Source organism: Plutella xylostella, chromosome 14 (assembly GCF_932276165.1).
Source record: "Plutella xylostella chromosome 14, ilPluXylo3.1, whole genome shotgun sequence".
Taxonomy (NCBI): Eukaryota; Metazoa; Arthropoda; class Insecta; order Lepidoptera; family Plutellidae; genus Plutella; species Plutella xylostella.
The window spans coordinates 4,252,636-4,477,247 of record NC_063994.1 but is presented as its reverse complement, the minus strand read 5'-3'; the positions used below and the strand labels follow the sequence as shown (position 1 = coordinate 4,477,247).

Sequence of the window (224,612 nt, the reverse complement as noted above, 5' to 3'; positions counted from 1 at the left end):
CGTATGTCCATGTGTGAATATATGAGCGCCCTCTTTCCTCAATCTTCCCGGATTTCCAAGTTATATGGAGTATAAGTTGTCCAGAATGACGAGTTAAGTCACTCCACGGTACATACACAAACACACAATCTCACTTTAGCAACAACCGCAGTAAGTAAAATAGTTTAAAATAAATGGAAATTTAAAAGTGTTACTTACCTACCTACTTATTTGTATTTACACTGGCCATTATAAATAAGTATATCCAAGCTATAATAGTCACTGGTTGTTTCAAAAGTGGTACCTCGTGAGACCCAGAGACCTAAAATTTCACAACAATTTCAGTTTTCGGCGGCTGCAAACTTAACTTTGTCTGAGCCCTGTCATGAGTCTCCACATTATGTCATCGTATGAGGTATCTGAACCTGAGGGTTAAGTATCTGACCATTAAAAAATTATCCCTAAGGCCTTATTTTTCAGTGGTCAGACAAGATATCTGAAGAATCTAATGCAAACATTCAGATGTGACAGCAACAATTTTATTCCTCAGATAACACTTATCTGACTATTGAAAAATCATCCCTAAAGTAAACATGCTATAGTTTGGGCGCCGCCGGGGCGGGCCGCCGCCGTGGAATCACGTCCGCGGTGTTTAAAGATAATTCGTTTCCAGAGCACCCTGTAGCGCTCCTTTTGTCTACGTTTAAGACTATTTCAGTTCGTGTCTATTATTTATTATTATGATAAATCGACAAACATTTGCGGCGTGTATTGGCACTTCATGTTCGATTGCCAGAAGAGCGAGCGGCGAGCGTTTAAGTTCATTTAGACTTGAATCAATGAATGCAGAACTGTAAATCTATTGTAATTTTATCACCCCAACAAAATAAAAAATTAAATTTTAATTTAAATTATGTAAAAAATAAGTGCTATACAGGGTGTTGCAAGAAGGGTATACTAAGCCGAAAGGGGGTGACTCAGGGGGCTATTCTGAAACACTTTTGTTCTACGAGTTTTGGTTTTTGTTCTACGGCTGCTTCTTATAGACGCTCAGTGGGTTATGAAAAAAGCTGTGCACAGAATTTCTCATAAAGTAATTTGTAGAAGAATTAAATAAGTAGCCGATATAACACTTAAAATCTGCTTAGCTGCTGCCATCCATATATGCCGAAGAACCGATGACCGGTGGGGTAAACGTGTTATTGAGAGTGGAACGCCCTCCTGCCCGCTGAACCGCCGGTCTTAGACAGGTAGCTGTGGTAGGCAAAGGATGAAGAAGGCCGAAGACAGAGTGCTGTGCCGCTCCTTTGGAGGGGCCTATGTCCAGCAGTAGACAAATACATACTGATGATGATGCAAATCTTCAATCCAAAGGTTGTATGGTAGAGATTGCTGTAAGCAATAAGGCAGTTTTTCATTTCAAGTACCTATATATTTTTGTATTTATATGTTTTTTGGCGCAAATAAAGAGTATATGGTATGATGCATGATAATATCGCGATTCTCTTGTGTTCGTAGCAACAACAGCCCACTAGGTATGACGTAAGAAAGATCAGCCCCCACTGAAGTAGCTCAAGACGGTTCATGTAAATATTGTAAACTGATATGTCAGTCTGCAGACGTGTGGGTAAACAGGCGGCTTCCCAGTCGAGGCGTTTGGGTTGTAAGCCCTTTATCGATCATCGGTTTTGGAAAGTTTAGGGGGAAAATTCACATTTTTAATGGTTCACATGCACCAACTTAGTGATTGATTGAAGAATAATGTGCTATGATAAAATATAAAACTCGAAGCCAATTCAGTTGAGTACGTACCTACTTTATTTCTTACTCTTATGTTACGATGATGCTTTTAGGAGTCCCATCGATAAAAAATCGTAACTTCAGTGAAACATGGTCAAAAACCACCACTCGCTGTCGCGAATCCTCTTCACATACAGATCAACACACTGTTACCTAATAACATAATTATAACAACCATGTTTTCCGTTGTAGGTAAGAACATAAATACTGAAAGTAAACTGTACATTTCACTGCTCAGTCTCCGTACACAGAGCAACCTGCCCGTAACTCGCGCTTCGGCATAATCTGTGTGCATATAAATACAGGGTGCATAAATAAATACGGGGTGCAGTTGATCGCGCCGGATACGGAATTAGCACGCATTTCCGGTTAACAGGCTTTCAGGGGAGTTTGCGTGTGCCGCGGGCGCTTCCTAGTAGGCACACTCAGCCAGGGGCCAGCAGAGGTTATTAGAGATCCAACTTTTTCAAGAAATTTATACTATTAACTGATGAAAATAAAACTGATACTTACTTATAATATAATACTTATATTTATAACATAATACTTATAATAAATCTAATAGTTCAATTCAAGTACGTGAGGTATTTGAATATCTGGTAAATGGATAAAGCCCACAGCGTTTCTCTTCTTCTTCATTGTATAAATCTATGATTATTTATGAACTTTTGCAGCTGAGTGTGCGGTACATTTCGTATGCCATTTTCCCACACTTTTTGCTTTGATAAACAATAAACTCTGTAGACGGAGTCAGTGCAAAAGAAACGTCTTGAAAAATTACATTTCACTTTCCAAGTCATTACATTCGAATTAAATAAAGCATGCCTTGGGAAGAGGCCGGCTCTACCACAAATACTATTACTACCTGAACACTTTAAATCTTCCCACGCGGGCCGTGACTAACTACCTGAAACATTCAGTTTCAGCGCAGTAAACTGATCTTTATGATGAGTATAAAAATAGGGTATTTAGGGAGGACAGTGTACAGAGTCAGCTATTCTATTCTATTCTCTGTGGGGGTGTAAGTACCTGCACCTGGCTCTCTCGAATGGAACCTTTGTGCATATCCCCAAGGTCTAAACTGCCTTCCTAAGCTTGGACCATTTCCCACCACGATGGTCCACTGCGGGATGGTGGGTTCACATATCTAGATGTGCTAGATCTAGATATGCAGGTTTCCACACGATGTTTTCCTTCACCGTAAGAGCGATGGTATACATTGTACTTAAGTTTTTATTATACTTAAGTTAAAAGAACTCATTGGTACATGTCAGCGCCGGGATTCGAACCCTGAGCTACCACCGCTCTTCAGCGACCAAAGCTCTCCTTAAGAGTCAGCTATTAATAAATAAAAATAAGTAAAATAGATGAGTACTAATTCTTCACCAATATTTTTGGTTTTTAATCAGTGTCTAGGTTCAGTACATCAGGTTCTCAGTACTGGCACAGATTACAAATTAGTGCTTGAATGAAGCCTCCTCAAGTGACGTCTATGTGATTTTAGTGCTTGTAAAGAAAATAATGGATTTTACTGCACCGGCACGTATTAATAATGAAAATAAATTTTCTTCGAAGTTTAGATTTAGTTCTCAGGTTCATTACGCTCTCAACCGGAACTATATTTAGACTATGTTTTACAATAAGGAGCAAGAACACATCCTAACATGTGAAGCTCAGCATGTAAATTAATGTAAATTGTATCTCCTTTCTGCTGATATTGGCTCGTCCAATCAATTTAGTACACAATTCAGTGTATTAGCTGAAGAAAATGATTTAATTAAATTTCTTTGTTGTTTTTTCTTCCAGGAAACTAGCTAATACTGGCCAAGGGATGTCTTCTGCCAATCTCACATGAGGATAGTTAAGTATGTAGATACTTACTTACATAAACAAGGGTTTATAATTTTATGCAAAATCTATCTGCTTTTAGTAAAATTTCTTGACTAGCTCTAGCTCTAATAGACTTCTGTTTACTTTTATTTTTATAACTTTTAGATAACCGCGTGACTGATTGAAAAATCTAACTATAAAGGAAGGAAAACAATACTTCTCTAACTGTGATAAACATACTACTTATCTAGGTAACACCAGTATCATGAGAGGTTTGAACTTACAAGTCATAAAAAGATTGAAACCCGCTAAATGTATAGTAAAAAGTGTTTTTTTAATTTAAAGAAGTTTTAATATTATCTCAAGGGCGCAAATACCGTGAGTATAAACAAAGATATCGATTTGACAAACACACAAAATCTCTGAAAAAGCACGTTGTTACTATGATAGAGATTTTTATGATTTTTAACCGACTACAAAAAAAGGGGGAAGTTCTCTACTCGTCGGTATCTTTTTTTATCCCCTTTATGTAATGCCCCATTCACCGCCATCTAGGGCTATATCAATAAGACTCTTGCTCACTGGGAACTTGTAAAAACAGCAACATAGTTTTAACTTTAATTTCATGTGCTGCCATCTTTTAAACATCCTGTGAACTTCTGATTACAGTTCCAAGCCTAGTAGTCCCTAAAAGCATAAAGTACATACTTATTTAGGTAGTAGATTATTGTGTTCCCCACAGATGGCACTCATGCCGTTTATATTTTTATAAAGTTTACTATTTTTAACAATTCTGATATTACTAATATTATGTAATAGACTGCCGGTCTCTATGGCTTCAATTTTTTTGTGATTTTGCAGAAAACGTTATTTTCAGTGGCATTTTGTCGCTAAGCTTTACATTTCCAATTAATAGTAAGTAGGTTAGGTAATAATAATAATATAATCGACGGGACGATACAGATGTACGGCCTCATCACAAAGGATCACCTTGGACGAGTTGCCATTGCCAATAATGAGATTGGGCGCCAATGCCAATGTATTTGGCGCCCAAGTAGGGACATACTCCCAGAAAACCACGTTGTATTCTGGTTGCTCTGTACAGTGTAGAGAATGCGGCAGCGTAGCAATTAGTAACTAAACAGTAATTATAAAAAGGGGTCTTACATTTTGGTTGTTTGTGCTGTACTGCTGTATTACCTAGCCAAAGTTTAGCCCATGGTGGGCGCCAATTCCAGTGTATTTGGCGCCCAATCTGGGATATACTTCCAGAAAACTATGTATAAACAGCAACATAATCTCAGCCGATTTTTTTTAACTTGATTTTGACTTTACAGTCGATTTTTGGTACACACACCGTACACACTAACATAATAATACTTAATTAAGAATAACTTACTCACATTTTTTCCAGTCTCATAGGTGCAGTGAGGTAAAATGCCTATGTACAGTTACTAAGATAATAGGTGAGATATAAATGCTAATTAAGGGGTACAAGGATAGGGTACCTAGTTCGAACTATACATAATTATGTGTAGTTGTGAACTAAGTAGCCAGACTAAGGTTAAAAGGTTCCGTACTTTTCTATATATTCAGTCATCATTCACCATCGTCCCGAAGGTCTTGATTCATTTTAAATTATTTTTGTCTCGTGATTTAACTAGCAAGAGTCGTGGTGGTGTAGCGAATACGATCTCGGCTCACATTCTCTAGATTCTAGATGTGTACCCTCAGTGCATTCTACTCATCTAAAAACAGAGATACGGCTCGGGATCAAAATATTATTTTTCTCATACATTTTAACAGGTGCCTGCGTGAACTAAGGAACTCTAGGTGCTTATGCAGAGCCGTCGGCATGTGTCAGTAAACACAATAACATAATATTTGCATTATTAAAAAGGAAGCACACTCAGCTGACTGTGCAAACACTGGCTGCGCTTTTTTTACATACAAATGAAAGGTATTTCAGATAAAAATGCATCATTATTATTAGAGTAGGTGCGTGCATAGGAGAAGCTGATTGCCAACGGTAATAGCTGTTTGAATTGAATAGCATATTTTTACAAAATTCTATACGAAATCAAAATGAGATTAATTCATTTTGATGGGTTTATGCCACGATTAAACCCTATGACTACTACAAAACACACCACCGATCTTTTTGCACGGCATACAAGGGTAGGGCTTGTAGCTACTGTAATATACACATTAGGTAAATTATGTACTTGTCAGTAGGTAGATATATATCCTAAGTACTCACTAACATCAATCAGAACATACATAGAACAAGCTCAAAGGACAGCTTAACACTAAAATGCACAGCCGAAAGCGTCTCATTTCAACCCGCTAATACCTACATATGTTTTCCGAATAGGCACACAAAAAGAGCCTAAAACGTAAACCTATTATAACGGTTAGCTTGCGACACAAAATGACGAGACACAACCCTTTCTGTAATGAACGAGGGATCGTGTCCAAGCTGATCATCTGACGATATTACCCGAGCGATATTTTGAAAGTGACTTACCTACTTTCCCATCCAATCTAGTCAGATTGATATTATGAGTGACAGGTTTAAAAATACGTACTTAGATTAAATTTTACTATATTTCTGCATTCCTTTTCTAATAGTGCTTGGTCTCACTATCTAGCTCAGGCAAGAGTGACTTCTTATACCTTTTTTGTTCTTACAGGATGTTGCAGTTGCAGAGCAGTGAGAGAAGATCATCACGACCCATTACGTCCCCACTGCTGGGACACGGGTCTCCTTCCAATGAAGGAAGGGTTTAGACCTAGTCCACCACGCTGGCCAAGTGCGGGTTGGTGGACCCCAACACAAGCAAGCTTGTGCTGAGAGAGTTGTCGGGTAAGTGGGCAACCCGACTGTCAGATGTTTTCAAGCCGCCCGAAGGCCTCTGACTAGGCTTAACGACTGCTGCCGAAGCAGCAACCGGGACCCATGGCTTAACGTGCCGTCCGAAGCACGGAAGCGTCCAGACAAGCACCACTTGAAATTGGTCACCCATCCAATGGCTGACCGTGTCAGTTGTTGCTTAACCTCAGCGATCAGTTACGATCACTGGGGCCCGCTCGACTACGGACGCTTCTAAGAGAGAGATATAGCCATCCAAAAGAGGGAGACTTCGGAAATCATTTTCAACCACTATTGTACTAAATTTAGATTTTTCAAATTCATTATTATTGTAGTAGATAGATAAAAATAATTATTATTGTAGTACGAGTATGCAGATACATCCTGTGTTTCATAAGAGTTGCCATGGTTGGACTTTTTTTAGCACTTAAAATATTTAAGTACTTACGTATTCAAAATTAACTATTTTACAACTATTTTAAAACCCTGGGTTGGCAGAAATAGTTAAGTATTATGTTTTCACAGTTGTCTGATATATTTGTGTAGGTTTTTATAATATTTATGTTAGTAGTATTTATATATATATATATATATATATATATAATATATAAATACTACATATATATATATATATATATATATATGTATTATGTAGTAGGGACATGTATAAAATCATATATATACTATTGTAATATAGTTATGCATATTTTGTAGGTAGGTTTAAGTAAGATTAAGAAATACTGCTATCAGTATTTCTTATTAGCCTATGCTAATTTGTTAATATTTTATTGTGCCATTAATTGATCGAAAGCGTTAATGTCCTCTTCTCCCAACCTAACAAGGGTTGGCTGGAAGAAATTGCTTTTTTGCAATAAGCCCGCCTTTGTACATTGTTAGTTTTCTTTTAATGTTCTTCACCTTTTATTAATTGTAACTTTATAATGTACAATAAAGTGTTTATAAAAATAAATATAAATAAATAACTTCAGTTCCAGAACCGCGAGATGTCACCAAATCCGAAATGCGGATTCCAATATTTTTATAAATTAATTAAAATATATCCTACTTGATCAATCCTCAGTTAACCCCGATGATCAGTCAGGAAACCCATTTCGGTTGGAGTATTAAACAAGAGCGGAGTCGGCTTAGCGGGGGCGGTAACCGCTGTCTATAATCTGTGGGGACTTTGATGTGTCGTTCCTGCTGCCTAGTTAACGTTATGAATGTATGATAATGTTCACATGTTATGTTATGTATATTATGTTAAAGGTGGAAAACCCTCTGTTAAAATGGCAATGAACACGAAGAGAATTTTATTAATTCAAAGATCTCTTATATCCGGTATATGGTTTTTATTCCACCTGTGTTTAAATAGGTTAATTTCTTGTAACAAGAAGTCTTTAGTGATTATTTTTGTAAAAAGTATGGGAGATCATGGTATGTAGACTATGTAGGTACCTATTTCGAGATTCCGATAGGTAGGTATCTCACTCTAAACCATGTACATACTTAAATCTGAATAAATAATTAATATACAGTGGCCTTTCATACCTACCTAATAACATACCGATCACACTTTTAAAATTTCAAAAACACATTTCAGAATGTAATACTCATTAATGAAACCTTAGTTTGTATACCTAACTTATGTTTGTAGGCCAGTGTATCTTAGTACAGTAAGTAAGTACCTATACCGAATTAGTTATTATAAACGCTAAACTATTTTCCATGCCAGTTAAAACCTACTGCGCTATTGCTGAAAAAGCACCACAGAAAGAGGTCAATTTTTAAAAACAATAAATAAAAACAGAATGTTTAAAAAAAAATAGAACAGCGCGTAGTTAAAAACTCTCGCTATTTCCATTGGCTTAAAAGCTTGCTGCTTTCGTGCCATTGGCCAAAGATAATGTTTATGCGGTTAACTATTCGTATAGGAGAGATAAACCAAAATTGTACCACAAAATGTTGACAAAGGCATCAACGCTACTCTCAGTGAAAATGCAGCTTTATTTATAGTGCTTTAGAGCTATTTTCAGCTAAGGGTGTTCAGGCTTCAGTGAAAAGGGATAGAGAGTGTTACCGTGAAGTATTTTCCGTATTGTGGCGTAAAAAGATAGGTAGATTCTTTCAGGTGAAAAGAAATGGAAACATATTTACTGTTTTCGCTAGTTTTTTCACAGACTTTCATAGTTTTTTGTTGTTGGTACTTACCTTCAAAGTAGATAGGATAGCTAGGAGCTACTGAGGTAATTAGGTATGTTGGAACCGTAAACTGCTACAACTATGACTATAGTGTGCAACATTGCCTAGAATAATAATTGATAATATAAGGTATAAATGAATTAAATGTATGTTTTGATTGTAAATATATTTTTTCTGTAGGGATGGTACATTTTACCTAATTGCATCACAATAAATTTTTCCACTTTAATACCTATACATTTTTCTCAAACATCTTAACATAAATTTTGCAACGTGAACAGACTGAACAGCATTTGCCCCTGAAAATAAGTGTGGCAACAGCGAGCGACAGACAAACCGGACGAACCATCCTTTTTTTGAAGCATTGTATTTTTCATGAACAGACTACGACTAGAGTTTTACTTACTTTTCTAAGTAGGTACTGTTGCAGCAAAAGATAGGGGTGAAGTTGATTAAAATACTTAGGTACCAAACTAACCCCCCTTATTCATAAAAATAGTTTTTGGACGTCATTAAGCGTCCAGTAAGTTTTTTATGAATAAGGGGGTAAGTATTCAATCTGTATACCAACTCTCTCTACTGATTCAGAAATTATTCACATTATTTTATTACACCTAGGTACATACAAAAGTTCGCAGAACAAAGTTGAAAGCTCAACTTTACACATAATTCTGCATTACTCTCGCCAATTCTCTATAAAGCATTAGACAGATAAAGATTTCAAATAGAGCATTATCAAAACCAACCTCTTATTTTGCGAAATTATTTTATTATAATAGATAACTTAAAACTGCCTCATCCCCCCTCCTCGAGCCGAAATGAGGAATGGGCGGGGTCAAAATTAAAACAGCAAGAGAGAACGACATCTGTCCCTTTCACACAAATGAGCAGTCCTTGCCGGCTTACAATGGGAATCGGCCGTCTGGGTGTTGCCATCTCCTTTCATCTCGAAGCAGTGTAGCAGTTCTATCTCTTTCTAGCTTAAATCAGCCCTTCATTTCATAAAGGTTGTGTATAGACCGGAGTATTGTATAGTTCCACGTGAGATCCAGTTTTGTAATCAGTAAAGTGCCGCCTCTATCGAAGGCACAATGTTACCGCGTTTGACAGTTTGACGTCTAGTTTGGCGGGAACACAATTACGTGTTTTAGAAATTTGAACAGGCAAATGTTCGCGACCCATGCAGCCTAGCTAACAGGACCAGTGCAAAAGTTCGTTTTAAGTTTCAAGTGATGACAGCAGCGTGAAATTTGATGATTTTTCAGTTGTTGCTCCGGCAATAACTTGGATTTGTTTTTGTAGTAGTAATTTCGGTGAGTTGTATGTTTCATTAACCTTTATTTTGACTGAATTCAACTAAACTTATAGATAGATGAGTCTATTTCACCCAAATTTAGAGAGATTCGCAATTTTTTAAAATTATATTGCGTTTTCTAAATATTAGTTGTTAATCACGTTTATTTCATAGAAATACACATGATTGTATAGATACCTTTTAAAGGACAAAAACCCTTCATTTACTTACTAATTAAATTTATTATTTCAATTTTAAGTATTTACTACTGAAAGTCTAATAATCTCCATAGGTCTAGAATGCAATGCTTATGACACAAATATTTTTTTTTATATCCCAGCTGCAGATCTTGTGTAAATACACCTTAATAATTATTAGACAGGAAAACATGTGGTCGCTGAAACAAATATAGTTATGTTGCTATAGGTACATACAATACAGTAGAATGTTGCAATAGTGCAAAAAGTATACCAAAAGAGGGTGTTTCATGAGCTCATTTTTCTTTACAACTTTAGAAAATTGCAATATTTTTTGCACTCTAAAAACTTTTTGTTCGCGTGGCTTTTTAGTATACAGGAAGTAGATTTCTATGAATTATCTGAAATTCGGAGAGCAAAATGTGTTTAAAATGAGACCTGTCCGGTTCTACTATCCTCACTATGATATTATAAATGCGAAAGTAAGTGTGTCTGTATGTCTGTCTGCCTCTTGTCTGTTACTCTTTCCCGCCAAAACTACGGAACGGATTTGAATGAAATTTGGTATACACATGGTCTAGACCCTGAGAAAGAACATAGGCTACTTTTTATCCTGGAATTCCCACGGGAAAACTTTTCAAGGCCAAGCGAAGCTCGCGGGAACAGCTAGTAAACTATAAGTTTATAACAGTTCGTTGGCGAAAGGGGGTTTCCTTTAAGAATCCAGTTCAAATTATTTTTATTTCAACTTGAGTAATTTTATTTTTTTGAATTGTTTCATATTACGAATTACTTAAAAGTTGACCAGACAATTAACCAATAAAGGTAAATTATATGCTTTGGATGATGATTATATTTTTACACGAAAATTAAGTAGATGGTACTGTTAAATAAGCGACGGGAATAACAAAATTAGTTTCATCACCGTCGGCTAATAATTTTTCATCAAAATGGTTGCATCAGTTGGCCAAACAAATGCCTGACACCCATTTAATTCAAATTAGCTACGTATATAGTCACTCCCCGCAGAAAAAAGCCACATACCTACCACTCTAATACGATTCTTACTAGTTACTAATTGATAACATTACTGTTCAACCGTAAGCTGTTTTCTATAGAAAACAAAGTCCCTAAATAAAATTAGATTTTAAAAAAAAACCGTAAGCTAACTTTTTTATCATTCAAGTTCAAGTGTTAGAATCAGATATCTACAACAAAAATATCTACGTAAGTAATTTTAGATTTCTGAAGTTTAAACTTACCCCCAAAGTGGCAGGTTTAAATCTCTTTTCTTTCTTCGTTGACTTGGTAATAGTTGCTTCTTCCTCTGAATCGTACTCATATTCTGATTCAGTTGTTTTATCCATTGTTGGTCTTAGAACTGTGTCTTCGTCAGCGACTAACTTATGAGTAGGCTCCGTTGCTAATGCAACAGTTGTATCTTGTTTTTGATTTTCAGATATTGAATCGACTACAATAAAATCATTGGTTGTAAATTCTATTGAAGATTTTGACGTTGTTTCAATTTCTTGTTCCGTATCTGGTGTTATTTCATTTGTGGTCACTGGTTCTTCTGTGGTTAATTTATTAGCTATGGCATTAGTAGTGATATCGTCAATTGTTACAGATGAAACCAGCCCTTTGGTCATACTTTTATAATGATTTGTTATATTTTCACTTTTCACCTTTATTTTTATTGGTGAAGTAGTGTTCAGAGAATTTTCTGTTTTTGAACTTTTTTGGACTGTGGATGTTGAGTTTGGTATAGTGAGCTTTTTAGTGGTAGCTTTTGGGTCTGAAACAGTCTCACGTGGTTGTTTTGTAAAAACGACTACTGGTTGTGTTGACAATTTTATTTTATTTTTTATCAACTGAACTGGTGTGGTTTTGATTGATTTATCTTTTCCCTTTGAATATTTTTCTTCTTTTACAGTTTTAATTGGGCTTTCTGTATTTTTTTTTACATGATTACCTATTGTAGTACTTCTTAATTTATGTTTTTGTCGTTGTTTATATTGGTGATTACTTTTAATGTGATGTTTTTTAGTTTTTCTTGTAACAGTATGCATGGGTTTCCCGACGGAATCTTTTTCCTTCCGTAGTTTATCTGCCATTACCTTTTTGTATTCACCAATGGATATAAAAGCATTTGGTATGTGAGATTCAAGAGGATTGTTTATGTAAATTATTTTTTCATCATTTCCTCGCAATCCCTTATGAATATTTAAATTATGCATCTTAAGACCATTTACTGCTTTCAGTTTTTGAACATGCATTCCGAATTTATCAACATTGATGTTTCGACGCGAAGAATCTGTAGTGCCTAGATAAAGGATAATGTTTATGCAATATATTAAAGTGTTCATGTTAAGGATAAATAACCGTAAGACATTTTTAATACCGTAATAAGCTTATCAAAATGTAGTTATGTATACTTTCAAACTTATTAAAGGTAATTTACTTTAAATTATTCAAATATTTCCAGATATTACCGTTAACAGCTTCAACGTAGTCGTCGTCAGGTTTATCTGCCAAGTCATGATACACATCCTCCTGCTCTGAGCCAGTGTGTTCTAGAGCTGAAATTAACCCAAAACACAATAGCCATGCTATGCAAGTAGGTGTGAATTTAAAGATAAAATATTGAGTTTTAAAGAACATGTTGTTTTCACAGCATATTTTTCTAACTACGGTGTTTTCGCGTTTCTGATAACAGCAGTGTTGAGTTCCCCGTGAATGCTTCGATAACCGATAACATTTTAATTTTTAATTTAGAACATGTTTTCGGATTTGAATGCAGGGGTTTTGTATTGTGTACGATTTACCTTATTTCAGATTTATGTCATCAGCTATTTAGTATTAGGACATCCTTTATGGACATGATTTTGTAGGTCTGTTCCAATTCTTCCTATTTCGAAGCAAACTTACACAGTTGTAGTTAGGCGTAGCGTAAATTATGTGTCCTTTTAGAACTCAAAAATTTAAAATATTTCTACTTCTATTATACCACATTTCTGCTTCTGTTGATAGAATAAATTTTCAAAAAACGAGACAGCTCGATATACACATATAAATAATAATAATATGTGGGGACATCTCACACACGGCCATCCGACCCCAAGCTAGGCAGAACCTGTGTTATGGGTATCGGACATCTGATATATCGACACAAATACATAGATAGATACATCCTAACTAATATTATAAATGCGAAAGTAACTGTGTCTGTCTGTCTGTCTGTCTGTCTGTTACTCTTTCACGCCAAAACTACTGAACGGATTTGAATGAAATTTGGTATACATACGGTCTAGACCCTGGGAAAGAACATAGGCTACTTATTATCCCGGAATTCCCACGGGAAAACTTTTTAAGGCGAAGCGAAGCGCGCGGGAACAGCTATACTAAATATAAATATCAACACCCAAGACCCGAGTACAAATATCTGTCTTTAAACAAATATCTGCCCCAGCCGGAATCGAACCTGGGACCTTTAGCATAGCAGTCAGGGTCACTAACCACTACACCATTCAGCCGTCCAAATACTTAGGATGATACCTTTACCACTGATGAAGGTAACAAACCATATCTCATATCATATCTTTATACTGTACCATTGAAGGCCTTCCACCCAAAACCAACCATATCTCATATCTAACACACACCATTGAAGGCCCTACCATCTAAACCCATAACCGTCTCTTTCCCCCGCGCCCAGGCCGTCACAATAGAAGAGTACGGAGTGTCTTAGCACCACCTTAGCACTGATGAAGGTTACAAACCAACCAGCTCATCCCATATCTTTACACATAGGTACCATTGAAGACATCCTACCATCCCATTGAGTACACCCGACTCCGCATTGTCTTATGTACAGTCCTACCTGTACCTACCTACCTGGCAGTTTTTGAGTTTAACAACGTACAAAAATGTACCTACAGCTACTTATGCAGCTTACCATGCAAACACATAACCATCTGTTTCCCCCCCGCGCAGGCCGTCACAATAGAAGAGTACGGAGTGTACACGATGCTGCCGACGCAGCAGCTGCCGCCGATCACGCCGTGGCCGCCCGACGCCATGCTGGACCGCATGGACGACCTCGCGCACAAAGGTAAAGGTACGCGCAGAACTAGCGGCCTGCAGACCTTGCTAGCTAGCCTTCATCATCATCATCACGACCCATCACGTCCTCACTGCTGGGGCACGGGTCTCCTTCAAATGAAGGAAGGGTTTTAGGCCTAGTCCGCCACGCTGGCCTAGTGCGGGTTGGAACCTTGCTTGGGGGTAAAGCTCCTGTACGTGGCGTTCTCGAGTGGAAGCTTTGTATATTTCAGCTCAGCCAGCCTAGCTCCCGTGCTAGCTTGTTACCCTTCATCATTAGACAATCTGGTCAAAACAAATACAAGGTGTTGCTAAGACTAATAAAGCCGAAACCTACATGTGCAGCATGGTATGTCTAAGCTAGGGCATGAAATACTGGAACAATTTTCAATACCGGTATTGAGTTCCGGTATTACAACTCAATACCGGGATCCCGGTATTAATACCGGTATTAGACTTCCTTGTAATAAATGGCATATACTGTGTTTAAAGGTCGTATACATCAAAATAAAACAAGAAAATGCAATCATATTCTGTATTTTGTTGTAGATTTTTACGAGAAATCAGTTTTAGAGTTTAAATTTTAGAATAAACTATTTTTTTACATCCGGTGCCGGTTTACGCATGGTCAACAGTAGATTTCTAGCAGCCGAAAACTGCATTAAACGGTTGGGAACAAGTGCGCTTTCACAGTATATACACACACAAGGCTAACTAAATCTTAATCGCTTTATTTATAGCCTAAAAAAGTCCGATTCCGGTATTACTTCAATACCGGTATTAACTTTCAATACCGGTATTGAAAAAAGCGGGAATTTTGTACGGGATCCCGGTATTACGAATACCGGTATTGCGGTATTGCATGCCCTAGTCTAAGCCCGAAAATGAAATCAGAATTTCAAAATTTGCGATTTATTTAAATCATTTTCCATAGAAACTATATTGGTTAGGTGACTTTTTACTATGGAGAATTTTTTTTTTTTTCGGGAATTTTGAAATTCTGATTTTATTTTCGGGCTTAGATATACCATGCTGCACATGTAGGTTTCGGCTTAGTATACCCTTTTTGCAACACCCTGTATACTGGTCAACTTGATAAAGAGACGAATCATCTGCACGCGACTAACAGCCTAATCAGATCAGAAAGCCTAGCATGGGACGCAAGACGCGCCGGTCAAGACGTGACAATAGTTTCCGTGGCTCTCGCACTCAAAACCAAGCCATGTGCAATTGAAGGCATCCACAATCATCCAAAATCACATTTCTTCTCTATGATGATGATGGTTTATCTACGCTGGTAGGTTAGGAAGGTCTGTAGGCTGCTTTAACAAATTGTTTGTCTTATTGATATGTTCGGATATAGGTATATACTATGGTAGGTAGGTATGTATGTATAAAATACTGAAACAAAATATATTATATTAGAAGAATTAAATGATGTCTATGTATTTAGTGTGTTTTTTAACTTGTGGCTGAATGCTTAAGAATTCGTGTCATTTTAACTCGGGTTACGATAGGTCCCATTAGTATGATAGTATATATATAGATATATATATAAGCCTGCTCATTTAAATTTAATAAATAAAAATTATTTGATAGTAATATGTATTTACTGAATTTTGCATTCAACACCACACCCTCGGTCTATGGCTGAATCTTCCTAGACTAGGCCGATCACATTTTGTTTGGATGCGTTTTAAATTAGTATAAACGTAATATTTACATTTTAATATAGGTATCGATATAAAAATATAATATACCTAGATATTATACTGTAATTATGACACCAAGATATTACACGGATTGGATACAAGCTACTATAACTTTTTAGAAAGCCGGCAGTTATTTTCTAAATTATTCAATAACTTATTCATTATTATTTTGAATCTTCCTAACCATGCAGATTTCAAGCCTATTAGTAAAACAAATAAACGCATCCACCCAAACAGTGATCGGAGACTATAGATATTATACTCGACTCTGAGTCCATCAGACCCTGTGTCCATCATATTTGACCTCATCACCAATAAGAGTTCTGTCATTTTGTATGTCACTGAAGTGGGCCCCAGCAATTAATTTAAATGGAATTTGCTTCCAAAGCGGATGGCTCGCTTACGAGTCACCCCTGAGAACACCTTCGGGGTTCACAGTCACAGAAATATGTATGTAATATAATATTAAGATATGGCGGTACAGTATAAGGTATGGTAGATCATCAAAATCACAATCTCAAACACTCTTGCTTCACAAAATTATTACACGACAGCCCTTCGAAACGTATTTCGTCAAGGCAGGCACCCAGTGCTTTGCAAAATGACGGAACCCTCAACGGCGATGAGGAAGTATAAAGCCGAGGACCTACTACTGGACAAATGTTGAGCGACACGTGTCTATCGAGACTTGAAGATATTTCCTATCATGTTCGGTATGGTGAGTCATGTTTAGCGAGGTCTTACGACACCGCCTGATGACTTTGCTGCCACGAGTCGCCCAACATCTGTCCCGTAGTAGCTCCTCGGCAGACCGCTCACTCAGCCCCTCCGCCATTCAGCCGCACGTTCACTAAGTACATAGAGGGTATGGCGCAGGTCACAGCGGGGTTAACCAGCTGGGAGGGGTGTTTGTAGGGGGCCGCCCGCTGCCGGACTCCACCAGGCAGAAGATCGTGGAGCTGGCGCACTCCGGCGCGCGCCCGTGCGACATCAGCCGCATCCTGCAGGTCTCCAACGGATGCGTGAGCAAGATCCTCGGCAGGTGAGTGCAGGCGCCTTCAGACGCTACCACCGACGCATGTTAGCCATGAGCAATCCTCAAGCAGCGTCGCTCGCTTGTCAAATCTGATGTGACTTGTATAGATCTGATGTTTGGCAGGCGAGCGACGTTGCTTATGGATTGTTAATTGCTAATGTGTCGGTGGTAGTTTCCTTCTTCATCCGCTATCACCGTCTTGCATTAGCAATGAGCAATCCTAAAGCAGAAACGCTTATCTACTCCTGTAAACCAGCTGGCAGACTAATACGAAGTACACTTTTGACCGGTAAACGATGCTCCTTAGGCATTGTTGATTGCTAATGTGTCGGTGGCGATACGATAACAGCTTTGCAATTCATTAATAATAAACGTCTGAATTACATAAGTACATGTATACTTGTTTTGTAGCCAACAAAAAACATTACAATCTCATATTATGTAGAGAGAAAAAAAAGGAAATCAGTAAGCAAATAACCAGCTACAAACCGAGAACTTGAACTAAAATACCAATAAAACGCGTCGCGACCGCAAGGTGAGAGATCGGTGTACTAGAAATAGATATTGTACGTAGATGTGTGACCACAGGAATGTAAGGTGTAAATGTAAACTGTACAGTAGGTGCCTGTTAGGTACCTACGTGTTTTATTTACAGACATACCGGAACATTTTTTGTTATCTCATGTTACGGAATGCTCTTAGGAGAATGATTAAAATGCAAATAAATTAAATGGCCGCCGTTAGATAGATTGTTTGCTTGGTTGCTGATCTAGGTTGTACCGTGGTGAAAGGATTGACCAGTTTGATTAGATGTCATTCGTTGACTGCCTAGGATGCGCCTGACGAGGCACTGTTGATTCATCCTGAAAGGCTCCGTCTATGCACCCAAAACTATAATTAATCTTACGTTTTGTATGCTCTTAAAAAATAAATTCTTAATTAAATTTAAACAATAAATAACAATCGACACGTTCCATTCATGATCAAAGTGTACAAGTTTGTTAAGTAAGCAAAACTTAGTTTGAACATAAATGTACTGTCTGCCGTAGACCTTAACCATACAGATTCCTGGAGTGACCACAGCCTGTTGGACCGCGGCCCGAGCCGCGCTCAGGTGTCCCGAGGAATGTGAGGTGTACCTTCCAATCCTGGACTAGATCAGAGCCTGTTAGATAAACATTATACATTATCAAAACATTTGAAGTTCTAATGTTTCTTTGTTGCATAATAGAACTACGCGAACTAGGAGTTTCTAATTTACATAGGTACATAATTATATACCTAAGTCGCAGTTCCTACTTACGAAGATTTTGTAAAAATTATTTGTTACATAAATACATACCAACAACTCTCTCAGCACAAGCTTACTTATGTTGGGGTCCACCAACCCGCACTAGGCCAGCGTGGTGGACAAGGCCGAAACCCTTCCTTCATTGGAAGGAGACTCGTGCCCCAGCAGTGGGAACGTGATGGGTCGTGATGATGATGATAATGATGACATTACGTAATTAGGTATTTTGGGATATCGTCTTCACGAAATTATCTAAGTAACTTGATGGTCCGAAATGTATCAACTTAATGTGCAAACTCAACACTCCACCTTGAAACACAAGTTACTAAAAGTTTCGTCATCGCCGTCAGCTGGGCAGTTTTTGCAATAAAAAGACAGAAGGGTACGGCATCGAACCCGATACCTTCCGACAGCAGCAACCCGACACCCGCGCCCGCGCCCCCCGCACGGTACACTCGACCAAATGTAACGTTAAACGTCTTAGGAGCATATTAACGGTTCGTTTTTCGATAGTACAGTCAGCTACTTTAGTAGCTATACACTTTTGTACCTTTTCAAAATATCTACTAAACAAAACTTCAATGTTTGAATGAATGAATAGGCAGTTAGTGAGTTTGACAATGTTCAAAAGTGGATAGCTACTAAAGCAGCTGACTGTACCTACATACATTATGCGAAAGGTACATATTGCAAGAAAAAAAACTTACCGTACATTTTGGGATAGGTAACGTTCCGGAACGCAGTAATGGTCTTATGCAGTGCAGCCTAAATGTTACTTTTAGGTAGCTACGTATAACGTTTTATTTTGCTAATGCTTAGTTAATGCTGTCGCATAGTGAATAAATCTTTTTTCTAAATTATAACTAAACCCTTCAGTTTTGATTTGTGGATAATCTTGAGCATTCACTTGAATGAGCTTTTAGTGAGCCTGTAGGTCGTTCCAAACAATTTCAATGTTCGTCAACATACCCGAGTCCGCGTTGTTCTATGTTTGTCAACCTAACCAACTATCAATCTTTGTAATAATAAAAAGGCGGTTTTGGCAAAAGTTAATCTCAGCCAACTACACAAACATTCAAGTTGTTTTATCCGACCTGTAGGTATACCATACATATTTTCTCTGTCATGAAAGTTTTACATATACTTTATATCATTAATTCTCCCCCTGTAGGTACTACGAGACGGGGTCGATCCGGCCGCGCGCGATCGGCGGCTCCAAGCCGCGCGTGGCGACCGCGGAGGTGGTCTCCAAGATCGCCCAGTACAAGCGAGAATGCCCCTCCATCTTCGCATGGGAGATACGCGACCGGCTGCTGAGTGAGGGAGTCTGTACTGCTGATAATATACCTAGTGTGAGTAGCTTTTTGATTATTAACTCCTGAGACCCAGAGACCAAAAAAATCAAAACCTTCAGATTTCGACGGCTGCAATCTGCTGCTTTGTCTGAGCCCTGTGGTGGGTCTCCTCATTATGTCCTCGTATGAGGTCACTGGGTCTCTAGAGGTAGCAATAGTTAGTAATAAGTATGTATATCGGACAGCTGATATATCTAGATATCAGCTATGTTGTCCAAGATCGCACAGTACAAGCGAGAATGCCCCTCCATCTTCGCCTGGGAGATACGCGACCGCCTGCTGAGCGAAGGAGTCTGTACTGCTGATAATATACCTAGCGTGAGTAGAGTTAGGAAGTATTTATAGCAATAATTATTAATAAGTATGTTATCAATAAGTCCATGGGTATCGGGCAGCTTATATATCAAAACACCGATTGCTGTGTAGATTGTTCAAGATTGCTCAATACTAGCGTGATAGCTATTTGGACTATTAATAGCAATATTTCATATACAAGTGAGCAATGAAAAAGTTACAGTGATATAATTATGGAACGGCAATGGCAGGTGGAACTTTTTCATTACTCGCGAGTTAATAATATGTGGGCACATTTCACACACGGCCATCCGACCCCAAACTAGGCAGAGCCTGTAATGTGGGTGTGGGTATCAAACAGGCTACTGCTCTGAGGTTTAACCGGCTATCTTAAGCTTATCTTCTCACATTAGCCATAACATATATACATACTTATAACATTTATTTATAACATTTATTGTAGGTTAATGTTGACATTTATTGTAGGTTAATGTTGACATTTATTGTAGGTTAATGTTGACATTTATTTTAATTGTTTTTGTGACTTAGATTTAATATATTTTTTTGTTTTTATTTTGATGTATAATAAGTTTTAATTTGATTTTATTTAATTTTAATGTATTATTATTATCTTTTGCATGAATCGAATAAATAAATAAATATACTTATAACAAGTTAATGTAATTCTGGGAGGGCGAAAATCCATCGACTCTAAAAACTGTGAAAATATATTATTATGAATAACGGCCCATAAAACACAAAAGATCCCTTTCTTTAGCCTTCGATATAAGGCTCTGTTTACATTCACGGACGTAGAGAATTAAAAAATGACAATTTATATGAAAGTAATAGTTATTTTGGTGTTGGTGACCATTCCATTATTTTTATACATACTTTATATGTAAATTATTAATATGATTTCTTTATTAAATAGGGATATAACATAAAATTATTATGAAAAAAATACTACGTACTCAGTAAGTAAGTTTTGCAAAATCCATCCAGGTAGATAAGTAGTTATTTAAATACACAGCATATACTTGAACGTGAATTAATTCAGCACCTAGCTACATTTACATACTCAACTCGGCCTGTCTGCAAAAACACGGCCGACATACATACACAGGGTGCTCTATAACGCCTTATCTCTCCCATACACTATAAAAGGTCCCCTTTTCTTTTCCCTCCCCCGCGCCTCGGTTCGCCCCCTCGTGGCAAAACAATATGACGTTATAACTTTTTCTTCCTTTTTTGAATAAGGGGCTGCTCCCTTACGGACACCCTTTAAATATCTTCGATATACGTCTTCGCTTTCACAGGCTGATGGTTTTATGCCATGAATAATTATTTGAATTTGTAAGGTGTGTATTTAAATATTTAATTTTGTTGTTACTTAACAAATTAACGATATAAAAGAAAATCAAGAAAATCATTAGATAATAATATATAAGTAGTGTGTGTAGTGCTTATTGATCAAATATAAATAAAGTTAAAAGTTGTGTTTGCAAATAAGAAGGTAAGTACAGTGCAGTCGATCTTCAATTACAAAATTCGTAATATTTTCTGCAAACATCTCAAACGTTACTTTTGTAATTCAATATTCTGTACCAATTCCCGAGTATGGTTGTTTGCTTTTAAATATCTCATTCAAACGCTGCCGCGCTGTCCTTCTTTAATAGTTGCAATAACGTCCAATAAAGAAAAAGCACCCTCAGTCCTATTTCATATTCAGGCCACTGTAAAAAACAGCATAAAAATAAATTAATTAACAGATCCGCGCCATCACCCTGTAAACGACGTCTTTAAGAGACGAAAAAAAAACCTCCTCGGAAAACATAAACCAAGGAAAATAGTCGACAGAGACGGCGCTATCTGTTTATAATGAGAGTGAAAGAGTTGAATATCTTTCTTTCCTTTCGCTTGGTTAAAGAGGGGAGACGATTTTGACACGGTATGAATAAAGAAAATATGAAAGGCTTTTGTTGCCGTAAAAATTCCTGTACAAGGGATAAAGTCTTTAAGTTATCAGCGGAACGCTCGCCGGAGGTAGAGGGAGGTATATTTTTGCTCTAAGTACTTGAAGGGTAGTCTACGTTTAGGGGGAAACACAATTTCTAAAGGACTTGCAAGTAAGACGCTGGATCCCGTTGGTTTGTGCTTCGACTATGTTCGATGGTTGTGACCAAGTTTATTTTATTCTTATTTTAATGGAGAACCTTACATCATTGCATTAACTATTTTATAAAATAACTGAATAATAGCTTGATGCATATATAATATGAAACAGAACTAGTGACTGAATAGTGAATGTCCTTCATAGGATTAAACAGAAAAAAGGTTTTTTGTATGTTTTGTGACTAAAAAAATAATAAATATATTAGTCCATGTGCCTACTGGCCAGAACAGTAAACTCCAAAGGTCTAATTAACTACTTAGATGATAATTTTGTTGTAAATTCACTACATGTCTCTTCTCAACTATATGAGCTCTATAGGAGGTACTTTTATACAAACTTTTCTACTCGTCATGATTAATGTAGTAACCTAAAAAGGACAAGGGAATTAGTAGCTTTCGTCAGCGGTCGCCCTTACGGAAAAGAAGATGCATATTATACACAAAATTTACAAAGTAAGTAGGTACCTATGTTTTTGATTGATTGAATGTACACTCACGGGCAATGTAAAAGTTTCAGTGACATTTATGGAACGGCAATGGCAGGTGGAACTTTTTCATTGCTCGCGAATATTTATTCAATCAACCAAAAACAATAAAATATACCAACACGTAATATTGTACTCGCAAATTATATTCCGAGGCTTAAATTTAATAAAAATACTTACATGTTACAAGTTATGAAAAAAAATTGAATTTATAACCGTTACGCCTGCTAAAACAACGAATAATTATTTATAAATCAATAAAGGTTGGCACTGAAGTATGTTTGTATATACTTGAGGGCACTTCAGCATATATTAACGTCAGACGATGTATATTCACATGCGTATTAAGTCGAGCTCACGTCAAAATTGATTACTCTTGATATTGGAAGGTTAAGGTAACTGGGGAATACATTTTGTATTCGTGAGGTGTTTTGTTAGAGACTTTATTAAAATTTAAATATTGGGTGTTATGTTAATGTTTGATGATATTTAATGGTTATTGTTTAAAAATTATTGTCAGTACAGATTCTGTTGTTTGTTGATTTGGTAGTATGGAATGCAGTGCTGTGCTTTGTATTTTTAAGAAACTGAGATTTTGTAAATGTTCGTTCTCTAGAAGCAACGAAAATAAAATCTCCCGGTCCTATTTAAGAATAACTACTACTAACTACATCAAACAAGGGTGCCAAAATTATCGTTAAGCCGGTCCTTAACTATTACAGCCGAAAAAAATTGTAACGATACGAAACCCTATTAGCTATTCATACGTGACAGCCCTACGCCATTTCGGGGCGTACTTAAAATTCATCTTTATGACCACAGACTATAAGTTCTAGTTTCTTTGTGGGGAGTTTAGGGTGAAAGGGTCATAGTCTGACTAGTGGGGTCATATCGCAGTGAAACATGCGTTCCCGTAGCAAATCACTTCCGGGCCACTAAATACAGGCCAAAGTAATGCATTTAGCACGCTCCCGCTGCCGCTGCCGATGACAACTTTATTTCTCATTGTCACCATTTTTCTTGTCACTTTGCTGTCAATGGCGGATGATGCGGCGGCGTGCAATTTTTTTTGGTAGAGCACAATTTTATGCTGATTTCAAGTCTATTGTAAGTTGACTTATTCGTGTTGGCATGGTAGATGAAATAATATTATTGCGTAGGAATTTACTAAGTAGGAACTCATTGTTTCAATGGAACCAAAGTTCATCCAAACTTAAAGATTAAAATCTTCAATGTGTTTTAATCTCATATTATTAAACCGTCGAGCATTCCGTCCAATAAACCTTAATCGCGTTCAAAATCAAATAAACAGCTCACAAAACACTGATTTAAAACATCATTACGTATCATATCTGAGATACAGATCGCACGAGGGTGGGACGAATAGCCGAATATCGGCGCAACAAATTGTAACAAAGGACTTGCCAAAGACGATTATCGTGGATGGCGCGTGTGTCGCACGTGACTCGCATGCCGGCCGAAGATAGGCGCGCTCACCCTACTTTACCCTGTACACGGGAAAATTTACTCTATTTTTCAAGACATAGTGAGCACTCTCCCTTGGTGATGCGATTTGCTAAATTCATTGCGCCATTGAAGCGAAATAGTCTTTTTTATAGAGGAGATAAGTGAGATTTTTCCGCCATAGTTACAGTTATGAAAGTTACTTAAAAGCAAGAAGTGTTGGAGGGAAATTAATACCACAATTTGAAGGATTTAAAGCTTACATTGTAATCGGTAGGGTAAATAAATATATAGAATTGCGGCTGATTGTCCGGACGGCTGTCATCAGCATGTGAGAGACACCTGCCTCAGGCATGGCCAGATAAAAAACCGTATACTTGCTCAATTATTTACGTACCAACAAAAATACTATGAGACATTTACCATTATCCAGAAAAGGAAAATCATTGAGTAGGTATATTGCCTTGATCCTGATTCAGATAAAAACTATATATCAGATAATATGTGTATTAAAGTACATATATTATTATATTATCAAGAGATACTTATAATTATTCATAATTACACGGACATAGGTAACGAACTATGTATCTGTAAATATTTCTATCCATACATTGAATATTTTTTGTTGTTTTATACAAAATTACTCCAATGCGACTGCTTTAGCTTACCTCTTTTTCTCACTCATGCACCTGCTCACTTACCCCTTCCAGCAATAGTCACCTTTACCCCAGTTTACCCCACACGTTTCTGAACGAGGTAATCACAGACTCCGTATCCAATAATGATGGTTAATCTGTTCAACCCCCGCCGGGCCACGTGTTCGGAACACAATCATGTATTTAATACGTGTTTAGATGTTATCTGTGATGCAAGTGCGATGTGGAAATTAAACTCATACCTAGTGTAAATTATTTATTAATATCAATCGGAAGTTGAAACTAGAAAATGCCAGGCCGTTATTATTCTGAGGATCTAGACGGGTGCCGTCATTTTACTTGGTCATATAGTGACTGGAAGAAACTAAGTTCTCATCCCCTATGGATACATCCATCTTATATGGGACAGTAGAAGATTGCTCAAGCGACCCTTGTAGTCATGCAGAGTCCACCAGGATTCTGGACTGGCATAAAATAATTTATGTAACATTAAAATTCGATAACAGATCGCCAGTATTAGTTCTAAGCACCACACTTTTAGCCACTTGTAACTAACAAATGAGAATTTAGGGGATACGCTTAACTGGTACTATCCGCAACATCATTTATTTTTAGTTAACACTTACGCATATTTAAATTTTTTCAACAAAATACTTTTTTTTTAAATATTTCTTTAAAGAAACTAGCTGCCTGCCTAGATACTTACATATAATATAAGTTTTTATCAAATTAATGTTTTTATCTTAATATTTAACCCGGATTCAACGTGGCGAGTTTAAAAAGATCTTTGAATTGTCGCCTATCCTAACTAGAATCATTTATTAATACTTTATACCAACTTTTCTAATCCGCTTGTGCTCGTTGACACTGCCTTCCCATAGTCTTTAATTGTTTGGTTGTCTGTACCGGTCACCCTCGCCAAACAATATTAAATAACGATAGCATCTAACATCGACTGGGCCGATAAGATATACTCTGATTAAACTGTTAAAATAACATACTACACCACGATCGTTGAACATTTACTTTATTGCTTAGGGTGAAAATAAATGTCAGATATACACTCACGGGCAATGAAAAGGTTCCACTGAGAAACGTACCAAATTACTCCTAAACGGAAAAGTCTAGGTTTATTACGCCTTCTGCAACATTGAAGTACATTTAACTGAGCATCAGCATATTAATACCAAAAACGGTAATATTTTGTTCAAGTTTTACATTAAATGTTTTAAAAAAATTGGTTTGTTTGGTGTTGGAATTTTGAGAGTGGAACGTTTTCATTTCCCGTGAGCGTATTATTAGTACTTACTCTGTAGCTTTCTCAAAGTCTAAACTTTAAAAGTATTTATTTACTTGAAAAGTGAAACAAAGAGACCATAATAAAAAACACACACACACGCACTCACGCCTTGTACTAATGTACTCCCTTGCGGGGTAGGCAGAGGTGCATTGCTGCACCCACTTTTCGCCAGAGTGCTGTTATGTTAGTCCCAATGTAATGTTGTTGTTGTTGCAGTCCTATGGCACCCCAGAGGTGCAGAGGGTCTCCACTAACGTCCGCCACTTCCGCCTATCTTCGGCTGTATTTTTGGCCTCACTCCAGCTTAGTCCAGCGGCTCGCAGCTCGTTTTCGACGCTTCGGCGCCATGTTTGGACAGGGCGTCCCCGGGAGCGCTTGCCATTTGGTGGCCTCCAGTCAAAGGCTATAGTTGCGGATTCGTAGCTCCTCTTCGTACAGTGTGCCCAATCCATCTCCATTTTCGTTTCGCAATTTCCTTGCCGATGGGAGATTGTCGGCACATCTTCCACAGATCTTCGTTACATATTGTCTTCGGCCAGAAAACGCGTAGGATCGACCTGAGGGACTTATTGACGAACACTTGCAGTTTGTTCGTCAGCCCTTTCGTCACTCTCCACGTTTCGCAACCAAAGAGCAATACGGACTTCACGATGGAGTCGAAGAGGGAGATTTTTATCCGCCTTGTGAGCACATTCGAGTCCCAAACAGGTTTGAGCTGGGCAAACGCAGCCTTCGCCTTCTCGATCCTGCTCTCTATATCCTCATCTGCTCCTCCCTGACGGGTGACCGTGCTTCCGAGGTAAGTGAATGTATCGACCGAGTCCAAGCGTTGGTCATCGAGTATTAAGGCGTCCGAGGTTTAAGGCCCAATGTAATACTGAGATAAAAACTAAAACTGGTCATACTTGCAACTCTTACACACAACAGAATATTTATGGATTACGGCTGTGAATTTCTTATCCAGAAATTTATAAAATGTTAACAAGTAATCCAAAAGATGTTGCTACTGACTCATGCTACTATTCTGAAGAACTTTTGTTCTACGACGACAATATTAGACGTATCTAGTGTTGCCCAAATGCAAGAACAAGACGAGACTTAGCCAGTCTTGGTCTTGGTCTTGCGCCAATACACCTGGTCTTGGTCTTGGTCTTGGTCTTGCGCCAATACACCTGGTCTTGGTCTTGGTCTTGGTCTTGCGCTCTCAGTCTTGGTCTTGGTCTTGGTCTTGCAGCAAGAGTCTTGCAAGTCTTGCAATTACCTATTAGTCTATTACTATTTATTAAAGTTTACTTTTTGATTTTAGTAGATATTTTTATTCGCTATGTTTATGGTATTAGTCGTAATGCGCATAGGTCCAGTTTTTCATATTCTTTGATACAGTTTTTTGCGTCTCATAGAATTCCTAAGCGTACCTACCTATACACTGAACTGTTACACCTAACTACTCAGTAAAATAGCGCTAAGTCCTAGCTGCAAGACGCAAGAGTCTTGCAGGCTATGTCTTGTTCTTGCTCAAGTCTTGCACGGTCAGGTCTTGGTCTTGGTCTTGCTAAAAATACGCGGTCTTGTTCTTGGTCTTGGTCTTGCAAAAACGCAAGAACAAGACCAAGACTGCAAGACCAAGACTGAATTTGGGCAACACTAGACGTATCTCAGAATTCGTTTACTCTCTTTACTCTTACTAGAATCCCTTATTTTTTTTAAACAAAAGTTTTTAAAGTTTACCCTTCCTTCCTTACAGTTACAATACAATTGTTGCAACACCCTGCCTATACCAATACTTATATCAGATATCAGATTTGATCCGTTTTGCATCCCATAACGAAGCGAGGGCCCGTCCCCCGCCGCTCAAACTTGGACATATGTTCTGTGTTATACGCATTTTTAATACACTCTGTGCATTTAATATTCGCCATTCGCTTCTCTGCTGGGGATTTAAAAAAAGTTTGTTGGAAAATTCGCGCGCGTCGTTCGCAGGAAATGTCGACGATTCTTGTTGCTTGTTTTGTGTTTGCGTGTGTTTATGTGTGCCGTTTCGTTCATTTTTATGAATAATATTTAAGTTTTTATTTAATATTAAAGATTTATTTTTAAACTAGACTGAAAATTTGTGTTGCAAAAGTGGTATACTAATCCGAAAGGCGGTGATTCAGAGGCACGTACCTAACAATGGTTGCTACTCGTACCGATTTAGCCAACCTCCAACCCTTTATTTGACGCCCTTTCCATTTTGTCTACCGAAGACACCGCTATTAATATCTCGTGGACTTATCTCTACCCCGCGTTTACATGCTAATCCGAAAATAATCCACCTATATACATAGCAAATATACCTATTTTACCTACCCATACCTATGTACGGCGCCCTACGCCCTCACCAAAGCATTCCTAGGTTGTTTACACATGAGTGGAGATCAAACGGGCGACCGCTATCTTACAACTTAGTGTATAAGCGTCCTAAACAGATGTTTAGGCCGCTTTGACGCGCTGCCTCGCGACTTAAAGCGTTATTTGCTTAATTTAAAGCCTGTTAAGTTTTTAAACTTGGAACAATCTTGTTTGGCAATTGTTTTCGGAGGGTTTCCGAAGCTTTTGGGTTTGGGACGGCTGTTCTTTGTAAAGACGGAAGTTACAGGGAATTTGTAAATTTTAAGTAACAGGTTGATGTATCCACTACAGTGTTTGAGGATAAACGCAAATGTACCTGCTAAAATATACGTCAAATAAAAAAAACTTTTTTGCTAAAAGTTTAAAAACCTTTCTACTTACGTCACAATTTAAAAAAAATGATGCAGGTATAACCCGTCCCTTGACAAGCGGGCTCGGGCGTGCGTGAAGCGCTCAGATTATTGAAAACATCATCCAAGTGTCATCGAGACCTTCCAAATTCAAATTAATAATAAAATTAGGTCAGCCGAGAGATTTATTGATAGCTGTTGCTATTGGGTGGTTTTGAGGTTTTGTGTGCTTGATAGGGATAACGTTTATTAGATTGGATAATGGTGTTAAAATAAGCTGTAAATAACATTAGAGAAAACTATGGATTCTTCTTGGAATTTAAGCTGTTGGTCAGCCGGAAAATTATCTAGAGTATAGATTTGCATCGTAACTGATATGTAATTACTTAAACCAACGTGTATTTCACGCATTTACATGCACGAGTAATCAAACACCAATTATTGGTATTGATACCGTATTGCAATACATACAGTATAAAGTACAATAAACTCGTAGACTATGCATCAAATATTGTATAGTACAATCTTGTTGAAACACAGTATACTACATACTTAATAGTGAAAGTAAATGCATAAAACTATAATAAAATGATTGGCAAGGTAGGTAGACCACCCAAACCCGCTATCTTAGAGGAAATTAAAAAGTTGCCAAGCACCAACTGTCAGAGCCTCAAGTGACAGCGCAGTAAACGGACGTAGCGCGTAACTTAGACGTAGGACAGTAAGACGATAGATGGTAACATGATACAGAAACGCGCGGTGGTCTCCCGCCTGTTGTGACTGGCAGCTGACGCGATGCCTGATGGACCGAGAAAGCGCGGCACGTTCGAATTTAAAACGACGTCATTTTTTAAACTTAAAACTTTTTGTTTCTTTTTTACGCGCGATCGACTGTCTATGATACTGAATCGGCCGATGCGAAGCAAATAAATTATGTAGGTACCTAGGTGACGACAGAAAATGATCGTTTGTTATTCATGCTCGACTCAATAGGTTTCGATGATAAAATATGAATCTAAAAGCAATATTTCGCGAAGAATGCTCTAACAAGCAAAGTAATTAAAAGTCAGAAAACATCTCAGAACTCTATCTAGTGATCGGGAATAAAAATGAAGTCGAAAAAGGGTTGACTTCTTCTCGTATACAAATGAAATGGAAAATTTTAACAAGCTGTTCATCAAAATGGATTTTAAAATCAGCCATTCGAATCAATTAAACTGTTATTGTAAACAATTTTAATTTAATTTGTTCTATTAATTGTTATCAGGAAATCAGTGAATGGACTTAATTGTGACATAAGCCAAAATCAAAACAGTGACAAAAAAAACATTACCAAAGAGCGAATCACAAACTAAACGAAAATGTGTCGTCTGTGTAAAAAGGTTGGCCATGCGTAAACCGCGTCCGTGCACTGGACGGTTTAAAAAAACTCGCAAACCATAGACACACAGGTCCGCTTTTAAACGGTTCTCCCTTAATTTGAATCACACACTTCGATTGACTTGTTTCCGCGATTGTACCCGGCTAAATACCCACCAATTAATAAATAACCCTTTTAGCATTATTTATTTATATTTGTTTACGATGATTAAGTTTCTTTGAGGGCATGCACTCAGATAATGTCCATTACGACAATGGGTGCAATTTTTTTTCATATGATTGGACTTAAATAAGGTTTTTTGTGGTTCACGAGAGGTTTTCACGGTAAATTAGGTTTTATTTGGTTAGAAAACTTGGGCTTTTGATACCGGTAGTTTTTTTTTTCAAATCTTTAAGGGAGTTGGAAATGCTTATTTATAGGCGCTAGTTTATTTCAGGCACTTTTCCATTTATTTGTGAATTAATGCAATGCACTAGCACAAACCTAACAAACCAAGTCCTTCGACTGACCCTCAACAGGACTTATACCTAAAAACAAAAATATATAATTGCAGCATGTTATTTTGAAACTTTTTATTTTCAAAAGCAACAATATTTCGGCCAAAGCCTCTTCCGGGCCGCAATAGCTAAAAAAGTGAAATATAAAATCAATTATATTAAAACGCTCCACCACGGGCACAGTCAAAAACGCCGTAAAAAGTATGAAAGGTACCCCCTAAATACCCGGTGATGTGAAGCGCGAAAATTATCTTATATTTGCTCAGACTGCGTGAACATAGGGCGAGAATACTCTGCAATAAGCTTAGAGAGCTATTTTTTTATTTTATTTTACAAGTCCCATCTCCTGTAGCGCGGCGCGGCAAATAAAGAGGGACGTATTGATCGGCAATAAGATTTTATTTTTAATGATTTTTTTGCATGTTAATATGTACTCTTTGCTAGTATGAAAAGTTGGTTTTTATACAAATTTATCATTGCTACTTATTGAGTATCGTACGTGTAGATACATTAAAGTAGAGTAGGTACCTACCTATTTACCTGTTTAAAACCGTTTATGAATAAACTCTTTGTACTGTATTTCGTTTTGTAGCGTTAAAATCACGATACTGTCATCTGAATCAACATAATGGGCCGAATCCAAGAGATTTATATTCCCATTACCATCTAAAGGACGTGTTTACAAAACAATTAAACATAATAACACGGGAACGCATGTAATAAATCGCTGCATATCATTTAACGCCCAAACGATTTCAAATAATTGACGGAGAGCCCCTTCGACATACACCTTAAACTTTAAGTTAATATACAGGGCATTAGCGACCCTTACACGCGCCCCCCGTGGCTCATCGTAAAGCAGAAACGTATTGACAAATGCCTATAAGTCTCAATCAAACAATAGTCTAAATTCAGCGCCGTATTGACCCATTTCTTTGATTGAGCACAATAGAGAATCGACAATTAAATTTAAATTTCGAATTCCGTGGGAAACACTCGAATTAAGTGCAGTTTTGACTTTCGCTGTCATCTTACGTTTGGGCGGGAAAGTTTTTTTTTTGTTTTCGGCCAGGAGGCGTTCGCGTCTTGTTGAGTACGGGGCGGGTCGCGGTCGCCTTTATTTTTTTGTTCGGCTTGGATCGCATGTCCTTTATGCCTTTGATAAATTAATCTGGGAATTAAATCATTATTTGCTTATTGTTGGTTCTATTGGGAGACTCGTACGTATGGAGCTACGAGTCATATTAACCTAGTACTTATTATGTGAATTATTTCGTTAATAATAAACTATACTTAACATTATATTATGTAGGACTAATCACTTCTCATCTTAACTTACATTACAAAAAGAAAATACTTAGGTATACTATCCTTACATCGTACCTACATAATTGCACTTTTTAATAATTAATTCACACTTATTCAAAAATCGAATGGGAACAGACACCGAAAAGATGAACATCTGCAAAGAGTCCGTGAAACAAACAAGCACTCCAATCGCGTAAAAAGGCGGCGAAACAAAAGAATAATCAATTAAACGCAGTCGCAGAAAGCAGTTCGAATAGCAAAAAGTCACCCAAAATATTGAGTTGCGAAGTGCTGAAGTAAGTCGTACAATACTCACAGCAGGTCGCCCATTGTCGCCGCCCCTCCACGCTCGACAATGGGATCGCGATTCACTGCTTCTTCTCTTTGTACAAAATAAAATGGAGCCCGAAGAAAGCGAGTGTTGGTACCGAAAGTAAAATTGGAGATTCGGTGAAAGAAATGTTGATGTGAGAAAGCGCAAACATGCTGCTTTGAATAGGTTAAGGGTGCTCGGTGAATGGCTGAGCACGTAAGTTTTAAGTTTTTCTGACTTTATTTATACTCTGGGGGAACAATGGCTTTTGCAGTACGGATTCTATTTCTAGCCGAATCTAGCCTGACATGACGAACCTATCGAACGTAGACAAAAACTTTAAACACATTTTTTTTTTAATGTATATTTATCCTTACTACACTACTTTTGTTGTCAGTGGAGTGCTGATATGCTGCAATATGAAATACTTAAATATGTATATTTTCTTTCAATTATATCCTCCACGTCATAAATAACATATAACGTCCTATTGATATGAATACTTATGACATAAAATATAGCCGATACGCGTATCAAATCCAATGTTTTTTCACCCCGAAAAGCGCAATTCGCCTCGAATCGGTCAAGCGAGCGCACGACATCCGAAACGCTGGTAATCCACCCAACCGTATGCAAGGGACAGTTAAATATAATAAATAAAGACGCCAAAACTCCGTCAGGATACGATTTTCCACTAGATGTGTTGCCAGAGGAGAAAAATCTCCAAGTCGCTAGCCGGCTTCCGTGGCGTCAAATTGATTATTGATTTATTTTATATACTTACTCGGTGTGTAAGTAGGTATTATTATATTTGCAAGGGTGTCGTCTAGCTGTCGTGGAATAACGAGATGCGATCTAGAGGCGCTTTTGCTACTGCATACTTTTTCTTATATTCAGCTTCTCTGTTGATCTGATTTTATACATATATTTCATAGTTTATGATTTATAATGTCGATTGAACAAATATTTATTTTTCTTTCATGACTAGTTAATTAAAAAAAAATAACTTGACTGAAATCAATAATTAGTTACTTAGGTAGGTTAATTTGTCTGAAATTCTTCAATACTTATATCGGCTTATTTAAGGGTAGGTAATTACTAAATTTTATTACATTCGTTTCGAATAAACCTTACTCCACTAAACGTTCTATAAATACCTATTTAAAAAATCAAACATCCACCGTTTATAAAATAATATGAATTAGAATACAATAATGAACTCAAAACTGCCGAGGGTCAATATAATTAAAAACCATCATCTTTGGAGAGCCAACGAAATGGCAAAAGTCAATTGTGTATATTTTGTCAACCGGTCTCACTAGTAGTTATGGCCTCGATAATGTCCCACTGTTATTATTATTATTATTTTAGTAAAATAATATAATAGTGTATTATTATAATCGCACGGGGATGAACGCTCGAATGGATCGGAAAGACATCTTTTTTCAACGGCTTTTTATTTTAGGGCATAATAATATTTCTTTCTTTCTTTTTGTTGAATATTTGCTTCTGTAGCCGGTAGCTGTGAGGTATTGTTGTGGATTACTTCACGGTTTGACGCCTCTCGTTAGTTAGAACTTTTCGGTTTTGATCAATTAAATAACAACTTCACTTTATTATGTAATGTTTCCCAATAAAAAATATAGGTACTTATCTAAAAAAAATACTTAAGTATCTAGTAGCATAGTCAAATTCCAAACATAGATGAAGTGTAATTTTTTTTAGCACTGTTATGTCTTTACATAATGGCAAATTCTAAACATGAATGAAGTGTCGCTACAACTGTTGGCACAGATTTTATAATACAAAGATTGCATGTACATCTCAATAACGATAAAAGTAATGGATTAGGTCAAGCTACTTAAATATTGCTTTGCATAAAATCACAAATGTTTATGAATCTTTGGCTTGAGTAACTTATTGTTATTATTGATATATCTATCCACTATTCTAAAAGCAACGTCCGGGCGATCGACATTAACACAAAGCCAGACATTTACCAAAATCTACAGTCACTTTACAATAATTTCACACTTTAAATCGACCCTTAACTGTACCGCGAAATCAGACATCCGTAAATAATGGGTTTCAATCTAATTCAGTGTCATTACTACCCTCTTGGCGTTAGGACATGAATTATGACTTATTACTGGCAACACAATGGGTAAACCACCCCACACACGGCGCGACATCCGTCGCCTGCCGTGTCCGTGCAGTTCAGCTTTACAATCCCGCGGTGGATAAGGGCTTATCTTGTTGAGTTGTCAATTGTTTGTGATGGACTTGTGTCATGTTAGTTAGCGCTTTTTCAAACAGGGATATATTTCTGTAAGGCCGCGCGTGGACCGTATTGTTCTGAGTTGAGGACTATATTATATTGTATTAAGTCGTTTCTTCTTCCTAAGCATTATCATTTGAAAGGTGAAGATACATTATAAACAACATTTACAGTACCTACATCTAAAGAAATTTTTGACAGGAATTTCTAATAATATTTTAAAATTTAACTTTCTACTCAATGAACAATAATGATAAAATTAAGCTGAGGAAAGTTTAGTTTGGCATTTATCTTTAGCTGTTCCATAAATTAGTGTTCCAGTAAAAAAAAACTGTAATTTTTGCAAGCTTTGCTAAGTATAGTATAGATGCCAGGAGCGTCACTAATAAAATTCCATCCCATATCCAAAAACAATACCCAATAACATCCACTAACGGCACCATGGATGTCCGAATGCGATCCCGTCACTCATCCCACATCCATATATCAACTATTGTCTCGCTCGCATTTATTTATTATAATTTTATGCGACGTCCACACTTCGACGGCCCGCTTTTGTGCATTAAACGATGTCCTTGTTCAGTTATTGTTATACAAGGGTGCGTAGAGTGTCAACGCGGCTTTATAAAAACACTCGACCGAATATGAACCTTATCTCTACCGATTACGATCTATGGCAGATGCATTTGTTAGCTTACGAATTGTTGCAGCTCTGTTGATGGAATATAGCTCCTGTCTTATAGTAAATTAAGGTGCAAAGTGGTGCAGGGATATAGTGTGGTTATAAATGTAATATAACTATTGAGATGGTCGTTTCGTCAATGCATATTTATTAGTTTTTTTTCGCCGCCGCAAGTGTAGATTTACTGATATGTCTCGATGTAATTATAGTATTAGTACAAGTGTTGTATCGTGTTACTGATGGGGTGTTGATAGCGCGTTTTATTATGTTACGGATATAAATATTATAATTAAGTATAGTTTATATCATGGTTTCTTTGCTTACGTATAAGTACAGGGTTTTAGAAAAAATTGGGAGTACTTTTAGAAAAATAGGTGTCTTTTGAAAGATCGCAAACCTTCCAATAAAAACTGAACGACTTCCTAATTTTACAAAAGAAAAAGAGTTCAACGAAAAGTGCTACGTCGTAGTAGTACTACGCCGTAGCATGTCTACGCCGTAGCTCGTAGCTTTTTGATTTCAAAAGTTTCACACAAGCTCTAATCTGGATGTTTTATCCACACTGGAATCCTTTCCTTTTTCAATTCTCTTTAGCAAAATATGACACATTTGTTATGTGCCTTAATTATGGTCACACAGAAAATATTGAATCGGGCATTAATCTGAATCGTATACTGTACCACAGTACTGGAGCCTACAATAATACATAGTTTACCCCACCTATGTGCAACAGACACATCTGTACAGCCTTAAACATATACATACATTACGGAGTGAAATTTTATAAGTGATCGAGATACTACCGTACGCACCGGTCCACCCTACATTAGCAATCAAATTCTACAACCATATCTGTCCACTGTGAGGCATAGTTCTGCTGCATATTTGACAAGTTTTACCAGAATATCCTCGAGGCAAAGAGTAAAGGCAGCCTTGGAGATCGCAGTATTAGAAGTTCTCATGCGGTAGAAAACTCCAACACTCCACTCCAACAAACTGTTAACCATTTTATAGCCAACGAAAGTCAATACATATTCCTTTTCAACCATCAGGTCGTTATCAATTTAGCAAACATTATTTCTTATCTGGCCCATTGACCTTATCTCATCTCGATCACTGATTTCTCTCCACACTGCATACATGCAACCATGCGTGGAATGTGTTTGCTTGTAATTGGCTAATGAATGGCCGTGATTGGCTGGCCGCGCGGAACGCACGAAACGGCCTTCGGTGATTCGCTGAAATGGCCATCTGCTGGCCGGTGGCGCCATTTTAGTTTAGTTATAGTGTTAATACTATTGTTATGATGGATAGATAATTATTTTTAGGTTCCTGAACTTTATTGCCTCCGAAATTTATAATACATACTAGCATTTCTGAATGCCTATGCGTTAAGCTTACCATAATTAATATTCAACTGTTCATCTTAATAACCATTTTATGTTGAAATTATATAAAATAATTTTAATGTGTTAATAAGAAATTGGTTCTTAGTGAAAATAGGTTATATTATACATATAAATGCATTGCTTTTTAAGACTTTCCTCACCCATCTCTATGAAATCCGCCCGCCCGCCTATCATACCGCAACTCTGAAAATACCTTCATTCCAACCTGTCCATCCACAGGTATCATCCATCAACCGCGTGCTGCGCAACCTGGCTGCACAGAAGGAGAAGACCAGCAGCCAGCCCCCGCCAGCTGACTGCTCCACGCCCGGGGTCTACGAGAGGCTACGACTATTAGGTAATGTCAATGTAGAGTAGGGTGATAGGTCATTCGTATCTAAGAGTCTACAAGAGTCTTCTTTCGAGGATGAGCCGCATTCATATCTCAGAGTTTACACAACAGTCTTCTTATGAGGATACGCCGGTCAGATCAGTTGTCAGGCACTGCACAGACTGCCCAGGATGTACCGGACCTATACCAGGTATAGACTTGTGAATCACTCAGGAAGGGTCCTTTCGCATATGCTACCAAATTTGCAGAAGCTTTTTAGGTTCCGTACTTAAACCGCGCGACGACGCTCGGTCGCCTTTTGCGGCAAGAATTCACTCTGAATCCTCTATTATCACAAAAAACAAATTCTTATAATTACATGGTTTTACCTTGGCTTTACCTGCTGCAACACACAGTTGATACACTCGGCTCTTTCCCCTCCCCCCCCCCAATCCTCCCTAACATCACCTCTTGTCCTCAGGAGCGCCAGGCGCAGCCCCCGCGTGGCGGCCGCCGTGGCCGGGGCAGCTGGACGCGCGCCCCCCCTACCAGCTGCACAGCCTCAGCCCCGGGCCACAGCTGTGTAATGGAGACATGACGCATATGAAGAAAGGTCAGTGGTTTACCCTTAGATTAAAATTATACGAACAAAATCCGATAACCGTCCGCATTTTGCTTACTGCTAATGACAACCATTGCACCAAAGAATAAAGTAGGAAAACTTCTAACCGAACTAATGCAAAACAACGAACTAGATGTCAAGACGTTTCTTTTGCAATGAAACTCCATCTAGTTCATATTAAAATGTACCTGAATGTCACTGTAAGAGAGGCCAGATTTTGCCCCAAGTTGCTAGCGTAGAGTGGGACGCACTTAGTTAGTTAGTTTAGTACAATGCGGTTACAGCTTTAATCTTATAACTTTTTCTATCGCCCATAACAGGATAAGATCATTTTTGAACTTTTAGTGTACTTAACCTAAACAAAATATAAAAAATTTCAAAACAATGATTCGTAATCAAAGTCGTTTGTTTGTACTGTTAGACACCTGCGTGAAGTTAGCAGCCTAAAGTTAGCAGCCTATGAATATGCGACCAAATTAAGATGGTCACTTCACTCATCCTGTTCTTATTCAATTAAAACGTATGCAAAGGCTTACGTTGTGTATAGTAGTAGTACTATATGCTAATTAAAATTTAATACAAACCAATATTGTCAAAATTACCATAATTCTAACTTATTTAAATTAAAGTCAGCAGCCTAAATGGTCCATTTGTATGGAGACACCTGGAAGTTGTCCAGATGCCAGCATCTCACCTAGTTTATTTTGTGTGTTGTTTCATAAGAAAAGGCTGACAGAAGTTTCATCAACATTGAAAGAGGATAGCAGGGGTAGCCGGGCCACTTTATAAATGATTTTGGTGAAAAATCGTCATTTTGTATGGAGACACCTGGAAGTTGTCCAGATGCCAGCATCTCACTTAGTTTATTTTGTGTGTTGTTTCATGAGAAAAGGCTGACAGAAGTTTCATCAACATTGAAAGAGGATAACAGGGGTAACGGGACGAAAGAATGAAATAAAAAGTTAGCAGCCTAAATGATGAATTTGTATGGGGGCACCTGGAAGTCGTCCAGATGCCAGCATCTCACCTAGTTTATTTTGTGTGTTGTTGCATAAGAAAAGGCTGACAGAAGTTTCATCAACATTGAAAGAGGATAACAGGGGTAACGGGACGAAAGAATGAAATAAAAAGTTAGCAGCCTAAATGGTGAATTTGTATGGGGGCACCTGGAAGTCGTCCAGATGCCAGCATCTCACCTAGTTTATTTTGAGTATATTTCCATAAACAAAGGCTGACACAAGTTTCATCAACATTGAAAGAGGATAACAGGGGTAACGGGACGAAAGAATGAAATATAAAGTTAGCAGCCTAAATGGTGACTTTGTATGGGGGCACCTGGAAGTCGTCCAGATGCCAGCAACTCACCTAGTTTATTTTGTGTATATTCCCATAAACAAAAGCTGACAGAAGTTTCATCAACATTGAAAGAGGATAGCAGGGGTAGCCGGGCCATTTTATAACTGATTTTGGAGGAAAATCGTCATATTGTATGGAGACACCTGGAAGTTGTGCAGATGCCAGCATCTCTTCTAGTTTATTTTGTGTGTGGTTTCATAAGAAAAGGCTGACAGAAGTTTCATCAACATTGAAAGAGGATAGCAGGAGTAACGGGACGAAAGAATGAAATAAAAAGTTAGCAGCCTAAATGGTGACTTTGTATGGGGGCACCTGGAAGTCATCCAGATGCCAGCATCTCACCTAGTTTATTTTGTGTATATTCCCGTGAACAAAGGCTGACAGAAGTTTCATCAACATTGAAAGAGGATAGCAGGGGTAGCCGGGCCATTTTATAACTGATTTTGGTGGAAAATCGTCATTTTGTATGGAGACACCTGGAAGTTGTCCAGATGCCAGCATCTCACCTAGTTTATTTTGTATGTGGTTTCATAAGAAAAGGCTGACAGAAGTTTCATCAACATTGAAAGAGGATAACAGGGGTAACGGGACGAAAGAATGAAATAAAAAGTTAGCAGCCTAAATGGTGACTTTGTATGGGGGCACCTGGAAGTCATCCAGATGCCAGCATCTCACCTAGTTTATTTTGTGTATATTCCCGTAAACAAAGGCTGACAGAAGTTTCATCAACATTGAAAGAGGATAGCAGGGGTAGCCGGGCCATTTTATAACTGATTTTGGTGGAAAATCGTCATTTTGTATGGAGACACCTGGAAGTTGTCCAGATGCCAGCATCTCACCTAGTTTATTTTGTATGTGGTTTCATAAGAAAAGGCTGACAGAAGTTTTATCAACATTGAAAGAGGATAACAGGGGTAACGGGACGAAAGAATGAAATAAAAAGTTAGCAGCCTAAATGGTGAATTTGTATGGGGGCACCTGGAAGTCGTCCAGATGCCAGCATCTCACCTAGTTTATTTTGTGTATATTCCCATAAACAAAGGTTGACAGAAGTTTCATCAACATTGAAAGAGGATAGCAGGGGTAGCCGGGCCATTTTATAACTGATTTTGGTGGAAAATCGTCATTTTGTATGGAGACACCTGGAAGTTGTCCAGATGCCAGCATCTCACCTAGTTTATTTTGTATGTGGTTTCATAAGAAAAGGCTAACAGAGGTTTCATCAACATTGAAAGAGGATAACAGGGGTAACGGGACGAAAGAATGAAATAAAAAGTTAGCAGCCTAAATGGTGAATTTGTATGGGGGCACCTGGAAGTCGTCCAGATGCCAGCATCTTACCTAGTTTATTTTGTGTATATTCTCATAAACAAAGGCTGACAGAAGTTTCATCAACATTAAAAGAGGATAGCAGGGGTAGCCGGGCCACTTTATAACTGATTTTGGTGGAAAATCGTCATTTTGTATGGAGACACCTGGAAGTTGTCCAGATGCCAGCATCTCACCTAGTTTATTTTGTGTGTGGTTTCATAAGAAAAGGCTGACAGAAGTTTCATCAACATTGAAAGAGGATAACAGGGGTAACGGGACGAAAGAATGAAAAATAAAGTTAGCAGCCTAAATGGTGATTTTGTATGGGGGCACCTGGAAGTCGTCCAGATGCCAGCATCTGACCTAGTTTATTTTGTGTATATTCCCATAAAAAAAGGCTGACAGAAGTTTCATCAACATTGAAAGAGGATAGCAGGGGTAGCCGGGCCACTTTATAACTGATTTTGGTGGAAAAACGACATTTTGTATGGAGACACCTGGAAGATGACCAGATGCCAGCATCTCACCTAGTTTATTTTATGTGATGTTTCATAAGAAAAGGCTGACAGAAGTTTCATCAACATTGAAAGAGGATAACAGGGGTAACGGGACGAAAGAATGAAATAAAAAGTTAGCAGCCTAAATTGTGACTTTGTATGGGGGCACCTTGAAGTAGTCCAGATGCCAGCATCTCACCTAGTTTATTTTGTGTGTTGTTTCATAAAAAAAGGCTGACAGAAGTTTCATCAACATTGAAAGAGGATAACAGGAGTAACGGGACGAAAGAATGAAATATAAAGTTAGCAGCCTAAATGGTGACTTTGTATGGGGGCACCTGGAAGTCGTCCAGATGCCAGCATCTCACCTAGTTTATTTTGTGTGTTGTTTCATAAGAAAAGGCTGACAGAATTTCATCAACATTGAAAGAGGATAACAGGGGTAACGGGACGAAAGAATGAAATAAAAAGTTAGCAGCCTAAATGGTGAATTTGTATGGGGGCACCTGGAAGTCGTCCAGATGCCAGCATCTCACCTAGTTTATTTTGAGTATATTCCCATAAACAAAGGCTGACACAAGTTTCATCAACATTGAAAGAGGATAGCAGGGGTAGCCGGGCCACTTTATAACTGATTTTGGTGGAAAAACGACATTTTGTATGGAGACACCTGAAAGTTGACCAGATGCCAGCATCTCACCTAGTTTATTTTGTGTGTGGTTTCATAAAAAAAGGCTGACAGAAGTTTCATCAACATTGAAAGAGGATAACAGGGGTAACTGGACGAAAGAATGAAATATAAAGTTAGCAGCCTAAATGGTGACTTTGTATGGGGGCACCTGGAAGTCGTCCAGATGCCAGCATCTCACCTTGTTTATTTTGTGTGTTGTTTCATAAGAAAAGGCTGACAGAAGTTTCATCAACATTGAAAGAGGATAACAGGGGTAACGGGACGAAAGAATGAAATAAAAAGTTAGCAGCCTAAATGGTGAATTTGTATGGGGGCACCTGGAAGTCGTCCAGATGCCAGCATATCACCTAGTTTATTTTGTGTATATTCTCATAAACAAAGGCTGACAGAAGTTTCATCAACATTGAAAGAGGATAGCAGGGGTGGCCGGGCCACTTTATAACTGATTTTGGTGGAAAATCGTCATTTTGTATGGAGACACCTGGAAGTTGTCCAGATGCCAGCATCTAACCTAGTTTATTTTGTGTGTGGTTTCATAAGAAAAGGCTGACAGAAGTTTCATCAACATTGAAAGAGGATAACAGGGGTAACGGGACGAAAGAATGAAATATAAAGTTAGCAGCCTAAATGGTGACTTTGTATGGGGGCACCTGGAAGTCGTCCAGATGCCAGCATCTCACCTAGTTTATTTTGAGTATATTCCCATAAACAAAGGCTGACACAAGTTTCATCAACATTGAAAGAGGATAGCAGGGGTAGCCGGGCCACTTTATAACTGATTTTGGTGGAAAAACGACATTTTGTATGGAGACACCTGAAAGTTGACCAGATGCCAGCATCTCACCTAGTTTATTTTGTGTGTGGTTTCATAAAAAAAGGCTGACAGAAGTTTCATCAACATTGAAAGAGGATAACAGGGGTAACTGGACGAAAGAATGAAATATAAAGTTAGCAGCCTAAATGGTGACTTTGTATGGGGGCACCTGGAAGTCGTCCAGATGCCAGCATCTCACCTTGTTTATTTTGTGTGTTGTTTCATAAGAAAAGGCTGACAGAAGTTTCATCAACATTGAAAGAGGATAACAGGGGTAACGGGACGAAAGAATGAAATAAAAAGTTAGCAGCCTAAATGGTGAATTTGTATGGGGGCACCTGGAAGTCGTCCAGATGCCAGCATATCACCTAGTTTATTTTGTGTATATTCTCATAAACAAAGGCTGACAGAAGTTTCATCAACATTGAAAGAGGATAGCAGGGGTAGCCGGGCCACTTTATAACTGATTTTGGTGGAAAATCGTCATTTTGTATGGAGACACCTAGAAGTTGTCCAGATGCCAGCATCTCACCTAGTTTATTTTGTGTGTGGTTTCATAAGAAAAGGCTGACAGAAGTTTCATCAACATTGAAAGAGGATAACAGGGGTAACGGGACGAAAGAATGAAATATAAAGTTAGCAGCCTAAATGGTGACTTTGTATGGGGGCACCTGGAAGTCGTCCAGATGCCAGCATCTCACCTAGTTTATTTTGAGTATATTCCCATAAACAAAGGCTGACAGAAGTTTCATCAACATTGAAAGAGGATAGCAGGGGTAGCCGGGCCACTTTATAACTGATTTTGGTGAAAAATCGTCATTTTGTATGGAGACACCTGGAAGTTGTCCAGATGCCAGCATCTCACCTAGTTTATTTTGTGTGTTGTTTCATAAGAAAAATCTGACAGAAGTTTCATCAACATTGAAAGAGGATAACAGGGGTAACGGGACGAAATAATGAAATATAAAGATAGCAGTCTAAATGGTGACTTTGTATGGGGGCACCTGGAAGTCGTCCAGATGCCAGCATCTCACCTAGTTTATTTTATGAATATTACCGTAAACAAAGGCTGACAGAAGTTTCATCAACATTGAAAGAGGATAGCAGGGGTAGCCGGGCCATTTTATAACTGATTTTGGTGGAAAATCGTCATTTTGTATGGAGACACCTGGAAGTTGTCCAGATGCCAGCATCTCACCTAGTTTATTTTGTGTGTTGTTGCATAAGAAAAGGCTGACAGAAGTTTCAACAACATTGAAAGAGGATAACAGGGGCAACGGGAAGAAAGAATGAAATATAAAGTTAGCAGCTTAAATGGTGACTTTGTATGGGAGCACCTGGAAGTCGTCCAGATGCCAACATATCACCTAGTTTATTTTGTGTATATTCCTATAAACAAAGGCTGACAGAAGATTCATCAACATTGAAAGAGGATAGCAGGGGTAGCCGGGCCATTTTATTACAGATTTTGGTGGAAATACGTCATTTTGTATGAAGACACCTGGAAGTTGTCTAGATGCCAGCATCTCACCTAGTTTGTATTATGTGTTGACTTGTTGATGAAACTTCTGTCAGCCTTTTCTTATGAAACAACACACAAAATAAACTAGGTGAGATGCTGGCATCTGGTCAACTTCCAGGTGTCTCCATACAAAATGACGATTTTCCACCAAAATCAGTTATAAAGTGGCCCGGCTACCCCTGCTATCCTCTTTCAATGTTGATGAAACTTCTGTCAGCCTTTGTTTATGGGAATATACACAAAATAAACTAGGTGAGATGCTGGCATCTGGACGACTTCCAGGTGCCCCCATACAAAGTCACCATTTAGGCTGCTAACTTTATATTTCATTCTTTCGTCCCGTTACCCCTGTTATCCTCTTTCAATGTTGATAAAACTCCTGTCAGCCTTTTCTTATGAAACAACACACAAAATAAACTAGGTGAGATGCTGGCATCTGGTCAACTTCCAGGTGTCTCCATACAAAATGTCGTTTTTCCACCAAAATCAGTTATAAAGTGGCCCGGCTACCCCTGCTATCCTCTTTCAATGTTGATGAAACTTGTGTCAGCCTTTGTTTATGGGAATATACACAAAATAAACTAGGTGAGATGCTGGCATCTGGACGACTTCCAGTTGCCCCCATACAAAGTCACCATTTAGGCTGCTAACTTTATATTTCATTCTTTCGTCCCGTTACCCCTGTTATCCTCTTTCAATGTTGATGAAACTTCTGTCAGCCTTTTCTTATGAAACCACACACAATATAAACTAGGTGAGATGCTGGCATCTAGACAACTTCCAGGTGTCTCCATACAAAATGACGATTTTCCACCAAAATCAGTTATAAAGTGGCCCGGCTACCCCTGCTATCCTCTTTCAATGTTGATGAAACTTCTGTCAGCCTTTGTTTATGGGAATATACACAAAATAAACAAATTAAACAAAATAAATTTATATTTCATTCTTTCGTCCCGTTACCCCTGTTATCCTCTTTCAATGTTGATAAAACTCCTGTCAGCCTTTTCTTATGAAACAACACACAAAATAAACTAGGTGAGATGCTGGCATCTGGTCAACTTCCAGGTGTCTCCATACAAAATGTCGTTTTTCCACCAAAATCAGTTATAAAGTGGCCCGGCTACCCCTGCTATCCTCTTTCAATGTTGATGAAACTTGTGTCAGCCTTTGTTTATGGGAATATACACAAAATAAACTAGGTGAGATGCTGGCATCTGGACGACTTCCAGGTGCCCCCATACAAAGTCACCATTTAGGCTGCTAACTTTATATTTCATTCTTTCGTCCCGTTACCCCTGTTATCCTCTTTCAATGTTGATGAAACTTCTGTCAGCCTTTTCTTATGAAACCACACACAAAATAAACTAGGTGAGATGCTGGCATCTAGACAACTTCCAGGTGTCTCCATACAAAATGACGATTTTCCACCAAAATCAGTTATAAAGTGGCCCGGCTACCCCTGCTATCCTCTTTCAATGTTGATGAAACTTCTGTCAGCCTTTGTTTATGAGAATATACACAAAATAAACTAGGTAAGATGCTGGCATCTGGACGACTTCCAGGTGCCCCCATACAAATTCACCATTTAGGCTGCTAACTTTTTATTTCATTCTTTCGTCCCGTTACCCCTGTTATCCTCTTTCAATGTTGATGAAACTTCTGTTAGCCTTTTTCTTATGAAACAACACACAAAATAAACTAGGTGAGATGCTGGCATCTGGACAACTTCCAGGTGTCTCCATACAAAATGACGATTTTCCACCAAAATCAGTTATAAAATGGCCCGGCTACCCCTGCTATCCTCTTTCAATGTTGATGAAACTTCTGTCAACCTTTGTTTATGGGTATATACACAAAATAAACTAGGTGAGATGCTGGCATCTGGACGACTTCCAGGTGCCCCCATACAAATTCACCATTTAGGCTGCTAACTTTTTATTTCATTCTTTCGTCCCGTTACCCCTGTTATTCTCTTTCAATGTTGATGAAACTTCTGTCAGCCTTTGTTTATGGGAATATACACAAAATAAACTAGGTGAGATGCTGGCATCTGGACGACTTCCAGGTGCCCCCATACAAAGTCACCATTTAGGCTGCTAATTTTATATTTCATTCTTTCGTCCCGTTACCCCTGTTATCCTCTTTCAATGTTGATGAAACTTCTGTCAGCCTTTTCTTATGCAACAACACACAAAATAAACTAAGTGAGATGCTGGCATCTGGACGACTTCCAGGTGCCCCCAAACAAATTCACCATTTAGGCTGCTAACTTTTTATTTCATTCTTTCGTCCCGTTACCCCTGTTATCCTCTTTCAATGTTGGTGAAACTTCTGTCAGCCTTTTCTTATGAAACAACACACAAAATAAACTAAGTGAGATGCTGGCATCTGGACAACTTCCAGGTGTCTCCATACAAAATGACGATTTTTCACCAAAATCAGTTATAAAGTGGCCCGGCTACCCCTGCTATCCTCTTTCAATGTTGATGAAACTTCTGTCAGCCTTTTCTTATGAAACAACACACAAAATAAACTAGGTGAGATGCGATGCGAGATGCTGGCATCTGGACAACTTCCAGGTGTCTCCATACAAATGGACCATTTAGGCTGCTGACTTTAATTTAAATAAGTTAGAATTATGATAATTTTGACAATATTGGTTTGTATTAAATTTTAATTAGCATATAGTACTACTACTATACACAACGTAAGCCTTTGCATAAGTTTTAATTGAATAAGAACAGGATGAGTGAAGTGACCATCTTAATTTGGTCGCATATTCATAGGCTGCTAACTTTAGGCTGCTAACTTCACGCAGGTCTGTTAGACCTGTCACGATAATTCAGAAATCCCCAAATGCTGTGTAAATATTTGCACCCATTTACTAAAGTGGCATTCGCACAAAGGCCCCCAGTAATTGGTAACTTGGTTGCAACAGTAACAAAGTATGGCCTGAGGCGCCAAACCGCTAGTAGAAATATTTACTTCACAGTAAGCTACACAATTTATGTTTAGTACCTATTGTAAAAGATATAAAGGTTGCTTTTGGATAATCAATTTAGACGTAGATTTCACAGTAATTTGAGTGGTTGAATTATAAAGTCAGGTAAGTATTATTTAAAATATTAATAATTAACTATTTAAATGCTACTTTTCGTTTTCAGATGCGTTTGAAAGTCAAAATTAAATAACATTATTCTTAGCATAACTATTGTACCAAAGTATGATAGTGTTGTTGAGTATCAAGAGGTGACTACGGGGTTGATGGTAAATGACGAATGCAGGATTTGTTGAGGCCAAACTATTTACTGATTTTACCAATTACATTTTACAAGTATGTTGTCTAAGTGACGGGCGCGAGACGACTAGCGTCTGCGCATTGTTCCCTACTGGATGTTACTAAAATGTTTACAGAGCAAAACGTGACTACAACATGTGACGCTACATCACTTCCCCCGTCTTTCAAAATTTTTGTCAAAAATTTTCAAGTACAATACGTAATACCTATGTTACAAAAGCCTCTCTTACGGAGCTTTAAACTTGAAACATACAATATCAAACAAAACAGAAATCACAAAATTACATTTCAATACTGATACAAAATTAACAAATCAAACTTATAAATCTCACACAATAAACCACTTGGTAAAACTACGTAGCACTCTGTTCACTCGCGACGCGCTTATCACATTCCGCTGACCGTGCAAGATGAACGCGGCTACCTCGGTTCTGCGAATCCGACCTCGTGTGTGATTGAACCATGTGGGAATTTCCGATCTAAAAATAGCTTCTTTCGTTGCATCTCTCATCCATCCTGGCGGGAACTTCCATGAGGACCCTCGAGTGAGCCTCCACGTGGGTGACCAGTCCACTATGCTCCAGCTCGGCAGCCTCGCAGCGAGGAAACCGCCCAAAACTCGCTTACTCCAGAAGCGCCGATTACCGCCCGTTGACCTTCCGTCGTGAACGCGCAATCGTACCTTCTATGTGTGTTCCACTCGTCCAGGTCCTGACTTGAGATGCTTCGATACGCTAATAACGTCTTCGTTGCGTAACCAAAATTTGTGAAGGGGTGATGTACTTCCAGTTGATTTCTTGATGTGTTGATGTCGCTTGTTACCCCATGGCCTCGCTGGGGGAGCCGTCTCGTCCACGCCGTTCCATGCCGCGTCATCGCCGTGCTGACTCCATAATTTCTTCCGAAGGTTGCGTGTTCAGATTGTCGGAGGTCACCAGTTTAGGGTATAAACGATCACGTCGGGGTCACCAATGTTGAGTATCAAGAGGTGACTACGGGGTTGATGGTAAATGACGAATGCAGGATTTGTTGAGGCCAAACTATTTACTGATTTTACCAATTACATTTTACAAGTATGTTGTCTAAGTGACGGGCGCGAGACGACTAGCGTCTGCGCATTGTTCCCTACTGGATGTTACTAAAATGTTTACAGAGCAAAACGTGACTACAACATGTGACGCTACAGTGTCCTATCGTTTAATCCTAAAGCACACTTTCGACATTAAAATCAATTCTTATAATTTTATAAATTAATTAATTGTGTATATGTAGGTAGGGTTTTTACCATTGTATCTGGTATTCGCTAAGCAGCTTCAAAGACAAGCATCAAAGTACCCGAGAACGCGCTTTCGCAACCTTTTATATACAAAACGGGATTAAAATTAAAAATTCCATAACTCCAACGCAGGCCTGCTATGTGCAATATCGAGAAAAAAGAACTCGAAAATACCTAATTGGATCCCAGCACAGACCGCTACAAAAGAGGGATGTTGAGATAAAAATGAAAATTAAATCTTCCATGTGGATGGGCAGAGTAATGTTTTTGACGGTGCCGCAGGCTGCCCGCTCGCCCCAGTGTTGCCAGCCCGAAATCAATAATAAAATAAAACTGAAATGTAACTGAAAAAAGAAGACAGACAAGCCTGTGGATTCCGCCATGTTGCTTTTTCGAAAAGTGCGTCGAACGCTGTCGGGAATCGCTCGAAGATTCAGAATTCCTAGCATTTTTCTGATTTCCAGCTAAGATTTGTATTTCTTAGTCACTTATATTGGAGTATAAATCCTTGGGTACAAAACTTGTGGATAAAACTTACGAACATATGCTTTGTAACGAGAATAACTTAAATACGATTAAGCTTCAAAAACAACGAATTTTAATTATAAATACACCTTATAATTTTTTCAGACTAAAAGGCTACAGTACTTTTACGATTTTTAAGAACTTGCCATACTAATATCTGTAAAATACCTAAACATTAAACCCTCTTTCAGCGGGCAACACTGCCCCTCTCTAGTGAGACGGGGGAGAGGTTTCAACAAATCGACTATCAACATTTTAGTCAAATTCCGTTGTTTCAACACACTGGGCGAGGCATGACGACTGTGTGGTCAGTGTCGGTGGATTGTACTATTTTATTTACCCGCAAACGTAAAATAGGGATGTTCTAATAGGTTTTTTGCTTATTAAGCTTATTTAGACTTAAGCGATATTTCTAATGAAATGAATTGAATTTCTGACAAGTAGTTACTCTTTCCAGCCGAGTACCTACAACCCGCGCAAAGTTTCTAGACACCTGGCCCAAAAAACTACCCCACTCCCTCTTCCCCGCGCGAGGCCCCGCTCTCGTCCTTTTGTAGCGTTAGCATAAGAATTATCAGACGATTAACAATAAATATTTTTTATCGCATACTTTTTTGTTACTACTTTAACAAGTAGGTAACAACTTTAATACTCGAAATGAAAAAAATAAAAAATATTTATAAATTTAAACTAAAGATTATGAAAGTTACAAAAAATATAGGTTGTAGTGTTTGGTAAAAATTAAAAGGTAGTGAACAAGGGCTACCACACTAGGCTAGGCCTGTGTCGTGGACAGCCAGGACTTATACAGGGTGTTGCAAAAAGGATATACTAAGCCGAAACCAAAGTTTCTGTACTTTGTAATTTTATTACAATACAACAAAAGTCAGGTAAGTATGTTTTTCGCATGCGGGTTTTTAGATAACCAGAATAATATCAAATATAGGGGCGCCACATGTATATTATGTTTACGTTCTCGCAACAATTTTCTTTATAAAATTAGTTTATTAAAACTGCGCAGTATGGCGAGGTTTATTATTTTTCCGAGCTTAATTATAAAAATACTGATAGCAAAGAGGATGAAAAGAAATATTTTTGGTAATATCGATATTACTTTTTTGCACTCAGTACTAAAGACAAATGTCATTTAACCCAGGTGTCTAGTTATCTCGCCCGCCTTGTATTTAACTTTGCAAATTACTTACGTCGTAACTTCTTATATTAGGGAGGTAATCTGTGAAATTACTTTTAAATAGTAAAACTACTCGAGTAGCAGAAGTATGTAAGTAATTTGCTTATGACGTCTTATTCTACTATACCACTTCTGTTGTTCTGAGCTATAAACTGAGACGCAAATTTTCTTTACGAGTGAATCAAGTTCATTACTCAATACTCGCCTGGCCCCGAGGTGGTCCGAGTGTGAAAGTGAACGAAACCAAATACGACCACGCCTCATTAGATGCCTTCACGTTATACAGGGTGTTGCAAAAAGGGTATACTAAGCCGAAACCAGCATGTGCAGCATGTTATATCTAAGTCCGAAACTGAAATCAGAATTTTAAAATTCGCGAAAAAAAATATTTATTCTCCATAGTAAAAAGTCAAATATAACATGGTACACATGCTGGTTTCGGCTTAATATACCAATTTTGCAACACCTGTAGATACAGCTTATTATAGCATCTTATCATACACTTAGGATGCACTATCAGTATTATTTCTTATGAAAACTGAACATACTGTTATTGTTGCTGAAAATCGAAAGTTTTTAGAAAAAAAACCACCGCTGAAGAATAGTTGATAAGGTATAATTTAAGGGTATTATGAGTAGTTTAAGAGTATCTACTAATACTCTGTCTCTCAAAACATAACTCTGTGATATCAGGATGTAAAAGAGGCATTATCCATTCGCTTTGAATGCTAAATCGATTAACGAACAAATACGTATAATTTTAAAAGCGTCACCTTTAAACACCCATTCAAGTTTCCAAGACAAGACAAGGTCAAAGAACGGACCAAGAATAAATCCATTAAGCGAAGAAAACTAAATAAAAGCGAATTGAAGGGGACCGTGATAAATACTCCAGAGGAAGCGAGACAGACACAGGCGACAGACACAAACCAGACAGGGATGGAAAACAGTCTGGTCTTGTTAGATAACGCGAAGAAAAATGTCGTGAGATATATCTTTTGGAGGTCCGCAGAACAAATGGTTATTATGTCGCGGGGCCAGTAGCGTGCTAAATTAGTGAGATGTATGGCCTACGTTGAATATGTATGGGTTTCGTGAATTATTACGGTGTCCTCTTAAGGGTGACCAAATGAAGTGAGGTTCTTTGGGTATATCGGGGTATATTAGCTGTATTGTGAGGTATTTGTAACCAGATTATGGTTTTATTGGTACCGTTAATCTTTGAACGTACTACGTGTTATGTAGGTACTGTAGTATAATAAAAAAACCGTGACTGTGTATAAACTATGTATGTTTATACAACTACCTCTATAAAAGAGCTTTTGAGAATAGCTTTACTTGTAAATTCACTATAAAATGTATTCAAGTTAAAGAATCAGTATACTTACATCCTGAATAGCCGAAAGCCCAAGTTGACTTTCTTAACAATTAAGCACCAGAGTTATCTTTTCAGAATTACCCCATTAGGGCCATCTTATACTATTATTATTTTACCTTCAAAAACCTTTGGAGGGTATTTTCGGGTCCTTTTCATCTTCCTTTTAACTTGAAACCCATGAACTTAAGATGCTCGGAAAGGACTTTCACTCGGGACCTAAGAATGCCAGACAAATAGATAGGTATACAGTATAGGTACATAGAAAAGGGGATTTCCCATCGCAGCATTTTGAATTTAGAAAATGTACATTTATGAAATGTGTTTATTCGTTACAAACTACCTAAGTACATATAACCATCATTCATGAATCATGACTTTCAGTCTAAAACATTCTCCCGACTACCGATAACATAAAAAAAGTTACCGCAGAGTGGTTTAAATATGTAGGTAGTTAATAAACCATTAATAGATCGATACATAGAAAGCTATAGATCGCATCCAGTGGTGTGCTTTGGGAGAGGCCTACGTCCAGCAGTGGACTTCTATAATAGGCTGATGATGATGATCGAAACATGGTCCAATAGCCAAGTTTAAACAGAGCTTATATTAATCCCAATTGATTTCCAATTAGGTAAATCTTGTTTTTTCCACAACATAACGGATTAACGGATTTAATGAGTATGTAGAGCTATGAATCTCCGAGACAGGAACAGGCCGGCAGATCAAAGGGTTCCGCCGCCACCGCCTTTGTACTTGCCGACGCGAGTGCGGTACATTACATACGTACATAATATATCAGTTTACAATGAACATTACATAAGGAAGGGATAACATATTATTACCTTTGTATTATGTTTAGGTGACAGCGTTAATAACGAGATACTTAATAGTAATTATAAAATATTTTTCTAAAACGGTGTCTTTTACTACTTAGCGAGACATCGACAAAAACTAGAATGAATATATGGACTTAAATTTGCTTTTGTACCTAGATTTGCCATCACGGTGAAAAGTCAAAAGATTTATAAACGAATTGGATTTGTTTTCGCTGACAAGGCTGTCGCTGACTGAAGCTGGATACTAAGCCCTGGTACCTCTAAGTATACTAACAAATATCGTCGTCGCTATTATACTGCAGATATCAATTACTTTAATCCCAAAAAAAAAGGATTTATCACCTGAAAACTCCTGAAAATCTAAGTAGGTAGTATCGTACTAAAATATACTTAATGTATTTTTTAGCAAAATTTCGAGATTATTGCTTCGTAAGTTAAGCAGTATAGCCGGGATATGTTGTACGAAGGTTGTACGTAGGTACAAATTTCAAAAGCTACACTACACCGCTGTTGAGCAGTAATTAACGTTTTCCGTACATTAGGACCAAATAAGGGAGGGACCCTTTCAAAGTTTTCGTTCACAATCGCATTATATGCGTTATTGGTTAAAACCCTTTGCATAGTCCGTTGGCGCGAATATCGCTTATTTTGACAAAGGCCTTTGAAGCCTTTTAATTTATACCTACAGTTATTGGTATGGAAGTTAATAGGCGTATTTTAGTAGTTTTTATTGTAAATTAAATTGTATGTTGAACTCTTTTTAAACACATATTTTGTATTTATGTTTTAAATAATTTTAAAGTACGAGTACATACGTTGCCATTATGGAAGTAAGAAAAATAGATTCTTTTTTTCTACTTCCATGGTTGCCATGTTATGAAAGTTAATTATTTTATTTATTTATTTTGTGGAAAATCCCAAACGGCCACATGTTTTGTGGTTTCATGAAATACTTAGATATATTATTTATTATATATTACGCAACTATTGCTGTGGAAGTACATGCGTATGTTTTAAGTACTTATATGTAGTTTCAGTAATATGATAGGTAGGTAACTACCATTTTAAAATAACTACAGTATTTCAATCCAGTTGTTTAGTATTTACTACTTAAAGTATTTGTATATACTCTCTCAAGTTAAAACCTAATCAAAATTATGTAAACTTATTATATAACTAATACACCAACACAAACAATACCTTCATCAGCCCTTTGCAAACAGCAAGCCTACTCACTGCCTACCCTCGTGGGGGTAATGAAGGCAGGTTTAATTGCTATTTTGTCCGCGTGTACGTTTCGGGAGGCTTTGTGGGCGCAGCCTGCCCCGCGTTTATCTGTCGCGGTGTTAGACCCATCGGACCGTGGTGTTGGACTCGCCACAATCGATTATTCAATTATGGATTTTGTAAAAAAAAAAGATACCCAGGTTTTATGCGATTTATGATTACGTACCTACTTACAATCCATTACCATTTAACCAGAGATAATTTAACATACCCATATTTCATACATAAGTATGAGTATACTCCATTGAGTTCAGAATAGTGGTTATAACCTCTCCGAAGTATCTATACAGCCATCATCAATGCTATTTTGTTCTCGAGAACCAGGTGGGAAATTAAACGTGCACAAAAGAAAAGATTCGGCAAAAAGTAACATTGTCCCATATTTTTCTTAGTGTACCTGGCCTGGCCTCATGACCGGCAGACCGTAGAGTTACTTACAGCTATTAATTTTATTATTTTAATATTTTTTACTTACTGGGGCAAACACGATGTGAAGTAGGCCCAGCTCCCGCCGCTGTGGCCGCTTAATCCGGGTACTTCCGGTAGGCTTTCACGGATGTTGGGAATTGTCGCTATGCGATCAAACTTAATTTGTTAAGCCTTTTCAATTAAATCGCGGTGTTTGTGGTCTATGGGCGGGTATGGGGATGGCGATGGTGGATATTACATTTACAAACTTATTAATATTCTAAAAATAATTTTAAAATTTCTTAATTGCTACTTATTTTGTATATTTTTCTGGGTTCAATGGACTTTTTTTATCTTTTACTTTTCGTGTCGGTGCCAAACATTGGAGCTAGACTAGGGTTAGCCAACGTGGCGAAAGAAGCTATCAGTCAGGTCAGGAGCTCCGAATCGTTTTCCGAATTACTCCTCTCCGATAGCACGGTTCGTCGAAATCACTGCTCGTCGACGGTTTGTTAATCGAAAAAATCCTTCTCCGATAGCACGGTTCGTCGAAAGCACTGTTCGACGATGGTTGCTTTGCCGAAGAAATCGTTCGCCGATTGAAAGATTCGTCGAAAGCATTGTTCGACGATGGTTGCTTTGCCGAAGAAATCATTCGCCGATAGAGAGATTCGTCGAAAGCACTGTTCGACGATGGTATATTATGATTGGAATAATGATGTATAAACTAGTATAACCTTATTGTGTCATTGTGTAGTATTTAAGAAAAGTAATTTCTATTTCTAAACTTGCTCTATATGCAGCTAACGTCTCTCTCTTTCTGTTTGCCTGCCTAACGGTGTATAATATGTGTGACAAATCGTTTTCTAATAAATATCCAAGTTATAAAGTAATCTTGCTCTTTTTGCTTACGCTTACCCAATACCTATGCGGATGGTTCGTTTAACGAAAGAATCAATAGCCGCCGCAAAGAATTGTTCACCATTTTCGTTAGGAATCGAACCAAATGGGTTAATATTTTTATTGGAATATTTAAGGTAAGTATAATCATTATAAGTATTGCTTTCGAAAAGGTACTGTGTGTATCCATGTGTATAAATACCTACCTAGATAGGGTATCTAGTAGTATCTACCTCAACTTTTTGGTAAGTCAGGAATAACAAATTGAGTTATGTCCAAGCTATAATGTTATAGGTACACAACACCAATGCACTTATAATTTTCCATTTAGTAGTGCCTAAAGATCGATGCATAATTTATAGATTCAGATTTTGATCTGCTGAGATGAGATAGGCTGTACTCATCAGTAGCTTACAGTTGGTGTTCTCTCCACCATGCAATACTAAACACATCTCACAATGTTCACCCGGTTTCAGACAGGCGCAGAAATCATAATAGAAGCATTTTTCCTGAAATAAAAATAATTTCAGGCAGTCTACATACATAATATTTCATTTTTAATTCAAGAAAAATGCTTTTATTATAAATCTACCACGAAATACACTCCATTTAAATAATATAATTTAAAAATAGTAGGTATTTATACACATGGATACACACAGTACTTTTTCGAAAGCAATACTTATAATGATTATGTATACTTACCTTAAATATTCCAATAAAAATATTAACCGATGTGGTTCGATTCCTAACGAAAATGGTGAACAATTCTTTGCGGCGGCAATTGATTCTTTCGTTAAACGAACCATCCACATAGGTATTGGGTAAGCGTAAGCAAAAAGAGCAAGATTACTTTATAAAAGAAAGAAATAGAAATTACTTTTCTTAAATACTTCACAATGACACAATAAGGTTATACTAGTTTATACATCATTATTCCAATCATAATATACCATCGTCGAACAGTGCTTTCGACGAATCTCTCTATCGGCGAATGATTTCTTCGGCAAAGCAACCATCGTCGAACAATGCTTTCGACGAATCTTTCAATCGGCGAACGATTTCTTCGGCAAAGCAACCATCGTCGAACAGTGCTTTCGACGAACCGTGCTATCGGAGAAGGATTTTTTCGATGAACAAACCGTCGACGAACAGTGATTTCGACGAACCGTGCTATCGGAGAAGAGTAATTCGGAAAACGATTCGGAGCTCATCAGTCAGATTTTGTGTTCAATCACTGGTTGCCCAATGTAGTACCGTGTACTACTCGTACATAACATAGGCACAGGCACTATACTTAAGAACTTAATATTCAATTAAAGATGATGACTTGATTACGTTATGTTTTACCTTTAATACACCTACAAAAGCAGCTAAAACCGCTATTAAAGCTGATGATAAAAAAAATATCTCCATACTCATAGTCTCGATATCACCACCACAAATCAAACCCAACCCAAGACTTATCCGAATCTTAACGCGTTCGAAATTCGAACGGAAAAAAAGAAACGCCACAGACAAAAAACCAGTAATTCAAAAGCACACACACATACGTGCAATATTTGATAAAGAGGCTCGCGGGCGGGGCGCGGCGGGGGCGGCGGGGCGGCGCGTTAGTGCCGCCCCGCTGGCTCCACCCACACGTCACAACACAAACACAACATGCATAAACATAACATAACCGTACATGCATAAACATAAACATAAACGTCGGCAGCGCAAATATTTGAGCGTCCGATTGTACGTTGCAATTTGCAATTGCGCTTTTTGTTTAGTTTCGGCTTTTTTGGCGAATTTGTGGGAATTGTTGTTAGTGCTGCCCGAATATGCTTTTTACGTGGCAGTGATATTCTGATATCTGATACGCTCTATTTTAAGGCTTAATCTTTAGTACCTATTTCACAAGGCACATGTATACCTAAGTTTTTCTGTAAGATAAACTGCATGCTATCACTCTATTAATAATAAATAAGGTATAAGAAATAAGTACCTACCTATACTTAAGTACTCACTGAAAGTTATACCTACTTAGAATCTTTTTAATGATGTGATGGACATCACTTGTAGATGTTAACCAAAAAACTAATGAATCATTATATATAACCTCTTCTGAACACACAATTCTACCGTGGCGCATATCTCTGTCCATCCCCCTACACATTGCCACAAAACCCGTCGATATTAAAACCCATCATCATCGCTAATTAACGAAATAGCCACTCAACACGCGTGAAAAATCAATCGCATAAAGACCGTTACCGAGCCTGTTCCATCATTCACTCTTTATGAGAACCCCGTGAATTTTAAACGCGTGTTTAATTCAATATGCACCCCGGTATCGGTTACCTGCCGTGTTTCGCGCCATTACGGACAAAATGGCGGGCGCGCCCGTTGAATACTAATGTTTAAATGATTTTGTACTGAAAATGGTCCTTTTTAATGGTTAATAAATAGTTAAGACGGATGTTTATTATTCATAACATTAAGCACTAAAAACTGTTTCTAATGTTACTCCTTTAGTAAGAAGTGCGATGCTCCAAAAACGTTTCACCAGGCTCGTTTAAGTACACACGTAAGTTTTATACTAAGTATATATACTTAAAATTTATTGTTACATCGATAGTTCCTAAGAAGGTACTGTTACTTATTTATTAATTAGCATAATATCTTTCGGCGGTGATCGCTTCCTGATTGTCGCCCATTTAGATCTATGTTTATGTATAAAATTAAGACTTTTATACTTAATAAAACTATGCAAGCAAGCAACTCATATTCAAAGTCTTCAACTAATATTCTTTATCTACTGAAAACGTTCAGGGAAATCTCGGACATAATAAATCAAACTTGTGTGTCACCCGAAGCTAGCCGACAGCCCCACGTTGGGCGCCAAATTCCAACTGAATAATATTTTGAATGCGGATATTCAAAACCATTTACCTTACTATATATGTACTTAAAAAGTTCCTCGTCTAAGTTTATAAAATATGGTTGCTATGAACAAACACTACGACTGTATTTCATTTTAATTTTGAACAAGATCGATGATGGATACGCCCCATGATTGGGCGCCAACACAAAATGATAATCACATTATTATTTTTCCAAGATATCTATAGGTATCATTTAAGCCACTTGATGTTAGCCAATCCAAAGCTCTTCATAAAATGCTGCGTATGCGTTCATTGTTAATGCGTTCAGCCTAAAACTACATTCTAAGAATTTCATATTTTCCTAACAGAAATAAATGGCTGCAAATGTACGTTATCATGAGCGAACTGTCAGTTATTATAGCAAACAAAACACCTAGCCCTCGGAGGGTTGTCGCGGGGGAATAAGGAATGAAATACATGTCATAACGGCGACATTTTTGCGATAAGGCGGCAACTCGCGCTTTTTGTTTATGGCCAACCCAAGCGCCATCTTGTTTACCTTGGCGGGAAAATGGAGGCACAGAAATCGATAACATTTATTCTTAATAGTAAAATACTTACTCAAGTTAGTAGTGGTTTAGGTGTCTACAAAAAAAGGCTCTCAATTTTATTATTATATTAGTAACTAACGTTAACGTCAATTAAGTACAGTTAAAATTCATGCTATCAAAAGACGGCAATCGCCCACTGATATTTTTTATTATACATGTTGAAATACACAAATATACCTATTTACTTTTTATAAAAGCGTGAAAAATAAAATGGAGTCCAAGGTCACCGCACTCTGTGACCCATCAAAATCTCAGGCGACATAGACATAACGCGTCGAGACACAGTAAACATGCTCTCCCATTATCAGATACAGATCTACATTATTACATTACGCCATCCAGCCAGACCGTATTCGTTTTGCTTCATGAAACATTAATGCCTTCTCGCACGGTGACAGATGGGGCTTGATATTTCGAACTGTCATCTGTCAGTGAAAGTTGACATGTCGCGAGATGCGGGGTTTGATTGCGAAGTTAATTTTGGAACGCGATTACATCGTGGCTTGTGTATTTAACGGTTAATGTTCTTTTGAAATTAACGATGTAAAAGCCCTAGTACGAGTATAACAGAAGTATTCTATAAGATCCTACTTCTAAAATTCACTATTTGCCCCGTGAGAACTTTTGAAAATTCTATTGGTACTGAACTAAAAATCATATCTAAGCTAAGCTACCAAAGAAAATAGGTTTAAATTTTATCCGATGTTGGAAAACTCTTTTGTAATATTTCCCTCGCGAGAGAGACTCCGCTGTAAAAACACTCCACAGTCTACAGCGCTAGTGGCGACACCAGCACGTAACTGTGCACGGGAAACCCTACACTCTTTCCAAAACAAGCTTGTAAGTTTAAACGCAACGGTCTATTACGGGCCCGTTCATTTCGCTTAAAAAGGCCGCGCAACAAAAGCTATCCCAGTCTGGAAAGGCAATTAAAAACCTATCATGGGCATAAATAGAAAAAAGTGGTCCTGAACACACGTCGAACTCGGCGGGAAGTGTGTTTGAAAGGCGCGTTCATAATGCTATACATTTTTAAGCGCACGATAACCGTATCTGGCGTGGCGGGGTTACGCTTTAGGCCGGCCGCGTTATCATCAGTTTCCACATGAACGCGCTACAGCGGCCCCCTCCCGCGCCCCGCGCACGCCCCGCGCTCGCCCCGCAACGTCCCGCCAGACTTGAGACCGCGGGATCTTGACACTTGAACTAATTTATGTGTATAAACCGTGCAAGTTTTATGCCACGTTTTATGATTAGGCGACTGTGTAAATTGAACATGTTACTATGCAAACTCCTACTACGTATACGTTTCAGCAGGTTTCTTTTCGAATATGTAGTAAGTAAGTAGATGTGCCTACCTACCTGACACACACTATCACGATATCAGCAAGACGATTGTTCACTCTACAATTTCAAAAAACGAAGCTTACTTCAGTTATCTTCTGGTTTTTACCCGACTGCCGAAGGAGGAGGGTAATGTTTTTACTGTCATACTCGTAATCTTCTATAAAGTCTACTTAAGAAAGTACCTACTCAATAATTTATAATGACATCAAAATCATCCCTCGATTGTCGTTATGTTCTGTTTACTAAGTTTGAAGTGAATAATCCGAGTAGCAAATCGTTTCGGTCGCGGTGTCGGCTGGCAGTGTCTCGGGAGGTGTATTGACAACTTCGGGAATGCACGCCGGAATTACGACTCTATCAGACGCTCCAAACGAACTCCCCACTGTATTAGTACGAGTATCTACCACTGGAGTAGATTACCTATGTATTTTATACATACCTACTATACATCTACCTACTTACCAACCCTCCTAAGAACCAACCAGTCGATGTATGTTATGGTACTTTGGAAAAATTTGGGCTGTTAATTTCTTAGTTCCTAAGTAGTCCATTAATTTCCTACATGATTGTACCTACTTCCCTACATATTTTGGATCTTTAAACAAAGAACAAACACCTCATATAACAAATATGTACTTATAATAAGAGGAACATGACACAGAATGGATCCCCTAAGGAAACTGCCGTGTCTTGCCGTCAGGATGTGGTTCAAACCAGAAAAGTGCCATTCGAAGCACAGTCATTTTGCCTCGAGTTTGGTCGCATCGCAGCGTGTTTTGAAACTATACAAGGCCAGAACGCACCCATAGTGTACTAGCACTGTATAGTTTCAAGTGAAAAGTAATAATATTTTACTTGAAAATATACACGATTTGTGCGTACTAATCGCGTATACTTTCAAGTTGGGATTTACTGAATCGTTCTTGAAAATATACATTGCCATTACGCACATTGCTTGATTGGCGTTCTTGTCGCAAATAATTTATACCTACATGCTGATTCTGATTTACTGAACTATTTCGGTACATCTAGTACATGACTACAATTTGCTTGCTCTGCCTGTCATACCTATAGAATGTTGATAAATAAATATGAACAAGCTCTAATTTGATTGATAAAATGATATTTATAGCAAACATACTTGCAAGTAAGAATACTAATATCTTATTATTTATATAAATTAAGAGTAACACCTACTACACTCACGAGCAATGAAAAAGTTCCAGTGACGATAGCTCCTGAACGGAAAAGAATAACTTAATGACGCTGTCGGTAATATTAAAGTACATTTAACAGCGCATCAAAATTTTATTATAACCAACTAAAAACGTTAATTTTGATCAAATTCTAAATTAAATGTTTTAATAAATTGAGGTCATTTGGTATCAACAAACTTTTTGCTTTTTGGACTTATTCATTGCTCGTGAGTGAAGTTTTGAATTCACCGTAATCGTCTTTTATGAATTGTTCTACACCCTCTTCCGAGATCATTTTTACTACTTATTTACAACAGTTCTACAGTTTAATTTAAATCAATTTACCTTTTAACTGTACGATGTAAACAAAAAACACGTTACGAAAACAATGCCAAGTGCGGAATGATGATGCAATATTTATAAAGCAATAGACTTATACTACTATTTCGCATGAAAGAAAGAGAGAGCAACAATTCAAAATAACTACCTGGTAACTAATCATGTATAGTTTCAAGTGCTCGCATTGCCGCTTGGCACTTGAAAATATACACGATTAGTACGCAGTGGTAACTGCTGCAGTATATTTTCAAGCCATAATTTTGGCCCAACTTACTTGAAAATATACGCGATTAATGCGTAATGGCCTTGTATACTTTCAAGTAAATTATGGTACCATTTTAATTTGAAACTATACGTGAGCAGTCCCACCCTCTGCTTTCTGGCCTTGTATAGTTTCAAAACACGCCGCATCGCATTGTCGCCCCGCTTTTACGAGATATCCCTACAAATCTGCGAGAGCAAACTTTTACTTATCGCAATAAATTAATTCCCCAAAAACTTGTTGGAATCCATAACATAAATCAGCCAATAGAGTCGGTTCTATTCGTAGCTATTACGTAGTATATCTTGCCCTTCCAAAACTTTCCGGCCGCAAAACCGCGCGAACTCATAATTAATTTGAAACAAGAACTCGATAAGTTTAATTTATTCGTTGACTTTTGGTTTCGGTGTAATCGGATCGGTTTCGCTTGAAGCTTGGCTAGTGCGAGGTGCAAGGCTTGCTGGATTGAAGATAGATTTAGTTTTCGATGGTTAGTGTGTATAAGTATGTAAGCACATAACATAAAGTTAATAAAGGTCCTTGGGTATTTTCATCGGGTGTAGGACCTATATTTTGCATAATAAATTATGTTCATGTTCATCACATCACGACCCATTACGTCCCCACTGCTGGGGCACGGGTCTCCTTCCAATGCTGGAAGGGTTTAGGCCTAGTCCACCACGCTGGCCAAGTGCGGGTTAGTGGACCCCAACACAAGCAAGCTTGTGCTGAGAGAGTTGTCGGGTAAGTGGGCAACCCGACTGTCAGATGTTTTCAAGCTGCCCGAAGGCCTCTGACTAGGCTTAACGACTGCTGCCGAAGCATCAACCGGGACCCACGGCTTAACGTGCCGTCCGAAGCACGGAAGCGTCCAGAAAAGCACCACTTGAAATTGGTCACCCATCCAATGGCTGACCGTGTCAGTTGTTGCTTAACCTCAGCGATCAGTTACGATCACTGAGGCCCGCTCGACTACGGACGCTTCATGTTCATGAACCTACCTATAATTATTAATATTTTTTCATTCGCACACTCAGTTATTGCATGGTCGCTTAATTATCGGTCAACGCCAATACATTCCAATTCAAACATTGTACCTATTATAAGAAATCAACAAAACCACCAAGGAACCTACAATCATCATTATCATCAGCCTATAGCATTCCACTGCTGGACGTAGGCGTCTCTCAAAGCACGCCAATGAATGCGATCTATTGCAGACGAATGAAGCCGGCGCGGCGCCGCTAACAAAACTACAATATACCTACATAATACCAACTTAACGTCTAATATATCTGACCATACGTAGCCAGCAAATAATAGCATTTCACTAACCAAATATTTAAACCATACACTGCTTTTCACACTCCTACCTACAGGATCTCAAACCCCAAACCCTCAACTAACCTAACCCCCCTCCCGCAGGCGAGGAGCCCCTGGAAGGCCTTGAAGGCCTGCAGTCCGACGAGACCGGGTCCGGAGACAACTCCAACGCAGGCTCGAGTGGAGCTGATGATGACGCCGCCAGGCTGCGGCTTAAGAGGAAGCTGCAGCGGAATCGGACTAGCTTCACTAATGAACAGATTGATAGCTTGGAGAGAGGTGGGTGCTGGAGATAAAATAAACCTAAGTAGGTATATACTTAATTAACAATGTGATAGGGAATTATACTGTATTTACCTTACCTACATTGAGTACTTAGGAATTTATATACAATGCAGAGTCGTTCACACGGTAGGCTGTCTACGATGAGTAAAAACATTGTGAGGAAACCTTCACATCTAGATCACGTCTTCAGAATCGTCGTACTACACATGCCTACTAATCATCATCACGCAACAATCATCCGTTGCTGGTCTCTCATAGACCTCTCCCAAAGAGCGCAACAACACTCTCTGCCTTTCCCTTGTGGCGGACTTCTAGCCATTACCTAAGCATTACACAAACGATGGCACTAGAAGTTACCCCTTAGACAAAGTTACCCTCATCTAATCTTATGTGTTTTGTCCACAGAATTCGAAAGAACTCACTATCCGGACGTGTTCGCTCGCGAGCGACTGGCGGCCAAGATCGGACTACCAGAGGCCAGAATACAGGTGAGCATAAAATACTTTTACAATTAAAATAATGGATAATTTATAAATTATAAATTATTTTAATCGACGACGCCGTTCGTAGCTCAGGCGGTGAATCTTGGGTACGGGTTCGAGTCCCGCCCAAGGCTACCATTCGTGCGATGAGCACTTGTGTTTGCCTTCGTTATTGTTTGTCTATTTATTTATGGACCTGTGTATATATTATTAGCTGCCTGACACCTATTATACAATACAGGCATTGCCTAAGTGACGGTCAGATGGCCGTGTGTAAGATTTCCCCGTTGATTCTCATTAGAAAAGGTTTTTATGTGCCCACACATCCATCTAAAATGTTTCCATGTTCACAACTTTATAAATTTATGATAGCTAAGTTGTAGCTAATTAATTACATACCCTGTATCCCGACCAAGGATACATAAGTAGTATGCTCGACCAGGATAATCAAAACCCGCGATCTCTTTTCACAACCTTTAACTCTATTATTCCGAGATCCGCCCCGATGATCCTGGTCAAGCAGGTAGAGGTCTATAACCGTGCTCGCAACTCTAAGGTGTGGTTCTCGAATCGGCGCGCCAAGTGGCGGCGAGAGGAGAAGATCCGCAGCCAGCGGCGGAGCCCCGAGCTGGCTCCCTACGCGCCGCCCGCGCCCGCGCACCAGCCGTATCAGCCGCAGGTCAATGTGGACGCTTATAGGTGAGTGAGGCTTCATCTTGAAGAATATAAGCAGAATACAACCCACTAAAATTTTGTGCATTATTATCATTACTATGGATGAAATTCATAACTTGGTACCTACCATACAATAAACACATGCTATTTTGACCTGAAGGCTTCTAGCACAGGGCGCAAGACGAGACGTGCATACCAAGAAGTAACAAATGTTTTACGTAGCACGCGCTCTCAAAGCCGCGCAATGTGAGTGCGACGCAAAACTTTTGTCAGGTGTTGGCGTGCGCGTCTTGCATCCCGTGCTAGGCCTTCAGGTCAACATAGCATATGTATTGTGTATGGTACCAAATTATTTCATCCATAGTAATGCTAATAATGCATACAATTTTAGTGGGCTGTACCTACCTACAATTTTCTCATTTCAACACGTTCACATGCACACTGTAGGGGAAGTTTCATCATCATCAGCTTTTTCTAAGGAGCGCTCTAGCACTCTGCCATTGTTCTTCCTCATACACCGTCTTGCGCCGCTAGATGTCTAACTGATTATACTTAGGTAATAGGTCTCTGATCACGAATTCAATAAATCTTTCATATTTCGTACCTTGCACTAACCCCTCCGTAGCAAGTGGACAGATTCGCAACTGGACAGATTCTGAGGTGGACGTATTAGCACCTAGACACAGTACAGTCGTGAAATAAACTATAGGTACAATATAGCTAAGTATGTATGTCCATCTGAGAATCTATGTCCACCTGCTAAAACAAAAAACAAAACTACAGCGTCACCTCCAGATCCAATTACAAACACCAGCTCTATGACTCTTAATAATCTAAACCTCACCTTACCATTTCCAGCCCACTAACCCCCATGGGCTACGGCGGCGGCATGGGTGTAGCAGAGACCCCGGCTATCTGCGACAACGCCGAGTCAGACCTCTGCAAGGGCGGGTTCCTGGGCTACCCTCGCTACGAGCTGGGGTACCGGCAGCCGCACCACCACTACAATATCAACCACCATGGCTACCAACATGAGACTGGCTCGCCGGCGCCTGGTGAGTACTGTATTGATAAATGTAGTGTGAGTAGATATAGTGAGTGGGAACGTTGCTTTATAGGTATGTCCACCTGAAAGCATTCAAACTAATCACCTAGTCGTGGTGGTGTTATGGATAAAGTCTCGACTCACGTTCGTGAGGCCGTGCGTTCGAATCCCGCCACAGCACCTACCAAAGAATTCTTCAAAATAAGGAATTTTAGGTACAATAAATATTATACCAGGTGCTCTTACGGGTGAAGGAAAACATCGTGAGGAAACCTGCACTGCACATCTGCAGTCTTGATATGTGTACCCTAAGTAGTTACTTACATTGTACCTCGCAACCTATCACGTGTCGCGAGTCACCTCTGACTACTACTTCGGAGATTACAGTCGTGAGCATTTAGTATGTTATGTGTATTGTATACTGTACCTACCTACATTTCTAATAAACACTTTTGTTTCAGAACTAAGCGGTCTGATCGGCGCGGGGGTGTCGGTCCCGCTGGCGGTGCCGGGCCAGGAGTCCCAGCAGTACTGGTCGCGCCTGCAGTGACCTTGGTGGACCTAAGCTCGCTTCTACTCTTCAGTGTACCTCGTTTCAGCCAAGATCTTCGCTATAACAGCTCCAAATTACGCAGAAATATTATTGCTAATTCTGTGTTTATTAATAACATTTCATTGGATATGCGACTCATACAATAGTTAAGTCGATACTTATGTAAATGATCTGACAGAACCCTTATTACATTCGAATAAGAAGGGTAGTTTTTGTTTGTATCTGATGCCTTTCCCCGTGGAATGGATTATAGACAAAATCGTTAGAATTTAAACAAAGGATCTCTTTAAACCGTAAAACTCAAAAGGACACAGGAAGCATCTCTAGCTGAAACGAGGTATAGATAAGTTACACATCATTTTATTAGAACTTCATTCAAACATGTTGACCGCAAAGGTTCACGCTACCAATTCTTAGGTATATGTTATGCAGATTCGCTTTGGTTTTTCTCTGATGCAAAATGAAATTTACCTACTTAGTTGGGTAGTTGTTGGAGGAAACTCAATAGGTACTTACACATAGTATCCAGGGTGTAAATAATACTCCTGACAATTTTATATGAGCTACTGGTCAAATTAAAACTTTTTCGATCTATCATAAAAGGTTCTGAAGATATTTCAGTCATGAGCATATTATGTATGTACTTACTTATGTATTTTTCAGGAGCATACGTCCTAAATCCTGTAGGTAAATTGTGTTGTGCCCCTACCTTATACTATAGCTAGTACCTACCTATAGGTGCTCAACTTTGTGTGAACTACCATAATAGTTATATCTTATTATTATAAATTATTGTTTGTCTCAAAGAATCAACATATCTATTAGATACCACAAACTGAAATCATAGAAGAGCACAAAAGTTAGGCTCAAATTTTATTTTTCAAACCTATTTTGGGTATCATGATATTTGTTTTAATATAAATTGATTGTACAAAATATTACTTATACTTTATGCAGTCTTTTGTGATGAATTTGAGTGGGCGAAAGGCGTTTCATCAGTAGATAGTTAGACATAAGAACTTATAATAATGTACTTACTTCTAGATAGAATAAGAATTTATTAAAATTTGTGTATGATGTACTTGTACCTCATACCTATTATGTATGTACAGTAAGTATTGAATTTATATTTTTGGTCAGAACTGATTCGGAGAATCAGTCACAGGTTATCCGAATTTGTATGAAATTATTTATTTAGCACAATAGCTAAAGCAATTCGACATGAGTCCTGAAGAACTTGTATGTTTACTATATATACTACAATGTATGTATGTAGTAAGTACATAAATGATAATAATATTAAGATTTTATTGTGAATTTTTTTATGGCGTAAATTGCGGAACTAACTAAACTCACAATCTGTATGTGGATTTCTCCTTATGCACATACCTTGGTAAGTGCTGATCACAAAACGGATGTGTTTAATGTTTAGGTACCTAGTTTTCATTTTAATAAATAGGTACCAATTGATTCCCTACAGTACCTACTTAAAAACTATGTAAATACTTGTGTAGATGAAGAATCTCTACTGTCTGTAAAAAATCTATCTCGTAAGTAAACAGGGCAACTATGTGTAAGATGTAAATTATTACCACCTTTGGGTAACTAAATTGTAAATGTTAAGTAATTTTTATATACTTACCTACTTAGGTACCTATAATTACTAGTGATGTACCTACCCTACTTTTGAATGTCTCATCTCAATTTTATGTAACTGAAATCGTTCCAAATGTTAATGTAAATATGTTTTTCTAATTTTAGAAGATGTGATTCATTTTCCACTGTGCTACAAACGCACAAACATAAGTTATATAAAATCTGCTAGCCCGTGGATGGTTAGTGGTATTCATTTCGAATTTATTATCTTATGCTAAGTAGATATAATACCGATGAAATGATTGTGTCATGTTGGAAGTTTTAATTACAGTATAATATAATAAATGATTTTTTCGGTACTAATCGCCTTTTTCATTTCGTCTGTGTTTGTAACTTTTAGATATTGAGTAGGTAAACTAATTTCTAAGAAGGTATAATATATTTAGCTAACCTAACCTTACTTGGCCTACTTTACAGTCGAACTATAAATTCCTAACAATAAAGAGTGCGATTTTGTTAGGACTTTTTATGTTTGTCACTTTGTCAGTTATTTAAGCCTCGTATTCACTAGGCGACAAATTGTCGCAGAACCTGTCTAGGCACATGTCGTCTACGTGTCGCCGAGACGTCGCGCTCTGTTCTGCGACGTCGCACGCGACTATACAGCGACATCTACGTGTCGCAGAACAGGTTCCATGTTTTGGCTCGCGAGACAGAACTAGCGCATAGAGTATATTTTTTTCACTAGGTCTAGCGACCGCTGTTGCAGAGTGTGGACGCGTGCGCGACTTCTGTATCACGACATGTTACCAAAATGTTCTGAGAACACGCACCGTAGATGTTCTGTAACAGTCTCAGAACTTGTGCCCTAGTGAATTCGAGGCTTTACTTACTTTTACATACATTTAAAAATAAAATACCGATTGACAAAGGATTTTTAACGGATTTCTATAATTGTATAATAAATGTAATAGATCGATTAAATGTGGTATTTATTTAACAATTAGTTAGGATCCACTTCCGTTTAAGGACTTTATAGTTGGACTGTAACTTCCAAGTTCCAAGGCAGCTCCTATCAAACCACACACTAGGAAGTCTAGGAACCTCTAGAATGTACCTACCTACTTAATCCGCACCGGATAGGTACAGTTAAACATTTAAAAGGAACCTAAAACTTTTAGAACTATGACTTTTTACCTATCATCAATTTAAAGTTACTATAACTAATTATATCTGAGTTTTTAGAACGCTACCATGGTCAGACACCCACATCAAAATTAAATGTAGTGTTGAGACAACCAAGTGAATATTACCTATATTTAAACTCATATATAATATAAATCAAAATTCAAACTCATAATTATCATCATGTAATCTTGGGTTTTTTCATGCACTATTAATTATAATGACTATCACTAAAATAGGCTGTTAGGTTTTAGGTACTACTAAAGTACATACAAAATAGTTGGGAAAAATAATATTTCCCCATGCATCAAATATAACTGTTAAATCTCAATCAACAAGTAAAACTTGGAAACCTATCATGGTTTTAAATAACTTAAAAGGTCCATATTATTAAAAGTACAAACAATCACTTGAAAGCAAGTTTAAAACTTAATACATAACAATCCTCAAACTTCTAAAGCTTAGGTAAAAAACTTGCTTACGTCTCCTTGGAAAAAAAACTTTTTTGTACATTATATCCAGTTCAAATTGTCTATAAAAAAGGAATATAAGTACATTGCTTTGCTCGACATTAGTTCTAATTTATTGCTATTTATAAACATATCCAAACCTATTGCTATAACTCATAAACTTTCATCTAAAATATCATCTATGTTTTCGATGACTTCTTTGCTTGTGTTTACTGTAGGCACATTTTTTGTATGACAGCTAGCTACTACATCAGGCACGTTTTTTATTAGTTCTAAATCTATATCATTTATATCTATATCGTTAATCTCTGGTTCATCATCACTCAGGTCTACTATATCTATGGGTTCAGCCATTTTAGCCGAATCATCCAAGTCTATAACTTCGGTGTCTACTAGTCTAGGATTACCAAATGTAATCTCTTCACCTACAATTTGTACTTCTGTGTCTGAGTCGTCAGCCTTGCCGTAAATATCTAATAGACCATCTTTTAAATCGCTATCTACCTTATTGTCACTACTTAAGCTTGTATGTCTAATAAGTTTAGGTTTGGATGTGTTCTCCATGAGTTTGATGCGTTTGAATTTAAAGCAGTCATCGTCTAGCTCTATGTCCACTACCTCTAGCACGTCGCTCTGTTCTGAGCACGTTCTCTTTCTTGCACTCTCTCCGTCATCTGACTTCGCATCTACTTTAGACTTGCTCGGAGCGTTCTGTGCGTTTTCATCTACTTTCTTATAAACTATTGAATTGCTACGAACTACTTTAATAATTTTGTTGCCGGAATCTATGATAGTTTCCTGTGTGGATATCTTTCTTTTCCTGTTAAGGTTTAGGGTGATAGGTTTGGTGGGTATGAGGCTTTCGTTACTGCTTCTCTTCTTTGCTCTGATTTCGTCTAGAGACATTACTTTGAAGTCGAGTGACGTTTTCTCGGGGTTCTTTTTCCCAGTTAGTTCGTCGAGCGACACTCGATCGTATTTGGTAGAGAGGTTGGTTCTGACTATCTTTCTCTCTTTCACCTCCTTGGGTGGTTCAGCGTCGTAGCTGTAGTAGGCGGCGGCCTCGGCCTGGATCTGCTGGAGCAGCATTAGTTCCTGCGAGGCGGCGCTGGGTGCGGTGCTCGGGGCGCCACCGTCGCGGGGGGCGCCACTGTTGCCGCCCCCCGGCTTGGTCGGGGTGCACGAGGGCGCGCTTTCGTTATCCGACTCTGCAAGAACACAGCACGGCTTAGGATCGAGTTCGTCAACCAATTCGCAAGTGATTTTCGTAATTAATTTTGATTACTCGACCGCCGCAGCTGTGTTCCTCAAAGTCAAAATATCTGAAAGCGCGTTGGGGTGATCAAAAATAATTACAAAAATCGCAACGTGTTTACGAAACATTTTTATTTACTTGTTGGTAAGGTATATATTAAACACAATTTGGTTAAACAAAGCCCAAAGAGTTCCATCGCATCGAGCCTAGTGTGTTAATTAGCTTACAAAGGAAGGTCTTACACGCGCACTTCTACAAGTAACCATAATGTTGCAATTCTTATACAAATGTAAAAACTAATAATAACATAACAACCCCGTGTTTAGCTCAAACAGTAAGCAGACAGAGCTCCCGCAGACACAGAAGTGTCCTGTGAGCCCCGCCTTAAGTATATATTAAACTACACTTATGCCAATACCCAAATCCACACGTTCGTATAAAAAACACAGTAACCCATAATTGTCATGGAGTACAGATTGACAAAGTAGCATCTTTTCTTTCATATAGCTGCCTGAGCTATCTGTGGAGACGTCCACTGATTGCATTGTATTAGTTAGACAGAGGAAGCTTCGCCATAACCGCGAAGGATTTAATTCAACAAAAAAGAAACATGTTTAATCTAATAATTATGTAAAATATAAAACCATAACGCAAGCTGAATTAAATCATCCACATACTAAGTTCTTAAATTAAGGGAAAGTACTAATAATTTAATTATTATTACACTACAGAGTGATTCTAGACATTTCTTTGACTTCTTCTCATAACAGAAATAAATATTACAAGGATGTATCATATTCATAGGAAGAGCAGGAAGCAGCTATATCCGTTTTTTCATATAATATGCCTCGTTTTGTTTGTAAACAATATATTCCATTGTTTACAAACAAAAAGAGGCAATTTGCATGAATTACTTAACCAACTCTGTGCCCTTCCTAAGATAATACTTTGTAGTCTAAGAAACTCTTAGAAAACATCTGTAAGTATGTGACTGCAATAGCATACAAATGAAAATAATACCTTGTTTTTACTTTAAACATAAATAAAACTCAACATTTATAATATACCTATAAGAATTAAAGTTAATTTAATATATGGCTAGTGTTATTAGTCTTTAGTTGCAGAAAACGAATTAACAAAAAGAAAAAAAATTGAATAAATATTTTTATCGCTTTGACTACAGAAAGATATCTAAACAATAAATTAGAGGCAGTTTTAAAAATACTGCGTGCCTTAAAATACAAACATTTTTTGTTTTTTTAATTGGCGTAGATAAATATTATCTAGAACTTTCTTAGACAATATTTCTTGCAGTTCGAATCTCTTTCGATTTTTCTACATTCTGTGCCTTTTCCCGGATAGTATAATACGTAAATAATGACTAGGCGTACCGTGGACAAAATATTTTTTAATAAAAACGTTAACTTTGACGCATTCTTGTAATGATGTAATTAATATAGGAACTTCAACTTTCAGTACATAATTGAACAGAACAATCCAAATGCAATGAAAAAAATATAGTAAAACGTCTGTCTTTTAACAATTTACAGAGTGCTTTGAATAGTATTGTATATACTCGTATTTTAGGATTCAAAAAGCATAGTTGAAATATAAAAAAATCGCTAAGCGATTGTTGTTTTTTCTTACTTTACTCAATAATTTAATTACTTTTTCACTTCCTATTTAAAATGCGTTCTTAAGCATTGATACGTTACTATAGCTACAGACAAAACGGCAACTTTACTCGTTAATCCGTGGTTATATTTGTTAATATAACTCACTCTCAAAACTGTGCCGCCTATTTTAGTTTATAAAAAGGTTTTACATTTTTATATTATAAGTATTTTTTATTAATTTTTTGCTATCTAACGCTCATGGTGCTATTAATATTAAGGGGGGGGCAACGCAGTGGGAAACTATATAATCTGCAGAAGCCCCATAAACACCCTACTACTTAACATAAACAATTTAATGGCGTAAAGCTATTTTTTTTTCTTTTTTTTTTCATCCTATATTTAATGAGTTACAATATTCGTGTGTATATATATTTTTATTTGTATTTTTTATTAATATAAATTAACCTATATTATTATGTACTTCTCTAATTTAGACAAAAATCGCAGTCCGACGATTAATTTGTAGATATAATAACGAGAAGATACATTTCAAGAGAAACTACTCTAGATAGCTGGGCCTGAGCCCTAAATAAATATACACCATACAGTGAAATCGCTATACTCGTATTAAAAAGTAAAAAAGCGAAAGATACATTTTTATAACGTTATCTAATTCGCTAAGATATGAGAGATTATAATGTCTCTATATATTATTGCACACATAAAATAACTATCGTCACTATACGACACGCGACTTCGAGCAATAACCATAGACTAAAGACTAAGAGCCCGTTTCACAATGTCTGGATAAAACTTCGCAAAAACTGTGCTATAAAACAACGCAGTGCTATCGCTGTATAAAACATAATTTCAGAGAGAGATAGCACTTTTTTTTATCCCACAGACAACTTATCCAGACAATGCGACACAGGCGGTAAACATCCCCTCGACTCAAAACAAAAACAAATGATGACACCTAACATTGTCTATGCACGTTCCAAGTTTAAACAAAAAAGGCCGCTCTATCAGCCACTAAATCTTTAAATAAATATTATTTTTTGTAAAATATAAGTCGAGTTTAGGTTTACTAAAATAATACTTAGATACTTTTTATGCAAAAACTAAACCCCGAAATTAATCTAGGTGAATATAAAATCTCTACGACCGTCTAAATAAAAACTTAAAATAATGAATATTTCCTCAAAGTTTGAAAACATAAATAATAGAAACGACTTCCCTTTTTTATAAATTAGTTTCGGGCCCTTTAAAACCCCGAGAAAGCTCCATTGCAAACTACTAAAAAAACACTGTAAAATGTATTTTCTTTCTACAAACATATTTTTTTTACGAATGGTGTAAGTAATTTTATTTTTAACAATTCTTTGGGTAGATAACAAAATCATATTATAAAGGAACCACCATTTTCCGTTTGCAATACAGCGTTCCAAACAAATAAAAATTTCTTAGATATTAATAACATTGCGTTAAAATAAATATTTTTAAAATTAACCCCTAACACATCCATTTTAGTGAGTGAATATTTTATTACTCATTGGCACAGTTCAAAAAAAAAAGTAGAACACACTATGGTCATAGCCAATCATCAATAACTTAACTTGTAAATATTGCGTGCTAACAACCCATCGACAATATCCATATCTGTATGCATTTATGTGTTAAATCTAGACAGTTGTATGTGTGATTTAAATCTTAATTTACACATACATAAGATGTGTTTGCCAGTAAGAACATGTAGGATGACTCGACTTGTACAAAATGTACATTACTCATTACAATACCAATCTGTATTTTCATACATTGTAGCATTTATATCCACACGAAGGAGCACCCAAATATATAGCCATCCTTTTCTTACCCTAAAGGTAAACCTTTTTCTTTCATGAAGACCCTCCGCAATCAAACAATCACTTTATTGTGAACGTCACAGAGCTCAGTTTCGCGTTTATCCTGCATATTCCCACTGGCATAATCACACAGGTCTATAGGGGTTCGAATCGCGTTGAATTTCCGCCTCCCAGTTACTATCCTATTTGCCGAACATTCTAAAACTTCGAGACATAATCCAAATTGACTAAAAAACAATAATAATTATTGCCGGTATACCTTTACTTTAGAGGAAATTCATTAAATTTCATTATGTAAAATTAGATTTAAAATACGATGCAAAACGTAAATTATTCCATTATACACCGTGTCTCATATAATTTTATTCTTGTTTAAAATGTTCGACATAACATTGCAATAGAATTGTAACCGTGTTTTTAAATGCTTTTTTGTGATCTCTCTAGCTCTAGTACCCAAAGAAATTGTTGTCATTGAACCGAATTACTGATATTCCCTTCAAAATCAGTCTTCAATACTATATCCATATTCCCTCCCAATGATCAATAGGTATATCAATCCTAACCCGCATTACATCAGTAACAACATTTATTTTTATATCAAGACAACAATTTTTTAAGTGATTTATTATTATCAAGACTTTACCTTTGAATCAACTACAATCATTATTTCACTTAACCCCAACACTGGTTTAACTCTGGGCACACACAACATTGGGCCTGACCCAATCACAACCTTTAACTATAACCGCGCAAAACTTGGCCAAAAAACCCGACAACACGCCAAAACCCCACTCTAAAATCGATAACCCTAACATTTAAGTCCAAATTAACAAGGCCATCTGACCCTCATCACCTACATTACAAGGCAATTCTTCTTCTCTCAATCCACCAAAGGTAAAGTCAAAGGGCGTATACATGTAGAAAGCTGGCTACCGGCGCCGATCGTTTTATCTGGTTCAAATCAAATCAAACTCTTTATTCGTGTAAACAGGTAAATGGAGATCTTATACAATTTGTAGTAGGTACATTCCATGTACTGCGTACATGTTAAGCATACGAACATTTAGTGATATAGCTCACACTAGTTAATACATGGAAACTAACAGTAACAGGTAAAAATTTGATCGAAAATTTATAGTCTATCCAAATAAACGACAGCAACTGCCGCCGCCACCATTTTTCACACAAAAACCACAGGTGTTTGTTTCTATCAAATGCTAAGCATCCCGTTTTTGTAAGTTACCCTTCTATCGCGCGTTATTATTCTGAGGAGCTGGTATCAAACCCTAGTCCAGCTTCATCATTACGAACAGCGTTGGCAGCCAGACTACCTACACACGCCCTAAGAAGATCACAGCAAAAAAACATCTAACAACCATCGTGTCGCCTCAAAACAACAAAGCGCGGCGGTTCAACGCGACTCGACTCCTATAGGTTGTAGTAGTTTCAGTACAGCCGCATACCATCGTCGAAGTTGACCACGAGGGGGTCGACGGGCAGGGGCGCGTACGGGTTGGGGGCGGCCTCGTGGGGCGGCAACACGCGGCGCGCCCCCATCAACTCGGAGGAGGCCGGCAACACCCCGAGGATGGCCGAATCTAGGACCACTGCGGAAGGAAACAACGTTTTATATTAATGATTTAAGCTTCATATTATGCGGTAGTTTATTTTTATGCTCTGGTATAGGTAAGCTAAATATTCAGCTGGGTAAACAAGGCAATGGTAACAGTAGACCTTGCTTTTATCGTCCTCCATATTTGTTTGCTCAATAAATCAATAGATTATGAAATTCAGTACTAAATAAATAAACCAAACATGTGTATTTAATGTAGTGTTTGCATCCGAGGCTCGCAATGTGATAGCCTTGACAAGACATGGCTACTCACTCAACTCAAGCTCTACTATAACGATATTTCGAAGAGCTTGCTGAAGTAAAAATACAGATTGTATGAAGTTTTGATGAACCTGTATGTTTAGAGGAGCAGTATTTAGTCAAGCAAGAGTAGCCCTACAGGATGAAAGGTACTATTCCGTCAATCAGACATCAGGATCAGGAATCCATGAAGCAGTTAATCTGCCGCTGATGCAAATGCCTCAGTACTCAATGAGAGTGGCCTCGGGCAGGCGAGTCCTCTTCTTGATATCCTAACAGCCGCCAAACCTGTTGACGGCATGCTCACTTCTTGTACTCAAAGATGCATAGAGAAAAATAAGTGGTACAGTACCTTGTCTCTGTTGCTGCCACAGCAGCGGCACTGGCGCCACACCCGGCACGACGGGCGGCATGGCCTCCACGCCCTCCACCATCGCCGGCGGCTGGTGACAACGCACACGTGTTAGTACTCATGGCATTACATCATGACTGGGAATCAAACCTAGTACCCTCAATAGAACTGAGGGTAGTAGGTTTGATTGCCAGCCAGGTAAGGCCTGGGTCTCCTATTTATTCCGTAGGTCGCGTCAAGTGTCACCGCCGTAGGCCGCGTCACGATGTACACTACATCTACGCGCCAACGTCGGCGTGTGAGGGAGACCGCATCAGTACATTTCTTTAGTGAGCATCGTGACGCGGCCTACGGCGTGACGCTGAACGCGAACTACGGCGTAAATAGGAGACCCAGGCCTTAGACATTTGACATCAAGTCTTCAATATCAAAGGGCTGCAGAATGTGATTGCAAGGGATAGGTATGTTATGCCTCTTACATGAAACACTTTATAGCAAACGCTCCAAAATGTTTTATGAGATCTAACAATATTTTATAAAAATGCAGAATTCTCACTGGCATAGCCATGCCGGGCTGGCTGGGCAGGATGCCGTCGGTGCGTGCCTCCGGGTTCTTGTGCATGAAGGGGCAGTGCTTCTTGCGGCATCCGGTCGGCTGCGACTCCCAGTAGCACGGGATCTGCTTGCGGTTTTTCTGAAATTATCAGATTAGCTTGACTTTATTATCTATATTTTACTAGTAAAAATTAAAAGATAATCTAAAGACACATATTGTTGTAAGAAATATTAGCTCACTAGGTATAATGAATTTATGCACCATAAATGAGGAGATCTGATTCCTCCACAGATGTTTTAGGTTTCACAATGAATGTATAGCAACTAAAACATAAGATTATTAAAAAGGAATATTAAGAAGTAGATGCAGTAAAGGATACTTTACAGGGACTAGTAGATGTGAATGTTTAGTTATAGTAATAACTATAACATAAACAAACACAGTCAATCCCTTCTTCTTACTACCTCGGTGACAAACACAAGAGCTAGACCAGTGGACTCGGTGCTTACCCTCAGCTCCATGTGGCGGAGACGGCACTTCTTGTCCATGCACTTGCCCTGCTGCCACGCCGCGCACATCGTCTCGCAGCCCAGCGCCGACGGCTCATGACGGAACACGCAGTTCTCACCCTACACAGAAACTATCTGTTAGATGGGTTAAATTACCCTACACACAAAAAGTTTGTAATATTAGCCTCTTTCAATTTTGACATAAAGCTATTTTCATGTAAACAAATAAATGAACCATGACTTGGGGAATTTATTAATGCAATTTGTAGGTAGTTGTGTGAAATGTTAATGGAATGCACACAAATCTAATAAGAGTAATTAAAAGGCATAATGATTAGCCTAAAATATGCTCCAGCTTTGAGATAACTTGCAATAGGTAAACTTGCCTTCGTGCACGTGGAATAGTAGTAAAAATAGCAGTCGTTAAATTTTCTTGGAGACTCCATGGTGTCCACGGCCTGCACGGCTCTGCAAAACAAAATAATACTCAGATCTTCCGCCGAACCTAGTAACGTAAACACTCGATTACTACCGAAATTACATAAACGCTTCAACGTACTATCGCCCCTATCACTTGTTTATGGGATCACTAAAATTACACGTGGGATTTTATTTGACGAACAGCAAAATTATGAATTTTTCATTTTGACAATTTGCAAGGCATGTCTCTGCGAAAAGTTCCAAAATAAAAAACACACATGTGTCAAATCAATAAACCGCATGTAATCATACACTCACCGTGAATTGGGTAAACTAAAAATAATTAAATTAAACAAGAATAACTACACAACAGAGATATCTAACACAAATTAGAAAATAATACGAACGTCACTATTTTAGAAATAAGATTTAGTTATGGCGGACTTTCAAATCCACCATTGTTGTCTTTTAATTACCATAGAGTAGACTAATTCCAAAGGTTCACCAGACAGACCAGACAGGACAACTGATTCACATTGTAAATTATAGCATAAACATTGTCAATTTGACAGATTCTTATGCCTGGTATGTACCTAAAGTTCAGTTTTCTCTTGTAAAATAAAAAAGCACGTAAAGTGTACGGATAAAATATTGTTACAAAGTAGGTATAGAAAAACTATTCAAATTGATACAGTCATAAAAATAAGGATTAAATTTTGCAAAGACTTCTAATTATTGTCAATTATTTCCTTATAGTTAAAAATAAAATACCAGTTGATTAATAGCTTTTTAACGGATTTGTGCTTAAATAATATTGAATACAGATTCCGATTAAATACAGTCTTTACCTACACAGTTAGGATTTACTTCCGTTTTCAGGACTTTATTTTTTATTTTATTTTATTTTATTTTACTATATTAGGAAAACTTAACTAATTTATTTTGTAGATAACAATGACAGGGTAGCTTATGTTGCACAAGTTTCCACCTCTAGGTAGATTAGTTTTATCGTTTTACTATATAGCCAGAGGCTGTATAGCTAAATAAATATTATTGGAATATTTATTAAAATACTTAATAGGCCTGTACCTAAATATTATGTATACCTACACAGTTAGGATTTACTTCCGTTTTCAGGACTTTATCGTTTTACTGTATAGCCAGAGGCTGTATAGCTAAATAAATATTATTGGAATATTTATTAAAATACTTAATAGGCCTGTACCTATTATGATGAGAAAGTTAAGAACTGGTAAAGAGCGAGTTGGACTCGCAAAAGATAGGTTCCGTTCTTCCGTATCATTATCTACGAATAGATCTTTACAATAACTATTTTGTTACCAGCAGAACAATTTAGTTTTTCATAGTATTTGTAGGTAAGAATCACAAAGCTAAATTGAAATGAACCTACATGGTTTAAATAAAAATACTCATCTTGAACTGTTTCGATTATCCTTATAATAATTGATTAACATAGTACAGTTCTCCCATATTAATAATAGTCAATATCATGTGACACATAATCGAAAACAATTTGGGCGGTCGGTGGCTGTCACCGATCAGTCAAGGGTCTCAAGGTCAAGATCAATATTACTTTTGTGGAATTATAAAGAGCTGCAATTACACATCGTTCTTGTTATTTTTTTCAAATGTGAATTTAATTTCTACTTTAATTATTTTTGACGATGCCATATTATGAGGCACATTTAAGAATAAAATATACGTCACATTGATAGACTTCACTTTGCCAATAAAGCCACACCCAAAAGACCAAGTTTGTAATTGTAATATTATTGTGAATGATCAGCGCTGTAAATACTTTTCAACTGAGATTTTAATGTAAACATTTTTATTAATGTGAAATAATCAGTGCTGTAAATACTTTTGAACTGAGATTTAAAATTTTTAATATAAACCTGTGTTTGAAATCCATTTCTCCTTATAATATAAACCTTGTGTTATTCAAACCTTCTTTCATCCATCTTTACATCAGCTTCAGTAAGACTTGAAAAGTACCTACTGTAACATTTTCGAAGTAAATTTTAATATTATGGAATATTATGAATTATCGAATCAAATTTCGTTACTGATAAATCAATTACATAAGTCTACTAAAATTTCATGAAGAAAATGCAATTAACCACTCTAAATACATAATAGTTTTCTAACGCTCGGGAATACGACCGTTGCCGAACCATGACGAAGATTTCTATGTGCATTATCAATTTTGGGGAACTGTATCTATCTATCTAAAATACCTACAGGACAAACATTACCTAATCAATGATTTTGTCTATTCTACCAAATATTCTTTGTTGCACCAAAAAGGCATAGACTAGAAGGTGTTTTTTTAAATCGTTCGGAAATCATGTAAATTTTCTTTTTAATATTGCATCTGTCACTTTATCGCGGGAACTCAGAATAATAATGCTATTTTTACGGGATCATGCTACGGATAACCACACCACAGACGGACTGCATCGCCGCGGATCCTCATGCGACTGCATACGGTTGTTGTGGTGTAATCCGTCTGGTTTCAGCCTCATAAATCACTGATCACTGCTGGGCGTTGATCCCCTCCCAAATTCTAACGTGGTGGGTCTTGTCGTCAGTCTCTCTCATCAAACAAGCTTCTGGCAGTAATCTCAGTAGGTAGGTACCTACCTGACCTGACTAGGGAGCGTCCGACACAACATTACATTTACTTACATGTTAGTCGAATCTCCACCCGAGAAGTCGTCTAGGTACAACAACATACTTACCTATTATTTTTCTGTCGATAGTTTATTGATTGCCACCGAAGATACAGTATGAGATATTGAGACTTATTGTCCTTTCGTTTGTGTTTATTGGGATAGAATAATAAATTGCAAAACTATTATTCTTTATTGAGTGGCCATAAGCTAGACCAGCCTATTGTAAAGCCTAGTAGTACAGGGGTTCTGTCGTTCGTATATATTCGTAGAAATAAGTGCTTATTCATAAAAAAACGCATAAAATCTCCATCCAGTAAGTATAAATACCTATGTATAAAATAAAATGCAGTTGTCATCTCATATGAACTTTATTAACGCTACTTAATCATGATTTTAATACATTAATTTACATGCCATAAATAAATGCTCACAATGTCTGCGTGAAAACCTGTCTACGATACTTTAATAAGAATATAGTATGGTTTTGGATGAATAATAATAATAAGATGTGAAGTAGGTAGCATAACTAAAAACTATAAATGGTCATCAATTATTAAGACTAAGGTTTTAACAAAAGAAATGTACTTCAATAATTCAATTATATGAAACGATCAGTAGCGCACATACATTTTAATGATTAGTGATGTCACAAGTAATTAAAGATACACCTTGAGGATTTTAAACAACGAATACTTTGTACATTGAAAGGATACTGAATCTTATCGAGGGAATGTTGAATTTAAGTTGTATGAATTTGACTACAAAATTAAATTATAATAAAAGCCTCATCACAGCTATCAAGTTTTAGTTTCTAAAACCTACTGGATGTGACTGTCGAGGGTTTCCTTAGCTGAGTAAAATAATCTAAATACATCCATACTGCCAGTACAACACACTCCCAACCAATAAAATATTTGATTTGATTTGAAGTAATTTTGTATTTTATAAAGGTGAAATCTATTGATTTTAAATATGTAGTAAGTAATAGATCTGGGATTTTATAAAAGGAAAAATATTACAGTAGCTTATTTTTCCAGAAATAGTCCAATGACTAAAGCGTAGGCTACAAAGCCAGCTAGGCACGCTAAACTAGCCGCGGTTGCGGGTTTAGTCGGTAGCTCGCGGTGTGAAGAGTATGTAAAGAAGTGAAACGATATCCACTTGGCTAGCTCGCTCGCATCGTAAGCTGGCGATGTGGCCTGCGCTTACTGCTAACATAGTTATGTCACGCAAACTTCAATAATGAATGAGTATTGCTTCAATAGAGAACAAACATAGCAACCTCGCTCAACAGTCTTTAAACTCAAACATAAACCTAGTTACATACATCTAACAAATTCACAAACAAAAACGTTACATGTGAAAGTTATAGTTTAAAACACAACGCGATATAATATTCAAGCAATTGTTAGTTTTCAGCTAGAATGAAGACTACATTGCTAAATTAAATAAATTGAATGAAATGTCAGAAGGCTGTATACATGCAACTTTGGCTGTCCTGTATAAACAAATCGTAGGAGCAACATTATGAGTGATCAAGTGAAAGGTAGATCCAACTACCACAATTTGCCTTCAGCTTGATCGCTGATAAGTTTCTATGATGAGATAGATATTGTTACCGTATTTTTATTGCATTTCAATCACATTATTGCTCATTTTATGTCAAGGGTTACTTACACTATCAAAAGAAATTGTTACAAATCTAATGACGCGTTGATGTCGACAGCCTTAAAATATCTATGGTCTAAACCTACTGTCTTATACATGGGATTGGCATATTTCCTACATTATTAGTATTACAGTAAGTATAAAGATTATTGTGTTATTTAGTAAAATACATGCGATTATGTCGCTTTTCAAAAGACATATTCTTGGATCCTTTTTGTTTTCATTACATTTTTAGTAACTGTAAGAATCACTGGAATCAACCAATATTGTTTTTGTCCATTTGGGGCACATTTTATACTCATTGGGTTAGTCATGTTTAACTATCACTACAGTGCATATCCAGTGCATTCCATATTAAGTTTTTACTAATATTAATTTATAATTAACGATTAAAATTATAAAGACAATGGGCTTATTCTCGAGCAGCTCAACATTAAATATACAGCTGTGATCATTTATTATTAAATTTTTGAACCGGAAAATTACTTTTTGAAAGAGGTATTTTTTTTGCTTAGTAATCAGCGAGAATTATTTACCAAATGTGATAATAATTTTGTCAGATAAACATAACATAGAAATTGTAACATTAAATCATTTTAAAATTGAAGCTCTTTTAGGTAAAAAGGTTTAATATTTTTTTTATTTAGTATGAATTTTATAAATCTATGCCCGATTGAAAACTAGCACACTTTCTTCAAGGTTTCTAATTCTAATTGATAGGAGTTTTCATTGGAAGGGGCAATCTTAGACATTCAACATAACATCGGACATACAGTATGACTTCATTTTACGTCACATATAAAACAAAAACATCAGGAACTAATGAGATTATCCGAATCAAACTGTATTACCGTGCCCAGAAATATCGAATTTGCAGATATAATGCCTTACCAGAGGCGAAACATTTTAAAATCGTTTTTAACCCATTCTATTTAACAGCATTATTGGACAGTATTCAATAAGTTCTCCCAGTATTACAGTTCAATCGAAATTCAAACTCTGGCATACAAACATAGCTGCAAATTCATCATCAATAACTCAAATAAGCCCCTTCTCCCACTACGCGACTCTCAAGCGACGAGACTGCAACGTAACCCATTATCGCCAGTAAAAACGGGTCTTCGACGCGTCGTTGACTCGTCAAATAGTTGCGTCGGAGTCGCGTCGCTTGAGAGTTGAGTAGTGGGAGAAGGGGCACTGTCACAAACGAACATCGATTATCCGGGTATCGAGGTATACAATGAGTGTGAGAGAGAGCTACAACGGTCCGTGCGAGCGAGCGAGACGGCCCTATCTCTTGGAGCTGCTCTTGATCTGCTGCAGCTTCAGGCGCAGCGCGTCCACGTCCGCCTCGTTCTTGTGCGAGATCGACTGGGTGGTGTTCAGCTGGAATGTTGGAAATAAATAATATTAAAAGATTATAGTAATTTTGATAACATGATTAGGTGTAGTAGTCTTCGATCCCTGGTCAGGGTAGGTATTTGTCTAAATGGATCTTTGCTCTTGGGCCTTGGGTATGTGTAATGGGATTGAAGAGTGGCGTTGCATTTGCATTACATTGGGACTAAAACCACACTGGCGTAAGTTGCTACCCATCAAAGGTTTCACCTAACTAAACCATGGGCAGAAGTCACTCTTTAGGTCCCTGGGTGATGCGGGGTGAGACGCTGGTAGAATGTGACAAGACGGCGCGACGCCATTGGTGCGCTATAAGAGGCGGCTAGGGCGCGTTCTTCGAATCCTCTCTTAGGGTGTTTTTAATAGCGTGCGGATTTAATCACGCATATATTCTATGAGTTATAATGAATACTTGTATAAATCCCGCGTGCGTGATCAAATCCGCATGCTGTTAACAGCCTCATCATTTGTTCATAAATGCAACATGCGCGGAGGTAAAGGGTGACTATGTATATGTAGTAATAATTAGTACCTCAAACTGCGGGTCGATGCTCCGGGGCAGGTTCTCGTTGATGCTGTCTGTGAGCACGCGGTTGTCTGTGGGCGTGCGCGCTTGTGACGACGGGGAAGAGTCGGATTTCAGACCCGCTTTGGCCTGAAAAAGGTGTGACATGTTGTTAAGTGGTCGGAGGATAGAGGGTAAATATTTGAAGAATACATCCAAAGATACCTGACTGTTCGGGCTGGTGATACGGTTCAGCCCTAAGGGTGTCAGATGTGAGTGCAAAAGGTTGTCACACTATTGACCTGATAGTTCAATATATATATTATACACCTATACACAAGGCTGGCGATAGCACCAATTGTGAAAACTACAGACCAATTAGTATTTTATCCTGCATCGCCAAGTTATTTGAATCGCTCGTATAATATATATTCTTTAGTCACGTTAAGCCTTACTTGCATGAACAGCAGCATGGTTTTGTTAAAGGTAAATCCATTTTGAGTAATCTCCTGGAGTATAGAGACTACCTGTCTTCAGCGTTTAATGAAAGAGGACAAGTGGACTCCATATACACCGATTTTAAAAAAGCATTTGATAAAGTTAATCATTCTTTGCTCTGTGTCAAATTGTCGTGTTATGGAGTCCATGGTAGCCTTCTCCGTTGGGTGAAATCATATCTACACAAAAGAAGCCAGTTGGTTGCTCTGGGGGGTTACAAATCCTCACCCGTTTTAATAGATTCCGGGGTTCCACAAGGATCTCATTTAGGCCCCTTATTTTTCGTAATTTTTATTAACGATCTCATAGATAGGTTATCGTGTAGGTGTCTCTTGTATGCAGATGACCTAAAAGTATTTCATAGCATCAAAACAGACTTTGACTGTACCCTACTACAAAATGACGCTGATACGATATCAGAATGGTGTAATGCAAACTTTATGCACCTCAATGTGCGTAAATGTTGCATTATAACATTTACTAATAAAAAAAGTCACATCAAATATGATTACGCGATAGAGGGCCAGACTTTGGAACGTAAAACTGTCGTGAAGGATCTTGGAATCCTTTTTGACAATAAACTTACATTTAGAGATCACTATGACTATATAATTAACAAAGCGTATCGTATAGTATGCTGGGGTTCATAGTTAGGTCGTCAAAAGGCTTTAAAAATCCTAACAGCTTCATCTATCTCTACAATGCCATTGTCCGCAGCACGCTTGAGTATGGCTCTACTATATGGTCACCAAATTACGAGATACACTCGAAAAGGATTGAAGGTGTGCAAAGAAAAATGCTAAGGATTGTAAGTCACAAATCGGGCTATGGCCGTAGCTTGTCATCCTATAATGAAAGAATGACAACATTTAATGTAACGCCCCTTTATATTCGTCGGAAACAGCATGATATAATAAACCTTCACAAAATTATACATTCCTTTATAAACTCTCCCAACTTGATCTCCTTAATAAGATTTAACGCAAAACCCAACCTCCGTCATCCTAAACCATTCCATATCCAAAGTTGTAACAATAATATATCTTTTTTCAATCCAATTGTAAGAATGTGCCGTCTGTATAATGACTTTGCCTGCTCTAAAGATTGTGATGTTGATGTCTTCGATCCAAGAGTATATAAATTTAAAACGCTAGTTCGAAGCTTAAAACTTGAATAATTACTTGTATAATATAGATTTACTATTATTTAATTTTGTATAAGCATTGCTGCTGTATACTTATAAACTTGTGTTAGCTTAAGATTTTCATGATGTGTATACATACCTAGGTAGTTAATCTAGTTCTTAATTTTATACATGAATACCTCTTCTCATGTTATGATTAATTGCTGTTTTGTGTACCATATTGTTCAATAAAATAAAAAAAATAAAATAAATATAGTTCTGATTTATAATTGAACTGATAGGTTCAATGGTCTATAATGCACTCGTCTCACTAAAGAAAAATATTGTGTAGTACGTCATGTACGGTGGCCTGCGCCTAAAAGTATATAGGCGGAGTTTTTAAAATAGCGATCTCAAGCTTACATGCTGCTCAAGCACATCCACATAAACATATAACCACTGCTACAAATATCACACACAACAGTCCCCGGATTTATAACAGATGTAGCTGGTCCCTTCATCATCAGGGATCGCTATTTTAAAAACTATGCCTGTATACTTTTAGGCGCAGGCCACCGTACGTTGATGTTTTAGTTAAATTATAGTGGATAATCAATAATTACCTGTAGGGCTCGCAGTCTTTCTAGGAATATGACGTGTGATGTCTCCTCGTTCTCATTATTGACATCTGAAACAAATTAAACTTTTAAAACTTGGTCGTGGCTGTCGTCCACAGGCGAGTAAATTGCGACGATACCATCGTCTTTCCACGCTTTTATATAACAATATACTCTAATAGAAGGTGTCTTCACACGGCGATATTATCGCTGCAATGCGAAGAGTGTTTGATGGCGCCAGATACATAATAAAAAAGCAGCGGAACGTCGTTCGCGCTCGTGTTCATTAATGGCGGCACTAGCAGAAAGTTGCGTTTGGCTGCAACTATTTCAGCCATCGTGCCGGTTGTGCGGGTGTATGTGTGTGTTTGTCGGATGTATGTGTGTGTGTGTGTACACTCACCGATGTGTGTGTGCGAGTAGTTGTGCTTGTAGCGGTGCCGGCGCTGCTCCGCCACCTCGCGCAGCCCGCGCTCCACGTAGTGTGTGTGTGTGTGTGTACACTCACCGATGTGTGTGTGCGAGTAGTTGTGCTTGTAGCGGTGCCGGCGCTGCTCCGCCACCTCGCGCAGCCCGCGCTCCACGTAGTGTGTGTGTGTGTGTGTGTACACTCACCGATGTGTGTGTGCGAGTAGTTGTGCTTGTAGCGGTGCCGGCGCTGCTCCGCCACCTCGCGCAGCCCGCGCTCCACGTAGTTGCGGAAGTAGAAGGAGGAGCCCTGCATGAACGTCCAGATGTCCACGGACGGGTGACGCTCCTGGGGACGGGGAAATAGACCGATGTTAGACAACTCAACGCAACTCCTGCGCATCCGTGGTGCATTCACTATGGCATTGAAATAAGAATAGAGGTGTTCGAATTGGAATACCTGTTTGAATTTAATCAATATCGTTTCACAAACAAAGCATAGATTGCCGCCCTGATCAGTTTATGTTTCCAATAATTAAAACAAGACTGCTAGTCCATTATGAGTAAAAATTACTGTTCTAATTGATATTTGAAGAACTCCGGCCACGAGCTTAAACAATTCAAAAATCAACTCTTTTACAACGCGTGTTTCAATATAGTGTGAAACTTAATAAAAGCCTAATTAATTAATGGCTTTATTTCCAAATATGACATTAACAAACATACCCTTAAATCATACAGCTGTTGCAGCGCTTCGCTCTTATGCTCCTTAGCGCTTATGCGCTTGAGAATGAGAGCTAATTCTTCGTGCACGGCGCGAGGCAGTCTGTTGGCCGCTAGAGAGTTGTTAGTCGCCGCCGAGGTCAGCACAGACTTGTTGGCGTTTAATGAAGGGACGGCCGAGTCTGGCGGGTCCTTCTTGTCGTCTAGTTTCAGTTGCTGAAAATGTGGTAAAGTGACTGGTTTAATAAATTTTAAATGTAATTAAATGAAAATGATGATATCTTCAAAAACGTAGATGCCCTGCGGATCGCAAACCAACGACGTTAGCCAGGTAGGTGGATGAGGACTGCCGAGGATAGAGTGTTGTGACGCGTTTTGGGAGAGTTCTATGTCAAGCAGTGGATGATGATGTTATTGACGACCGGATCGCGTGTGCACTAGTGAAGTTAAATCCCAAAAGAAATATAATTAGGAATGTAGAGAAAGCAAAGAGGCGGTAAACGAAAGTTTTGCATCGCGCTCACACACATCGCGCGGCTTCGAGATCGAAAGCGACGGATAACCTTTGTCACGTCTTGATAAGAGCTTTTTGCGCCCCGTGCTGGGCCTTCAGATGGGTTTATGGTGTGAATAAAAAGATATTAGTCATGGCATACCTTAAACACTTTCAGCAGGTACGGGTACAGATCCGACTCGTTGACGTCCGGTATCTGCGTCAGGTGGTTGGTGATGGACGAGCCCTTCATCTTCACCAGCGTGTGAACTAGCGTCTTCACCGTTCTGTAAGAGTTTAAGGTATTGTCAATATTTAATACATGATTATTTAAGTGTATAATGTCGGCGACAATCAAACACCAGTTTTATTCTAGTAGTCAGTCGCTGACTTGTTTGATTACCTTTTGTGCCAAGTAAGAATGAATGCAGTATACATGACTTGGTCAGTCAACGCAAGACCCTAAGCTAACAGGCCAATCCTTTCACCAAGGTGATAAACACTAGTCTAGTTTTACCCCCTTATTCATAGAAAAGTTAGAGAACGTTTTAACTATTGAACTGTTATGTCCCTCTCTGTCAAAGAGAAATTTGTTATTTGACAGAGAGGGACAAAACAGTTCAATAGTTAAAACGTTCTCTAACTTTTCTATGAATAAGGGGGTAAAACTAGACTAGTGTTTATCACCTTGGTGAAAGGATTGGCCTACCTACACAATCAGAATCAGAAGAATCGTCCGTAACTAACCTGTAAGGCGTATCGCTCATATCCGGATTCTTCTTCCAATAAGAATTCGGGTAAGCCTTGTAGAACAGATGTATCTTATACAGTACAGCTCCATAGTCTATCGAGTCCGGTTCCCAAGAGCTGATCATCTTCAGTGTCTTCCAGAAGCATTTAAGGAGTAACTCCTGGTACCGAGGGTAGGCTGGGTCTGATACTCCGATTGAGTCGTGGAGTAGAGACACTATGGCACTGTTGGGAGAAAGATGATGGTTAGTTTTGTAGGTTTAGTTAGTGGGATAGTAAAGTGGTAAAGAAATGATAATAATACTTCGATAGATACTTGGTAAACATCCAGATTCTAACTAGCTAGCTGAGTGGACCTTTCGCTTATCCATAAGTACCTTCATACACGGCTGCTGGTTTTTAATGGCAATTAGATTGGATGTCCTGCAATGTATGTTACCCTTCCGTGCGCAGAAAAAAATGCAATAATGGGGAAAAAAACCAAATGAAACATTGGCAGCACTATCGAGTGGGCCTTTCTGGTTCTGACCAATTACATTGTTCATTCGCTGTCGGGTAGTTATCCTGACCGCACGCATTCTAAAGCTCCGCCGTACTTGGTTGTTATTCCTAGTGATGGGGTATAGTATCGATAGGTGGGAATATCGATACCGGTCATAGTACCCATGGATAGATTTGTAACGAAATCGTCGGCACCTCCAAAACGCCAGCGTGATGAAGAACCATCAGATGAGTGGCAACAACCCAAGAGAACAGCTGCTGCTCAAAAATCACCTCCCGGTAAGCCAGCTCTGTCTACCTCAAATCGCTTCAGTCACCTCAACGTCGAACAAACAAACCAATTACCCGAGCCTCTCCGTATGGCAATTACAAAAAGGAACAATCCTGCTAGAATTCCTCCAATCATCATGGAGCTGCAATCTGGATGGACTCACGGAAAAATCAAGGACGTCATAGAAAGGTACGACAAAAAATTTCATCTTAGCTATAAAGGGCAAAATAAAGTAGCAGTTCAATGTTACTCAAGTGAAGCCCACCAAGCAATCAAAGAAGGCCTCAAAAGCGAAAATATGCTCTTCCATACCTTTACCCGGAAAGATGAAAGGATGTCTAAGGTAGTCATCAAAGGTCTCCCGGATTACTTTGAGACGTGCTTATCCGACGAACTGGACTCAATGGGATTCAGTGGAGCGATAGTATCTAAACTGTACTCTCCAAATAAATACGCAGTTTCATGTCCTCCTTTCCTAGTGCAGATGCCATCCGGAACAGATATAGGAAAGATTCGTTCCATTAAATATATCGGAAATTGCTCCGTCAAAATTGAAAGATTTCGATCAAATGCCTCTCTTGGCACTCAATGCTATAGATGCCAAAAATTCGGACATGCTGCTCGTAATTGCAACCTTCCCGCGAGATGTGTCAAATGCACCGAACAACACCAAACGAAAGACTGTCCCAAAAAGGACAAAGCTACTCCTGCAAAATGTTGCAACTGCCAGCTAGATCATCCTGCAAACTACTCAAAGTGCGAAGAGCGGCAGAGATACATTCTCATGCTTAAGAACCAACGTGCCGTACGGAAAACCGCAAATCAACCTGTTCCTCCAAAACGAAATGATCAACCCCATGCAGAAAAACAAAAAAACAATTATCTCCCTGAGTTTGGAATTAAAACCTGGGCTGATGTCACTTCCGGCGTGCAGTCAATCCCTCCAAAGTCCTCTTTAATCCCAGAAGATCACGACAATTTAATCCCAGTAGATCACGACGTGGCAACAAGAGAAATGCTCGACATCATGGTTACCTTGAAGACTATACGGGGACAGTTTCTACAGTGTACTTCAATGATTGACAAAGTAGTGTTAATATTATCTCACCTTGGTAAATATGTCTAAGTATAATCAGATACGCATGATGCACTGGAACGCCGACGGTGTCGGCGGTAAGCAGCTGGAGCTTTCTAAATTAGTTTGTGATCTACTTGTTGACGTAATAGCTATCTCTGAAACAAGACTGACCCATAACATTAAATTACGAATTCCAGGCTTCTCTTGCTACAGATGTGACAAACACCTGAATGGCAAGGGTCAAGGAGTTGCAATTCTAATAAAAGACGATATTGAACACACTCTCGTCCATACTCCGGGGACAAATTATTTAGAATCAATAGGAGTTAAAATTAAAGTTAATAACTGCCACTACTCGATATACTCAGTATACCAATCCCCTAACCTTCCCTTTGTTACTGGAGACATAGACTTGTTGTTGAAAACTGATAAAAGCGTTATCCTAATGGGTGATTTCAATGCCAAGCATGACCATTGGTACCCTGGACTTAGAAACACAAACGGTAACCTGCTTTTTAACCATTTACTTTGCCACGACTATTCCATTCACGCACCAGACAGCCCCACTCTTGTTCACTACCGCGATGACCTAATACCGTCCATTCCAGACTTGATACTTGCAAATAATATACACACTATTAACGACGTCCGTGTAGTTACAGCACTGAGCTCGAATCACTTACCAGTTCTCTTCCAGATAACTGGGAAAGTAGATCGATTGTCATTAAAGCGTCTTAACTACGCTAGAGCGGATTGGAATGGCTACCGTAAACTCTTAAATGAATCAATCAATCTCTCCTCCTCAATTCTTAAAAGTCCGCATGAAATAGACATGGCTATCGCAAACCTAAGCACCTCAATAATATCAGCTAGAGACCACTCCGTACCTTTAATTTCTATTAAACCAACTACGTGCAGCATTCCCCGAAAAATAAAGAGACTAATCAACGTTAAAAACAAACTACGCAGAACTCTCACAAACGAAGTCAAACCCGACTGCCGTAAAAATATCCGCTCTAAAATAAACTTCCTTGGTAAACAAATTAACCTTGGTTTAAAACAGCACCAGGACAGAATCTGGAACGAAAAACTAAGCAAAGTAGACAACCCAAGCTCCGATTTGTGGCGAATAGCTAAATCAGTTAGGTCAGATACTCCAACATCTATTCCTCCTTTGTCACGACCAGATGGTACCTTTACACAGTCTCGCCAAGATCAGTGTGAAGAACTCGCCACCGCCTTCCATAATAACATGTGTCTTACGACTGCATGGGACAGCGGTGAAACCGATATTGAGGTGAACATGTCCATAGAATGTCTAAGAAACATGGAAGAAGGGTCCCAATTTAGCTTGGTTCACACTAGTGAGATTCGTAGGCTCATAAAACGACTAAAAATACGAAAAGCCCCAGGCCACGATCAGATTACTAACCTCCTGATTAGAAACCTCCCTCAGAAAGCCTTAGTACTTATGACTAAAATATTTAACGCTTGCCTTGCCCTGGCTTACTTTCCATCGATCTGGAAGTTAGCCAAGGTTATTGCCATCAAGAAACCTGGTAAAAACAGTTCAATTCCCACCAGCTACCGACCCATTAGCCTCTTACCAAGTTTAGCTAAGCTGTTTGAAAAAGTTGTTTGCCGTAGGCTGCAAAGAGTAACAAACGATATTCTAATCAACCAACAGTTTGGATTTCGCCATGGACATTCAACTATTCAACAACTCGCAAGAGTAGCTGAAAACATAGCTCAAAACCTAAATCTAGGCATCTCCACAGGCATGTTTCTTTTAGACATTGAAAAAGCCTTTGACACTGTGTGGCACAATGGTCTTATCCACAAACTTATGAAGTATAATGTCCCCATATCACTCGTTAAAATTATTCAATCCTATCTCCTTAATAGGAGCTTTACGGTACATATCGATAAAGCTTCTTCTGAAGCTCGTCATATTCCTGCTGGAATTCCACAGGGATCTATACTGGGTCCTTACCTATTCCTGATTTATTTAAACGACATCCCTACCCAAACCAGAACTGACCTAGCATGCTTCGCAGACGATACAGCTTGTTTTACCTCGTCAGCCGACTTGGATCTAATAATAGATCGGCTACAGTTGGCAATTGAAAAACTGTTTGAATATTTCAATAAGTGGAAATTGAAACTAAACAGTTCTAAAACTGAAGCCATCTTGTTCACTCGTAAAAGAACACAACCGCTGAGAACCTTAAAGATAAACGGCCATTCAATAGCGTGGAGTAAATCTGTGAAATATTTGGGGCTAATAATGGATCATAAATTAAATTGGAACGAACACGTGTCGTACTTGAGGTTAAAAGGTATGAAAGCCTTTAATGCCCTTAGTACAATTCTTAACAGAAAATCTAATTTAAGTAGTCAAACTAAATTACTGCTTTACACCTCTCTAATCAGACCATGCCTTACTTATGGATGTCCCGTTTGGAGCAATACATCAAAATCTAACCACTTGAAACTACAAGTCCTCCAAAATCGCGCTTTAAAAATAGCTTTCAATACTCCATTTAAGACCAATTTAACAAAATTACAAGATAAAATAAAATTACCATCCCTACTTAATTTCATCATAAAAATGTGTAAAAAGTTTTATCTGTTTACCAACCCAATCCATTCCAATCTACTTATTTCAAATATAGGTAAGTCCCGCCCGATCCCAAATAATCGATATCGATATACGACAAGACTACCCCATCACTATGTGTTGCATGACGTCATCACTCCAACTGCTTGCCGCCGTACTGTTGAGACTTAAATCTACCCACTTTTGGTAGAATATAATAACTAAAATTGAATTTATTGTATTGTGTGTTAATACTTGTTATTGTAAATTGTATCGTTTAAATGTGTAAGTGTCGTGTTTTTTGCCATCAAATGCGCACTATCAAAGTGTGCATAGTTGTAATCATAGTGTACCAACCTAATGCATTGAATGTACACCGATTCTCATAACGTAAGTTAGGTTTTTATATAATTTTATAGTGATTCTAAAAGTTTTAAAAAGCCTTGGTGCTTAAAAACAATAACCATTATGGTACTTAATCCTAGGATAAATATGTACACTAGGTTTTAAGTTGTACTGCTTATATGTCAATAAAGAACTTTGAAAATCAAAAATCAAATCAAATCAATTACATTGTTGGAGAGAAAAAATGGACTGAACCAAGGCATTAGGCACAATCACCTAAAATTATTGCAAATAAACTAAAAACTATAAAATAAAATAATAATTAAAAAAATTAAAAAACCGACTTCAAAAAACCACTAAAATGTAAGAAATAATTTAAGGTTTACACAAATTATATGTGACAGTACAAATATACCTAAGCAGGAACTGTTCTTTTTTGATGTTGGTGCAGTGACAAAGTAATCTGAAGAAATATGGCACCAACTTCAAAAAAGAACAGTTCCTGCTTAGGTATATTTGTACTGTCGCATATAATTTGTGTAAACCTTAAATTATTTCTTACATTTTAGTGGTTTTTTTTGATAACGCAATACGAGGCGACATCCGAGGGGTGTCCCACGCTACTCACCACAGCAGCTGCGTGCGCGGCGAGTGCTCCAGCAGGCGCACGCACACGTTGTTGAGCACGCGCACGAGGCGCTCCGCGTCGCCGGCGCACGCGTCCGTCCCGCCCAGCACGAGCAGCAGCTCGCCCAGTAGCTGGCCCACGGCCGCCTCGCCCACTTGCGAGCCGCAGCCGGCCGTCTCGTAGAACTGTTGGAGGATAGTTATGATGCATGAGTTGATATCCAATGCTTATGTAAATATAGGTTTAAAAGAAGAAAGAGGAAGTGGCAGCGCTGTTTTAAACCTCTAATTTTTAATTTTTTATAACTTCAAAACTAATCAACCGATTTTAACCATTCTTACTTCTTTCAAAGGCCAGACTCTTTTTCATTCAATTTACCACCAAAAAGTCTACAACTCCTTACCGTGGTAAGCGCAGTAGCGAGATACTTGTAAGCCGGCAGAGCATCAGGGGACCGCGACGTGCGCAGCCTCCGCACTTGCGTGGCGGCGGCTTGGATGAACCGTTCTTCATGCGAGCGTAGCGCGGCGCCGCGCCCGGATACTAGGGCTCCAGAGATGAGGGACAGCGCGCGGATTGCGGCCTGTAATAGAGGTTAATAGAATAGAATATTTATTCAGAAAATACTTAATGCTAAGTGTGATTTACAATAATAGGTCAACTCTTAATGCTAAGGGTAGTTTAAAATGCTGATCTGATCTAGGAAATAACAGAGATTTTCCTGTAATGGAGAGGTAAACACTTGGATTATATTCAGGCATGAGTTTCGATATAAATACTGTAGAAAATATACAGCCTTATTACAAATTCTCACAGATAGTAACACGGGTATATTGTGTTGAAGAGGTAGCATTATTTAATATAGCTGCATTTTGAGGGTCATTTTGTAACCTTGCTTTATAGCAGCGGATCTATACGATAAAAATATCGCGCCAGCAAAACTTGCGGATACCCTCCAGTCTTGAAGAAGGCCCATGTTTTGCAATATGATATATGGATAGGCTATATGTATTATTATTGCTTATGTATTACTAGCTGTTCCCGCGAGCTTCGCTTCACCTTAAAAAGTTTTCCCGTGGGAATTCCGGGATAAAAAGTAGCCTATGTTTTTTCTCAGGGTCTAGACCATCTATATACCAAATTTAATTCAAATCCGTTCAGTAGTTATAGCGTGAAATCGTAACAGACAGACAGACACAGTTACTTTCGCATTTATAATATTAGTTAGGATAGGATTACTAAGTATTAACTTACATTCAAGTCCGGGCTCGCTATAGAGTGGATGGTGTCGGCTAGCTGCGAGTCGTCCACAGTTTGCTAACTGTCATTCTGTTACCTCATCATGGACGCCGGATCAAGATCATTGGCAGATTTTACTATTTAGATAACCGTATGACAAAATATTCGATTCAAAACTATTGCCTACGCCTTACTAACTATAAAACCAGTTATAAAGGTACGGATAGTAAGTAAACTTACATTCAAGTCCGGGCTCGCTATAGAGTGGATGGTGACGGCTAGCTGCGAGTCGTCCACAGTCTGCAGGCTGTGGCTCTGCTGCGTCATCATGGACGCCGAATCAAGATCGTTGGCAATTGTTACTATTTAGATAGGCGTATGACAAAATATTCGATTCAAAACGGCTACGCCTTCATTCAGTAACTATAAAACCAGTTATAAAGGTACGGATATTAAGTAAACTTACATTCAAGTCGGGGCTCGCTATAGAGTGGATGGTGTCGGCTAGCTGCGAGTCGTCCACAGTCTGCAGGCTGTGGTTCTGCTGCGTCATCATGGACGTCGGGTCGATGGTGCGCGGTGGAGACATCGGCATCATACTGTAAGATATATTGTGGTTAATTAGGATGCAGTGAAATGGGTTCATTTGTCAGAGTAGTGAAGTCAGTTATGCAATTTTATGTTAACCTATTGTAACCCGCTGCTGGCTTTATTATGTACTATGTTTAGGTGTGGGATGAATGGGAGGGTAGAATGTGTCAAAAGTTGTCAAAACCGACGCCATTATTGCGCTCTATGCGCGTATTGGTCTATTGCGGAAAGGTTGCTGCTATCTGCTGCTGAATAAAATTATTTTCTTTCCTTCTGTCTTACTTTCTATATGTCGACTCTCTTCAGTTCGTTACTGCGGGTCACTGCACCTCTATTTATTCAATGTCTTGCAATGTATATTCCTATGTGAGTGCTATAGCTGTATGTGTGTGTCACCTGCGTCGGTCGGCGGCTACGGCGGCGGGGCGCGTAGCCGGCACGGGGATGGGCTCGTCCAGGAAGGCCAGGTCCGGCTCGGGAAGCCTCGACTGCCTGACCCGAGGAACTTGTGCGTCGAGCTGAGCTATCAGGTCCGGGTCTAGGCCGAACGGACCGCTGATGACTTTGGGCTCGGGGGGCGACCTTCTGGTAAGAGGGGAGAGGTTAATAAATATGCTCGAAAGTATTAGGTACTCGCCTAAATATCATTGATATTACAGGATCAAGCACTGTCCTTCTTTCAGTTGCGTTGGCGCAAATAGATATTTTTTTTTTAATTATTATTAATCCATTTGTTTCAGCCAACAAGAGCCATAATTTGTTAGTAACAATGTTGCTTATTCTATGTTAATTACTTACAGCTAATAATACTTATCCTATAAAACATTATTTACATATTTTTACTTAGCCTATTCCCGTCACTATTCGCATCCAGTGCTCCAATATTGGACCGTCAGTCCGATCTGCAATTACCTTCAGGATGGAGTTGGTACTGCCGCGCAATCTGAATAGCATCGATGCAACTCTTTTTCGCCTGATCGCATAAAAATCATCAGTACGAGCTTGCGCGAACATACCTGATGCACTACAGTAGCGCGGCAGCCCCATTAGCATCCTAAAGGAATTGTTGTACTGCACTCTAAGCCTATTGATATGCATGAATACACATATTTAGACGGTTTAGACCGCATTAAAAAAAAAAAAAAAACTTGGCTGAGCTGAAATTAAGGGGATATGTACAGAGGTTCCACTGGAGAGCCACGTACAGGAACCTCGCCCCCTCTTAGAATATAATAGGTGTAGTTGACTCACATGACGGGCTCCGGCTGCGGCGGCGGGGGCTCCTCCATCTCCTCCTCGTCTTCATAATCGGCCCCTGGAGGCGAGTCCACCGATATCACGTGTTTGGGTTCCTTCTCCTGAAAATATATTTTTTTATTACAATATTATCAACTGCTTACTTGGTTGGCTTGAGGGTACCAATGTGCATTAGGTTTCCACCATGTGTTATGATACGTTGTTATGGATGAGTTCAAATTAATTGGTCTAGCATAGCAGTATTGGAAATTGATTTCTTTAACACATCACATCATCGCAGAAAAGCTGCATAACACATCTGTAAACGTACGCTTACGCCGTCAGTATAGAAAACCTTATTTTCAGAAGTAGTGAAAAATTAGAGAAAAGTTACGTATGAGGGGCCGGCGTCTCTCTCTTGAGCTACTATTGACAACACAGTGGTGTGATGTATACAGGGTGTTACCTCTTGCTGCAGGATGGGCCGGCCGGTGGCGGAGAGCGGTATGAGGGGCCGGCGCGCCTCGGGGCCGCGCGCCTTGCTCGTGCGCTTGATTCGCTCTTCTAGTAGCGAGAGGTCCTTCTCCGATATCTGTGGAAGGGGAAATTTGCTTTAGTTTCCACATGATAAGTGACACACTACTTGGTCAAAGTGGTATCGGTTCCTGCAACGCTAGTGACAAACTGGCCTATGAAATGAGTGAAAAGAAGTGAACAATTCTTATTCCATTGAATATCATCTGTAGTATCTAGTAAGTATTGCTTGTAGGGAGACGAATTAACTCTAGGCACTTCACGATTTTGAAACATTCAACAGCAGTGATATAACGTAAATAGCTTAATTGTTAGGTCGTAATACAATAACCAAATAAGTTTTCAATACAATTTAAGGAATTTAACAAAGATCACAATCTTATTATGTTATTGTTAATGCTAAATTTGTTTTGGAACTTAACAATGACGAATTCATAGACATTTTTGCCCGATCCAGTCTCCCAAATACTTTAAATACATAGTAAAAGTATAAAATCTCAATCTGCAGTCCAACAAATATCATTTAACATCGGGAAATCGTACACACAACATCAAAATGCGGTCCGTCTTTATCATAACTATTGTTCTTTTAATTTCACAAACAGTTCTATCCACACCGCATCTTGTGTATTTAAGTAAAAAGAATCCCGAAGAATTCCAAGACATTACATTAGACGGTGCCAATTACAAGGCCCATTATAAATGTATAGTGCAAGCTGTGTTGGAATACATAGTGTGTTTTACCAAAAGTGAAAACAACTATAATATAAAAAGGTCGATGGATGCCAATGAACAAGATTACCGTCACGGCTTCCACGCTTGCACTATCGATGCTCTACAGAACCTAGTGCCGTGTATTACTGAAGTTTAAATGGTGAAAAGTGATAGTTTAGTGTATTACGGTTTTCTAGGTTTTAGAAGATATTTAACGTATAATTGTTAATGATTTTATTTAGTTATATAAGTCGTGTAAAGCAACTTTAACATGATGATCCAAAAATAAATGATGTTTTATTTAAGACAGGAATAAATAAATTAATATCTAAGTGTTTTTTTCACTAGATTCAAGTGAGTGTCTTCTAAAAGCAGCCGCTCCTTGGCTGGACCTTCTAGAATATTCCAGCATTTTCCACCGACCTGTCCAATCATCTATACCTCTCTCCCTCCAGGAAGTACGCGTCAGAGAGTGCGTTGTGTTTAGCCGAGCAATACTGACCCGTATGTCGAGAGCAGTAGGGCGATTGAGTGTAGAACATCACCAGTGTGCAAATCACAAGTACTATCGACTTAAGTCGCTAGCGTAATCCGATAGCAATTTGTATGACATCTTGATCAGCGCGGTCGGTACCGTTAGAAACTAATAAGACGCATACAAATTCCAGTGACTAGCCTATCGAGTTAAGTCGACAAAACCCGTGATCGCAACTCAGCAGGTTACCGACCTGTCCAATCATCTTATACAGCCACGTTTTCCGTCGCACTCGCTCTCCAAACCGCGCGATGTGCAAAACTTTTGTCATGACTTGCGTCCCGTGCTAGGTCTACAGAAAATGACAGACCTGTCCGATCATCTTGTAGAGCCTCTCCCCCTCCAGGAAGTAGGCGTCGCACAGCGCGTTGAGCGCGGCGGAGCGCACGGCGTTGTCTCGGTCGCCGATGTGGCGCGCCAGCTCGCGCAGGGACGCCGTCCCGATGAACACAGAGCCGTACCTAGAGAGCAGGACCGCATAGTGTCTAGACACAAGTTAAACAGTGTTTAAGTTACATACACCTCGCCCTCATATGCGAGCATATGAATTTAGACACTTGTTAAACAGTGTTTAAGTTACATACACCTCTTTCTCATATGCTTCGCATATGAATTTAGACACTTGTTAAACAGTGTTTAAGTTACATAGACCTCTTTCTTATATGCTTCGCATATGAATTTAGACACTTGTTAAACAGTGTTTAAGTTAGTTGTTTGGAACACGGCAACCTGTCCGATCATCTTGTAGAGCCTCTCCCCCTCCAGGAAGTAGGCGTCGCACAGCGCGTTGAGCGCGGCGGAGCGCACGGCGTTGTCTCGGTTGCCGATGTGGCGCGCCAGCTCGCGCAGGGACGCCGTCCCGATGAACACAGAGCCGTACCTAGAGAGCAGGACCGCATAGTGTCTAGACACAGTTTAAACAGTGTCTAAGTTACATACACCTCGCCCTCATATGCTTCGCATATGAATTTAGACACTTGTTAAACAGTGTTTAAGTTACATACACCTCTTTCTCATATGCTTCGCATATGAATTTAGACACTTGCTAAACAGTGTTTAAGTTAGTTGTTTGGAACACGGCAACCTGTCCGATCATCTTGTAGAGCCTCTCCCCCTCCAGGAAGTAGGCGTCGCACAGCGCGTTGAGCGCGGCGGAGCGCACGGCGTTGTCTCGGTCGCCGATGTGGCGCGCCAGCTCGCGCAGGGACGCCGTCCCGATGAACACAGAGCCGTACCTAGAGAGCAGGACCGCATAGTGTCTAGACACAAGTTAAACAGTGTTTAAGTTACATACACCTCTTTCTCATATGCTTCGCATACGAATTTAGACACTTGTTAAACAGTGTTTAAGCTACATACACCTCTTTCTCATATGCTTCGCATATGAATTTATACACTTGTTAAACAGTGTTTAAGTTAGTTGTTTGGAACATGGCCGACCTGTCCGATCATCTTGTAGAGCCTCTCCCCCTCCAGGAAGTAGGCGTCGCACAGCGCGTTGAGCGCGGCGGAGCGCACGGCGTTGTCTCGGTCGCCGATGTGGCGCGCCAGCTCGCGAAGGGACGCAGGCCCGATGAACACAGAGCCGTATGTTGAAAGCAGTAGGGCTATTGTGTCGAGGCATTCTGTGGGGAGAGAGAATGTTGGTGAATACAAGTTTATACATAGCTTGTAAATACACTCGCGAGCAACCAAATCGACTCAAGCCTTCACGGCGCACATATACATTGATTTTCCTAAAACGATAAATGGTAAATATAAAAGTGATATGTCATTCGAAAGCTGAAGAATTAGGCTTTCAATTAAGATCAATACCATAAAAAAAAACTAAGCGCAGATTTAATGACGCATTTTAATTGCCCGTCAGTGTTAATTACCTCATTAGGAATCCACGCCTTGCGCTACCTGATCCCGCTATAAAACCTTTCCACATCCGGTGTACCTTATCAGTCGCTTGTTGCAAGTTGACCGGTACACATCTCGTTGCATTGTATTCCTTGTTTTCGCAAACCCATGGATACCACACCAGAAGAAGCTGCTCAAGTTGTTGCCTTGCTGCAACAAGGGTTAAGTCAGCGAGCAGTCGCTGCCCAGCTCCACTTGAGCCAGTCTGCTGTATCCCGAGTATACAGACGGTTCCAAGAGACTGGTGCCTTCAATCGAAGACCAAGAACGGGCCGCCACCGCTGCACTTCAGAGAGAGACGACCGCTTCATTGTCTCAACCTCGCTGCGCAATCGACACCTTACGGGCGTTGATGTGCAGCAAGAACTGAGACGTGTACGACAAGTGGCTGTCAGCGAGTGGACAGTGAGAAGACGCTTGAAGGAAGCCAACTTGACACCAAAAAGACCTGCATCAGGCCCCAAATTGACTGCAGGCCACCGACAAGCGCGTCTTCAGTTTGCTCGAGAGCATCTCGATTGGAGCATTGCGCAATGGCGGTCGGTCCTGTTTACTGATGAGTGCAGAGTGTGTCTGCATGGCAGTGACAGGAGAGGCCGGGTCTACCGGCGTCCGGGGGAACGATTTGCCCAATGTTGTTTCGCTGAAACAGTAGCATATGGCGGCGGTTCCTGCATGATGTGGGCTGGTATTTCTCTAGAGGGAAAAACCGCACTTGTTTTCGTGCCTGGAGGCGGCCGAGGAGGCGGGTTAACAGCTGATCGGTACATCACCGACATTCTACTCGGTCATGTTGTGCCCTATGCAGAATTTGTCGGTGAAGACTTCGTGCTAATGCACGACAATGCCCGCTGCCACACGGCACGAGTCAGTCGGCAGTTTCTGAGAGAGAAGGAATTGCGCACGATGGACTGGCCTGCGCTCAGTCCTGACCTGAATCCCATCGAACACTTATGGGACGAGCTCAAAAGAAGAGTTCGGGCCAGGAATCCAGTCCCTGCAAGCGTGGACGAGCTGAAGACAGCTTTATTAGAGGAGTGGGACGGCATTCCTCAGGAAACTGTCAAAAAGTTGATAAGGTCTATGAGAAACAGGCTGCAGGCTGTAATTAGGGCAAGAGGGGGCAATACAAAGTATTGATTTAAATAAATAAATTTTTATCTTAACATTTTTTGTTTAATTTGTATAATACGATACCCATACCCTTTTTTCCTAAATTCCCGTTTTTCCTACAATTGCGTTCAGACATCATTTATTTCAAAAATGATGAATGGATTTCAATAATAATGATATCAAATTAAAGCTGACATCTTAAGCTTTTAAATGACATATCATTTTTATTATTTCTATTCATAATTTTACTTGTATTAATGTATGTTTGCGCCGTCAAGGCTTGAGTCGATTTGGTTGCTCGCGAGTGTATATAAGCGGAATAGACCTCGGGGTTTCCCAAGCCCTCACAGACCGAGCTTTGACTAAATTCGGTACAATAGTGAACCAACTGAACTTTTTACAGGAAAGTTTCATATCATGATTCAGGCAGTGTAGTGGTATGCTTTGGGAGAGTACTAAATGTATAGACCGAAATACTGATTGTTATAAAACAAGGATACTCTAATGTTCGCAAAAATTATCTAACTTATCTTTATTTTTATTTAACTTATCCTTATTTCGAGTTATGAAATTAAAATTAAGATGTCAATCTTACCGGCCCGCTGCCTCGCGTTCTTAGACTTCAATCCCTCCATCAAGTAGCCAAACAGCTTGGTGACGGAGTACACCACACATATCTGTTTGAACAGAGCCTTCACTCCATTACGGACTGTGTCTTTGGGGTCTCCCACCTGCAAACAACATGTAGCATTAGTTCTGAACGTAGTTAGTAAATGTATCTGTAATTATAGTAGTTTTGATAGAAACCATTGAATTTATTTAGATCGACGTTGATTGAATTTATATTAGGCTCATTCAAGTTCAACCTTCATTACTTAGTAACTCATGTATGCGAAATAGATTAAAAGAATACAAAGATTAAAATATTTTTCGAGTGGAAGCCACGAACAGGCAAGCGCAAAGTAGGACGCCTTCCAGCCCGATAGTCTGACGAGCTTAGACAGGTATAAATAGTTTTGTGGCGCTTAGGCTAATTAATGTCCAATAATGACAAAACAATATTTCACAAACAAACCTCACCTTCTGTATCAAATAAGGTATGAAGCAGTTGGCCTCATACTCGGGCATAGTGTAGTCGTTCTCAATGAGATACTGGAACACCACAGAGAGGTACTCCAGTCCCTTCAGTATGACAGACGGGTTGGTGTCGAAGAAGCGAAGGGTCAGCCATTTGAGGACAAGGTCCAGGTTTGCCATGAGCGACTGTCCGTTGTCTTGTAAGTCTTCGGAGAGGGATTCTATGGCTTTCAGGTGGTATCTGGAAATAAAATAAGTAATTTTTTTGTAAGTTTCATTTGGCTTGCTAAGGGAAAAATTAAGTTTTGACACGTTTTTGTTTGGATGTCAATTTTAGGGTGAAGAAATCTATGTTTTTAATTAGGTAACTTGTTCATACCAGTTGTACTATAATAGCCAACTGTGTATTGCTAGTAGATTAGAAAGGGTGTCATTTAAACGATCGCCAATTAAATCCGTTTTGAATTTGCTAAATAATAGGTTTGAAGGCAAAATAGTAGATTTGCCAGCAAATTTTTGCCCCCAAACAATTTTAAATCAATTCAACAATTAATCACTTAAAATTGCCGGGATTTATGATCAAGTGGCAAGTTAACATTTATGTATATATTTTAATAGGTATGTCCACATAACTCGATGTTATGTTTAATATTTAAATGAAACAAAAAATTAAGTTTAAATCATCAATATTCTTAATTAAAAACAACATAAACAACCTTCTTCTAATTATAACTTAAACCTTAATCTTCTTCTAATCAAAAGCAATCTTATTGTAATTAAAACTTAAACTTCCTCTTTACATCATCATCATCATCAGCCAATAATCATCCACTGGTGGAGATAGATCCGCTCCCAAGGAGTGCCACAACATTCGGTCCTCTGCCTTCCTCATCCAACCACTACCGGCTATCCGCCTAAGATCGTCAGTCCAGCGGGCAGGAGGGCGTCCCACGCTCCGTTTGCCTGTTCGTGGTCTCGACTCGAGAACTCGTCTACCCCAACGGTTATCGGTTCTTCGGCAGATATGACCAGCCCACTGCCTCTTCAGCTTGCATATTTTGACAGCTAAGTATGTCGGTAACCTTGGTCCTCTGACGGATAATCTCATTTCTGATACGATCCATCAGAGAAACTCCAAGCATAGCTCTCTCCATAGCACCGTCTCCGCTAATTTGTAAACTCATGTATTAAATTGCTAACGAATTATAATGTTTTAATAACTGGACCAATCATAATGTAACTACTGCAATGCTGATAAAATATGAATTAAAAAGAAATCGCAACATGCGACCTAGAGTCAATATATTTGCTGGCAAATCTACTATTCTGCGGGCGCAGTTATTATTTGAGGAGCAAAAATAATATTCTGCATACAAAGTTTTTATTTATGTAATGAAGTCAAATTTTTTGGCAATCCATCTATTATTTTAGATTTTTGTATTGATATTATTTGCTGATTCATACCAGAGGACCTTTTTTATTTATTTGAGGACAAAAATATATTGTTGCGGTTGATCTATTAATTTGCTGATACAAGTTGATGACAAAAATAAACTTTGCTGGCAAGAAATATAGTTCCCGATTAGAAACAAGGCCAGTTTGTGCAGAGTATGACGTATAGGCTGGCTGGTATTTTTCTTCTTTCTTATTTTTCTTTGCCTCTAAAAGGGAAGAGTCTTCCCATTATTTGGATGCTACCTAATGGGTATAATACCTGAAGTCAGCGTGGAACATGTTGGCTATCAGCGACTTGTTGAAGCCGGCGGTGGACATCTGCTCCTTAAGTAGCTCGAAGAACTCCTCGCGGGGCGTCGTGAAGTTCCACTTCAGCACTGAAAAAATATTGATTGATTACTATACTATTTCTAAAATAGAAGTGCCTGCGCTGTGGATATTAGGGTAAATTCATGAATTATCCCTGAATCGTAGTTATAACACTTGCAACGTGTATTTTAGTAGTTGTTCTATATTCTGCGTTGACCATCAAGTTCACGTTAACTTCCATACATACATAGCGGCTCTACCGAAAACTACCATGTAACTTTTGCCAAAAATGCACCATACAGAAGAAAACCTAAACTTTAACAATATTATACATGCAAGTAGCAAAAGTCGTTAAACAAACGATATTCACAATAACCCCCTGAGTAACCCCTTTTCGGCTCGCTATACCACTTTTGCAACACACTGTAATCTAGAAGTACTGAGAGAATTTCTACAGAATGACTTGTTTTCCTCACCCTTCAGCTTCTGGTCATCAATGATGCGCTGGTTCTTAGCGTTGTTCATGGGCAGGAGCGGGGAGAAGTCCTCGTCATCCTTCTTGCCGCGGCTTGAGGCTGACACTGGCTTGGCTGGGCCCTGGAGTAACGAAAGGAAAAATCCTGGTGTAAGAAGGTGCCAACTCGCGCGCACTCGCCAGTCTAAGGCTCGCCATAAATTAGCTTGAATCATAAATTAGATTTACTTGATGATGAAGCTTTAATAGTTACTATAACATTGCTGTACTTAAAGGTTTTCATTACAAAATTACCGTAGTAACACACACTACGTTAGAATTATTATACAGGGTCTTGCAAAAGTGTAACGAAAAGATGATTATGTCACTTGATCGTCACTCGCATAGCCCATAAATTCTACAAAAACGCATCCTTCAATCCTACCTTTCCCTTGACCACCGCCTGTTTCTTCTCGGGTTCCTTCTTGGCAGGTTTCCCCTTGGCCCCTGGAGCCTCCTTCTTGGGCTTGCTAGAAGGTAACGGCTGCACCGGCAGGTTCGGACGGGCCTTGTCTAGCGCCGCTATGACTACGGCTTTAGAACCCGGCTGTGGAGTGAAATGGATGGTTAGTTTTAGGGAAGTTGGTAAAATAAGTAGTGATCATTGGTGCAATGAAGATGTGTTATTTGGGAGTATGACTATGGATATAATGTTGTGGCTGTCATGGCCTATGTCCAAGAGTGGATGTATCAGCTGATGATGATAATGAGTCCGGAGGTCGATAGTAATAGGAATGCAGCTCCATTCAAAACAGAGGATGCTGTAACTAAGCTGGACGTAGTACCCACTCACCCATTTTTTTTTTTGTTACACACCTTAGCTTTGGAAAAGGCAAGGCGGAAATCCTGATACGGCAATTTATCTCCATGATCATGTTTAATTGAATGAGACTCACTACGATACACCTCCTGTTCCCTACACGCTTGCGCTTTGTGCTCGCGCGAGCCTCCAGGCACGCCATCAGTCCGTGTCTTACTGATATTCATCATCATCAGCCAATAATCATTCACTGCTGGACATATAGGCCTCTCATAGGCCTCCTCTTAGGAGTGGCACAACACTCGGTCCTCGGCCTTCCTCATCCAACCACTACCGGCTACCCGCCTAAGGTCGTCGGTCCAGCGGGCAGGAGGGCGTCCCATGTTGCGTTTGCCTGTTCGTGGTCTCCACTCGAGAACTCGTCTACCCCAACGGTTATTGTTATGTCACCTTGAGCTTGTCCGCGTGCTTGAGCATGCCCTCGTAGCCGAGATGCAGCATGAAGGGCAGCACGCACTCGCCGCACGCCTTGCGCACGTCGCTCGCGCGGTCCTCCAGACACGCCATCAGGGTGGGCACGCACGCGTTCAGCTCGTCCTTCGGGATCGCTTTTGGGGGCACTATGGGGGGATAAAGTTTTGTTATAATATTCATAAATGGATAATTAATTGCGATTATAGGAAGTGTAGATGTAAAATTTACCTAAGCTTATAGCGTTGGCAATGGTTTTAACGAAGCACGGCTCAATAAAGACACTTGTTAATTTAAATGTGGACAGACGAATTTCTTGCATTTATATCCCATTCCACAGGGAAAGACATCTGACAGAACCCTTATTACATTCGAATAAGGGTAGTTTTTGTTTGTATCAAATGTCTTTCTCCGTGGAATGGGATATAGGCCCGTACATTTCTATGATACGGGTGTCGATTTGTGTAGAATAATAATAATAATTATAATTTAACTTTAGGCCTGTATTTTTTAGACGATTTGCAGTTTCTCAATAAATATCTCGTATTTTTCTTGCTCCTTCTCAGACAGCTGGCCGGTCTGCGAGGGGCGTCCCACGTCGGCCACCATCTCCCCGTCGAGGGGGGTCCCACACTCACCGGTAGGCACGCTGGCCGCGAGCCAGGTGAACAGCGCGGCTCGCAACGCGGGCGAGCCGGCGCGCAGGGCGTCCGCCACCATCTCCCCGTCGAAGGCGACGTGGGCGCCGCCGGCTCGTAAACACCACTCGTCTACGCAGCGCGCGCCCGCTGTGCGGATCCACTGCTTGTTGTCGCCGAATGCTGCGGGGAATTGGTGTGGGTTAGACTGGTTTGATTCACGTGACAAGACGTTGATATAATCGCAGAGATAGATCATTCTGAAACCTGATATAAATACAAGTGGAATCCTATTACAATCTGTACACAAAATAAGACCTTGATAAATACAAGACAGATTTGCCTACAAAAAAAACGTAGTTTTGTCGTAAATTATGTAGTTATATAAAAACAATTTGCTGCGATTACATTCGCATTTTGTTACTTGCATTGGCGTCAGATCAATTTGCATGAGTCGTCAGTGCTAAGCTATCAGTCAGCAGACTCGGGAACTATTACTGTAATTAAATATAATCGGTCAGTCTACAAAAACCACATACTTTGGAAGAAAGCCGGGAAGAACGTCCGGCAATGCTGCTTGCACTTCGGCCCCATGGCCGTGGCTAGACTCTCGCAGATCTGCAGTGCTGTTTGCGCCAACTTGGAGTTGGAGTCCAGAAGCCTGGCTTGCAGGGCGGGCGGCAACTCGCCTAGGGTTGGCTTGATGGGCGCCGAACGAGCTATTATAGCCTTCAGCTTGTCTAGACCTTCGTTGCGGACCTGTGGATAGGATATTTATGTTTAATTACATTGAGATTGCGAGATTGAACGAATTCTTTTCAAATATCACGCTTATCAGCCCGTTAAAACCGACGAACTTAAATAGCGAAAATTTCGCCTATTCCTTCTTGCATTTATTCATGTATCGGTTGAATATTGGTTGAAAGTAACAAGGATATAATACTCTTGTACTCGGGTATAATATATATCTGTGTGTATCAGCTCTCCTAAACGGGTACACTACATAAATCCGAATTACTTTTTTACGAATATGAAAATGACGATTTTTAAAATTACGAATTTCATAATTCCGAATAATTCACAATCCCGAATTTTAAGTTTCCGAATAACGAAAATCACGAATAGTTAATAAACGAAATTTCAAACAACATATTTATTAAAATGACGAAAGTAAATTTTCCGAATATTATTATTTCGATGTTTTAAAAGTACGACTTTTTATTATATCGAATTGTTAAAATTACGAATCCCGAAGTTTTAATATTCCGAAAATACAAATTCCCGAATGTATCTTAGTTAACAAGAAATAGTTATTAAGAATAGTGAGTTTATTAACAGCATAATCCGTATACAATTTAACAATATTTTTTAATCTATATTATTTAAGACGCTCCGCTCCGCTTCGCTGCGCTCCGCTTTGTTTTCGATATCTATGTGCACCTAACACGCTCCTCCTCGCTTTGCTCGTCGTCGCACCTATCTTTAGATTTAGGTCCTAAGGTTTTTAAGGTTAAACACCGTAAAAATCCGAGCAATTTTATTGCTTTGTTATGTTACTTAACAACAAATACTACAAATAGTTTTCTATTTTCATTTATTTAATATTTTAACCCTATATTTGAAACGCTCCGCTCCGCTCCGCTGCGCTCCGCTTTGTTTTTCAATATCTATGTGCACCTAACACGCTCCTCCTCGCACCTATCTTTAGGTTTAGGTCCTAAGGTTTTTAAGGTTAAACACCATAAAATTCCGAGCAATTGTTTTGCTCTATATATGAAACGCTCCGCTCCGCTTCGCTGCGCTCCGCTTTGTTTTTCGATATCTATGTGCACCTAACACGCTCCTCCTCGCTTTACTCGTCGTCGCACCTATCTTTAGGTTTTAGGTCTAAGGTTTTTAAGACGTTTATGGTTTTTCTGTCAAAATCACGAATTATCACATTTTCGATCGGGATTTGAATTTTTCGTGATTATAATAAGTCGGTATTTTATTTTTCGTAAGCTTAAGTAATCGTATTTTTTAACGTTCGTGTATTTGACAATCGTAATAACAAATCTTCGTGATTATAATATTCGAAATTATAATTTACGTGATTTTTAGAATTCGGCATTTTAAAAAATCGGTATTGCAATATTTCGTAAATTACATATTCGGTGTTTTCAAATTCGGAAAAAAGTTTTTCGGAATATTTGGGTGTTCCCCTCCTAAACCCATATTACAGGCTCTGCCTAGTTTAGAATCGGATGGCCGTGTATGACATCTTATCCCACATATTATTACCAAACAAGTTACCTTCCAGTTCTTGTCGTTGAGCTCGGCGACCAGTTCATCCGTAATGAGCGGCGCTATATCAGTCCTCGGCCGGTTGTCCTCCACTGGAGCCGCTTCTTCTTCTGCCGCGTCTTGGTAGTCTTCCTCTAGCTCTGAGCCTAGGGAACCGCGACTGGCTGACTGTTGGGGAAGGGAGGTAAATGTACATTAGTATTTTATTAAATAAATGAATGAATTCGGCGACAAGACAGTTTATTTAGGGTGCCAACACTGCCTAAATGTCACCAAGAATTTTACTGTGTTTATGGTTAAATTCAACTATTTATTTTCTCCTTAGTGAAGGTTAGAGAAAGAGTTTCATACACGAAGTATTTGGGTAACCGAGTGGGCATGCATGTCAACAGAGAAAAGACCAAGTCAATGCGAGTAATGACTGCGGACCGTACTCCATTTAAAATCAACGGCCAACCAATCGAAGATGTTGACACCTTCACCTACCTGGGAAGCAAAATCACACCAAATGGTGGAACTGACGAGGATATCGGGAACCGCATTAACAAAGCCCGTGGAGCTTTTGCCATGTTAAGCCCAGTGTGGAGGTCTTCCGCATTCCGTCTCCAAACCAAGATCCGCCTGTTCAACGCGTGCGTAAAGACCGTTCTCCTCTACGGTTGCGAAACTTGGAAGAAAACGGTTCAAACCACGAACAAGCTACAGGTTTTCGTAAACAGATGCTTACGCAGTATCCTAGGGATCCGTTGGTTTGACTTTGTCTCCAACGAGGATCTTTGGCGCAGAACACATCAAAAACCTGTAGCAGAAACCGTAAAAGAACGCAAATGGAGATGGATAGGACACGTTCTAAGGCGTACTGAAGACGTCCCAAAGGAAGCGCTGACATGGCACCCCGAGGGCGGTAAACGAAGACTCGGCAGACCGCGAGAGACATGGCAGCGCTCTGTGAAAAAGGAAATGGGCCAGGCGGGGATGTCTTGGGCGGATGTCTCTGAGCTGGCCCAAGATCGTAAAGAATGGCGGCGCTTCACTTCGGCCCTTTGCTCCCCAGCGGAGATTGGGAATAAGTAGTAAGTAAGTACACGAAGTGACATAAACTATAAATTTACATAAGTGTTAATGAAAAACACATAAAAACTGTCTTGATCAAGTCTCCTATCAAATAAATACCATTACAATCGTCTTATGGATGAAGTTCATTTCGGAGGCACATAGCTATAGACTAACATACAAAGTTCTATATTTTTTCAGTCAAAGGTAAGAAACGTAACATACCTTCTGTATACTAGCGCCTTGTCCCCTCGACGGCGGCGGCGCGCTGCTATTGGCGTATTTGTCCACCTCTAGACCAATCAGCTGCTTCGTAGCCGGCTTCTCTCCGTCGAAGTGACTAATCATGTTCGGCGAGTACAGTGACAGTACGCCAATCAGAGTGATGGCCGACGTACGCACGTTCGGATTGGTCGCTGAGAGGGCTTTCTTGAGGTGCGGGATTAGTGATTTCACGTTTATCCTGTAAATATATTATATCCTGTAAATGTATTCATAAAAAAACCGACTTCAAAAAACCACTAAAATGTAAGAAATAATTTAAGGTTTACACAAATTCTACTCGTATGAGACAGTACAAATATACCTAAGCAGGAACTGTTCTTTTTTGATGTTGGTGCGGTGACAAAGTAATCTGAAGAAATATGGCACCAACTTCAAAAAAGAACAGTTCCTGCTTAGGTATATTTGTACTGTCTCATACGAGTAGAATTTGTGTAAACCTTAAATTATTTCTTACATTTTAGTGGTTTTTTGAAGTCGGTTTTTTAATTTTTTTAATTATTATTTTATTTAATAGTTTTTAGTTTATTTGTAATAATTTTCAATCAAAAGTAAGAAGCAAATGATACCAAAAAGTCCTACTAATCAATACGAATCATTCAAGCCTAAACACGAAGTAGTTGCTATATACCGTTGAGGAGTTCCCCTGACTGCCTTCCGTTTCCATCATCAGATTAGCTCAAGGTCACCATCATATTTTTTTGTTATAAGAACTATATTTACGTTCTTAATTTCATTAGAATCGGTTAATATGTGCCCAAAATGGAAATTCATACCCTGTTTTTACCCCTTTACCCACCCTTGGGGGTGAGATAAAATTCTGAAAAAAAAATGGGACCACCTGGGAGCTCAACCCAATACAACAAAAAAAGAATTTTCAAAATCGGTTCATAAACGGCGGAGTAATCGGTGAACATACATAAAAAAAATATAAAAAAAAAAAAAAAAGATCCCGACGAATTGAGAACCTCCTCCTTTTTTTGAAGTCGGTTAAAAATAGATAGCACGATCGGAGATATAATATTGTTTACCCACTTTTTAATTTACATCTATTGCGATCGATATACTTAAATTTTAGACAGCACATCTGCTCAAAGTAAGCTTTACCTATGTAAACACTGTATTAAACAGAAATGGACGGACAAAATAAACGGAGAGTTAAACAAAATCACTACTCACGAGCTCCCAAACTCAGTCACCGCCTGTGACAGCCACACAAACAGTTCCGCCTGCACTTTAGGGTTCTTCTGTTCGTCCATAGCATACGCCAGGGACTCCCCAGCTATGTGCTCGAGCCCACACGCTTCAGCGAAGGCGAATAGACACGCGCCGCATACTTTGTTGCAAGCCCCTTCGCCTAGCTTTGTGACTATGTCTTGGAGCACGCTGTCTACTGCCGTCCTGTGGGGTTATTGAGGTTTGTAAAAAACAATGCTGGGTGGATTTAAATACACTGACATGAATATTTGATGGAGGCTAACGATGGCTCTTGGTGCATAGGTACATTAGAATGAAAAGTAACTGATATAATTTAGAAGATTAATAATAATAATAATAATAAGGCATTAGCGACCCCACCCACCCGATGCCGGGGAGAACCCCTGTTCCTCATCTCTGGCTTGCCTTTATTGGTTGTCCAGAGTGAACACTGACGAGGAACAGGATCTCCCACCTCTTGCTTGCCTTCATTGGCTGGCTTGAGTGGTGTACCGCTAGAGCATTTTGCTCGGAGGAAGGAAGTATATCCAGTAAGTGCTTGTAGGGGTGTTGACCGGCATCCGCGATTGCTCTGAGAGCCTTGGTATACCTCTCCATCCTCAGCACCTCATGCCATGTTGCCCCCTTGTTGCTACGTCACTGTAATGTGCTAGCGACTGTTTTGGGGGGCCCATTTAATGTGTGTGCAAGTCACCCCCTGCCTTTTTATGCGTATGTAAAACATATAGGTCAGGCAGGGGCCATAGTCCTTCCATAGTCCCAGTTACCCAGTCCATTTAGCACCCCACTTCATAACCCTGTATTAGTTTTCTCCATATCCTACAATAGTCCTGCACTAACCGGGGATTTTCCTTGGGTTTACTTCTATAGTTTACACAGGGAAAATCGTCGGTTGGTGTCACATTTCATATAGATTAATGTTGTCAAAGGGCCTCTACATGTTGGCTTCGGCCCCATGCACGCCTTCCAAATGTCCGGGACCCCATGGTCCCGAGATGGAAACGACACAACATAATAATAATAATAATATGTGGGAACATCTCACACACGGCCATCCAACCCCAAGCTAGGCAGAACCTGTGTTATGGGTGTCGGACAGCTGATATATCTACACAAATACATAGATAGATAGATACTAAATATAAATATCAACACCCAAGACCCGAGTACAAATATCTGTTTTTAAACAAATATCTGCCCCAGCCGGGAATCGAACCCGGGACCTTCGGCTCAGTAGTCAGGGTCACTAACCACTACGCCATTCGGTCGTCTAAACCTAAGATTGATGAAACAATCAACAGAAACATTCTAATTCAAGTTAGCGGTGATACAAAAAAGGTATTGGAACATTTAGCGGTAAAAGCGGTTGATAAAACAATAGAAAAACGCGAATTTATCGCTTGTCTCTTACAGGCAAAACAATGACACGTACCTAAACATATCATAGGTATCAATAGAAACAACTCACGTAGTCATCGTATAATTCTCCGCTATGTACTGGGCTACTTCCAGCCTCGCCTTCAACACCTGCACATTCGTGTCCTTCAGGCCTGGCTTCTTGTTGATGATGCGGAATAACAGCTGGGCTGAAGCGTCGTCCATGGTGAGGCCTTGCACTGTGCTGAGGTAGGACTGCACGGCGGAGAGACGGGTCTTCCAGTTGGAGTCGGTTAGACCTGGAAGATTGTGGAGGTTTAAAGAGCTGATTGTCTTACATACTCATATTAATAACAAATGGAAAGGTAACTATGAATATTTGTAACGATTAAATTTGTAATAATTTCGGTAGATCCATGATTTTCTGAAGATGATGAACAGTTATAATAAAGAAGACTAATATGCAAAAATCCGTTTGTTTTATTATAAACGCACGAGTGATTATAAGGACAGCAATGCCGCAATAGACTAAGCGACAAAGTTCGCACCAAAGGCCACTTGGCGCATCCCTCCCCACCTAAAATATCTTCACAGAAGTAACATTTATTAACTGTACCTTGGTTGACGTCTGGCTGCAACAGCTCCTCTGCCCTCGCGTCCACTTCTTCAGGAGACAGCTCGGGCTCGCGCGGCGGCGTGGCGGGCGCGCGAGCCGCGGGCTTCTTAGCCGCTGCTGCCGTCTTCTTGTGTGTACATTGTTAGTCTAAGTGTCGAGTGGTTACCTTGGTTGACATCTGGCTGTAGAAGCTCCTCGGCCCTCGCGTCCACCTCTTCAGGAGACAACTCGGGCTCACGAGGCGGCGTGGCGGGCGCGCGGGCGGCTGGCTTCTTAGCCGCTGCTGCGGGCTTCTTGTGTGTATATTGTTAGTCTAAGAGTCGAGTGGTTACCTTGGTTGACGTCTGGCTGCAATAATTCCTCGGCCCTCGCGTCCACCTCTTCAGGAGACAGCTCGGGCTCGCGCGGCGGCGTGGCGGGCGCGCGGGCGGCCGGCTTCTTAGCCGCTGCTGCCGGCTTCTTGTGTGTATATTGTTAGTCTAAGTGTCGAGGGGTTACCTTGGTTGACATCTGGCTGCAACAACTCCTCGGCCCTCGCGTCCACCTCTTCAGGAGACAGCTCGGGCTCGCGCGGCGGCGTGGCGGGCGCGCGGGCGGCCGGCTTCTTAGCCGCTGCTGCGGGTTTCTTGGCTGAGCCTGTAAGGAAAATTGCATGAGATATGCGGCCGGTCATTATTAATAATGCCCAGATAATCACTTTGCTCGTAACATATATACCAATTCAATTTTATTCTTGTGAAAAAAGAAACATTGTGGATATGTAGGCCGTTACATGAGTGCAAATGGGAAGGGGTATTCTATATTGACAGTTTCGATTAGAGAGAGGCAGTATGAGTCATGTATATGGGGTGTTACGGATGAAATATAGCATAAAATATTCATAAAATTAACTTTCGGACATAAACGATTCGAGCCATCTATTCTGTAGCTACAACCATAAAAAACACAGACGTGAAATTTATCAGTGTTATGTTTTTTTCTAAAGACTTATAGTAAAACTATTATATTTATGTAAAAATAAACGAACCAGGAGGCGGCCTCTTGACAGGCTTGGGCTGCGCGGAGCCGGCGGTCGGTTTGGCGGGCGCGGCCTTCTTCATCTCTTTCTTGGGAGCCGCCACCTTCACTTGGATTTCAGCCTGAAACAGTAGGATGAAGTTACAATAAAGAATTTTATATGCTCACTAATTCAAACAGCGACAGACTTTTGTCATCATTTTTTTTGTTACTTGTTAAAACTACTGTACGAAATTATCATCGTCGGTGCTACCATCTTAAAAATTTCTGCTGGACATAGGCCAATGAGCGCCATAACACAGTGCTCGAACTTCCTCATCTAGTCACTACCAGTGACATTTCAAATAGAGTATGCAGGTAGACAATAAGTTTTGGCACCAGCTCTGATAAGGTTACATACAGGACGCATGCACTGACCTTGTCAGCAAACTCCTTGATCTTCTGTTCCTTGAGGTTGTCAAGTTTCCCTATATGCGGTGCAATGTTCTTCTCTCCGACCAGCTTGGTCGCTGTGCCCAGCGCTTCGGCCGCCGCGTCTCGCACTGTCGGATCTGGAGATATAAATAGATAAGTATTATTGTTTGTGGATAGCGTGTACTGTAAGGGACTAGGCTGCTTAGGATGGCTAAGTGATGTATACTTTTTAATTTATGTTCTAAGTTTCTAGCGGCACACACTAAAGGCACACTCATTCGATGAATCCGTTGGCGCGATTATCACACGATTATTAGCTGGCGCGACTATTGTTATCGAATGCATGCATGATCGAAAGAGCTATAGCAATAAGACGGCGCCTTTCAGTTGACAGCTAGACGAGAGTTTTTCGAATTAGCCAGACGTATACTCTATCAAACTCAAACAAATACTTAACTAATGCTCAATTTAACTCACCGGCACTCTCAAGCAGTTTCAACAACCCAGCCACGTAAGCCTTCAGCAGTTTCTTATTGAACGCCTGCGGCTGCGTCACGCACAGCGCTCGAGCGAGGAACAACGCGCTCTCCGCTTTTATAGACGGGTTCTTGTTGTCGAACGCCGCTAACATGTCCTCCATTATCGCTTCTAAGTTTGTCTGCGGGGAATAAATATAGTGCTATGTAGTTAGGTTTGTCTGCTGGATTAAACAGTTATATGTAGTTATTTACTGGATCCCGAGAAGGTCAGTAAATATTGGACTGCTGATTTCGTTTATAACTGTAGTGTAGTAGATTATATTAGTTGTCAATCGCTGACTGCCCAGATTGGGCTGGACGTATAATTATTAAGTACAATTGATACGTCACTGTGGCACCATTTGTGCACCCTACTAATGCTTAAAGCCTCGTTATAAAGGTACATGGTGTTATTCAGCCATTACTAGAATAGTCTAAGCTCAACAGTCCAGCGTGCAGTCTTTTTACTATAACTAACTGTGTGAGCCACTCACACATTGTTAGAGATTATGTGCTGACAGCGCTTGCATGCGCGCCCTCAATTTGGGTAATTCTTGACATCATTGTAAGTATTTTATACATTTAAGTTTTAGTGCATTATAGACCATTGAACATATCAGTTCGTTCTTATTTGACAACCTTTTGCACTCAAATCTGACACCTTTAGGGCTTGACCGTAACAACAGCCCGAACATTGGTCCTTCGAGCCATCGAACTAGACCTCGCGGTAATTTCGGAAAACGTGTTTAAGGACGGTTAAATTCGTTGTTAAGAACTATCGGCGCGGTTTAGTTCTGAACTAGCTACCTATCACGGATTGCAGTGCAGTGAAACATTGACAGTAAAGTGACATATCATAGAAATCAAACAGATTTCTATTGACACAGTGCTTTTGTGCTTTATTTTGACATTTTATAACGGGAGGCGATTAAAGTCTACCGGGTACAGGACTTGTGAGAGGCCAGGCAGGCTTCCACGGACAGCAACTTTGAGGCCACGTCGGCTACAATCTGACATTCTACCTTCGACGACTCAGCGGCAGTACTTCAGACGTTAAGGAGAGTAGGACATCTATCCACTCCATATATCCAAGTAAGATCTTTCCAATTCTTAAGTCATAAATATGGAGGCGGTCCTAGCTAAACAGAAGGAGCTGATCGCGGACATCACGAAGGTACGTGACAACTTTAAAAAGGATAGTAGTCTACGCAAGACGCCAGAGTATCTCAAGAAAAGGCTAGAAACTCTCGAGAGACTCTGGGAAGAATTCCAGAGTGCCCACAATCTACTTGACACTTACACTGACAGGGCACACGAATATTTTAGCCGTGACATATACGCTACAACCAAATCCCTCTATGAGGAGGTAAAGATGTTAATAACATCAAGCGGCAATTCGGACAAGTGCGATATACAGATGAGCACATCGCAAGCATCCCGAAATGTTTCGGAATTAATGCAACAGCAGCAGACCAACTACAGAGCATTTAAAAGGTTAGTAGACGGGCTGGTGATTGACAACATTGAAGACAAGTGGGAGATTGATGATGAGATTCGCAACTTACAATTGAGATGGAATCACATTGACAGTTTACATTTACAAATTGACAACGTTATTCAAGGTGCAGATCATGGCTACGAGCAAGAGTTTTTGGCATACGAACGAACGTACAAACAGACGAAAAGGGAGTTGAATAAGAAACTTGGGGCAATGATTCACCAGCATCAGGCTACTCCACAGGCGGAGATACCTAAGTTCTCAGGAGACTACACGCAGTGGCCTACTTTCCTCGACCTGTTCAGGGGAGCCATACACGAGCACCCTGGACTATCAAAGGCACAGAAGATGCAACATCTGAAGGGGAAACTACGTGGGGAAGCTGAACGGCTTATCCAGCATCTCCATGTATCGTCTGACAATTATGACACAGCGTGGGAAATAATCAACCACAGGTACAATAATGAGCAGATCTTATTCACCAAACATATCGAAACATTTTTAGACCAGCCGGCTATACAAAAACAGAACTCCTCTGACCTTAAAAAACTACACGATACTACCCTGGAATCCATATACGCTATCCGCAACTTAGGCGTCGATATAACATCGTGGGACCCCTTGCTTGTTCACTTGCTAGCAAAGAAGCTGGACCCATTGACATACAGTGATTACATGGAGTCACGCCGTTCACCGCGTGACTTACCCACGTTCGACGAATTTATGGGATTCTTGGAGGCAAAGTTTACGGCGTTAGAACCTATAAATAAGAAGGAGAGGAATGAGACAGCATCATCTATCAAGCCAACGCAACAGATGCCACAGCGAGAGAAATTTGACAAGATGAATAAACCGGCTAGTAACCGATTTAACTATACCTACAATTCACATCCTGTAGTATTGAAATGTGGCATATGCAAGACCAACTCTCATGCAATTTTTCAATGTAGGACATTTCGCAATATGGCACCATACATGAAGCTACAAACAATTAAGAATCACGGAATCTGCATAAATTGTCTCTATGTGCACGAAAATAATAAATGCAACTCAAATAAACGGTGTCGCGAATGTGATGAATCGCACAATACGCTATTGCATGACGCTATAAAAATGGAACAGCCGCGAGGTGCGATGAACGCCAACACGTACCAACAGCGTCAGCAAAATGCAAACCATATCGGGCACGACGATGACGCAATACTCCTTACGACTGTTCAGGTACGAGTCCAGGCCGTGGATGGAACATTTATCAATCTCCGCGGGCTTCTGGATCAGGGTTCCCAGGTGAGCTTGGTCAGTGAAAACGCAGCACAACGACTAGGGCTACCGAGACAACAATGCAATGCGGTGGTATCAGGAGTAACATCGACCACCAAGAAAGGAAAGGGAAAGATACAGTTGGTATGCAAATCTATTCACGATGAGTACACGTTTACAGCTGACGCCCTCGTTATGAATAAGATTACTAATAACCTACCGAACCATTCGATTTCCAACCGAACTTATGAACATGTGCAACACCTACAGCTAGCCGATCCACAATTTAATATTTCCAATCCAATTGACATGCTGCTCGACGCAAAGGTTTACTCGGAGATATTAATGTCTGGACTGCTAAAAGGAGCGGTATCGGAACCTATCGCACAACAAACTAGGTTAGGGTGGATTATCTCTGGTAGGGTGACCACACTAAACTGCAACGTGGTGATCAACAACATGGACGATATTTCCGCATACTGGGAGATGGAGGACATAACTACGTCGGCCACTGAAATGACAACGCAAGATAAGTTTTGCGAAGACCTGTACGCATCGACCACAAAACGATTGCCAAGTGGAAGATATGAGGTACGCCTACCCATGAAGCCACAATTTGAACAACAACTGGGGAATTCCAAACCACAGGCTATAGCGCAATTCAAACAACTAGAAAGGAAGCTGTCTAAAAATGACAATCTTCGTGAAGATTACAAACGCTTCATGAATGAATATCTGACATTATCTGACTTTATCTGACATGAAAGAGTGTGTGATCAGCAACAATCCGCAATGTTTCCTACCACATCACGGGGTCCACAAACAGGACTCCACGACTACGAAACTGCGAGTCGTCTTCAACGCTTCCAATAAAACATCCTCAGGTTACAGTGTCAATGACCTCATGGAGTGCGGACCTAAATTGCAAACAGACATTCAGGGATTACTGTTACGCTGGCGAGTGCATAAATACGTCCTCACAGCAGATTGTGAGAAAATGTACCGGATGGTTTTACTTGACGAACAAGATCAACAGCTGCAGAAGATAATCTGGCGCGAGAATCCACAGAAGGCCATAAAGGAATATCACCTCTGTACTTTAACCTATGGGATGAAGGCCAGCCCATATTTGGCTATCAGAACCCTACAGCAGCTCGCTAAGGATGACATGGAAAAGTACCCCCTCGCCGCTAAGATAATACTGCATGATAAGGATTTATATGTGGACGACTTACTAACTGGCAGTAACACCATAGAACAAGCGCAAATGATTCAGCAAGAATTGATCCAGCTGTTGCGAGGCGGAGGATTTAACCTGAGGAAATGGTCCAGCAATAGTCCATCACTTCTAAAGGACCTGTCGGTAGATCAACTCAACGCAACCACCATTGATTTTAAAAATGCAGACTCAACTAAAGCCCTAGGATTACAATGGAACGCAGCCTCTGACACTTTCACGTTTAAATACGACTACGCGTCCATTGAAATGACAAAACCGCTCACAAAGCGACGATTGCTATCTGTTATATCCAAGGTGTTCGACCCGCTTGGATGGCTAGCTCCGATTTCAATAAAAACCAAACTATTATTTCAGTCTGTGTGGGCTAGTGGGATTGAATGGGATGACACAGTAGAACCAAAGGTCCAGCAGGAATGGAGTTTATTGAGAGAGGACTTACTTAATCTTGACAAATTCAGCATCCAAAGATGGATTGGTGACACCAACACACCTTGTGACATACATGCTTTCTGTGATGCATCGGAGAAGGCATTTGCATGTGTGATTTACCTAAAGTCGAAAGACGAGCAAGGAAAAACAACCGTTAAACTTATCGCAGCAAAGACCAAATTAGCGCCACTCAAGAAACCGATCACATTACCAAGGCTGGAGTTATGTGGCGCGCTTTTATTAATAAAATTGCTGACAAAGATAAAAGAAGCGTTACCAAACACTGACATACCCGTCTACGGATGGTGTGATTCTAAGGTGGTGTTAGGTTGGCTGCAAGGTGAACCTACACGATGGAAGACCTTCATAGCAAACAGAGTGAAGGAAATAACTGACATTTTGCCATCAACAAACTGGAGGTATGTAAAGTCCGCTGAAAACGCCGCGGACTGTGCGACTCGAGGCCTCACTCCACGCAGCTAGCAGAACATCCGTTGTGGTGGGAAGGACCTACGTGGCTCAAAGATGACACTCCTCCATCTGACATAAAAATTTACAGTCCTCAAATTGAGTTGAAAACTAATAAATTATGCAACGTAGTACAGACAACAGCTCCGTTGATTCTAGAACTACTGAATAAATACAGTTCAATAATAGTCATCGTTCGAATCATATGTAGAATATCACGTTTCATAACAAACACACGGAAGAAAGGTCATGGTACGCAATCATCATATTTGACAACGGGCGAAATAGAAGCCGCATACATCAGCATTATAAAGGCCGTGCAAGCATATTATTACGAGCAGGACTTATCGCGATTACATCGTAAGGAAACAGTGAGTAGTAAAAGTAGCTTGTTGGGACTAAACCCGTTCCTTGACAAAAACGGCATCATGAGAGTGGGAGGTAGATTGCACAGATCGAACTTGACAGATGTCCATAAACACCCTGTCATCATTCCTCACGATTCAAAACTGACAACCCTTCTTATGGATCAAGCACACAGAGCCACATTACACGGTGGTCCCAAGTTGACACTAGGATTTTTAAGGAATCGTTGGTGGGTAATAGGAGGCACCCGAGCCGTCAAGAAATACATTCGGACGTGCGTTAAGTGCCGCCGATTTGACAACACCAAGCAAGACCAGCTCATGGCTAACTTACCAGAGCCGAGAATCACTCCCTCAAGACCTTTCACGCATACAGCGGTGGACTTCACTGGACATGTCGAGCTGAAGGTCAACAAAGGACGAGGCGTAAAAACCACCAAGGGATACATCGCTGTATTCGTATGCCTGGCTACAAAGGCTGTGCATTTGGAACTTGTGTCTGACTTGAGCTCCGCCGCGTTCCTAGCGGCATTCAAAAGAATGTGTTCCCGAAGATCATCCCCTAAACATCTGTACAGCGACAACGCGACAAACTTTGTAGGAGCCGCCCGATCACTCAGACAAGAACACAAACAAGCACTACAACACTATATTGACAATGCCCTTTTGACTGACATCGCAGAATTAGGAGTCACGTGGCACTTCAATGCGCCAGCGTGGCCTAGTGGCAACGGACTAGCTGAAGCTGCTGTCCGTAGTATGAAGCACCATCTAAAGAGAGTACTGGGGGAACAAAAATTGACATTCGAGGAATTTACAACTCTTCTGACCCAAATCGAGGCGTGCCTCAACTCCAGACCCCTGTACGCACTCACTCAAGATGCTGATGACATTGACATTTTAACCCCAGGCCATTTCTTAGTTGGAGGGCCAATCCTGACAACAGTAGCTCCTGAAACTGACGTAAGTTGCCTAAAGACACGGTGGCAACTAACAGAAAGGATGCATCGTGACTTCTGGAAAAGATGGTCACAAGACTACCTTCATCACCTGCAAACAAGAAGCAAGTGGACGCGACCAAAGAAAAATGTGACCATCAATGACATAGTCCTTATCAAAGAGGACAACATGCCACCGTCCAAATGGGCCCTCGGGAAGGTATCAGATCTCCATCCTGGACCAGATGGACTCGTGCGCGTTGTGACTGTGAAGACAAAAGGAGGGGTATTCATGAAGAGACCCATCGTGAAACTAGTGTTCTTACCCATCAATCACGAACCTGCACCTGACACTGCGATGCTAAGTCCAAAGCAGAACGACCCTCTCCCTGTTCAACAAACCACGCGCCCGCAACGTAGGAGAAAGCGAAGACCGAATGTATTACTATCCGCTCTACTACTCTTCATGTCTTTGATCACGCCGACCATACAACACGACTTCTTGGACACACCATTGAATAATAGCAACACGCTTTATTTTGACAAAATAGCTGACCTAGGGATTATTCAAGATCACTGGAAGATCATCGTATACTACAATATGACAGCATACTGGCAAAGTGTATCGGATGTCAGTAATTACATACAACATCTGTCCAGCCTATGCAAAAAGGAACCAACATTCAGTGTAATTGCCAATCAGTTCGAACATGAACTAAGGGAACTCGTGCACTACAACAATTTGCTGACGAATCCACCTCCGAATCGCAAGAAGCGAGGCCTAATAAATGGCGTCGGATACGTGGCGAACTCACTCTTCGGCGTACTGGATGACAGATTCGCGCAAAAATATGAACAAGACATTGGTACCGATTCTGAAGGGCGCACTTCCTAATTTTAAAATGAGCTAAAATCTCTAAATTTAAGTGACAGCGCTAATTTTTGCTATTCTGAAGGCAACGATTTTAACGGCCAACTAAATTTAGAAGGCTCATTTGACGTCTTTAAAATGAGTGTGGCCATATACTTAAGGATATTACAATCGAAAATATCGATTAACTTTTTTAACCTTAAAGTACTCCAAATAAATTTAATAATCCTAAATAGTAGTTGAAAATAATTAAAAGGATTAAATACCCTGCATTTATATTGGTTTTCGTGATAATTTCAAATATTTATGTAACATATTCATAATTCATTATTGCAACTGGTAACTCTGGCTATAAAATGCTTCTATGGTGATCTATGGACATTTCCGAGTGATTTAAAAAAATATAATAGAGTAGAGATGGGGTAAGTTGATAAAATGTTGAGAATAATCGAATATAATCGATTATTGCACTAGAATATTTTAAACAGTAGTTTTTCAGTAAAGTATGTAGGTACTAAGTTCTACATCTATGTGTTATCCGCGATATTTAATTTTAGTACTTACTTACTTAAATGTTTAATAGTTGATGATGATGTTACGTTATATACTTAAGTAGATGACTGTGTAAGGGATGATATTCATATAAGAATATGAAAAGTATCGAATACATACAAAAGCACAAATACCTTATCAGTACTTACTCATTTCCGATGAGTACGTATTTATATTTACCAAAAACGAATATGATTAAAATTATAAAAGTACCTACCCCAGAAATCGATTCAGCATCGATTATTTTTTCATTCAAGCATAGTTCGGAAGCAAGTTACATTGCACTAGGTACATCTCTATGGCGCATGCGCGCTGGACTGCAAGCGAGGCGCGCCGGCGCGGCGCCATCCATCACCGCCATATTGAATTTTCCGCCGAAAAGTTTGCCGCTATTTTTTTAAAAGTATTTTTGATAAGTCTTTACAATACTAAACAAACATCTATTATAAATTATTATGTTTGTGTTTGCAATATGCAATTGTAAAATCGATAAGGTGCTTGTGTGCAAGTTTACGATTTATTTTAGGAAGTTACCTACGTAAAATCTAAGGAAATATTTTTATCAGTTGGGCATTGGGCATCTGGTTATTAACTATCTGGTTACTTATGTTTGTGTTCTAGTGTTTTCGTTTCTATTATTTAAAGTGTAAATAGGTACCTATAAGGATAAGCTTATTCTGTCAACTACCTATACAACTTACCTATACTTACTTTATTTTTCAGTGACAACAACAAAGAAAATGAAAAATCAACCACACCCATAAAGTAAACATGAAACGCTGGATACAAGATATTAATTCCTCTCCGGGACAACATTTTAAAACGACCATCAGACCACCTATTTACCTACCTACTAACTAGAAGGATAATGAAAATAAGATACAGAAATTATATCAAGCAATTGTGTATAAGTATTGGTGTCGGAAAAATTACTCAACCAGTGTGTGTTGTGTGTGTTATTCACCTAAATAAAGTTTTACGTCCATAAAATGTATTTCTTCTTTCATAAAAAGTAATAGTATAGTAGTAAGTACCTATATAGTTTCTTAAAGTCAGGCATATTTTTCAGATAAAAGGTAACATAGGTAGGTATAACTTGTTTTTTCTTGTAACAAAATAGGTAGTTAAATATTTGAGCTTTGTAGAGACCACTTTGAGTAAAATATTCTTACAAGTTGAAAGGGGTAAGTAGAGAGTTAGATAGGTACACAGGTAGGTGAGTTAAGGTTAAGGTGTTCCTCATGTATGTAGAGCCGGTCCGTTTGGAAGAGGAAAGCCGAGGTGTTAGGGCTAGTGTAATCCTGAAGTAGATCGGTAGGTGTGTGTAGACCTAGAACTATAACTTAAGTTGTTTTAAGCAACCCGGTTCATGCCTACCTTATCAGTAACACGTTTTTCAGTCATTCAGTCCAAAGATCAGAAATAATAATATGACAAAACAGAGTCACTTTCACATCGTAGTTTCGCAAAAAATAATAAGTAAGCGTCGTTGCAATTAGCTTTACATGCTTGAACAACACATCAGCTCTAAGTTAAATCCATATTTGTGCTCCTACAACAACAATTTTCCATATATTTCACGGTTTTACTTTTAGAAATTTTAGTATAATTTTAACAGGCACCTGTTTAGACCCCTTTTAAATTTAGGAAAAAAGTTGCTAATTTTAAGTTGACAGCGCTAAAAATGGCACCTTCAGAATACCAATTCGACCATCTAACCTAAGTTGAATAGTTTTAACGCTGTCAGATTCAAAATTTAAAGTGACGTCTCTAATTTTGGAGATAAACGGTGCCTTCAGAATGCCAAATAAATTTAGAGAGAATGTAAGCGTTTTTTGACAGCGTTAAAATTAGAATGTGCCCTTCAGAATCGATACCATTGCCGCCATTAGTCAAAAAGAGAACCACCTACTAAATCTTTTTAAAAATCAAACCTCCATTCTTGAAGCTGAAAATAACATTCTCAAGCGAAATGAAAAGGTCATGAATAAACAGTTCGCCATCATTAATCAACAATTAAAAAACATTTCGGAAGAAGTACATCAGTCGAAAAGGATCAACGAAAACGTACTAGAAGCATTTTACATTATCTCTTCGGCTATATCAATTGATGTCATTATGTCCAACCTCCGACGGACCCAAGATACCCTCATTGACACCGTCACCAATATATACTATGGCCGTCTGGATGTTCATTTACTCTCACCTGAACAAATTCAAGAACAGCTGAACATTATCTCGGGTCAGCTGCAAGAAGACCTGATGATTCCAGCCAAAGACATCAAAGATTTATATAGCTTATTGCATATCCAAGCCAGAGTAACTAAAAAGTACCTTATCATGGAGATTCGCTTACCTCTTCTGAACCATGATCATTTTGAGCTCGACTGTGCCATATCAATCCCACAAAAACAAGGTGACCGCACTATATATACAATCGCTCAAACCAAGTACGTAGCTGTCAATGTGAGAAAAGATACTTTAATGCCAATGACCGAATATGATTTACAATCCTGCATTAAACAATCGGATGTAAAGTTACTATGCCCACTAAATAGCCCTATTTACAATATTAAATCCCATGATACAATATGTGACACTCGGGTATCAATAAATGACAAAAACTTGAAATTTTGTAAAACCGAAACACTTAGTTGCATTAATAAGTGGATCAAATTGCACGCTCGGGATTCTTGGTTGTACTCGTGTTGCGAAGAATGCGTGATCCGCATTATGTGCCCAGCTGGAGTGACGACAAAACGCTTACGCGGCAGCGGAGTCATTGCACTAGGTCGAGGCTGTGTTGTGAAAGGGGATACGTTTACGATACATGCCCACTATGACTTCGTCGATCAGATGTTCATACAACAAACCGCGGAATCAGCAAGGCCATTCATTACATCACCGATTAATGACATTATAAACTCCTCAATTCCGAAAGATATTTTAACTATAGAAGATCACGCTCAACTGTACGAGGACATCAAACAGAAACTGGAAACTCTGAAGTCTCAATCTTCAATCGAGTTTCCCGATGACAACATTCCGCATCACATCATCAATTATAGTATCTCGTCGTTGATGATTACTGTGATATTGCTACTCGCCGTATACAAGGTAAAGCAGAGATGCCAGCGCAGACCCAGGACGCGAGGGCCCCGGGAGGAAGCAGCCATCGAGATGACATGCCGACCACGCCACGGAGTGAGTCAGTGTAGTGTAATCGATGAGGTAGTGTCAAATCGTAAGGTAGCCTCACGAGTGCAGTGCGGTTCGGTAAATGAGGTAGTGCCCAATCGTAAAGTAGCCTCACCGGTGAAGTGCTCAGAACTTTCAAAGTCTGTAACAAGCCTCGCTGCAAGCGCTGTGACATTTGATTAATTTTAGTTTTCATTTAATTTCATATCCATTTGACATTCTTACGCGTAGTTCCTTCTACTAACCTGCACCCACCATTGTATTTGCACCATTACTAAAATTACAATGTTACAATGAAATATTTAAGAGTAATGTTGCCTTTATCTTACATAAATCATTTTGTTTCTTTTTCTTGGGGTGGCAGTATGTGTGAGCCACTCACACATTGTTAGAGATTATGTGCTGACAGCGCTTGCATGCGCGCCCTCAATTTGGGTAATTCTTGACATCATTGTAAGTATTTTATACATTTAAGTTTTAGTGCATTATAGACCATTGAACATATCAGTTTGTTCTTATTTGACAACCTTTTGCACTCAAATCTGACACCTTTAGGGCTTGACCGTAACAACAGCCCGAACACTAACTATAGGTTAAGCATAACAGCATACAGCTTACATAATACACTACAACTCACACTAGGATAAATAGCATTGATAGCGTCCCTCAAAGCAGACACCACATTGGGTTTCTTCTCCTTGAATTTCTCCAGAATGGCTTGCACGCACGCGGTGGCGTATGGCTGGAACTTGTTGCGGAGGCCCGAAGCGATCTGACCGAGGAGACGCGTGGAGAGAGCCACTAGGATCACGTTGCTGTCTTTGGAGAGGACCTGTGGAGTTAATTGTGGGTTGGATTGTTGATTGCAGGAGGTTTAATGGTGGATGTAATGGTTTCATGGTGGATAAATTATGTGAAGGTTTTAAAGGGGACACATATTTATGTAGGATACATACGATCATCTCCTTAGCGTGGCGGTGACAATCGAGCTAGACTAGCCGTCGCCGGATATGTATGGTTACGTACGGATGTATATCCATGTATAGGATTCTCGAGGCTCATTTCATGCTCATCATTTCAAGCTGCATTATTTTACAACCCTGTTGTTATACCTAACTTAGATGAATGTATAACATACATGTGCAACGAATGACCTGATTCGAATGCATATTAGAATATTCACGAAACAGTTACATTACCTTCTTCAGAGCCCTGACTAGATCAGCATAATCCCCGGGCTCTAATCTCGGCGCGCTCTTCAACAGGTTATCCAACGCATCCAGCGCTTCCTTCCGTTCCTGCCACTTCTTCTGCTCCAGTTTATCGTAGAAGTCCTTGGGAAGCTTGGACAGGATCTCGACCGGGTCTAGTAAGTCGAAGGGATCCATGTCGTTGGTGTCTGCCGCTGTGGAGTCCACGTCGTCGTCTTCTACCTCGCCTGTGGGGTTAAATTAATGTGTTAGCATAAGCTAAATCAAGTTGAAAACTGACTGCGGGCGCGCCGTGGGGCTCTATGTCACTTACTGAGGCTCTATGTCACTTGCTGAGGCTCTATGTCACTTACTGAGGCTCTATGTCACTCACCGGCTTGCTGCGGCGCGTGCGCGGCGGGCGCGGCCTGCTGCGAGCGCAGATAGCGCGCGGGCTGCGCGGGCGCGCCGTGGGGCTCTATGTCACTTGTTGAGGCTCTATGTCACTTACCGGCTTGCTGCGGCGCGTGCGCGGCGGGCGCGGCCTGCTGCGAGCGCAGGTAGCGCGCGGGCTGCGCGGGCGCGCCGTGGGGCTCTATGTCAGTTGTTGAGGCTCTATGTCACTTACCGGCTTGCTGCGGCGCGTGCGCGGCGGGCGCGGCCTGCTGCGAGCGCAGGTAGCGCGCGGGCTGCGCGGGCGCGCCGTGGGCGAAGGCTTCCCGCAGCTCCTGCTGCACCACGGCCGTGAGCGACGCGATGTGCGGCTCTATGGCTGCGCCTATCCATCTGAGGGGGTAAAAGGATGATGTTGAACTGATTGATAACAACATAAATGTCTTCTTATTGTGTCATGTAATTCGTACAATAAGAAGACAAAAGCAAGACTATGGTTTGTCGCCGTGAGGAAAGGATTCGAAGTACATATTAGCGTCAGTTGCTGACTGCCTACTGCGTAGGGTGTTATAAGAAACACCACTAATACATAGGTATGTCACTCAAAGAGGTGCGTTTACCCGAAAATGAAGAAAAAGGTACATTGAAACAACTGGACCAATAAAGTATTGTTTTGCTTTTTGCGATAACCATGACTCTAACAGTGTACAATTAACATCCACTATCCAAACTAACCTGTGCATTTCAGCGACCAAAGCCTTCATCTCATCCCTGACCCCCTTGTCTCTGTCGGCCAGCAGCACGGGTATTTTCTTCACCATGGGCTTGATGGTGATGACTTTGTTGCCAAACTGCTTGAGAGCTGTGTTCAGAGCGGAGATGCAGGCCGCTACCACCTTTGGATTCTTTTGATCCATGCCCTTCATTAGTTCCTCTTGGACTACTTCGTGTTTCTCGATTTCTACATACATCAGTGTCACCTGGAAGAGAATTTGTTGATGTGCTTTATGGATCTGATTATGAGCTGACTGGCCAAGCGCAAATAAAGAAAAGAAGAGCATTGTTAATATTGTATATTAGGGTGGATTCCATATTTTCTCAATCATGTTACCTGTAGGGCAAGGTCTTTGGTCTTGGTTTTGGGAGCAGCGATGCACTTGGCCACAATCCCCGACATCACCTCTCCGGTGGTCTTGCCCGCGTGGCCACAGTTCTCCACAAACACCAAGGCTGCTTCCAAACCTACAATTATTTAAAAGCATTGTTAGTTGTTCATCCACTGAAAGGTTTCCTGTGATTGAGCTGTTGTATTACAGTGCCTATTGTACTATTTCAGTTAAAAAAATTATAGTAAATGGTGTATGTTATTTAATATTGTTGTGTAATAGAGAAAGATAGGTGTTCAAAGTTTAACAGCACAGTGTGATAAGTTCAAGTCTAAAGGCAAGAATCAGATCAATGGACAACATTTCAAAAAACTAAAGCTGCTATAAATCGAAAACCATTACGAGATTTAGCTCTCAAGGCCACAAAAAAATGTTTTTGTATTTTTTGGATGTATCATTTTCGAGAAAATCATAAAATAGTAAAAAAGTGCTGGTGACGTCATGCATCAGGTGTGATGCATTTTGATGATCAAAGCCTTATGATTTAAAAACAAAGTAACTGTCACTTTCATTTTTGATTAACGTTGACGTTTTATCGAGTCGTTGTTGTTTATTTGGGTCATTTTCATAAATTCTGTTCTGACACTTTCTGACTATTTTTTTAATTTATCATATAAAATGGTTAGTACTTATGAAGAGATGACCTCTATTTAATATGTCCCTGAGCATGCCACCGCCTACACAGCTGAAAAAATGCTTCTGCTTATTTTTTTATATGATAAGTACCTACTTTGTATCATCAGAAATATCAATGTCATTTGAAAATGACCCATTTGTTGGTTGGCATGTAAACAAAGTTTAAATGTTACTTGTCAGTGTCATTTATGTTTTTTTTCGAGACTAAGGCAATAGACAAAAATAAAAATTGAGCCTAATATGTGATGTCACTTCCGGTTTTAAAATAATTAACATTAAAGTTAAAAATAACATGCAAAAATTAATGTACCTATATACAAAATAAAAAAATACGGGTCCTCTAATTTTTTATAACCTTTCCGAATAGCTAATAAAAATATAGGGTAAAGAAAATGAAATGTTGTCCATTAGAACAAATTATAACACTGAACTTATAACTATGATCTACAGAGCAATCTTCAATTAGAGAATAAATACAGGGTGACTTAACACTCTTCAATAGTCAGTCCATCATTGCTATTACATTGTGAAACAGATGGAAATGAGCAGATTCACATTGACAAGGTAAAGGTACAGTACCTATATACAAGTATAATAGATACAAAGTCATAGTAAACATGATGACTGTGATAATGTGCATATAGTCTATGCACTATTTTTATAAGATACCTTTCAAATGCAGTAAAATATATTGTAAGCCAATGGCAAGGTTAATATTAAAACATACTCTCACACATTTCCAAGTCATACCCAGCAACACATATAAAATGAAATAAATATTAAACATGTAACATTCATTACATGTTTAGTGCATTACAGAATGAATTAATGGATAATTTATCTATTTATGGTAGAGGTGAGACATACCCATGCAGATATGGCAGGTTTATTATGGAGACTATAATAGCTGCTTTAACTTAGTGAATAAATTAGGAAGGGTAAGCCCACATGCTTCTCCATGGAAGAGTATATCTTAGCTGATAATAACAAGTGTGAAATGTACATATGTAAACATTATACCTTTCTCCTGGGCCACCGCATTGCTGTCCGTCACAAACTTCTTGATGAGACCCAAATACTTGTTCCATTCGGGTGCTTTCTCATCATCAATCTGGTTGAACAGTTTAATGGCCTCTTCATACCCTGCGACTCTCGCCTTCCACAGCTTGTGGACACATTTGTCCTCTGTCGGTAGCTTCTTATACTCATTTTCATCCTCCATGATTATCCAGTCAGCATTAAATTTTAATTATTTATATGTCTTCTTTCAACTGCATGCAGCCTTCAGTGACTCTGTATAGGAAAGTTAAATAGTTGATGATCATGATGCCAAATTTGGTATTGCAAGCAACTGAATATGGCCTTTGTTTGAATATGCAGTTTTCTTTATAAGGTCAAGGTTGGATGATAAATAAATATTAAAATTAGCTTTCTAGAGATAATGAGCAATGCATTGTATATTACTGCAGACTGATAAAAACCCCTGGGGATAGATATAAAGTAAGAAAATATTGAGATAATCTTTATAAACTGCATCTTCTGCTTGAGTCATACAAATTACTACATCTAGGTGGGTACCAACAATATGACACACTCTCATTAAATTAAAACCATTTCCACTTAAAGAAATGCCGCCTACCCATTGTTACTGACCTGAATTTGGTGTTATAGACCGAAATTTAAATAAAAACTACAACACGCGATAACAAAAGAGACTTCCTTCGTCGCAGTAACGGCTAATTCAGCGCCGTACTCCAGACACGCGACAGACTAAAATGCGGAACAAATAGTTACTCACTTGCCGGTTCATTTATAGCCGACTCCATAACGAACAGAGAACAGAAACTGGATCACGGTGAGATCGCCTCAACGCCCCAACAACGGTCACTTTCTCAAACTACAAACAAATCCAAGTCAAATGTCACTAACTTACCGTTAAAAACAGCTGCAGCGGCGTAAAACAATAATTATAGCGGTACAAATAAAACACAATTAGCGCAAATTATATTAATTTCACATTTCATACGGCAGCGATAAATTTAAACCGACCAATTCTAGCGTTTTTGCTTTTTCGTCGTCGTTTTTTGGATGAAAATATTGAAAATGGATGAACGATTGAACGATAACGATAAATGAATGAATGAAATGAAGGAGGGGAGGTCGACAAAAAAATATATGTAGTTGCCAGAAATAGTTTTTTTTTTCCTTTAATGAGCCGTTTTCCTTGACAGCTATCTAACAGCTAGCAATACCTATCTAAACTCCAAATACATAACACTTACTGAAATACACTGCTTTCATATCACAACATAATTTACCTAACTATCACAGCATAAATTAATCTGCAATCACCACATATACTGTATACATTTACCCATCACGCACACTCTCACAGCTTGGACATGATCACTTGTAACAAATATACTTCACGACCCTAACCCACAGTCATGCGATGTTTGCTTCAATAATGGTCTTTATTGTAATGAGGATACGGAACACATAAAATGTTCCTTATTCATTAGCTGCTTGAACACTTATCATATCGATCGTAATATTCAAGTATTTCACTACCTACCTTACCTACCCTAATTTTTTTGTTGTTTAAACTTAATCATAAGTAACTCACTATAAATATAATTTGTAAAACCTACTGGTTAACTGATTGCTATAAACTTTTATAGCAATCAGTTAACTAGTCCTATTATAACTATACTACTAACTATATATAAGTATTCGATTACTTGCTAACTACCTACAGAATATTTTTTTTTCTAAAATATTTACTTATTATGTACGTAAATTATAAATTTTAAATAGTTCCTAACTACTTGTTGTCGTCATCTGAGTATACGAAGGATGCCTGGCTAGCTGGCTACCCATAGCACAGGGTATCCTAGTTTGGGAGCCAGCTACCCATTTCTAAACCAAATAGACAAATAAATGTTTTCATTTTCATTTTCATTTCATTTTCATTTTCATTTTCATTTTCATTTTCATTTTCATTTTCATTTTCATTTTCATTTTCATTTTCATTTTCATTTTCATTTTCATTTTCATTTTCATTTTCATTTTCATTTTCATTTTCATTTTCATTTTCATTTTCATTTTCATTTTCATTTTCATTTTCATTTTCATTTTCATTTTCATTTTCATTTTCATTTTCATTTTCATTTTCATTTTCATTTTCATTTTCATTTTCATTTTCATTTTCATTTTCATTTTCATTTTCATTTTCATTTTCATTTTCATTTTCATTTTCATTTTCATTTTCATTTTCATTTTCATTTTCATTTTCATTTTCATTTTCATTTTCATTTTCATTTTCATTTTCATTTTCATTTTCATTTTCATTTTCATTTTCATTTTCATTTTCATTTTCATTTTCATTTTCATTTTCATTTTCATTTTCATTTTCATTTTCATTTTCATTTTCATTTTCATTTTCATTTTCATTTTCATTTTCATTTTCATTTTCATTTTCATTTTCATTTTCATTTTCATTTTCATTTTCATTTTCATTTTCATTTTCATTTTCATTTTCATTTTCATTTTCATTTTCATTTTCATTTTCATTTTCATTTTCATTTTCATTTTCATTTTCATTTTCATTTTCATTTTCATTTTCATTTTCATTTTCATTTTCATTTTCATTTTCATTTTCATTTTCATTTTCATTTTCATTTTCATTTTCATTTTCATTTTCATTTTCATTTTCATTTTCATTTTCATTTTCATTTTCATTTTCATTTTCATTTTCATTTTCATTTTCATTTTCATTTTCATTTTCATTTTCATTTTCATTTTCATTTTCATTTTCATTTTCATTTCATTTTCAGCTGTCAGTTGAGTTTTTGTACAAGCCGATAGATGTCGTGACAACATAGTGTACAGAACTGTCAAATATTGCACACAGAGAGCAAAGAGTTTGAAGTATGAAACTCTGGAAATTTCTCAAAACTAACAATATTAAACTATAAATTTGTTTGTGTTCATTATACATACTAACCCTCTATTTGTGATATCCTTGTATAAATTGTGTCTGTCTGTTTGTTTCAGGTATTAACCTTGTAAATATAATTATTAAAATCACCACACACGTAATTGGCCGAATGGGCAATGTCCGAAAAAAATCGACAACGCTCATTTTTTTTCTGATGATAAGAATAACCCTCCGTATCATCGTAAAAATCTCTGATTTTTTTCTATGCGTTAGTAATTTTATAAAAATAAAAACATTTAAAGTTTCACAAAACGGGGATTCTACGGACGTCAGGACTTTTTCCATCGTCTCTATAAGCAATAAAAAAAATATGACAGGTAACCTGTCATATTGATGTGAGCACCAATCAAGGACTTTGTATAAAGTCCTTGGCACCAATAGACGTAGTAGGTCTATGCGTCTATGGATAGACGTGTGACCAAAGAGTATGTACAAAGCTTACGCTAATGTGACACCTGTCATATTTTTTTTTATTGCTCATTGAGACGATGGAAAAAAGTCCTAAAGTCCGTAGAGTCCCCGTATTGTGAAACTTGAAATGTTTTTATTTTTATAAAATTACTAACGCATAGAAAAAATCTGAGATTTTTTTAGGATGATACGGACTAACACTATTATTGTTGTTATTCCTATCATGAGAAAAATTATGAGCGTTGTCGAATTTTTTCGGACATTGTCCATTTGCTGTGTTTATTATGATTGATAGAACTCACTTTTTTTAATAGTACTTCTATTTAGTCTAATTTACAAGTTCAAAATGTTTATTTCTCGAACAACGGAAATATAAGAAAGGAACTAAGCAAAAATGTTGGCATTAAATCTATGTCTGTCTCTTTCTACCCGCATATATACTGTTAAAGCAATACATTTAAGGCCTGGAGCACATCATCGTATCGCGCTGGCGACGACGCGACGTGGACGCGGCCTGAAAGTAGTTTCCTTATAATGTGTAATTTTTTTATTTACTAGCAACATCAATCTGTCAACCATAGAGAAAATAAATTATAAGCTCCGTTCACATTCGTGCAATATCAAAATTAAAAAAAAACATTACCCTCCTCATTTTTGCTTCGCCGCCATAGTCGGGTAATAAGCACTTGTGGATTATACTTTCGGTTTGGTAAATTTGATACAAAGAAGTATATGTATTATTTATGAGCTTGATTTTGTAGACTTTAGAATTTCTCTTTTTTATGGAAGAAATCTGAAATTTCAAATATACGAATCAATAGTGTAGATGCTACATTAAAAAACCACATTAGTCTATGATCATTCATATAATAAATTCTTTCATTCAATTTGATATTCTTTTCATTCATTCATTTAGTATTGTTTGAGGATTGGTGCGAGCGAGACGTGTGTCACGCTGCCATCGTGCATACTGTGCGTTCGCAAATTATTCAACAACATTATAGATTATAGGAAATTTCTCAGACTTGATTTCTCGAAACTCTAAAAGTTTGTATTACTTCGTGTATTAGCAAGTCATATTCCGTAGTATTTGCCTTTTTAAGTTGTGGACAAAGCCAAAATATAAACAAAGTGTTTGTTTTTGTGTACATTTTGAAGATTCAATAGCAGATTTTCAATATTATCTGGTGCATAGTATGCTATATACTGTAAGTATTTGTATTATATATTTTCTGTTCATTTTTTTAAAATACTACTTTACGATTTCTTGATAATTTATCTAGATACACTTACCTTCAAATTTTTACATGCACATTACCACCTACCTACTAGTACCTACCTACCTATAAGTAAAATCGCAATCAAAATAGAGACGATTCTAAAAAAATATTAGTAGAAGGTATGTTCGATGTGATATAAGTAGGTGCATGCAATACACAGTTGGGTACAATACACCAATTCGGTATTAAATAATAGGCATTATGTATGTACGTACCTACCCTATATACTTGCGACTGGGTGCTTTTGTTTATGTTATTTCGTAATAACAACCAGCTATTATAGGTAATAGGTAGGTACTATTGGTTTTCTAGTCTTATGTCGGTACCTACCGAAACCGGTCTAGCTTGCTCTTGGTGCATTGTCATTTCATTGCCTAGGTAAGTAAGTATCTAACTACCTATGTATTGCTATGCTATGTATACCTATCTACTACAACGTACCTAGGTCAGTATAGGTAGGTACTAACTACTTAATCAGTAGTGGTTGAGGTAGAGGGTATACAACTATACACATTTACACATTAGGTAAGGAAGACTAATGTATTCAATCTAATTAAATCTCAGTAAAAAAAACCATGTACGAATACGAATAATGCACTTTTGCACCTTGTCAAACTAACAATAAAATATTCTTATTCAATCTTTCAAAGATTGACAGTTGGTTAGTTTGACAAAGAAAAGAGCAATCGCAGGCATCGCAGCTTACTTCAGAACTACTTATCAAGTTGTTTGGATCGAACTGTAGGTCGTAATACTCGTAATACCTACGACCTACGTATTCCTCCCTACCTCTACATGTATATTTATTATGTAGAACACTGAGTATACAGGTACATATGTAAGTAACTGTAGGTACTTATACTCGTAGCTACTAATACTGAGATCTCGAACGGCTTGCACCCTTGAAACTTTCCTAAAACATTCATTTAACAAATGCCGAAAACAAAACAACTCTTCACGTTTAACATATCCTCGTTATCTGTATACTAAAATTAATACCATTACACCAATAACTTGGACTGTTCTAATTTAATAACAGAAGTCGTAATCAATTCATAATTGCTTCACGAATATCGATTATATCATCGACTCGGTTCGTTTCCGCATATAACAGCCGATTACTATTTACTATTCAATTCACGAATAACGTGTAACACACGTGAAGAATCGAGTAGCGAAAAAACGGCCAATTGCTAACTCGCGATTAGCAATCAATGACAAGAAATCTATTAGAACTAATTTTCGATTAAGTCCATGTATAAAAATTCAAGTTGTGTAGGTATTTATTGCTTCATAATATTCTATAATAGTGCCTATAACCATTGCGTGAGACGTCATAACGTATAACATTTACAATTTGCACATTTTAATGTGTTACAATAAATAATATTGAAATACAGACTGCGTAGGAATAAATTAACTTAACAATAGATTTTATCCTTGAGTTGCGTACCTGCCTATCAAAATATTCCTCCAGCCTGAAGGTACCTACTTGGATTTAAAAACAATGTTCTTATTAATACCTCACACATAAATTTATATGAAATTAAAAAACCACGTCTAACTTTTGTTAAAAAGAAAATACAAATTAACAACTACTTTTCGACTCGAGCTTCGCTTCGCCTAAAATATTGATGTTCCAGTGAGATATCAGAGTTCTTTTATTTCAATAAGAACCTTCGCCTGAAAATGACAAACAAAACATAAAAAATATAGGTATATTGCGAAATCAAGCCATTCATAATTTGTATGTAATGCCGTAATAAATAATGTTCCGTAAGTATTTACTAAAGGGGTCAATGGTCACTCTCAATTAAATCCACGCATCCCAAAATCAGTGTTTAAATATTCCAACGTTTAAAAAAATACCAAATCGCCGGCGTGTTTCTGGTCACGTAGATTTAAAGATGTCTACGGTGGTTTTTGCACGTCGCCATTTTGAATCAGCTGTCATTCAGATTGCGCCATTTAAATGCACTGCGCGCACGCAACGCATGCAACATGCATGAGTATTGATGTCTTTGTCCTGGTGGTGGCTGAGGAAATTAATGATAAATTACCACAGATTCATATTATATCTCGAGCCAAATAAAAAAGGTACTATGTATGTAGGTATGTATATTAAAAAAACCTTCCTGATAATTACTCTAAAGTAGATTAGTAAAATACACGTCTAAGTATACAGTCATGTTCTTAAGACATTTTATTTTAATATAGTAAGCATCTGAGTCCAAAAAATATAAAAATGAGGGGACAACTTTAATTTATTCCATATAAAATGATTCCTTTGTGCTTCTGGATTCATTCCGAGAACAAGCAAAGCACTTACTAATTGAGTGACTCCTAAATTAATTTTGTATCGTTTCCTCAATTTCAACGTTTCTAACAATTTTGCCAATGAACAGTCTCAGTGCCGTATTGATGCCATGTTATCGTTGTCGAAACGATATTGACATCGCACTTACATTGCTCCTAGTAGACTGGTTTCTTCTTTCAGTCATGACCTTTAATCGCCGATCGCCTACTACGAATGACTGGATGTAACAGAAGTGCCACAAAGGCAACCAGACCAATATACGTACAGGGACAAAACGAAAACCATAAGGGTATGCCTAGATGGCTTATTCTGACCCTTTCTATACATAATGTAGAACAATCAAATGACTAACCGATAACCCCACAACACGTGACAAAAAAATCACGTGAACCTGCCTACCCTCTAGAGTCCCTAGACTTTAATATCGCCTAAAGCCCAAAACTATTACTGTATCGGCTTCTATACCCAATCGTAATCACCCCGATCTAATTACTTCGAAATCACGTTCCGCAATACATTCCCTGGCGGATTCACGTTGGTCAGTGAGGTAACAAGATTATGTGCCTCCACGCACTGGCCTGCACTGCCAAGGATTCTGCCTGATTTGATTATGCGCACGCGTTGCACTTACCAGTTCCATGAGCTAAGTGGTGACTAAGTTCTTAATGATAGCTCATGTCCTCGACCTATTCCATGGCTTAGTTGTTGTTATTGTATCCTTAGGTTGGAGTAATCAATGATTTAGTTCAGCTAAACGTTATCAGAGAAGCACTCATTTTAGTTGAAGTTACGAGTCTGAACTTATGGGTTTTCTGGAAACGGTAGCATTCTCCAGAGAATCCTCAGTGTGTCTGGAGTTCTCTGTACAAGCCCTCTTTGTGTTCGTGAGTTAAGTGTTTACACTTCCGCTTACATTGCCATCAGGCAAGATGTGTGAAACGTAAAACAGTGATATGTTTGAGCTGGGTCACTACTTTCTTTTAAGCTTAAATATTATGTATTTAGGATTTTGTAATGCCTAAGATAGAGCCTCTTCAACAAAATACGTTTACATAATTTAATAATTTGATTAGTCTTGGCTCCTGATTATCTCGAATAATTTCACGTCAATCGTCAATGAACACAGCAAAGAAAGTACCTATTTTTCCTTTACGTTTGGAACATAATATCCTACGTGCATGCCCGAAATTTCGATTGCTTATTGCTTGTAGGTACTCAATGAAAGTATTCCATTTCCGCATAGTATTTTTACCAGCGCCGTTAACCGCTTGCTCAAGTACCCCTTATCGGCACTCGGGTCAATCGTACGGTAACTGCGGGTGAACGACTCCTTCTGTAATCCAAATATAAACAAATTTGACCCACATTACTTTATTTAACCATCGCATAAAAGTCAGACAGATTGCCGAATTGTGTTGCCAAGGAATGTTTTTTTGTTTGCGTTAGGGATATATTTTCTTTTAGAGCTTACTGAACTGAATGTTCTCAAGGACTTAGCAGTTTAGTTATTACATTATCAAGCGTCATCATACAAAAAGTGAAGAGAAAAGTGTTCATTTTGTTTATTCGAAGTTGTTAACTTGCGGTTACTAGTATCTTTCAAAATTTCAACTGCATAGCATAGGAATATTTCCTATTCAGAATTTTGAGGGAAAGTTAACCCTTTATCTTTCATAATAGTCTTCATCCTAATATAATAAAAATAAAAACCACTGGTATCATAAAAAAGTATATCTTTGACATCATCGGCCACTAATAATCTGCTGAATTATATTACCCTCAAGGAGTGCCACAACACTTTGACCGGCCTTACGTATCCAAATGTCTAGCTGGTTTCAGGGCGTCCCACGCTATGTTATCTATATCCAATTCAAATCTACAGGCAACTCCGTTCAAAGCTCAAGCTGGTGCATATCAAATATTGGCAGAGAGCAGCGCTAGATACACATTTGTGCGAAATAAAATATTCACATGTATTTTTAGCTTTTTCCGGTTATATGACTTTTGCAAATATCAAGTTTATTCCAAATTTCCGCCTGTTTATAACTGAACCTAACCAAGACTAAAACTTTAGTTCTTCTTACACATATTGAATTATCTTACCATAATATAAAATATGTTGTACTTTATACTGTAAGTTTCACACCTGTGGATGCTAAGTTAAGCAGAACTTGTGTATGTGATGTAACGTCGCGATTACCTGAAATTGTCGTTAAGATGTACTTTCATTATACTTAGGTGGATTTACTCAAGTGAGAAACTCGGCCATTATCACTAGCGCTACTCAGAAAACCCGTAATAATACCTTCACACCGACCTATAGCAGATCATTTACTCTCGCTTGGCAGTTGGCAATATATTACAATAACAACAATACACATTTGTGTAAATCAAAGCGATTCTCAACTCAAGAATCCAATGTAAACAACCCAATTCATTCGTAGGACATCCAAAGTCGTTGACTCCTCTCTAATATAGCAGCAGCTTTCTTAAACTGGTTTACCACATCGCATATGTATAATGTTTCATGTGTTCATACGGTTTTCTGCGAATTTTAAAATTAAGTCTGTTTTCTGTGTCAATGCAATTCACGATGTCATCTGGACTAATAATAAGTACGTCTGATTTGATTACATAAGAAAGCGCTCAGAAAATATTTCATCATGTTAAAAATAACGACTTTGCAAACATCCTATCACATCACTTCTTTAAAATTATAAACTAACCCAGAAATATAATATTATCATGGAAGTCTACGTAGTAGGTAAGGTACAGAGACAAATCCGATTATTAATGTTTTTCGTTAAAAAATATTAATAATAATTTTAACACACACACGCACTCACGCCTTGTACTAATGTACTCCCTTGCGGGGTAGGCAGAGGTGCATTGCTGCACCCACTTTACGCCAGAGTGTTATGTTAGTCCCAATGTAATAGGGGGCGGGCCTATTGCCATTTTACGGGCACATCCAAGACCCGAGAACAAATATCTGTGTTTAAACAAATATCTGCCCCAACCGGGAATCGAACCCGGGACCATCGGCTCAGTAGTCAGGGTCACTAACCACTACGCCATTCGGTCGTCCGATATTATTAATAATAATATGGATTAAAATAACTACGTACTTACGCGAAAATCTTTAATTTTATTATAGACCGGCAGTTTAGACCTTGGGGATATATGTATATGCACAACGGTTCCACTAGAGAGAGCCAGGTGCGGTAGAGAGATCAGAACCCCATACACACCCCCACAGAGAACAGAATAGAATAGAAAGAATAAGAAGCTTATAAAATATAGTTATAATATATAATAGTTAACCATACTGCCTGTATGGTTAACTGCTATTTTAAGTAGTAATTGGGAATGTAAATGCGACTCAAACCACAACAAAATCGTCAACACCTCAAATTATGAATTCGATTTCCGTTTATTGTTCTGTGTTTTTGTCATTTCGATTCTACTGACGCTCCTTCCGGTCAAGAAGCGTCAGTTGTAAACTTTTAAAAATAAAATAAACTAATATGGCGGACCGGAAATCTCTTCTGACCTCGTGTGCGTGTGTATGGGGTTCTGATGTTGGTCGAGAATAAGGAAATAAATTGTTGTCATGCCTCGGAACAAGACAAATTAAATTAACAAGAAAAAATGCATGCAGTACTTAACAAAGATGGAATCGTTTACGATATCCATTGGGTGTTAAAATGTATTAATTGAATGGCATATGGCATTATATTCTATTAGAATAATAATATTCAGAATAGAATATAATAGGCATATGACATCACAAAATCATACATCCGATCATTTTATATAAATTATTTGAAGAACATAGATCATAACCAAGTTTTAAATTATTCAATCAAGCACAAGGAAATGTCAACCTGAAATAGCAATTTGTAAAGCTGTAAATTCATATGCGCTCTGTAGAATAAGATGATAAAATTACGGAAACAGCGCGGTAAAGTTCAGGTCAAGAATAATTAATGTTATACCTCGATGATATATGGAAATTAAACTTAATTGCAGTTTCATTTCATAACCATTTATAAATTACCGGCCATAAATATACTATGTACTAACGGTATGGTATACTTTATCAAATAATTTTCAAGAAAGGATAAAATTAAAGGTGTCAGTAACTAAACTACTAACCAATGACCCAACCATTTGATCAAAACGGGCAGTAAACCAAATATCTTTTCCATATAATACCTATTGATAACATCACGTTCCTTCCTAGTCGTATTAAATACTTCGTGAACGAATAATTAAATGAGCAAATATGATTACTGAGCTGGCCCTTAATCTTAGGAGGCGTGAAGCTGGCGCCCTAAGGTCACGTTAGGCACCGAGGACGTCAACATGTCTGTACTTCCGGCCTCCATATTGTTTTCTGCGTTATGGCGCGAAACCACCAGGAAGTGTAATGGCGGACATAATTTTTCATATCTTGTTGTCATCAGAGCCACCATCTAATATTCTAAAGCTAAGTGAAGTCAGAGGGAATACTCGTACCGAGTCGTACCTACCTAATTATGGACAAAAATAATATGCCTTTTTTTGCAATTTAAACAAACATTATTTTGTTCCCTAATACATGTAGTAAACGCCGTAAACGTAATATATTTGCTGTTATTCGGGCTGCAACGAATAACCGTGATCTCTGCATGTGGTACTTTTATAACTTTGCGGGAGCATGAGTTGTATCAACTCTTTTGTCTCGTTATTAAAAACACATGTTGTATTTTTAGAAATATCTGGTTTAAACAAAACATGTAAGTCATGAGTCTCGAGTTTCTCAAAATAAGGTATGGTACTTTAGTTGTTTACACAGAATCGTAATAAATGAGAATTTTAGAAATAAAAACAAAACCTGCTGGTTTCTAACGAATCTGCTGAAAAACCGGTAACCGTTAGGGTTGGAAGACCACGAACAGACACACGTAGCGTGGGACGGCCTGCTGGACCAAAGTCCTTAGACAGGTTGTGGTTGGATGAGGAAGGTAGGCCGAGGAAAGTCTTTTGAAAAGACCTATCTCCTACACAGTAGACAGTTGTGTGTGATGATGACGAAACTTTAACTAAACGAGAATCAAATCAGAATAACTATTGCAGTAACAGTAGATACCATTTCTCACGTGAGGAACCATTATGTATCATTCAAGTTATATTCTCTATATTATCCTTGTTATTGTTAAACTATTTTTTTCTGTCCTATTCTACTTCACGTGGATAATTTGCTTGACCTTTATAGTTCTAGACTTTATCTCCATTAACTTCAGTAAAATAACAATATCTTAGTCGATATTATGTATCTAATGAATGACTTTCTGTCTCACACAAAGAGTCTAACTTCGAGCATGGAAGTAATAATTACTAATTTGAGTTAGTAATAAGTACTAATTTGAGGATTATGAATAAAAAAATAAATTAAAAAATATGAATTCGGAGGTAAAATCTTTACTGGACTTTTAAGTATGGAACTTAATGGAACTGACTGCATCGCACACATTGACCCCAATACACAATTACGGTGTATCCATCTTCTATTATCCAATTTAGGGCAAATTGCTACCAGTAAAACAATCGGATGGCTTTCAGGTCACTATTAATGGCACCCTAATTAGGGCAGCTTTCAGTAAATTGATTGTTGGTTTCTATCTGCCAATGGCCGTGGCCTTTTGCCCTTTATCATCATAGATCAATAGATCTGAAAGATTTTGATAATATAAATTATAATATCTGGGCTATGGCTGTTACCTATATACCCTATACTGGACGTATACATATTCGGTACTTCAAGTTCTGGCGATTTCAATTTATGTTCTTAGTGCATATTATTATGATATGATGTAATAGTAACATTATACAGGGTGGGCCAGTGAAAAGTTTAAATTTAAAAAAATCACAGAAAAAAAACTATAAGAAATATTTCAAAAAATCTTTTTTTTAATATAACGTCAGAAGTCGAGATTTAAAAAAATAAAATAATAGTGTTCATATGACCACCGTCGCGACTTCGGCATTCTTCTAAACGAGAATGGAAATTTGTCAATACTCTTTTGCATATTGTTGGTATTGCCACCATCTCTTCCCTAATCTTTGCTTTTAATTCACGCAGCCTCCTTGGTTTATGAATGTACACACGGTGCTTCAGGTATCCCCATAGAAAAAAAAAACTACTGGGACAGGTCAGAGCTCCTGGGTGGCCAGGAGATATCGCCTCTCCGTGAAATCAGCTTTTCCGGGAAAATTTCTAGAACTACCGGCATGGACTCAATTGACGTGTAACAAGTGGTTTTGTCTTGCTGGAACCACGTTCTCGAATTGTAACCTCAAATTCTTATAGCTTAGGTTAGGGGACAGAAACACTCGTAACACTTCCTACGGCAATACGCAACTGTATGCAACAAAATTTCCATTCTCTTTTGGAAGAATGCTGAAGTCGCGACGGTGGTCATATGAACAATATTATTATTTTAAAAAAACCGACTGCTGACGTTATACTAAAAAAAGATTTTTTGAAATATTTCTTATACTTTTTTTTCGGTGAATTTTTTAAATTTAAACTTTTCACTGGCCCACCCTGTAGTACGTAGTATAAAATATTAATTTTACCTACAGAACTCAATGCAACAACGTCTTTGTCTAACAATAGACGTCATACGTTTTAAGATAATCGGTCTGTGCACCAATGTCAACATGGAATCACTGAGGTTATCAAATAGTCATTAATTAAGGAACAAAATTAAATTGAAACAATACATATAAAATGTACTATCATTTCAAAAACACAACAAGTGTTTTCTAACTTCGCATGTACCGGCCGTGGTTGACATTTTTATTGTTCTGTTATTCAAATGAAGCCGTTATCAGATTGAGTTGAATGTTCAGTGAGACATAGCAATACATATAATATGTAATGTACGTATTATTGTAATTATAATCGTATAAATTTATGACCTACTTCAACATACTACGATCTCGTGCGTTAAATTAATATAAATTTTGAGATAAATTATAAATATGTGGGGACATCTCACACACGGCCATCCGACCCCAAACTAGGCAGAGCCTGTGATACGGGTGTCGGACAGTTGATATATGTACACAAATACATATGTGGTATATCTATTTAATATGTATCTAGATATTTTATGTAGATACATATTAAATAGATATACCACAACGAGACAAACACAAGTGCTCATCACATGAAGCAGCAACAAATCATTTTCTTTAAAGAAAATTGCCATCAACACTTATCTAATTCATGTATGCGTTTGACAAAACCTTACCATGTACGGTGGCCTGCGCCTAAAAGTATACAGGCGGAGTTTTTAAAATAGCGATCTGAAGCTGACATGCTGCTCAAGCACATCCACATAAACACCACTGCTACACACATCACACACAACACGTCCCTGGATTTATAACAGATGTAGCTGGTCCCTTCACCATCAGGGATCGCTATTTTAAAAACTCTGCCTGTATACTTTTAGGCTCAGGCCACCGTACGTAATCTGGAAAATGATCTCGAAACACCAGTCCAATGCCAGCGACTAAACTCTATTATTTGCCGAAACAGCGAGTTCAAACACAATTCCTTGTTGATTTAGCAGTAAAAGATTCGGTCCAATGCCACTTCCTGACTTTACTGTGGGCTACGGACGTAGATAGCACATTATTCTGCCAATGCCAGGTGGTTTACTCTACCTTGACAAAAACGATCAAATGGACTATGGACGAGAGTTGTGATGCAATCGGTACATTTAATACAAAGGGATAAAATCGTGGTTAGCGAGGTAGCGCCTGGAAACGTTATTTTTCGTAAGCTAAAGTGACCTGCCAGAAGAGTTTGTTGCAATATGCTGATTAGTTGATAACTATGCGGGTCGCAGATATCCTCTCTTATCTTGTAGCTTACTCGTATCGTGACATAATCATTTGTAAATTTATCTGCCTATGCAGTTGGGGGTTTATCTAACAGATATACGTAATTATTTGTATGTTGATGTTGGTGACAGCATTTTTTCAAATAAAATACGAATATCCCAGAACCTAGTATCTTTTCAATATTGTTCTTTAAAACTGCCCTTTCTTTCAGTGGTGTGAATAGCGAACTTTTGTAGAAAAGTGGTTATTTTACCTCTATGTTCAGCGACCCAACCGACCGACCATCTTACACAAAACTAAGCAGTATTTTTTTACACTATTAAATACAAAAACTTTCAGTAATGTTTATTATAAGGTCGTCCATTTCAAAGGAATACAGTACAGACTACAGAGACAGTATGTGTGAACCGTGTGAGTGCATTTGTCTATAATTATCGCCACATTCATCAAGTTTTATTTCCCACAAAGAAACATTCGGGGCAATTTAGGTGTACTATTTCGGTCGTAGATTAACGATACACGAGCAAGATGGTATGTCAGGTACAAAAATAAAGCAAAAAAAACTGTTCGCATTTTGTTTTCTTTAATAAATAGTGAAACAATCCATGCTGTCTGACTTACTTACTTATAGTCCTGTTACTCCCCTGTGGAGTTTAGGGCTACAGACATTCTTCGCCACGCTTCCCTATCTTGAGCCGCCTCCTTCACTTGGGCACGATAGACCTGCTCTCTTCATTTCCGCCTCCACGGACCTTCTCCAGCTCTGTACGGGTCTACCTGGTCTCCTTCTTCCGCCAGACTGCCACTCGAAAACAACTTGGGCACAGTCGTGTCTTCTCATCGTATGGCCGATTCATCTCCATGTAAAATGACTCCTGCTTAAGTGGGTGATCTCAATGAGATGAGCCGCCGCGCTGTGGTCGAAATTTGCCTAGGCCCATTATTCATTCAGCGAATAATTAGTTTTACGATTACTCCTTTACGGTGTTTGTTCAATTAATTGTCATTGGCCATTGTCAGTGTGGGAAATGCGACCTACTTTCTAGATAAGTATCGAGGTAACGTTAAATGAAATGCGAATTGAGTAAATAGTGATAACGTTGACGTTACTAACTCCAGTTGTTAAAGTGTACGATTGGTCGGCGTTAGTTGATTGCTTTCAATTATTCTTTTATCTCCTGCCATAGCTACCTACCTATGCATGTAGATTAAAATAATTATTGGTTATTTGAAATAAAAGAAATTAAAGCTGTAAAGATTGTTGTGTTTTGATTTGCCGCTCTTGCTAGACAATGTAATATATGTATTTTGTTTTTTAGATATAGGTAAGTAACGTGTTAAAGATGCTAAACTGACACAGAAACAGTTAAAAGTGGGGTATCATCTAACTAACTCGTAGCTATCCATAATTTTTTCCATTTAAATAACGCGACAGACAGATTGATCTAATGACAAAACCGCGCTCGTTTACGTTTAATTTAGAAAAGCAATTAAATGGCGTCAACACTGACGCGCCGGTGTGGTAGAGTGCCAGGGGGGTTAGCATGGCGCACACGATTGGTATAGTAACAGAAGCCGTACGATTAGACTGTCTTAATGGCAATTTTGACTAGGCCGCTAGTGAATAATCTGTTGTCGTTTGATTATCCGCACGGCTAAATTCGACCCGTATAAATGTCCCATAGAAGTTTATTTCGCGGTGGCTAGTCAGGCCCTCCGCCAACAGATATAAGAAGCCATGCTAAACCCCCAGCAGAGTCGTTCCAACACTAATTTGAGATATAGAAACGTACATTAGTATTGACTTGGCTGTTGCACATTCACTTTGAGAACATTCTATGAAGCAATTTATCTATCTGTGAAATAAATACCCTACCTATTTTAATACTAGTTGCTTCTTATCATTCTTATTTACACAGACTTGGCCTAGCAGAGTTTTAATTTAGTCAATTATTATGATGCCGGAAATTACTTATCCGTTCTTATCTACAAGATCTAGAATCTGAATCTGACATCGAATTCTAGCGAGAACGAGAATTCTAAAATTAATGGTGAGAAAATATCGGGCCAGAATTTAGCTAAATTTTCCATTGCTGTGCCCTTTACGATAAAACACGATATTGAGTCTTAGAGGACATGTGGTCAGACACAAGATTGAATACTTACGAAGAGCAATATTATTTTTAATGCCTTTAAAACAAATTAACATATGAAAAGGAAACCTTGTATGTACTCGTATTGGTAAAACTTCTGTGTAACTTTAGCTCATAATAATATGATGAAGACAGTGTGCTTGTGCAAATATAATTTAGGGTAGGCACATTGGAAGTCTAAATAAGTAAATAATCTAAACAATTTCCTGAAAACTATATCAAAATCGCTCCAGCCTAGCCAGAGATGACCAACATGCATTCATACAGGTCAAAAAAGAATCTCCTTTTTTAAAGTATATTAAAAAGCAAAGACGCACGATGATCGTTGTGTGATGCTGTTGATGATGCAAGTCACGATTCCCAACCTAATTCAGTGGGCTACGTGTCCAGTACCGTGTACGTAACAAAGAAACTTGCTTAGGATATCAAATTATTCCATACGTAACCATAAAAGTACTTAATAATTAAAGTATACTGTGCTTAGGTACTCAGACAAACATACAGTTTCATAACAAAAGTTTAATTAGTAGTTTAGTTTGAGGTTAACAATAAGTCCCGTTTGCAGAAGACAACACAATAATCGTAACTAGAAAAAATAACGTGACAAAAAAGGTACCTTTCACTAAAGAGGTCCCATTCCAGTCTGACTTCGTGCTTCAACCTCTTTGTCGAGTTCAGGCTATAACCTACATCGATTCACTTCCTACAGCCACTGTCGATGTCGGCCTCAATGAAGTTCAACACATAAAAGAATCGATCACACCAAGGTCACAGCTGAGGCCGCTAGTGAAGTTCAAATATTATCTATCTATTGTTGAATTGATTACATAATTGACGAGGAAATGACTGTGACATAACCACTGAGTGTTTAAAGTTTAGAGCACGTCGTAAGGACTCTTGAATTTTGCGCGCACACAAAAAACGGATTACGTTGGAAGTTAAGGTATTAGATTCTAGAAATTTGTGTACACCATGCAACCTACCGACTAATTTGGAACGATGGTCACCCGCATAACTCGCTAGCTGGCGAAATGCGCTTTATGCGATTCCCAACCTAATTCAGTGGGCTACGTGTCCAGTACCGTGTACGTAACAAAGAAACTTGCTTAGGATATCAAATTATTCCATACGTAACCATAAAAGTACTTAATAATTAAAGTATACTGTGCTTAGGTACTCAGACAAACATACAGTTTCATAACAAAAGTTTAATTAGTAGTTTAGTTTGAGGTTAACAATAAGTCCCGTTTGCAGAAGACAACACAATAATCGTAACTAGAAAAAATAACGTGACAAAAAAGGTACCTTTCACTAAAGAGGTCCCATTCCAGTCTGACTTCGTGCTTCAACCTCTTTGTCGAGTTCAGGCTATAACCTACATCGATTCACTTCCTACAGCCACTGTCGATGTCGGCCTCAATGAAGTTCAACACATAAAAGAATCGATCACACCAAGGTCACAGCTGAGGCCGCTAGTGAAGTTCAAATATTATCTATCTATTGTTGAATTGATTACATAATTGACGAGGAAATGACTGTGACATAACCACTGAGTGTTTAAAGTTTAGAGCACGTCGTAAGGACTCTTGAATTTTGCGCGCACACAAAAAACGGATTACGTTGGAAGTTAAGGTATTAGATTCTAGAAATTTGTGTACACCATGCAACCTACCGACTAATTTGGAACGATGGTCACCCGCATAACTCGCTAGCTGGCGAAATGCGCTTTATGCAACAAGGTAACGAGATGTAATCGTGGTTAGCTCTGTAGATCTCCGATACTTCGTTTGTCACCATAGAACAACGCCGAATCAGGTATGTTGTCACGACACATTAGCAATTAATAATCCGTCGTTCTCCTGTCAAACATCTGTCAGATCCATACAACTTACGTCAGATTTGACAAGCGGGCGACAACGCTGCTTAAGGATCGTTAATTGCTAATGTTCGATGGTGGTAACCCCACAGGTGAAACGTCACATGAGGAGGCTCCTTTCGCACCCAATCAGTAGATTAAGTAGTTAATTACCTTTTAGCACGAGAGTGCGTAAAAACAAGACGATTGAAGCATAAATTAGACTATCGTGCAGAATGACTCACCATGTTTTCATTTAAACCTATGTTAATCAATGCTAATAATTCACTGGGCAAAGTTAAACTTCATTGTTTTCCGTTTTAAATACCGAGCCAAATAGGAAGGTAGGTAGTTAGTAGGTACTTGTTTTATCACCGTTTGGGGTACCATTCAAGTGTTCTTATACAATTGCGGCATTGCATAACCTTTAATCTAATTTTTTTTAAGTTTTTATAACAGATGCTATCTGCTAATTTCACACAATGAAAAATTCAAGTTAATCTGAACTTGAGTACGAAATCGCAGTGATTCCCTGTTTTTTCGATGCGTACGACTTAGTTCGTGCTTAGGCAGATTTACTCTACTGAGAAACTGGCTCCGTCTCTACATAACTGTGTGTCTGAAAGAATTTAGCACCCACCCATATACAATCGACGGGCTACGTAAAATACATTTGCAAATGTAATCAAGACTCGAAGAAAAGGCAGTGTCTCTACAGACAGGTTTATAAAAGCATGTCTCCTATAAGGAAACACCTTGAGCGTCCAGGAAGTGGGCAAGAGCGAGATAATGTATGGTAATCGCCTCGCCACCATCGACAGCAGACGTGTTTGTACGTCGAAACTTACATTGTGTTTTAATCCGCACATTTGAGAACATATGTTTTTACGACATGACATGACGACCGAATGGCATAGTGGTTAGTGACCCTGACTACTGAGCCGAAGGTCCCGGGTTCGATTCCTTCCCGGCTGGGGCAGATATTTGTTTAAACACAGATATTTGTTCTCGGGTCTTGGATGTGCCCGTAAGCTATGCTAAGATTGCTAAGTATGATTGCTGTCATTGTCAAATAAAGTTTTATCTTTCTTTATTTCTTCTTCTTTCTTTCTAAAATGGCAATAGGCCCGCCCCCTATTACATTGGGACTAACATAACACTGGCGAAAAGTGGGTGCAGCAATGCACCTCTGCCTACCCCGCAAGGGAGTACATTAGTACAAGGCTACAAGGAGTGAGTGTTTGTTTTTTTTGTTTATGTTTTAACGTCTGACTGAAAAAGTTTGGGATATAAGTTTTATGTTTTGGATTATAAGTAAGAGAGGTGATTTGCCGAGTAAATCTCTTATATATTGTTTCAATTTTAAATTAATTTACGAAGAAAAAAGTAAATTAGATTTTGGGTATTTCTTTAGCATCTGTGGGTTTTAGAGGGTTATTTAGTTACCACGTATGTGACGTATGTTATAATTAAACTAAATGATTGTACCTACATTATTATGTGTAGGTACCATGCGAATGCGAACAGAAAAATAAAGTACGACATACTATTAGTACATAAGTACCTAGTCGTAAAACCCATACATAAAACATAGCTTCAGTGCCAACATTTTCTTTGTAAAATTATAGTTCTTTGATAAGCTTCAATATCGTGTTTCTTTTCACTTAGAACAATAACAATGGTGAAAGCCGTGTCGGTTTCATGCGGGGTACAGTCAGCACAAAGAGAAGCTAGTCTCCGGAGTGCGAACAAAAGTATCCGATTATCCTCTAAATCCTAGTTACTAGAGTCCGACGATGTTACTTGTTTCTGTTGCAAAATAAACAAAAAAATTGATACGGACAACAATATTTAGGTATTATTCTTTGTAATTTCTGACACTGATACGATACATTCTCCATATTATCTATATATTTTTAGGGTTAAAAGTGAAAAAAAACTGTATTTTACCCGTTGCAAAGTTAGCTTTGCTGGACTCTAAATAGTGACAGCTTTTTGCGTTAACATGCCAGTTTTAATTTCTATCTAATAACTCGTTAAAATTTTTCAACGCCTCCTATTGTATCGTGTCAATAAAACATATCATTTAGATTATTTATAGCCCATTTACTAAATAAACAAATATGTTAATTACCTACATCTGAATCTTAAAGCAGGCTGCTGGATAAAACGGTAGCACATACCTAACCTATTAGCAGTGGTAGACAAAACAATGTTAGTGAACTGATAACGCACCGGTCTACTGCGTAAGGAAAGCTTTGTTTAAAACATTTCTACATATACATTATAATATTATGTTTTCAATTCATGGACCTATTAATAGTATTAATATAGACGACCCACTTTTACAGATTAATTTCATTTTCTTTATAAATATTAATAGTTTATGATTTGGAACTACATAATACCTATAAGTATATAAGAACGTAACCCACCTATTCATTATTGATGATGATATTGGAGTCTCAATTTTACTGTGGTAACTTTGACATAGGTTTTATGTTTTATGCATCCACTCGGTGATCAAAAAGGCGCTGTTATTTGTTTTGAAGGACGCGCTTTTATCTTCGGCCGGATATTGTCTATAGTCTACTTTAATACAGATCTTGCACATAAGGACAACATTAACAGAGACCCCTTGCACGAAAGGAGGCTGCGTACATGACCTGTCACCTGTGGGGCTACCACCAACGAACATTAGCAATTAACAATCCAAAATCAGCCTCGCCTGTCAAATTTGACGTAACTTGTATGGATTTGACAGATGTTTGATAGGCGATCGACGTTTCTAATGTGTCGGTGGTGTGCGGTGGTGGCACCTGGTGACCTTTTGCCACAATGACAATCAACTACAGCAAGTATTTGTCAGCGACTCGTTGAGAAGAAGACAAGGAAAAAAACAAAAGAAATACGCAGTTCCAATATTATTTACATTTCAAGCAACTCCTAATTACCATAATAACGCTGTGTTATGTCATTATAATTACTATTACGGCATATAGCTATGTACTTACTAGTTACACATGCACCTACCTGCTAGTTAATAGCTAATTTAGTTAAATAAATCATACTTGTTGCAACAATCGATTCTTGAGGCACAATAACAATACAGACCTACAGGATAATTATTATTTATTAGCTATGCATACAATTATACTGAAGTCAAAGTAGTAAACAACGATAGCCGCTGTATTTTATATGTACCTAATTTAATTGATTAATAAAAGTAACAATAATGTTGAACTGACTGCTGATGATATTAAACTTTAAACTGTGAATAGGTTAAATAGAGAAAAGTAAGTAAAGTAGGGTCCGACCAAGCAAACTTTGCAAGAGGAACAATAGCGCCAACACCTGACACTGCCGTTAGATTTGAGGCTTTATGTCTTGTGTAATTAACACAGAAATTTGACCATTGTCCATGTGCTGAGCAATGAACATCCATAAGCACCGTTGCTTGCCTATCAAACATCTGTCATATCCATGCAAGTTACGTCAGATTTGGCAGGCGAGAGACGCTGCTTATGGATTGTTACTTGCTAATGTTCGGTAGTGGTAACCCCATTGGTTTGCTAAGATATAGGAAGAACAAATGAAGCGATAATCATTAAATAAGGCAATTAAAATATATGCTTGCTGTGTTATTGCATGTTCCGCGTATTGCAAAACAATATAAACAATTGATAATAACAATAAGTAATTGTTTTAAAGTTTTAACGACGTCGACTGAAGTCGATAAATTAAACCATCGTTGACATTTATTTCAGAGAGATCTTTTTGAGGATATATGTATAATGGAATACGCGATGAATGCAATTTCCAATACTATATTTGTGTATACAGGTTGTTTTAATGTAGTAAACAAAGAGGGGTTAATTTTGCTTCTGAACCTTTGTAGTACTTACACAGTCATATTTTCTACTAATTTCTAAAAGCTGAGTTGTATCTGACACACCACACTTCAAATTAAAAAAAAAACATATTTATACTTTAATATATTACCTACAAATACTATTATCCTCAATACGGCTAGTCCGAGAACCAGCCTAGTGACGTTGGAGCTAATAAATTAATCAATGACGTAGGCCGCATAATACAGTTGCGTGTAGTTAATAACGCCGAGCCCACTCGCCAGCGCGACTGGGGTCACTCTATATTATGACGAAAAACGAAGTATCAACCGCTACTGCCCAAGCCACGGCTCTATCTCATTGTATTTCTATTAGGCCTGGGTCTCCTATTTACGCCGCAGGTCGCGTCCAGCGTCACGCCGTAGGCCGCGTCACGATGCTCACTATAGAAATGTACTGATGCGGTCTCCCTCACACGCCGACGTTGGCGCGTAGATGTAGTGATAGTGAGCATCGTGACGCGGCCTACGGTGTGACGCTGGACGCGACCTACGGCGTAAATAGGAGACGGCCTTATACGTGCCGATTGCACGACAGCTCTCGTTTCATAGTTTTTCGTCAGTATAGAGTAACCCTCCTGCTCCTTGCCACTGGCATTTCACATGAAAAACTCGATCGTTTTGCGCGGTAACATTTTCAATATTATGCAATGCTACTTCCGACTATGCAATGTGTCTGGCAGCTTATTGAAAATGAAAAATAAAATTATTTAAAAAGTACAATTTAAATCTATCCCTGCTCCCTAGATACCCTGTTCTATAGTTAGGACAAACAAAGAAACAACAACAACATTACAAAAATTTCCTCTGACTATCCCGGTAAACCGGTGCTAGGCCGGTAGATACTTATTAATAATTCCTTTGTCCACGTGTTTCCTACATAATGTGTTTTATATTTCTTCACGTGACATCTACAAATACAATGAAGGATGGGAGCGGGTTTCACAACATTATTACGAAATTCCCAAGTGTATGCTGTGGTGTTGATGCTGAAATAAGGAAGCATTTTCATCGTCCATTGTGGACATGTTCGTATTTTCTCTACACTATAATTTAGTAGTAAATCTGTATCAATAGGGTGGTTTAGTTACTTAGAAACTTTTCTCTCTTCGTACCTAATACACAGTTAAAAAAAAATACTTTAACAACAATAAAAAAATGTATACCGTGGCGCTGTCCTAATAATTCAGAAGTTACTCATGTATGGACGATAACAAAATAATTATGATTGATAATTTAGCTCTTATAGCTATTTATTTGTATACTACTTGACAACACCTTAAGTTCTCGCAATCTCGCTGATTAGCGTTTTTTGGATGATTAAAGTATCAGTTGCAACAAAGATCATCCACCAATAGCCACAATGAAAGCAGTCAAGTATGAAACCGTTTTTCATACGGAACGAGGCTCGATGACAAAAACTGTTCAATCAACTCTGCGCTCCATTTCGTCTCGTGATTGTTTCGTTAAAAAAAATGAAGAGGAACTAGGAAGATAGGTACATCTTTATATTCGGTTGCAATCAATTTTATGGACAGCCTAATCATACCATTTAAAAATGATAGTACTTAGCCCTTAGGACTGTGGTTAAGTAAGAACGTAAATAAATTACTGTCACTGTACCTAAATAGTCAATATTGGTTATTTGCGTAACAATCGCAAATAATGTGAAACGTACAGTACAATAACGCTAACTTTGCAAAAGAAAGAACAACACCAAAATAAGGTTTATTTTATTAGGGCAAAAATTTACTCTTAGTAATTTCTGACATGGACGTGTTATGACTTTTTCTTATTGTTTCCTTTGAAGGGTACCTGCGGACGTACATGTTATAAAACAACATATTTTACCCGTTGCTAAGTTAGCATTGTATAAATATACTTTTTTTTTTATAGAACATCGCGTCATTTTATTATCCATCCAGTCATAAAATTCTTTCACATCTCTGTCTTCCGCATGTCAACTTACCCATCAAATTTGTTTGTTTGCCCGAGTACCCCAATTTCTTTTCCGGCGAATGATTAGTTTTATTTGAGTTATTATTCTGGAGATAGCGGCTCTGACCTTGCCACTGCGTGACTTTCGTCGCGATCCAAGGGAAGGCCGCACAAATAGCGTGCTAGTGCTTTTGTTTGACGAAAGCATGTTTCTATGGCATTTCAAACAACTTTCACCTTTACTTTTTATTTTGAACATGAGATTATGTTTTTTAATGTTGAAGAGCAAGGGAATGAGATCGAGGGATTATCCTATCTACCTACTGATTTTTTTTATTTTTTTCGATCGCCTATACATAATTTTATTTTTGACTTTACATATTAGTAGAATTTTGTATGGCAGGTCGATTGACCAGACATAAGGTTTTTTTTTAACTGAAATGCCACGTAAAATTCACCTTAATAGCTGCTATCTAAGCTACAGCCTAAAACCTACAGCCTCTACGACTTCCGAATTCCAAAACTAACGCAACAACGCCGTTGCCACCGACTATTGATTAACAAAAAGCCTTCCCATTCCCGTCAATGTCATCGGCATCATTAGCGACCAAGTTCATGCTGCCCTTGGGTAGAAATGGCATTTCCCATGGCGATGTTTACCCGTAACACATCATGTCAGAATCGACCCCTACCTAGCAGTTTTCTACTCACTTTATGACTGCCTAATGCCTACTTATACGAGATATACTTATGTTGCAGTGGAAAAGGGCCCACTTTCCTTTTGTTGTTATTTTATGATTATTTGACTATATTTTATGATCGATGATAGGTTAGTTATTGAGAATATTGAGATATATTTTTTTACTTTATCAATAATTACCCAAAATGAGCCCTAACTTTTTTTTAATTTATCCGGCAAAAATCAACTTTGGAGTTTAAAATCACGTAATCATGCATCTACGTTGCAGTAAAAACAATCCCTTCAAGGCTGTATGTATACCTACGTAGTAACACTGAACACCCCAATGTCAGTAACCATTAGATATCAAGTTCAGACCGCAGCCTTCGCAGCGGGCGGAAACACCCGGAATGGCCTTTCCGGAAGTTAAGTGTAGTGGACTCGGGTCGGGCCACATTCGACCCGTTCCACATTCGACCCAGCTGTAGCAAAGCGGGACTGTATACTTGATTATTAACGCTGATTGAATAGATTATTGCACTTTTATTAAATTTTTACATGATAACAATTATGCACACACGTCGGTAGGTAGGTAGAGAGATAGAGAATTGCCAGACGACAAAATACACATAAAAAATATAAACTTTGGCAGATAGGGACAGCGCCACCTGGCGGACGTGGCGAAGATTCTGTGAGGATAACATATAAACTGGACTCTAAATTCCTGAGTACTTACGCTGAGTGGCTCGCTTTCGAGTCACCCCAGACTGTCCCTTCGGGGATTACAATCGTGAGCATATATTTATGTTTGTGTGTTTCTTCGTAGATTCGAATGTCAATTCCTTCAAATGAATACTTTTCACTTTGACCTTTGTTAATACTTGGTACTCTGGTAGGTACTAATTATTAGTTTAAAGTTGGTCCATAATTGTAAGTAAACAACTTTAATGAATAACTTTCAAACGAAATTAGCCAGTGACTTGATTGAAATTGGGTCGAAAGTGGAACGGGTCAAATGTGGCTGGACCTGTGGACGCGTCACTGTTAGCACGTCACGTGTGATACCAGACTCGACCCCCGAGTGTGAAACCTGAAACCTGAAACTAGGCAGTTGGAGTAGGCGGGGAAATGTTTCAGAAACTTGTTAGGTGGATAAACTGAATTGAATAGCAGACATTTTGCGTAGGTAGAGATATTGGAAATTTTAAGGGCAAATATACTTACTCAATGCGGTATCAAGTCTTTCAGTTATCGCCACATAAACATCAATACAGTCGATGTCTCTCAGATCAGATATGTAGAATATGCATTACGCACTTTAAAAAATATGGCAAGATTAACTGTTTCACACTTAAAATCCGATTTGAATCTTACTCAATCCGATCGAAATCTTATCCTTGCTATTAAAAATCTCAAAATCTTATCGCCACCTATATCGGGGCCTATACAAAGGTTGTATTCAATGTCGCGGTATCACCAAGCAGGCAAGTTCATAGGAACCTTGGTCCGGGGCGGGCGGCCTTCCCCTTACCCGCTGGCTACAAGTCACCCGACACGCGATTCGAGAATCAACCCCTTCCTGTAGTGATGGGGACATGACGGGAACACGCGAGATTGTATCGATGTGAATAGGTACTACACTCGCGAGCAATGAAATTGTCCCACCTACAAAATGTCGACAGCAAAAAATGGCCTAATTTTTTAAAAGATTTATATTGAAATTTGAATACAATATTTACGTTTTTAGTTTGTAATATTATGATGCGCGGTTGTGTAAAGATGAACTTCAATATTACAGACAGCGTCAATAAGCTAACCTTTTCCGTTTAGAAGTAAGTTGGTGCTTCTGCTATGGCCTAAAACCCTTCCTTCATTAGAAGGAGACCTGTGCCCCAGCAGTGGGGACTTGATGATGACTGCTATTGCTATGTCGCTGAAAGTTTTTCATTGCTCGCGAGTGTAGCTACTTAAGGTAAAGGATTGGTGGTGCGGGGCACTGCGGGGGCTACTGTTTACTACCTATTTACAGTGTACTTACATACGAATTAACAGTATTTGTACAATTGAATAAACAAGCGTAAATGTGAAAGTCACGATGATTATGGTTAAATTCGGATTAGCATTGTGAAATTATGTAGGTTTTCGTATTTTTTTTTACCTATTGTGTATTGGGTTCCACTGCTGAGCAAAGGACCAGGGTGTTCACCTATCAATTCACATCATTTCATTTCATCAATTTCATTTTTGATGTCATCAAATTTTCCTAAGAAACATGTTTCTCAACACTATTGAATTACCGATGTCGATGCACAGTAGGTACATCCCTAATCGAAGGCTGCCCTTTTAATTTCTGCCTTTAAGTTGACTGTGCCATTGACAGAATTTATAGTGTTGTGTCAAAAACAGCTGTTAACTCAGAACCGGTATGCTAAGCGTAAATAACGTAAAAATGTTGACATTCAATATTAGTCGTTAAACAAATTGAGTTAACGTGCTGTTTTCATGTTATTATTGCTATGTTCGAAGTAGGTTAACAGTTTCAAGTACCTACTTAAGCATTATTGTATAGATCACTTAATTTTATAAGTTTTATAACTTAGTGTAAAAAATAGAATAACTACAAAATATCTGTATATGATTATTTCCTTCATAATATTCCTGAATCCATGAACTTTTAAAACCTACAGAACCCATCAAAAGATCAGAGACAAGACTTATCAAAAGATAAGATCGCAATGATACTGTTTGTATCTCCCACACTGGCTAGTCACAACATGATATAGAAATAGTGCTAAGATCGACGACCTAGGTCTTAAGTGCACCCAGGTCGTTGAACGTACGAGCAAAACATATGGAAGAAATGATGTTAAAATACCTTTTGTTTATTGCCGTGAATGTCGATAGCATGTGTGTTTTGTGTCGAACGATTGTCAATCGATCGTTTGTTGTCTGTAAATGATGATTAAAGTTATCAGCTAGCAATAGGAGGCCACTTTGTTCGTCACACATGGTATGAAATACGTGTAGGTGTTAGTACTTATGTATATTTTTTCTTAAACATAAATAAGATGTGTTTATTAAGGGGAACGCCTCGTCTTCGACCACGACTGACCTGCAAATAGTAATAAACTTTATACAGTTGAAAGTAAAATAGCTAGAAGCATACCTATGATATCATATCATTGTATTAGGTAAATGCGTATTGCGTACATAGTACCGACATACAATGTAAGCTAACTACACAATTACACATAAGTATTAAGTTTCGTCTGCATACATTTCGTCCGATAATGGAACTATAACGTTTATTTTCGTTTATCGGTCAGTGCTACTTACTTTTAAAAGTCTGCTAATGACGTTGCATATCTTGTTTTTCAAGTTCTGAAACAGATCCGAACAGCTCGTGCGGTATTGTTGAAATTTCTCATTAACATCTGTATTTATATGACACGACTCACGAGCGTCAAGTTTCTTCTCACATGGCAGTCAATTTTCAACAGCATTCCATGCACCGAGTTTCGAAATGTACAATACTAACAGTTGCCTCCTTTGTTGCAGTTGGGCGAAACAGTGCAGTTTCTGAACGGTTATGGTGCGGCTGTCGACTTCAGAACTGTTGTAACGAGCTGACGCCCAGAAGATGTGGCGAGGTGCGTCCAGAATCTCTTGACGAAAACCTCACTGTGAAGCTACTGGCCGAGGAGAAAAAGGAAAAAGTTAGTCAAGGCACTCGGCGCCTCCGTAGCTTATCGCGACCGCCTCAATACTCAGAGTGCCGTAGCGCCGCCAGTACCGGAGTGTCCGTCGCGACAGCCGGTCACCGATCGAGCTGCGAAAGAAAAAGTGTAAACATTTCGCGCCAGTGTTCGCCGATAAAAGTGAATGTTGTGGAAACATTACCGTTGCTTTTGAAATTTGAATATCGAATGTGGTTGTTTTGTTTTTGATCATGCGCGCTGTTCTGTGGTGCGGCGTGTGCGCGCTGGGATGGCTGTCTCTGGTTGGCTGCCACTCGGCCGGGAGCGAGCTGGAGTCGGTCCGGTACGGTCCCGCCGAGGACCGCTTCCCCGGGGACTCCTTCGTGTTCGCCGCCATCAACGTGACCTACGAGGATGAGCATGGGGAGATATACTCTGATGTCTCTGAGGTGAGTAACGCGACATGTTTGGTACACTCACGAGCAATGACAAAGTTCCATCTACTTCGACCATCTACACTCACGGGTGATGACAAAGTTCTAGTGAAAAAAAATGGAACGTCAATGATAGGTGGAACTTTTACATATCCCGTGAGTTGGTGGAAGTGGATGATGGCATGATGGCAAGGGTAGTTGGTTTTTTTTAAATGTGCGATGCATGCGAATGAAGGCGAGACCAAGCGATGATTTTATTGTTTGTAGATATAGTGGACTTAACTTTTATACATTATAAATTGTTACAAGTATAAGGTTAGTGATGGTCATGTTAACATTTAAGTATACATATTTATATTTACTAAGTTTAAAAAAACAGGTTCGTCCTGGCAATGTTGACACGAAAATCGTGAAAAACACACAAATCACTTCTGATACATATTTTTATGGAAAGTAAATACTATACAATGTAAGCCAAATACACAATAATTCACGTGAGTTCCATCTGCTACCGTCACACCTCAAATATTTTTAACGAGAGCCAATACGACATGCTTATTCTACATACGTCACATAGTGATTCAGTAGGTAATTAAATTTGCAGTACCTATCAACCGAAAGTACAAGTGTTCTTGATAAAGTATGACAAATAAAACTAAAGTGTGTAAATATGAACTTACTTACATAGTACTATTAGATAGATACCACAATAATAACGTATATTAAGCAATGCGGTGAGTAACTCATTCCGGAAGTTGACATTTTAATAGTTTAGTCAAGATGTGTCATGCAACTCATGCAGAGTCGACCATCTTTGTGTTTCATCAGCTAACTGTTCATCAAGTGATCATCTTTTATTACACTGTGAGGGAAATCATTGCGACAGAATACATATTGTAGTGTGGAGTGTGGATCCATGTCTACAGCATTTCCATTATCATTGTACCTACACGTCTACATTCATGTCTACATGTCATACTGACAGCCTTCTAGTAAACTGAAAATAAACTAAAATAAACCGTAGATAGAACATTGCAATAAATATTCCGTCTTCTGTATTTTTTGGTACCGTTGAGATGACCGTACAGAAGAGTTGTTATAAGTTCGATATGGTCAGTGGCCAGCACAGACGCCAGATCTAACTTGACTGTTTCTGTATCTAAGTTCCATCAAAATAAGTTAATCCGTTCAAAAACGCTTTTGGTCTATAATATTATGTTGTTAGGTAATAATAGGTAAGTATGGGTAAAGTGGAAGTGTATAATATGTAAAATTAAAATATAACCAATCCGCTTAGCAAGAAAACAAGAGAACTGGCCATCTAAAACAGCTGTATGACCATGTCTAAAGTACGTATCTACTTAGTAGTGGACTGTCCATGAAGTGTCCCATTCACAGACTGACTACAATTACAAATTATTCTGTTTGCGAACTTATGTAGGAACGTAGGCAGTCGTACATTCTGAATTCTGAACATGAGTCATTCAAACTACTTACATATAAGTAGTATTGTTTCAGGTAGGTAAATTGGATAAATGACCGAAATTACGTATGTTTTTCAATTTTGTAATTTATGTAGTGTTTCTGTTCCGGTTCTAATAGTTTATATGCTTTTTAGTGGAAAAATAGATCTAGGCTAGCTACATGAGTATAATGAATAATGAAGCCTCCTTCTCAGCCATTGCGTGTTGAAGTAGAGCGTTTTACACCACACTACAGAGGCAGTTGCTAGAAAGAACATAGGTACTGTGCTATGTTATTTTATTCCACCTTAATCATAATACTATTTTAAAAACATTGATTCCCACGGTCTAGCAGCACATTGCAGACCAAAGCAAAACCTAAAACTTAGCCACTAGCTACTGGCTGGCTCACTCCCTTTTAATAATTATTTTGAGGGACATCTCACACACGGCCACTGTAATATGGATGGGTGTTGGACAGCTGATTATTAAATAGATACATATACATATTAACACTCAATATATGCACCAGCCGGGGATCGAACCCCGAATCAAATGTTTGTTTACCAAGTATAATTATCTTTTTGGACATACCTAAGCGAGTAATGTGGGCATATGAGGTGGACTGAATATATGCAGTTTGGCTCGCGTCTGTAGCACGGAGCAGTAATGAGTTGCATTGGTGCCAAGTTGCCGGCGACACCCGCTTATACCTATCCTATGTATACATACCAGTATATAATTATATATACACTCACAGGCAATGAAAAAGTTCCAGTGACAATAGCGCTAAATTACTCCTAAACAGCAAAGACTACCGTAATGACGCTTTCTGCAATATCTGCAATTTTCTGCAATTTGCAAGTACAGCGCATCAGAATACTACCAACTAAAAAAGAAAATATTTTGATCAAATTCTAAATGAAATGTTTTAAAAAGACGACCGAATGGCGTAGTGGTTAGTGACCCTGACTACTGAGCCGATGGTCCCGGGTTCGATTCCCAGCTGGGGCAGATATTTGTTTAAACACAGGTATTTGTTCTTAGGTCTTGGATGTGCCCGTAAAATGGCAATAGGCCCGCCCCCTATTACATTGGGACTAACATAACACTCTGGCGAAAAGTGGGTGCAGCAATGCACCTCTGCCTGCCCCGCAAGGGAGTACATTAGTACAAGGCGTGAAAGCGTGTTTTTTTTTATGTTTTAAAAAATTGGGGTGATTTGGTTTCGACCCTTTGTAAGTGAAACGGTTTCATTGCACATGGACATATATTTACTGTCCCGCTTACTGTACCCCCTCATTAGCATCCTGTGTGTGAGTTGTATGACTCTGTTCTTCTCTGACTATACTACAAAATTAATTTGCAATTCCTATTATAGAAGCTTTTTAAAATGTAAGTTCGTATAAGTCTCAAATCGCAAATACCTCTTATAAAAAATAAACCTTAATTATGTAGGTCTCCAATCTAGCGTATAAATATATAAAAACAGTTTGGAATTTATAATGTTGTTAAACGATTATGAATATGATCATTAAAGGAAAATAATATTCCGATTTCCGGTAGGTATCAGGTGTAGATAGCGAGATTATTTCGGAACGTTTTATTACTAGGATACCTAATATCTCTCTGCTATTTTAAGATGAATGTCAAGATCATTAGATCTTGCGGAAAGAGCACTAAAACAAGAACGCAGAAGGGTGTTATTATTAGTTCACGTAAATGTTTTAGTTTATGTTTTGTTTATAATATAAATAGCCGATCCATAAAAGGGCTTTCCTAAAACGCAATCCAATGCTCGGTCTTTATGGACTACCAACCAAGTTCACAGAACGAGCATTGGTTAAACAAATAACGGGGCTAAAGATTTTTGTATTACAAAGTTACACTTAAAAAGAATCTTCTTACTTACTGTTTATCATGAATTTTAAAACATTGGTAAATAGTTAATTAAACTAACTTAATAATAGCCTGGATAAAAGTTTTCAAAGCTAAAATAGTTTCAAGCTGTTAATTGAGCGAACCGTTTGTTAAACGAAAAGAAACAATGAAACATTCTATTGTGTGTTTGAAACAAACAAATGTTACAGGACGTTACAACTGGAAGTTAAGTTGCTGACCTACTTGAGCTCAAGTACTGATGAAATACCTACTTTTCAGGGCAAGATACTTAAAATAACATAAGCACTCAGGATAGTCACGATTCCTTATCGAAGTTGTACCAAAACATGGACTTAACAAAGGTCTTTAAAAATAAAGTTGCAACATTTAAATGTATTTAAATCTACTGCTCTCTTGCTCTATGCTGTCAAAGCAAGCGGTCAATAGATTTCGATATGTTTGGCGCAAGTCACCCTGAATGTTTGTTATTTACCATTTAGCTGTACATCAACGAAAATGTTAATATTGCCTATTATAACTTAACGTGACAAGACGCCAACACACTCCCATGTTACATTGTCCCGTATAATACCCATACATAATGTAGTTACCGACTATCGTACATAGCAACGTGCCTTTCACCAGTCGGTTTGGCAAGAGCAGTCGTGAGTGTATCGCGACCTACATCTGGCATCGAGACTAAAGCCCTTTGAATAAAGCCCTTTGCTGGCTGCTTCGCGGACTCGTTACAACATGCAAACCTGATGCGTATTTATTGGGTCGATGGAGCATGAAAAAAATCTAAATTAAATAATGTATTTGCTCGACGCTATTTGATCATCAATCGATCGTCTAGGTACGTAGATTTTGCTCTGATCCTATCCTACTAAAAGCGTAAACATGGATATTTGTTACTCTATCGTGTGAAAACGGCTGGGGCCATTTTCATGAAAGTTGCTATGTAGGAAGCTGACAATCTGAATAACGTATTTTTAATTCCGAAATTCCAACGGGAAAACTTTAGTTAGACGAAGCTAAGCACGCGCGAATTAGTTATTCTATGATAAAAATAAATAAATTTAAATCAGTGGAACTATAAGTGCCATGCATCAAATAAATGTTTATGGCGATGTTGCCAGTTTAACGAGCATCGGCCATTAGGTGTATTGTTGATGTGTTACCCAACTATGCGCCAACAAAGATTACGTTAGCCTATATTACTGAAACCGGCCTATTTCGTATCTCACAGATAATATAGGTACCAGCGGCGGTTTCATCTTTATCAGTAATTTATCAATCAATTGGCCTAGATTGCATAAATATGATAATTATTGTATTAATTATTAATAAAATTTGTCCCCAAATCAGAAATAGACAACCGATAACCATATAAATTTTATTTAAGTGTCAGACGAAGACCCGATTTATTGAATTCTTTTAATTTAGGTACACTATGGTTTATGAATTCTAGTCTTAAAAGCCCTTCCTTCATTGGAAGGAGATCCGTGCCCCAGCTGTGGGGACGTGATGGGTCGATGATTTTAGGTGCATAATGAAGTTTGTTCTAACAATCAATACCTACAATGACCTACATCTAATAATTAATAGTATTTTCAGGTCGTTACTTCCAACCTGGCCGCTCCTGTTAGTACCTACAGCTTATATCAGCCTTATTCCTGCGAGTGTAATCATCGCCTTAAGTTGTAATTAGAAAAGTTTTATACAGTGTCGTGGTTTTCTGCTCGATTATGTCGAACGATATTATGCATAGTATTGATCGATTTATATTTTATTATATTTTGTAAATTTTACAGCATAATAATTGCTACTTGGTTGTTGTTTGTCAGATTTTGTCGACCAAGAAATAGGGTAGGTATGTATGTGTGGACTGTGTGGAGTGTGGATATACTTTCGGACACATCCAAGGAAGTCAAGGATCTAACCTTTATGTATAAGAATGATTTGTAAAATCGACTAATCTCATACTATAAGTGCAGATTCCATCGGTAGGGTCAAATTCTCTTGCTACCTCACACTCACATGTGACTCATTTCTTTGTGAATCAAAACAAAACACTCTCGTCACGGCATACTTAATCCAAATAGATTTTTTAAACCGTGAAATTGTTTAACACTCTTTTAATTTGAAAACAATGCGTTGACTCAACCGTAGTAGTTAACATACTGACATCTTTTGAACTACGTAAATTTGCTAATTTGTCAATCACTATTATAGAATGATATCAAGTAATCACGTCATAGATAAGTATATACATACCTATACAGGTACCTATTTATATCTAAATTATAAGCAATTTGTGAAATCTTTATGAGAAACTACACCAATAGATTACACATGTATATTAAGAAAATAACATTCAAGTTTTTATTGAGAAATAAGTTTCGTCACTTTTTGAATGGAATTTAATATGAACACCTGTAGCTACAGAGCAGCCAAACGTGTGCAATCACTCATAAAACTACCCGCATTTAATTAACTAGTGTTCTTTTCATGTACATTGATATGTAGAAAGATAAATTTACTTATTAGTGAATTGTTTAAATGCTTATAGACTTGTTATTTTCTCATAATATACGAGTATAGTTTTGTTTTGTATTGATGAAAAAATATACTCGTATTATGTCTTAAACATACCGCAAGATCAAAGATTTCCACAGTATGTGTGAGAATACTCTTACAGTTATGAAAACAATTTGAGATTCCCTCGCAAGAATGATTTCCTCTCGTTGTAATATCGCGGAGTTCGCCGGAGCTGAACATTGTAAACTGCAATCCGACACGACACAAGCAATTGACCACCCCACATTCATTAACTTCAACTTGCAGACTGCAGCCATATGGCCGGAAGTCATTACTTTTATGATAATTTTAAAGTCAAAGGTTAACGAAGTTGTGTGACGCTCGGGAAAGCTCGCTTCCTCTGAATCGAAAGGCGGCGGGTTAAACTCTGGCAATGTACACGAAATAAATGAATCTTTGCTCACAAATTCTATATTTATTATCAGAACAAAATATCACATGAGTTTCGGAGCAAATTCGGATTGATTATGGTCCTGATTTTAGTAATTAACACCCGTTTTCCGCGTGAAAATTTACTTTTCTTCTTCATCTTCTACTGCTGTTAAACGGTGGTAGGCAATCATTTCTTTTTTAACTTATCCTAACTAATATTATAAATTCGAAAGTAAATGTGTCTGTCTGTTACTCTTTCACGCCAAAATTATACTGAACGGATTTGAATGAAATTTGGTAAGTATACCTACATATGGTCTAGGGTCTAGAACATAGATAGGCTACTTTTTATCCCGGAATTCCCACGGGTAAACTTTTAAAGGTCCTAGCTAAGCTCGCGGGAACAGCAAGTGCAAATATAAAAATATTTTCCCTATCAACAGCCCTTCTAAACCTGTGGTTTACATGCACGGCAGAGGTAAATGGCCAGCCTCGTTTCAAGGGTGATTGGTCCACTTCAAACGGCTTCCTGCGAAGTCATGCCCCATTTGTGCTGCCGCCTGTATCAGGATGACTCATCATCAGAGTTCACGTGGGGTCATGTTTATACTTGTTTAATTAAATAAATTAACTCTCGCTGGGACCCCTGAGTTCCAATTGATATGAGACTGACTTTAGTGGTCGCGTACACGTAATAAATAATAAACACTCTGAGACTTACTTACCACAACAGATATTTACTAATATTTAGCGCTGTCAAAAGCCTACAAAATCCGTCAAATTTGTTTTAGACACTAGTTAAACAGCGTTTAAAGTTTTTTGTGGTAGTACAGTTTACGTCGTCGGCGTTGTATGTTTTGGGTCTCTTATGTTTTATTTAGAGCTACGGTTTCCGTTTCCGTTACCATATAGTTGATGAATTAACCATGTAATCGTCAGCCACACAAAACTGTGCCAGTAATATTAAATCCGCCCCCAATTCTTTTCACAGCGAGTCGTTTCGTGCGTTCGCCATTTAATAAACGATTTATTTCCAATACGGGCTCCGCTGCCCCGATCTTAACGCGTGAATTATTCATGACGTATTTTTATTCCAAAAGAGGAAGAGGAAGTGAACGGTTTCCCGCCATTTTCATTCGCATGTGGATCACGAGTGTCGACACGTTGGAAATACATCCATGGCCGTGTGCATATTAGGAAAATCGAACCGTATTTACCAAACATTCTTAATCTGGTGCTGCTGGTTATGAGAAATGCATTTTCACGATCACGAATTCAAAGCAGATAGGTATTGAGTAGGTACTACATCTGTACTGTACCATACTCGTTGTGATATTTATAATATTCTTTTAGAAAGAAGTTCTGCAAAATAAACGTGTGTTGTACAAAAAAATACAATGTATATGTTTCAAAGTTGGTGAAGAAATAAACAGCAATCTCATTCAGGACTCATATCATCATAACACACTTCCTTTTAGTCGGTAAAAAAGTTGATTATGTTACCTAACAAGCAGTATTGTCCGAATGTCCGGTCTAGGGCCTACATTTTATAAGCTGCTAGCAACTCGATCAATTTGTCAGCAGTGATATTGAAATGCGATACAGCACTGTCATACAATACGGGGCTCGCATATTGGCGTTATCTTATCTATCACTGTTATGTATTATTGTTATTCTCTATTTGTGTCCCACATTTACTGTGGATCGTATTATTTACCTATTTATCGATGCCTGGCAAATACAGGATCGATGTTATTTATTAATGAAACTTTTCCATAAAACCCACTTACATTCTGATATGTAAACTATGGATATCAATTTACTAAGGTGGTCTTGCACCAAAAATGTTAAACGTATATTTAGTCGCCACCAAACGTCTGTCAGCTAGTACACCATATGTTATGTCTGAGAAAAAAAATCATTGTAGTTACTTGCGTTTAACCTTATTTTTTTAGTAAGTTTTGCTCGCAACCGCATCCGATTAATTCATCAAATAACTTTTATCCAACTATTGAAAAAAGACACCTAGTCATTAAAATCATACCTTTAGGCTTCATGAAAGCCAAACAAGCTTCACTAACAACCCTCCTCCATATTCCAGTCCGGCAAATACGGCGAGGGCTACATCGGCAGCGCGCGGGGGGTGGCCGTGCACGTGCGCGCGCGGGGGCCGGGCGGCGCGCGCGACCACTCCGGCTGCACGTGGCCGCTGCTGTCCGTGGCAGCCCCCGAGCAGCCGCTGCCCAGCGAGCCCTGGGTGGCGGTGATAAGGAGAGGCAGCTGCAACTTCGAGATTAAGGTAAGGTGCTACGACAACACTGAGGTCGAGGCCTTTCCCATCCAGCCACTGTCGGCCACGTCGGAGCATCTCCCACATCTCCCCCATCTCATTGCTTGTGAGTGTAGTTAACGAGTAGTCGGGTGAAGCCACGGACAGGCATGCGCAGCGTAAGAGGTGCTCCGACCCGTTGGACCGAGTTACACAGGTGGCCGGCAGTGGCTGGATGAAGAAGGCCGAGGAAAGTTTTGTGGCGCTCATTATTAAACTGTAAAGTTAGTACAGCAATTCTTTGCCTACCCTGAAAGAAAGTATTATAACTGCAACGAGTGTTTATGGTTATTATATTATTTATTTATGTAACCAGAGAGTTTAATATGTAAACGCTCAATTGTCATTGTGATCGGGATTTTAATTCCCATTAGGTTTTTTTTTTGTCTAAAAACCACTCCTTCACGTGAAGGTTTGAAACACGACAGTTAACTTTTCTAAATTATCTACCGGTGAAGTACCTATTGATAATGGATGTACCATATACCTAATCAAACTGATAAGATGTAGGTAATATTTTTGTTTTGTTGTCATTGTTTCTCATTGATATTATCTATCTTATTTGATGTAAACAGTCTGATATTTAAGCTATCATCAATATCAAAGATAAACGCACGCATTTCTGATATCTAGTAAATACGGTCAATCCCTTTAAATATATCTATCAAACATACCTAACATAATTGATAAAATAAGATGGATGGAGTGATAAATAAAAATTGTTATCGGGTATTGGTACACAAAATAGTTTTAAATGTATGATAAGTATGTTAATATAATCCTATCGGAAAATAAATAGTAATATTCATATTCTTAATCATAACATACTACATGAAAGTATGTGCATATCAGTACTTATTTAATAGTTAACACGCAAAGTTTTGTTCGACTATAATTTGCTTAACCCATCATAGGTAGATAATATATAGTACTTTCCTAGGTGTGACTACACAAAAAATAGGTCATTATGTCAGTGCGAATGGCTCGGTGTTACGTCGAAGGACAACATGGGACTTCTAATTAGTTTTTGTTGGTAAACTTCATAAAATATAACCCAGTAACCCAATATGAATACAAGGGCACATAAAATGGGAAGATCCAATAATAAATACACTACTATAATATTATAGACGTATAATGTAGTCCGTGAGGAATCAAGTAGGAGATTCTGGGATATACCTGACCAAAAACCAAAATTGGTCTCAGATATTTGAGTTTGAATAATCATACGATTTTGGTCCAACACCTATGTACAGTTACTTCACTGAAATTATCATATCTATACCTGCTTCTGCGTGGCAACCTCCAAATCGGATATCATCGTAACGATTGCCAATCTTCGATGTAAGAAGCAGATATTAACTTTTTAATGTACTGATCGCACATCTTCGATGAAGATATTGACTTTTTTATGCAATTCATTTTCATCTTTCAGGTGCAAAATGCGTGGCGCGCGAATGCGTCGGCCGTGCTCATCTACAACGACCGGGACACCACCGGCCTGGAGAAGATGAAGCTGTCCACCGACAATGGACGTGAGTATTGTCATCATCATAAGCTAATAATGCTCTTCTCCCATTACGATACGCCTGTGGGAAAAGGGGTTAACACTCGTCTAAATAATCTACTGCTACTCGTGAAACATAGTCACCAGTCACCACAGGGCTCTTCCAAGGAGCGTCAGAACTGTAGTCTTCTTAGTGTGTGACAAACACTAGGGTTGGACTAGGGTTTGCCACCGTGGTGAAAGGATTAATAGTTGGTTTAATTGTCACTCGTTGACTGCCCAGGGTGCACCGAACGTACTTATATGGTGTGGAGTAAGGAGACACTCTGAATAAAGCGAAGCCGACGGGATTTTTATTGCTATAAACAAATAAGTCAATGATATATAATAACAACTTCTTATGTACCCACGGTATCGTCTTAAAATTTTTGAACACCTTCTATAACTAAGAGGTTTTTAAGTTTAGCACTATAGGTACAACAAAATACTAAACATAGGTGATTAGGTAAATCATTAATTTTGTAAATTGTTTGTAAGTTTTAAACAGTTGTTTACTTCGAAAACAATTACGATAATGTTGTTTGTTTCATTAATCTTTGTTTACTCTAACTAAATTAAATCTCTAGGTGCTTAGAGTAAGCAGTATTTCTTATTAGATACTTCTTCGATTATGTTGATGTTTGCGTAGTCGAGAACAAGAGGACTAACGTAACGAAGCGTGGGAAGCTATTCTTACTCATCATAGGTACGCCTATAATTTAAAGGTTCTCTGCCTACTACATACTTACTTCATTAAATACAATTATAAAGAGTTTTCGTAGAAGTTTAAGCATCCGTACCATTTTCATTCGATGAATGAAAGTAACAGCATTATAAACATCATAAATCAGTGTACACTGAGCCAGCCTAGGCAACAAGGGCCAAGTACCAACATTACAAGATATGATATGTAGCTATATTATAGTAGAACCTATGTAGACCGCTATGGTGGTTAGTTGGGTCACTTTATATTGACGAAATACTAAGTTGCGCGAACCACGACTCTATCTCGTTGTATAATACGTGCCAATTGCACGACAGCTCTCGTTCGTTTTTCGTCAGTATAGAGTAACCCTCCAGATACTGTGTAGACTCGGCTGGTCGCGTATTGAACCCACTGAAGGCCGCCCAGTATACTCCATTGTTCTCACTATAACCACCTAAGGGCTCACATAGCTCTGTACAAATACAGATATCTGACTCACATGCACATAGCTCTTTGTGTATTCTGTTGAGCATTCGCTTAGCTAATTAAAGGGCTGCATTGTACATTGTGTTTGCTTAGTTACTGCTCGGAGCTCGGTTTTTAGACTGTAATATAATATTACAGTAGGATTGCCGTATTTTACTGTTACGTAAAAAATACCAAGGAGAAACTAGGAGAAGTCTATATATGCTTACAAGAAAGTGGAGCTTTTTAGAGCTATTTATGTAGGTACCGCAAACGTCTTTCCATTTACTGTTTGTATGGCATAGTTTAATCCAATATGTAGTTTTGAACACCACTTGACCAATATTCTATTCTATTCTATTCTATTCTCTGTGGGGGTGTAAGTACCTGCACCTGGCTCTCTCGAATGGAACCTTTGTGCATATCCCCAAGGTCTAAACTGCCTTCCTAAGCTTGGACCATTTCCCCACCACGCTAGTCCACTGCGGGTTGGTGGGTTCACATATCTAGATGTGCTAGATCTAGATATGCAGGTTTCCTCACGATGTTTTCCTTCACCGTAAGAGCGATGGTATACATTGTACTTAAGTTAAAAGAACTCATTGGTACATGTCAGCGCCGGGATCGAACCCGCATCTCTGGCGTGAGAAGCGGGCGCTTACCCGACTGAGCTACCACCGCTCTCTTGACCAATATTAAAAATAGTTACTTAACTAACGGAATAAGATTAGGCCTAGTGTTACCGTACAAAATCACGAGAAAGTGCGAGCAAGCACGTGCAAAAAGTCGAAAACTAGTGTTATAGTCTCAATGCGGCTTCACCTAAAGCCTGTCCGGTGTATTAGACTGTCGTCCCACGCTGGGTGGGACAACGTGGGACGCCCCGTGCCGGCCCAACTGCCACCAAATCCATTTATCGGTCACGTTAGGGCCCGCACATTTGGGGCACATGTGATGCTGTGACGTTGGCAATTGTTTTAGGTACCTATTAGATAGTGCCTAGTTGAATACGTAGGTATATGATTTGACCTGAAGGCTGTTTTTTATACGTCTATGTTTTAGTTAGTTTTATTTGACTCTCGCAAAAGCTTCTTCGTAAAGTTGCTGTTATGCGGGCTGCAAGCTAAGAACTATTCAGCTTTAGTTTAGCTTAGCTAGAGTAGATGACACCGATTTCCATACTTGTGTGCAGACCGCAAACTATGTTACAAGTAAGGTAAACTTACTTAGCTTAGCTAATGTTCTGCCAGCTTTCCTTTATTAGTAAAGTAATAAGTAAGTATGTACTAAGTTCAATAATATTACAAACTTTTGCTAAACCAAACTCCAAAGTTGAACATATTTAGTCGGCAATCTATGATCTGTTACAACAACCTGTTAAACACTCGAAACATTGTTTAACCTTATCTTATCATTTATGTAATACATGGGCTATTTAGCATAATGTAATGTTAACCAACTCGATTACGAATATACCACTGCGTATGTTCGTGGCCTAGCGTACACTTACGTCATACCCATACAGCCCCGCAGAATAAACACTGCATAATTAGTAAGCCCAAGGGTGCACTCTTATTCCCTTGGCTTAAGGTCGCGTGTTAACGGAAGAAACCTTGGCAGTGAACACTAGAATAATCCCTTTAGGGTGCTGCGAGTGAACTGTAACATTTACAGTGCAGACTCGAGCTTTAACTTAATTATTGTAATCCTATATGCCGCGGGACGCACGCATTATGCCTATGAATAGGTGCCTACATACTTTACGGTTATGGGTTATATACTATAGAAGCTATATAGAAAATTTAGGCCAAGAGTTTATATAAAAAGCGTAGCAATTAATCGTTCCGTTACTTGACTGTGTATTCAACGTCCAAAATCAAACTCGATACCAAAAATTTATAAAATCCACAGTACTCACCTGAATACTTTCCTAAATACTTACATCTCTCAATCATAGGTATGAACTTTGTATTAGGTTAGGTCATTGAGAAAGTATAATCTCTCCAATCTAATATCTATGACGTCCTCATTTTACAATAATCTTATTCAATATATCAAAGTATTTCAAATGTATTGTATCAAAGTACCTAATGACGAAAGGAATTGTAGCAACATGATGCAGTGAAAACTTGTTGTGTCAACATTTCCACACTGGAATAGTATATTATTATCAGTACTTGCTGACTCAGATAACACTTGATAAGGTGTGAAACTATTGTGTTGTATTGCTGCAAACGCGATATGGCCTGCGCTAGTTTAAATGCTCATAAACATGTGCAGGGTGGCAATTATCAGTGAACGACCCGAATATACTTACCTGACTATAAATTATATCCTTAACAAAATCTACTAAAAAGAAAGCCGAGGGGGGAATTTCAGCAATGAATATCTTCATCCCTTCGTCCTACAACGGTTGGTCAACAAATTTCATTAGATGCTTTGGGAAGCTGCTACATTTTCAACAAATTATTGAACATAGGAGCCCACGGCTTCAACGGTTTTATCCCAAATCTCCCACTGAAACACCAGAAGGCCAAGCTAGCACAGGGCGCACGGCGCACGCCAAGATATAACAAAAGTTTTGCATCGCGCTCAAGCGAAAACCGCGTGCGCGTCCCGTGCTAGGCACTGCTAGGCCTTCAAAGGAATTGCAGTCTGCAACCAACGCTCACATACAATAACAACCTAAGCATTTTACAGTATATTTCATTTCCAGGTAACATCAGCGCCATCTTCACGTACAAGTGGAAGGGCGAGGAGATCGCGCGCCTCATCGACAACGGCACTCGCGTCACCGTGGGGATCGTGCGCGGCCGCACCTCGCCCATACACATCAATAATATTAACAAGTTAGTACCGTGTGACTTATACACATCCACAAAATCAACAAGTTAGTACCATCATCGCCTATACACATGCAGCAGTTACAAGTACCAACGTCGCATATACCCTTCAGGTCTACTTATAATAACCCGTCACTTGGCGCAATTAAGAAGTGACAAAAGTTCTCCTTCGCGGTCGCTCTTTAGGCTGAGCGATGTGAGTGAGCGCGGTGCAAAACTTTTGTCACGTCATGCGCCCCGTGCTTTTGATCCTTTCAGGTGGTGATAGAGGAAGTAATTTCCAGTCGATTGACCTGTGGCGGACTCCTAGCCACTAGTTCAGACGAAGATCAACAGATGGCGCTCGGAACGCAATACAGAGAAGATGTATGGGAACTACGCAAATTACTATGAAAATCCTACATCGCGCATTCGAAGTTTCTCACCTACTCTGCAATATATAGAAATCCCCAACGCTAACCGTTGGGCAGCTGCCCGCCAGGCCATACCACCCGGCCTGGTCGGAGGATCCTCCCTTTGCATGGGGCTGCTCTACCACCTCCAGCATCTCCATACTAGTGACCCCGTGAAGAACATCAGCGCAGCCTTCTGAAGACCCGCAGAGCAGCTTCCACGCCATCTTCCAACGACTTTCTCTCCTCACCTCAACAGCCGTGCAGTAGAACCCTCAGCAAGCAGCCCCTGGAGCCAACCAGCCAGCATCCGGTCTCAAAGGGCATCATGACCACCAGCATGCAGCGAACGCGCAGGCCTGGTCACACCCTCGACCCACACCAGCAACTTGGCACAGCACCACTGCACTTCGGCCGGTCAGCAAGCAGAGCCATCCTCTCCTGGTCGACGCAGCACTCTGCCACCATGCTCCACTGCAGGCTCATCCCGACTCACCGTGGACATCGCCACTGCAGCATCACCCCGACTCACTGGGGACTCCTCACCGCACTCACAGTCCCGACTCACTGCGGACTACGCGGCACTGGCTGGCAATCAAGACTCTCGGCTGCACTGAAGACTATCGCCCTCCGGTCTCGGTGGGGGAGTGATGTGGCGGACTCCTAGCCACTAGTTCAGACGAAGATCAACAGATGGCGCTCGGAACGCAATACAGAGAAGATGTATGGGAACTACGCAAATTACTATGAAAATCCTACATCGCGCATTCGAAGTTTCTCACCTACTCTGCAATATATAGAAATCCCCAACGCTAACCGTTGGGCAGCTGCCCGCCAGGCCACACCACCCGGCCTGGTCGGAGGATCCTCCCTTTGCATGGGGATGCTCCAACACCTCCAGCATCTCCATAGACCCTTAGCCTTAATTTTATCAAAATCGGCTTTAGTTTTAGTATTGAATTTCAGGGGTTTTTATGTTGGCTAATCTTTACTTTCCTAAACTCCCAGGACGTCGGTGCTGTTCGTGTCGATATCGTTCATCGTGCTGATGGTGATCTCGCTGGCGTGGCTCGTGTTTTACTACATACAGCGCTTCCGGTACATACACGCCAAGGACCGCCTCTCTGTGAGTACAGCACTCTGGTTACATATTTTGGCTTATGTCTATAATAATATATGACACCCCCTAAATATGTACATAAGGAAAGGACGACTTGCGAAAGGTGGCTGGTTATGATTGGATGCGGAAAGCTAAAGATCGCATCCAGTGGCGTGCTTTGGGAGAGGCCTACGTCCAGCAGTGGACTGCTATAGGCTGATGATGATGAAATATACATGTACACGGTCGCCTAAACGTTATCTAGTGTAGCCGTGTGTGACGTGTAGTTATCCTAAGTGCATTGTACTCATTCAAAAACGGCGATACGGCTAGCGACGTATCACGTGTACAGCGAAAAGCGGGTGACTCAAATGTACTAAATTTTACTCATTGTTCAAAAACAATAATTTTACGTAGGTATTTATTGTACCGCTTGTGTTATGGTATTGCATGCAACTCATGCAAGCGACAGTAAGACAATACCACTATTGTTGCTCATACAACACTGCAAAGCAAGGCGACTGCAAAATATATGATGCAAATTAATCAAATTCAGTTTTACAAAAAGATAATACAAAATATACCGTTTTACCTAGTTGTAGGTAGACACAGATTAAGATTTTCAGATATTAGGTACTTATTATATTCTAACGATGATTCATATTTCGTATGTTTTCAGAAAAGGCTGTGCTGTGCCGCCAAGAAGGCACTCTCAAAAATTCCCGTGAAGAGTTTAAAGACTGAAGACAGAGTAAGTACTTATTATTATTATGTACCTATCTAACTAAGATTTTTTTATTGTATTGATTTATTCCCCTTTATCACACGCAGTTAACTAAACAATATAAAAATGAAGGACCAAGAAATGTTGTCCCATCCAATTTGAATATCAGCCAATAATTCCTCCTACTTCCACTTATGGACCGGTCGCCATTTTGAAATTGTTTCTTTAACTGCGCGCGCTATATACTGTAGCATTAGGTACACTGCTGTTTTGATTTAGGAATTTTATATATTATATTTATAAAAAAATATTAAGTACCTACTTTATGTTTTCAGGAAGTGCAAGGAGACGGCGAGTGCTGCGCCATCTGCATAGAGCCTTACAAAGTGTCGGAGACTTTGAGATCTCTGCCTTGCAGGTGCGTACTAAAACAATTACCTCTGGTCTACGTAAATTAACCATGTACATGATGTTACAAATTTTCATTAATTGTAGCAGTGTATACTACTCAAAAATTCTATATAATTATTGGACATGCAAAAAATACTTCTCCATACAAACCATACTGGGTGGACTTCTTAGTACACACAGACAGCAAACTTTTGTTCAAAATGAGCCTCTGGTTACTCTTTGTATTCACACCCTGTATATGCCGACTATAACCCCACTGTATTGACCTTCCAGGCACGAGTTCCACAAGAGCTGCATCGACCCGTGGCTGCTGGAGCACCGGACGTGTCCCATGTGCAAGATGGACATACTCAAGTACTACGGCTTTGTCGTGAGTATATATTATTACATTTACTTAAAAATGCCCCATTTATATTATAATTACAAGCAGTTCCTGCGAGCTTCGCTTCGCCCTAAAAAGTTTTCCCGTGGGAATTCCGGGATAAAAGTAGCCTATGTGTTAATCCAGGTGTCAGCTAACTCCATATAAATTTTCGTTAAAATTGCCCTTTTGACGTGAAGAAGTAATAAACATACACACATACTCACAAACTTTCGCCTTTATAATATCATTGTAGGATTATACCTATATTGCTATGAATCTACCAGGTGGGTACCTAATTTTTCATCACTAGCTGCGGAATAAAATATCACGTTATCACAATCTCAATAAATTAAGGTATATTTATTGTCTACGGTCGTTGATCCAGCATAGCGTCCCTAAAGCCTCGTTTGCCTATTCTTGGTCTCTCCTCCAGAACACGTTTACCTCAACGGTCATTCCACACTTATGTTTAACACTAGACCGTAGCTTCAGATGTTAATAACTAATTTAATATAGTTATCTTCCTCATCATCAGTTCACGGGCAGCCAGGAGAGCATCCTACAACTGGAGGTGGAGGAGGCCCGGGGCCGCACGCTCAGCCCCGCGCGCCGCCCGCCGCTCACGCTGGTCAGTACATAATAGTCAATATATACTTACTTTACGGTCAGCACTGACGCCTTCTAACGCCAATAGCTACTACCACTCTAATATTTTATGGAATAGATCTTCACATCTCACCAGTCTATTTAGGTATCTGTATACAGGGTGATTGCTAATACGATATATTTCTTATGCTGGCACCACCAGCTATTCGTAGATACTTGTATTGGATTGGATGTTTGCTGCATTGGTCATTTGTCATTTTTTTAATTTAAGTATATACATTTTTAATAAAAATGTAGGCAAATTCGGAAATAATTTTGGCGAATACAACAGACTCTCCTCTCCTTGCATCCCAGGCTTGACTGTCACCGTGTTGGTTTCAGTTGACGAGCGACAACTCGTACTCGGAGGCTGCCAGCGAGCGCTCCTCTCGCGCCTCCTCGCCCGACGAGCTGGTGCCCGCGCTGCATGACGCACGGGGACACCGGTATGTACACACCATAGTTTATTACTTCTACGGTACACACATATGGAGACTACAGGGCACCCCACACCCAGGTGTATTAGCTCCTTCTCCCACTACGCGACTCGCAAGCGTCGCAACCAACGCGTCACCGACGTCGAAGACACGTTTTTATAGGCGATCATGGATTGCGTCGCTTGAGAGTCGCGTAGTGGGAGAAGGGGCTTATAGCGCTCACTCATGGCGCGGCCTCATCTGTGAATTAGAGGCGAACAAAACTTTAAAGTGCGCGTCTTGCGTCCCTTTCTACATGGCATTTACAAAGCAAAAGTGAATACGACGAACTATTAGCAAAAGGTTTTTTCGAGCTGGCGGCTTTCCACGGCTACACGTAATATCTTTACCATAGCCTAAACAACTGCTATACGGATGTCCTGTTATTAATTCCCAGGTCCCGCGCGTCCACGCCGGGAAGCGAACCCCGGCCCGAGTCGTCGCGAGACACCGCGTCGGTGGCCTCCGCGCCCGCCGCCTCGGACTGAGCCCGGCGCGCCGCGGGGCCGCATTGCTCTAGATTGAACCTACAGCCAGTAGCTTCATGAATCTGGCTGCTGGATCCAGGCATTGGCTAAGTCATGCCGTTATGCTGTGAGAGTCAATTTGCAGCAATAGCCAGCCCGTCGTGCCAAAAAGAACTCACCCCATTGGCTAGTTTGCGAACAGCCCCCGATCCCCGCGTGTGATTGGCGAGACAGTGATGTGTTCAGATAAATGTGTTTCTTAAAAAAAATACTCAAAAATTATCGAAAAAAAAACTTCCAGTGAAAGTGTGTCGGTGGATGACAAGTGATATTTTTTATAGAGCTCTAAGTACTTAGTCGTAAGTGTAGCGTAGTGCATTGTGACCCCGCCTAGTCACCGAAAGTTTGACCAACAGATTTGTCTAAAGTTATTCGTCAATTCAAGGTAAAATATTGTACTTAAAATGTGCTAACTCGGCTGGCCCATGATCTCATTATGTTAAACTTTAATTCGTTTAAAGATACAAGCCTCAGTTATCTGTTGTAGTTCGCTCAATGCTGGTATAATATTTTTTTATAGAAAGTGGCCCCAACATCCGGTTATATAAATATATATATCCGTCCATAGTGTAAGTGACTTCAGATCCTACTAATATTGTTAAAATACTATAATTATGTTAGCAATATACCCCGTGCCAACATAATAACTAAACATGAATAACTGGTATATTTTATCTGATAAGTTCTTACTGAATACGACTTGTATGTTACATTAGAAGTATTTGTTTAAGATGGACAATCAATTGAGTACTTGTGTGTATAAAGCTGGCAAATGTCTCTAAAATCCTATTATATAATGTACAATAAATAAATAATGTATCGTATTTACATTTGCAACAATTCTTTAGATTGATTGAAAAGTTTATTTTCATGTGATCAGCACACATTGATACATGAAGGATAATTTACTTTCAGTATTTTGGAAATGAGGCAAATTGCGTCTACGGTACATATTTTCTGTTATATCTTAAAAACCCTTTGTCTTTTTCATTAATTTATGTATGATGTAAATCTGAACGTCGACTGATAGAATGAAACCTGGTTCTGAAATAATAATCGTTAAATCTTATACCTCTAATAGTCAATCTATGCAATGTTTTGGGTGCTTACCCACCAGAGATGTGCTTTGCTGCGATGCTATACTTGCTATTGTATGCGTTTGAGATCCACCAATCATATTAGTCAACATATGTAGCAATAGTGGAAAAGGATTTCTTTCACATCATCGCAGCATGGTCAGCTGCATATCACATCTCTGGTGGACCAGCACCCTCACTGTTTTCAGAATAGGATATGCATGAAGTTAAACCTGTCGGGCATTCGCTTGTAATTATGATTCCTGCTAAGTATACTCTAAACTACAAGAAAAATATATAATATGGGAATGTTTTACCATGACGAACCAACACGCCACCTTTACAAGTGAATGCTCAAGCCTGTATTTTTTTATATTAGTCAGAACTATAGTGTAAACATGTTGCCTGAATAAAATAGAAAATTTTTAGTTGTGTCAAAAGTAAAATGTTCTTTTTAAAGATACGTTTGTGATAAGGCGGTATAGGTACGTGGAGACCGAGCAGAAACGTGGTTAAATCTAGTCTGAAAACATTGATTTTGTCGCTTCTTATCAGTTCCGTTACATTCTCAAGCGGCAGAATCTACTTCGCAAGTATAACAAATAAAAACATATATTTTAAGTATTACTTTTAAGCATTTAAGTTATTAATTACTACAGTTCACTAAACGGTACTTATAATTGATGAATCCATTGGATTTTAATTAACGAGGAGACTGGCATGTAATGTGTAAAATTGTATTGTATTGTGTAAGAGTGGCGTACATTCCCTCAAGAAAGTTTTACATGTGGTACCGATGGCGTACTTGAGTGTTAATAAAAAACCAATACAGTATTTAATCATTGTGGTTTCATTTTATCGAATGTTTGAGTACGCTATGTTCTATGACTGGAGCATTGCCATCTAGGTAAAAACGTCAGAATATTACTTGTTACTTATTACATATGGTATTATTTATGAAAATAAAATACAAGAGTTAACCGTTTAAAGAAATCAATATTTTTTATTGAGAAAAGTTTAGGTGGTATATTTTATACAAAATGCATTACTTATATTATCTTACAAAGCAAATTCGCTATACACTGTGACAAGCACATCGAAGGATAAAGTTGAGTTGCCATTGGCTTGAAACCTTACAAGACTCGTAACATTTCATTTAATAAATTATATAAAAACATAATCCTCCCACATTTAAAATTATCAGCCGTATCTCTTTACTATTTGAGAACACCTATTTATGGCTAATTCACCATGCAAAAGAGAGTTTAAAAGGTTTTAATCGTGTTGAGTTCATATTCAATATTTTTTTAAGTTTATCATTTACACGGTCTATTTGATTTTTACCTATTGACTGCACTGTAGTCGTATTTACGCTTTAGTTACACTACAATTCACGAGCGTAGCCCGGAAATGGCAGAGAATTCAGAAACAGTAGGCCTAGTATACAGATCACCGTTATGAAAGTTTTCATTTTCAACGATACAAAGTGGCGCCTCTAACTTTTAACACAATAATGCCTAGTGTAACCATAGTTTGTTCGATCATTAACACCCCGGTTACATTGTAATGCCATCAATTATACGTCATCCCCATATTAAATTATGACAGATGTGTCAAAAGAAAACAACTAATCCCTTGTTATGATCTAACAGACTATGATGAAACTGGGGCTAAGACTGTTTTTGCATACTATAAAATATGTAGGTAATAAAGAGTAGACAACTAGTGTACCATGGCCTACACTTCCCTGCCAGCGGGCGGCGGGGGCGCGGGGGCGGGGGCGGGGCGCGCCTCCTCACAGACGAAAAACTCGTCGAAGTTGAACGGCGATCATTTGTCCCACAGACCCACCTCCTTCATCTTCGTCTGGAAGTACTTCTCCAGATTGTTCGCGCATCTGCAATAGTTAATGGTGTAGCTATAGTTATTATAAGCGTCGACAGAAACAAGGTTACAGCTTTTAGCTTGGTATGCCACTTTTCTGAATACATGGTCTAGTACATGGCCACCCAACGTATTTGCCAGACTGTATTTGATGTTTTTTAATGGCGGACAGACCCACGCTGTATTCGTAGGGCTGTCAATATTGTAAGTTTTTCAATACTAACCTACCTTGACATAAGACTTTAGATAAGTAATCTATAGTGGTTGTATGAGGAAGGCCGAGGAAAGTGTGATGTATTGTAACGCTCCTTGGAAGAGGTATATTTGCCAGCAAAGGTCAATTACGGGCTGCTAACATTTAACTAATATTACTAGCGTATAGAAACGACACCGCAACCTCGACATTCGCGCTATGCTTTTTTGCCGCTTGGCAACAACACTTTTACATTATACTTCAATGGCTACATGATGATGATGAGACTAACCTGTAATACTCCGTCTCCGGCGAGTTGTAGAGCCGGCAGTTGGTGAAGATGCGGGTCATGTCGGCGATGAACAGCCGCCGCGACACGTAGTAGCGGGCCTTGAGGCGCTCGCCCATCGTGCGCAGATCTGAATCATACAGTGTGATTGCTAAGTCGATGTGTTCCTTTAAATTGGTGATAGAGGAAGGCAATAATGCCTTATCTGAAACTTAACCATTTATATAACCTACTTTTAACAAATCTGCAATATTCATTAGGTTAGGTACATTTTGTAAGTGGAACTTTTTCATTGTTCGTGAGTGTATTATGCTGTAAAAGGGCAACAGTTTTGGGCTTCATAACCTCAGCCAGTAGTTTGCGTCTCAAGATCTCTCTCTATTTTTAAGTCACAGTTACTTTTTAACCAACTTCGAAAAAGGAGGAGGTTCTCAATCTATCTCTATTTTTTTGAACGTAAGTTCACCAATTACTCCCCCATTTATAAATCGATTTTGATGATTATTTAAATACTTGTATAAGACAAGAACGCTTCTAGTACTCACCCATGGGGTACTTGATGTGGTCGTAGTAGTCGGGCACCTCGGCCTTGTCCACGGGCTTCAGGAACGGCCACGCCGCCGCGTGGTTCTTCACCTGCACACAACACTCTGTTTACAACTACCCAACAAAGTTAAATATGAAAGCGAGGATAGAATTTCTTGTGTTCTTTGTTAGATTCGAGAAAAACGATTATATTCTTTGCAATCGCACGTTCTCCCGGTAAGCCTCGCTCGATTCGAATCATGACACCGACAACTAGTATCATGACATCCGCAGCATGACACCAACAACTAATTATCATGACATCCGTAGCAACTAGGTATCATGACGTCGGTGTGGTATCTTGACATAGGCAGAGACTAGGCATCACATCTCATTGGCCAATGTCTCCGCTCCGCACTGGTAGACAGACAGTCTAAGCCGGCTTCTGAGGGGCGTCCCACGGTACTCACGTGGTGCAGCGCGGCGCGCAACGCCTGCCCGTCGTCGGGCTCCTCGTCGCGGCGCCGCCCGCCGCCGCGCCACCCCGTCTCGCGCAGCCCCGGGATGCACTCCACCGGGATACTGCGCACCTGAGGGCGACAGAGGGCTCATTAGTCATAGGAGGAAACTAATATTACACTCACGAGCAATGGAAAAGTTCCACTGACAACACCAAATAACCCCAATTTTTCCAAACATTTAATTTTGAATTAGATCAAAATATTTGCGTTTTAGTTAGTTATACTCTGATGCGCTGTAATGTTGTAAATGTATTTCAATAGCAAACACAAGAGCTACTTGACATTGTGTTGAAAGGATTGGTCAGATCAGTCGCTGACGACAAGTGATACGTCACTCCTTTCGTGTAGCCCTTGCGTGCTAAAATGTAGTAAAAGTTCCGTTATATTTAACCGACTTCGAGAAAAGTTTCTCAATTCCTCTGTGTATTTTTTTAATGTCTCCGCATATTTTTTTTTATGGATGTATGTTGGGTTTTGTAACTTCAGATAGCTTGTGTATGTTGTTATACGTATTACTTACTCCTTCTTTGAAACAAGTCAGGCCCGGATGGATCTTACGGACTTCTTTCTGCCTCATGTCGATCAGCTTTTTCACTATCTGTAAAGTTGAAACATTCATTGTTATTTTGTTGAAATCGTGTTTTAACACACACACAACTCGATTTAAGACTGTATGATATTGCCATGATGTGAACACTCGGTAACATAAACCGCCGACCGGCTACTCGACACGACACGATCCGACTACTATTACCGGTTATAATATTACCGAGAATTCACAGTTTTCTGGTTATGCGCTGGAGGGTTAATATACCCACGAAAAACCAACGAACGAGAGCTGTCGTGGAATCAGCACGTTTGATACGAGATATAGATCGCGGCTCTCGCAACAGCGCTCACAAACTTAGTTTTTCGTCAACTCATATTGAAAGACTCACAGGCCGCCCATAAATGAAAGTATAAATAAAGTATAGATTGACCTCCTTCTGTGTCCTAATGACGTTGGTGAAGTGCGTGTAGACGAGGCGCGGGTTGAGCTCGCAGTGCATCAGCGTGGCGCCCTCGTAGTCCTTTATGTAGCCCTGGTACATGGCGCGGGGCAGCTTGATCTCTTTGGAGAAGCCCTGCTTCTTGAAGTAGCCTGGAAGGTAAGATAGACACATCATTTATTTTCTCACAAAAAAAAAAACATTACGATTACAAAGTATCACATAATTAAGTAAAGCGAGATGGCTAAGCACAGAGAAAATCGAACGTTGACCTATGTATCTACAATCAATTACAGTATCTGCCGCCGGCTGTCAAGGTTACTGTGCGAGCGTGAGGGCACTAATACTGCACCCTGAATAAGGAACATGGAGGCTATTTATTTATATTTTTATCCCAGAATTGACTTAGTTATAGTAAGCAAAACCCTTAAGGTTTACCACAACTTTTTAACACCCTGTCTGTATATTAAACAATATTATGATTCTCCTATGATCATAAACAGGGTTCCGCTCATCTCGCATAATCTTTATTGACCAAAACTCATTTCGCATAACTCGTATGGTCTAAACTTTTTTGGCCGAACCATCACTTTGCCAAGACTTATGTGGCATAAGGCTCGTTTCGTCTAAAACTCTTTAGGCACAATCTTTAAACACCTAAGTTTCGTTTGCTCAAATTTATGTTCGTCTATACCTATGTATAATCTTGTTTCTCGTAATGTTATCTTAATAAATAATATATTAAGTATGTAGTAAATGTACAAATTATGGTATTTTTCACCTACATCCCGAAAATCACGATATTGTATGATCAAAAAATCGAAAGTTAACGACCAATATAATTATTACAAACCCCATGAGATCGAAACCTAAAAATAGGTGCGACGACGAGCAAAGCGAGGAGGAGCGTGTTAGGTGCACATGTTCATCAAAACCAAAGCGGAGCGCAGCGAAGCGGAGCGGAGCGTTTTCCAAACAGCGGAAACAATACAAGGCACCAGTTTGCGCTATGTAGGGAGACGCTCCGTCAAAGTTAAAGCCAAACGAATATTATTACTTTGTATAAACCTAATAAACCTATGCCATAGCATTATTAGGCTATTCAAGATTTGGCCATACCATTATTAGGCTAAACAATGTTATGCGAAATAGCTTTTTACTAAACGAGATTTATGCCATACGATTTTCGGCGTAACGAGACTTTGACCAAACGTTACTATGCAATACGAGATTAGGCAAATAAATCTTATGCCAAAAAAGGTAGAACCTCATAAACAATTTATCCGTACTTATAATGCTGGTTTTAAGCCAGTGGCTGCCAGATAAAAATGTGTGTCACTATCGCGATTCACACTCTCTTGCTAAATAGCTCTGTATATACAATATGATGAATTTAATAGGTACATAAATATTAAGCTCACAAACCTATAGCGAACTCATCAGCAAAGGTCAGGAAGTGTAGGATATTGTTCCTTATGTGGTAGTCCTTAAGGTGGTTCATTAGATGCGTCCCATACCCCTTCACTTGTTCGTTGGATGTTACCGCGCAGAACACTATTTCACTGAAACCCTGAAATATAAAGTAGGTATAACTGTGTATTTGTATACAACAAAGTGTTTATACAGAGTGTTGCAAAAAGGGTATACTAAGCCGAAACTTACATGTGCACCATGGTAAATAATATATCAAAGCCCGAAAATAAAATCTAAATTGCAAAATTCGCAAAAAAAAAAAGTCATTTTCCATAGTAAAAAGGCCAACATAGTTTCTATGGAAACTGATATATTTTTTTCGCGAATTTTGAAATTCTGATTTCATTTTCGGGCTTAGATATACCATGCTGCACATGTAGGTTTTGGCTTAGTATACCCTTTTGCAACACCCTGTATATTATGTACCTATTTAAAAATATATTCTTTAGTGACTGGATGAGAAAGACCGTGGGCAGAGTGTAGTGGTGGTCTTTTGAGAGGCCTATACCCAGTAGTGGCCGATGATTGATGAGGTTACGATGACTTTACGAAGTACAATCTCATGATCAATAAGTCACTATAAACTCACGATCATGTTTTATTGCGCGTTTTTAAATGCGCCTGAGTAAAAACTATTATAAGAGCAGATTAAAATGGTGTCAAAAAAATGCTGAGCAAATAAAAATGGACATCATAGCATCTCAGCATTTAAATAAAAAATTTGGTAAATTTTGGAAGGAAACGAAACGCATGAATCTGAAGCCTGGCCTTCCGGTTAGCGTGGAGGGAGAAAGCTGTCCGAGAAACATAGCTAATATGTTTAAAAAACACTTTACTGTTAAGTCACCCTTAGGGCAAGTTGCTTATGACAATAATGTGTGCACGGACCGTAGTGGGGTGCGCTTTACCGCTAAGGAGGTGAAACAGGCGATAAGGAGCATCACTGGAGGCAAATCCCCCGGTCATGACAGCCTCAGCATTGAGCACTTGGTTCATGCTGGCGTTCACCTGCCACGCGTCTTGGCTATGTTTTATTCGTGTTGTTTGGTGCATTCCTACCTGCCTGACGACATGATGCGATGTGTTGTTGTGCCAGTGGTAAAAGACAAAATGGGAGACTTATCGGTTACAAATAATTATAGGCCAATATCCCTGGCCACTGTATTGGCAAAGGTCTTTGACAGATTAATGGAACGGCAATTGGATAACTACCTAAAGTTAAATGAGAGACAGTTCGGCTTTAAAGAGGGTTGTTCTACCGAAAGTGCCATACTAGTACTAAAAAGTACGATAAAATATTATACGGATAGGCGCACGCCGGTATATGGATGCTTCTTAGATCTGTCAAAGGCCTTTGACCTAGTACAGTATGATATATTATGGCAAAAATTAATTAAGACAGGTTTCCCGGTGGCCCTTGTATCTGTCTTTCGCTACTGGTACAGCAATCAAGTGAATGTGGTCCGATGGGGCGGTACATATTCCGATGAGTATCGTATGGAATGTGGCGTGAGGCAGGGGGGTTTAACCTCTCCGTTACTGTTTAACCTGTATATGAATGCTTTGATCGAGGAACTCAGCAATCAACCATATGGTTGCTATATTGATAATGTTAGTGTAAACAACATAAGCTATGCCGATGATATGGTCCTGCTGGGTCCCTCGATCAACGCAATCACTAAACTACTCAACATATGCGGTGAGTACACTAAACAGCACGGACTTGTATACAATATTAAAAAAAGCGTATACATGTTGTTTAGTGCAAGGAAAAGGGCTCAAAGTGTTTTACCTCCAGTTGTCATGAACGGGTCGCCTTTGAAAAGGGTGGCAGAATTTAAATATCTGGGCCACTATGTAAACGAGGACCTGACTGATGATAAGGATATGGATAGGGAGCGCAGGGCGCTATCGGTTAGAAGCAACATGGTAGCTCGAAGATTTAGTAGGTGTACTAAGGCAGTCAAGATTACGCTATTTAAGGCATATTGTCTGTCTTTTTACGCCTGCAGTCTTTGGGTGAATCATTTGCAGAAGACCGGTCGCGCCCTGCGTGTCCAATACAACAACGCGTTCAGGATGCTGATGGGGCTGCCGAGGTGGTGCAGTGCATCGGGTATGTTCGCGGAGGCCCGTACGCCTGACTTTTACGCGGTCATGAGGTCGCGCGCCGCGTCATTGTTGCACCGCGTCCGCGGCAGCACTAACACCGTCCTGAACACGGCTGTGGATAGGTGGGACAACTGTTTCCTTAACCACTGGGTGCAGTTGTCACTCCTACCAAATAAAAAATAGATGTGTGTATAGAGTAATTTTTTGTGTGTTATGTAGTTATAACTAACATTAGGTTAAGATAAATGTAATACTAACACTTTTTTGGATCGTTGGTCCGTAATAAACGATTATATATATATTGCTATCATTTATGTGCTGAAGCTTATTAGAAAATACCGCAGACGATAGTGCGATTTCAGAATTTATTGTTAAACAGAAGACATACCTGTGAATGGAATGTCCTGAAGCAAATTCCTCCGATGGGTCTGCCTTCCTTGATTAAAGCTAGAGTTTTGTGTTTTCTGTAACGGTAAAGGTGGACTATTATTGATTGCACACTTATGACACTTAGGGCAAGAGCACACGATGCGTTGCGGCGGCGGTGCGGCGACGGAGCGGTGTCGCTGCGTCGTTTTACATAGAAATATCTGTGGCGTGCACACGATGCGCTCCGGCGCTGCACCGGACTTGCAACCACCGAGACGAGGCGGGGGGCGGGTGAATGCGTTGCGACGTCGGAGCGGCCCCGCTCAGTTCTTTTGCGTCACGAGGAAGGATACACGGGGCGCCATAACAACGTAGCGACGCCGCTGCGGCAAAACAACGTTGCGGCGCCGCACCGCTCGTGTGCCCACTGCGACACCGCGCCGGCCCCGCACCGCCGCCGCAACGCATCGTGTGCTCTTAAGCCATCTTGCCTTTACTTACAAAACCAAATAAACCGGGTTTTTAAGAAGGAAATTGACAACAAATAACAAGTGGTTCATAGATGTGTTTAGTGTTTGTAGTGAGACCGTAAGTTAGAATAATATTTGCAATAAATAAAAAATAAATTATACATGTAACTTACGGGTCAAATACAAGCTGTGATATGTATTCTTTGGTCATCTCTGGTAGCTGATGTGAAAATACATTATGTAAACCTGAAAATAACAAGGGCTTTGGTTAGATTTACGCACTAAGCCAACCCTGTCATTGCGGTGATAAGATCTCTTTCTTGAAAACAAAGAGAATAAAAGTACTTAGGTTTTCGAGTGTCCTCTTACAAAGCTCAAGTTTTTAATCTACATGGATAAACGCGCCATGCCGCGGGCGCAGTTACCTATGAGCCACAGCATGGTCTGCTTGTCGACGGGGCCGGTCAGCGAGTTGCCGATGACGTGGAACTCGATCAGCTTCCGTTGTTCTTCTAATTTGGCTGCTTCGTCGCGCGGCGCTTGCATTTGAAACAGCGCCTGAGGAAGTATAGTATGACGAATTTAATTAATATGTAGTTAAGGGTGTAGCGTACTAATCTACCACGAAGTACTGAGGACAACTAACAGATGGCAGTTGAAGCGCAATACTTGAAACTTGAAATTTTGCAACTCCCTGGCCTAGTCGTTTGATTAGCCCTTTACCAACCAATTCGAACTGGGAAATCACACAGCACAGTCGCTAAAGGCGCCATCTGTTTCTCATTATTTCCTTTTGACGCAAATGTCATATGTCACGCAACCTGTATCTACTCACATCGGGGCCGGCCATGTAGTGCGGGTCGGAGATGGTGGCCACGATCTCGGCCACGGTGCGCTCGCTGACGTCATCGCCCGCCTCGTCCAGTACGCGCCGTCGCTTGCCGCCGCCGCCGCCGCCGCCCTCCGCACCGCGCTTTAAAGACTCTAGCTTTATTGCGCCTGAGAATAAGGGTTGAGAGTGAAATGGTGTTAGATTAGTGTGCAGTAAAGGATTTAATAAATAAAAAAGTACTAAGTAATTGCGAAAGACTGACGCTTGTTTTATTGCGCCTGGGAATAAGGGGTTGAAGTTGAATGGTAGGTCATGGCGGTTGGGACGTTTTATTGCGCCGGGGAATAAAGTTAAGGTCACCGCACATATAAGCGTAACTTAGAGACCGCCTCTTTTTCTTCTGGCAACCTATAGAGCTCGCGAACGCCTGGCTGAGAGAAAAAAAGGCGATCTCTCTACGTTACGCTTTGAGACCCTTATAAAGATAAACTGGCTACCACAAAAAACTTTAAAGACTGGTTAAAATTTGACAGATTTCGTAGGCGTTTGACAGCGCTAGACATCTGTTAAATACTGTCTATTTTTTTGTGGTAATGCCAAAAGGGTTCTAACAAAAGTGGCGAAATGAAGCCTAATGACAAGTACTATAACATATAACATACCTGACGTGAGCGAGACCGTAGTGAAGCCATCCTTGGAGTCGCCGGCGGCCGTCACCCGCTCGAACTCGCCTCGCTTGCCCGCTGCAAACACACACACACAATGAGATAAGATAAGACAAGATATTCTTTATTTGCACACAAAAATATGGACAACAATACAAAACTTAATCTAACACATATGTACAAATGGCGGTCTTATCGCTTAAAGCGATTTCTTCCAGGCAACCATTCAGACAATGAGATATATGCTGGATATCCACTAGAGGCAAACTCAGGTCGATTAGCCTCAACTTGAAGCAAACAGCCTTAGTGCCAATATCGCCATAGTCGGTTATCTAACCGACCAGTTATCATTCATCAATTATAGGTCATCTCCATATAAAATTCATGACAGATGTGTCAAAAGTCAACCACTATTTCCTGTTATGCTCTAACCGACTATGGAGAAATTGGCACTTGGCCTGAGGCTGCTCACTCGGAGAGACAGGCTCGTGGCACGTCGTTATCAGCTCGAGGCGAATCGCCTCAGCTCTATCCGCAACGTGTGCAGTTTAAACGACCGTCTCCATCAATCAAATTAAATGCACGGCTCGGAGGCTCCTCTGTCAAAATACAGCGTGAGGCCCGGTTTCGGTTCGGAGACAAGAGGAGATGTGTTCTGAATAACCAATAAGATTTCCTTATTTCCACATCTCCTCTCCGCTTACATGCGGGTGGAAATGGATCAAGCTAAGAAAAATAAGACATGTTCTCTCCTCTCCGCTTTGCGATGGTGGAAATCGTGCCTGAGTGTTTATCTTATATATAAAAATGAATTGCTGTTCGTTAGTCTCGCTAAAACTCGAGTGCTCGAGAACGGCTCGAGAAATATTCGTGGAAGTCCAGGGAAGGTTTAAAAGGTAAGAAAGGTAGGGTAGGGTAGGGTAGGGTAGGGTAGGGTAGGGTAGGGTAGGGTAGGGTAGGGTAGGGTAGTGTAGTGTAGTGTAGTGTAGTGTAGGGTAGTGTAGGGTAGTGTAGTGTAGTGTAGGGTAGGGTAGGGTAGGGTAGAGTAGTGTAGTGTAGGGTAGGGTAGTGTAGGGTTAGTGTAGGGTACTGTAGGGTAGTGTAGGGTAGTGTAGGGTAGTTTAGAGTAGTGTAGGGTAGTATAGGGTAGTGTAGGGTAGTGTAGTGTAGGGTAGGATAGGGTAAGAGGCGGTATGAAGTTCGCCGGGTCAGCTAGTACATGATAAATATATCTTGTTGATTATTTAAACTCACTGGTCTTATTGTCGAGTATGGCCTGCAGGTGGCTGGGCGGCACTTGCTTGTAGTCGGGGTCCCAGATGGGCGAGTCGGCGCTGAAGATCTCCTCTTCAAGTAGAGCCAGGAAGCGCGGGAAGTGCGTCAGCACCAGTACCTGGGGACAGTATTGGTAATACAATAAATAAATACAGGGGGGCATTCTACATGTCGAAAAATGAAATTTCCAAGTGCTGCTTTGCGAGCCACGACTCTATCTAACTAATCGTATTAAACATGCCGATTGCACTACAGCTCTCGTTTGTTCGTTTTTCGTTAGTATAGACTAACTCTCCTGTTACGTGGAAAACACGTATGCATTGTAATCTGGAAATAACCACAGTAAAGTGTAGGTATTTCATTTTGTGATGACATCTGAGTGATCTGAGTGGTTTATAGAAGGCGAACGCTCCTAAGGCTCCGAGACACCTGTCAGATGCCCTCACAAATGCAATACCTACACTTTATTGAGAAATCTTCTGGTTTCATTCTACAGGAGCATTTTATTTACCCCATATCTAATATCTACGTAATAATTGAAAGTACATTTGTTCATAAAATCTGCAAAGCAAACTGACCCGTTTCTCCGGCGGCATACGGTCCCGTTCCGAGTGGCACTTGTCCATGAGCTGGCGGCACACGGACTTGAACACGGCCTTGAGGAGCGTCCGCCCGAACACCAGCGACGTCTCGAAGTGAGTCAGTGAGTCGCAGAACGCGGGCACGTGACAGAATACCAACCATCTGGCGGTGGGGATAAGGATTATAATGTAATGTCATGTCTAAATGTTTACAAATATAGCGATGAAGATTAAAAGGTAACTATAGAGCACAGTTTGTGTTGGGGCCCACCAACCCGCACTAGGCCAGCGTGGAGGCCTAAAACCCTTCCTTCATTGGAAGGGGACCCATGCCCCAGCAGTGGGGACGTGATGGCTCCTGATGATGATAAAGCACAAGGATATATTCTACTGAATTAATTTAAAATATAATGAGTAATTTATTACCTGGTGTAGTTAATTTGGTACGCCGATATATCCTCAGGATTTGATACTTGCTGTAATAAATAAAAAGTAATGGTCATAATCGTAATTATCATTTATAAAATGTAAACAAGTAGGTATAATTTTTTTAAAGTCTATTGAGGCTATTTAAACAAATTTTCTAATTGTTCTGAATTAGGAAAGGTAGGTAGTTTAGTAGGTAGGGTAGGGTAGGGTAAGTATGGTGGGGTAGGGATAGGGTAGTAGGGTAGGGTAGGGTAAGAAGCAGTATTAAGTTCGCCGGGCCAGCTAGCTATGTACATCAATATATCATACCAGTTTCCTGACACTCGGCGTCTCGAAGTTCCAATGATTGAAGCAGTGCAGGAACATTTTGGCCAGATCATACATGGTCTGCCATTCCCTCTGAGGCAGCGAGTTGAACTTGTATAGCACGAAGTTGGTGATGGCCTTCGCTATGGACGGGCGCTCGAAGGGAGGTTGGCCGAGAGGGCCTTCTATATGAGGCTGGGTTCGCGTCAGTATGCACTTGCGGAGAAGCTGTAAATATGCAGTGTGTTTTATTTGGGTGAGGCACGGCGTGTGGGTTACAATTTTACACAGTTTAATTGGAATGGATTTATTGCTAAATGCACCATGTAGGTTCAACTTTTGACTGGAGATTTGAGTTTAACGCTGAGTCGCAGAAATGATAGTTAAGCTAATGTCGTCATTAAATCTATGTCTGTCTCTTTCTATGCGTATACTGTCAAAGCAAGGCGGCTATAAATTTAAGGTAATGTCAACCTTAAATTTATAGCCGCCTTGCTTTGACAGTATACGCATAGAAAGAGACAGACATAGATTTAAGCTTAAAGTCCCTTTCTGCAACTCAGCATAAGAGTAAAAATATTGAACTTGGGCCTTCATTGTGCTGACCTCAGAGCTTTACTCATCCGCTCTTAAGTAAAATTGTACTAGATATAAGCAAAACGATGCTCGAGGAGTTTCTTTCTGAAATAGTGGTAGAGTAAAATTATACTAATTAGGTAACAATGCTTCTAAGAGGGGTCAGATTTCTCTACTTTATATTACTATCGACAAATTTTTAGTTGATTAAATAAAAATCATAAAAACTCTTACCTTAAACAGGTAATAGTAGACCCGCTTCGTGTCCTGGTCGTCCTCGCGGTGCATGGACATGAAGATGTTCTCCACGTCCACCACGGCTCCGAGCAGCCGGTCCACCTCCGCCGCCGGGCAGCCCTGCAGCTGACTCACGTGCTTCACTGCCCAACGATACAATACATGTTATACTCTGTCCATTATATGATTGGTTTTTTGACATTTGAAATCCCATACATATTTAATGACTGCAAAAAGGAAAATTAACTTTACTTTGGTAAAAAAAAATTAAAAACGACCTCACGTAACGCGTGGTCCCTTAATGGTCAAAGTACATAAGAGCGTAACGTAAAGGGATGGAACAACAACAATCTATAAGGGTATTTTTAATATCTTGCTGATTTAGGCACGCAAGTGTTATTTTCATACAACTAATTATTCTAATGCGTGTAATACGCACGCGGGACACTGGAAAATGGCGTGCGATCCCCCATGCTTGATGATATCCGCACTATATTAAAAACACCCTAAATCCTAACTAATATTATAAATGCAAAAGTAACTGTGTCTGTCTGTTACTCTTTCACGCCAAAACTACTGAACGGATTTGAGTGAAATTTTGATTGACCCTGGGAAAGAACATAGGCTACTTTTTATCCCGGAATTCCCACGGGAAAACTTTTTAAGGCAAAGCGAAGCGCGCGGGAACCGCTAGTATGAAATAAAACTATATGAAACAACAAGAAAAAATACAGACTATTATACAACACAAAAGAAACAATAATACAACAGGTTGTTGTCCAGAGCATTGAAAAGGCACCAGCTCAGTATATGCTGTGGCATAAGGTATACTTCCGAGCTGTGTAGCTCCAGCAACACTAACACAGAGACAGTAACTTCTCAGCATGTGCTGTGGCATAAAGTTTATGCCACAGTAAATGCTGAGAAGTTACTGTCTCTGTGTTAGTGTTAGTCACTAAATACAGTAGAGACTTTTGTATGAGTGCAGGAACAGAGACTCATTACTCAGTGTTGTCAGTGTTGATGGACCTTTTTGACTCAAACTATAGTCTAGTCAGGACACACCTCCTATGTATATAGAAATGCATAGTATCTTCCTCTGAAGACGGTCCCTAAGCTGAGTGTTCACAACACACACAGGATGATAAAAATGTTTAACTTGTTTCCAAAAAACTGTAATTTTGATATTTTTAGTGAACATTTGCATGCGTTTAAACGAAAACTAATCACCTATTTCATACATTTGGATAAACATATTTAATAATTAAACTGTAAACTAACCAACCTTAACTAATTTGTTGTACCTACTTAACTAATCTTTGTTTTGATATTTTATTTTATTTGATGTTGCTATCTTTGTAAGCTGTGGATGGTCACCTGACCTGAAACATCTATTGTTAAATTAATTAAGCTGTTTTTTAATGTAATGTGTACCATCTGTTGGTGATCCATAAATAAATAAACACATTCTGCATGCTCAGTAGTCAGGCAGCTTTAGCTTAGAAAGTTTTTCAACCAATTAATTTTAACAAAATTTTACACACTCATAGAAATATTAGTGTATTTTGTTATATATTTTTAACTATTTTCTTACCACCCTTTATAGTAGGACCCACCTAGTATATGATTGCAGTTCCTGCAAGGATCATTGAATGTGGCCAAGGGTTGGTTGTCGCGGGCCTTATTGTTTGCGGCTTGCTGAGCCAGCGGCGTCTTCCATCCGTTGCAGTTACAGTCTGGAGTCTGCAACAGTTATCATTGCTATTTGTTTAATACCCTTATCAAAAATATAATAATAATATGGTACTAACATACATACATATGCTGAAGTGATTTTGGGGAATGGCAGCCAAGGGCTTACATACAACCTTTTCTCTGTGCCTACCGTCAATTTAAGCCTGAAGGGATGCAATCATCATCAGCCAATAATTGTCCACTGCTGGACACTCTATCTTTGGCATTCCTTGTGTCCATATCAACTGAATGTCAAGAATGCAACTCATAGGATGGTGACCCTCAGCTACAGATAGATTAATCTCTTAACAGTATTTCAGTTGTCAGTAATAAACAAAACGATAAATAAATGTACCAACCTGACACGCAGAATATATGGCTAATTTGAGTAGTTTTTTATTGTGTGGCCAGTTGTACACTTGCTGTTTTCTTTGCTGTATCCGCTGTAGGTTGGACTGCCGAGACTGCCCCTCGGCGCCGGCCTGGGAGGCGCCCGCCGACGCCGGGTCGTCTGCAGCCATGTTTGATGACGCTGGAATGAAAGACACCAAACACAGTTCAGTCTGCCTGTTCTTGTGTAATTTTATTAAAATTATTGAGAATCTGAATTGAGAGGTCTGTGAGACCCTGACTTTACCCGGTACTTCGTGAACGTGCTTGGATCAGGGCACAGCAACTCTTTGTGAATTCTATGTACAGGTTTAGTAGTATTACCTATTTAATTCTCAGTGGATTCGTAAACTGATATTTCGAACTAGCATTATTTTTGTTCCCTGGATATCAAGGCAAAAGGAAGCAAGAAGAACTGGCTAGCTACAGAAGACTGTGGTGGAACTGTGGAGAAATGTTTATGTTTATTTACCTTCGTGTCCATGAGAAGGCTGCGAGCATTCCGCTTCGCTGTTGGACATAGCCATGTCTATGTCGTCCGACATTATGGTGATGGTGAGGTATGTATTTAAGACTCGTGAACACGGGCAACTTATCAACACTTCAATCAAGTCAAAATTGCATTATTTTAAGAATATGCATTAATTTAAAATAAAATAAAAACATTTTGCCATTGCAGAGCTATTCGTGTTTTTTTTTCATACACATTACTTACTCTGTGATACACAGAACAGAATGTTGGATTGGATGCACAGATGCACAACGTGAATTAAGGTGCCGACACATCATCGGACGCGGCTTAAGCTGCGTACAGACCGGGCCAACGAACGCCGAACGAAAGCCAACGATGGATATTTATCATACGTAATACAGGGCAGATTTCAGCAACGAAGGTCAACGAAACCCGTTCGTTGGCGTTCGTTGGGCCGGTCTGTACGCGGCTTTACGGACACGGCTCTCAACTGCGACTGATAAGTGTGCACAGTCTTTTCTGTATATAAATTGTCTATTATCTAGGTACAAATTGCATCTATACATTTAACATCTAAACAGAGTATAGTGCCACAAACTTATCTGTTCCGGTGAGAGCGAACTAAATTGGTCCATACCTCATTACTTACTGTACTAATGAATTTCATATTGACATAGATTATATGGACCAATTTAGTTCGCTCTCACCGGAACAGATAAGTTTGTGGCACTATAGAGAACTATCGGTAGAGAGTATTATGTTCCTTGCATCTAAACATCTGACATCTTTTGTGTCTGTGTCTGTGTTTTGGTGGTTACTCTGTGTTGTATTCCGCCATTTTTCTCTAACTAAATTTCCAGACTCTCATCTCATTTTGTTCATTTTTATTTGATTTTCTATTTTAACTCAAGTCAAGTGTTTGCTTTGTTGTTTATATTATTGTTGCTTTTCAGTTTCCGCAAAATTTATTTATAATGGTGTACGTTAAAGGAGGTGCGTATTAATAAGTTAGCTAAAGTAACGTGTTGTTGTATTTGAAAATTTTGTGTTATGTTTGATTTCATTGGTTCAAGGCTTTTCAAGGCAAATTAATTCATATCCTAATAAGTATTCCTAATTATAATTTAAATCTTTGCTTAATTTCTCAAACAGCTTTAACCAGTCTACTACTAGGTAGGTATTACAAAACATTACACTGACGTGTCCTTCCAAAATGCACGCCTATGTTCGCATGATAACTAGGTACAGTAAGGGGCAGAGAAACCTGACCCCCCTCACAAGAATTGTTACTATGAGAGGGGGGTCAGGTTTCTTTGCACCTGACCGTATAATCTGTGCTGGAAGTTGAAAATCAAATCATTAATGGGTGCCTTACTGCCTTGGGAGAGTCCTAACACTATTATGAAAGTACTACTTATCTATTGTTATGCACAAAAGTTCCATCCATGCGAGGGAACCTTTGTTTACAAAAGGTGGTCTAAGCTGTAAGCTTGTTGGTTTTCCCCTGGAGTAAGCGTGGACCATTTCCAACCAACATGATCTACTGGTGCTTGGTAGGTTCACACATCTACAAATGCATAATCTGGAAAATAATATGCTGATTTCCTCACAATGTTTTCCTCCACTTTAAGAGTGATGGTATACATTGTACAAACTTATATTTTCAAATAACTTATTATTAAGTAGGGGGTACCCTACATCTCAGGGGCAGTATTTGAATGTCTGACATGAGAAGAGGCCATTTACAATACAACTGAGTTACCACCTCTCCTACTATACTTACTATAAGTATATTATAATATACCTAATTATTTTTATAATATAATACCTAGTTTTTATTTACATAATATGTACTTCATTTTGTTTCAGATGGAACTGTAGTTGAACAAAGCCCCTTTAGCATATTTGGATGGTTTTGGGGAATATTAAATTTTGTCTATTTGCTGTAAGTAATAATATTCACATACAATAATGTGTTTATTGTGAGAATTCACTAATCTCTCATTAAGAGTTGTTACCACTCAGTATTTTTAACCAGTGAAATACATTCTGTATTACACTATGTCTAGTTAGCCACAACAAGATCCTTTGAAAGTGCAATTCTATTATAATATACTCACCCAAGAATCATACAATAAATATAACCTACATTCTGTTTAAACAAAACATACTTTTAGATAGTTGCTAAGCCTTTTATCACACATATAATATATTATCTTAATTATTATAGTTTCACCTGTTGGGTTTTATAAGTAAAACCAGTGGATTAAAAGGATTGTAAAGATATATTGAAGAATAGTTTTCACACGACACAGGAAGGTATTGGTGGAAGTACGAAGTGACTTTTCTATTGACAAAATAATCTACAATAGACAATAGAAAAACTAAACTGTTGGTTGCGTTTACAAACTCTTTTCAACACTTTCCCTTAAACCAACCAATAGTTATAATGCCTGAACTCATATCCCTAAGTATTACACACTAAATAATAAGCCTCAGGAGTACATGAGTTACACTAAGTTGTGTTACATAAAATGTTCACCAACATAACAATAAACATAAACAGTTAAAACTTAAACATCCAACAATAAACAGTTAACGAATCTATTATGTTTCATAATAGGCAGAGGCTTTGTCAATAGATCCGCTGGCATTGCATCAGTTGGACAATACTTCAACTGCACCGCATTTTCTGACACAACTTGTCTAATAAAATGATGCCTAACATCAATATGTTTAGTTCTCGAATGGTACATTTGGTTGACACTTAACTTTTGAGCCGATTGGTTATCGTTATACATAGTTACACAAACGTTGATATCTAACAATTCATGTAAGAAAGAGCGAATAAACAACGCTTCCTTACAGGCATCAGACAGTGCCATGTATTCGGCTTCAGTACTGCTGAGAGCCACCGTTTTCTGCTTTCGACTTTCCCATGAGACTAAGTTATTACCAATTTTGAATACATACCCTGTGTATGACTTCCTATCCACTGCACTAGCTGCCCAATCAGCGTCCACGTAGGCAGTGAGACTTAGTCCATTCTTCTCGAACGTCAAACAATGATTAATTGTACCTTTCAAATAGCGTAGGACACGCTTTGCAGCTTTCCAGTGAACTTCAGCATAGCTTTGATTGAACTGGCTCAATGAACTCACGGCATATGCAATGTCCGGCCTGGTACATACTGCAACATACATAAGGCAACCAATTAAATTTCTATAGTTAAAGTTACCTAATTTCTCAGCTTTATGAAGTTTCAGTCCAGCTTCCATGGGAGTACTAGCTGGCTTGCAATCCGACATCTGGAATTTATTCAGAACCGTCTGAATATAGTTCGACTGGTCCAGAGTAATCCTGCCATCCTTGTTTGTAATCTTCATACCTAGTATGTGGTGCGCTGCACCCAAGTCTCTCATGGCGAACTCCTTCATAAGCTTGTCTTTCAGCTTCTTCTTTTCTTCAGCAGAACATGACGTAAACAGTAATATGTCATCAACGTAAATACTGATTATCATCGGCTTTCCCTGATGCGATTTGAAATAAACACATGGTTCTGTACTTACTCTCTTAAAACCGAAGTTTTGAGTCAAAGCAGTATCTAACTTATCATACCATGACTTCGCAGCTTGCTTGAGTCCATAAATGGCCTTATCAAGTTTGTATACCTTTCCATTTCCTCCTTTTATTTCAAATCCTTCAGGTTGCTCCATATAAACCTGCTCCTTTAAATCTCCATTCAGGAAAGCAGTAATTACATCCATATGGTCAATCTCCATATTATATTCTGCAGCGATAGCTAGCAACATTCGTATCGTTGAATATCTTACGACCGGAGCAAACGTTTCTTCATAATCGACGCCATAGGTTTGCGTATAGCCCTTCGCAACTAGTCTGGCTTTGTATCGAAGAATTTCTCCATCAAGCCCCCTTTTCCTTTTGAATACCCATTTACATTTCACTGCTTTGTGATTAGCCGGCCTATCAACTAGAGTCCAACAGTTATTCTTCTTAAAAGAATCATACTCATCTGACGTAGCAGCTCTCCATTGCTCAGCCTCGCTTCCACTCATTGCCTCTCGAACGGTGGTCGGCTCGTCAGTGGCAGAACTCTGCATGTCGCAGTTGAAGGCGGCAAACTCAGCCCTCTCTTCATAGTCCGTGTCTTCTTCCAGTGAAGAACTTCCTGGAACGTACGTCGAATCCAACGGATCATCTATTTCACCAGATGTTTCAGCATGCTCAGAGTCATCTTTTGAATTATTATCAATCACTGAATCGGAATTTATGTCATCAGATTGATTTAATCCCTCAACAGATGGCTCTGTAGATTGCTCATTACACTCAGACAAACTACTATTAGAGTCATTCATGTTAGGTGGCGGGCTTTGCATGAATACCATATTCATGTCAACTTTATCATCATGTGACAATTCCTTAATTTTGAATTTATCCTCTAGGAATACCACATCCCTCGCTATTGTGAATTTACGAGGATCAGTTGGGTCTATCAGTCTGTACCCCTTTGTTTCCGTACAGTACCCAACAAATCTCCATAGCTTGCTCTTTGAATCTAGTTTCTTTCGATTCTTTACTAAAGCATACGCTATACAACCAAAAACTCTAAGATTGTTGAGGTCTACCTTCTTATTTGTCCACGCTTCCTCAGGAGTAGCACCCATAACAGCTCTGGTTGGGCTTCGATTCTTCAGGTAAACAGCGGTGTTCACTGCTTCAGCCCAATACTCCATGCCCAAGCCAGCTTGCTGCATCATGCAGCGGGCTGCCTCCATCACAGTTCGGTTTGCTCGTTCAACCACTCCATTCTGAGCAGGCGAATGCGGCACTGTCGTCTGGTGCCGTATTCCAGCCTCTTTGAGAAACTTCTGAAACTGAGAATTGATAAATTCACCACCTCCATCACTTCTTAGGATTTTTATTTTTCGCTCGGTTTGGTTCTCTACCAATGCCTTGAAATGTCGAAAACTTTCAAATGTTTCATTTTTAGTTTTTGAAAGAAAGAAAGAAAGAAAGAAAGAAAGAAAAACTTTATTTGGCTTAGACAATAAATAAATTAATTTTTAAAAAATAAACATAAGTTTTCCTTGTAAAATCATCTATAAATAGCAAGAAGTATCTTGCTCCACTGAACGACGGCTTCTGCATAGGCCCACACAGATCCGTGTGCACTAAGCCAAGTACCTCATCAGCCCTACTAGATGACTTTGATGGGAAAGGAAGTCTAGATTGCTTTCCCTCAATGCAAGCCACACATGACTTATAATCAGCACTATCATACTTAATTCCAGTAGCCATACCTCTATTCAGGAGACCCATGCTCCTAGAGTTTAGGTGACCTAGCCGCTGATGCCACACCTCTTGAGATACCTTGGAACTCGATGAAGCCAAGGACGCAGACTGCTGCACTTCCTCCTTCATATTGCCATTCCCTTGAGATGCCTTGCGGCTAGTCGAAGTCGAGGAAACACACTTCTTAGATTCCTCCTTCATCGCACCATCCTGTGAACATACTAAAGTATTACCTTACCCCAAGCTAGATAACGGTGGCTCTCTAGCTACTTTCGATGCTATCTTACACTGCTCTCTGACACCTACAATGTCGAGCCGATAAACACCATTGATCTGAGTAGCGCTACCTAGAAACTCACCGTCAGCATTAGTTATTTTACAGTGCTCTTTAGTAAATACAACTTTATGGCCTTTTCTTGTCATTGCACTCACCGACAATAAATTTGTGGTTAGTTGTGGTACAAAATAGACATCACTTATTGTCCTTAAGCAACCACCCTTAAGTTGCACCTTGACCTGACCCATTCCCGCGGTATTGATACAGTCTCCGTTTGCGATCTTCACAGTAGCCGGTTTATCCGATACAAAATCGTACATAACTGACCGATCATTGCACATGTGATCCGTCGCGCCTGAATCAATGTACCACTGTTTTTCACTCACAACACTAACACTTAGTGCCGTTAACAGAGCTGAATGGTCTGTGCTTCCTTCCTTGTCCTCGCCTTGCCCCGACTTCCCTCCAGACGTCACCAGTGGACAGTTCCGCATCAGGTGACCAGCCTCCTGGCACGTGAAGCACTTCTTCACCAGTGCCGAAGCTGATGTAATATCCTGATTGTCCTCCCGTCTGTGGTCTTCTTGCAGCAACTTTGCCTCCACAGTCCCGCTGGCCAGTTTTATATTGCCATGCAACTGCTCTATAAAGGCTAAATTCGAAATCGACATTGTTTAGTTTGTAACAATTTCGTTTTCACAACAATGACTGCGTCGGCTCCCGGACAAATTTTCAATCTGTGATACTTCGTGTGATATTTCAAAAATCTTACTACCAAATGGTCCTGGGCCCATAACCTGTTGGGTTTTATAAGTAAAACCAGTGGATTAAAAGGATTGTAAAGATATATTGAAGAATAGTTTTCACACGACACAGGAAGGTATTGGTGGAAGTACGAAGTGACTTTTCTATTGACAAAATAATCTACAATAGACAATAGAAAAACTAAACTGTTGGTTGCGTTTACAAACTCTTTTCAACATCACCACCAAAGCCAAATGGGTGCTCTTGTTTATTTAGTGCCTTCTTCATTTTCTTCAAGTCTTTCTCCACTACTGTATATTGGCAGACACCTCTGTAGTCCGTCACCTCTTTACTAGTTGCCAAGCGCCACACACAACAGGCGTTCTACTGGCCACTATCATCCATTCCCTTATGTTCCGTAGCCAAGACTTCCTCCTTCTGCCCACACATCTTTTTCCCTCTCACTTGCTTGCGTTATTGTCTAATGTGGTGTATTGTTACTATTTTTTATTGCATTATTTGTATTTGAAAATCTTATAATGTACCTATACTACCTTTATATTGTTAACAGGTTCCAAACATTAATCAACCCGAACTTCAATAAACATGGAGACAAATATGTGAGAGACTTCAGGCCACCTGGCAATGGGTAAGTTTTCATAGATAATAAATAATGGCAACATTATTTTTTTCACCTCTATTATTATTATTATTATATTGACAGGTTTATAAATAAAATAAGGACCCATATTTTAATATTTTTCCGTATTTTTTATTCAATAAGTGATCTTCTACCTATATCGACGGTCTAAAGTCCTCTGTGGACAAAGTTTCATCTACTGCACAATAGTCCAGAATAGAATAGAATATCACATAATTGAATATTACATATTGAATTATACAGAAACGACTAGAAACAATGCACAGTATATGTATACAGGGTGATTGGTAAGTCGATGTATTCCTTTAAATGGGTTGTAGACGAAGGCATTTCCAGTCGATTGAACCCCATAATGCATTATCCGAAAGTCAACCATTTCTGAGTTATTTAAGTTTTAAGTTTTTTTAGGTTTTTGCCAAAATTTATGGTTAAAAGGAAAATATTAAAAAAAACTAACCATTTTTAAAATACTTTTTTTTTGTTTTGTATTAGTGACACCTTAGCCAACTAAGCCAACTAATTATAATCATTAAATGCGCAATATTTTGTTTTAACAATCATAATTGAAAATTACAATCGGCTAACCGTGTTATCGGACAAGCATTATTTCGGTGAAGCAACCTTGTCCTAGATCTTTGAGGAACCGCACTATTGGAACACAATAATTACTAAACGGTTTGGATCTCTACAAAGTCCAGTTACAATACTTTTTAGTCTTTTTACCTTAAAATTGGAACAAAATCGTTTCTCTACTGAGATTTGTCCGCCTATGCAGTTGTTTTGGCTATATCTTGGTCATACCTTAATCGATTTTAGTTTGGAATATGTCATTTTAAATCTTATAAATTGGTTATGTTTTTAAGCTGTAGTGCCTGAAAAATTGTCAGATAAAATTCTTTTTTCATTTAGCTTTTTTGTTTTCAACTTTCGTAACATTTTCTTAATGTTTCATCTATTTTGAAGCACTGTGTCTAAACTAAGTTAAATATTGCGCAATTAATGATAACAATTAGTTGGCTAAGGTGTCACCAATGCCAAACAATCAAAAACCTATTAATTTTTTTTATAGTTTTTGAAATATTTTACTTTTAAACATAAATTTTGCCAAAAACCTAAAAAAACTGAAAACTTAAATAACTCAGAAATGGTTGAATTTCGGATAATGCATTATGGGGTTCAATCAACTGGAAACGCCTTCGTCTACAACCCATTTAAAGGAATACATCGACTTTCCAATCACCCTGTATATTGGCTATAAATCCTGATTACACCTACCGAGTGAAGTGGCTGAGTGTCTCACCACTCTACTCGGTAGGTATAACGAGTAACGACGGTATTACAGACATAAATATATAAATAACTAGCTGTTGTCCGTGAGCTTCGCCTCTTACCCTACTCTACTATACCCTATGCCTATCCCTATCCATATCCCTACCTTACCTATCTACCCTACCCCTACCACCTACCTATCCTATCATACCCTATCCCTCCCTACCCTACAATACCCTATCGCTACCCTACCTACCTACCCTATCCTATACTATCCTACCCTAACTCGTAGAACCAAAGTTGTTCAGAATGACCCTCTGAGACACCCCTTTTCGGCTTAGTATACCCTTTTTGCAACACCCTGTATATAGTAATCATCATCATCATCATCATCATCATCATCATCATCATCAGCCAATAATCATCCACTGCTGGACATAGGCCTCTCCCAAGGAGCGCCACAACACTCGGTCCTCGGCCTTCCTCATCCAACCACTACCCGCCACCCGCCTAAGGTCGTCAGTCCAGCGGGCAGGACAGGGCAGGTATATAGTAATGTAATAGTAAATTTTAAACTGGCTATAGCTAAATGGTCTAAATACTCTAAATGGTTGCATTGTTTCAGCCCCCCCAAGCCGCCCACGCGCAAGTTCGGCGGCTTCGGTCCCTCGGGCTCCGGGCCGGCCCCGCCCCCCGCCGGCGGCTGCGGCTGCGGAGGATAACCAGTCGTTGTGAACCTTATTACGTAATACTTACGGTAAAGATACTGACTTAAAATAATGTTATCATAACAAGGGCTGATTTTTTTTAAGCGTTATCTGAGGAATAATTTTGATGTTGTCGCCAGTTAATGTTTGTTGTAATTAGAAAGTGACAGCTACAATTTTATTCCTCAAATAACACTTATCTGACTATTGAAAAATCTGCCCTAAAAATAATGTTATCATAATAACTATAGTAAGTACGGTCATGTGCAAAGAAACCTGACTGCCCTCTCATAGTAACAATACTTCTGAGTGGGGTCAGATTTCTCTCCCTTGTACTGTACCTGCAATTTGATAAGACCGGTTTTTTTTATCATAATCATATATATGTAATTAAATAATATTTAGAATGTATTATTGTTTTTAACTAACATACTGGTAAGAAATCGTAACTTTTAGTATAAAAAGTTCGTAATCAAAAAAACCAGATAGTTAGAAATGTTATGTAGTAATTCCGCTTTTATTTTGTTAATGATAGTCATAGTCAACTTTTTGGTACAGTAATAATGAAAAACATTGAGATTCCGATCCAGATATTGGTCGGAAAAACACCGAGACTGAATATTTCTCACTATAACTGTATGTCATGTATGTTTAGGAACCTAGTTCATCTTTAATTATCTACAAACAAAAAATATCTGATAATATTAATTAATAATACAAAAAATAGATCCAAATATTAACACAGTTATTTTTGTCATTCCTAAATTACTTAATATTATACACCTACTAACCTAATGATTCTTAAAACTAATAGCTTTAATTTATTGTAAATAATTTTATAGTAAAAATATATTTATTATCTACCCAGTTACCTATTCTTATTATTTTTGTCGTGATAGATAAACAAACATCCCACTCCATCCAGCAGGACGTAGTAGGTACGTCACAATTTAATAATTCATTATGTAAATTCAAATTTTAATAAAATTGTTACCTAATCACCCTATGGTATATTGTATTTGATACATATTATTGTCAAAACTTCTTTTTGTATATTATGGAGAATGAGATTTATGCTCGTCTATACTTATCTTCTCGATTCTTCGATTTTGGAATTGGCTACTCATAAAATCGAAGAATCGAGAAAAAATACGCAGAGGTATTTGTTTTCGTGTCTTGAGTGTTAAAAATGTTTGTGTTGAGTGATATTTGCAACTTGCCTACCAAGCGTGTAGTAGTGTACGTTATATACCTACGTACATCGATAGTTTGGTAATCCGATAGTATCGATAGTTTTACTAAAAGCTATCGATAGTCTATCGATAGTTTTACTAAAAGCTATCGATAGTCTATCGATAGTTTAAAAGATTATAGGACATCAACATAATAACAGAAGTTATACGAAACGATGATTTTTTTTTCCAATTAAAAATGAAATAACAATAAAAAATCAGCCTGCATCATTATTAAAGTAACAAATCAAACGTTGAAATATTTACTATTTTATTTTATAAACAACAATTCGTTTAACCTTTTTTCTTTTAATCTGTTTCTCCGTTCGGTTAACATTTGTCCGGCCTTCGAAATCGAAATTCGAAATCCTTTCCGAAGGCACAGAAGATGCTGGAATAGACAGATAGAGCATCGACAGTTCTTTTAATTTATTTTTATTGTATCTCCAGTATGTTATAGGACACTCTTTCCTGTCAATTACTGGCTTCTCCATATATTGCTTGATATCTACCAACGAGTTGCTTAACGGTGTCGATACGTCCGGAATGTCCAGGAACCCCAACAGGTCATCAGGTGTTCCTGAAGACGTGGATGGTATTGGTTGTTGGGTTTCTTCAGCCAAGCGTTCTTTAGATAAATGGCTAGAATAGGCCTTTTCTAGCCACTGAACAGCTCGCTTCTCTTCGTCACTTGTTTTGAACCTTCTTCTTAAATCGGGGGTCCAATATTGTAGCCAGTACAACAGGTGTCCTGTTTTCATACGGACTTAGTCTTTTGTCAACTGATCCCTTCACGCATGATATATATTTTCTTTCCGCTTTCAGTAACAATTTGAGATTCAACTTCTGCAAATCTCGTTTTTATTCCACGAATCAATGGTAGGTATTACCAGTGACAATGTTATATAGCTTTCTCCGGAAATTTTTGTCGTAGCTGGATCGAAAGGTTCCAGAATCTGAATTGCATAGCTGGGCACCGTTAATCAAATAGTTAACTTCATTAATCGTTAATCCGCTACAAAAAAAGTTAGCTTCGTTAAACGTTAAAGCGTTAGGTACATTTCGGAAGAATTAACGGAAGTAACGTTAATCGTTAATCCGTTAATATATTATAAATGGGGCGCGGTCTGCAGGGCTGGTGGCAGTTTCTAAGTGATTTTCCTGAACCTGCCTGCAGATCGGCTCGTCCCACAGTCTCTGGGATTCCGGTAGTCGAGGGACATTTTGTTGTGGGCCAGCGATATCTGACCAGGCGCTCCTGGCCTCGGCCAAGTAGGTGACCTCTGCATCGCCAAGCGATGGGTAAATTATCTTTCCGTAGAGGCCAGCCGTACTGTGTGCCGAGGACAGGAACGCCGGGAGGGCCACACTGGACGCCGAGCGGATGCCCAGGCCACCGAACCGTATCGGCAGCGATGCCTGGGCCCAGCTGCGGTTATCCAGTTGGCAATTTAGAATTTCAGTTAATATATTTCTAATCATCGCATCCAAATTATGAAGTAAATTTTGGTGTCTCCAAATAGGGACAGATTTACGAATATCTGTTCTCCAAGGAATGCAGCATCATTAAACGAGTCTTTGGATTTCATGTCCAGCCACGTTTTAACGAGACTTTGCGCTTTGCTATTTGAAGAGTCAGACTGAGTGACAGAATTAAAGAAGTCTTCCTCGTCATCGTTGTTACTCGCTTTGCTTCCTCATATACTTGTCTGAACCTGTTTGTCGCGCCGTGCCCGCCCGCCGTGGTGCTGTGCGGTAAATAGTACGCATTGGATTAACGATTAACGGACTTCTTCATATATATTTTTTTATTTTATTGGTCAAGAAAACATACAGTGTTTCTTAATATTACTTAAAAATAGAATTAAATTATCACACAACAGTGAAGTTTTCACAAAAAACAAATACAGTTCGAAGCTATATCCTGTAGGTATTCATTCTTATTCGGCACAAAAGGTTAACAATCCTTGTGTGTCCTCTTAATCAAAACACCATTAAACAAATAAACTACAGCCAAAATAGATGGTTTCATTACAAAATCAATCATTTCTGCTTGTAAGTATTTCACCCGTCATTATATTAACGGAAGTTAACGTGTCCGTTAACATTCTTAAAAGTGAATCAATTAACCATATTGTTAATTAACGGATTAACGAGTTAATGCCCAGCTATGCTGAATTGTTTCTTGAATAAAGTAATTCTTTATTTCCATACCAAAATTACACTAATTACATACCTACAAAGTAAATAAACAACAAACTGGTACAGAAAAAGGTATTCAGCTCAGCTTTACATTCTGCAGAAAAATATTGTTTACTGAGCGCTGATATTCTGCTGAACCCTAACTAGTAACTAATATTTAGCGTAAACTAAAATCTTGTTATAATTAGGTATTCGTCAGCATTGACTCCTGGTGGAGCCCGATTACATTCATTAAGTGCGAGAGTTAATTCTGTCTTCATTGTAACAAGTATCTGCAGCAACTGTTCCATCGGGTAGGCACTTCCTGCCAGTGTAGTACAGGGCGGTATTAAGACGTGACAAAAGTTCTCCGTCGCGCTCGCTCTTGAGGCTGCGCGATGTGAGTGAGCGCGATGCAAAACTCTTGTCACGTCTTAAATACGCCCCGTACTAGCCCTTCTGGATCACTCTCAGTTCTGCTTTGTTTAATTCACGTTGAATAGCTCGTCATTTATCGCTAGCTAAGTACTCATCTTGAAAAATTTCACAATGGATTTACATTTTTTCAAAATCTGGTCTAAGCAGGGCACAGCAAACGAATCAGTCACCGTCAGGTTTAGTGTGTGCGCAAAACAGGGTATATGTCGTATCTGCAGTTTAACTGCAGCGTTAATCATGGTTTGAGCGTTATCAGTTGTTATTGCTTCACATTTTGACCTGACACCCCATTTTGAAAGAGTAGCATCCAAGACCTGAAAACAATAACAGTTTATGATTTAGTATCCGATGATTAAGAAACACTGAATTGATACGTATTAAGGCAATGCAAATTAAAAATAATGATAGCACTTTCCATGAGTAAATTACATATAAAACGTGTCAGCTTCGGCGGAATGCTCAGCTGGTGCATTTTCTGCCTGAATATCGGAAGAAGAACGTTATCATATGCGCATGCTACATCCAGGAAAATACCGACTAAATATTCTTTTCTTTTAAATACAATTTGAATGTCTGTTACGAGGATAGATAGGCTATCCAGAGTACTCATGCCTTTTCGGAAGCCAAATCGATTTGGCTAAGTCTCCTTTCGACTCGACGATCCACTCTAACCTGTTTTTCATCATGTGTTCCATAACTTTACATAATGCTGACGATAAGGCGATTGGGCGGCGAGAATTGGGGTCAGTAGGGTCCTTACCGGTCTTTAATAAAGGGATAATTATCTGTTTATTCCAAGAATCCGGGACTGAGCCGAATTCAAAGAAGAATTACAAGTTCCAGGTAGTAGCGCTTGATCTTGGAGCAAGATTTTGAGAGAAGAGAATAGGGTATACCATCAATGCCCGGGGAGGAATCGGAGAGACCAGTTAAAGCTGAGTCGAGTTCATCGTATGAAAAAGGAGAATCCATACTGTTTGAGGATAGAAGAAGAGTGTGAAGCAATGCAATGCTGAAGAAGAGTGGGAGTGGACGGCAGGGAATCGAAATTAGGGACAAAGGGAGGGGCTAATCTGTTACTGAACCGTTCAAGCCATAAAGAGGGGTCATTGGAAGATACGTCGTGAGTGGTAAGGGACCCTCGGAATCTTTTCATGTTTCTCCATAGAGTTAGGGGTCATAGCATAGGGGATAGATTTTCACGGAACTTAATCCAGCCCTGCTTCTTTTTTTTGGAAAGCAACCTTTTGGCAAAAGCTGCATTTCGTTTGTAAATAATAAAATTTTCCATAGTAATTGATGAAATGTACCCATTTTCAGCTTCATTTCTTTGGTTCACAGCATCTGTACAATCAGGATTTACGAGACTGAGCAGATGATGTTAGTGCCTCTTAAAATTTATTATAATTTTCAGTAAAATTGTTTTCAGAGTTGGGAGGAATCAAGTTCAATTTGTTTTCTACTGAGGAAATGAAGTCGTCCCATTTGTCTTTACCCACTTTATACTTGGGGAAAGGAGAGGGATCTGTAGCAATAGAGGGTCTGTTGGATATAGACATTATTATGGGATAGTGGTCACTGCCATATGTATTAGAGAGAACAGCCCAGGAAGTTGAGGATGAAAGTGATGGGGATCTAACTCTGATAAGTTGTTCTGATTAAAGGGCCACTTATTTGAAAAGTGGTTATTATTAGCCCTGGGTGCGAACTTAACCAGTTACAGCAGACATGGTCATAGTATACACTTAAAAGGTTTCATGAAGCCAACATCCAAGGGTTGAATCCTATGAGTACAGTGCGGAGGAAAGTAAAGCGTCACAACGGCACACTTACGTGCATATTCAATAATCTCTATGCTTTGCGTACGCATTATATGATCATCTAAAAGAAGCATGACTGGGTTAGTTATCGACGAACCACAAAACCTTACAAACCGTGGAAACCAGCTCATGAATACTTCAGAAGTCATTCAGCCCTTAGCTTTACATTCAGGCGCGGATCCACCCATATGGGCAAGGTGGGCATGCCCATCACCTAAATGACTTGCCATATCAAACCACGGGATTTTATAATTTAGTTATTTTATGAAATGGCTCTTTTATAGTTATAATGAGATGATTTCCTGGAAAGCCATAAAATTTTCTGTCATGTCTTCAAGAGACTGCGTTACGGCTTACGGCCAAAGTAACTATTTACGTATGGGCACAACGAGATTACGAGACTAGTTTGATCTCGATTAGTCAATAGGTAGTTTCGTTATTTAAAAGACAGCCTTTTTTTTGGAAAAACGGCCAGTATTTCAGTTTTTTTAATAGACCAGGTATTTCCCTAATTTTGACCCCTGGAGTGAGTTTGTGGAAATAATAATAACAAAATTATACTTACGAGTTGTGTAAATTTGTTGGGGTATTAACAATTTATAGGTAGTTAGGATCCTTCACATAATTATAATTCAAAATATTGCGGCTTTTTTTTAATTAACGCGAGTTGAGTTATGGCTGAAATACCAGAATATTTTTTATTTATTTATTTGTATCTAAAATGTTAGCCATAGTAGGAAATAAGCCATAGTTGAAATTTTGCACGTTTTACGTAATAAGTACTATACTATGTGAAGGATCCCAAACAATATATGTATTTAAAAAACCGGCCAAGAGCGTGTTGGACACGCACAAAACTGAAAGAGACCCCTCTTTCATTCTTAAACTGCTTGACACAAAAAAAATATCCATACATTTGGGAACTGCACGTCATAATTAAGTTGGTCGAGTGGTATAAAAATAACTATGTATGATACAGAGTCCGCTATAGTTTTCGTCGAAAGTACTTACTAGGAGGTATACAGGACATTTTTTTTTAGAATTATTGTAATAATAGGTATTTCAAAAGTTAAGGGAGGGGGGGGACGCTCTAATTTTCACATTGTATTAATATTATTATATCCCGAGACTGGGGGGTTTGATCCACATGGTTTCAAGGCAATTTTTGTTCTATTTAAAGAAACCTTTTAAACGATGCCTTACACGATGGGGTTAGTCGTTTTTTTTCTCGAATTAAATTTTCGCTGTATGGGAAAAAGAGGAATAACTAATTATTTTTCGATAATTTTAAATACCAATTTTTGGATTGATGATAGATGTATATTGATATACAATGTGTTGTTTTTCGAACCCGACAAACTTTAAAGGTAGATTCTACGAGTAATTTCATCGAGAAAAAACCCCCATATGTGGGGTCAAATCTCAATATTCTAGAAATAGCGGCCATTTTAAAGTTTTAGTTAATTAGTTTTTCCTTCTTCTTCATAAAAATCATATTTCGAGATTTAAACGCCCTACGGACATGAAATAAAATTCTTTTATCCGAAAAAAGTCATCTTTATCCAATAAAAATATAAAAATTTGCCAAAAAGTTACATAAAATAAGTTAAAAGCACCTAATCTAGTTTTTTGACAGTAAAAAACAGCAAAAATTATCATTTTACTTGAATTTCTTTGAAAATAGCCCCCCTTTGATGGTATTTTTATGTATTATTTTAAAAGTATTTGAGTTAAGCTAAACAATGATACCAAAACCGTATCTCTACGTCGAGGCAGTCAAGAATTATTGCAAGTTCAAAACACACCGCAATAAAAAGTAGCCTGAATTTAAGTTCAGGATGTCAGTTATCTACATCGGTTTTCTCGTATAAAAGATTTACGAAAATCCATCCAAACTTATATAAATTTTTGCCTTCTGTAGGTATTTGGGTCAAAATTTAGGAAATCTGAAGGTTTTAACAAAAAATACCTTTCTTTTAAATTGCTGTAGTAGGTATCTTAAAACTATTTTGCCTATAAAGTCAGCCACATTTAAATTCAATTTTGTCTAATCGTTGTATTGTAATATTGGCCTTAAAACAGAGTTTTGTCTGTAAAAAAATTCAAAAACTGTATACCTATGCATATGTTTTACAGTTTTGATTTATTTGAGAAAATTGCACTATTCACAGCACACCATAATATCATGGCTACAACAACAACAACAACAACAACAAAAACAGCTATCAGTAAGTACCTCAAGGCGAGGCAAAATCAGTATTTTGGACTTGCCCATCACCTATTTTGAGGTCTGGATCCGCGCCTGTTTACATTCAGCTGTAGTTCCTGGAGGAGCTCGGTCTAGCAACTCTTGCTTCATTCTCTGTTGAGGATATATGAGGTATGAGCATAGGAGGCATATAAGTACCTGCAGCATTAAAGCATACCTTAACTGTAACTGTCTGTCCTCGTTCTGCTGAAGAAAGTGATCCTACCTGCTTTCTTCCCTTTTCAGCAATAATTTTCGTCATGTATTTCTCCGAGCAAGGAATATAATTTATCCACAGCCACTTTGTTAAAACCAATAGCTCGAGCAGCTGATGTGGTTCAGGCCAGCTATCTTTTTATCATGGTTAAAATTGTGAGCTTTGCTATTTTTTCCGCTAGCTGAAAACTGTGGTTAATCCAAACAAACGTTTCTCCATTTCTATAACGTATCTCACCAGCTCCCCTTCTTCAGGATTGGACAACACGGGTTTGAAGTTACCCGGAGTAGCTTCAAGGGACAGCTCACCTTTCCTTGTTTTGGCCACGTGACGCTCCTATGTGACTCAGTCTGTGTTGTCAGAGGCGGCTCGTGAAATTTATTTATGGAAGTTCACTAAAAAAACGTAAAATATAGCTTACCATTTTATTTTATTTGTACAGAAGACACCTTAGCTTTTAGTTTGAGATGCATTTCAAGAGTCTTTACAAAGTTTTTAATAAAATATACTTACACTGTATTGTTCCATTTTCAATAAAAACGTCCCGCACACAAACTACCAACTATTTTTATTGAGAAGAAAAATTGTAAATCTACATTAGCCGTCCGACTTATGTTTATATAAGTTTGGCAACACTCATAGGCATAGGTGTTCCCGTATTTATTTATTTTTCTGTGCTGAATAAAGCGTATTTCTTAATGTATCTTTGCAGAGTCGGATAGTAAAGTTTGCATTCTTGCGCAGTTTTACGTATACTCAATCCACTTCTGTGCAAAATGATAGCGTTGAGCATCTCTTCAGGGGTGTGTGTTCCCTTTTTTTCTTTTCGTTACTTTAGTTCTCACCATCTAAAAACATAAAACAAAATAAATTTACGAAATGAAAACCTGAATCCTGAGCACAGGATTCGAAACCTCCGTTTACGTTGCGTATCGTCAACTGTCACTGTCAAAATGTAAGGCAATGTTAGTTCCAAAAGTGACATTTGTTTTTTCCGTATGTTAGTGGAATTTCACCAAACGCTAAGGCCGTGGCCACAGCTTTCAGCGGTGCGGGATGAGGGGCGGCGGGCGGTGCGGATTGCGGTGGTATGCCACAGCTCGACCAGTTGCGACCGCGGCGGCGTTAGCAGTGAACGTATTCAGAACAGCAACATAAAATAAAATGTCCCTATCAAAAGTGGCACGGTATTGCCTAGAATCAAGTGCGTTTTTAGCACAAGATATTATTCAATTTAGAATAGGAGCGCACCCAATTAACCAAAAAAGGAGAGAACTTGGCGAATTTCACACTCATTATTACGAATACAGGAACTATCCCGATATTTTTTTTGAATATACGAGGACAAGCGTAGAAACTTTTGATTATATACTCAGCCACATACATGAAGACTTAGCGTCAGCGCACACCGAACTGCAAAATGCTCGCGCATGGTCGAGCAAACTTTTGATTGCTCGACCATGCAGTGTCACGTTAATTTTCCGTGCTTTATTAAATTTAAATTAAATTTATAAAAGTGAGTCCTAAATAAAATAAAAGAAAAGAGCTAGATTTTAACTATTTATTATTACCTAATATTTACAAAATTTAAGTTTCTTAAGTCGAAGGAATTTAAGTTTTTTAAGTTGAAGGAGGGTACTTGGGTGATCGCGCCTAGGTCGGTTGTGCACATTTACAATATAAATTTCAGTTACACCGCACTTCCCTGAGCCTTAGGTCCGATGTGGAACATTTGGTAACCACTGGTACGTGGACGATTTTCGTTGTTCGTGATGTTGTAGATAGTTGCGTCGGCCGCGGATCTCCGAAGTGGAAGTGTTGGTATCGGGATCTCAAGGTAGAAGTCACGAAGCTGCCAGATTCTTAAATTAGGTCTCAGCTCCAACCAAGAACCCTGGAATTGAGAATGTTCCACATTGATAATACCGCCTATGATAGAACTGGTATAAGCTTTAGGCATCGGGGGCGTATAATAATTGATCTACTAAAGTTTGCCTGGCGCGTTACTAACCAGAACGGAATTACAATAAACCATTAAAAAAATAAGATAAGCGTAATTAGCGGCGGTGGTAAGAAAATAATTCAAAAATTAACAGCAAGCGATGCCGCGTCATGGGATCGTTAATTTATATAAATATCTACCCAAGCCACACAGTAGCCATCAAGCTGCACTGTACTGCTAATTACTAAATTAAATTAGGAAATAACTTATAATAGGCAATTAATTACAGGTAATACCAATCGCACTAAAATAAAACTATAATAAAGGTATAAAATCGTTACAGCCATTTCGTTAAGGTTCAGAAGTTAAAATAACACATAGGCAGGCATATTACAATTGCTAAAGCTTAGGATGTCCTAGTATTTAACGTTCTGAAAGCCGTTAAGGTAAATCATAAAAGAAATATTTAAAATATAACGTTAACACTACCTTAATAAATTGTGCAACACTTACCCAAGTCTGGGGTGGTAAGAACTTAAATTAGAATAACTCACAGCATAAAACTTTGTTCAAGTTTAAGAATTTAAGTAATTTTAGAATGTAATATCAATATTTTATTGCTCGGATCACGGGTTTGAAGACAAGCGGAGTAGCTTGGAAACACCGTTAACGGTCCGAAAACAACTGCCCGGTGTCGCGATGCAAAGTGCGCTCGCCCCTCTGCCACCGGACGATGACCGACAAAAACGAGTTTTCTGTCAAGTGAAGAGAATTGCGCCTGATACAAAGCTAATAGCCAATTACAATATCTGCGACATTTGCAATCGTGGTTATCCAAAAGGTAAAGTTGGCAATTGCTACAGCAGGCGGCATGCTCGCCCATCCGTGAGCAAGCTCCGTTAAAAATGCTCTGGGTTGCCAGGCGGGCGTGTATGACCAGTTTGATGCCAAAATCCGACGTTGGCAGACGTGTTCAAAATGGTCGATTGGGATTTAGTAATTATTGCCCTTTTGGCAGAGGAAGAGGAAGATGAAGAATATCTAAGGGTGAATTCGACCAAACATCACGTTACACGAGAATAACTATACCGGAATTAAAATTATACGCGAGTAAATATCTAGGATAAGTACATTTGCATTCTACCAAGTTATACCATGATTAAATTGAATGAACGAGGAACGAAACTGTAATGCAACTAAAATAAAAATAGCTGCGTTTCGATTTCAAAGCATGCAATAGAAATCACATGCCAACTTAGTTTGAATTGATTATAAAAGTATGAAATTGTTTATGTTTTAATATTTTATTCGCTGTTGTTATTCTGAGACTTTGCCTTTTAACGTACTTTTGTTTATGTTTTGACAGATGTGTTTATATGTCATTATGACGGTTTTCTAATCAGCTGATGTAAAAAAAAATAAAAAAAAATAATTAAAATTTGAACTGTTTATTTCATAAAAAAGGTTAATTGGATAAATTAGTAATTCCCGGGTTTAATCTTTACACATTTGAGATTTTTATCCCTGGGAAGGTTGCCCTCATTTACATAACTATGTGGTTATAATTAAGTGCCTTATCAATACAAACATAGTACAATTATCATTCTGGATGTGAATTATCTGCACGTAAGTACATCCCCTTCTTTCTTATATCTGTCATATATATAGTAACGTTTAAGTAAACTTCGAACTTGCTTTGGATTTGCATCTCTTACATTATTTATTAAAGTTTTTGGTAGTGAGTTTAATATATGGGGTAGGCTGTACGTCCAAATTCTTCTTCCGTATTCGTTATTACAATTAGGTATATTAAATGTGGGTGTTTTTGGCAGAGTTCGTAGGCTACCATATCTCTTCTTTAAGTTAAGTGACTGTATCTTATTCTGATTATCACATACAATTGCAAGTATAGTAATCTCAAGGTGTTGTATGGTATCTTTTGTTTTAGAATTTTAATCTTAGCCAATATAGCTCTTAACCTATTACACACATGGTCCACATGCGGACCCCAATTAAATTTATCGTCTATTACTAGGCCAAGGTAGGTATGTTGTTTTACAATTTCAAGAGGCTTACAATCACATGGTGTTTGTTGAAGATGCATACAGTTATGTTCGTGGGCTACGATTGTTGGTGTAATGCTAGATTTTAGGTATGATGAGTGAATGTGCATTAACTTAGTTTTTTCATAATTGATGGATAAACCAACGTCGTGCGCCCATTTACATAACAGATCAAATTCTTTTTGCATTGTACATTGCGCAACCTCTAGGTCATGACATCCTACTATTAGACATGTGTCGTCAGCAAATTGGTAAACAGAAGCACGCTGGAATAGTTTACACATATCGTTTACATAAATCAAATATTCAGTTGGACCAATAACCGACCCTTGGGCCGTGCCCCGTAAGGATTATTTTAGGTCACTATGCTCACCGGCAATACTAACTGTATTGTATCTGTTTGTATGATAGTTTTTAAACCAATCCAGCGTTGGTCCCTGTATGCCATTCTGCTGCATTTTTTTATAAAGCGTTTCGTGGTTAAGTGTATCAAAAGCTTTGCTGAAATCAATCATGATTGCAAGTACATGTCTTTTATTATTCAAGTGATTATTAACCTCCTCAGTAAACAAAGATAGAAGTTGAGTGGTACTCTTCTTTCTTTGGAATCCGAATTGTTTCTCATGAATGATGCCATTGTTCGATAAGAACTCATTAATTTTTTGTCCAAAATATTTTTCTATAATTTTATCTACGCAAGATAGTATAGTAATAGGCCTATAGTGATTTGTATTTGTAAAACAACCTTTTTTGTGAATTGGTCTAACTAAACCGATTTTTAGTTGGTCGGGGTAAGTCGAAGTACTTATACATTGATTAATTAAATGTTTTATAACTGGTGTAATTTTGAAGGAGATGTATTTTATATCTTTGGCTCTTATCGTATCCTGGACTTTTTTTGTCGTTAATTTTTTTAATAAGTTTTTCTACTATGATGTCATTAATTTTATTAATTCTTAGTGATACTTTTGCCGTATTTATATATGAATTTTCATCAAGCAATGGCTCATTAAAGGAGATTACAATGTCGGAGACATTTTTCTCAAAATCTTGAGAGAATTTATCTGCTAGGTTTTTTGCTTTAATTCTAAAGGACTTTAATAGGATGTCATCTACAGCTTTTATAATCCTACCTGTGAGTCTATTTTTTGGTTCCACATCTTTTTTGGGTTCTTAAAGTTATCATAAATTTCTTTTTTTGTAAAATTATTTTTTGCTTTATTAATAAATTTGTTTGTTCTATTTCTATATCTTTTGTATATAATCTCATTTTGTTTGTTAGTTACATCACTTAAATGTATTTGTAACAATTTTGATTTTTTATTACACATTAGCTTAAGTTTATCTGATATCCAGTTACAGTTATATTTTTGATTAGTTTTTATTTTTTTCTTTATACAACATTGATCGTATATACTGTTAAATTTATGCACTATAAAATCTAGAATATCGTTAGGGTTATTTATATCAAATACTGGTGTCCAGTCAATATTGTCAAGCTCCAATCTCAGCTTATTATCATCTATTTTGTTTATAGTTATATTTTGATCAATCGGCTTTTGACTGATATAGGCGAGACCGGTTATGAAGTGGTCGGCTAGTGCATTTCGCACAACAGCTGAGTGTAGGGTAGTGTTATTGTACCCGCCTCGATCATTAGTATCGCGTACGAAAATGTGGTCAATGCATGTTTTAGATGTGCCTTTTACTGTGGTCTCAATTCTGGTATATTGATTAATATACGATTGGAATCCGAGTTCAGATAAGGTATTTTGATAAGAGCTTGCCAACGGACTAGACACCAAGATATCTATATTTATATCACCAGCAATTAGAAAGTTTGAGTTTATCGGATAGTTATTCAACACTCTTGATAGTTCGTTAATAAAATTGCAAATATTTAACTTAGGGGGCCGGTATATAGCACACACATACATATTATAGCCATCGGCTGTTATCACTTCACCAAGTAAGCACTCAAAACTAGATATATTCACTGGTATTTGTAGGAAAGTTACACTTTTATGAGCGTACACTATAACGCCTCCTCCTTTCCGGTTGCTTCGTAGCTCCGTGTACATTGTATAGTTATTGAATCCAAACAGTGTTTTTGTCAGGTCATTCACATTACACTCAGTTACGATTATTATATGGATAGTTGGCTTGCTTGTGGCGATAATGTACTCTAGTTGGGAATGGTTTTTTATCAGTGATCTTATATTGACATGTAAAAGTAGTAGATTATTTTGTCGAGGATTTATATCATGGGTATATTCGCTCCAAGTGGAGTGGGTTGATTCATATACTTCTGTTTCATAATTATTCATTAAAGATGTATATTTTGTAATGACAATATAAAACAAATATTGTCGCAGTTAAGAGAAGTGGAGTAAACTTTAATGTAAGTTTACATACCTCATTTTAGCAGCTCCTTCTTGATCGTTTCGATGTCGTTGGCTGATCGCACATAGTACACTTTTTTATCCCCGTCATTTTTACGTACCATTACCAAGCCATCTTTGCACCACACATATTTACATAGTGATTTCTCCTTCAGGTCTGTTTTTCCTCTCCATAGCAGGTACGCCGTAGTAGGGCTCAATGTGCTGCCGCCATTACAAAATTACTCTCGGATAAGCTCGTTACACGGTCAATTTTGGCGGTATAACATTTTATTCTTGGGATAAGCTAGTTATCTTGGTTTCAGGTTTGGTAGAATGCAAAATCTGCTTACTCGCGAGTAACTGGTACTTTACTCGTGAGTAAAAAGTTACTCGACGTTGGTCGAATCCGCCCAAAATAAAATAAGACGTCATAAAATGAGAAGAACAGTGTGGGTAGAAGAAACGTGGCAGGAAAGATGTACCTTAGGCGAATATTATACATTGTGTAAGAATTTACAAATTCAAATTTCAAAATTCATACCATTTATTCACACTAATTCACAAACATACACAATACAATACAAAACATAAACATTAAATTTGTACTGGACTAACTACCTACATACATTACATGAACACAGTTAATAAATAGGAACATTATCAAAATAGAAGTACACATAATTATTTTTCACAATTGTGTGGGTAGTTGTATAATAAATTACTGAATTACTGTTACAGGCGGTTTACAGTAGTTGTGGTTAGTGTGAATGGGCCGGGCGACTCAGCGTTGTTGTCACGGAACAGAACTGCCCCATGACGCTGTTATTCTGTCGCTAGCCCGAACCGGAAAACTTATGTACATTTACATTGTGTATGTGCTATTACTATTCTCACCCATATATTAAACATGTACTAATAAAGTTGTTGAAATAGTGTAGCAGTAAATCGAACAAAAGTGCTAAAGTGGGAACACAGAAAAGAACTTACATAACAAGCATTTGGGACATAAACTAAAGGTAAGCAAGAAAAACCATTACTATTTTTATCTTTACAGTGCAAAATTTGTGATACGGCAAAGTTGTTTGTTTTAATAATCCATGCTGTCATATGCACTTATGAGGAATACAAAAATACAAAAATTCAGGTACCAAATTAAATTGATAATTGGACGTAGTTACGCAGAAAGGACTCAACCCACACAAACCTAGTTCTGAGATATAGACGTTTTAAGTTCTAATCGGTATTCTTCAGCAATGAAAAGCATCTTATATGTGGAAATTATCTTAAATTATGCATATTTATTGTTATTTTACTATTGCAAATCATGGTGTAGCTATAACGAATATTTATTGAGTTATTAATGAAAATATGCACTTGGATCCTTTCTCCTAAATTGCTTTTTCTATGCAAGCAGGGAAATTCAACGTTTCGCAGAAAGGATCCAACCAAATATTTATTTTTATAAAATATTTTTTTTTAATAACAATATGGTTTTTAAAGTAAAATATTTATATTGTAGACACAAGACATTACTTTTTTACACAAAATAAAAATTATATATCAAAAGTAAACCTATTATTAAATAATTTATATTGAAATGTAATCGGAAACAACATTTCACATCTATATAAAAATCTAACCGGAACTGTATTCCCAAGCGCAAAACTCTGGATCAACTTAACCGATTTTGATATTTTTTTTACAAAATAGAAGCCTACGTTTTTAGTGAGTATCTACGACCCGTTTGTATCCCATAATTTTCAGGATAAAGCATTTTGACGGAAAGCAAGCCTCATAGAAAAAAGTTGGGCATGAATAAAATTCTAACCGGAAATGTGTTCCCAAGCGCAAAACTCTGGATCAACTTAACCGATTTTGATATTTTTTTTTACAAAATAGAAGCCTTCATTTTTAGTAAGTATCTACGACCCGTTTGTATCCCATAATTTTCAGGATAAGGCATTTTGACGGAAAGCAAACCTCATAGAAAAAAGTTGGGCATGAATAAAATTCTAACCGGAAATGTGTTCCCAAGAGCAAAACTCTGGATCAACTTAACCGATTTTGATATATTTTTTTACGAAATGGAAGCCCACCTTTTTAGTAAGTGTCTACGACCCGTATTTATCCCATAATTTTCAGGATAAAGCAATATGAACATAAGCAAACCTCAAAGGATAAAGTTGGACATAAATAAAATTCTCTTTTACTCTAACTTCACTTCATCATCCTCGGTATATTGCAACTATCCTCCTTTTTATGCCTCCGTAGGATATCCGTCGTTCCCTGTGCTTACCATACGATCGCTGAAAAGTGGGATTTCAGCGATCGTATGGTCCGTATCACTTCGACTTAACTTTGCGGTTGGATATTAAAATTTATGTCAAGATGCAGAATAATTATAAATCTCATAATCATTAACCATCATCACATCTCCACTGCCGGGGCATGGGTCTCCTTCCAATGAAGGAAGGGATTAGGCCTAGTCCACTACTCTGTCCCAGTGTGGGTTAGTGGACCCCAACCATAGAATAACTAAGTACGTACTTAGTTATTCTATGCCCCAACACAAGCAAGCTTGTGCTGACAGAGTTGACGGGTAATTGTAACGTTATTTATTTTACAACGTTACCTACTTCATTATTAAACTTAATTACCTAAATCCATCCGCGAGCGAAAATAGTTCGTTTGCGCTTTGCTTCGCGGATCCCTAAAAAACTTGTCCAGCGACCGGTTCGACTCGCAGCGAGGCTTGGCCACTGCTATTCGCCGCTGCGATTGTTAAACGTCTCGAGACCCTCGCTGAGTTTGTGCGTGCGCGCTTCTATCTCGTTCGCCAGCTCACCGTCACTAACGGCCGAGTCGTAAACATTACAATTACATAATTAATTAAAGGCAATTACGTACTTGTGTAATTAAATAAACTAAGTGTTGTACATGCAGTTCCCCACACTTCTTGGGTAAGTTGCGAACAGATACCTACTTATTTTTAGAGTTAGTTATTATTGTGCTATTGTAGTTCTAAATAGTGCTTGTACATATTTCGCCTTATCATATTTAATAAGTGAGCAAACGAGTAACTAGCTTTAATAGTGATAAGTTTTTTTACTAATTTCTATCGCTTGCCGCTTGAAGAAGATTAAGATGGCGAGTGCCAAATATTGCTAGTCACTCACGATTGCATCATCCTCATCATACCATAATACTTTGTCGCATTATTTTTAAGCACTAAAGGTTCTGGTTAATGGTTATGACCCTTAGTATAGTTAGTTAGTTAAGCAATCCTAGTACATAATGATCATGTTGTAGTTAGTTTAGAAATATAGTAATTGTACAGAACTCCCAGATAGTAGGTATAGTTATTAACTTGTATTATTAATTTATTTTTCATAACTCCGCTACTGATAACTTTCACCGCCACTTTCAAGCTTGTTGGGTTTCTTCTTCTTTTGCCTAACCAGTGTCGGTGAACCGTCCTATGCCGAAGGTTGGTAATAATGCAAGGGGTTTATTCCAGGGTCCGACGTACTGGTTGAGTACCTACTTACGACGGCACTGAGATCCGCCTGTCCACCACCGGGAATTAACTACGGAGCCGTTCGTTACCCACGACGCTTATTTACCGCCTCGAGAAGACGTCCCGTTATTCCTGGGCGGCTAAGGGGAGTACCTGACCGTAATAGCCGTACGGAGAGATTGAACCCGAGTGTAGGGCAACCCACGAAATTTAATAAAGTTGTACGCTAAATAAACTTAATTTTCTTTTATTTATTTTTTTCCCACCGCCATTTAAGAGCTAGCTGCGACATTGGCGCCATAACGTGTTCTAAGGGTTCGGTCTCTCTTTATAGGTTTATTACGTAGTTTGCATGGTGTGCGTGTGCCTTGTAAAGAATTGTTTTTTTTTATTTTTTTGTGTGCTTAGTAATTGTATTGTAAATGTGTGTATTGCAAAAAAAAAAAAAAAAAGTAAATCTTGATCTTGTAATAATTTATGTTAAAATTTTATTTTGTAACTTGGGTTCCGTAGTATTTTTTTGCAATCCACACCAGTTGATATTTTCTTTGCATTTTTTTTCTTTTGTTTTTCTTCTTTTCTATCCTTTTTCTTCTAGAAGCTTAAAAAAAAAACATATCTGCGTAGGCTTTTCTTTTTCTTGTAACAGGGCGGAGTACTTTGTTGATTTTTATTAGAGGTAGATTTTTTGTACTGGTTCTGGTACAATGTCAATTTTTTCTGGTATCTGTTCGCAATTATTATTTAAGAAATGTTTTTAAAACTTAGTAATAAATATTAAAAAAAAAAAAAAAAAAAAAACTAGGTATATAAAAAAAAAATACAATGTCGGAAATTAAATTT

At 38.8% G+C, this 224,612-nt stretch overlaps 6 protein-coding genes and 1 long non-coding RNA gene across 9 annotated transcripts; 4 read left to right on the top strand and 3 right to left on the bottom strand.

The window, feature by feature from the left end:
* The first annotated feature begins 9,756 nt into the window (after positions 1 to 9,756).
* Positions 9,757 to 67,825, top strand: LOC105380079 (paired box protein Pax-6). Its single transcript, XM_048625289.1, has 11 exons — positions 9,757 to 9,996; positions 14,168 to 14,285; positions 16,864 to 17,029; positions 19,486 to 19,666; positions 36,875 to 36,992; positions 37,447 to 37,578; positions 62,929 to 63,105; positions 63,517 to 63,599; positions 64,150 to 64,292; positions 65,127 to 65,323; positions 65,775 to 67,825. The coding sequence occupies exons 2-11, from the start codon at positions 14,201 to 14,203 to the stop codon at positions 65,861 to 65,863; spliced, it is 1,371 nt and encodes a 456-aa protein (XP_048481246.1). The 5' UTR covers positions 9,757 to 9,996; positions 14,168 to 14,200; the 3' UTR covers positions 65,864 to 67,825.
* Positions 67,826 to 68,816: 991 nt separating this feature from the next.
* On the bottom strand, positions 68,817 to 78,050 carry LOC105380013 (zinc finger CCCH domain-containing protein 11A). 2 transcript variants are annotated; one of them, XM_011549492.3, is made up of 7 exons: positions 77,882 to 78,050; positions 77,530 to 77,611; positions 77,144 to 77,263; positions 76,635 to 76,772; positions 76,079 to 76,169; positions 75,317 to 75,460; positions 68,817 to 70,325 (listed from the first exon to the last, which is right to left on the bottom strand). In XM_011549492.3, the coding sequence occupies exons 2-7, from the start codon at positions 77,587 to 77,589 to the stop codon at positions 69,271 to 69,273; spliced, it is 1,608 nt and encodes a 535-aa protein (XP_011547794.3). In that variant the 5' UTR covers positions 77,590 to 77,611; positions 77,882 to 78,050; the 3' UTR covers positions 68,817 to 69,270. The 2 variants fall into 2 exon arrangements, with proteins under 2 accessions (XP_011547794.3, XP_037976186.2); XM_038120258.2 differs by lacking the exon at positions 77,882 to 78,050 and adding an exon at positions 77,703 to 77,858.
* A 2,561-nt stretch (positions 78,051 to 80,611) lies between these two features.
* LOC105380078 (protein mini spindles) lies at positions 80,612 to 132,055 on the bottom strand. Its single transcript, XM_048625300.1, has 37 exons — positions 131,871 to 132,055; positions 130,958 to 131,230; positions 129,247 to 129,377; positions 128,871 to 129,115; positions 128,371 to 128,528; positions 127,752 to 127,990; positions 127,190 to 127,384; positions 115,693 to 115,873; positions 115,219 to 115,352; positions 114,812 to 114,923; positions 114,283 to 114,420; positions 113,260 to 113,467; positions 111,753 to 111,974; positions 110,517 to 110,754; positions 109,248 to 109,406; positions 107,495 to 107,714; positions 106,956 to 107,138; positions 106,297 to 106,466; positions 105,472 to 105,633; positions 105,049 to 105,169; positions 104,523 to 104,640; positions 102,812 to 103,049; positions 102,327 to 102,462; positions 100,154 to 100,338; positions 97,397 to 97,522; positions 96,946 to 97,052; positions 96,091 to 96,276; positions 95,570 to 95,702; positions 94,268 to 94,447; positions 93,865 to 94,049; positions 88,440 to 88,667; positions 87,856 to 87,979; positions 87,203 to 87,415; positions 86,684 to 86,825; positions 86,075 to 86,139; positions 83,858 to 83,980; positions 80,612 to 83,313 (listed from the first exon to the last, which is right to left on the bottom strand). The coding sequence occupies exons 2-37, from the start codon at positions 131,157 to 131,159 to the stop codon at positions 83,218 to 83,220; spliced, it is 6,003 nt and encodes a 2,000-aa protein (XP_048481257.1). The 5' UTR covers positions 131,160 to 131,230; positions 131,871 to 132,055; the 3' UTR covers positions 80,612 to 83,217.
* A 3,224-nt stretch (positions 132,056 to 135,279) lies between these two features.
* Positions 135,280 to 180,665, top strand: LOC105380077 (protein goliath). 2 transcript variants are annotated; one of them, XM_038120229.2, is made up of 12 exons: positions 135,280 to 135,556; positions 159,941 to 160,529; positions 168,933 to 169,130; positions 170,596 to 170,695; positions 174,594 to 174,726; positions 176,121 to 176,238; positions 176,891 to 176,962; positions 177,271 to 177,353; positions 177,620 to 177,716; positions 178,246 to 178,338; positions 178,698 to 178,801; positions 179,229 to 180,665. In XM_038120229.2, exons 2-12 carry the CDS (start codon positions 160,332 to 160,334, stop codon positions 179,317 to 179,319), a joined length of 1,287 nt encoding a protein of 428 aa, XP_037976157.2. In that variant the 5' UTR covers positions 135,280 to 135,556; positions 159,941 to 160,331; the 3' UTR covers positions 179,320 to 180,665. The 2 variants fall into 2 exon arrangements, with proteins under 2 accessions (XP_037976157.2, XP_048481247.1); XM_048625290.1 differs by lacking the exon at positions 179,229 to 180,665 and having other exon boundaries at positions 178,671 to 178,770.
* A 1,463-nt stretch (positions 180,666 to 182,128) lies between these two features.
* Positions 182,129 to 197,004, bottom strand: LOC105380012 (histone acetyltransferase KAT2A). The gene is made up of 20 exons (XM_038120227.2): positions 196,757 to 197,004; positions 196,254 to 196,426; positions 195,777 to 195,903; positions 194,158 to 194,303; positions 193,351 to 193,575; positions 193,039 to 193,088; positions 192,610 to 192,775; positions 192,011 to 192,149; positions 190,754 to 190,834; positions 190,095 to 190,258; positions 189,685 to 189,817; positions 189,433 to 189,505; positions 188,809 to 188,884; positions 186,261 to 186,405; positions 184,827 to 184,987; positions 184,367 to 184,444; positions 183,796 to 183,915; positions 183,346 to 183,436; positions 182,804 to 182,930; positions 182,129 to 182,331 (listed from the first exon to the last, which is right to left on the bottom strand). The coding sequence occupies exons 1-20, from the start codon at positions 196,827 to 196,829 to the stop codon at positions 182,265 to 182,267; spliced, it is 2,415 nt and encodes an 804-aa protein (XP_037976155.1). The 5' UTR covers positions 196,830 to 197,004; the 3' UTR covers positions 182,129 to 182,264.
* A 577-nt stretch (positions 197,005 to 197,581) lies between these two features.
* LOC105380011 (selenoprotein K) lies at positions 197,582 to 206,598 on the top strand. The gene is made up of 4 exons (XM_011549488.3): positions 197,582 to 197,749; positions 198,626 to 198,701; positions 203,662 to 203,739; positions 205,646 to 206,598. The coding sequence occupies exons 1-4, from the start codon at positions 197,731 to 197,733 to the stop codon at positions 205,740 to 205,742; spliced, it is 270 nt and encodes an 89-aa protein (XP_011547790.1). The 5' UTR covers positions 197,582 to 197,730; the 3' UTR covers positions 205,743 to 206,598.
* Positions 206,599 to 222,856: 16,258 nt separating this feature from the next.
* On the top strand, positions 222,857 to 224,001 carry LOC125489431. The gene is made up of 2 exons (XR_007266982.1): positions 222,857 to 223,212; positions 223,770 to 224,001. It is a non-coding gene; the product is annotated as an uncharacterized LOC125489431 (long non-coding RNA).
* The last annotated feature ends 611 nt before the right edge of the window (positions 224,002 to 224,612 follow it).

Bases quoted from the DNA above. Each gene is read 5' to 3' on its own strand.
- LOC105380079 (XM_048625289.1), top strand. From the start codon at position 14,201: ATGCTGCCGACGCAGCAGCTGCCGCCGATCACGCCGTGGCCGCCCGAC. The intron at 17,030-19,485 runs GTGAGTGCAGGC...CTCCCCCTGTAG, and splicing joins GTGAGCAAGATCCTCGGCAG to GTACTACGAGACGGGGTCGA. The intron at 65,324-65,774 runs GTGAGTACTGTA...CTTTTGTTTCAG, and splicing joins GACTGGCTCGCCGGCGCCTG to AACTAAGCGGTCTGATCGGC.
- LOC105380013 (XM_011549492.3), bottom strand. From the start codon at position 77,589: ATGGAGTCTCCAAGAAAATTTAACGACTGCTATTTTTACTACTATTCC. The intron at 77,264-77,529 runs GCAAGTTTACCT...GTTTCTGTGTAG, and splicing joins ACTATTCCACGTGCACGAAG to GGTGAGAACTGCGTGTTCCG. The intron at 75,461-76,078 runs GTACTGTACCAC...TTCCTTCCGCAG, and splicing joins GTGGCAGCAACAGAGACAAG to TGGTCCTAGATTCGGCCATC.
- LOC105380078 (XM_048625300.1), bottom strand. From the start codon at position 131,159: ATGGAGGATGAAAATGAGTATAAGAAGCTACCGACAGAGGACAAATGT. The intron at 115,874-127,189 runs GTGAGTTGTAGT...TATTCCCCGCAG, and splicing joins TCAATGCTATTTATCCTAGT to ACAAACTTAGAAGCGATAAT. The intron at 94,448-95,569 runs GTAAGTTTACTT...CCTCTATTACAG, and splicing joins TAGCGAGCCCCGACTTGAAT to GCCGCAATCCGCGCGCTGTC.
- LOC105380077 (XM_038120229.2), top strand. From the start codon at position 160,332: ATGCGCGCTGTTCTGTGGTGCGGCGTGTGCGCGCTGGGATGGCTGTCT. The intron at 170,696-174,593 runs GTGAGTATTGTC...TTTCATTTCCAG, and splicing joins GCTGTCCACCGACAATGGAC to GTAACATCAGCGCCATCTTC. The intron at 178,802-179,228 runs GTATGTACACAC...ATTAATTCCCAG, and splicing joins CATGACGCACGGGGACACCG to GTCCCGCGCGTCCACGCCGG.
- LOC105380012 (XM_038120227.2), bottom strand. From the start codon at position 196,829: ATGTCGGACGACATAGACATGGCTATGTCCAACAGCGAAGCGGAATGC. The intron at 186,406-188,808 runs GTATGTCTTCTG...TTTATATTTCAG, and splicing joins TCAGGACATTCCATTCACAG to GGTTTCAGTGAAATAGTGTT. The intron at 184,988-186,260 runs GTTTGTGAGCTT...CTTACCTTCCAG, and splicing joins TGCTGATGAGTTCGCTATAG to GCTACTTCAAGAAGCAGGGC.
- LOC105380011 (XM_011549488.3), top strand. The intron at 198,702-203,661 runs GTAAGTAATAAT...TATTGTTAACAG, and splicing joins TTAAATTTTGTCTATTTGCT to GTTCCAAACATTAATCAACC. The intron at 203,740-205,645 runs GTAAGTTTTCAT...GCATTGTTTCAG, and splicing joins TTCAGGCCACCTGGCAATGG to CCCCCCCAAGCCGCCCACGC.